This window comes from Rutilus rutilus (assembly GCF_951802725.1).
Source record: "Rutilus rutilus genome assembly, chromosome: 18".
NCBI classification, from domain to species: domain Eukaryota; kingdom Metazoa; phylum Chordata; class Actinopteri; order Cypriniformes; family Leuciscidae; genus Rutilus; species Rutilus rutilus.
Window position 1 is genome coordinate 11,124,092 of NC_140231.1, and position 288,358 is coordinate 11,412,449.

The window sequence follows — 288,358 nt, forward strand, 5'->3', positions numbered from 1 at the left end:
AATGTGGAATGCATTTGGTACAGAGGAGAGAGCTGAAGCTGGTATGTCACAGGATCTATCTGCCTTTGGATGGTGGCTTTTGATCACTGGTTTAAAGAGAATGAGAGGGTTTAGGACTTAACTCAACATAATCTCCAACGGACAGTGCAATGCCAAAAGAGCCATGCAAATGAGCATGCAAAAGAGCCATGCAGATGCCTTATTGACCAATGTAGTGGGGACTGAGGCTTTCTGGATTGGAGGTGATGCTTGATGTCCTGTGTAGTGGCATAACTTCTGCCCGGGATAGGTATGTGGGAGTGTCTGATCTCCGGGCATTTGCATGGCTCTTTTGGCATTGCACTGTCCGTTGGAGATGGTGAGTTATGTCCCAAACTCTCTAGTTCTCTTTAAACCAGTGGTCAAAGACTAGTACAAAGGCTTGAATGGTTCTCCTGACCATGGAAATAGTGATGGTTGGAAGCAGAGTATGCACTGAAATTGAGTGAGTCCGATGGTTGGCGGAGGAAATTCAATGTCTACTTGGCCCAGGGTAGAAATTGACTTTAGGAGTTCTGGTCGTGATGACAAAAGGTTCTCAGAAACTTCTGTTTGCCTATTGGTTTGTGGATGATAGCCAGTGGATAAGCTAATGTCACACAAAGAAGGTTTTAGACATGCCCTTGTCCAGTGACCATTGAATCAGGTTCACAAAAATCTTGGATAAAAGGATGGCCTCGAGTTTCTCATGACTTTCAGATGGGGAATGGATACGGAAGAGTGCGTGGTCTCTGGATAATAGGAAATAGAAAAATTAATTCAGGTAAAATAGAGGCCCAATGTACCAGTCTGGGGTTGAGTCATTTTTCATCTCTGAGGTATTCAAGGTTTTTATGGTCCATTAACAATAGAAATTAATGACAAAGCCTCTCTAACCAATGCCACCATTCCCCCAAAGTGAGCTTGATGGCTAACAATTCACGGTTTCCAATGTCATAATGGATGAGTATAGGAGGGGTGGTAAATGCTTCCTTGAGTTTCTGGAAGGCGTGGGGGGCTTCCATGGTCCAGAACAGAGACTTTGGCTGTCCTTTGAGGAGTGTTGTTAAGGGAGATGTCATGGTACAACAATGATGAATGAATCACTGTTGGAGTTCTTTTACACTGGTAGTAGTGAGCCATGAACAGATTGCATCAACTTTCCCCTAGTCCATCTGGATACCATCACGGCTGATGTTGTCCCTTAGCTTACGTAAAAATAGTGCAACATGATTGCAATGTTTGGCCAGGTTCTGTGAGTATCCCAGAATATCATCAATGTAAACCAGGACGACTTTGTGGAGGTACTCTCAAAAAACCTCATTCATGAAACCTTGGACACAGCTGCCCTGGCCCTGCCCTGGGTGTTTACCAGGCCATACAGCATGATTCACAGTGGCCTGTAGGGGTCACAAAGGCAGTTTTCCATTCATCCCCACTCCAAACCCGAATGAGGTTGTATACACTGTAGAGATCCAGCTTGGTAAAAATGGTTGCTCCACACAGTAGTTCCAGGGCAGCCGGAAAGAGGTTAATGGAATTTGACAGTTATCTTGTTCAGGGACTGGTAGTCTATACAGGGCCACAAGCCTCAGACCTTCTTTACAACAAAGGCAAAGCTTGAAGCTGCAGGGGAGGTAGATGGATGGATGGATGTAACATTGACAACGAGCCTCCTCAATGTACTCCTCCATGGCCTTTATCTCAGAAAGGGATAATGGATAAAACTTCCCATGAGGTACTTGCTCACCAGGCAGAAGATCAATTGAACAGTACCATGGTCAATGAGGATGACCTGAGCTGCTATTTGGGAAGATGTCCTGAAAGTTTGAATAGAATGGAGAAATCTTCACAGATATGATAGAAAAGATGCTTGATGAGACTTTCGATGGATGTAGTCCACAGGTCTATTGGAATGGCTGGTTCAGAGTTTTTGGGAAGTCTAGTAACAGGAAGCTTAAGAAAAGAGGCCGGAAAGCATTACTCACCCCACTTTAGGACATCTCTCCGGTGGATCAGGAAATGACATGCGAATGGCTAATGCGCCCCAGGATGACATCTGTGGTGGAGCTCTCCAGAAACAAAACACAAAATTCTGTGTAACAGACCAACATGAAGGCTGGTGGGTGCCACACAAAAATGGATGGTTCCTTAAATGAATGGTTAACCAGTTATTGTGGATCTTCAACGAGGAGTCACAGGTTCTTTTACGGGGGTTTAGAGAGCTGATACTGAAACGGATATATCAGCAGTATTTAGAGTCATTTGGGTTAATAAAGGTGAGAAAGTAACAATAGGACTAGACACAAAACTCACCAGCGGATGTGAAGGGCGAATGGGACACACTGCTATGATATGCAATGCAAGCAGTGTCTCTGGGTCAGTCGACGGTGATGTTCTGCCGGGGACAGTCAAAATGAGTCAACTTGCATAGCTTCAAGTCCTGATTCGTGAGAGCTTTTGGATGGAGAATATTGGTTGATTGGAGGGGACTGCAGAGTGGTAATTTCCTGGACGCAGGTGATGATATATGATGAGCAACACTGAAGAAGAGTTGGATAAATCTTTCTAGACCCATGGTGTCATCATAAGCAGAAAGATGCAGCCACAAGGAGGGCTCCAAACCTTGACGATAGGTTCCATCCACTAGCTACTGCTAAAGTGCAAAACTTGAGGGCATAGTTTTCCCTTATATAATATTTGGGAAAATATTACAATTGCTCCATCACAGTTGAGTCACCAACAGGATGTACAAATACTTATTTGAAGTGAGAGAGGAAACCATCAAGTGACAGTTACTGTTCCATCTTGATTGGGCCCACTGAAGCGCTTTCATGGTGAGGAGAGAAATTATGAATGATATCTTGGCTCGATTAGTGGGGAAGCAGTGCATCTGCATCTCTATGGCTAGATAACATTTACGAATGAAAACACTGCAGTCCTCCGCTGATCCAAAGTAGGGCATTGGATTGACCATAGGACTGGCAAAATAATGTGACGGCGTGGGTTAAGGAGAGCTAGCGGAAGTTGTGGTTGTTGCAGAGGTGAGCTCTATCTGTATATTATCTATGAGCTCTTGAAACAAGTCTTGGAAGTATTTAGTTCAACAGTAAAACAGCACTTGCATGAAATAACTGGACTAGAATCTTATTTCTACTCACCAGGTGCAGACAGAGACTGAAGAACAGGAGGAGACAATCCAAACGTGGATACAAACAGGTATAAGGAGCAGATTCTAGAGACAACTAGAGAAACAGGATCACTTGCTGGAGTAGAAAGGAAGCATGTAGGCGAGTCTGTATTCCCAGACAAAATTGTTCAATGTGGTGAAAATGATGCCACAGTGTCACGAACTGCTCTGAGGCATGAAGGTTGAGGATCCAAATGCAGTGTTTTTAATGAAAAGCTAATCCACAATCATAGTAAAAGACAGGCAAAAGGTCAGAGTACAGATAAATCAGTCCAATCAAACAAACAAATCCAGAGGGTGAGACAGGAACAGGAAAACCAGGATACAGGCAAATATAAAAAAAAACAGGAACATGGAAAACAGTGGAAACGCTCAGACATGCAGTGTTACACATAGAAGACTTCACAGATAATGAATGAGAAAACCAGGCTTATATGGGGTGAGCTCGTGAGCGGCGCTAGGGAGGGGCTAGCAGGTGCTTCAGCACCCCCAAGCAAGACCAAAGCACCCCGACAGCACCCCCAAAAATAATTTCTGGAAGCAATTATATTCAGGCTGTATTATATGGAAGCTCGAACCGCATTTCTTCGAGATATTAAGTCGTTATTTCAACATAATATCTTGTTATTTCGACATAAGAAGTAGTTATTTCGACATAATATCTCGTTATTTCGACATAAAAGGAGGACATTCGAATCTGCATTAAGCCACATTAAGCGTTCTTATAATGGTTTTCTATGGGAGGAAAATTCTTAACGTGTAATTAAACGTTGCGTTCATATTCTGGGATCATCTGATTTTTTGTACATAGCATAGCCTACTTTGTAATGATTTTAGTATCATAATGATTAATAAATGCACGCACAATTATCCGTGAACTTGATTTGAACAAATGCCTTTCAACTTGTGTGTGCAAAATTCAGAATTAAATGAATGTGCAGCAATTTGTACAAATAGAGAGTCTGTAGGCCTACTATACTGTTGTAGCCATTAGAAAAAAAAAAAAAAAAAAAACACATTTAGTTTCATATTTGTTAAAATATTATAATGTTATTTTTTTTTCCATCTATGTTGAATATGAAAAGTGAACAGCACGAGTAAGATAGGATGCACAATATATCGAGAGACATGGAGTGGGTCAGACATGATTTTGACCACTTCATTAAGTTTTGTTTTGTAGAAAACCTTTCTTTAAAGTGAATTTCGTTTGGGAAATTATATCTTAATTTTAATAAATTTTTCATCAACCAATTGCCTGGATTGAATAAATTGTCTATAGCAGACAATATAATCATGGAGGCGCCCGCGCGGTCACTTGCATTGCACGTTAACTGGAGCACATCTCATCCTAACTTAACCGAAACTCTGTGTATGCCTCACAGACATGAGAAATACATCAAATATACAAAGCTTGAAATGTCTTTAAACGAAATAATTCAAAACGAAAAGAAATAGGCTACTCTCTGATTATGTAATCCATTATGTGCATTTCTCTCTATAGGTGCGTTCACTACGAATATGGCAATCGTCAACTTCATCTTTGCAGCCGACACTGACACAGAAACACTAGTTTATTAATACAAATCAATGCACATTCAATGCAATCAATTGCCCCGGATTTACAAATGCACATCTTGCTTGTTGCACGCACACATATTATGTCGAAATAAGGAGATATTATGTTGAAATAACATTATTATTAATTAACATTATTGTATGCTGAATGTTGCGCTTGTTCAATTTAATAAAATTAAAACTTTAATTGTGATCATTAAAATAATTGAATATTAAATATTTAGTGGCCAAGTTTTGCTAATTTATTAATAGTATACACTCACCTAAAGGATTATTAGGAACACCTGTTCAATTTCTCATTAATGCAATTATCTAATCAACCAATCACATGGAAGTTGCTTCAATGCATTTTGGGGTGTGGTCCTGGTCAAGACAATCTCCTGAACTCCAAACTGAATGTCAGAATGGGAAAGAAAGGTGATTTAAGCAATTTTGAGCGTGGCATGGTTGTTGGTGCCAGACGGGCCGGTCTGAGTATTTCACAATCTGCTCAGTTACTGGGATTTTCACGCACAACCATTTCTAGGGTTTACAAAGAATGGTGTGAAAAGGGAAAAACATCCAGTATGCGGCAGTCCTGTGGGCGAAAATGCCTTGTTGATGCTAGAGGTCAGAGGAGAATGGGCCGACTGATTCAAGCTGATAGAAGAGCAACTTTGACTGAAATAACCACTTGTTACAACCGAGGTATGCAGCAAAGCATTTGTGAAGCCACAACACGCACAACCTTGAGGCGGATGGGCTACAACAGCAGAAGACCCCACCGGGTACCACTCATCTCCACTACAAATAGGAAAAAGAGGCTACAATTTGCACAAGCTCACCAAAATTGGTCAGTTGAAGACTGGAAAAATGTTGCCTGGTCTGATGAGTCTCGATTTCTGTTGAGACATTCAGATGGTAGAGTCAGAATTTGGCGTAAACAGAATGAGAACATGGATCCATCATGCCTTGTTACCACTGTGCAGGCTGGTGGTGGTGGTGTAATGGTGTGGGGGATGTTTTCTTGGCACACTTTAGGCCCCTTAGTGCCAACTGGGCATCGTTTAAATGCCACGGCCTACCTGAGCATTGTTTCTGACCATGTCCATCCCTTTATGACCACCATGTACCCATCCTCTGATGGTTACTTCCATCAGGATAATGCACCATGTCACAAAGCTCGAATCATTTCAAATTGGTTTCTTGAACATGACAATGAGTTCACTGTACTAAAATCTTTGGGATGTGGTGGAACGGGAGCTTCGTGCCCTGGATGTGCATCCCACAAATCTCCATCAACTGCAAGATGCTATCCTCTCAATTATGGGCCAACATTTCTAAAGAATGCTTTCAGTACCTTGTTGAATCAATGCCACGTAGAATTAAGGCAGTTCTGAAGGCGAAAGGGGGTCAAACACAGTATTAGTATGGTGTTCCTAATAATCCTTTAGGTGAGTGTATACCTCTCTCTCTATATATATTGCCTATAATTGCGCAGCTCCCCCTGTCAATGATCTAGCACCCCCTCAGCACATGCGTTTAAAATTCTCTGGCGCCGTCCCTGGGTGAGCTAAACAAGATAATGAGACACAGGTGAATGTGATAATGAATGAAGAATCCGGGCAGTGAGGGAATGATAATAGTCTGATGTGGAGTGCCCTCTGGTGGCTCTTAAGGGCACTCCAACTGGTGACCGTTACACACAGCTTGTCATGTTTGAAAACTGATATAAATAATTTTCACAGACTAAATACTGAAATTGTTTATGTTTATTTGACTATTTGTTTAAATATTGTCATAGTTTTAAACTTAATAATTCAGGATTTTAAGATGAATTTCCATAGTATTAAAGTTACTAAAACTAAATATGAAATAAAAATAAATGAAAGCTAAAATGAAATATTAAACTAAACACACAACTAATAAAAATGACAAAAGCACTTAACAACATTACTAAAACTAAAACAAAACCTAACCAGAGTTTTTAAGTACTACTAATCCAGTACTGTTTTGCATTTATACAGAGCTCTAGTATTTGTATTATTACAGCATTTTCTGATAGAGTAGTGTCAGCTAGGAAGCATCTGCATTGGCAAAAGGAGCCGTGTTTCATAATAAGTTCCCTTAAATAGCCTACTGGCCCAGTCAGGAAGCCTGGCTGTACACTCAAGCATGGTGATAACTTCAGACAGCTGAGTCCAGCTTAAAATTTTTGTTATGCCTGGTAAATTAGCATGCGGAGGTGGAGACCACCAAATACGGTTTAGGAAGGAAACGCTAAAAATAGACAGTCAGGCAGTAAACTCAGTCAAGGTCTCCAAGACCAGGGATTTAATTCGCAAAACATCTAACGGTAGGGAACTTCACGTCTTGAAAGTGGGTTTTTTTCATTTGTAAGCTTTCTGGGCTTGAGTGGGCAGCGTTTAAAAACAAATTGTTTAAAACAAAGGTCATTTGTGGCTTCATTCAGCCAGACTGTGATTTTTTATGGCAAATGGTTGGGAGGTTTTGATAACTGTGGATTGTTTGTGAGCTTTGGAATGGAAAACTGAAATGCAGTGCAATGCTCGTTGGTCACCAAAAAAAGTTGGTTATTGAAAGTATGTGCTGCTCTCACTTTTTTAGCTTGGTGGAACATATATATATTTATTATTATTATTATTATTATTTTAAATGTTTTCTCTTATTTTCTGTCTTATTATGCAAGCAAATCAGCCCTGAGAGGAGGAACAATTAATTAATAAGGCTAAAATGGCTTAAGGCCAAATCAAAGCATTACATGTTAATACAATTACATCTTTCACTTTTGATAATAACAGTAATGTTCTTGTTATCTGTTCTTCTACTCACTGACTTGTGTGTAGAATTTATTTTATGTCACACATAATCAGTTCAGGTGTTATTTCAGAGTCCAAATAGACATCAGCTCAAGTTATGCATCCATGAAACCATGCATATAAATAAGTTCAACGTCTTTGTAACCATCCATATAAATATGAGCTCAACGTCTTTGTACGGAGCCAGACCGTCTTGGAAGTGCCTCCTCAGTGACTGTTTGGGATGTGCAAACTACATATTTTCAAACTGACTCAGGGTTGCTTCAAAAAGTCATTGAATAAATTGTCTTAACTGCAATTTTTAGGCTGGTTTCAGGTAACCTTGAGAGGTGTTTTTACATAAGACGCGTTCAAAAATAGCTAAATGGCGCTAAAGTTAAAAGAAGTAACTTTGCACTGGCTACTTAGAACTACTGCATACATCAGCTACATCTTAAATGAGTCTTTTGTTTTGCAGAAATATATGCAATAAAAATTCCATATAAAAAATTCAACTCAGTTTCATTTATGTTAAATAAAAATATACAAAAAACTTTCTGATTTTTTTTTTTTCTAAAGCTGAAAATGTAATCAGATTATAGGGACTAAGAAGATTTTGTGCATCTTTTAGCAAAACGTTTGTCTTTCTTAGACTTCATATAGAGAGATAATAATATAGATTGCGCTTTCTCTTTCTCTTTTTTCAGTTTTTTCAAACACCGAACTTATTGACACCACTTATTAAAATGATCTTTTGCATTGTTTTTTATTAGATTTGGACTGCTGTCTTGAACTGAACGACACGTCCGGTGTGCGATTCGAGACCTGTGAGTTGTACTTGCGTGACTCAATTGTCCGGTGTGCGACCTCCTAAGTTTTGAGAGGGTTTGACTGAAGGGGGTCGCACAAACGATGAGAAGAGCAGCACTGCACCACGTCTTCGAACACATTAGCTGCGTCTCATTTCGAAGGCTGCGTCCTTCGGAGGTCGAATTTGTAGGCTGTATACGTCATTGAGGCTGCTTCATTTCAGTAAGCTGACCACTACATTCCAAAGTCATTAAGAAATTACAACAATTATGCTTCACTAGAAATCACAGTCAATTTTATAATGGTTACTGTTCTGAAATAAGACATTCTTATGCCGTATGCAGCCTACAAAAGCGACCTCCGTAGGACGCAGCCTTCGAGTGTGTGAGTGTACCGTCGGCACCCAGCTACTGTTCAGAATCCTGCCACGCCAAAGAACGCCACTCACATAGTTTTCCATTAAATCACATAATATTTGTTCCGAATTATTGTTAATGTACATAATGATTTAACTCTAAGTTGGAAGATCGTGTATTCTGCATTTTTCTACAAAATGTTTGTCTTTCTGTGACTTTAATAAAGTCGTAGCCTATCCTTTGTATGAGCTATAATATAGGTCATGCTTTTTTCTTTCCGTTTGCTGTGTTTTTTCAAACACCTAACTTCAAACTTATTGTCACACTTTGTTCATTCTTGAAGTGAACTTTTGCCTGTTTGGTGATTAGATTTAAAGGGATACTTTTTTTGGAAATAGGCTCATTTTACAACTCCCTCAGAGTTAAACAGTTGAGTTTTACCGTTTTCGAATCCATTCAGCCGAGTTTCTGATATTTAGAAGAATATCAGTAACCAGACAGTTTCTGGTCTCATTGACTTCCATAGTAGGAAAAAATATATACTATGGAAGTCAATGAGACCAGAAACTGTCTGGTTACTGATATTCTTCTGAATATCAGAAACTCGGCTGAATGGATTCGAAAACGGTAAAACTCAACTGTTTAACTCTGGGGGAGTTGTAAAATGAGCCTATTTCCAAAAAAAAAGTAGAGTATCCCTTTAAGATGTTTAAGATTTAAGATGGAGATTAGATGTTTTGGACTGTTGTCTTGAACTGAAAGCGACGCGTCCGGTGTGCGATAGGCCTACCTGTGATTTGCTAGACGCGGCTCTTTTTGACACTTCTCGCGCAGGACTTGAAACACCTGCACATGTATTCAAAGCAAAGAGATAAAGCGTAATTTTAAAGGGACAATCAACTTATTATAAAATGCGGTTATAAGCCCGGAGCCCAGGTAAGCCTGTGCAGTAATGCGGCCCTGGTTGCGCGTGAAAATCCCAATAGATCAGCAGTTTCTGAAATACTCAGACCAACCCCTCTGGAACCAACAACCATGCCACCTTCAAGATCATTTAAATCACCTTTCTTCCCCATTCTGATGCTCAGTTTAAACTTCACCAGATTGTCTTGACAATGTCTATGTGTCTAATGCATTGAGTTTCTGCCATGTAATTAGCTGATTAGATATTTGCATTAAAGAGCAGTTGAACAGGTGCACATAATAAAGTGGTCAGTACTGGTCAACAGTTTAAAATAATTAGTTTTTTTTTCTAATGTTTTTAAAAGAAGTATCTTATGCTAACCAAGGCTGCATTTATATAATCAAAATGAATTCTGAAATGTTTCTTGAGCAGCAAATCAGCATGTTACAATGATTTCTGAATGTGACACTGAAAACTGGAGAAGGCAATGGCAGCTTTGCCATCACAGGAATAAGTTACATTTTAAAACAGCTCTTTTAAATTGTAAAAATATTTTTTTACCGTTGGTTTATATTAGAAAAGGGATCCCTCACAAGAGATTCAAAATCCCGGAACTAGTCAACTTCACTACTAGTCAGATGTTGGATGACTAGTCGACTAGCTGACCATCGTGACCCATCCCAAGAATGGCCGCTAATCCTGAACCCCATTCACTGAATAAGTGTAGGTCAGACAAATGGCTTTGAAAACCCCCACCACTCGCCTTGTCTCTCTCTCTGACTGATGAGTGTTGGCTCGACATTAGATCTTCTACTCCATCTAAATGAGATCCTAATAAACATAGGAGGCTTTTTCCTGAAGAATTAGGGGCTAAGTGACAAGGAAAACCAAGGTCAAACATCTTCCATCAAAAGGTCAACCCGAGAGAGTCCCTACTATTGCTGATCAGATGAGATGTGTGAGAAGCATTGGACAGGTGTGTGTCTGAATGTGTGTGTGTCAGGGAGATGTCAGCCATAAAAGCAGCAAGATAAAACACATCATTAGAGTGTGCCGGGCTTTAATGCTGTAAATATGGTGGCCACATAGGGAATTCTGACATGTTATTTGCTGCTTCAGACAAGTTGGTTAGGTGGTAATGGCCTGTGTAAGGAGGTGTGTGTTTATGAGTGTCTGTACGTTTACAGAGTATGGATGTGCTGTTTGATGTGCTTCCCAGAGGTCAGTCTCCTCACTACCATTTCAATATGATTTTTACTCCAGAGTGTTTCATATTGTAAATTAAAGTAATTACAAAAATGTCAACTCAGAATTCCTTGGATGAATACTGTATGCGCAACAAAAATAAGCATTCCCCATATGAGCATTTTTGTTATTTCAGCATTTTACATAAATGACATGGTCTCATAAAGTATATTAATACGTATTATTTTTTGGACAAAGTATTTCTGTCACTTAAATTATTAAATTGCATATTAATATTTTATTGCATCAGTCAAAAACACATTGTTTTCATATTAAACTTGTTTGACAGACTGAATGTAAGTTTGTTGGTATTAAAAAAAAAAAAAAATTTTTTTTTTTTTTTATGTTTCCTCCTATCCCAGCTTAAAATGCAGAGACAGGTATAAGTAAGATATATGTAGGTTGATTTCCCTTAAAAGTGTAAAACGTGTTTGTTGAGCATTTTGACCAACCCATCTCAGCAACATTGACTCAGCCAAAGGTATGAGTTTGGGGGTGGGGCTATATCTGAAGGTCTGACCTATGAATGAAAGTGTGATTGCATTCTTTGATATTACTGTTCTTTTTTTTTTTTTTTTTTACTTTTCCCTTTTTATCATTTATACACTCTGATGTTGTTCTAAACCTGTAACTGAATAATATTTATTGTGAAAAACATTTTTTTTTTTTAAATTGACGTAAATTTACTCGACACACTAGTGTGTAGAGTTACACATAATAAATTAAAAATAAAATTCTTTGTATTTCACTGAGAATATAAAAGCCAATTATTTAATTTAACAAATAACAAAGATGTTATTTTGAAGAATGTTGGAAATCAAACAGTTTCAGTTCCCATTGACTCCCGTTATTTTTTTGGAAGTTAATGTTTGGTGACCAACATTCTTTAAATGTAACATTCTGTAGAAGAAAGGCATGCATAAAGGTTCGGAAAGACATGAGGGAGAATAAATGATGACAGAATTTTCATTTGCACACATTAGCTTTTTATCTTTAGTTTGCTATCAATGTTCCTATGTTATTTGTAATATTTTAGATTATATATAGTTATTCGTTAACTCTGACAGGTATGACTAATAACATATTTAAAAAAAAGAAACAGTTAAGTCATCTGAACAGGACTGCTTCGTTCATGTGTTACAGTAATACATAGTTTATTATCATGTAATAACTATGAATAGTATTATGAATATCATATTATGAAGCCCCAGATAAGGTGCCTGAACAGGACTACTTTTTTTTTTAAATGTTATTTCAATATGTAGTTTATTAGAATGTAATAACCTCTTTATAACAATGTAATAAAGTCTATATAATTTTTCAGGCAGAATCACTCATCACTATGGTCTGTTCATTACGCTAGTATCAGTGCTGAGTGAGTGGTGGACTGTCTGTGTAAAATCATTACACAAGCCCTCCAGCCATACATACAAACCCGCCAGTCCAGACACTTCTGTGGGAAGACAAAGAGACTCAGGCAGCCCTTTGATTTTTCTCTCCTGGATAACATTCTTTGAATGGTGCCCAAAGTAATGTTGGCTTTTTTCTGTATTCTTTCATTTTACCTTTAGTTATAGTCTAGAAGAAGCTAAAAGAGCACTGCCTAAAACCAAGAATCATGCTGTTACCAATGCTTACAATATGAACAACTGAAGTTATATACAGACTTACTTCAAAATGCATGCTGTGTTCTTACACAGTAACACAAATATTTAAGATTCTGAACATGTCCAGCTGAAAGAATGAGTTTATTCACTGTGGTAAAGTAAATAAACTGTTGATGTATTGATGTACAACATGCACATGGTTAAAATAATAACTGTTATATACAGTGTAATTTATTGTGGTTGTGTTTATAGGACTGTTCCTTAATACAGTGCATAAATCCTACTGAGATTACTAACATTTATTTGTTAAGGCTTTGCGCCCTTCACTGCATTTCATAAGGGGAATTTTCATAATTTGCCGGTGAGACGTTTTGTCAGTGAATGTTTGACATTATTTGAGGGCAGAGCCACAACATGCCCACAGTCATGAAGTTTGAAGTCTCACAATAGCCATAATGTGTAAAAAAAAAAAAAAAAAAAAAAAAAATTGTCTTGCAATGTTGCAAGTGGCTGTAATTGCTACAACCTTTTGATCAATATGAAACATCAACTGCAAATGATTTCAAACTAGAAGTAATTGCTCCCTTTATGTTTCTTGTTTTTTAAGGTGCAAAACATTTATTTCAATAACATAACATATTACTGGGTTTTGAAGACGACTTAATTACTGCACAGAGATACACAATAATATAAGAATGAGGTTTTCTTTCATCTCAGATAGACCACCATCTTCTCTTTCATTTTAAAAACATTATATCTAGCCATGATTCATAAATAACTTTCTCCTTACATCAAATGCAAATGTTGCTAAGACCAGAAGATTATGAGCTTAAGTAAACATACACACAATCGCATTGCTAACAGCTGATAATGTAATTAATAAATCATAATATTATAATGAATTATAATAAGTATTTAATGAAATCATGAAGACCCCAACAATAACATTCCACTGGAGGCCTTTGTCTTGATTCGGGGCAATTTTCCCCAAAGGGTCTACTTTTCACTTAAAAATACAAAATTATATTTTTATATTACAAATGTAAATGAGTAACTCCAAAAATCTACTGTTAACAAATACATAAAAAAGATGGAATCAATTTTACAAACATTGATTTTCAGATTCAAGTCAAGATTAATAAGGGCATAACATTTCAGTAAATGTGCTTAGATGAGATTGACACTAGTCATATCTATGGACGAGAGAGAGAAAATCCTACCCCATCTGATTATCATGGAGTATTTATTTCTTGAAATCAGATTTGGAAAGTTTGTTTTGCTCTAGTGGTTTTGTGTATGCTAGCACGTTGAATTAGTTTAAGAACAAGATATTTATTTCTGTCAGTTTGTTCCCGAAGGTCCCAGTGCTGGCCACTGATGACCAGTCCTGTTTTTAATTACTTCTGACCACTGGTCTGACTCACCTGTACCTCCTGATCTCTCAGCTATCAACACCAGATCCTCTAACACTTGCAGCTCTGAGCTCACTTCACACCATCTGCAAACACTCATTCCAGTGCACCGCAAGCACACAAGTGTACGGAAAATAAAGATTTTCTTTCTTCTGTGAAACACAAAAGGAGAAGTTTAGCAGAATAGCTTGATTTACATAGTCAACATTGTTTTGCTTTACAGTTAATCACACATGTAAATGATCAAATTAACACAATGTTACTCTTATGTAAGTACTCTTACTGTAATTCTCTTATACTCAGACTTTCTCTGGTTCAAGGTGGTCTATGCTGATCTTTTTGACTCTTTGTCAAGTACATATCAGTGGGCGGTATACAGGCAGACATGATTAACTGGTAGAAATGTATCAACTGGTAGATATTTTGGACTATCTTCTCTATCACAGTTATGTGCTCACGTGACGCTGCCGTGCTGTATGTGCCATCACAAAAGCTTGCATGTGATGGTGTTTAAAAAACAAGTGACTTTAAATTGCTGAAGTGCTATAAGCAGCAAAAGAGAACTCATTTCAATATAAACTGTTGAAAAAATATTGTTGGTTTAACTTAAAAAGGTAAGTTATTTGGTTGCCTTTTTGAGTTAAAATTCAAGGAGATTGGTTTAAAGGTCCCATGACATGAAAATGTAACTTTATGAGGTTTTTAACATTAATATGAGTTCCCCTAGCCTGCCTATGGTCCCCCAGTGGCTAGACATTTTGATAGGTGAGAAAATGAAAGCTCAGACTTCCGAATCTAGAATATTCCCCTTATGTCGTCATAAGGGGAAAGGTCACCTCCCCTTTCTCTTCTTTGCCCGCAAAGAGAATTTGGCCCACCCATGAGAAAATGAGCTGCGCGAGCGCGATATTGGTTTTTCCTTGAGAGACATCATGGCTTGCAAACGAGCGAAACATGGCAGTTGCTCAGTGTTTGGATGTACAAATGAACACAAAAGTATTTTTTTAGTTCCTTCATCCGAGCCTCTGAAGAACCAGTGGGTTATGTGAATTTCTGATGTGTAATTGTTCAAGTTTAGACAGATAATCTTTCTCTCAAAATCGTTCAATACTATTTATGCATCAGTAAATTAAGCCAGTGACTAAAATATCAACTTCACATCGTTTCTCTTGGTAGGATTAAATCTTATTTAAACTGTGATTAAAATACAGAAAGCGATCAAAGAACAATCCCAATCGCCCAAGCTGTCAATCACACAGCACGAGTTTATCTGGACACTTGCCAAAACTCGTTATGAAATCAATGATGCTGTTACGCTGCACAACGAAGCTCTGTACTTACCTGTACTTAGCTCTGTACTTACCTGTACTTACCTGTACTTAGCTGTACTTACCTCATGTTTGCATTGGTACTTACCTCATGTTTGCATTGGTGAAATCATTAGTGAGAGTGCAGAAACTGTGTTGCAATGATAAGATCTTCATTCACGCGATCAACAGGCTGTCATCTGCTCAATGCTCATCACTGCAACCTTTTATGTGATGGGAATAGATCTAAATACTTAAAAAAACTTCTCACGATTCGTTAATCTCGATAGCTGTAATAGTAAAAACGTATAATAGCTGTAATAGTAAAAGTATTCGAGAGAGTTCCACATGTAATGATAGCTATTTCATATGCAAACATGTCAGCCAATCACAGCAGTGGGCGTTTACACTGAAGTCTCACAGCAGACACGCCCCTTCAAACAGAGTGTTCAAATCAGAGGCTAAAATCAGGCTAGGAAAAATGCCTTTTATTTCTAAATTATTTTTAAAAATTATCTTAAAAACATACTAACATTATAAGGGCACCCCAGGAAACATTATAAAATAATAAAATAATCCATGTCATGGGACCTTTAATCAGCAGAAACTGTTGTGGTTATCTGAACCACATTAATTATCTAAGTTTCACATATGAATCCAATCGATTCGAATCGATTCATACATTTCTAAAATCGATATTCTATATTTCTGTGCCGATCACCAGTGAGAGTGCCCGGGATTACCATCAGAGGGCACTCCAACCTCGACAATCACCACACATCCATAGACTCCATTCCCCATAATCCTTAGCCCAGACCATCATCCATTATCACATTCACCTGTGTCTCATTATCCTGTTTAGCTATAAAAAGCCCTATCACTCACTGCGAAGTCTTGTTTAGTGTTACACTGCAATTCCAAGCATTTTTCCTGGTTTTCTTTATCTTGGTTTTCGATCTTCTGTCTGGTTTTCGTGGTTTCCTCTGTTTTTGACCCTGAGTCAGCAGGGTTACATACGTAACGGAGACGTTCCCTTTCAGTCGCTCACAATCGACGTAGTCGGCGTGTCGACTGATTGGGATCCCTATTAAAACGCCACCAGTGCTGCCACCTTACAGTGCCTAGACAAAAGCCTCCTGATCCCCCCGAATTGTTGAGGCGGAGATAGGACAGGGCTTAGGCCAGGGAAGTCACTGCTGTTCCACAAGACCACTGGGAAAGCGTTAACCTTTTGTTGGAAGGAATATGCTGCGGAAGCCACATCCTGCCCGTAGGGAGGTAACATGTGGGAAATAACACATATGGACTGGGCGATTTACCGGGCAGTACAACATATGGAATGTCACAGGTGGCTCCAGCCTATAACAGGGGGAAGACGCAACCGATCAGTGACGGCAGAGCAGGCTCTGTCAAGGGAAGACATGGGCTCGCCACAGGGAGCCGTATCGTGGAAGAATACACATATGCGATCGCCGTAGGGATCACAACATATGGACCCAGCCTAGCACAGGTTCCACCAGTGCATACGAGTGTTAGGCCTGGCATCGGACGCTCTGCCAAGTCCGATGCCGAAGAGTGTGGAGGAACTCAATAGGGTTTGGCTAAAGAGGAGCAAGAATGCTCTACTGGAGCAAGAATGGCACACGTATCCAGTCCACAGGAGGGGAATGGCGCAGCAAGCCAACACTTCGAACCAGGCTTACAGTGAAACTGGCTTCATGTGAAGGGACCCCACGGAAAGCAACCGGCTCGACACATAGGCCATTTTTCTAGCAATTGTGTTGGTGTTGCCCAGCCCGCAACTGTAAAAACATCTGTTAACGAGGCACCCCGTGTCAACGTCCAGGAAGGAGCTACACTCTCTCTTTGGAGAGGCTCACCACCCAGGGGGCATGGTGCACCTTGGAAATATACACCAAGATGATGGCAACCAGTGGGCCAACCTCAGCTTGGAAACAACTTTCCCTTCTGCTGGTCTCCATAAGAGACAAGAGCTGGTCTGTAGTCCTGAGGCTTTGCATTCTGTCCTGTTATAACCGCAAGGAACGGAAGGGACAGAGAAAAGCCAGGGCTGGGTCTGCCTCCTCCGGGGAAGCGGTTGCAAGCTCACCACCTGGTCCCGTTTTAAGGGAGAGGTAGGAACCTTGGGTACATATCCAGGCCGGGGTCTCAGGATATCGTGAGAGTTGGCCAGACGGACGATTCGACGACCAAAAATGTGTGCAGGTCCCCTACCTTCTTGATAGAGACAAGCAAGCAGGAGAACTGTTTCTTTTAAAACAGGATTTATAACTAAGCTGCCTGCAGTGACACAAGGGGAGGTCTCTGAGTGCAGAAGCACCAGAGATAAGTCCCAAGAAGATACAGTTGCATCGCGACAGACCACTCCACTGGAGGGATAGCCTCGTACCCCTTCGCCGCTCCTCTGTCAACGGTAGTGAGGGGGGAGGAACTACTAAGGTGGTTTACTAAGGGACTCGAAGGCGAGTCTCGATCTTAACACCGAGATGACCATATTCCCTCAGTGAGAACATGAATCATCCACGAGAGCTGCTTCAGCGTGCTGTCAGCCCAAACACGTGATGCATCTATCGTGACTGTAAGAGGGGGACAGAGCCCTACCGCACCCAGAAACGAAGGGATGGAATGGCATCTTGAAAAAGGCGCAAACATACCTGTGTTGCTCTTTCAGAAAATGGGACCCGTCACCAGTGCCAGAGCACACAGGGGAATAACAAATAACAAATAACGAATAACCGCGGCAACACTGTACAGTGAAGCACTCACTACTTTTACTCTTAAATGAAATGCTGTTAAAACAGCAGGTGAGAGCTTCAGTAGCTCGCGATCACCGCTGCAACTCGCTGTAGAAACACCAACACTGGGAGAGTCTTCCAGAAGAACACCGAAACACTCGCGCGTTGTAACACAACAACACTCTTCAGAGACATTGACACCGATCGGCTACAAAGCAAAAGACAACTGGTGCATGCATCCACTTCCATATTTATACCCGAATTGTGGGGCGGAGCGTGTGATGCAATTCACGCATGCCAATGGCTCGTTTTACCAATACTCGAAGATGACAGGCTCCCTAAGCGTGATCCCAATCATTCGACACGTCAACTACGTCTCCGTTCCCTCCTTCAGGGAACGAGAGTTACATACGTAACCGAAACGTTCCGATCAGTGGCCGATCGTTTGGAATTAGAAAAATAGTCATTCGACACGTTGACTACGTCGAACGTGAGTGACTGAAAAGGAACCAGCTGAAAATCAAACATTTTGCTGATGCAAAAGACTCGCGCCAATATGAAAGGCTGAGCAGAGATGGCGTCTCAATCTACACCGGGCTTGAGTAAAATAATAGTGCAGTTACAAGGTGTGTACAATTTAAACTACCTTGTTAAAGAACTCAAGGCTTGCCAGGTATCACAAAAAAGAAAAAAGCAAGCCCCTTAAAAACGCAATATAATAAATAGACATGGCAAAAACTGTACCTGGGGAATACATGTAAACAATATAACTAGTATTACCAATATCCTAAAACAATATTAGAAGGCAAGAAATATAATTTATTTTTAATAAAATAGTTCAATATAATATATTCCAAATGATTTCCACTCATATTATTTAGTGCTTGATGTTTTTCAGATAGGTCTATTTCACTTGTCAAGTTCTATTGTAATGTGTTGTCCTATTGCTTTTAATAAGTTTCTTTGTTATTATTTTATCACTAACTGTTTGCTTGTCTTCTCTTCAGTGAGCTTGAGAGTCCCCCCCCCCCCCCCCCCCCCCCCTTAGGCTAGTATTAGGATTAGGCTAGTATTATTGTGATATTGAAATTGGTGATGAGAATTATGGAATTTAAACTGGATTAACATTTTTGATATCATAAAAACCTTATTAAAAGCAAATGCAACTATGTTGTGTTATATATATTTATTGTGAAATAAATGTACTCAAATCTAGATATAAGATTCATATCTCCCACCCCAACATCACAGTACACTTTATGTTCTTTATGCTGTCTCTGGTTTTTGTTAGGATGGAGCTGTCAGAACTGCATCAGGAAAATACACAATAACAAACTCATCTCTGCCCCCAAAAAGCAGTTAAAGCGGGAATGAGTTTTTTTTTCGTTTTTTTTCTTTTCGTTTTGCCTCTGCTTTCGCCTGCGATTATGTCATGTTATGGCCACTCAGTTATTGGTATTCAGCTGAACTGAATTCATAAAAAAACCTATATAGGAGTAGCTTTAGAATACTAAAGTTAAAGCAAAGTTATTTCATGGCTGAGATACATTCAGGTGGGCTGCTTATTGCTGCTGTCAATCATTATAGTCTCATACTGTGCAGTTGTTAAAGTTTCTAACTTTACATTAAAAACATTATACATATTTATAACATATACAATGTAATGGCTATACCAACTTAATATTGCTTACAAAAACAAATACTGATAAACTATGCACATTACTGTGCAAAAACCTATATACACTTGCAAAATTCTTAAAATTCAGTTAATTCTTAAGTATTAAAAGTTAACTAATTGCTCCCACATGTGAACTGTTCCATCAAGCATTTTGCGAAAGAACAAAGAAAGGCTGGTGGCAAATGATTTTTGCATAAAAATAGTTTTAAAACATGAATTAAACAGTTTGAATATGTCAATTTAAAAAGTTGACAACATTTTTATTTTTTAATACTTTTATAACTGATTCCTATATATTTTATAACTGATAACCTGTGGTAAAATCACTGTAACATGCCTCTCATGTCTTATTTCTATAATGGGGAATTGGAACATTCTTGCATCATCTTTATGCCACTACAAATGCATTTTAAGTCCTTAAAAGACGTCTTGCAGCCCATTATGACTAAGAGAGAGTCTTTGAAGAACCAGATGTGCTCCTACAATAGTCACATTCAAATCCAGACTCAAAACTTATCTGTTTAGCTGTGCATTTACTGAATGAGCACTGTGCCACTGTGTGTCTGACTGATTACACTGTATTTTATTTCTGCATCCTCCTTTTGATTCTAAACTCAAATGGCACTGAAAATTGGATAAGAGACAAACAAAAATGACTTGCTGTAATTGGAGAAATTGAGAGATGAAACCATGCTGATGACCTGGGTCTGTGGTGGAGTAGTGACTGGATCGACTCCATTCCTAGAGCTTCCGAACAAGCTTTTTGGGGTGGGGACTGATGGGGCAGTGAACCCAAGGATTCAGTCCTAGAGCTCCTCCTGTCTGATTTTAGGGAAAAATCGGGTCTATTGGAGACGTCAAATAGATTTTTTTAGGCGTGTCGAAAGATCACCCAACACCAGACATTGTACAATCCACATGGGATAATCTCACAGTATAACAAGCAGCTGTACAAAATATGAAACACCAGTGTTTTGCCAGTTTATCTTTTAATTATTTTTAACTGTCTAAATTGTTAAAAGGTACCTGAGGGGGATTTACTCATGATGGTCAAAGGAACACTGGTGACTAGTACGGGGATACTAGTCCAGATTAGTACGGGGATACTAGTCTGGTGGGTTTAGTTAATCCACGGCATTGTAGTGGGGGAAACGCTGAGGGTCTGGATGATCAAATTTGTGAGCAAGTTGTGAGTGCTCACCTTTTTCAATTGAGGTGAAAATTGATCTCTCTAGAGACGTCTAGAGTTATATGGGCGTTCCGAGGGAAACACCACAGAAAAGACTGACCATCATGGGAAAATCTCAGAGTATCCACTGTACGTCCGGCTGACTGCACTGTATTCTTACTTTTGATTCTGAACTGAACTCAAATGGCACTGAGAATTGGGTAAGAGAGAAACATAAACCACTTAATTGGGGAAATTGAAAGATGCAAAATAAGATACACCGGTGTTTTTCCAGATGAGAAGTTTATTCTATGTATCATCTTTTTACTACTTTAATTCATTTTACTCTAATTCATTCCTTTTATAACTGTTTTAATTTCCCTTGCTTTTATTTTGTGCTTATTTTCTATGCAAAGCACATTGAATTGCCATAGTGTGAAATTTGAATTCCTTTCTATGTAAAGCATTTTGAATAACTTTTAATTTTCCTTGCTTTTATTTTATGATTATTTTTATTCCTTTCTATGAAAAAGCACTTTGAATTGCCATAGTGTATGAAATGTGATATTTTAAACTTGCCTTGCCTTTGAGAGTGAATTTATTGTCTAATTTAACGGTTTAAGCATTCATACGGATACCTAGCACTTCAGATCAAGCCTATTGTGAGCATGTTAATTTCACAACTTTTGAAAACTGACCTCATAATTCTATAATAAGCAGAAACCTACTGAGCAGATAAAATGAACAAAAGGAGAATACAAATTCAGTATCAAATAATTATTTAGTCTGAAAGTACAGTCTGTCTGGCTCTTACCAGTCACTCAATATCCATTCCAAATCAGATGTGGTTTCTTCTGTGCACTCAACAGCCTGAGGGAAAGAGGCATCATGTCGAGTTTCATCATTTCATTCCCATATTCCATAGTTTGTATCAATAAATAAAACTCCCACACCTGGACTTGGAAGTTTGGTGAGGAAATTGAGGCAGTGGCCACACCTGCCTCAAACTCCAACTTTGTAATAAATGAAGGTTCTTTGTCTCAGTTAGATTTCAGGAGATGCAACAAGGTTGAGGTGATTTATTGTTCTGTGCTTTAGTGGCAAGGCCTGAGGGTGGGCTGGAGCCAAGAATTACTGGTGAAATGTAATTGAGTTGGATGAGACGTTAAGGTAGCTCACTCTACATGCCTGACGTATTGCCTCCTTGCTTAGAATTCTCAATTAAAACAGAACATCTGCACCTTGCATCCTGCAGCAGAGAGCCATCCAAGTGTTCTTGCGGTGAAACAAAGTGGAAGAAATTGTGTGAATGCATGTCAATTTCTTAAGAGTTTTCTTAAGGTTATTCACTGAATTAAAATCCTTGTCAGTATGTTTGTCTTCAAATAAAGAATGAAAACATACATAAAACAAGAAACATTTCAAAAGAAAACTGAGTAATATGTTAAATTACAATTTTTTTTCCTTACATCATTAGCATTTTTTTAAACATAAACCAATAAAATTTTGTTTTGTTTTTAAACATAAATCAATAAATTTGTGTTAAATGTTTGATAACGTAGTCAAGCAAAAGGCTAATCATATTAATTACCGTTAGGTGTCTCCGACGTTGTAAAGAGCGAAACCATCGTGCAACATTTACTACAGTAACTTGAGTAAAAGTTGACTGAGTGGATCTCTGAGCTGGTTAATGTGAGTGAGTGAGTGAGTGAGTGGAGGCGGGGCTAATTAGCATATTTATGAATCTGCATATACTAAATGAAGCAAGGGTTTAGAGTTACATTCAAGCTATTTTAAAGGGATAGTTCGGCCAAAAATGATATTTAACCCATGATTTACTCACCCTCAAGCCGTTCGAGATGCATATGTCAATCTTTTTTCAGACGAACACATTTTCAGTTATTTTAGAAAATGTCTTAGATCTTTCAGTGGTTATAATGTGAAGCAATGGGGTCCACCTCCTCCAAGTCCCAAAATGTGCATGCATCCTTCACAAAAGTAATCCATCCGGCTCCAGGGGGATAAACGAAGGCCTTCTGAGGGTAATCCGTGCGGTTTTGTCGTAAAAATATACATATTTAAAACTTTATAAACGAAAATAACTGGCTTCCGGTAGCTGTCGACGCGCATTCACGGAGATGGATGCTGGCATAGGACGTAGCGTAGGAAGCGTCGTGACGTAGAACGAACATAGAGTTTTGTTTTGCTCTGCTCTCTGGCTGCGCTGTCACGTTCGTTCCACGTCATACGCCAGCATCCATCTCCGTGAACGCGCGTCGACCGCTACAGGAAGCCAGTTATTTTCGTTTATAAAGTTTTAAATATGTATATTTTTACGACAAAACCGCACGGATTACCCTCAGAAGGCCTTCGTTTATCCCCCTGGAGCCGGATGGATTACTTTTGTGAAGGATGCATGCACATTTTGGGACTTGGAGGAGGTGGACCCCATTGCTTCACATTATAACATTATAAAAGATCTAAGACATTTTCTAAAATAACTGAAAATGTGTTCGTCTGAAAAAAGATTGACATATGCATCTCGAACGGCTTGAGGGTGAGTAAATCATGGGTTAAATATCATTTTTGGCCGAACTATCCCTTTAAGGCTTTTTATTTTTATTTATTTTTTTACAATATATATATATATATATATTTTTTTTTATGTCATTTTGGGGATCAAAGATGAGTTTTAAGGCACCAAATTATTGACTATAGGGCGGCTTTAAGATATGTTGTTGTAGTTGCATCAGTTGGCTGTTCCATAGACTGAGTGAGAAGTTTTTTTCTAAAGAGAACTTCAACAGTCATGTCCTGTTTTAGTAAGTACCTCAGAGCCAGTCACCTGTCTGTGTCTGCTGTGAAGAGAACCACATGACCCCATCAGCAGGGCAACCCACCGGTGTGTGTGTGTGTGTGTGTGTGTCTGGCACCAGCTCCATGTGAATTATACTGTGTGTGTGTGTGTGTGTGTGTGTGTGTGTGTGTGTGTGTGTGTGTGTGTGTGTGTGTGTGTGTGTGTGTGTGTGTGTGTATTTGTGTAAAAGAGAGAGAAAGAGTGACATATACTTACCTCTTATAGAGACAGATTGATTCACGGGTCTTGCTTTGGTGTTTCTTTTGGTGCCAGGGTCAGATTTGGCTGCTGGCAAAAGCAATGCCCCTGCCCCACAGAAGTTGACTTGAGAAAACACCAACAGCCCACCACTGATTACCCTGATTACGTCAACATGTACATTTTTAGTGATTTAAAAGTCATGCCGTTATGCATCACAATACTTCAAAACTGTACATAATCACCAATATACATAATCATCAAACACCTAAGAGTATATATGATCAAATATAACATAAAAGACATGCCATTAAGAAGCATCGGATTACATAAATCCATACAGTGGCAAAACAAACATGTAAATATTACATAAATTATAGAAAAAATATTGATTTGATGGAGCAATAATGGAGTATTACTGTTTAAAGCACACACACATTCACACATTATATACAATGTTAAAGATATTCTGTACTGTAATGTCAATGTATCATGCAAGGAAAAGGGATTAATTCAAACTATAGTCTCACACCGCCAGAAACAGTCTATTATCTCAAATATACTTTATAATCAACCTGTCATAACAGTGTAATTTTAATTAACCTGACGACATGATGATGGTGAATTGCACAGCTGGTACATATATATCCACATCACTATTAGATGCTTTCTTAACTTCTGTTTTCTCACCGCTGTCATTTTTGTTGTGTGTTTATTTTGTTATTGAGAGGAAAGCGTGCAGCACATATTTGCATATTCATCAAAACGTCACTCTCAGCAGCGTGTACGGATATTTGTTAACAGTATATCATTGCAAATGTTTTCCATGAGTACACTGGGGTCTTGCATCACATTCAGCGAGCATGAGTAATACATTTACAGCCACCGGTGTCACTAATACAAATAGCCCCTTTAATATAGAAAACTGTTATTTAAAATCTAATACTTTTAACCCAATATTACAGCCTTGGTGAGCATAATAGACTTGAAAAAATCTTACCAACCCAAACCTTTGGAAAGGTAGTGTATACAAGTAATGAAAAGTAATGTCCAAGCAAGCATCTGTCACTAATTCAACAAACGTCACATTAAAACTAGCAGCTAGCAGCTATTTCTGAGGTTACGAATGATTCAGTGAACCGACTTTGTTTTGTTACTTAATGAATGAGTGTCTGTGATCGAATCAGTTAAATGAGTAATTCAAAAACTCAGTAATAAAGAATCACTTGTTTAATTCATGAATTAATAAGTAGGTTTGAATAAATTGGTTAAATGAATTATTAATTGACTCACTCATTAAGACTCATAACGATGTAACCTGCAGAAAGAATCACTGAAAAATCCCCACCACTACTGATCTAGTCTTGCATAGACAGACCTTCAGATTAATGGCAGAAACTCCCAAAGTGTTTCTCATTTTGTGTGCCATATGCATCAGACGTTCAGCCAACAGTTCTTGGGTGTGACGTCTGAGACTGAGATTACTACTGATCTAACACTATGACACAAACAGAGTCATACATTGAAAGTCTCAGTGCTGTTGGTCTTATAATAGCACTCTTGGAATGCTAATCGACCTATCAGATTTGAAGGCCATAACTAACTGTTGTCTTATAAATAGTACACTGACTGCTAGAAATGTCACTGGATTGACTTTTTGGTCTATCCTCCAAGGAAATGAAGCTGATATTGGTTTATTGTTTTACTTGTTGCATGTAAAACAACATACACCAGTCACTTAGAGACAAATCTAGCGGTTTAAAGAGCTGACATTTATATTGTGAATATCAGAAACACGGTTCTCTCTTTTGAACTGACCAGCATCAACAGAGGAGTCTTTACTTTGTACAAGGCAGTGATCTATAATTACTGTTTATCTAAGCAGTCAATAGTCCATTTCTTTGGATAGCTTTAGTACAGAGAGAAAGTGACTTGATTCTGTTTAAACAACAAAATGGAACAATTCTGTCCATGTTGAAAACTATGTAGATCAGTTATACTACTAGGAATGGTGTGGTCAAGTGGTCAAAGATCTCGGCTGGTAAAAAGAAGGGTTGTAATCCATATAGCATAAACTAGATGTGTTCCTGAGCAAGACACTTAACATAAAGATGTTTCAAGGGGACTGTTTCTATAAATGTGCCCTGTAAGCCACTTTGAATAAAAGAATCTGCTACATAGCTCCAAATGCAAAGGAATTATTGAATTATTCAGAATTCTGGTTCTTATATAAAGTCTGCAGATATACTCTCTAAATCAAACACTTTCTATTCCAAAGCCTGAGTTTTAAAGCCCGCCTGTGCATTGATGATGTCAAATGAGAGATGTTTGTAGAATTGTTGAGTCTTATGCAATTGATAAAACCTGCGTGGAATCATGACATCAAATATTCTGTTTAGTTGCACAAATTACTTTTAAATTGGCTTCTTGTTTCTTACATCGTCGTTATTGACTGAATCTCAGAGATTAATCAATCCGATCATGTAAACACTACTAAATATGATCATTTACATACAGTAATTGGCACATAATGTCATCTCACAGACTTTGAGAGCTTAAATAATTCAATCTTAATTTAGAAACAGGATGAAACAGGGCATAGAAGTGCCAAACCAGAAGCAGATGACTAGTTGTAACCTTCATCCTTCCTGCCTTGTATTTGTGTTTGAATACTAATCGATGAGTCAGTGTTGATCTTCTGTAAATGAACATCGATCGATGTGTTGATGCAAAGTTGATATAAGTGAATGTCTATAGAGCTGAGAAAGTGTGCTTATCTCCATTGCCAGATTGCTTTTCTGCAGAAAAGGTTCTAAACTTCATGTGCCGATCAGTGTATGTGAGCCTTTGAACAACACTTGACTCATTTCATGGCAGTAGAATTTTGTCTTCATACGAATAATTCAGAACACCCCAGTTGTCTGCAAAGTAATTCACTTTTAACGTGCTTTGTGAATGCAATGTGATCCGGGTTCACTTTGTTCCCTGTTGAGTAATTCCAAATATATACTATATAGAGCCGGTTCTTGTTTTCTGTTATATTTTTGTTGTTGTATCGTGCTATTTTTATTGATTTATTTATTTTTGAGATAGTGTCGTGTTTCTAGTAGTTCCAAAAAAGAAAATGTCTTAAGCTTTAGGAAAGAAGAATTGTGTACTTGCTTGCTTTCACCATGCAGTGCAGCCATGTCCAATCCTGCTCCTGGAGGATCAATGTCATGCAGAGTTTAGCTCCAACCTGCCCCAACATACCTGCCTTGTACTTTAGAGAAATACTAAAGACAATGATTAACTGGTTGAGGTGTATTTAATTAGGGTTGGAGCTGAACTTTGCAGGACAGTAGCCCAGGATTGGATACATCTTACGTAGAATAAGGGCCTGTCCCAATACCCATACCTGCGGTCTTGGGTAATCTAATTGAGATTATGTGCACTCTTCAGAAAGTAAATCGTAAGACTGTTCCAGGTCAGAAAAATTCTCAAAAGCTTAGTGTCATTTATGCACACTAAATCTGCACTATCTCTAATACAGTTTCGGCATAGTATTTAAGGAGTGTAGACATTTAGGAGACATTTAGAAGTGTATTTTAAAGCACAAAGTATTGAAAATCAAAATGTGTAAATAAATCTCTGTAAAAACTCTACTTGCATTTTTGTTCTATATCAGTCAATCAAAAGTTCTACATATGCATCTTCATGCACTTGGACCAAAAATACATATGTCATAAGTGGTCATGTGCACTTGAAATCATATGATCCATTACTAGTCGACAATAAGTATGGTCATTTACCCCCTGCTAGTAGATAACAACACTACACCAACTACACCATCTGATTCTTAAAAATATCTTTCTTAATTAATGGACCAACATTTAAATGACTAGGCATTTCATTATAAAAATCTTTTTACAAGATAATTTTTTCAAATGGCTCTTAAAAATGTGCAATGCACTTTTTTTATTAGTTTTTTTTTCCCTGTCTTCTGCACATCACATCACAGATCAATATAGTTCCTAGTGAAGGGTTTGAAACTGGGTGCATTCTTGTTGTCTATCAGCCAATCAGCATAATTTTCCAGAAGCTCCAGAGTAAAAACATTTTTTGCATGGCATTTACAGCTGAGATGATTGGCTCAAATTTTTCTATGGTACCAAGATGACAGCACTCTTCCATGCGGTCCTGCGTCAGCCGAGCAGCTGCCGTTGAGTTAAATGGTAGAGATAACGGATATCCCCTTGACATGTCGACTAGTGGCAGAACTAATTGACTAGTCAACTAGGTTATGAGCCCCTGATGCATTTCTATCCCTCCTTTCTTTGAACCTCAGTGCTACTTTATCCCTTCCTCGGCTTCTTAACCTATTCATGCTGCGTTCTCTCTCTCTATCTGTCTTTCTCTCTCTCCCTCCTTTGGATTTCGAATCATGATCCTCTCTGCTGCAAAGAAAACTCCACCTACTCAGAGCTGCTAATGTAGTCACTGACAGTGCAAGCTCTCTCCTGCACTCTCTCTCTCTTCTCTCTTCTCTCTCTCTCTCTCTCTCTCTCTCTCTCTCTCTCTCTCTCTCTCTCTCTCTCACACACACACACACACACACACACTCACGCTCCCTCCACTCCGGTCCCACATAAATAAATAGCGTCAGAAGGATGTGGGAGAAGAGAGATGTTGCTGCCAGTGGAAAAAGAACAATGTTGAGGCAACTCTCCCCTGTTTATCTTCAGCGCATGCTTCCAGTCTGGGGATTACAGGCACGTTCCCTCTGGATTTCTTGCCCACTGAAGGATGCTCTGTTCTGACGGCGCTCCTGCCGTACACACAGCGAGGACTACTGGACTTTTCTCACTGTTTCCACCTACCCGCCAGAGAGCCACTGATCTTGCCAGTCAGAGAAGCCCATGGAGTCCATCCCCATGGTAGATGGTCCACTCCACATTTGTGCTCGGCAATAGACAAAGAGGCAAAGAGATTAGAAACATTGGCAGCCGATCAACTCCATGGTTTTCTGACTTTATCAAGGCTGTGATTTTTGGCATCTGATAAAGAGGTAGGACTTCAAAATATATTTTGTCCCTCCCGATTTAGTGTTTTCCGGGCTTTTGACTGCACTTTTTGTACTTTCATTGCTCATTATGGTTGAGTAAATTTGCAATATGGTATTTTGGGATTTTTTTTTCTTTTTCTTTCTCGCACTTGAACATGAAATTAATGTATTAGATTTAAAATTAAAGTTTGAATACAATTTGTTATGATACCATCCACCTTTCATTATTCTGTAGCTGTTGTAAAAACTAAGATGACTCCTAAATGATGGTCCTAACCACCAAAATTGGCTTTATTGGGTTAGAAGAGACTTAAAGATGTGCAAGAACACTCATTTGAGGTAAATGTGCTGCTTTAAACTCGCCGAGCAGAACCACATGGTGACTTCTTGCAATATTATGGATGCAGGTGATGTGTGATCCCTGCTAAGGTTGCTCATTACTCTGAGCCAAGAGACTGAGGCTACACATCGGCTGAAACCAGTGTTGTTGCTCTGCCAAAACATCTCAGTCACACTCACAAATGCCAAACACGCCGTGGCGTATTTCCCATCCACAATGGCAGGCTGTATATCTGGTTTCTGAAACAGAAAGATGTGTTGTATGGCAGAATCTTTGTCTTCAGGGAGTTGTTGCTGCATCTCGATGATCTGGTTTAGCCAGAAGGCACTTTTCTGCCACTTTGGTGTCCACGATTTTTTGGTTTAGTGCCATTCAGCCTAAATCCACTCTCTCCTACCCACACATCTCTTCAAGCACCTTATAAAGTATTATATTTCCTTTTTTCTCCCACTTAAAAAGGTGCTTCTGGTTGTCATAAAGTAATTCTGGAGATGTGTAGGCATCTTCAATGTGTACTTAGGGCCAAATGTGCCATTGGATAGTTTGTCTGCAGAGACACGATGTAGAAGGAGTCAGTTGTGCCTTAGATCTAATGAGCACCTGAGGGCAGGTTGACAGACTGTCTGGCCAGGGGATGGAAATATCCCTCTATAGATTTGAACAGAATTAATTGTCAGAGAAAAGGAAATTAGCTGCTTTTCTCACCTGTTTGTGACTGCACAGATCTGAAGCCCAGCAATGGCAATTAAAAATGATCGACTATGAAGTATAAATATGACAAAACCATCATGTGTTTGCAACATTTGTACATAGAATGTATACTCTGAGATGAAGATTACAGAATATAATTATAAAATGCTCTTTAACTTTTCTTGGCATTCCACCTTTCGTCATTCTAAACTGCTTGTGTTTCCATAGAAGTGAGCAGGGATCATTTTAACACTTTTTTTTGGGCTTATTTGTTTTGCATCAGACATCTTTGACATATTAGCAGTCATATCTTGAGTCAAATAAATGCATAACTTAATCAAGTCGGATACAATTAAACTAGAAGCACAGAAATGTCAGTATTACATTCATAACAGCGGTATGTGATGAAAATAAGAATAAATGAAAAAGTTCTGTAATGTGAAAAGCACTTGACATAACATGAGATTTTGAACGACAGACTTTGATAGTGACTTAAGACTAAATAGAAACACATAGCAAATGAGGCAAACAAGGACTGATGGGAAATACATGCCCATATAGATATTTAGACCTTAAAGTAACAGTTATTAATTGGAAAATAACATCAGTGAAATACAACAGTTGGTTGAAAACCACATTCATCGGCACTTTAATATTATAAGTTATGGCAAATGCATTCTGGGATGCCCTCTGACCATTCTTTATCCGTATTTTCACCCTAAGTCAGGCCCAAAACATCACAAAGCATATTTAAACTTTTAGAGAGAGAACTAGTAATGATTTGATAAAAGAATAGTTCACCCAAAACTTAACTTTCTGTCATATTTATGATGTTGTTGCAAGCTGTGACTTTATTTCTGCTGTGGAACACAAATGAAGAAACTTTATACATATTTAATCATTAAAAGAAAAACCCTGCGGCATTTTATTTCTCAAAAATGTGTTCTGTTACGTTTATTAAATGTTACAATTATCCCTGCTGTCCCCTAAGGCTCAGCTATACATTTCAGTCCCTGCTGCTTTCTTTAACTTGTGTGAAATGAGTTCCTGCTGAAATCCCTTATATTAGCCTAAGAGCTCTGTGCCACACAGCTCATCTGTGTAAGGGCTTCTATAGCGATTATTAATTCTGTTTGGGTGGGAGGCATGTATATCAACAGCAGACTCCACAGAGACAGGAAACGGGAGGATTATTTTTGCACTCTAATTAGTCTACTACAAGCTCCAACTTAATTGGTGGCCCCTAGTTTGCATTTGATGTGTTGAGAAATGAAAAAAAAAAAGGGCTAAAAGGAGGGTGAGATTAAATGAATATGTAAAAAACTAAACAATCCGTCAACATTCTTTTGAAGTGGTTCGGGAAAAGACCAGGCAGGATGTGAAGCCAGTAAAAGCTGGGTCTGTGCACTCAAATCAAGCAGGAATACTGTTTGAATAAATATGTAATCTGAGCCTACAGGACCATGATGCATTAAAAATGAGGACATATTTTTGATGCTCAAAATGTGCACTGAATTTGGCTGCTGTCATTTGCGCTTCGATCCAGCTGAACGCACATGCGGGCACACACATATGTGTAGGTACGTGTTTGTGTGTGTGTTATTGTTTGATTTGTTTTCTTGCAAGCACAGGCTGTGTCTTGTACTCTATGTTGTGTCATGCTGATGCATTTAGATAGGTATTCAAGTTATCTAGAGCTGATGCACTACAAAAAACGTGGTTTTCTTTTCAAATATTTATCAGCCTCCATCTCTCATTCAGTAAAACACAGTGGTATAGTCCCTGGCCACCTATACAGGTGAAACCGTGTGTGTGTGTGCGTGCGTGTGTACAGTATGTGTATGTGTGTGTCTCTGTGTGATTTTTGATGATCTGTTAAATAACTATATTTGTTACAATTATTATCATCAGTGAGATAAACTATTGATGTGAAAAACATGCAATGATAATTATTAATATTATTATTTCCATCCAATAAAAATACCTAAACATACTTAAAAAAGGTACATTTACATCATTACAAGATACATGTATACATTTACTGGACAAAGATTTTTTTTGTTCTTTTTTTTTTACATCAGTCTAACCAGATTTAGTAAGGTTTACGCTTCAAACAAGGAAAAATACATATGCACAGTATTTGCTAATTGTGTAAGAAAAATAAAGCAAATTCAAGAAGTATTTAATTATAAAATATAATAAAAAATGTAGAAATAAAATAAATAAATATATATATGTTATTTTACTTTTTATTTTTTTCAGTGTAAGGGACAAATAACAAAGCAACAATTACTATTGCTCCTGATCCATTTATATTGGTTACATATATTGTATCGGTTCTAAAATATACAACCTTGAATTCATAAAGTGTCTTTGTATTTGGCCAGTTAAAATATGATATCTGGCCAATAAAACCCGACAGTGAAAAAATGACTTGCACTTATTACCTGTCAAATATTATAGGGATTGAAAGGCCAGTGGAGTGTCCTGTTCTTTAAATCCCTTCTCACCCAAACCTCAAATTGATACGTTACCCTTCACATGAGGACTTATGTTTGCCTTGGGATTTATTCAGGAGAACAACTTTTGACACATCAGTCCCCCAAAGCGGAGAGGCATGTGAATCCATTTTGACAGTCAAAACTGCCACATTTGTCTATTAAAATGCCTCCACTTCCTGTGAAAAGAAGTCCTCCCGTTCTCTGTTTGGTTATTTAAATCCGTTATCTCGCACAAAGCTGTCCAGCTGCTCCACATGGGAGAATGAAACCTCTGTCAACCTCCCCGTCTGTGTCACAGAGATGCTTGTACCTTCCTGAAAGGTGTCACATGAAGAATCACGACGAACAGCGGAGACCGTGTGGGTGCAAACGCCTTCATTATTTGATTGCCATCTTATGTGTAAGGCCTGCTGAATTCTCGGCCATAATAAATGCGGCACGTGGGCCTCCGGCACGGCATTAAATGCACAATAACTCCGCGTATCGTTTTGATGCAGCCCTGCACAGCTGCTCGACTGAAATCGGGATCTCCGGGACTCAGCTTAAGGGCGATCCTCCGTGACTGACACATAATGTAGAATGAGGGTCACCTTATTATACTGCCGACATCTGCTAGCCTCCAACTACAGGATTTGCTGGGGAAAATGGTGCAAATAAGACAGGGGAGTTTGTAGGGGTCTCACCACCTCAATTAAGGTTTGAACCACCCCAAGGGAAGTCAAAACAAAAGCTTGGAGAATCTTAAGGGTGTTAAACTAACAAAATAGGTACAAGTACATCACACAAAAAATGCTTGGTTAACTATAGTGGGACTAAAATACAGTTAGGGTTGCATGAAACAATAAGTCTTGACAGACTGAGCCCTGAGAATTAACTATAGAAGATCATTTTAAAAGGCTGACATTTTTACAATTTTATATTATTTATAATGTTTTTGTAAATTTCAGTTGCATGCACACACTGCACTTCTTTATAATGAGCTGGTGGGAGCCCTTTGTAAATACACAAATAATCAGGGGTTTATGTACATTTTCAAGTATGTTAATGTAAGCAAATGGATTATGGATAATATTGTCTGCGTGAGTGATGGTCATATTTACCTGCTGTATGGTCGGCTGCATTGGCTAATGAGCTTCTGGAGTTAGATTTATTTAACCCTTTATTCTGGAGGACTGAATGGTTGAAGAGATTTAACGTTCAAACAATGGATTACACCTGCGAACTGCTACTGCTGTGTTTTGCTTCATGAACGCAATTTTGTCATCAGCAAAAACAGTGTGTGTGCAAAATCTGAATCTGAATTCAAACTATCAATGTAGCACCAATCATTTTATTGAGTCAAATAAGTAGCATTTTTATTTTTATGACCAATTATACTACAGGGCTGTTGAATGCTTAATTCTGATTGGTTGATGAACGTTGCATTTATTTTCCATAAACGCAGGCAGGTCTTGATCGCATTACAGTTATTTTACAGTATTTCAAAGGTCCTTACAGCCTACAACAGCAAATGAACCAAAACCGATAAAGACGCTGACCAATCAAATAAATATGGCAAACTATCTCCATATTTTCCCTCAAAATGACGTTTTATCTAAGGAAAACACGCTCTCTTTCTCCGGTTCTCTTTCCCATACAAATGCAATTCAATACTTTTGAATTCAGCATGTCAATAATGTAGTCTGACAAAACAGTTAAAATCTCTGCAGGAGTTTTAAGATTACATCGCTCCACATTTCAAAATATATTATAATGTTATGCTACAGTCATATAGAATATATTTTTTATTGAACATTAGAGAAAACCATAGCTTTAAATATGCCAGTGTCCTCATGCCATGATCCATGATGGATATTTGTTGCGCTACAGTATTTTGTATGTGTTTAAAGGGTTAGTTCACCCAAAAATGAAAATTATGTCAGTAATTACTCACCCTCATGTTGTTCCAACCCCGTAAGACCTTCGTTCATCTTCGGAACACAAATTAAGATATTTTTGATTAAATCTGAGAGCAGTCTCACTCCTCCATAGGCTTCTAAGGGAATGAAACTTGCTGGCCCAGAAAAGTTATTAAAGAGATCGTTAATATAGTCCAAGTGACTACAGTGGCTCAATCTTAAGTTTATCAAGCGACGACAATACTTTTTGTGTGCAAAAAAACAACAAAAATAACGACTTTATTCCACTATTCATTTCCTTCTCTCTGGGCCTCGAGTGAGTTCACATAGTGTTTTAGCGCAGCGCGTCTGTGTTGCACGTCACCACGTAGGCTCACTATTGGCCGACGCTTGTCATGTGTGTGATGCGTGTGACGTACAACACAGACGCGCTGCGCTAAAACACTACGTGAAAAGACTCGAGGCCCAGAGAGAAGGAAATGAATAGTGGAATAAAGTCGTTATTTTTTTTAGTTTTTTGCGCACAAAAAGTATTCTCGTCGCTTGATAAACTTTAGACTGAGCCACTGTAGTCACTTGGACTATATTAACGATCTCTTTAATAACTTTTTTGCGGCAGCAAGTTTCATTCCCTTAGAAGCCTATGGAGGAGTGAGCCAGCTCTCAGATTTAATCAAAAATATCTTAATTTGTGTTCCGAAGATGAACGAAGGTCTTACGGGGTTGGAACAACATGAGGGTGAGTAATTACTGACAGAATTTTCATTTTTGGGTGAACTAACCCTTTAAATTGGATTGCAAAATCTGTATATTACAATGACTAAAATAATTTTGAAATAAAATTATATAATTTTGCTCAAATACTCCATTTTGACTAGGTGGAACTGGATGAAATGTGATTGCATGATAAGCATCAGAATCACTATAGTCTTGGCTGTCAAATAAATAGCCACATCTCTATATATGCTTGCATGACTTTGATCTCCACACAGTTTGTCTATATAATTTGGGAATGTCTGAAACATTTGGAGTGACTGCTGTCTTGTGCATTTACATAGACCCATATTCAATGTTCATCTGCACCTCAGGTGTCCTGTCTAACTGCTAAAGCCTGTCAGATTTGTTGCTGAGAGGATTTTTTTTTTTTTTCAACCAGAGAAAATGCGTGCTAGCCAAATCTATAAATAACAAATCTGAAATACAGAGTGGTAGCAACATTGATTGCAAAAGTCTTCCTTACTGTAGCTGGGCTGAGTAAGGAAGCTGCCAATTTTTCCACATTACAATGGCACTCAATCAGACGTCTGCCTGAGGTTGATGCAGCTTTACACTAAAGAACACAGAACAGATGCAAATGGCCTTTTCCCCTGGGACAAAATATCAGTAATAATCCACTTAATAATCCAAAATAATCCACTTTACTTCTGCAACCTGATGTTTTATCCATTGTGGGCATGGGCATTGCTCAAATACAATATATTTTCAATATATATATATATACATACATGAAGAACTGATGAATCATGCACAAAAGGCTAAAAATAAATTGTATTTGAAGAACTGATGAATGTTGTGGATGATCTTTTTTCAAGTTGATTTAACTGCTGTGTATTTTATATATATTTATATATATACAGTTCAGGCTATATACCATGTACTACATTTCCCACTGACAAATCAGTCTTCCCATGAAAAAGCCAACCGTTACCGGTACCGCTGGGAATGCTTTAACTTCACACATGAGCGAATGACATTTCTGCACAAACCCCGAACATCAATGGGCTGACACGTATTCCTATGCGCTCTCGTCCCTAGATGTTACAACACTCACTTTACGATGTCCTGCCCTATCACACAAACACATCTAGCCAAAATCCCGCCGTCTCCCCCCCCAGGGTCTTCTCAGCCTAATGGAATGTAGACTCCTCACACAGCAGCGCACTCACAGAGCAATTACTCCGACAGATTCATTTAGGGCCGGCCGCAAGCTCTGGCAGTGGACGTGAGGCCAGCTCTGACAGCGAACAGACAGCCCATTCACCCTTCATCAGCCTCGCCGGCTTTCTCACTGTACAATATCCCCCACAGGAAATGATCATTTCAGTCAGAAATAACAATGAGGACTGTATCAGATACTGGATGGACGTCACTGCATTGTCCTCGGCTGAAGAAATATGTTTGGCAGCTGGCACAAGGCGCTTTTTAGCCAATTTGAGGCTGTTTGGAGCCAGCTGGCAGGTTGAGTGTCGAGCTTTCGGTAACTCTTTCGTTTGTCTTGCTCCTTCTTTTTTGTCGAGCCACAGATTCTGAACAAACAGATCCTCTGGGCCATAGCACAATGCTTCCCCAATTACACAACACAAAAGGTGGGAAAGAGCGGAAATTCAGGTTGAAAACTACCCACCTTGAGTTTCTTAAAAGAGACAGCCAAACTCCCCAGTGAATGGTGCTTTTTTAAAGTCACTGGATTCTGATGGGCTGTCAGTGTTTTTACCATGTATCCTCTGGAAAAGAAATGATCTGAAAGTGATTCCAACAATATTGGGTAACACTTTATTTGGTTACACTTTATTTTAAGGTGTCATTGTTACAGTGCAATTATAGATTTAAGTACTGAGTAATATTAAGCAATGTATTTACTATACAGTTAGGGTAGGATTAGGATTTGATTGAGGGTTGGATGTAATTATGCATAATTTACTGTTATTACATACATGTAACATATGTAACAAGGGCACTAAAATAAAGTGTTACCCTTTATTTTAGTGTCCTTGTTACATGTAGATACTATAGTAAAAACAGCAGGTAACACTTTATTTTACAGTGTCCTTGTTACATATGTTACATGTACTTACCATAGTAATAACAATAAATGATGCATAATTACATGCAACTAACCCTCAACCAAATCCTAATCCTACCCTAACCCTATAGTAAGTACATGTAGTTGCTTAATATTACTCAGTACTTAAATATATAATTACACTGTAACAATGACACCTTAAAATAAAGTGTAACCAAACGGTAGCACTTTATTTTACAGCCATTTTTCCATTGTACATACTATGTACTTATTATAGTGATTGCAATAACTGGGTAATAACTAGCAATACTAACCCTGAACCTGCCCCTAAACCTAACTTTAACATGTACTTTATTAGGTAAGTACACTGTAAGTGCACTTACTGTAAAATAAAGTGCAACTGTAATAACTAACCCCATAGTAAGTACTATGGTAAGTACTTATAGTAAGTAGTTACTTAAAGGTATAGCGGAGGATTTTTTACTTCCGGGTGGATCACCTATACTATTGGTCCTCCTAATTGTCAATCATTCTGGTGAATCAATCAAACTTATTCAAAAAGTGGAGTGGGCGGGTCTTATCTAAAATTCGGAAAGATCCTCCGCTATACCTTTAATATTACTCAGAACTTAAATGTTTAATCACAGTGTAACAAAGACACCTTAAAATAAATTATAACCCCAATATTGTTCCTCTGTGCTGTTATTGTTACTTCCCTATGTTCTCATAGAATTAGAATGATTATGTAAACTTCATAGTTATTGTTATCATCCTTGGTGAGAACTGCACACTTAAGCCACAAAATTTGACCACGCTCCTGCTCTTCCGTTCTCCTTAAAAAAAAAAAAACTGCCCTAAGCCAATCCAATGTTAGAAAACCTGAACATGAAAAAATAGAGCTTTTCTAATTGGCTAGTTTTCGTTAGATAGAAAAGCCAGTTTTTTTGCTCGTCATAGAGCCTATCATTGCTAGGAAGACAGGTGTAATTTCCACAGTCACCTATTTCAGTGATATCTGTCACGTAGAGACATTTCATGTGTGGAATAAAAAAAAAATCACTTACAGCATCTTCAGGTAATGCATTAGTATAATGCAATATCTGGTGCGAGAGTGTAATTCAATATTGCATAGAGATATACCAGGGTGCCTTGACACCTACGTTGTATTAGGCCTTTCTCATCTGGATAATTATGTAACAATGCAATGAATAGGTCTGAGCATATTCATAATTACCCTGTGTAGCCTAGACTTGTAAATTTCCTGTGTAAGCACCCTGATGTCTAAGGATTTCTAATTCAGCCTGATGTTTCCTTTCCTTTTCATTGCTTATTGATTTCAAATTCATGACTCTGAAATGAAGGAACGGGTGCCTTTGAGTCCAATTAAACAAGCCTGGCATGGTCCTGGAAGAAATTATTATGGCAAATAAGAGCATTTTCATGGGATTGGTGTATAGCAGTCATATCACCTCTGGAGGATAATGCTAGCAGGAAAGGAAACCCATAAATGCTCCTCTGAGGGTAAGATCGAGTGGCTGCATAATAATCACACAGTTGCTTTGAGAGACTATAGCTGAAAAGCCATAAAATATACACACACAGAAGAGAGGCACAGCGTTTTTTATTATTATATGAACTGACAGATTGCCTATTCATGTTCATCTTTAAGTGTATTGCTGTTTTTTTTTTTTGCTTTTATTGTTTTGTTTGTTTGTTTCTTTTCCTTTTTTCGAGTGCACAAGTACATAGCGTATAGTGCGTCATTTGGGACTCAGACTACTCTTTTGACGTACTGTTTTTCGCATTGGGTGACTTCAGGGTAATTGGGACACTTTCTGCCATTGAGATGTCCCAATACACCCTTACTGTGTAGTATAGGACGTGTTTGATTTAGGATGCAGTGATTCCCATACACAAAAGAAATGTATTTGAAATATATTTTCAGAATATATTTTTGGAATATATGCAAATATTTGAAATTGGCCCAATAAATATATTTTAGTTAAATATATGTACAGTGAGGAAAATAAGTATTTGAACACCCTGCTATTTTGCAAGTTCTCCCACTTAGAAATCATGGAGGGGTCTGAAATTGTCATCGTAGGTGCATGTCCACTGTGAGAGACATAATCAAAAAAAAAAATGATGCTACCACCCCCATGCTTCACATTAGGGATGGTACTTATCATTCTTTTTCCTCCAAACACGTTTAGTGGAATTATGACCAAAAAGTTCTATTTTGGTCTCATCTGACCACATGACTTTCTCCCATGGATCATCCAAATGGTCATTGGCAAACTTAAGATGGGCCTTGACATGTGCTGGTTTAAGCAGGGGAACCTTCCGTGCCATGCATGATTTCAAACCATGACGTCTTAGTGTATTACCAACAGTAACCTTGGAAACGGTGGTCCCAGCTCTTTTCAGGTCATTGTCCAGCTCCTCCCGTGTAGTTCTGGGCTGATTTCTCACCTTTCTTAGGATCATTGAGACCCCATGAGGTGAGATCTTCCATGGAGCCCCAGTCCGAGGGAGATTGACAGTCATGTTTAGCTTCTTCCATTTTCTAATGATTGCTCCAACAGTTGACCTTTTTTCACCAAGCTGCTTGGCAATTTCCCTGTAGCCCTTTCCAGCCTTGTGGAGGTGTACAATTTTGTCTCTAGTGTCTTTGGACAGCTCTTTGGTCTTGGCCATGTTAGTAGTTGGATTCTTACTGATTGTATGGGGTGGACAGGTGTCTTTATGCAGCTAACGACCTCAAACAGGTGCATCTAATTTAGGATAGTAAATGGAGTGGAGGTGGACATTTTAAAGGCAGACTAACAGGTCTTTGAGGGTCAGAATTCTAGCTGATAGACAGGTGTTCAAATACTTATTTGCAGCTGTATCACACAAATAAATAGTTAAAAAATCATATATTGTGATTTCTGGATTTTTTTTTTTTTAGATTATGTCTCTCACAGTGGACATGCACCTACGATGACAATTTCAGACCCCTCCATGATTTCCAAGTGGGAGAACTTGCAAAATAGCAGGGTGTTCAAATACTTATTTTCCTCACTGTAAATATATTTTGAAATTTAAAAAGTTAACATTTTCACAAACAAACAACACATTTTCAATTTATTTTATAGATAGACCACTTCAGCCATGGATGTGAGCATGGTAGAGCAGTGCTCTACTTCATCCACCCACATTTTTCCTACTGGTCAGGGATCAAACCGGCAACCCTTCGGTTATAAGCCCGAAGCCCTAACCAGTAGGCCACAGCTGCCCCTTTGCTGACTTTATTGGCCTAAAATGACAATTTTATGTAGGAAACAACACACAGAATGCAGAGTTTTTTCCCCGTATTTTTACAGAATTGAATACAGTTATTTAATAGTGTGTGTATGCAGTGTTAGACACTGAGTTCTATCTATTGTTTAGGTGGACTTCACTGTTGGAGTGTCACTGCTGTACTTGCATCATAAATATTGTGCATATTTTCAATATTTAAATGACTTCAGGAAAGATGTCAATAAAACAACAATAAATCTAATAATTGCACTTACTGTAGTGTTAGGTATGTGCCACCTAATATGGCCTAATAGTCCTAGGAAAGCAACTATCTGTCATTTTACATTGCAGTCATTTAAATGTAAGTACAGTATTTATTAGAGCTATGTGTCATAATACAGTAGTGAAATATGGTAGCCTACTGTTGTGTATAGGGGAAAAGGTAGAGGAATTACTATGATCAAAATACATTTTCGACCCTTCTTTAGCAAGCTAAACATTTTATGACCATACATATATTTCACACTTAACATCATATATTTTTGTTATATTTCAGAATATATTTCAAAATGATAAATATAAGTGGACAACGTCAATGTATTTGGAATATATGCCACATATATTTTTGACACTTTAAAATATATTTACATATATTTCTTTTGTGTATGGGTTGTCTTATTTGAAGGCACACATGGTTTTGTTGGACTGACATCCATTACATTATGTTATGCAGCCGCTGATTTATTTAGTCTTAGCATTTGAATAAAAACTGAATCATCAGGGTTGTTATAGTTTAGTATTTTTATTTTATTTTCAAATAGTCTTTCCAGTTTAGTGTAGTTTTTGTTAGTTTTCACTATGTCATTGTTATTTTTATTTATTTCTTTTTTTACTTGGTTTATATTTTAGATTCATGGTAATATATATATATATAAAAAAAAAAAAACAACGGCAATAGTGTCCACTGTTAATATGTCATTACTATTTCGTGGCAATTTCATCAGGTCAACGGCGCTGATCCACTTGTGCGACACGACTGTCGCGTGGTGTCGCGACGCCTCCCCACATTGGTACGTTGATGGGGGTTTACCGCTATGGGCGTGGTTTTGACCCAGCGGGAAATGTAGCGTATCAGAACAGAGGACCTGCGAGAGACTTCCCTCCGTCTCCATATGCTCTACTTCTATTGGATAGACGCGTCGCGTCTGACGGAATTCATTTGCATAAAGATGGGCATCGGCCAGCTTTTTGACGTGCAGCATTTTTTCAAATGAAGCGCCGCCTTCCCGGAATGCTTTGCGGGCGCGACAAAGTCGCTTGACGTCACCCATAGGAATATAGTGGAGCGCGGCGCGACAGAAGTGTCGCACGGACAAGTGGATCAGCGCCGTAAGGGTTTCCAAATTTAGTTTAGTTAGTTTTATTTTAATTTAGTTGTATTATTATTATTATTTTTTTTGGTTGACAAAATATATATATACTGTATATATATATTTTTGTTAACTTTTTTTTTTTTTTATGATAATCATTTTTATTTTATATAAAAAATAAATAAAAAACTTTCAAACCCATTGTCCGTATCTTCTTGGGGGAATTCTTACTCTATTAGTATTTTTTTTAATTTAATTTTATTATTATTATTATTTTACATTTCATGTATAAAATATAACAAAAATCAAATTGGGTTTATGCTTAAAATAAGAAAAAAAAAAGGCTAATGGATTTAGAAATAAACAATTCTATATTCTTATAAAACAAAACCTAATTTATTATGCAATTTTCAGATTGTCAGAGTTATCTTGCTTTAAGTATGTTTTGATATTTTCTCTTGGAAAAAAGGACAAAAGAATTGATCAAGAAAATTGATTGCAAAAATAATGATTGCGGTCTTCTGCACGTGTGAGATGTTGGTATGAAAAAGACCAGTATTTGTTTTGTTTTTTTGAGGAACTGAGGAACCCCAGAGGGTGTAAGAATCTTTCTTTTCTGAATATGTTGTCACATTTGGAAAATTATGTTTTTCTTTTATCCCTGACGTGCTTTCACAGCCTTCATCTCTGTTTTTCTGGCTCTTGGCCTAAGCCTTTTGATTTCTTCTCATCTCCCTTCCTGTCCTTCGGAGGAGCTCACATTTTACTTTCTTCTTCCCTCTGTATTCTCTCTCTGTCCTGAAGGTCTGTCTTTGTGAAGGATATCCTCTGTCCACTGTCTAATTTAGTTTATGTCTTCTTCACCTCGGCCCTCACGCTGGCCTAAAGGACCTCAGCTCAGGAAAATAACTTGCATAGCATTGCAAATCTTTTACACTGCTATGTTACTGCTATCATCCAGGTGGATGCTGCACATTGGTGGTGGTTGAGGAGATTTCCCCGTTCTATGTAAAGCAGTTTGAGTACCCAGAAAATTTATAAATGTAACAAATTATTATTATGGAGATTTTAGAATATTAGATTTACTGAAAATGATTTTCATGCATCTCAGTCAAATTCTGTATGTATTGTACATACTATAATGATGTGTAGCAATGGTTCTTCACTGGTTTTGATTCATGACCCAGATTTTACAAGATATTACCAAGTGACGAACCAACACAGTACTGAGACAACACAAGTGTAATTGAACATGAAACGTATTAGTATTACCATCGACCCTTTAAGCCAAACAATGTGCAAAATGATTATACATATATATCATATCACCAGCATAATATCAACATTAGTTTATGAGAGTAGCACCGCATGACATTTTACAATCTTGCCTTGTCATAAAGTTAATAATAATAATCAAATATTACTTATTATTATTATTATTATTATTATACATTTTTATTTTATTATTATCTTCTCTTATTGTTTTAAAGTAATATTTTTTTCAATTACGTACAGTTTTTTTTGAATTATGCTTTTTAAGATGTCAAGGCATCTGAATATGCTTTCATCGGAGATCAGACCAGATAAGAGCAAGCAGAGAGGAGTGATTTAATAAGGTGTTACATTTGATCGGTGAGGCCGTTTACATGGCACCATTTTTATTTTATTTTTTGGCTGTTCATTTACACGACAACAGTGTTTTGAGGGTTTGAAAACGCAAACTTTTGAAAAGTGTTTCAAAGTGCAAGTTTTTAAAAACGATACCGTTATCATCTTCATGTAAATGTAAAAAATGCAAATTTGTGAAAATACGCGTATTGCGTGTTCAGCCTAAAGGCACGTAGTGTTTCTTGCACTAGTGTATCACTATATGTATAGCCCTCAGTTTCAGTAGCACTTTGTCCATTATTGTTAATGTTAGATGGTTGTCCTGATTGTGTTTTGCTATTTCTGAGAAGCCTGAGTGTTTTGTTACTATTAGGGTACGTTTACACGACAAAGATGTACTAAAACCTGAAATGTTTTTCCCTTGCGTTTTTTGCGCACAGAAGACAACGTTGTCAAAATGATCCCCGTTCACGCGGATCCACAAAAACACTGTATTCTGCTGCCAGGCCAGTAGTTGGCGATGTCACTTTGCAAAGAGACACTACGCGTAAAGACTGAACATGTAATCAGAGAACGTCTAATGAGGGGAAAGTGCCACTCAATAAACTTCCGGTTGCAGTTCCACTCTTGTTCCATATGAGGGCGCTCACATGACGAGTGCAGAATGAATGGAGGTCTATGGAGCTATACCGCTCAAAATCCACTTTTCTTAGGATATAATTTTTTGTCTAGAGATTTTAATGTTGTTTTCGAAAGGGGGTGCAAAGAAATTACACATTGCTTGGTGTTAGATTTTTTAGAGTCACTTATTTGCTTTAAAAAGTCTTTCAAAATGTCAATGACGTCAGAATGCTGACGTCATTAGCAGAATGCTAGCGTGTTATGGGCAACAACAACTCAACCTGTAAGAAATCGAAAATAAATAAGTACTTGTTCATTCAACTTTCGATCTATAACCCATGTTGAACTTGCAAAACCTACAATCAAATCTGAGATTTCTCAACGGCAATCGGGTGAGGGAGACAAATTTAGCCGTCTAGCCCCATTGACTCCCATTCATTTTGCACTCATGGTGATCGCCCCCAGTGGAACTCTGATTGGAACAACAACCAATAGGACTTCATAGGGCGTTGGAGTGAACAGGCTTTCCGTAGACGGGCTTTGATGTAATACACATGGAGCATGTTTTTGTAGTTTACACAGTGACAATAACGGTATAATTTTCAATAACTTGTACTTTGAATCCCGTTTTCAAAAGTTTGCGTTTCTAGGCCGCCAAAATGCTGTTGTCGTGTAAATGAACAGACAAAACACAGAAAAAGTTTTCAGCTTTTAGTTGAAAACGGTGTTGCGTAAACAGCCTCTTAGTTTGTTATTATGAAAACAACTACTCTGCATAGATCCTGCTTTTTCATCCTTTACTGCAACCACGCTGTGACAAATGGATATTGTGACATCATCAATCAAGGATGTCAGGTCTGATACCGCAGAAGATTTAGCAGGATATTTGTGTTATCCCACCCCGACCTGTAACATAGAATAAGGTCCATTCCCTTCGACAAGACACTTGATTGACTCTTCCATATCCCAGAATGCAGTGTGTGTTAATGACCGTGTAAGTCGGTGATAAGGGCAGATGGGATTTAAAAACGACCGCCCTGGTTCACACAGGTGTGCTTAACGTACACCCATTGTGCCCAGTTGCCATATAATTAGAATCCCCTCTCCTCTGCAATGTCATAATGGCTTTTATTTTGGAATCCATCTTTCCCCGGAGAGAAAGAAAAGAAAAGAAAAGAAAAGAAAAGAAAAGAAAAGAAAAGAAAAGAAAAGAAAAGAAAAGAAAAGAAAAGAAAAGAAAAGAAAAGAAAAGAAAAGAAAATAATTATGTAGAAGATAACTGAGGATAGCGTTAAAGAAAATACAAACCCTAGCAATTGAGAGGAAGGGGACAAAACATTTCTGAAACATTTCGCTGTCAGCTCTCTTTAGATCTATTGATGGTATTCTCCTGCTTTTCGTTAGTTAATTGGAAGTTTGTTGGTGTGCTCATGGAGCGGGTGAAGAAAGAAAACACATTTTGGCAAAGGCTGACAGAATAGACAAAGTGGAAGAAGAACCAATGCTGTCAAGGAGCAAGATGTTTGCTAGTTTCCTCTTTCCACATGCACACCTGCGAATGGGGTACGGTACATAATTTAGCATTTCAATTAGGAATTTATCTGGTCTTTACATATGTTAGTGTTACTTTGCTACCGCACACAGCTAACCATGTGCAGAGATGTTCCGGCTGTGCATTGGGCTTAACGTGATTTGCACAAGCACAACATATTCCTGGAACAACATTTCTTTCATTTCAGCTCCCTCTGATTTTAGGGTTACAGTGCTGTGAAAAGTGTTTTAACCTATTTGATTTTCTGTATTTTTGTATTATATGTTTATGCTGAATTTCGCAACATGCTCATTGAAAAAAAAAAAAAAAAAAAAAAAAAAAAACGTGCATATACAGTACATATATCATTCACTGCAGTTTCTAGGTGAAATGAACACTAGAGGCAGTAAAACACCAACTTTTATTCCTTTTCACATAAATTATGATTACTGAAGCAGATTATTGATTAAACAAGATTTGTAAACTAATACATTTTGGTATAACATTACAAGCTCCATATATATGTATGTTCCAACACTATCTCACGACCAATTCGTACGAATTCGTACGAATGATAAAAAGTTGGCTAATTCGTACGAATCCGTACGACCTCACTCGTACGAATTTGTACGATTTGTCTAAACCCACGTGATGGGTAGGTTTAGGGGCGGGGTCAGGGGTAGGTCATACGTATGAATTCATACGAATTGGGCAATTCGTAAAATATGTACGATTTTGCAAAAATCACAGGTCGTATGAATTCGTACGAATTAGCCACCTCGTAGAATTTGTACGTTTTCCCGTGAGATCAGGTTGGTCTGTTCTGATGTAGTAAACATGTTCAGTAGCTCGCCTGTTACAGCACTGCACTTACAATGCAGAGCGTTTTGGTACGAGTACTGTGAGAAACAAGACACGATATAAGAGCTCAAAGACTTGTAGAAGCAAAAATGGCATGGTTGCTTCAGCAAATGCATTTCTATCTCACGTTTGCTCTTGTTAACACTATCAGTTGGGTTTTGGGGTAGGGTTTAATGTAGGTTGTATGTTATTTTCAAACGCAATTGAGCATTAACCTTTAAGCGCCACTCACTGGGCATTTCATTTTTGATAGTCAGAAATGTACTCGTATGCTATTGAATGTGGCAGTGCATGGCATCATCCAGACGAGTCAGATTCCCTCATGTCTCACCCTCCATCATAGGGTGACCACCTGTTCCGCATTTTGCGGGAGTCACAAAATTGGGAGCTTTGTCCCACATCATGCAAGACGTCAGCAGTGTCCCGCATTTGAATAGTCTGTATTCTTCTCTGAAATAACAATACAAAAATAAGTCTATAATACTGAAAAATGAGATTTCCATTTTAAAATCCATTTGCACAGCCATTATGTTCTAGCTAGAGCGAGAAAATAATCAACCAATGCATTCAAAGTTTTTTTTCTCCGCTGATGATGAATGTGAATGGAGCAAAGAAACCAGTGTGGACCTCATAAAAAAAAGAAAAAAAAAAGAAGCTACACCATCCAGGACATTTTCTAGACGTACTGGACAACATCCTGATTAAACCTGCAAGATCCAACAAAAAATACAAGTTCAAGATGCACTGAATCCGGTTTTTCTGAATCCGGATTTAGTATTTTGCATGGTCTAAAGGGAAATAAACTAGTCGCTACTTAAAGAAATGTACTTTAGCATAAAATGTGATTTTTATCTACTATCCTGTTTTTCAGTCCATTATATTTAGTAGGCCGAATAGGTCCTGTATCACACTGTATCACTTGAACATGGGCAAATTGAGTGCCAGTCACAATTAATGAAGCTCATTTGCCGATTTAAAACAATATCATACAGTTTGACGGCAAATAGGCTTTCCAGCTAATGTAAATCAATATTTACTATAATAATAGTACACACACATCCCGCATTGTCCTGCAAAATCACATCTACTGTCCTGCAACAGAGAAATAACTAGGTGGTCACCCTACCCCACCATGTCATTTCAAACCTCTATTACTTTCTTTGTACTGTTGAACACAAAATAAGATATTTTAAAAAAAAATTCCCCCATACAATAAAGGTCGTTGGGATCCAAAACCGTTTTGGACCCCAATGACTTTTATTATGTTTTATGTTTTGAGGCATTTATCAGTATACGATATAAGGCATGATTCTAATTGTTATACAAATATGGTGCTTAATGAAATTGAAAAAGACAGATTGCTGCAACATTGTTTGTTGAAGCTAGCGATTCGTTTTCAGATTAATAACCAGGCATTTTTGGCGTCATCGTAACTGTGACTGAAATGAATGAACATTAGGTGCAAGGATGGGGTATTGTAAGAAATCCCATGCTCAGTAGTTGAGAATAGCTTCGCAATAATTGCAGATATCACGGGTACCTTTGAAGTGCATAGAAACAGTTACATCAATAAATGACCATCTGAGAAGGTCAAGTTTTACTTCCTGGATTCCAAAGGAGAAACACGGTCTTTGCATTAGTGAGCTGTCGTCTTCTCTGCTCAGAATGTACAAACAGAGACGCTAAGTGCTTACCAGTTCATCCGGACACATTTATCACTTTTATTCAGCAGGATTTAATAAATAATATCTGTGATGCTTAATAAAGATGAGAAAGATTAATGACTTCGACAATGTATAAGCACTTTGAGGCTAAAAGGAAGACATTTCTGAATTACAGTATAGAAGTTACTGTATAGAAGTTATGCTTGACAGTATTGTTTAAACATTATTTTTAACATTTCTAATGTATTGATTAATCAGTGTAAAAGAGAATAAATAAATATTTAAACAATTATCTAAGCGCCTTTTACATATAATATTTATTTTTAGCACAACAGCATAAGATAATATAACGAGCCCGATCTCACGGGAAAACGTACAAATTCTACGAGGTGGCTTATTCGTACGAATTCATACGACCTGACTCGTACGAATTAGTACGTTTTTTGCAAAATCGTACATATTTTACGAATTGGCCAATTCGTATGAATTCATACGAATGACCTACCCCTGACCCCGCCCCTAAACCTACCCATCACGTGGGTTTAGACAAATCGTACAAATTCGTACGAGTGAGGTCGTACGAATTAGTACGAATTAGCCAACTTTTTATCATTCGTACGAATTCGTACGAATTGGTCGTGAGATAGCGTTGAATATAACTTTTTTGTCATGATCATATCTTTAGTTTCATACTTTCGTTGTCATGTTCTGTTTGGTTTCTAGTTCATGGTTATCATGTGCTGTCTCTGGTTTACCTGAGTTAGTTCCTTGGTTTCTATGGATACTAATTAGTTCTCACCTGTTCCTTGTTTCCGTTAAAGATCATCTCAGCGTATTTAAGCTTTCTGTTTTCTTAGGGGCCGTTTACACGACATCATTTTAAACTAAAAACGGAAGACACATACTGTATGTGTAAAACAGTACAGAAACCTTCTCGAGTATTAATATGCAGCTATAATGCACGTGATTTTGGATACATTTTTCATGTCGATATACAATACTTGTTAAATTTACGTTAAATTTAAGTTACATACTGTTAAAATTAATCGTGGTATTGATATCTTTGTAAGATTGCTGACTCTATAGAACAGTGGCAAGGGAAACTAACTTTACCTCGCTCTGAGAGCCCCCTAGTGGTCAGGAGCAATTTTTCGTTGTGTTGAGGCTTGATTTCGTTGCGTTGTGGCTTGTTTCCGTTTTGTTTTGGCTCGATTTTGTTGTGTTGGAGCTTGATTTCGTTGTGTTAGGGCTTGATTTCGTTGTGTTAGGGCTTGATTTCATTGTGAACTTTGTTTGCTTTTTAAATTTTTTTGTGTTGTGCACTACTGGGCCACCGTAGGAACGGTGGTCGTTTTGATAACGTTGCCATCTGTTCAAAGAAAAAACGTGTCCGTTTTCATCACATCGTTTTTGTGTAAACATACCCTTAGTTCTGTTTCTATCTCAGTATTCATTAAAGTCTCCTCGTTTTGACGTTCTGCGTCACACATCTTATTTGTATGCTGGAATATATCTGTGATTGTTCTTACATCATTAAAACATAATAATAATTGTATTTTCTCGATTTTTGCTGAAGTCCTCAATTCAGATTTGCTCATTTGGTTTATAATAGTATAGATCTGACTTTTCATATGCTTTTCTCTTTTTTTTTTTCTTTTTTTTTTTTGGTCTTTGGAAGGCCATATGTTTGTTATGTAACAGAACACAGCTGTTCATGTCAATTTGCACAGCAATCTAATCACAAGCTGTGAATTATAAGGTACAGTGTGAGGCAAATTCTATAGTAATTACAAAGAGATCACACTAAACTATAGGCATCAAAGCAAATTTAATACGTTCACTAGCAGTTATGAATTTGCTTGATGGCTCTCTTTCTGACTTCTAAACATCAGTTACAACATACATCATTTTGTCATTTAAAATTGTTTTATTAGCACCATCTGCAAACAATATTCCACAGGTGTTTATCCCTTAGCAACTATTGGCTTAAACTGGCCAATTTTTTATATCACAGTTTATCCGAACTTGTGCATGTAAGTGAATTTAAAAAATGAGTGGCAAAGTCATCATTCTTGAATTGGAAGTTTCCCCGCATCTGTTTCATTAGCGAGTTTTCAGACAGATATTGTTGCCAGTCAACAATGCAAAGGCATTATATCACTGTCTCAAACCTGCATGGTTTCCTGACAAGCAATTAACTGAAGGAATATTGTGTTGTCTGAATGGAACTTGGGAGGTATTATGAAACAATGACTCAGAAACACCCTCATACATCTCACCTGTCAATCACTGCCCTGGCTGTTTGAATTTATTACTTATGAATATGTAGTGCATGGTTCTCGTCTCCAGTCATGTCATTTAAACATCGATTGATAGAAAATAAATAATCCCAGTTCTGTTTGAGTTAGGTGACCTTTAAATTATATACATACCAATTTATATTATATTATAATATTTCAGGCTTGGTGTGATTTCATTTAAATATCAACATCTCTACATGGCAGAATGCAACCCACATGCATTATATTATTTTGTTTTGTGACTTCTTCTTAATTTGTATCATTTATGATAAAAAAAAAAAAAAAATTTCATGTTTGCTTTCTCCTCCAGTTTTGTTCCCAGCATGATAATTTAATTTGTGAATCATTGGCTTCCGGACGATGTGTTATTGTGCTCCCACTCTGGAACGAGATAAAGCGGTACACCGGACAACCCGCATACGTAGTGACATTTATAAATGAGTGGTAACTCCATCTTTGAGGCTCAAATTAATTTTCGCTTCACTTTTAAATAAAAAAATGTATTCTATGTTAAGATGAGGTAGTGCTGTGAGCCGCTTGGCTGGTCGTAGCCACATTGCTTTTTAGTAGATTGGATATCTGAAGTTGGAAAGTGTTCATAAAAAAAAAGTCTGCATACCAATAAGTTCCTGTTTTATTTGTGTGGTTATGGATTTGAGGAAAAAATGCATCCCCCTGCTTCAGTTTAGCTTGGAGAGGCATTGCATTTCCTGAAGTCTAAGCAACCTAATCAAAACTTTTGCTATACAACACTGTGTTTCATGGGTTTACTATTTAGGAAACCTGCAGTGAAAAACTAATGCAATAAATTTACACTGCCACGGTTTAACCCTTTCGTGCACAGTGGCAACATATAATTTGTTTTTAATAAAAACTGATTTTCAGAAAAAGCAAAAATGTATATTTTTTTCTCTTCATTTTTGTGCATGTTTGTGTGTAAAGGGAGCATTTGCACTCTCTTTACTGCTTAAACTAAACTAATATAATATAATATAATCACGCGCGGTCTGAAGAAGATGAAGACGGACATCAGGATTATAAAATATCAACAAGGTTTATTAAACTAGAAAGCAGCAGGCGTAACAGTGTGCACTAACATAAATAACAACTGACCATTGAAGCGTGAACAAGGAGGAACTTAAGTACACAGTGGTGACAAACTAAATGATGAGCAGCTGAGATGAATGGTTAGTGTCCACGGAAACAGATGAGTGGCAGAAAACAAAGACAAAGAACACATGTGAAACTATAAAGAACGGGTCCAGAATGCTGACAATAATATAATATAATATAATATAATATAATATAATATAATATAATATAATATAATATAATATAATATAATATAATATAATATAATATAATATAATATAATATAAAAAAATAAAACAAACTAATTGGTCAAATGTGGAAAAAGCATTAAATTATATATATGGCAAATATTATATTTGTCACTTTTTGAGTTTGTTTGTTCGCATTTAGAGTTTTTTATCTGTTCTGTTCATGTCTGTGTTTCTAAGTTGGTTTTCAGTTTGTTAATTAGCAGGCTGTCTAAAATCATAGACAGTAAAATAAATGGACACAGCGACCCCATAGACTTCAAAGGAGAAAAGTAAAGTAAATTAGAAGCACTCACTTCCTGATGGCTGAGCGTACTGCACAGACTCAAACTGAGCTTGACGACGTAGATGTGACGTGTCTGACAGTTGTCTGTCTTCTAGTAGCTGTACCAAGAGAAATCTGAGTCATTCCCTTACGAATCTTGCAGAGACGGAGAGCGTGAGGACTTTATGACTCTCTATGGGCTTCTGCCTTGACTTTATCGGACTTTATGCCTCCACGACGAGCTTCTCCTCCTGTCTATACGGTAATTTCTCTACTGTGCGACAGAGAGTCGTGTGGTTATGACACAATCGTTAGCCTATTTTTACAAAAACTGTTTCTACGGGGGCCATAGTGTAAGATACAAGGTAATGGAGCCTTTTATACATTGTCGTGTTTCTTTAGAAATAAACAATGGACAAATGGAGTCTTTAAACGCCTCAGATGTAAAGTTATTCGCTGTCAAAGTGACGCCAAAATGGATGGGAGTCAATGGAATGCTAACAGCAGGTGATGGCTTGTTAGCCAATGGATGCCCCCATAGAAGGTACGCTTTCCGGGTGCTGGATTACCCCCTTGGATAAAATTTGTGCAGGATAGTCGTGCCATGTACCAGCTGCTTTGACGCGATTATCAAGTTAACTGACTCGTAATGTGTGCAGTATCTCACGACCTCCCAAGTATCTGAACTCGCGCCGTGTACGCCCTTACTTTCCCAGCCTGTTTGTCACCGTGGTCACTGATTGGTTTAGTTCTGTTCAGGTGTGTTTAGTTAATTAGCCCCTCTCATTTGCTGTCTATTTAAGTCCTGTGTTTATTTCAGTTATGGCGTGTTCAGTTGGTTGTTCTTTTTCTGGTTCCTGTTCCTGATATTCTGTTTTGTGAAGATTTGAGTTTATTTCTAAATGAACACTGCTGGATCCCGTTTTATCTCTGCTGCAACCAACATGTGACTAAATTATATGCTGATCTTTTTGTACGTTTACACAGTTTATTATTTAGCGTTGTAGTGCAAATGGTCCCCGTATTTTGACAAAGGATGTAGTCTACGCTTTTGAAGTTGATATTGATTTTACTGAGCCTATCACTTCTGATTGATTGAGGAGATGACCTGAAAAAACAGGATCGATTTCATTTGCCTCGGAGGCATTTGGGCTTTGACCAACCAATCAGAATTCATCTCAGGTTGATGCTACATTCATCAGGTGTAATGATTGGAACGTCTCCTCTAAAATGTGTTCTTCTGTTTTGTTTTTTTGGGAGACTTTTGGCAAGCGTTTAATTAAATAAAAGGCTATGAAATGTCCTCCAGCACAGAGGATGATGCTTATGATATAGAATTTCACATCAGCTGAAAAAGGCCCTAACACTTTCCATTGAGTGATAATGCATTAAAAAAGAAGTGAATGTCATTTTGGTATCATTGATATACTATATCAACATCAACTTTCATTTAACTCATTATTACATGGCTTTTTGGAATACTTAATCCTGACTGATCAGTTGCCACATTCTGAGGTTTTGACATTTGACATTTTTACTTAATGGACGCTAAACTATTTAAACCACCAAAGTGGAGAGAGGAACAATGTGTCATCATAACTGGGCTAAACTGGATTCCTACGATCACACAGCAGTTTCCTCCAAATTACATTTTAATGCCTCATTGTCTTCTGTCATTATTTTGCTCATGCTGGCACTGTACATTAGATGTACACCCCAACAGGCCAATCACAGTATCTTCATGCTGGTGTATTGAAGCTAATGTTGTGCTGGTTGGGCTGACCTGGCTGACCCTGTGATGGTCAGAACAGGAGTTTGCAGGGGGCAGGAGTGAAGTGCTGGTCCGGAAACACCAGCGGCACTTTATCAATCAACAGTGGCATCTTGTCCAGCTGGTGCCACCTGGCCCACTCCATCAGTGACAGTGGTTATTTCAAGACACTGCCAAAAGCAGGGTCTGGATTTAGCTGCTGGCGTGCACCAGGGTTCCGTCATGGGTCATTCGATTTTGGGAGTTGAGACTGTTTTAAAAATTATTATGAGGGTTGCTGGTGACGGGTGAGGTATTTTTGTATCTTTTAGCATTCGACATTCTTATTTCATTATATCACTGCTCATAGGAGCATTTAAAGAGCTACAGAAATTGGGCTTGCAAAGTTGGCACATGATCAAAGACATGATAAAAAGTGAACTGGAACTTTGGGTTCATGTCACTGCCCTTGTAGTTCTTGCACACCACAATTCTTTTTTTTGTCTGAATTTATTCACAAATATGATTTTTTAAAAATCACTTCATATATACTATAACTTGAATATGTATCTTCTAGGACATGCTTTTTTTTTTTTTTTTTTTTTAAGGGATTAAGGTCAAACAGGGTGATGAAACCGTCTCTAAAAACCGTCTCTAAAAAAATCATATAATTTGACCTTTTTATGATACAGCACGGTTAGTTCAGATTGTATATCATCATGTGGTGTGCCTCCCAAAAAAACTTTATTTAAATGCATGGATAATAACTGATAATAACTGAATAATAACTGAATAATAACTGATGATATTTATTTCATCAGTTATTATGATGATAATAATAATAATAACCCCCCATTTCCTATTTTTATTTATCATGGATACTCTTTTTGTCATTCACCCATATACAGCTTGACATACAATAACCTCCTAATAGTATTTGGGCATATAAATCTAAATTATAATGTATTAGTCAACAAAATATCAAAGTAAGGGTCATCTTGCAGTTAATTTAAAGGCTGTGAATCAAATCCTTTCATTTAGTGTAATTTCATAAATTGTATATGTATTTGACATCACCGCTCTTCATATATGTAATTGCTGGCTTGTTTTTCTGTGTGTCCACGGTGATTGTTTTGTGCAAGCATTACTCTAATCATCGATGGATTCCTGCCATTAGACATTTATTACAGTAATCAGCACAATGTAAATACTGTAATTTTGTGATTGCGATCCATAATTAAACCGATTTATTCCATGTCTCCGTCTCTCTTAAAGGAAGTTCAGTGAGCATGGGCAAGGTTAACAGCTTTTTGTGATTGCGGTTATGCCGCTATAACCCTGTCACCCGATAAGGTAGTCCTGAGGGCCGTGCTCCCCATATGGCTCCGTAAATAACATCTTTTCCGCAAGGGTGGAATTATCAGGGTCCCCGTAGGCTCCAGGCAGACTGAATAAACAGCTGGTTGATAAGAAACCTCATTTAAACAACTGTCTTTCTCCCTTACCAGTGTACAGTTGGGGTGCTTCCCATTTCGCTGAAGCTTTATTCCAGATCAAACGTGCCAGGGTGCTTGGAACACCAGAAACCCAAGGGAGCATAATCGTTTTATCCCACCAATTTATTTTAAGGTGATAACTTTGGTTGTTGAAGAAGAAAAGGCTGAAAACTGATGTACTTTGACAGATCAACCACGAAAAAAGGAAAGATTGCACAAGGCAATTTGTGTTTTTGGTTGTGAGGACCAACTACTGTTTGAAAAGGGGTTTATCTTTTGGTTGTTTAAGCCTGTTACCGATTGTTCACACTCAAACAGCAAAGACTCTCAACAGTCTATGAAGACAATCCATTTGTATGCATTTCATTGCTAATTGGATTCAATTAACCCTAGCACTTTGGGCAGACTTATGTAGACCATCGGAAATTGTTCAGTTAATAATCACTCAGTTTCGGACAAAATGGAGGTGGGATGGGGAGACTCACATAATTAATAAGACAGATGGAATGTTTTAGCACCAGTTAAATTCCATTCAGGTCACTGCACATGTGAGTCAATTGAGGTAATTGAGAATGAATGGGGGGGTTGTCATGTGAGAGGAGGCAATGCCTCCATCGCGCTATGATTGGATCTGATTGATAAGTGCGATTAATCCTGCCTCTTGTTTTCATGCACGTTCACAAATGAGTAAAATGATGCCATTGATGGAAAGACTAATTAAAAAGTAAGTAAACAACTCAGCCACTTAGATATCAGCTTTATGTCACATCAGAATCAAACTTGAAAGGCTTGAAAACTATGGGGGTTTTTTTTGTTGCTGTTTTTTTTTTTATCTAATAACTTAAGTTTTTTTTCATGAAGGGTTCCAATAATTTGAGTTGACTGTTACATATATACATATATACATATATACCAATAAACATGAATATATTCTATATGTTTTAAATTCTATACTTTCAACTTTATTTTCTTCTGGTGCAGCATATTGTGTTGCAGTGTGTGAATAAGTCTTAAGTCGTCTGAATATGTTGGTATATGATTTCAAAATTTCCTGCAGGCAATGCATCAGTCAACTGGGCCTTAAATTGCTTAAGTTGGTTTGTGAAGTCTTCCACAATCTGAAGGTCGATTATTGCTGTCAACCTTGCAAGTTACTCATCCTCATATCATGATATAAAACATTTGTGGTTTAAAAATCATATAACTTCTAACTGATATATAGAGCAACATATAACTGACATCAATAACATCTTTTGCAGCACTAGACACATTTTTAGCATCAAAAAGAATTTAGATTTAGTTTTTCAAAAGCAGCGATTTTAGAATGATTTCATCAATTACTCCCTTAACTATATAATGTATTTAATCTCAGCCCTTTCAATCTCAGATTTCAGTTTTGATGGATGTGTGTCTTTGAACATATATTTGAGCTATCTTTTAGAGCAGGCTCTGGATGTTGTAGTACTGTCAAGCCAGTCTCAGCTTCATTGTCATGGTTTTTTTATGCCTCTTTAAATCCATGTCTTTTCTGGTGAACATCAATGCCGAGTGAACATCTTCAGGTAAAATGAATATGCAATGAAAGTCACCTACTATGTCAGAGGAAAAGAAAAGTATAATAACAATAGTCTTACATGAACAAAAGGAATTCACCAAAATGTATTATTTTATGAACACACACATTGCAGTACAGTGAAATCATGTATCGTATAGAATAATTGAAGTTAGGATATCTCTTATTCTTTCAATCGTTGTCTGAGTCTCTCAACATAACCTGAAGTTCATTAAATTGCCGTAAACAAACTCTACACCCTCAGGCAAAGCCCCCATAGTTCCCCAATATAGCAAATAATCATAAACAGAGCATATTCAAATTAGACACCAGTGCTTTCTTGATCCTTTGATGACAAACATGCAAGGAAATATAACATGGTTTTTACAAGTTATGGTCTCACCACTTAGGTGTCAAATGCAGAAAATGCACGTTTCTGCAGATCCGGTGGAGGTACCTGTGCGGCACAGTTTGAAAATCAACCTGTCTGAAAAATTTCAACCGCCTGAATAACAGATCTATTATCTATCTAACAGATCTATCAGATCTATCTAACAGATATAATCCCTTACAACAGCACAAATCTGCAAAACAGGTGTGGTCTCAAGCAAACCTGATGTAAGGAATCAAGGGCTTCATTAGTTGCACCAGGTGTGCTTGAGATAGAACACATGAAATATCTGAACTGGCTACGTTTGTTGAGTTTCACGTTTGACTGCTTGTTAGAAATATGGCTAAGTCAAGAGAAGATATCATCACCCCTCACAAAGAAGGAACAGGATACAACAAAGATAGCAAAGGCACTAAATGTTCCTAGAGACACCGTTGGAAGCATAGTTCCCAAGTTCAAAGTTAAAGGAACAGTTGTTACACTACCTGGACGGGGCAGAAAAAGGAAGCTATCAATGGCTGCAACCAGATTTTTGAGAAGGCAGTTTCAGAAAAACCTGTGAGTGACTGTAAAAGACCTGCAGCAAGACTTGGCAACAGGCACTGAGGTTTCAGCTTGCACAGTAAGGTGCATACAGAAGGTGCACACAGGTGGTTTCCATGCCAGAACTCCAAGACGTACACCACTACTTACCCAAAAGCACAAGAAACATTGGCTCCAATTTGCTCAAAATTCTTTCAATAAGCCACAGAAGTTTTGGGATTCTGTTCTATGGAGCGATAAAAAAAAAAAAAAAACTGGAGGAAGAAGAATGAAGCATATGCTGAAAAGAACCCTCTGTCTACAGTTAAGCATGGTGGTGCTCGCTGATGCTCTGGAGCTGCATTGCATCCTCTGGCACTGGAAACCTGCAGCATGTGGAAGGCTAGGTGGATTCATTGAAGTATCAGGAAATCCTAGGAGAAAACATCATGCCATCAGTGAGGAAGCTGAAGCTTGGGCGTCATTGGACCTTCCAACAAGACAATGATCCCAAGCATACCTCAAATTCCACCAAGATTCTACAGTGGCCATCACAGTCACCTGACTTGAACCTCATAGCAAATCTCTGGTGGGATTTGAAGAAGGCGGTTGCAGGACGCAAACCCAAGAATTTTACTGAACTGGAGGCCATTGCTCATAAGGAATGGGATAAGATTCCTCAGAAACGCTGCCAGAGGCTGGTGTCTGGTTATACATCTTGTTTGCAGCAGGTCATAACAGCAAAAGGGTGTTCTACTAAGTACTAAAGATGTTTGCCATTAAGGGGTTGAATTATTTTGATTTTAGGTTTATTATTTGCATTTTCAGTTGAATTTGGGGAAACCACTTGAAACATTTGTTGTGTTGAGCTATTTCAATTTTTTTGATTTGTTCATTGCAAATAGCTGAAAGTCTGTAAATTTTGCCAATAAGCACAATTTGCAATGGGGGTTGAATAATTTTGATTACAACTGTAGGCAGATTTAACAAGAGTAATGAGAAACAGCTGAAAGCAATCAGGCATAATGAGTCCGGGCAATGGGTTATGGGAAATGCAGTCTGTAATGAGATTGGTGGCTGGCAGGCGTGACAACTTCTAAGTATACAACACACTCGCTTGGCAATTCGTAATTATTTTACATTTTGGCAAATCTGTGGCTAATTCATTCAAATTTGTATGATCTCATTTGTACTTTTTTTTTTTTTTTTTTTTTACAATCTACTTGCATATTGATTGTTAGATTTAGGGGTGGGGACTTTCATGGTAAAAAAAAAAAAAAAAAAAACTTTTCATTCAGACCACATGCTAGCCTGGAAATCCAGAGTTCTCACGAGAGCACAAATTGAATATGCTCAGCGAATTACTCTGGCGTGGAGTAATGATGCTCATTAAATATGCCCCTCGATCTGAGCTGCACCAATCACATCGGGTTATCTGATATAGGCGGGCCAGAGGCGAGCTAAACAGATGACGACAGCGCTGTGACGTCGAAGTCATTAGTAAACATTGCAAGATGGCTATCCAAACCACCAGTTGTTTGAAACGGCTTTGGCCGCTACAATGAACGAATTAGACTTGGCTTTTTATCTAAAACAGGAACAGAAGACGGCGCTCAAATCCTTCCTTTGCAAGAAGGACATTTTGCTGTTTTGCCGACCGGATACGTTAAGAGTCTAATCTACCAGTTAGCTCCGCTGGTAACTAAGCGTATGGGTTCTGGATACGTCACCCCGTGTATTGTTGTGATTGGTCGTAGTGTTATCCAATTGCGTGCAGTGAGATTTTCAAATGCATGCTTGGTGCCGCCCCTCGAGCTGGGCGATTTTCATTAGTCGATGCCAGACCCTTAATCACCACCTCATAAAATAGTTGTTTTCTCATGAAATTGAGTTAACATATAGCAGTGGATACTTATCAAATAAAACATATGTTTAAAATCACAGTGCTTGTTCACATAGCTTGTATTCTATAATGTAAAAATGGTTCATCATTATCTTTGTTTTCAGAAGTTTTCAGAGTTCCAACTTAGTTTTCTCTTTCAGTAATTCAATTCAAAGTGTTTTAAGCAGTGTACTTATCACTGCATTTTGTGCCTTTTGCACCTCTTACAATGTATTTTTTTAATATAGTTTTTGATTACTTTAGTTTTTTTTTAACAGTACCTATCCAAAATCTCTGGCAAGTGATGCTTCAGAAGGTTAACATCTAAGTTTATCTGTCATATCTGTTACCTTTGGGCAATATTTTCAGTTTAGGAGGAAGAGCGTTTGTGCCAGATTTAAATATATGAAAATGCAAGCGACTGCAGGTGCGGAGGGCCGGTTCTACATTATTGTGAGGGAAATCTCTCATCCCTCCATGCTGTTGCCTCCACACTGAACTTACATGCAAATGAGCATCTGTAGAACCTTAGATAGAGAACATCCTATCTAAATCCAATTTGGCAAATGCGTATTTATCAAACGAGCCGAGGAGCACACCTCTGTTTGCCAAGCCGGCAGTGGATCCCACTTCATAGCATCCTAACCCTGCCTGCTTGTATGACATTTGGCGGGTAATCTATGCCATTATTGTTTCACCAAAGCTGAGTTTTATTCAGCACTGTGTGGCTCAACATGGTGTTTGCATAGTGCTTAGTGTTTTTTTCAACAGGTATTAAGCGCCTTGTACTGTCAGCATTAAACAAAGCAGGAAGAGCACTCCACTTTGCTTGTAAATTTTATGCAAATATTAGGATGAGATGAATTAGGGTGTGAAATCTATCATGAATTAAACTGTAATACCTGAGATGGTACAACTTGTGGTGGGTTTCATGACTGTATTTGAACAGCAAGTTCCCTGAAGGGAAACTTCAGAGGCTATTGACTTTGGGCCAGATGGGGCCAGCTAATTTTCTGCTTGATATCACCCACATTATTGCAAATGGCATCCTCCAAAAAACATACCGTTACTATTGCAAAGTGTGTTGATATTCTGAAACCTCAACAGATTTCCGTGTAATTTTCTTCTGAATGTGTGAAGGGGAGTCTGGGACATGCTAATTAGACATACAGAATGCATTCAGGACACTGCTATCATACAGTACATCATTTAGGTCACTTTTTGAAATGTTCTCATGTTACATATGAATTACAGTGTAACAATAATGAAGAAGTGTTGATATCAAGTACACATGTAATTGCTGAAACAAGGGCACTTTAATGCAAAGTATGCTGTCTGTTTTGTTCATGAAAGAATCCTTGCAATCCTTTTATTATTTTGTTTTGCCCATTCACAGTTTATGTCATCTCTTATGTCTCCATATTTTTCTGCTCTGAATGTGTGAAATTACCCAGAGTTCTCTATGACCCTGGATACTTACACACAACAAAGCCTTTGACAGAACAAGAAGTGGGCCCACAGCACACTGAGGCTTGTTGATGTGAGTCCATATTATTCAAATGCCACAGCCCACTGGGATCTTGCTCTTGGCCTTGTTTTAATTCAACTCCCTTTGAGTTGCAAAGACCCTTTGTCTCCGTAACACTTCGTTTGATTGGGGTATGGCCTATGGGGCATGTAAACCCCTCACCCGGGATGTTTGTTCCTCCCCAGCCTAGATGTCTTCCAATCGGATGCCTTTCTGTAGCTCCAGCCACCATTCTGTGGCCCCAAACTTGTTGACTTTCAAACAACTCCAGAGTTTTAATGAAGGACCTTAGTGGAGACAGCACCAATCTCTGTCTGCGTTTTATTACATGGCAGGACGACAGGGCCTCAGGTCTAACAGGGAAGGGTCGTGTGGACGAACAGGTGGGCTATTACTGCCTCGCGATCCCCCTGTGCTGGGTGGACGGCTACTAGGTCATCCAAGGCCAACATGGAGGCGGGAAAGAGTGAGTGAGGCTGTTTTTCACTTTGGTTTTAATTATTGTGCAAGATCGGGTATAGTAGTCACCATCTGGGCAATTGTTAGGCATGGGTCGTGAGCTATGACTGGTTAAACATATCTGTGCTCGACTCAGTATATAAATATAGTTAGAGGAGTGTCACAGCACTTAATTCAGCATTTTGTCTTACTGTTTACAGTATGTTACAAAAACAAAATGCAATAATGCAAAGTTCTCCACCCTTTTGCTGTCTTTTTTATTTCGTTTGTCTGCAACTACAAGATTCTAAGTAAAGCTTGCAATCAAATTTAGTCAGTTCATATGTACTCGGTGTAATAATACTCTTTGACAAACCATATATATATATTTTTTTTTTATATTTTCTTACTATACTTAAACTGTAGAAATACATACACGCATACACACTACTGTTAAAAAATGGAATCAGTACGATTTTATATTAATATTCAATACTTTTATTAAGCAGGGATGCATTAAATTGATCAAAGGTGGCAGTAAAGACTTATAAAAAATGTATATTTCCAATATATGTTGTTCTATTAAACTTTCTATTCAACAAATAATCCTAATTACTTCAATCTAATGATTTCTGAAGGATCACGTGAAACTAAAGACAAGAGTAATGATGCTGAAAATTCAGCATTGACATCAAAGAAAAATATATATTACAAAGTATATTAAAGGGATAGGTCACTTTGAAATTAAATTTTGGTATGTTTTAGCTTACCTCAAGGGCATCCAAGATGTAGGTGTCTTTGTTTCCACAGTAGTTTCAATTTTGATATTTTTAGGTCAAACCGTTCTTGTCTGTCAGTCATATAATGCAGGTCTATGGTCACCACTTCAAAGAGCATGCACAGAGAAGTCCAAATTAAACAATTCCCCATCGTAAGTACACATTGATGGCCTAAGACATGAAACGAGCGGTTTGTGTGAGAAAACGAACAGTATTTATATCGTTTTTACCTCTTGTACACAACCACGTCCAAGTGATCTGAGGGCGCGCGCGCTTCCTGGTGTGTGACGTGTGCACGCGTTCTGGCTTAGTCTGCGCAAGCACCGGAAAGCGCCGGAAGTGATCTCTCGTGCATGTACGTCACTCACAAGAGGTAAAACCGATATAAATACTGTTCGGTTTCTCACACAAACCGCTCGTTTCATGTCTTAGGCCATCAATGTGTACTTACGATGGGGAATTGTTTAATTTGGACTTCTCTGTGCATGCTCTTTGAGGTGGTGACCATAGACCTGCATTATATGACTGACAGACAAGAACGGTTTGACCTAAAAATATCAAAATTGAAACTACTGTGGAAACAAAGACACCAACATCTTGGATGCCCTTGAGGTAAGCTAAAACATACCAACATTTTATTTCAAAGTGAACTATCCCTTTAAAATAGAAAACAGTTGTCAAATTTGACAGTGTTTAGTGTATTTTTTTAACAAATAAATTCAGCCTGGGTGTACATACTGTAAGAGACTTCTTTTGAAAACATTTGAAAAGATTTACTGACGAATCTTACATTTTACGGTGTTTACTGATTTATGAATGGATGGATGGATGGATGGAACATGTTTTCAAAGGTATGACAAATGCTTCCCATATCTTTTATTGTTGATGTCAATGATCCAATCTAACTTTGCTGTATTTTGGCACAAAGTCTTCTGTCACTTGGCAGAAGCAGCTAATTAAGCAGATTTCAACACGGACTATTTGTCTGACACTCGTTCTCAAATGCCATGAACTAAACTATGCAGGGTAAAATAAATATTAATAAATAGTTTGGTTTAAGAAAGTTTTTATTTGTTTTTGTATGATCATTTCATTTTTGGTACAGTGTTGGTCACTACGTGATATCTGATGTCAGGTCGGTCCAGCAACCGCATAGATTGGCTCATATTACAAGACATAGTGACCAGAGGACAGTGTGCAGTGTGCACAGGCCAGTGGTTAGGGGAATTAATCAGAAAGGTCAGGAAATTTGGAATACAGCCATTGTTTCGATTTGGCAGGACACAAGTGCAGCGGCCACTCAAGCTTGAAATGATGTTTCCTTCCAGAGCTAGATGTGTACGTGTCCCATCCTCGCTCACTGTAGGTTAACAGCATTTTTTTTTTTTTTTTTTTTTTTCTGTGTGAATGAATATCTCAGTTTTAGGAAGACTTCAGAATCTTCAAGCCTGTTTTCTCTTTATTTCTTGAAGATTCCTGTCCTAACAGCACCTCATGAATCAAGTGTACTCTGACTTTCTCTGAGGTGAAATTAATTGTCATGAGCTGAAATGGCGCACATTTGGTTTGTAAACATTGTTGGCTTTCATTATCTCTAGAGAACGAGCACAACATTATTAAGAAGGTAAATAACAGTCTCAAAATAAAAATCATTACAGTAGCTTACTTCGTGACTCACTCCTCATTCTTGACTTTTGTCTCCAAAGCATTCAAACTAACATCATGAACCTATTCAGATTTCTGTTTTGTAATCCAGACAACAGTCTTTCAAACTTAAATAATAAGAGCGTCTCTTTATTAATTTCAATGGACATTTTTTTTTCTGTTCCTAAAGGGATAGTTCACCCCAAAATGAAAACTCTGTAATTATATATTTACCCTCATGCCATTCTAAACCTACGGAAGCTTGTTTGCGCAACTTTTTTTTTAAAAAGAAGGTAATTATGAATTTATTACGGAGCCCCTAAAGGGACCTTTGCAAAAATAAAAAATATACAGATATTTGCATGCTCAAAAGAAACTATTCCTTGTGCAAATTAAAATAATTGTGCACGGGATTTTTTTGCGTGCATCCGTTACAATTAGGCCTACTGTCTATAACATATTTCCTTTGTGCGTTCATTTTTATTTATTTATTTTTTTAGGTAATGATAATACTGTAACCCTGGCCTTAATTGGCAAGTATTGTAACTGACATAAAATGAATTCATTATCAAGTTGTCGAGTTTTTGAAAACGGGTTTCAAAGTGTACGTTTTTGAAAACGATACCGTTATTGTCTCCGTGTAAACTACAAAAACACAAATTTGTGAAAACGGTGATGTCATGCGCATGCATATTACGTGTTCAGTCTATAGACGAGTAGTATTTCTTTACAAAGTGACATCGCCAACTACTGGCCAGGCAGCAGATTACAGCATTTTTAGTTGTTTTTGCGGATCCGTGTCAATGGGGATAGTTTTGATGATGATGTCATCATAAATGTTGATTACTTTTTACATGACTTTTCCAGGCAATCACAGTTTTCAAACTCTCCATTATTTCCCAGTTTTAATGACTGTATGAATCCTGCACTCTGCTTGCATGCACAGTGTGATGCTGTAGCCTGTTGAGATATTAGCACTAAAATAAAAACACACTACTTACAGCTGTCTGAAACAGACCAGGGATTTCTGAAATTCTGAAAAGAAGAGAGAATGAATGAGACATATCTAAGTCCTTCAGGCAGGGATGTGAGAAGGGGAAAGTTTGAGATTGGCGCGACGAGGCAGAGTGACTCCATCGGCATGCGGGGCAGATGGAGTGATGGCCAGAGTGTTTGTGTGGTCATGCTGAATGAGAGCGCGTCTCAGGCTCTCCTTCCCCTCTGAATGCTGCGCTGAATGTCGGGCACATACTCTGTGGGGTTTGCTTTTGCATCTCATTAGGAGCTCACAGACAGAATGAGAAAGGGAGACGACCAGCTGTGCCAGGAAAACAATCAACATGAACACTTGTTTGGGCTAAAACACAAGTGGATCTATTATTTGTTATCCAGAAGGAGAGACTGCAGGTATTGTAGACACTGCAAATTGCTGTAGATCAGTCACATTGAATCCCCCCCACCCCCCAAAAAACATACACATATCCTTGTAGACGTGTTATTTATACAATATCAAAATTACATTAAGTTTCCATTACTATAAAGATAAGGCTGCAATAGTAAATATGAGTACTCTAGAAATACAGTATATACTATACTATACTATAATATACAAAAATTCAATATAAAAAATTGCTACAAACCAGACCTTTACAGTCATACAGACAGGCAAATATAGTTATTATTACATGCAGGAAGAAATATTCATGGCAAATTATTATTATTATTATTATTATTTGTTCAAATGTTTTAAAATTGAGAAATTAATGTAATAGGTTAGGGTTAAGCCTATCAAGGCTTATTGCTAGAATAGAATAGAATAGAATAGAATAGAATAGAATAGAATAGAATAGAATAGAATAGAATAGAATAGAATAGAATAGAATAGAATAGAATTGAAAATTACTTTAAATGACAAGCCTGCATCTCCGTCAAACTACAACAGCAATGATCCAGTATTATAAATTATTCAATGGATGTTTGGAAACAACTGTATAATTAAATTATTAGGAGTAATGAATAGTTGTCCTTGTATCTGTTCAATATTGATGTAAACTGTAAAATGAACTGGGTTGCCCAGGGACAGTTGTTTTTCCTAAATATCCACCGAATGATGCACATACTGTAAATAATCAAATAAAATACATTTCTACAACTTTAAGAAGTAAGCTAATGTGTTTATGAGTTAAGCTGGGTGTCGATGAATGTGTTTGAAACATCTGCTCTACGCAAACTGAATTCTGCTTCTACATCAACTTAAACACAACCCCAGAAAGTCAAAAATGAATGATTTCGCCACCATAAAGAGTTTGGAAGAAACATTTACTACCAATGCACTAGAAATGATAGATGCTATTTCTGTCTCTGTGATGCTGCCATGAGCTCTAGACAGGCTGTGCTCGCCTTTGAATGTGTGCCAGGCTTAAAGCACACCTGTCACTCTGCCTCCCGCCTGACTCTGCACTCTGGGGCCTTTCTACTTCATTTAGAGGCTCTGCCTCCACTCTGTGATTTGCAGTCACCCTGAACGCATAAGTCTTCTTGCTTGTTTATTCTCTGACATCAAGCAGGAGCCATTATCTTCACATTCTTACTTTCCGTCATTTATAAGTATGCTAAGCCCCTCTCTCAGCTGAAATAAAAGCGGCCATAAAAGCAAACTGAAATTGGATCCACCATAAAGAATGTCAAATTGGTTCAATAGATCCAGCAGTGGAAGTGTGTTCTTTGCACTAGTTAGAACCCAAATGTCTAAGCTGAATGTTCCTCGGTGACAATCCAGCATCATTGAGTCATCAACACAGAACTGAGCCAATGGCAATTTATTTGATTGGGATCGATACCCCTCCAGCCGCTGCACTTATTTTCTTGTCGTCGTTGGAGCTTGCCAAATGGTGGGCTGATAAAAAGCTAGCAGCTTTTAAAATCTGCTGCCTCTGAAGTCTATTCAGATGAGCAGTTAACGTCCGCTGGACTTCATCAGAAGTTGTTTAGTTCTCAACTGGTGGGTCATGACCCAAAAATGGGTATCAGGTCTGTTCTGATAAGTACTAAATGCAAATGCAAATAATAAGATGCAGCTAACCACATAATCTTGAAAAGTTAGGGGCAGCAAACCTTTAAACCTTTAGTTTAGTAAGTGCTAAGTAACTTTCATTTATATTGCCAGTTACTTTGCTCTGTCAAGAAAGGTAGTTCCAAACGAAGTAAAAAAAAAGGAATCTTCGAGTGACACGGACCTTCGAGTGACACAGTGTTTTGTTCCTGAATGAATCAGTGTATTTGAAAGAATTGGTTAATTGAATAATTCAATGACTCACTCATAAAGAAAGTCACTTGTTTTGTTCCTGAAGAAATCAGTATATTAAAAAAAAAAAAAAAATTGGTTAATTGAATGATTAAGGGACTCACTTAAAGACAGTCCCACTTATTTCATATCTGTTTTTGAACAAATGATCTAAATGAAATGAATTGATTCAATGGTTCACTAAAATACATTCACTTGTCTTGTCCCCAAATGAATCATTGTTTTTAAAAAAGTATTGTATGTATGGGTGATTCAATGTCTCACTTATAATTACAGCCACCTTTTTCATTCTTGATATGAATATGTACTCTTGACTGGATTGATTGAGTGAATGATTCAACAACACATTCATAAAGACAGTCACTTTTTTGTTTCTCCTTATCAGTGTTTTGAATAAATCAGCTGAGTTACAGATTCCACGACTCACTAATAAAAACAGACACATTTAATTCCTGAAAGAATTTAAAAAAAAAAAAATTTTTTTTTAATGAATTGGTTGATTGAATGATTCATTGAGTCAGCCGTCAGCCATAATCCTTAACCCTTCCCCTAACCCTAACCGCGAGACGCGTCAAAGCTTACACTATTCCTACTTTGCGTCTCTTTTGGCGTAAGTCGACAAGCGTAGGCCGTCTGCCGGAAGCTAGTTATTTTAGTTTGTAAAGTTTCAAATATGTATATTTTTCTTACACAAACACATCGCTTCGCTTCAGAAGGCCTTTTATTAACCCGCCAGGAGCTGTGTGGATTACTTTAATGATAGATTTATGCTCTTTTTTGGGCTTCAAATCTCATCCTCTATTCACTGCCATTATAAAGCTTGGAAGAGCCAGGACATTTTTTAATATATCTCTGATTGTGTTTGTCTGAAATAAGAAAGTCATATACACCGAGGATGGCTTGAGGGTGAGTAAATCATGGGGTAATTTTCATTTTTGGGTGAACTATCCCTTTAATAATGTACATTTCAAAGGCTACTTTTGTGTGATAAACAAATGTAAAATTTTAATACAGAAGCAAAAGCGTGAGAACCATAAACCAATGTTACACAGTTTTTGCACTGTCTGTGTGGTTTAGCAGCTATCCTTTATTAGAAAAAGCTGAGTTTAGTCAGTGCCAGTATTGAGGCTTTTCCCAAAGTTAGACAATGCTTCAGAAATCACCCAGAGCAAAGCGGGAAGCTTTTGAAGTGGATGCCGTTCTAATTTCATTCCAAAAGTGCCTGGCAAAAAAAAAAAAAAAAAAAAAAAAAACCGAAATTGAGTTCCGTAAAGGCACAAAAGGTTTTGAATATGTGTGGAATGGCTGATAATGTTGTCATAATGAGGCACGGTTATGCTCTATAACAGGATTAGACGGCGAAAAGTAAGAACGCAGCATTTTTCAAGGTACAAATTCAGGGCAGCAAAAGAAAGTTCACCCCTTGATTTCGTCTACTGCACATCCTTTATCTCCAAGATCATGGTGTGAAGACCTATATTTTAAACCTACTGTAGCATTGCCTGATTGATGTGGAAAGCAGCTAATTAAGTGAAAGTGGCTTTATTTGAATAAAGTGGCACCTAATTCAATACTTCTGATTATGTGATGATGAAGCGAGTGCAATTATGTTCAGAGGACTGGCTGAATTTAACCAAATCCGTCAATTTTACAATGAGACTGTGGCTTTTTCTATTACTTAGGATCATAAGGACAGTACAGTGGCAGATTCTTAAGCTTGCACATCTAAAAGCACATTTCGACAACTCAGACACTCAGGGACTGGAGAAAACATTCAAAGTCAAGGATCGCAAATTGTCTACAAGCTGGTCGGAGGCTGATTAGCTGCAGCAGCCATAAACAGTATGCTCTCTGAGAAGGTGCCAAGCTTGTTGATGCACATATGCATTATGCTTGATTAATCTGGGAATTGCTTTTCCCTCGACAGTTTAAAACAGGTCTGTCTGATAGAGACAGAAAAAGTTTTCTGGCCCTTTCTTTCTCACTTCAGACAAAAATAAACAGGACCAGATGCTGTTTATCAAGTGCTATCTATTTGCGGGATATGTATTTTTTTCTAATTGACAGACAAATATGAATAGGGTTTGTAATGTTATGGCTCAAGTTGACCGTAATTGAATCAATAAGCTCTTTTCCACCCTCAGTGGCTGATTACTCTCTAATTATGAATTTAAGTTACATGCAAATGAACAGAATATTTCTAAAACTATTATCGGGTCCAAAGATCCAACGGAATTGTACACTTAGCAGAGTTTACTGACCCATATAAAATAATGGCAGCACAGACCAGTAAGGTTAACAAGAAATTAACTCAACAAACTGAGTTCACTGCTCACCTATTAAGGGGGTCATGTCGTGGTAAATTGAATTTTCCTTGAATGTACCCTGATCACACTCTAACTTTTAAACCTTTTCAGAATTTGGATATTCCGCATTCCATAAATACCACTTAAACATGTTAACAACATCATCATCAACAACAAAGACTAATGAGGAATAGGAAGTATACAAATGAGTATTATTATTATATTATATTATATTATATTATATTATATTATATTATTTAATTATATTTATTATTATAATGACATAATATACTATTTACAATTATTATTATTTATCTAACTAAGGAGAGTATTAAACATTGTTGCTAATTTATTATGCGAAAAGGATAGCCAATCATAATGAAGGACCGCTTCATTGCTTCAATGCTTGATGTTAGAATTGACTAATATTGAACGGATTTCTTAAATATTGCACATAAAAGTCCTTCCTTACTTTCTAAAATATTTTTAGACAATTCAGAAAAATAACTTTTAAATAAGATCCTGGCAAAGATGAAGCTCTAACATTATTATGTGGATACCTTGCATGAGAAAGTCCCATCCATCAATTTTGGTACGTGTCATAAGCCAAAACTTTTTTGTAGCAAAAGTTGGGATTGCTGGAGGAAAGAATGCAATATTAAGTTCAATATAATTTGTCTTCATCAGATTCACGCAAGACAGTGAGACTTTAGCAGCTGATGATAGGAAATTCACTCCTGAACTAGCTGATGTTTGAGTCAAAATAATCATGCACTTCAGTTATCAAGTAATGATCCCAAACTGTTTTTTTCCTCATTTTTTTCTGTGTAGATGGGCGAAGCATCTGAAGAATAGCATGTGGTTTATATTCTTGACACTTCTGCTCCACTGTTAGAATTGCCATGGCGCTTGTCTCATTAATTGTTTATATAGGTGCTGTAGCTGTTATGTTCTGTCCCCCTTTATGGTGCAAAGTGCATTAATATTTCATTACGCTTTAGAGTTTGTGTCAGATGGATCACATCACACTTTTTTTCTATTATAAACATTGTAAGTTTGACAGTTGGGACTAGTAATTATGTTTCTCATTTGTTAAACACCCTGTTTTGCTAAATTTAAGGCAACTAGCTTTCTTTCTTTTTTTCCTCTTAGTTTTAGTTAACTACAATAACCCTGCAAAGAAAGTCAAACTGGTTTGGAATGACATGAGGTTGAATAAATAATGACCGATTTTTCATTTCTGGGTGAACTATTCCTGGGATGGTGGTTTTGATGCTCAAGGTGTTGGACAATGGCTCCAAGGTGATTCATTGCAGTTATTTTGAGGCAAATTGGAAAACTAATGGGTTTCCAGAATTTTTAAACGATGTGATAAATGGATGGTTGATTGTTACAAAGTGTCTCCTGTAGAGATATTCTTCATACTTACTTTCTGATGAACACACATGCACAATAATATCTGTATGTCTCAATGTCGTATTAGTGCAGTGCAAGTGGTGAAACAAGACAGAAAGGTCACTATGCCCTCGAGTTACAACATAAGAATTGGATTTTCCCATGTTAGAGCTTTTGTTAGGACTTCTGTACCATGATAGAGGAAGGTCAAACATGGTTCTTGGCTGATTACACCATGACTGTGCCATTAATCACGACTGCACCCAGCAGTGAAGTCCTATAGTTTGGAGAAGCACTGAGATAGAACCGAACTCTGGAGGACAGCGATGGAAGGGCAGCTCAGTTTCACTGTGATTGACAGCTGGAACAACGTAGCAGATGTTGGCAGCAGTTTAGAATAAAAACATCCGATGGAGAGAGGATGTACTGGGTAGTACTTTCGCCCACTCTTCCTACTGTTCACTTTACTCTAAAATAGTGCAAGGAGACATGACTTTAGATCTACTGAGGTGAACATGGCCACCTTTAGAACAGTAGACAATAGAGAAGCTACATCCACTCACATTAATTTGGATGTGGCTGTCACTCGACAGAGATGTCACGGCTTGGCATCTGTTATCGTTTGTGTCTTCCATTCTCGGACCACCCAGTGGGAATACTGAGAGGTCCCTGACAGCACTAGTAGACAGAAAATAAGTGCAATGTCGGTTTTTAAGAGAGCAGTGGTGCATGAAATACAGTTTTAACCTTCCCTTTGAAACCTAAAGAAAGAATGCCACTTGAAGACTCTCAGGCAAAAAGTTACATTTTATGTTGAGAAATGAAGGTTATATTTCTGTCCCTTCTATAATTTGAAAGCTCTAACTGTTGTGAAATGCTATTGAAGGGAGAATTGAGAATAAAAAGCTTTGAAACTACAGGCATGTCAGAATGCATCTTTTGAAATATGTAGCACGGCCAGATTCTTTTCAGGGAATTAAGGGATGTCTTCAAAAAGTCGGTTGTGAGGGTGGACTTGGTACGTGGTGGAACATTTGTGAATCACAAGGAGCTGGAGGGGGGAAGGGGGTTGGTAATTCACAATTCAAATCTCATTTGTGCATTTTCGTACCGTCTGCTTACGCCCCAGTAAGTTTTATGGTTTTTATGCTTACATGAAAAAAATGTACATTGCCATTGATGAGAATTTATGTAATTTATGTCACAATGCTTCCCTGCCATTGAGGAGTGATTCAGGCAATCCGTGTTTTTACTATTATACAGTAGGGGGCGCTGTCACATTTACATTTAATTACTTAGCAGAAGTATTTATCCAAAGCGACTTGAACCAATCAAAACCGATAATAGGGCAACACTATGCAAGTGCTGTGACTAGCCGCAGTTAGTCTATAGCACACGTAGCAAGGTTTATTTTTTGTAGCAAGTGTTATTATTAATGGGTCAAGTGTTGACAAAAAAAAAAAAAAAAAAAAAAAAACTTTCTTCAGTCCATTCTTGAAAATGGCTCAGCAGCTCGGGTTGAGTTAGGCAGGTCATTCCACCAGTTTGGAACAGTCCAGGTAAAGGTCTGTGAAAGTGCCTCATTTGGGATGGCACTACAAGGTTCACTAGCAGAACACAAGCTTCTGGAGGGCACATAGGTCTGAAGTAATGAGTTTAGGTTTAGGGGTGCAGAGCTAGTGGTTGTTCTGTGGGAAAAACATCAGTGCCTTAAATTTGATGCGAGCGGCGATTGGCAACCAGTGCAATTTTATGAGGAGAGGTGTGACGTGTGCTCTCTTTGGCTTGTTAAAGACCACTCTAGCTGCAGCATTCTGGATCAGTTTGAGAGGTTTGACAGTTGATGCTGGAAGGCCTACCAAGAGAGCATTACAATAGTCCAGTCTAGATAGAACAAGAGCTTGGACAATGAGTTGTGTAGCATGCTCCGATAGGAAGGGCCTGATCTTCCTAATGTTGTATAAGGCAAATCTGCAGGACTGGGCAGTTATAGTAATGTGGTCTATTAAGTATAACAGATCATCAATCACAACTCAAAGGTTCCTGGCTGTCCTGGATGGAGTATTGGTTGATGAAGGTCACATGGTTACAGATCTTCTGAAATAGTACAGCATCTCTAGATCCAAAAACAAATGAATAAGAAGATCTCCGTAAACCAGGGCTGTGTTTAAGTAAAAAATGTTATGCCCTTCCCTCACTAACTTCCCTCCATCTCATTCAGTAGAATGTACATCACTTTGTATAATAATAAAATAACTCCAATATTATACACTAGAGTTGTGTGGGGTGGGGGGTAGATTAAGCACAATCTGCTGTGGCGTCACAATCATGTTGCATTGTGGCCTGGATCTGCCTGAAGTGAATTGTTGAGTAGATTCACTCCCTCGGTCAAAATCGAGGGGTCGAGGGTCTGTCCAAAAACACTTCCACAAAACACTTGACAGTTGAACGCACTTCAAAATGGATTCCCCCGAGGAGAAATGCTTAGTGTATGTCTAAAAGTAGAGTTAAACTCAGCCCAGAAGGAGCGGATAGTTGTTTACACACAAGTAAGCTAACGTGATAACCAAACATTCACAAGCATATAAATTAAAACTGCTACTACTGTACATAACAGAGAAAAATTGATCACATTGTATGAATTAAATGTAAAATAGTGCAAAACAGTAACATAGTTTTCTTATGAGATCGAGTTGCAAATGCCGACAACAAGCAGTCTTGAAAAGCAAAGTAGTGCAACCATATTTAATTTTAATATATATTTAAATTTAAAATTTAAAATACCTTAAATATATTAAATATATAGTACTTTAAAAATAAAAATAAAAACTACTTCCAAGTCTGCATGTTAACTTCATTCTTACTGTTTCCTGTTAAATTAAATCATACAGTATAAGCATACAGTTTATACTAAAAACCCTGCACTGCACAAAGGGAACACATCCGATCTTATGACCCCCATGAAGGTTAAGCAGTGCTGTAAAACAATCTTATAAAAGGCGCATGATAGCCCCTCCATGCCACCGGTGGGGTTCATTAACGCGGTCTTCCAATGCATTCATTCATTTTTATTTTCCTCCTCACTTCACGCTTGTTTATCTGTTTTCCAATCCATTAGGTCAGCGGCCATGACAGCTTCTATTTTTGCCTTTACTTCTCCAGCCTCACTTTACGGTGGCACCGTATATGCTCCTGAAAGAGGAATATATTACTGGAAGCTATCTTCGTGTTGCCCTGGCCCTTGCGTCTAATCACATCAAAGAACAGCAGCACAAAGAGCCATTGATATGTGATCGTTATGATTCGTAGAGAGTGCCCTCATCTAATGTGGTCGTATTTTGGGCGCTGTAGGGTCTGATCTCTGCCAAACACAAAGGCACCATTGAGGATCTCGATATTCATGTGAAAGATGGTTTAAAGCATAAAATAAAAATCCTCACAAATGGAATATTTCCTTTAAAGCTTTTGTGGAAACATTAAATAATTTACAGTTTGAGACAGACAACTGTAGCGTGAAATGCGTGCGCTACAATGATTCAGTAATATTTATTACAAGAATGTAGCAGTGTTTCCCACAGGATTTTGTGAAACTGTGGTGGGTGGGCCTCTGTCCATATCGAGGTCCGGGGGGGTCCCCGTAATATTTCTTTTTACGTTTTTAAGTTAAACTCATCATTATGGTGCACTTTGAGAGTTCAAAATTAAGAGCTCCAACCCATATTCAGTGTGCAAACTGAACAAAGAAAAAAGTCTGTGCATTGACTAAAAGGGACTCAAACCTCTTTTTTAGTTGTGATATAGTGTCTCAGTCTACATTACACTACATAGTAGTATTCAAAAATAAAAATATTCATATGACAATAATAGCCTTATTTTGGGTTTAATAACAAAAGAACAAAAGTTTTATTTTTGGAAAATGTAAAGGCCCTTTCACACCAAAAGGAGAAGAAAGTTTAACACTCTTACTTCAGCTGTCACAGAGTCAGCTACGCCGTCACAGCCCCAATCATCACTCAATCACCAGAGTATGGACTCGCTGCACCTGCACTCCCTCATCAACACACCCTTTATATACCCCATTCACCCTTCACTCCTTGTCTGGTCTCGTTGCAGTATAGGGTACGCTGCTTTATGTCAGACTCCTTACCAATCTACTCACCTGAGATGGTATTGTCCTGTATCCAGTCTCCTGTCGGTCATCCTGATCCAGATCGCCTGTGTTCGTGTTCACTCGTCACCTGCACAGAAAATCCACTTAAGTCATCGCCAGCTATGTCACCATCATCATTCTACAAGTCACCATCCTCTCACCATCATCTGGTTCCCATTGTTCCACCACCACTCTGCTTTTACACTGAAGAAAATTATAAACGCAACACTTTTGTTTTTGCCCCCATTTTTCATGAGCTGAACTCAAAGATCTAAGACTTTTTCTATGTACACAAAAGGCCTATTTCTCTTAAATATTGTTCACAAATCTGTCTAAATCTGTGTTAGTGAGCACTTCTCCTTTGCCGAGATAATCCATCCACCTCACAGGTGTGGCATATCAAGATGCTGATTAGACAGCATGATTATTGCACAGGTGTGCCTTAGGCTGGCCACAATAAAAGGCCACTCTAAAATGTGCAGTTTTACTGTATTGGGGGGTCCGAAAACCAGTCAGTATCTGGTGTGACCACCATTTGCCTCACCATGCAACACATCTCCTTCGCATAGAGTTGATCAGGTTGTTGATTGTGGCCTGTGGAATGTTGGTCCACTCCTCTTCAATGGCTGTGCGAAGTTGCTGGATATTGGCAGGACCTGGAACACGCTGACATATACGCCGATCCAGAGCATCCCAAACATGCTCAATGGGTGACATGTCCGGTGAGTATGCTGGCCATGCAAGAACTGGGATGTATTCAGCTTCCAGGAATTGTGTACAGATCCTTGCAACATGGGGCCATGCATTATCATGCTGCAACATGAGGTGATGGTCGTGGATGAATGGCACAGCAATGGGCCTCAGGATCTCGTCACGGCATCTCTGTGCATTCAAAATACCATCAATAAAATGCACCTGTGTTCATTGTCCATAACATACGCCTGCCCATACCATAACCCCACCGCCACATTGGGCCACTCGATCCACAACGCTGACATCAGCAAACCGCTCACCCACACGACGCCATACACACTGTCTGCCATCTGCCCTGTACAGTGAAAACCGGGATTCATCCGTGAAGAGAACACCTCTCCAAAGTGCCAGATGCCATCGAATGTGAGCATTTGCCCACTAAAGTCGGTTACTATGACAAACTGCAGTCAGGATGACAAGCATGCAGATGAGCTTCCCTGAGACGGTTTCTGACAGTTTGTGCAGAAATTCTTTGGTTATGCAAACCGATTGTTGCAGCAGCTGTCCGGGTGGCTGGTCTCAGACGATCTTGGAGGTGAAGATGCTGGATGTGGAGGTCCTGGGCTGGTGTGGTTACACGTGGTCTGCGGTTGTGAGGCCGGTTTGATGTACTGCCAAATTCTCTGAAACACCTTTGGAGACGGCTTATGGTAGAGAAATGAACATTCGATTCACGGGCAACAGCTCTGGTGGACATTCCTGCAGTCAGCATGCCAATTGCACGCTCCCTCAAAACTTGCGACATCTGTGGCAATGTATTGTGTGATAAAACTGCACATTTTAGAGTGGCCTTTTATTGTGGCCAGCCTAAGGCACACCTGTGCAATCAGCATCTTGATATGCCACACCTGTGAAGTGGATGGATTATCTCGGCAAAGGAGAAGTGCTCACTAACACAGATTTAGACAGATTTGTGAACAATATTTGAGAGAAATAGGCCTTTTGTGTACATAGAAAAAGTCTTAGATCTTTGAGTTCAGCTCATGAAAAATGGGGGCAAAAACAAAAGTGTTGCGTTTATAATTTTGTTCAGTATAATAAACACTGTGTGCACCTAGACCTGTCTGTCTCCTCCTGTGTTTGTGACATCAGCAATAATAAAAAAGGAAACACAAATGTGTTTATCTAAAGTCATTTTTGCTTATTGGTTATGGTTGCTCATCGAATGGCAGAGAAATTGTAAATGTAAAAGTCATTTGTTACTTTACTAGTTACTTGGATGATTACTTAACTCACACCACTGGTAATGTTACTTCCAACACTGTTAATAAAAAGAGAAACATTATGATAAAAAAAAGAAAAAGAAAAAAGAAATATGATAATTTAAACAAATACAATATTTTAGCACATACTGTTGAAAATGATTTATTTCATTTTTAAAATTTCTGCTGTCCCACATTTGTGCCACCATTTCCATCTCAACCAACAATTTAATAGTGTAACCTACCTGTTTATCAAGGAGTCAAAAGCGTTAGTATGAACCAAGCGTCTCGATCGCCCCCTGGTGGTTGGTCACAGTATGGGTCATAAAGCCCGCCTCCCCATGAAGTCTAATGGAAACTAAACAATCAAATTACACTTCAAATACATTTTCCAAAGATGTTTTCTGTCATTTTAGGTAGTTTTTATCATGCTGATTTAAGTTTAAATGTTTGTTATTTTAAATAAGTTTGATCTTAGTTTATTATTTGATGCAGGAATGTAACGTCATGATTGACAGCTGTGATTGACAGCCTCTCTAAACGAAGTAGTCACCAAGGCACCAACTGACTTTTTTGGGATTTTCGGGAGGATACTGGAGCATCAACTTTAATTTCTACATGTCCATAACTGTTTATTTCACACAGTAAACTTTGGCGGCTTTACTTCCTGCTCACTACTGTGCAGATTCAGGTCCCACGTTCACTACTGCGCAGATTCAGGTCCCGCATTCACTACTGCGCAGAAGCAGGTCCCAAATCTGCACAAGATGTCAGCACTATATTAGGACTTTGGCGGCTTCACTTTTCACCAATGGAAGAGAGTGAAGGGGCTTCATCCCTCTTTTTTACAGTCTATGGTATGAACAGTGGGTATTATTAATTATCAAATTATGCAAACAGTGGAAAATATTATTGAACTGCGCATAGAATATATAAAACGGAACATGGAAAATACAAAAACTCTACTTTTAAAATATTTGAAGCATCATTTCCACCACCGTCATTTCAACCACAAAATTATGTTAAACACAGTGTATTATTTGAGGTGTAAATGTTAATGGTGGGGAAAAAAAACAGAAGAATTAACTAATAAAATATATAATTGTGAGATTGTGAAAATTGTGTTCTAAAAGGGTTTATTAGTAGGGTAGAGTGGGGGAAAACGCCCCCCTTAAGGAAAATGTGACATTACAGTGAAACAAAACATAAATGTGACTAGAATTGCCATCCCGGTTTTGAGTGACTATGGCAGGAGTTATTCACCAAATATTAAAACTGCTCAGCCTTCATAAATTATTAGCATTTTGACTGAAAATATTTTTGTACAAAGGGGGCGTTTTGCCCCAGCGGTGGGGTAAAACGCCCCCCAAGGTGGGGTAAAATGCCCCCTTTCTTACAAACCAGTTTGCTTGATAGATCAACAGCAAAATTAACAGACAATAGTTTTTAATCTCTGAAAGTAAAAGGCAAGTAATGTATAAACATGTATATATATTAATATTTATTTCAGCAATGTCCAAAATAGCCAAATTTAACTACCTTCCATCAGTGAGCTAACTTTGCTAGCAAGCTAGCTAGTTAATGTTCACTTGAGGTAATTTTTTTATGTTTTGTTCAAATATTTTGATTTTACCACCTAGTTATACTGCATTAAGTGTAAAACAAAGGATTTGATAGACAGAAATATTTTATTATAGTAATTATGATAGAGAGAAACTATGCCCCCAGGGGGGCGTTTTACCCCTCAGCGTAGGGGGCGTTTTACCCCACAAGCTATGACTTTTTTAAAAAATGTTTAATTTTTTTAATATAATTATATTCCTTATAAATAGCATATGATCTCAAACTACAGACTTCACTATTCATTTATCATACATCACTGCAATATCCTGCAGAACAATATTCTCTTAAACACTTATTTACTAATATCTGAAAATTATAGCGTTTACCATGTAATCCTCTTCTCTTCAAATATGTTGCTGGTGTCAGCTTCTCCGTAGAGATTTGTATATCCCCGTTATCAACGTAGTGCATAGCAACAGTAAAAACCTATATTGACTACTTTTAGTGGTTATTTTGGGAAAAACAGGTGGGGGGCGTTTTACCCCAGGGGGGCATTTTCCCCCACTCTACCCTATATAAATAAAGAGTGCATAGTTTACAAAATTAAATAAAAACACCCAGAATGCTTTGCTCCTTAACAATTTTGTCTCTCTGTAAAATAAAGGAAAACAATTTGTGTCAGCTGTACGTTTTGATTGCAACAGCTTGTGATTGCACCTCAAAATAAACACAAAATGAACAGTGTAAAATCAAGTGTTAAAGTCTATTACAGTAGCTTTCAGAAAATCTTCATGTTAGATTAGTATTTGGTTTTGTTGAGATGAATTGGATCATGTTGACAAGCCCTCACCCAGCAGGGCACTCTCTCTCCATTCATAACCGCCGCGCGACACTGATTGCGTGACACGCGACTCTGCTGGAAAGCAAGAACTAATTATCCAGAAAAGAAAAACATTTTCTCTGTATTCACAAAGATACTGTCAGCGGTGTGTCACACAGATGTTAGATGTCAGTTTACTATCTTGCGTCTCTCAGGGATGTGTACATTTCACAACGGAGACAGTGTCACCTTTTCCAGGCCGGTCTCAGGCTTGGCTTTTGATTTGGTCCGTAGGAAAGGTCTTACGACGATCTGGTGTGAATGATGCTTGTCTTTTGTTATCATCCGCTATGACTTTTGACATTTTCACATTTATTGGACATCAAAACAAGGATGTTTGCTTGCCATCCGTGCCCCAACATCACAAAACAAAGGCTTTGGAGGATCTCTCAAAAGTTTGCGAACACATGCAGGCGAGGAAATGTCACTCCCCTCACACACAGATCAAAGCTGAGAGGACGATGACACATGAAGGCATAATAATAAAGACGAGATAGAGTGAGAAGAACGCCTGCACCCTATTCATGCACCCCGACATCCTGGCCTTCTATCCCACAATCCATCACTGTGTCACAGGCTGGGCCACCCAGTACAGTGACAAATCTGCCTGTCAGGAGTACAGGGTCTGCCTTGACAGGCTGGCATTTTAACTACAAAGATTAATTTAGAAACTTACCAGCTCTTTCTCCAGACAAAATCTCTATGATTAATACAGCAGGAAAAAGCTCATGACCCTATCAGAGTTCAAAGACTAGATGTTGTAAAACATCAATAAAAAAAAGAAACTAGTATAAGATGCACTGGAAGTATGTTGTTTGCAGACACAATAAAGTTTGTCTTCAAACTGAATTGACAGCTGAACTTATTATCTTTCATCATCCTTGAGATTGTAAGAATTGCTTTAAAACCATCAACATCTGACTTACCTGAAAACCGTAAAGCCCTGTTTATTCCATTGTACATAGTTTTTCTTTCTTTGTTCTCATTTTATTACTGACCTTTTACTTGTTTACTTCAAAAATTGTCAGGGAACTTTTTATATTAGGCTTAGCTTTTGCTGAGGTATCAAGAATTGTTCAATTTGCCTGGCATCTAAACAGTTACAATTTTACCATAACAAACCTATTTCCGGCAAACATAACAGTTCCACTTAATATTAAGTGTCTTTTCATTACTATCTACTAAGATTTAAATTAATCATTTGATACAACACACATATTGTGCACATACATTTTCTGTCACTAACAATTATTTTAGTAATTGATAAAATTGTCATTTATTTTGACGATTAATCGAGTAATTTTTTTTTTTTTTTTTTTTTTTTGGTAATAAAAATAGACCTAACTGAACAATAAACATTAAAACGACTTACAATGCATAGGTATAATAACAATGAGGCAATAGTAATTAGTTCAAATAAAGGATCAAAAGCAAGTAATCATATGATTTTATTGAACATTATATATTATAACAAATGCCTGCAGAGGGCGCCAACCATGAATACACATACATAGATGCCTCATTAGCCACTATTTCTATCTCAGCATCAGCATCTCCACTGCTACAGTGGGTCCCTCCTTCCCTACGGATCAACCCCAGTCCTCGGGCACTCTGGCTCTGCCGCAGACGCTCGTCGCCGCGACTCCGCCTAGGTCTCCAGTGCCAGCGGTGTCCATCTCAAGTCCATCTGCTCTCCGTCTGCACCCTGGGATCCACTGGCTCCGCCTCCATCGGTCGTCACCAGGATGTCATCAGCCACAGCAACACCTTGGCTCCTCCCTCCCTCGACTCCACCGTGGGCTGTCATCCCTGCTGTGCTCTAGGTCTACAGCAGCGTGCCCCTTCCATAACTGCCACCAGGGTCTCATCGTCCTACTGTCACCATCCCTTTGCAGCCAACTATCACCATCACTTCCTGTCACCATCCCTTCATCTGCCTCCTAAGCCTCTCCTCTCCACGCCACGCGGTCTCGCCTTCAGGAGGGGGCGTTCCAACCTGATCTCAATTTTTGCAAAATCGTACATATTTTACGAATTGCCCAATTCGTATGAATTCATACGAATGACCTACCCCTGACCCCGCCCCTAAACCTACCTGACTCGCTTAATTTAGTCCTGATTTGTAAGTCGCTTTGGATAAAAGCGTCTGCTAAATGACTTAATGTAAATGTAAATGTAAATGTACCCATCACGTGGGTTTAGACAAATCGTACAAATTCGTACGAGTGAGGTCGTACAAATTCGTACGAATTAGCCACCTTTTTATCATTCGTACGAATTCGTTGTCGTGAGATAGTGTTGGGCGTTCTGTTACTATATGTCAGTTGTGTTTGGTAGTTTCGTTTTCATGGCCTTTTAGTTTGTTTTCATTCATCACGTGGTCATTTGTCAGAATTTTCCGCCACTCGTCAGTTTCTATGGACATTAATCATCACAGCTGCTCGTCATCTAGTTCAATCACCATGTGTATATTTGGGTATGTTTACACGACAACGATGTGTTTAAAACAGAGAAGAATTTCCTTTGAGTTTTCCCGCGTACAGACGACACCACTGTCAAAACGATCCCCACACGGATCTGCAAAAATTACTAAAAACCCTGTATTCTGTGTCCAGGCCATTAGATGGCAATGAAAGACTATAGACTGAACACGTTATACGCATTTGCATGACGTCATCGTCTTCAGAGGTTCACGTTTTTATTGTTTACACAGAGACTGTTTTCAAAAACTTGAACTTTGAAACCCGTTTTTAAAAGTTTGCGTTTTCAGGCACCCAAAACAGCTTTGTCATGTAAACGAACAGCCAAAACACTTAAAAAGTTTTACGTTTTTACACGTAACAGCCCCTAAGCTCCTCACCATTACTCAGTGTTTGTCCGGGCTCGTTTAAGTTAGCACTTGGCTGTATCTACCCGTTGGATGTTTATTAAACTTAACATTTTAACTTATACTGATCTTCTTCATCTGTCTACAACCCTTGCTGACAGTTAAAGACACCTAATATAAAGTGGGACCAAAATATCATAATATCCAGTATATCGTTAAATAAAATGACTCATATTGAGGAATATGAATATTCTATGATTGCCCCCTACTATGATTCCCCTTAAAGAATACAGAATCAAATCATTAATCAAAGTCGAATCGAATTAAATTTCATTGTGAATCAAACTGATTCATTTTGAATTTGCAAAAATCGTTCCTAAATTGAACCGAAAACATATGAATCGTGAATCGATTCGATGCCCTGTCTACCCAAATATTCACACCCCAATGGCATGTCTAAAATTCTACACTATGATTGGCCATCTCACAAGTCAGAGGCGGGATAAAAGACAAGAAATAATCTTTTTGGTTCAAATCATAGCTGGAAGCAGACAAACACTTGTGGCTAAATTAAACTGTGAAGTATGAAATACAGTATCACCAACGAGTTGAAACCCACCGTCATTTGTCCGAATATGAGAAGTGCTTCAATGGACAAGCAGAAAATATTGTTACACATGTAAGATGTCCATGCAGCATGGTGAAAGTTGTCAAATGATTTGTTAAAGTTGTTAGATGATTGAAGAAGGATTTTATGGAAATTCTGTAAACGCCTCCCCAGTCAAAAAAGTCTGGACACACCATTCATCCTCATCCACGTGACACTTACGTAATTCATCAAAGGAAGTGCACAGGTCTAGTACTGTCAGTCACATTGTTGCATGCTGAAAATGAAAGACTGGTAACCTCTATTGCTGCTCTATGACTGCCACAGCCTCTGGATCGATGATAATCCAGCTAATTAAAACGGTCCGGTTCTCCCATAGATGACGGACTCTTGTAACCCTCGTCCAGCAGCAGAGAAAAGCCAGCCGGTCATCTGCACTCGCTAAACTAAAGCTGTCAGCTGCCGGGCGATGGGAGGCTTGACAGTGACCTCTCTTGATAGCACCATCGGTCCCTACACAAGCTCTTTGCTGAACCCATTTCCTCCACAGATACACAACACATTGACAAGTGAGCCGGAAACACTCTGTGAATGATATTGCAGCAATTACACTTGACAGGGCTCAACAGACCTGGCCTTCCTACAGAACAGGTCACACAGGAACGTTCCTAGGTCCCCACACAGGTTACGTTCATAAGCCTGATTCGTATTCGGTGGACAACTTCTACCCTGATAATCAATACAACTGGGCTTTTAGACAGACTTTATGGGTCAATTAATGACAATCCTATTTTGTCTGGATCCGTTAATTTATAAAAAAATACATTTCAAACATGTTGTACACTGTAAAAAAAAATTATTGTGATTTTAACGGTAAAAGACTGGTGAAAAACTGTTAATTGGTTAACAGAAAGTTTCCGTACTTTACACGGTAAATAACTGTGATAGATCTAACAGTACATTTAAATGTACAGTTTTTGAAAGAACAAGTCATTGAAGTCACAGTGAAAAAACGTAAATAGACATTCCCACAATTCCCACAATTCACTGCGTGACACTTCACATTTGATGTATTTTTGTTGAAATAGCTATGTTATCAGTTATGTTATCTAATCAGTTATGTACATTAGGGTTTTGTTACATTTAATGTTGTTAAATGAATGTTTATTGCATTTTTTAAATTTCATGTGTTATCATGATGGTGTTTAGTGTATGTGTGAATGACAGCTTCTATATATTAGTATTAACTTTCTTGTGGACGAGCTGCTTTTGATGAGCTTTGATTCATCATGTGACTCATCACCACTGCGATGGGTGGTTGTCAGTGTATTACAATGGTACAAAACAGATATTAATACTTCAATAGGTTTAAGATTTGTTTTCTTTTATGGTGGGCACTCTTTTTTGTAATTTGCCATATATTTTATGAACGGCAAATGCCCATCCCCCCCCCCCCCCCCACCAATGTCACATGCTGTTCTGATAGGGTCAGAATGCATGTTAATACAAACTGAAAGTAAGTCACTTGTTGTCTGTGGTAACTGACAGCATTGCCACAGCACCCGAGACTCTATTTTGAAAATAATCAGAACATTCCTTTAAGGTTAATAGAAAAAGTGGACTGGTTTGGACAAAGCCTGTCAAAGACAGCGTTCAAATGAATGACTGCTACATGTGGACGAACAGACCTCGGACCTATTCAGGAGCCTAGCGCTCATAAATCCTAAAAATCAATAATATGACAGCCCCAGGAAATCAGTATCAATGATTTCAGATGGAGACGGGGAGGAGGCTAGGACCTTCTGGAAGTAGAGAGCTTCACACCTGTAAAAGGTGCACAGGAGAAAAAAAACATCCCAGTGCATTGAGCAGCCCTACTTACCAATGACACAACATGGAATCTGAAGTGCCTTGAAATCCTGAAAGGGCTTTGTGTTTCATGCATATATATTGCCAATTCTTGGCACTCTTTAAAGGCTTTGGCCTAGTAGCCTGTCAAGCTTCAAGCTTCTGGGACCTTCTGTGGGTAAATGTCAACAAATAACATTTTGTCAATGTTTTAAACATTTATCTGCTGAAATTCTAGGGAGCACACTGTTGCCACCCTTGAGGCTGCGAGGATGTATTTTAAGCCGCGATAAAGCCTAATGCCTTGTATTCACTGCGCGCATATAGTTTCCAGGCATTCATTGCAGCGGACAGCTTTGGCATACGCAAGTTAGCACTCGTTCAAAGACTCTGACCTGAAATGTTCGGTTCGCTTTAGTTCCACTGTGCACAAAGACTCGGTCTCCATCGTGCAGGGTGCTGGGAAAATCACCAGCACATAACGGGACGCTGACGTAAAGAGGTGATTGTGTCAGTTTGCTGTGAAAGGTCATAGGAAAGGCCACATTAGTTGAGGGTGTCGTGTAAAGCCTTCCTGCAACGGCTGGGATTTTAGGAGTGAATAGAGCAAGATGATTTAAGGAAAGCTTCTTCATTTCCCTATGGGCCAGGAGTAATCTCCTGAGCCACATGATCGTGCGGAGAACGAAGCCTCCCAATTCGGTGCCTTCTATCAGTGGCTGAGCATTCAGGCAAGATTACTCCACATTCAAAGCCTGCTTCTAACTTCTGAACTCTATAATCATCATGCCACCCTGGTGTGGGTAGTGTGATTGCCATCAATATGCCTTTTCAAAATCAATGGCTCAAGAAACAACAGGGCTTGTTAAGCTTACTGTTACAAAAGACACTCTACGAACCTCAAAGGCTGGGCGTTATTGAAAATATTGATTGTCTGCCATGATATTGCAAACACAATACAAGCAATTTCTCATAAAACCACCTTCTTTTGTGAAAGAACAGATACTTGTGTATGTAATTATTGTGGATAGTCGTAGTTGCCAATTATATGATGTCTAGGAGTCAAGCAACCCTCTACATCTTTCTATGGTTGATATTAAAGACAATACAAAGTTTACTCCACATTTAACTTCTAATGTGCCATTATAGCGAATACCTTATTGTAATAATGATCAACATATATATTTTTTAAATGTACGTTAGACTGATTATCAAATAGACTCAAGGATAAAACAATATTTTTAATAAACATTTACAATTGCTTCATAATCTTTAATGTAAAGTTTGAACACGCACAAGGTGTGATTTAAAGTTCAAAATGGATGACCATGTTACAGCCTCTTTTTATTGTGCGTTTCTCTGAAATTTGATCGATTATTTGCTATAGGGAAACTATACATTTATTACACTAAAATTGGGCCTTTTAATTTGCTGATGCTGATGAATTATGCTTGATAAGTCCAGGGACGTTTATTAACACAGTTTTAAAGGATCGGCTCTGAATTCATGTTGTCTTTAATACTGAAGATGAAATATGATGTTTCCTAAGTTAAAGCCAGCTTCTGTTACTTACTTTTTCAATCAATCCCGAGGGAAGAACAAGGAAGAAAAAAAAAAAGGCGCGCTCAGAAAGGGTGATTAACTTTCATTTAATTTGCATTTCTGCCAAATAGAATTTGCAGGATGGACATCTGATACAAGGCATTGTGAAAGCTGTACTACTTTTATTTCCTATCAGGCCAATCAATTTCCTTTCCTGAGCGAATGACTAAAACTCGGTCCATTATTTTTGGTTGTCAGATTTATATCCATTTCCTTTTTCTTCTATATACCACTCTAAATCCCCAACACTGCTAAATCAAATCAAATAGTTCTCCTTTGAAAAGGGAATTATAAGCAATCAGGGTTCGAATCGGTTGTGTTTGGTCGCTGTCATACCATATTCATCAAAAGGTCAGCACCGGAAATGAGAGAGAACAGCAGTTCCAGCTGACACTCATTGTCTGTGGCATTTTGCTTTGCTTGACTACCCATGGTTCGCATACACCCAGTGCTTTTTGCTCATTGTCTGGCTTTCTTCTCCCAGTCTGCTGCTTTCTTTCAGTACAGTCATACCTAATGACTTCCTATCAGCTGTATCAGAGCTGAATTTGGGCCCATCTGAGCTGCTAGGCATGTCCTGTGGAGAGCTTCCTCCTCACACAGTGCTTTGAGAGCTTTCCACATACCTTAATTAAGGGGTGGGCGACCTATGAAAAGACTGAGGTATGAAGGCCGAGAGCTCCATTAAGAGTGGCAAAGAATTACATTTTTTTATTTCTTATGTATCCAACCGCCGAAGCTAAGGCAAGCGACGTGAGGATGTAAGAGAGAGAGAAAGAGAGAGAGAAAGACAGAGCAAGAAAAGGCTCTTTAAGAGTTAGAGAAGGCTATTAAATATATCCTGAGAGGGACACTCTCAGCCTCTAACTCAAGCCCTCCTTGTCTTTAACAAGCAATTTTGTCTTGAAATTCAGAAAAAAAACACCTGAAGGTTTCGGACAGAATGCAGAAAGCGAGAGAAAACTTGTAGGAAAGGAAAATCATATCACACTTTGAACATCTCAAATGTTTCAAGACACGAATGAAATGAAATGGAGAGAAGATCTCATGAGAAAATGACCTCAGTAGACTTGCATCCACGTAGCCTCGGAAGCGACGTGATTGGGAAAAAAAAGAGATTGGAGGAAAAAATATTCCAAAACTTTTGCATTCGCTCACAAAACTTTTGCATTCCCCCGAGAAACTTTGCATTCGCTAAGTTATGCATATATATATATATATATATATATATAAATAAACTTCTCCTTTTCTGTTCCACTGAAGAAAGCAAGTCACAAGTCACAATTTTCTTGGATGAACTATTCCTTTAAAGGGCTAGTTCACCCCAAAATGAAAATTCTGTCATCATTTACTCACCCTCAAGTTGTTCCAAACCTGTATGAGTTTCTTTGTTCTGCTGAACACAAAAGAAGATATTTGGAAGAATGTTTGTAACCAAACAGATCTCGGTCCCCATTGACTACCATAGTATATATTTTTTCCTACTATGGAAGTCAATGGGGACCGAGATCTGTTGATTACAAACATTCTTCCAAATATCTTCCTTTGTGTTCAGCAGAACAAAGAAACTCATACAGATTTGGAACAACTTGAGGGTGAGTAAATGATGACAGAATTTTCATTTTTGGGTGAACTATCCCTTTAAAGCAGAAAATTAAAGTTCTTCAGTTAATTAACTATGTGCAATTGGCTAGGCTTTTTCTTGTAACTGGTGGTAAATAATTATTTGTGTTCATGTGTTTCTTACACAAACAGGTCTCTTCTTATGAGTCATAAAGCATGAAAGTAGCTACTGTATTAGCTATTAGTCACACACACGCGCTTTCCTACAGAAAAAACTGCACTTGGTCCACCGTAATGAGCTTAATATAGTCTCTGTCTTCGATTACCATCACAAATATACTGTATGGGTTTGTTGTCAATTTTGTACATTTTCATTTATGGAATTACTTCATTCTTACAATCATATGTGTGCCATCTTATACCTTTCAATCTTCCATAATGTAAAAAAGTAAATAAAATTTCCTTAACCATTTTAAATTATGAATTGCTCATACTTAATTACCAAAAAGAATTTCCCCCCCAAAAAAAGAATACATTTTATAAATTGTACAAGGCATATTTGCATATTACCTAGGGAAGCATACATGGAATAGACTTAAATTAATGAATGAATGAATGATGAATGCTGATGAATTATGCTTGATATGTCCAGGGACTTCATTAAGACAGTTTAAAAGGATCAGCGTTGATTTTCAAGTTGGTTTCATGAAATATGTTTCTGTGATTAAAGCCAGTTACTTACGTTTTTTAATCAATCATAGGGGAATAAAAAGGGTGATTTTTATGTAATTGTGATCATCATATAATGCAAATACATTTGCTGTACCTGTACTGATATGCAATATAATGATTACAGAAAAAGCCAAACACTGCCTTTTTTTCTTACACTGTCAGCTTTTTCTGACTGTGTGACTTTACGACTGTCGCATATGAGGAGGAAAAATGATGAGTCAACAGCAGTTATAACTCAACGACATGCAGACCTGCCCCTGCGTTTTCATCAAAATTTTCCAAAACATTACAATTTCTGGTTACATTCCTTTCTCAAAACAATAGTTACCTGAATGCTACAATTTAGATATTTTGAAACTTTTATTACATCCAGTATTTGTCTTGTTCGCATATATACCCACTTACTCGTTGCAGTGATTCAGCCTGTCTGAGATGAGAATAACACTTGTCTCTATTGGACAGCTAAATGGAGATGCCACAATTATCAGGCAATAAAAGACCTGAGGACTCTAGACAGTGTTGTTCATCAAAAGGCTAGACTTGTTGTGATGTTTTAGTTTGGGAATCTTCTACACCATTTAGGGTACACAAGGAGTCGATATTCTTTTTGTTTCTCCTGAGGGTAAAAACACGCGCTTCTTTTTTTTTCTTCTTATCTCAGGCGAGTCATTATAAGGAAACATCAGCTTGTATTGTGATACAGCATTCAATCCACCTTATTTAATGGCTTTTGCCTCCACTGGCTTTGAGAAAATTGTGTGATCAAATCAATACTAAAGTTTCTGGCAACGGTATGGTTTACCAAATGATAAAGCAAAGGGAATTTCTAAGGAGGAAACTCTAAAGACTCAGTCTTGACTTAACAAAGAGTCCTGAGTTAGTTTCCTAATAGTCAATATGTCAGCGGGACTTTATTAAACCACTAAGACGATGGCGTCAACACCAAGCAAACAGCTGTAAGATGCCTCTGGTTGTTTGAGTGGCTGCTTGATGATCCTAATGGTGATGTTTAAGTGACTTCCTATCTGGGACATCATGGTTTTGTTCGACACTCCCTGGACATGCCGGTGGGAGAGGCAGTTTTGAGGGAATAAGACCGGTTTTGATGCAGCACTACTGAGGCGTTGGAGAGACAGCTAATGAGGCCACCAGAGAAATAGGCACAAAAAAAACTGCAAACTGAAACTGCACTGCCTCGTCTCACTCGCACATGCCAGTCTAGGCCACTTTAAGGTGGAGCCCGCCTAAATAAAACCAAAGCTGCTTTATTATTATTTGTCCTTACAGACCCTATGAAATCAACAACACAGGCTCATTGGAAAAACATACGTGTGGCAACATTTTTGCAAAACGCAAAATACATACCGATACGTACGTCACTGTAGTTTCCAACAGAAATGAACACTAGAGGCAGTAAAACAGCAAGCACTTTTAACCGATTTCACACACAATAATGATTACAGGGGCAGATTATGGATTAATAAAGAATTGTTTTCACGTGGCTCCTTGCACAACTATGGTATGACCTCAAAACATCACTTAACCAGCTCCATATATTCAGCTTTTCTGCCATGCTAAGCTTGCTCGGAAGCTTAGGTTTAGTGTAGGTGTACCTTATTTTAAAATGGAGCATTAAGCTTTTAGCGCCACTCACCGGACATTTCAATTCAGAACTAAGGTGATACAGGTATGTACAAACTGCAACGCAATAAAATGTTGTTATATTAACGTTCATCTGTCCCAGAAAAAAACTAAACGCGCTTTTCACTTTGAAACTGTCGCGATATGTGCACGACGAAACGTTTTTTGCATTTTGTAAAAATGTTGCCACAGGCGCGTTTTTATAATGAGCCTGGGCTGGAAATCAAGCCTATGTTGGTTTTTAGTCCATCTGTATGATAGTATACTCTTCTAAGTTGACCAAATTGACTTTTAATGAGGTGTGTATTGCCATCTTGAGTCATGTCCATTCAGTTCTGGGTTCATTTCTGAACCAATCACCTGAACCATACATATAATGTGACTATCACACTGGAGCTATAGGAAAATGAAGGGTATGCGCGTCAGCCAGAGTGACTGCGGTCACGTCCTCTGAGTGGCAGAAACATTGGCAGCATTGGTTTTCAGCATGAATGCAACGAAAAACACAAAGTACATCTAAAACAATATGCCTAAATATAAGTGATCATCCAGATTTAGACCTATACCATTATTATATTTATATAAAGGGTTCATGTATTTCCCCAGCGTCAAAATCAGGCACATATAAATGTCAGGAAACACGATTCCTGGTTGCATGTCAATATCCATGGATCACTGGATCTTTGGTAAGTTGTAGGAACACTATATTGAGTCCAACCTTTAGTTGAAATGTATAATCCCTCGTTTTACTCGCGTTTTCTCAGTTTTCCCTATTAAATCCAGTCATGCAGCAGCTCTTCTGCCACTCAGTCCGACTGAGGGGAACGTGTTCCGGCGGGAAATTGACGTCAACGCATACCCTCTATACTGGTTAACTACATCTGTTTTTTTTTTGTGGCATCAGCTTTCATTTACAAAAATGTTCATTTTCATTTTTGACACTGCACAAAAACTTTAATCCTTGCACATTTTTAATAGTCATAAGAAGCTATAGTATTTAATAAAAAAACGTAAAAATAAAAATGATTAAGATGTGTATACTCACATGTATTCAATGTGTAAAGAAAATACGTTATTACTTTTTACTTGATGGTTACACCATGCCATTTTTAGGGATATTTCACACAAAAATGTAAATTCTGTGTCATTTACTCACCCTCATGTCGTTCCAAACCTGCATTCATTTTGTTTTTCTTCTGTGAAACACAAAAGAAGATATTGTTTAAAAAAATTTTCAACAGTTTTTGTCCATGCAACAAAAGTCAATGGGGTCCAAAACAGTATCGGAAAATTACTGAGACATTTTTTTCAAAAATATCATCTTTTGTGTTCCTCAAAAGAAAGAAAGGAATAAAAAGGAGTGACTGACTTGTTTTGATATAACAGTGTAATCTAAGGGGTAACGCTCGGGTAAGTAATCAAAAGGTCGTGAGATCAAACATTGTGATCCTGAACAATGACTGTGCTGTTTTTATTGTAATGTTGTATTGCTTTTTCACTCATGAAAACAGTCTATCTGTCATGAATCTTTGTGGTATGTTTTCTGAAAGGTCCAGTCTTTCAGTAATGCTTGAAAGCTTAAAGTTTCGAAGCAGCTGGAATTCGCTCTGCAGTTCTGGGTTAAACCAGAATAAGCCTGTAGGTTGAACTTCCAGCTGTTTCCAAACCCTGCTATGTAAAGCCTATTAAAGCTAGCTCACTTCACAGCTAAGTCTGGGAAATAGCTTTGTAAGAAAAAAAAAGAAAAGAAAAAAAAAATACATTTTTGACACTGCAAAAAAAAAAAAATTGGCCCACTTTAATCCAACACAATATTAATGCTTATGAAACCTTATTTCATGTTACCTTATTTTCATCTTATTTTTTTGCTGTATTGCTATTAGGCCTACTGTTAACTTTCAAAAGCTTACACATATAGAGTCATACAGAGAGACTCCATGCAGTATTTGGACACTTAAAGTCCCCATGAAATCATAATTGAAGTTGTTTGGCTTTTAGTATGAATAAGTTAGCCTTACTGTTATCTATAAGCTAGTGTGCTCCGAAACAAGGACAATTTGCATTTAGAAGACATAAGCATTCAAACCTTACAGTCTCTCACTTCCACCAATATGGATCAATGATTTTGATGACATCCCTCTGCACTTCAGCTTCTCATCAGATTTCCTGTCCAATCAAATGCTCTCTAGAATCTAAAGCGTCCCGCCCCCTACATTATAAATATGAAGTGGCAGCTAAAATCGGTCACTTGTTCACACATTTACTATTTTCTACATGATGAATGGCACATGGTGCACTATATAGGGCAGGGGTATTCAATTAAATTTCCAAGAGGTCCAGTCTCTATATTTCCTACCCAGCAGAGGTCCAGACAATGCTTTTTTTTGGAACAGTTATACATTTCCATTGGGGCAGCTGTAGTACTTTGTAAAAGAAAAAATCCTAAACACTCACAATACATCAACACATTGAATAATGCTAAATTCTGAAGGTTTTTACCGAGGGGTTTGTTCTTAATATAATTTGCCTGATTTATATAGCATTTTATTTTCCCTAAAAACACGGAGAACATATTTTTATTTATTTGTTGTTGTTTTTCTGGAGTGATAAGTTCAAATTGACAAAAAAAGTATTTAAAAAGAATACTATGTTGAAGCCACATGTTGTTGGAACATGCATGTGCTTTAAGGCCATGACACACCAAGTCATTGTCAAAATAAAGGCGACTGTGCGACAAAAGCCGACTGTGTTGTCGCCTCGTGTCAGCTGCATCTGGGCCAAAAAGCTGGGCTTAAACATTCTGAGCCTGTGTGTAAGGAAATAACTATCTATTTCAGCAGATATCAATAGTCTATATTTGTCATTCAAGAAGGGAAACCGTAATTAGGACTGAAGATATACAAAGTGTAAACAAAGCAGAGCTTGCTTACCATTTTGAATATAAATCATGCTGATCACTTTCTTCATTCCAGGCGACTCATATTATTATCCTTAGGATGAGACGTTAAACTGAGGTCCTGACTCTCTTTGGTCACAAAAAAATCCGAAAGAGTAGGGGTGTAACCCCGGCATCCTGGCCAAATTTGCCCAGTGGCCTCTGTCCATCATGGCCTCCTAATAATCCCCATATATTTTCATTGGCTTCATCACTCTGTCTCTCCTCCACCAATAAGCTGGTGTGTGATGGGCGTTCTGGCGCAATATGGCTGCCGTTGCATCATCCAGGTGGATGCTGCACATTGATTGAGGAGATTCCCCCTTCTATTTTGTGAAGCGTTTTGAGCGCAGAGAAAAGTGCTATATAAATTTTTAATGAATTAAAGCTGCAAGCAGCATTTATCGGGGTTCAAGCTATTAAGGCCTTTAAGGTTTTTAAGCACAAAAGCATCAAAAGTTATTAAGTTTTATTTAGCAAGCATTTAACCACTGACATAATAGATGGAAAACACCATTTACAGCCAATACAGGCAATGTACCATAGGAAATAAATGGTTTTAAAGCTGTTTAACAGTTATAATGCCACCTATTGTCCGATCTCCATAACATTTGGCATGCTTGTTAATGATGATATGTTTTACGAATCCTTAGAATTACAATAGGGTTTCAGCATTTCATGCTTGAACCCCTAATAAGAATGGAAGCTTTTTGCCATTTATAGCGCCACCTTTGGTCCGATCTGCATGAAACTCTGCATGCTTGTTCACCATGTTATGACACATATGCTCATCAATTTTGGTGAAGTTCTGAGTTTTCATTTGGGATTTATAGGCTTTTGAGTGTATTTTGCCACGCCCCTTTTCTAAATTACCCTATTACAGCCATCCAAATGCAAAAGTTCAACTTTTTTTTATATAATTATTGATCTAGAGAGTCCAGAGAATTGTCCTAGACTGGTCTGGTTCCGATCGAGTGAAAAACCAGGGACTAGTTTGCAAAAGTAGGTTTTGGACAAAAATTTTTTCCTGCCTAAATCGAATTTGGAGTAGGTCAAACAACCTAAGAGTTATGAGCGATTTTGTACTTGTGGTTGCTGTAGCGCCACCTATGGGCCAATTGGGGTCATACTCTGATAGGTTGTCCCCAAATTGAGGCCTACCATATGGCCAGGTTTCACGTCTCTAGGCCTTACGGTTTGGCCTGCACGATGCGTTTTAATTATTATATAGTAGTAGTACAGTATTCGCGTATTTGAATGCTCAGGTAAGATGACGTAAAATTGGAACAGCCTTCTGTCTGTGCCGTTTTGAGGACGTTGCTCTCTTTCATCACTTTCGCTTTTATTCTCGTGCACTCATTGAGCAAAATTGAACATCCAATCAGAGTGATCTCTCTCACCGACGCCAATTCAACGTTCTGAAATGGGAAAACTGCCACCGAGGTGAGCCCGACTAAAGCTGACATGTGGAACACACCACAAAAACTAACCCGACACACGCTCACCAACAGCCCGAAGTTGGCCAAAGGCTGTCGCGGCGCTTACTCGGAAAACTGACCTTAAGCATCTACTAAAAAACACCAATCATTGCAAAAAGGGTTCAGAAAAGTTAATACAGAAAAACTCATTCTTTTCAGATCTTATGCATGTCCAAGTCCATCTTTGATGAAATGGTTTTCAAGTGTGTGTTTTTTTCAAGGTCCACTGATACGCTGCAGTAGATTAACTATCTGTTTGACCTTTATATATAAGCTTTGATTCATCCACTCAGCCTCTGTCTCACAAGATTAAGCATTTCAATGCACAGTAAGGTCAAGCTTTCTATTGCGTATGTGCCAGACGCAAAGCGACAACACTGGGGACGCGGCCTGGTGGGAGATCTATGTCTTCAGCAAATGAATGTGGATTCTCTTCTGCTGTCACTAAGTGTTCCTTCAAGGGCCTGTCAGGTCGGTGGAAAATCTCCCGCTCTGCTCTCCCAACCAAATTAAGTTGAAGCAAAGAGGGCCCCTCTAGAGTGACAAGAAGATGGAACTGGAACTGCCTTAAAGGGCAGTGGTGAAGAAGTACACTGACGTGTGTCGTGTGCCACTGAATGCACAAAGAGTTATTGGCAGGGAGAGTGACACTCAATGAGTGTGTGTGTTTTGTTCTTGAAGACAACACTCCCTCATTGCCCAGGGGTGGTCTGGCTGTGAAGTCCGTGGGCTATTAGGGGGGAAAACTCATCTTACAAGTCATATGTCATCTCAAGGCATACCTTCTCAATGTCACATCCCCACCAGAATAAAGTGCCGAAATGTACAATGTACACAAAAATAATATATATATTTTTTAATTATTTAATTTGTCAAGTTCTCATCGCTTATAGAAAGAAGTGTTGTATTATGCGATCTATCAACACAAATGTAGTTACATATTTTTGTCAGTACTCTTTTGCATGATTCTGATGATTCCCAAACTTGCATTTTGATAATCTGAGGTATATTCTATTTAGTGGTGTTGATATTGTTTGTTTTAAAAAGTTGTGTCGTATTGTGACAAATGCTACTTTGCAAGTCGATGGATGGACGGATGGGTATAATTATTAGTGTTATTAAAGAGTTATTAAAGTTTTTATCTTGACCGATTTATTAATCGGTAAGTGATAATACCAATATACTGTATACCTGATAATTACTTGATAATATTGATATATTGCGCATTAAATCTATTAAACTGTATAATATAATAATATAATAACATGAATAACACACACAAAATAACAGTTAACTTTCTAACATAAACACTTTCCATCCAGTAAAACACAAAGCATTTAGGCATCTGAAAATGCTCTGCCCAATCTCAGTAATGCTTAGCTTAGCTTTTATTGTTTTGAGCCAGTTCAACTCAAATTAAGTGAAAATAAACACCATTTTAAATTTCAAATAAGAGCTTACCAACCAGTTAACTGTGATGAAACAGTTAAGTTTACACACCTGTTTTCAATCCTGTCACACTTGTAATGAAAGTTTGCATCATATTCATGGCTTGCCATGAGGAACAACAGTAACAGTTGGGCAACTCCTCTAGGAGACACAAGAAAACAAATAATCTCCAAGTTAGCTGTAAAGTAGAATAAACACAAGCATGCATTAAAACATAATATTGAGGGTGTTTCACTTAGAATGAACACATTTTGGTCTGGCTAAGTGCAAATGTTACAAACCCACAGATCATTTCTAATGCAGAAAGGTCGACAGTGTGTGTACTACCTGTCAGCCTCCAGACAGTTTGTCAGGTTTCTGAACTGTCTACCTTTTTGGGATTGACATTTTATGCAAAACCGGCATTACAAACGAAACGTCCAGCACACAAGCTCAAGAGTGGTCCAGGTTTACCGTCATGATGGATGTGCAATGATTTGGCACTTGACAGCTCAATTGTGACATGTAGGACTACCATTACCTCCTTACAGCAAACTGCAATTATCACTATTGCATTTATGCAATACAAACATACGTTGACTCATGACCACTTTGACATCCCTACGTGCTGCTCACAAATGATTCCTTTGTACAATGAAAAAAAGCCAAGCGTTTTCTGTCAGGCAGCATAACCGTTGCTCTGTTCGCTTTGATCTATCTGTTTGTCTGTCAGTTTGAAAGTCACCTGCTGTCGAACTATTTGGAACCGTAGACAGATTTACCAAATGGGATAGGAAAAGAAAATTCATGCTGTTTAGACCATATAGTCTTTCGTCGGAAAATAAAGGAGAGCACTTTGTAAAGAGGGAAAGTAGTATTGACCAAGTGTATAAACGATAGAGAATTCCGAGTTGTAGACAGGTACAAACAACAGATGATTGCCAAAACGCCTTTGCTAGGAGAAGATAAGAGGACGGCAGAGATGTGAAAATGAATCTGAAAAGCATCGATTTTCCCTTGATTGCTTTTTTGGTTTTGCGATTCAGCCTCGTTTTGACACGGTGGAGTTCGAGGAGGCCGTGTTTGTCGCCGTTTGCAAATGCGCAAGCGTGGTTCAAGGACAGGCCAGAGGATATGAGAGTTTAACTGTAATTATGTGGAAATTGTATTAGTGTAATAATCGACCTTGGGGCTCCTTCTTCCGTTTGTGCGCAATGTCACCTTCCCCGTCCCAGGAAACTAATTCACTCAGCAGAAAGATGAGCAGTCTGTACTATTAATAGATTATACTGTAGTAGTATTCATGTCCAGACTGGTATTAAGAATGTATTGCTTTGTGCATGTACTGGCAAATTAGTCATAGTACCCTAACGATCTTGATCAAGCATTAAACGAGTTTACCTGATAAAAAAAAAAAAAAAAAAACGGTCTTTGTAAAAGCTCATGTACTTGAAGAGGCCAATGTCAATGGAATATATAAATCTTAACGCGTTAATGCATGTGATTAATTGTATTATTAATTCATGCATACCAAGCGACAACCTTCCAGTCTCAAATTGAAAGTATTTGTTTTAATTGTTGACAAGTTCTCAAAAATATGAGTAGGAAATAGGCCTGTAATTACCATAGACTGTTTAAAACCAGGCACCTCAACTCCACCCGCATCCCGCCTCTTTGCCCATTTTTGGTTATCCGGGAGTGACGCGCTGCCAAGATGGCGACGGCCGGCTCCTCCCACTTTGGTCTTCAAAAATGCTCTTCAAAAACCTACGGGTGACGCCACAGACACTACATCCATTGTTTTATACAGTCTATGGTAAATACTTGCAAAAAGTAAATGGTTCTAATTAACATACATCCTACAAATATATTTAAGCTACAATTGAGTGCATAGTTCAGGTTTTATTTTACCATAAAATGGCTTTGAAGAGAAGTTTTCAGAATTTACAATAAGGCCGGTAGTCCGGTAGGGTTTCCAGTCTTATTCCTGGAGGGCCAATATCCTTCAGAGTTTAGCTCCAATCCTAATTAGACACTGAACCAGCTAATCAAGGTCTTCAGAATTACTAACTTCCCTCAAATGTGTTGAGGCAGATTGGTGCTAAACTCTGCATTTGCCCTCCAGAAGCAAAATTGGACCTCCTTATTTTAACAGTCAAAATGTGACGCAATTTACCCAGATTCACCCTAATGAAAAGATACTGGGTACAGCCACTGATGACATCCAACATTTCCAACACATACAAAGCATCAAACTGTGTGTGTGCAAGGTTCACAGAATCTAAGTTGCCTTTCAATATATTCCAGAGAATGACTAATGTCTTATGATTTAGGCCAACAAACCTCTTTCCATTTATAAAGCAACTACACTGTAAAATCCAACAGTTGTTCTAACTAACACTTTTTAGTCAAGCTAACTTTACTTAGTCTTAACTTAATTGTAAATATCTAGTAATCTGTAGTGTTGACATACTATTCCTTGTTTACTCAGAAAACCCAAGTTAAGATTACTTGATTGGGTTGAGTGCCATTTTGTCAAGCGAAGGAAAAAAAAAAGGGGGGGAGGGTTGTAATTCTTACTAGATTTTTCACTCATTTCCTTCACTTCTGCAGTTATCTTTCTCTAGTTGCATTCCCTAATTTCCTAAAGTCTTGCATGTTGAATTGTCAATACAACTGAAACATTTGAGACAATATCACATAAGCTGACTTCATAAATTGATGTTGATTTTCATAAAATGTTTTTGTTTGAACTCAGTAATACATTGGTTGCTTTTAAAAGGTACTTTGGTAATGCTTACATGATTACAGCCCAAGCACTGCGTAATTAAGATGAATTTACAGCATTACTTTTGGTAATTATACTGTACCTATAAAGTACTTACATGTAAGTATAAGGGAACAATATGTTAAGTTTGTGGAATAAAGGGGTAACAACCAGGAGAATAAAATATATATATATTTATACTGTAATTATTATAGAACTAAGGGGTACTTATTCTACTATTATGATACAACAATCTTACATTTGGCAGCAATTTAGCGAGAACATGCCTACCTTTTTGTAATAATGGTGTACCAATACATACTGTATAGGCTTTTTATTTTTATTTTTTTATTACAAGGTACATATCTATGAATTTACACAGTTATTTTTATTTATTTATTTATTTATTTGATAGCAAAAGTGCAGATTTCTAAGTTTGGGCTTACATGTTTCAAGGATACTCTTGTTTCATGTAGTGGTGCTTGTTAAACTCTTGTTCCATGTGGGTAAGTACAATGAAAATACACACAATCTAATATCACTGACTCGGAAACCTTTATTTGAAAAACAACTTATTACAGGTGGTCTGAAGCGATAGTCTACAGTTTAAAAAGTTTAAAATATTGCAATTTTTCTTACAAACACTTACTGTTTCACTTCAGAATACATTGATCCATCCATTGGGGTTGTATGGATTGCTACAGGCATTGCAGTATGTGCTGTTTGATGCTCCAACTTTTAGAAACACATGAACTTGCAATGAATGTATTCCCAGATATCTATTTTTTTTTTTTTCTAAAAACCTTCATTTGTGTTAATCTGAAGAAGGAAAGTTGTATACATCTTGGATGGCATGAGAGTAAAAGATGAGTAAATGGTGAGGACGTATCTCTGGGTGTACTGCATTTTCTTTTAATACAGAATAACAAGGGACATGATTTCATCTTCAGATTCATCAGTGGAAAGAAAGAAAAAGAAGAAGAGGAACAAAAGGAAGAAGCCAAGCAAGAGATAAAAGGGGGGAGACGATGCGTGCTACTTTCTGTCAAGACTTAAGCATTTGGTTTCTGAGTCAGTGATATAAGATTGTGTGTACGTATTTTTATTGTACTTACCCTGTAACTACATTTGAACAGGAGGTTAACAAGCACCACTTTAATTTGTGACATTGCGGCCCGCAATGTCACACATACCCTGTAACTACATGGAACAAGAGGGTGACAAGCACCACTATGAAACAAGAGTATCTTTCCCCAATATTTAAGAAAAAGTTTAAGCACTTTTCTTAAAGGAGAACTCCGGTCAATTTTAACATTGAGCTCATTTTTTTGTACATTTGGAGTGCTGTCAGTACAGAGAACAACGACAAAAATCGGTGTTGCCTACACCGAGTTATCCTCTTTTTAAAATTTGCACCCTGTTGACTTCAATGGGGCAAGTTTTAAACCTGCTTTTAGGCTCTTAACATCCTTGATGTGTCATTACAAGTGCACAGGTCATGTGAGTGATTCCTTCGGAGTGAACGCGGGTGAATCTGACTGCAGTAGATGTGAAAGATATTAATAAAAATGATGTTTATTCAGCCAGCGCACATACCTGTATTTACATCCTGTTTTCGGTCGAAGTCCACAGTAGTCGATTGTCGAGTTCACGCGCATAGGTTTAGTACCTATGATCACGCGCGGACTTCAGCCGAAGATTCGGACTTCAACCGAAAACAGGAAGAAAACACAGGTATGTGCGCTGGCTGAATAAACATCATTTTTATTAATATCTTTCACATCTACTGCAGTCAGATTCACCCGCGTTCACTCCGAAGGAATCACTCACATGACCTGTGCACTTGTAATGACACATCAAGGATGTTAAGAGCCTAAAAGCAGGTTTAAAACTTGCCCCATTGAAGTCAACAGGGTGCAAATTTTAAAAAGAGGATAACACGGTGTAGGCAACACCGATTTTTGTCGTTGTTCTCTGTACTGACAGCACTCCAAATGTACAAAAAAATGAGCTCAATGTTAAAATTGACCGGAGTTCTCCTTTAAAGGGGTCATATGGTACATGTACTTTTATAAGTTGATTGTACTGAAATGTGTGTTGGCAGTGCCTGTACACAACCATCATATAATGATAAAAATCCATCCAGTGTTTTTTTTTTAAATCTCCTTATATGTTTCCCCCCGTCTCAAATCGAGCCGTCTGACCGTGTGACGTCACACAGTCGGATGCCCCTCCCTCGATTGTTAATTGACAGCAGCGTTTCAACACAGACCCGCCCTGAGCGAGCTGTCATCATAGTCCGCCATTGTTGATACGCTGGAGCAAAATGGCGTCTAAGCGATTGTGGTGTTCTGTTCTTGGGTGTAATAACGAACGCAGCAGTCATTTTGATGTTCCTAAATCCGAATCGCTGAAGACGCAGTGGCTGAGGTTTGTTTTTGAAGGGAATATTCCCCACGATCAATGTCAATGCTTTCATGTACTTGCGCAAATCATTTCTCACCAGACTGCTTTATAAATGAGGGTCAGTATAAAGCTGGTTTTGCTAAGAAGCTGCTCCTGAAAAAAGGATCGGTACCAACTATTCATGTTCCTGCTGCACCTCCAGAAGAAGTGAGTGTAACGTTTTATTAACCTTAATATTAATCTTTGCAAATCGCTTGCACGCTTCAGGCTTCACGATGAATGCGGCTAAGGTTTACACTCGGTACATTACGGCATCTTTTCTATGTACGCATAATCCCACGTTTATAATGAACAACGCGTTATGGTTATTGTGTTATTACAAACTGTGTGCGCAGGTGTTAAAGTTAACGTGGTAACACTACACTAAGCTTACTTTAATTGTCGAACTTCTTCGGGGCCGTCATCTTGTTCCGGGTCCGACTCCGGTTCAAATTGATACGGTTGGTTGCACAGATGTGTCCTCAGAGACTCCCGCTGCCATTCTTTCTCCAAAATATACCCTCAACTGTTGTCAAGGCAACACTCCACGTGTATTGTGTCAAAACTCCCCACAGAATAGAGGGGCGGGGTGAGCAAAGCTCATTATCATTTAAAGACACATGCACTTAAATGGCGTGCTGAAAACAGAGCTGTTTTTTACCAGGTAAAAATAGTGTTTTCTTACAATACTAATGAGAATTTTTAATTAAAGTATATTACAAACTTTTCATTTAGACCCTAAAGAATCATATTAACTTGTACAAAAATGGCATTATATGACCCCTTTAAAAAGTTTACTGTATAAATGCATAGATAATATACCCTGTAATTTTTAAAAAGCCTATACAGTATGTATTGGTACACCATTATTAAAGGTACGCAGTGTATGTTCTTGCTTTCTTGCTTGCTTTCTTTACATCTTGCAGATGTAAGATTGTTCTATCATAATAGTAGAATAAGTACCCCTTAGTTCTATTATTCTTACGGTATAAATATTTTTTAATTCTCCTGGTTGTTACCACTTTATTCCCCAAACTTTACATATTATTCCCTTATACTTACATGTAAGTACTTTATATGTACACAATAATTACCGAAAGTTGTGCTGTAAATTCTGTACTCTCCGTGCTGTAATCTAAAGCGTTACCGGTACTTTTACCAAATCACTAACTAAATAATTAACTAGTCTATTTTTCATGTCGAATAATGATCTTTTACAATTGTATTGCTAACACTTAAGTTATAAACACCTTGTGAAACTTTTAACTGGGTTGATATAATCCATCTATATTTCTAATAATTTCTTGCAATTGACCATGTTTGAGTCAAACACAGACAACATTCAGCATGCAAAACACAACAATGGTAACAACAATGGTAGCTATAATAAGTCAAGAGTAAATCTAATGTAAATTATCAAGAACTCTCTACAGTTCTTTTTTAGTTACTAGATCTCTCATGTAAGTGAACTTTACTAACTAAGCATTTGTCAGTACAACATACTACTATTTCACTTTACTTAGTTTTTAAGGCAACTGCTTTGGATGCTTTTCTAAAGTAAGTTTACCTAATTAGATATTACAGTGTACTGCTACATTGTTTTTGTGACTGTTATGCGAATTCGCACAGGAAGAGAGAATGAATTAATTCCAACAAATATTACTTATAAGCGCCTTTTGAACATCTTGCCACTGAATCTTATTGTTGTGATGAGTTAGATATAAACACCCCCCACGCATAGAGGGCTTTCAGATGTGTTGAAATATCCGGAGGAAACTTTCAAAGCACACTGTATTCTTCAGCATTACCACGTTTCAGAGAGAAAGAGAGCAAAGTGTTATTATGGCTCAGAAATAAAAGCTGTTAAAAATGCCCTTTAGGACAAATCCACTTGAAAGCTGAATTCCTAATGTGCTTATGTCCAAGGTTACTGAGGGCTTCTTTAATTGATGCATCATCATTTATGAAATGTCTGTTCCAGGTTGTTAGTTTGCTGTTTGGGGGCGGTTCTAACTGTCATCCCTTACGTGATGTTTATGGCTGTGCTGTAATTGGTTATGTCACGTGGTGTTGTAGACAGCGGGAAAGTATTGCCAGTGGCTTTAAGAAGTGGCCTGGAAATGAAGGACCTTTTAAGCCCTCAGGAAGAAAATATCACTTCTGTCACCCCCGATTTTGTCCAAATACATTTCATGTGCCTAGACAAGAAAAACAAAAACAGCAGACCCACATTGAACATCCTGTAAAGTCAACCTTAAATCAAAAAACGACCCCATTTACTTTTTTAATGCATGTTCCCAATTATTTTGTGCATGATATAATTTTATTTTTTGGTTATACTTTTTGATAACACTTTATTTCACAGTGTCCTTGTTACATATGTTACATGTACCTACCACAGTAGCATAATTACATGCAATTAACCCTCAACCAAATCCTAATCATATACCCTAACCCTATAGTAAGTACATGTACAGTAGTTGCTTAATATTACTCAGTACTTTAATATATAATTACACTGTAACAATGACTTTTTTAGTTATTTTGTTACAGTGTAATTACACAAATAAGTACTGAGTCATATCAATTAACTGCATATACCTACTATATGTTAAGGTTAGGTTTAGAGTTACTTGCTTGTAATAATGCATAATTTACATGTAATGTGTAACTATGACAATAAAATATATGGTAGCACTTGTCCCCATGTACTTATTATAGTTATTACAATAACTGGGTAATGATTAGGTACTAACCCTGAACCTGCCCCTAAACCTAACCTCAACCCATAGTTACCATATATCACCCAGTACTTTCTTAGGTCAGTGCACTGTAAGTATATGTACTGTAAAATAAAGTGCAACCAAATTAGTTATTATTCTAAATTAAAAAAAAAAATATATATATATATATATATATATATCCACAATAAAATGTCATGGAAGTTAAATGTTTTTATATATATATATATATATATATATATATATATATATATATATATATATATATATATTGTAAATATTCAACTTTCTTTATATATTTTTTTTAACAGGTGAATGTATCTTGTTTTAAGAATGTTTAGATATTTTTACTAGCAAAAAAAAAACCCACAGAAAACACAAAACACACAGATCCAGAAAAGGAATTGTTCCAATGTGAAATCTTCTTCATTTCTCAGCAATGGAAAATGATTGACATGTTTTATACTGAGGAACAGCTGTGCAGCTCAGTGAATTCAGGTGTTTTTTTTTTTTTTACTTTTGTGTGAAAAGAAAATGATTCCAGCAGCAAAAAGTTAGACAACTCGCTTGGATCCACTCATAACATGTAATCACCATTCAGCCTCAAACTCCACCAACTCCCGTTTCCTTCCTGAAGAAGATGCCAATGTACCCGCGCAGGCGGCAAAGTACAATCTGCTCAGCCTTTTGAGGCTCGGTGCAGTCATGGTAATCAATGTTTTGTCAGCAAAATAAACACAAATCAATCTTGCAGAAGGTGATTAAAGCCATCAGAGAGAATGAGGCTCTCTCCTGTATCACTCAAGCTTGTGTGATTCAAAGTCTTTAAAGGCCATCAACAGAGAAGATCTGTAGTCTGTCTTCAGGCCCAATCAAGCTCTGATTCTCCTGGTGTGTAATAGAGTCTAATTACAACCCTTGGAGGCAATGTGGGAATTTTACAGTGTTGCTCGTGGTGGGAGGTTATAAAGAATGTAGAGAGAGAAAGGAAGAATAAAGATGATGAAATCAAGTGTTACTAGTAATTAGACCCACACTGAAACGGCACACATTTTCTGCACTGATTGTCTGAGAAGCCCGTCTAAAATACATATTTACCTTGTATTTAAACAATTAAACAAAATTCAAAATGCAAAAAGGAGTCGAGTTTTGTGGACTGCTTGGCTGTGTCCGAAATCGCTCCTTATGCCCTCATTCACTATTCCCTACATTACCTCTAATATAGTTCACTTGAGAGAGTGAATAAAAACGAGTGAGTGAATTCGGGCACTGAGTGCGCTAGAAGGGCTGCCGCTTTTGCATAGTTTGTGCTTGCTGTTTAATAACTATTTGAAACTTTGCAAACTGGCAAAGACTGTTGTGGAAACATAAACATTATCATATTCGATTTCATAATCAAAATCAAAATAAATGTATACCTGTATGATATTACGCTCTGGCAGCATGAGACCAGTTGTTTGGAAAATGGATAATTCAGCCGCGGGTGGAATCTTCATGTCAGACGTGGGAATTCATTCGACATGCGACTTTCACAGTGGATTGTGTATATTCTCTAAGCGTTGAGTGTACATCAGCTGTACACTCATTATTGCGGTGCACTGTGGGATTGAATGAGTGCACTCAATAATGTCCACTGTGGTTTCGGACACCACTACAAATGGCTGTCTCCTTTTGAATAGCGCCCTATTTAGGGGTGTAGAGGGCGATTTTGGACACAGCCAATGTGTTCTTGTGGTGCCATCAGCTAATTAGTGTTGTCATGGTATAATTGTCTTCATCTCCAGAGTGATCAGTCATGTGGCATTTATGGCTCAGGTGACTGGCTCAAAAAAAGCCAATAAGCCAAAATGGCAGATTTCAAATCGTATACTTCCAGTGGAGCCTGACCCAAGACGAGCAACTGTCAATGGGATGTTTGTGGATAGCTTTCTCCAGGTATTATAGATATGCTCTTGTATCAGCTTTTTAAATAATGTAAATATTTGGTAACACTTTATTTTGATGGTCCCTTGAACGTTCTGTTGACTATAAGTAACTTTGCAACTATATGTCAACTAACTCTCATTAGAGTATTAGTAGACTGGGTGGGTGCAACGTTACTTATAGTCAACAGAATGTGTTGAAGGGTCCATCAAAATAAAGTGTTACCAAATATTTTTGTATTTGGACCTTTGACGATATTACATTTGGTTTAGTTTTATTAAACTGTTTAATTACAGAGTTCAGAATCCTGCTGTTCACATGTATTACCTCTGAGCTGGACTTGTGTTGGTTTTACTTAACGAACTAAACCCTAAAATAAATAAAACTATATTGTGGGTGGTTTAATGAATAAAATGCAGGTTGTTGTGCTGAAATACCATGTGCAACAAAGCGCAACTGATTAGTGAATTCAGTCCTCCATATGTATAAATATTGGGCATTATATATGTGTTCCCTTGATTATACACGGCCTTGCACAGTCATAAGTAATTTTTGCTCAGTTGCGTGCTTACCTTTCTTAGTTACAAAACACATGTGACTGAGTGCAGTGAGCTGAAGTGTAAATGGACTAAGGACCATGTGCCCCAGGCAAAGCCCTATGGCATTTAGGCAGCATAATATCTTTCCTGTCTTTATCTACCAACGGGACTCCTGTTTACACACTGTCTGCTTCTCCAGGGTCTTTGTTAACATTTCCACTCCCTCCCTAGCCAGCCCTCAATTACCTATTGAATGCTTATAGATGTGGCAGTCGGTTCTTTTGACATGGCCAGGTTTGTCAGACCACTGCCAAGCAGATTTGATGCCAGAGATGCTATTTGCTTAGCGATCGATTGGCCCTTTTCAACTATATCGTGCTCCCCAGGCTCCGTGTGACGTCCGCACAGAAGTCAGATGTTGGGATAATGGTGTGTCAAAATATGTAGGCCCCGGATATACAGTATGTGTGTGAGTGATTGTGAGTACATATGGTTGGGGCAGATGGTATGTTACAACTCTGTTCCAAAACCTGGTAAATTTTTTAAAGCATCTTAGGCATGCTTTTGGCACAAAAGCTGTTCCAAATGTTAGGCAGCATGATTATACTGCCTTCTAAGACCTAATTTTAGCAAAATTAGGCAGAAGTAAATGTATCCTTTCTACAGAAGGCAGTCACGGACTGCAAATAGCAACATACTAATGCTAAACTCAACGCTAAACAAATCAGTCACCTGGTTCCATGGCAGTTAGGATGCCTTTAAATATAGCAATGCAGCTATATTTCCTTGCCATGTCCTAAAAGGTCTTCTATCATATGTAGTAGTGATGTAGTACTTGAGTCTCGAGACCGATTTCTGCTTTCTCTGACTCGTCTCGGACTTGATCCTTCAAAGACTCGGTCTTGACTCGGTCTCGACCCTTCAAAGACTCGGTCTTGACTCGGACTCGGCATAGGCGGTCTCGTCCCCATCACTAGTCCACTAGAATACATACCACTAGCAATTTTTTATTTGCTCTGCATGTCCTAACTATGATTAAAAAAGTCAGGGTGGGCTTAACATGTTGATGACAGAGCAGCACTGTTGAAGCAGTTTAGAAAAATAGGCAGAAGGGATTTTTTTTTATGATAGTAAAAGCAAAGTCCATATTAAGACGTTAAGACTGCTCCTCTAAACAATTCCCAATCTAGCTTAGTCTGCAGGCCTAACTGTTGATTATTAACTGGGGTGATATTAAATCATGAATATGAAAACTGACATGTTTTTATGGTCTTGGTCTCGACTCCTAAAGACTCGGTCTCGACTCGGACTTGCTTCCTCAAAGACTCGGTCTTGACTCGGACTCGGACTCGACTGAATTTGAAAACCAACGGACTCGGTCTCGACTCGGACTCGACCCTTCAGAGACTCGGTCTTGACTCGGACTTGGCATAGGCGGTCTCGTCCCCATCACTAATATGTAGCATTGGTATGTCATTTCAGGGACATTAAATTCTATGAATCGTTAATGAACAGATTCAAAGCAAATGATTCGCCAATTTGAGTCCTTTTGTTATTTGTTGACTTGGTTTTGTAAATTAGGGTTTATCTTTTGGCTTTAGCTTACTTTGAATAAAACAAAATGACAATAAAAAGCTCTGAAAAGATGCATGAAGGAAAGTTGGGTATAGTGAGTGTTTAAATATCTGTTCAGCCATCCGTGCATGCATGAGGAAAGTCCAAAACCTGGGGGGTGATCCCTCATCCTTATAACGATCAAGTCAATAAAAAAATGTTTTTGACCCACTGAACAGTTAAACAATAGTTACAGCGCCAAGGAACATTTAACAGCGGCTTCACTCGCGTCGGATGGGTGGGTTTTTCAAGCCCTCCCCTTTATCCTCTCTCCCAAGACGACTTGCCCGCAGACGCTGCCTTGTCTTGCAATGCCAGACTCGTCATGTTGATCATTCACAGCTTCTGAGGAACAATCAGCACTTCGACCCAGAAAAGCGGCTTTGCATAATGACAGCAATATGTTTTGCCCAAACTGTGGGAGGAATGCTTGATGCAGTGGCAGGCGTTTTGATTAACAGAGGCTAATAGCATTTCAACCCTGCAGGGTTGTTTTGATAGAACGGCCGAGTTTGTGTCCTCAGCTGTGCTGATATGAAATCTGTCTTCTTAATGCCCGTTCTATGCGAGGCAGTTTTGCGCCGTATCAAAACACAGACATCGGATCTGATAACTGTTTTACTCAAAGTAGCTGCGTGAATGGATGCTCAACTTTGCAGAAGTTTTCCTAGGGAATTCAAATGTTAAACAGTGTCGCAATTCTTCTTGGTAGCGCTCGACTGTGGATCAGTAGACATTTGTCATATAGTGTTTGTGGCTGCATCAACCCAGGCTCATTGACTGACATTTCTGCAAAATTGCATTACGTTGCTTCTTGCACATTTCGCGACATGAAATGTTCAGTGAGTGGTGCTTAAAGTTTTATCCAGAAACAGATGAGTGTGAATGTAATGATGTGTTATTACTTCGGTTGTGGTGTGTGAAATGTCAATGAAATATCTGGTGAATGGCACTTAAATGGTTAATGCTTTATTGCGTTAGGAAATAATATACCACTTACACTTAACCCTAGCCTGAACAGACTTATAGTGTTAAAAAAAGAAAATGTGGGAGGAAAAATGCATTTTCTGAAGCAACCATGACATTTTTACTCGCTTCTACAAGTTTTTAAGGTGTTGTGACTCGAGTTTTGCGTGACTCTTGCCCGAGCGCTCTGCATCATAAGTGCACTGTTGTACCAGGTGAGCTACCGATCAGGGGTGCGTTTCCCGTACAACTATATAGCTCGCTGCTTAACTACCATAGTACGATGCATCGTTGGAGAAATCAACTAGCTAGTCACGACTGTTTCCCGAAACCGTATGTCGCAAAGTACTGTATCGTTCAACCACGTTGGTTTATGACGTCTCGCACGTGGTGGACTAATAACTTATTTTAATTAATCTGTTTGAGATCGAATTAACGCTAGATTTTGTCATATAAGCTACAGACATGGCATCTGAAGACCATTTCAAATTTTTCTCAGTTATTTTGCTTTATTACCAGACTCAATATTTGCCTCGTTCTTACATAGTAGAGCACGTTCGCACATGCACAGTCTTCAAAAACTTTGCTTTAAATCTCTTGACAAACTAAAAGACGTAAATTACATTTGTATGTATTCTAAATAAATAACACGGGTTGTACTGAATGTCAGCTTGCTTGTTTTGCTAAAGATAAGGATTTATTCAGTCTACATCTCATGTAAACTAGAAACTATGCTTCTAACCACAGCTCGAGAGCTGTCGTTCCAACCACACAAGTTTGCGATGCTGTTTGCGAACGTTCGTTGGAACGATGGTTTCGGGAAACACCAAATCGTTGAACTATGCTGATAACGACGGAACTTGCGACCATAGTTGGCTAACGATGCTTTCGGGAAACGCACCCCAGGTTTACTGTATCAGAAAAGACACATAGAGCTGGTTATGTGATTTAAAAGTCAAAATGTTCAAGTTTACAAATCATGCAAAGTGTTTTGAGGTCATACCATAGTATTCTGCAAGGAAAAGCATGAAAAAAAGTATTTATTAATCAATAGTTTGCACCTGTAATCATGATTTGTTTGAAAAGGAATAAAAGTTGGTGCTGTTTTACTGCCACTAGTTTTGATTTCAGCTGCAACTGAAGTGAATAGGTATGTTTTTGGACTTTTGCAAAAATGTAGGTATGGGCATGTTTTTCCAATGAGCCTTTTGCGCTGCTACACGCACACAAAAGCACAAACAGGACTAATGTATGCCCCCTGCGGTACCACTGCGGTAATGGAAAGAGGCCGATTTCATTATGCTTCATAAGTGAGCTCCCTCGCTGGTAAAGACTGATTATTTTGTTCCCCTGGTCCCCCCTAAGTATCATGTTCAGTACACTTTCTGGACCCCAGTCGTCCCTACTCTTACCGCATATCGACGTTCTTGTGTGTTTCATTTCAAGTTTAACATCGCAGCTCACTGCACTGTCACACCCATGGTCTGGCAGTGAAGTAAACCATTGTGACACAAGCTGATAATGTAATATCTGGTAATACTTGTTCTTGATATAAACACTTCCTGACACTTTACATAACAATTGTACTAAACTGCAGCTGTGATCCTGTGGGAATTGTTCTCTTTTAGAGAATAACTGAGATGTGAAACCAAATGCACCAAATTTTACAGAAGAATAATTTCTCACATTTAGTTGTTGAGATGGAAATCATGGCCTAGTGCTACTATTAAACCACAAAGGTCTACAAATTAATATGTTTAAAATAAATGTTACAGTCTACATGCAGTATGAATAGCGAATAGTTGGTGGCCTATTTAGTTCATGACAGTCAATGTTCTACAGCAATATGCACAGCATACATTTACTTGTACTCGATATAAACACTTCCTGACACTTTACAAAACAATTGTACTAAACTGCAGCTGTGATCCTGTGGGAATTGTTCTGTTTTAGAGAATAACTGAGATGTGAAACCAAATGCACCAAATTTTGCTAATTATTCCATGTAAACTCCATCTCAGTTGGTCCTCTGAGCTTGGTTTGGAGTATGCAGTGTGATTTGCATATAGTGTACACTATGAACGCAGAATGCTACAGTTTTACTTCGAACACCTGGTTTGAAATGGGAAGTGTATGTATTAAACTGAATATCATTAGTAAATTCCTCAGAAACCTATCAGAACTGAACTGAACTGAACTCTTTGTAGCAGAGCATTGGGAAAACTTAATTTTGGAGATAAAGGGTATCGCTTGCTAGTTTGTTACATGCCCTATTGAAAATGAGAGCTGTTGTTTCAGTGTGATTTTATGATTTTGTCAAGTCAAGTCAGGTCAAGTCACCTTTATATAGATCGTTATACAGTGAATATTGTTTCAATGCAGCTGTACAGTGACAACAGGAAAAGGATGCATTTCAGCTGTTGTTCAGCTCAAGTCAGTTCAGTGTTGATTTAGTTCCATCGTAAAGATCAATTATTCAATTAGTTCATTTCATATATAAAGCAGTTCTGCAAAAAAAATCATCGACCAGCTCAGTTCAGTTCTCATACAACAGCGTCAGTACAGTCAGATCAATAATATTATTGAATATTAAGTGCCCCCAACTAAGGAAGCCAGAGGTGACAGTGGCTAGAAACCCAAAATCCATCAGGTGAAAGAATAAAATAATTTAAAAAAAAAAAACCTGGGAGAAACCAGGCTCGGTCGGGGAGCCAGTTCTCCTCTGGTCAACAAACAAAAACAGTGTGATTATGATTCAGGCTGCATCACAAGTCAGGATTTGGATCGTGATCGGTAGCATTCAAATATTCATCCAGTTCCTTTTGCTTGAAGATCTGATTCATTACGCAGGAATGGAGTCGAAGCTGGTCATAGGGTCTGTGCGTGAGACCTGTCTGGTTCTTGTGGTCTTTGTTGAGGATCTGTGCCGATGGCTGATGAGGGTTTCACCGGGGATTGTCTAGTAGACACGGTCTCTGCTGACATTCAGGGCTGGGGTTTGGTAGTGTCTAGGTGCAGGTCCACCATCTGATCTGGATAAGGACCGGATCGGGCAGACTACGTTAACCTCAGGATAAGGATGAGACAGACAGACTAATATTAGTGTAGATGCCATTCTTCTTATGATGTAACAAGTACATCGGGTGTTATAGGAAATGTTCCAGGTTCCGGTTGGCATACAGTAATTTATGCAGCCTAACAATCATTTGATTGATTTGAATAATAGAAATTGGTAATGCGTTATGTGTGTGCCAGGTTAAAGAGATGTGTTTTTAGTCTAGATTTAAACTGTGAGTGTGTCTACTTCCCAAACAAGTCTAGGAAGACTAGACCAGAGTTTGGGTGAAAAAAGAAAAGAAAAAGGATCTACCGCCTGCAGTTGATTTTGATATTCTAGGTATTATCCACTGGCCAGAATTTGGAGATTGCAATAGATGTGAAGGACTATAATGCATTAAGAGCTTGCTCAAGTACTGAGGAGCTAAACCATTTAGTGCTTTGTAAGTAATTAGCAATATTTTAAAATTTATGAAATGTTTAATAGGGAGCCAATGCAGTGTTGACAGAACCAGGCAAATATGGTCATTCTTCCTGATTCTAGTAAGAACTCGAGCTGCTGCGTTTTGGACCAGCTGGAGTTTTTTTTTTTTTTTTACATTTACATTTACAAGTGTGCAGGGCAACCACCCAGTAGAGCATTACAATAGGTCTTGAACGCATGTACTAACCTTTCTGCATTTGTCATTGAGAGCATATGTTATAATTTAGATATATTTTTAAGATGGAAAAATGTGGTTTTACAGATGCTAGAAACGTGGCTTTCAAATGAAAGATTGCTATCAAAGAGCACATCCAGGTTCCTAACTGATGACAAAGACTTGACAAGAGTCAAGTGTTAGACAGTATTCTAGGTTATACGTGTGGATGTTTCAAAAGTGAAAACTAATGCCATGCTTCCTAATGATATCTCCCAATGGTAGCATGTACAGGGTGAAAAGCAACGGTCATAGTACTAAGCCTTGTGGTACTCCATACTGAACTTGTAGTCGATATGACACCTCTTCATGTAATGCTACAAATTGATCACGTTCAGATAAGTATAATTTAAACCATGCCCATGCAATTCCACTAATGACAACATTTTCAAGTCTGTTCAAAAGAATGTTGTGGTCGATAGTATCAAATGCAGCACTAAGATAGAGAGATAATAGAGAGATACAACCATTATCGTTTTTTGTAAACAATAAACACAATATAATTTTTTGACCAAATAGTATAAACCTGGACATTGGTTCCACTTACTGATACAGAGAAAACACATCTGTTTCTCCACTTGCTTTGCTCCAGTTCTATTTACTTTTGTTGTATTGGCTCTGCCCTTCAGAGGACCTCTTGGCTGCCTGGTTTTTAAGGCTATAGTTGTTTTTTTGGGAGTAGATAATATTATTCAGACTGCCAGTACTATTGTTGGCAGTCATTCAGCAGGTTTCCATAATATGTAGTGGCAAATATATCATATTAGCTGGACGTTTATTTACTTAATAATAGGTGAGTGGCAAAACTCATACAAAGAAAGTATAATCTGGACATTGTTTGTTTTTCTGTTGAGTGCGTCTATTTTGTGGTTAAGCGATATCTGGTGCTGGTGAGTATTTACAAGTAAATCTAGGAGTCACCTCCACCAAAACAACTGCATGCAGACGGTTTGGTGGTGAATTTATTCGACACAACCACAACATTATTCAGCAAGGTTACATGGAAATGGTGCCTCTAAACCCTGATTCAGAATTCTGACTCTAATTGGTTGTTTTCGAACCCTTGACAAAGAGTGTGAAGCAAACAACAACTGCCTGAATAAATTCAAGCCCGAACATCCCAAACATAATTCTTTGTCACCGCAGTAAGGTAAAACACAGTATGAATACATTTATGGTAATTCTTTGTACCCTAACACACACTATAGTCAAGCACAGCACCGGCGTTAGCAATGAACATGCTGATTAATCGTCCTGGGGATTCTGCATATTGATCGCGCATGTGGTCTTGGTTTCACGCTCCCCATGGTATGTCCTGCTAATGCTGAACTGGCCAGTTAAAGGAAGCGACCTAAACAATGATTACTATTATTCATCAGTCTGATGACTTCATGCCTGCAGAAAATGCTGTGTAGGAAGGGCTCTGTGGCAATTTTATCCCTCATAGTCAGCCTGGCAGGAACATCAAGTAGAAAATTAAATGCATTCCCAATTCCCATGGCTGCATGCTGAAACTCACACACACACAAATGGAGGGTGAGGGGCTGTCCTAAAATAAAAAACCCTGACATCAACCCCCTAACTTCCCCCATGTGTCTCCTAGTGCTATATCTGGCTACAAACCAGGGGGCAGTTACTCAGGCAAACGGTAGCAGAGACTCAGTCGCTGTTCTCCGTGGTTCTGCTGCAGATACCAGACTATGAGTCCAGGAAATTCCTGCAGACTCTGAGGCAGGGATTTTGGCTTGCGCGTCCGCTATTGGAAAAGCTGACAGTGTCGGAAGGGGGGATTGTAACTGCCTGAAGTCGGAAAAAGAAAGGGAGCGAGAGACAGAGACAGAGAAAATAGGCCTCATGCCATCTTTAAGTGGTGTCTCAGTCTACTTTTATCTGCCTGTCACACCCTGTGTGCTCTTGCTTGGACTTCAGATTGAGAGCCATGGTCAGGATGGTAAGTTTTAAACTCATTGTTTCTGACTTTGTGCTTTGTGCGAGGAAACGCATGTGACTTCCTGGCAGCAGAAAGACAGGGTTGTGCTTAATGTGAACTGCTACTTCATTTTTTTGGGAAGTTTTCTGTCTGCGCTGGAGCAGTTGGGGTTGCTGCGTTATTTTTGTCTCTTTCTCTGTCTCTCTTCCTTTCAGTCCAATTGTATTGGAGTATTCTGGCAGTGCGTTGGGCTCTCCAAATAGAAGTCTTGTATTAATTGGAAGCCAAAAAGTTTGTGTCCCGATTGCAGACAAAGAGTTTTCCCGCTTCTCTCTTTCTCTTTCTCTTTCTCTTTTTCTCCTGTCCAGATGCTACCGCTGCTCTATTTCCCCATTTCACTGCCTCCACACATTTGGTTTCAATTACTTTGGCCCTCTGGGAAACATGCTACTATAAATAAGTAACAACAGGGTTCGCTGTGGAAAGATTGCAGAGATACCGACAGGGTTCGCGGTGCTGTTTTACGCTCACGCTCCTCTGACGAAAGGACACTGTCAGAAAGGTGATTGTTGTGATTCTCCGTGAGGATGCCAGGTTGGAGTGGGAATGGCAGATAAGGAGGAAAAGAGGAGGCTGGACTTTGGCTGGAGAGTTAAGGAAACAGCTGTGAAGGTTATGGGACGTTTGGTTACAGTTTGCCCTTTAGTGTCCGAGTCAAAAACAGCTTTCCCCCGCCCCAGATGTGATCATAGGCCTCTGAGAATTTGAACCAGCCTGAGATTAGCCTATGGAAGCTTTTTAAGATTCCACTAAGGTTTGTGGTAGAGAAACGAGCAGAATGTGGAAGCCTGGAAAGGGAAATGAAAAGATCCTGCAGTAGATTTAGTTTTGAACTGTCGCAGCCATGCAACTAAACACTGTGTAACTAAAGATTCTTAATGGTAGCTGAGCAACATTGCCAATTAGGCGCATTAAAATAGATTTCAACTGATGTGTGCACACAGATATGCGTGTATTGGCTTTATAAAGCAACTTCAAATGTGGCTCATCCATCATATTTATAATGTAATAGCCTATTGCTTTAAGTCTTTTGTTTTTAACTCAAGTGTTACATAATGAGAAGCTGTTTTTAAAGTCATGCCAGACTTATGTTTTATGAATAATCCTATAATTTGGTTCACGTCGTTTAAGTTCCAAAATCAATAAATGAAAATAAAATAAACAAAAGTAAGTACACTTTCTTTTGTAAAATAATAAATTCATCACGTTGTCATGTGCGTATATATAGGATAGGACAGACTATCTGTACCTTTGCTGTAAGATAAAAACTTAATTCCTGTATGTATACGATCTAAACACTATCCATACTATTTGGGAAGGATTTCTACTATGCATATAGCCAAACATGACTATTGTTTGCTTACCATTTTAAGTTTTAAGTTTCCTGCCATATTCACTTGGTCATCAGCTAAATTTTTCAGTCATTAACCAAGAGAATGAGAAGAAATAGTTTGGACTCATTTGAAATTCAGTGACATGTAGCACTGAAATCAAGCTGAGTAAATCCATGTTGCACGATTCCAATTTCAGTTACCCGACTGAGTTCTAATTTACTAAAAGCACATTTTATTTCCTAACAAGTCAATTTTAATCAGAGCTGATATTACCTGTGGAGTGCAACAACATTAGCTAAAACACCAGTTTACCTTGGCAAACAGTGAGGCTAATGAGCCATATTTACATTGGATGCTTTGCAAAAGTACTCAAATTGTCAAGCAATTCATTTGCCCAATAAAATTAAAACACTAAAAGATGTTTCGCATGAGTTTACGCAAAACATTTGCTTTAATGATGAGACATTTGCCTTGCAATTGGCCTATACCTGTGAATCATTAAAATAACAAGCACATTTTCTGAACCCCCACAGTCATGGATTCATTATACTGCTTGTGGATCTGTTGTGAAGGACGATTGTGAAAATGAAGAGTAAAGTTAGGTACACTCAAAAAATGATATGTTGGCTTTAATTAACTTTTTTTTATGTCAACAGGTTCCACATAACTGGGTTACATTAAACAAACATAATTTGTTAATGTAACTTAAACATCATGGAATGAAGTCATTTTAAGCGACCCATTTAAGTAGTCCCAAAGTGAATTTTTAAAGGCTCCCTGACATGATTCAGGTATTCATATTTATATATTCATTCATCCATTTAGATTCCATTTAATTTAGTGACACACAATTGAACTGATAGACTGTAGTTAACTATTTGCTAACAGTAGCACATATTAGTATCTTAAATGCTAAGATCTACATGCTCCTTCAGCCAAAGCAATTGAAAGTAACTGAATCAGTCCACAGACTAACAAAATGCTCCACACGTCTCCACAATGGTATCCCACTGCAATTTAAATGGTTCTAATAATTCCAATGTAATTGAACATTAAACACAATTACACACTATCAAGTCTTCCCCTTTTCTCATTTTCTCAAAAACAAAAAAAAGAAAAACATAAAATACCACTTAATTTTAACATTTATTCTCTCTTAATTCAACCATATGCAAACCATGCTGGGAACTAACAAGCACCGCCCAGTTTCAGTTAATGCAACACAAATAATTCATGTAATCCAACACAATAATTTTACATATATTTAAGCAGATTGAACACAATCAAATTAAGTTAGGACAAAATGCATAGCAATTGTGTTGCTTAAGCTCATTTTAATAATGCAATTTGAACAAGCAGCAAAAATCCTTTTTTTTTTTCAGTGATGAACTAAACTAACCCAGAGTTCAGCTGCATTTTCTTCCTGTCATTTACAATTGTTGCTTGTCAGGTTGTAAGATATGACTGGAGTGAGACTGTGTCAAGGCCAAGTCAGACTGTGCGACTGTCTGTCAAGTCAGAATATATTCGATATTGTAATCTGCTTGGTTGCTCATTCTTCAAAGCAGAATGAACATCATTCTCATAGTATGATTATTATGATGGTCAAGCAACCTGTATTTGCTGAGTGTTTCTGAGATAAAAATAGTGGCTGAATTTACCCAAGTTTCCGCAAGATCCACAACTGTATATCGAATTGTTTTATTTATCATTTTAAAGTTAGGAGTCAGTATTTATTGATTTATTTTAATTAAACTGAAACTTATATTCAGCAAGGACACATTAAATTGATCAAAATTTACAGCGAAGATATCATTTTACAAAAGATTTCTGTTTCATGTAGATGTTCTTTTGAAAGTTCTAAAGAAAAAAGTTCTAAAAAAAACTAAATGTATCATAATTATCACAAAAAATGTGAGCAGCACAACAATTTCCAACATTGATAGTTATAAGAAATGTTTCTTGAGCAGGACATCAGCATATTAGAATGATTTCTGAAGGATCGTGTGACACTGAAGACTGGGGTAATGATGCTGTAAAAGGCCTAATAATTCACAATATTACTGTTTTTATTATACTTTAATTAAATAAATCCAGCCTTTGGTGGGCATAATAGACTTCTTTCAATAGATTTAAAAAAAAACGATTCTGTAAAATATTTGGTACATGCATCTGTATATTATATTTGGATTGCAATAGGCTATATGTCTCCACAGGCTTCTTTAACTTTTATGTTGATTCTAAAATTTGAATGAACCTGTAGTCACAAAAAAAACTATTTTTGCTTGGAGTTAGCAAAAAAAAAGATAGAAGCAACTTTATAGGCCATTGAATAATTTTCTGCCTCTCTTTATAACCTCAAATAAACAAGACTGAGTGGTCTCTTAAACCCAATATTGATATGGTTATGATGATATTTTGCAGGGATCACAACAAAGTCTTCCGTGAAGGCACAATCACAAGACTGTACAGATGACTGCTTTATAGCTCAGAGGAAACAAGTGGCCTCAGGAGTCTCTGTGACAAAATCGCTGTAAATCTGAATGTACAAACAAATACACCCTGTGCTTTTTAAAAAACCAAAGTAGATGGTTTTTGTATTTGCTTTTGGCTCTAAGCGATGTAGAGAAACTGAGGAATGGATGAGGGTGTGAGAGCAGTCCTCCTGCAACTCTTCCAGTGAGCTGCCAATAAATGCAGGCACCAGGGAGGGAGGCTAAACTACAAGCAGGTGTTTCATATTCTGCGGCTTTCTGACAATCCTCCTTTTTTTTTAGAGCCAACAGTAGAGCATCATCCTCTCTAAAATCTCAAGCGCTGCAACCTGCCAGACTCACAAAAAGAACAAAGGGAACATATGACATTTGTTATAAAAGCAGGATTTAGTCTTAAATCCTGAGCCTCGATGCTCCACACTGAGCCTTGAAAACAACCGTTACTGTAGAATTCAAGCTGTGCCCTGCAGACCTGTGTTTTGTGGTCTCGGAATATTTAAAGCTGGCATTAAATCAAAATTGACCCTATTTATTTTCTTAATGCATTTTACTGGTTTTATTGTTAAATGTTTTTTGCATGTATTTAATTTCTTATAATAAGACATTTTGTAAGACATATTGTAAGACATATAATAAGACACTAAAAGGGCCCTATTTTATCGATCTAAGCGCACAGCGCAAGTGCACTTAGGGCGTGTCCGAATCCACTTTTGCTAGTTTGACGACGGGAAAATTGGTCGGTGCGTCAGGCGCATTGTCTAAAAGGGTTGTTCCTATTCTCTTAATGAGTAATGGGTGTGTTTTGGGCTTTACATGCAAAAAAGAACATTCCCTTAAAAAGCCAGTTTCACTCGCGCCATTTCGGATTCTGTATTTAAATGACGGAATTTGATAGCGGAGAGACACTTCTCCAGAGAGCAAACAGAACTGTTCGTGCGCGAGGTTAAAGTGCGCAAGCAGACCATCTACGGGACAAGCCGGATTCCACCATATCTTTATGTACACAATAATAATCTTTTACATTGTAATCCTTTTATTTTAAATATTTGGCATGTTTGTGTGCTGCTGTGTGTCCCTGTGTGTGTAATAAGCAGAGTGTACGCGCGTTGTGCACCCGCCTATAGGCTCACATTACTAACGCGCTAATAGCAGTCTATTTCTGTTGCCTCAAAATAACAACGCGCCAACAATGAGCCAGAACACACCTCGTTTTCAGACCAGCACGCCCATGGGCGCACAAATGGGCGCAAATGCATTTACTATTTACACAACGTGGCGCAGGACGTGAAAATGATAACTGCGTCGGGCTGAAACTAGCAAAAAACATTTGCGTCGCGCCTGGCGCTGCATTGCGTCGAAAGTATGATAGGGCCCATAGTGTGGTTCAATTTGTTGACATTAGTTAATTACATTAGTTAACATGAACTAACAATGAAAGATACATCTACAGCATTTCGTAATCTTAGTTCATGCTAATTTCAACATTATTCAATTCAAAAGTGGTTTGGTAATCTGTTAATATTATTTAATGGACCTGAATTAATATGAACTATAATGAACTGTTGTATTTTATGTTAACAGAAACTAATAAATACTGTAAAAAATGTAATGTATTGTTTTTTTTTTGTTTTTTTTTGTTTTTTTTTTGCAGTGTTCAGTATCTGACTTTACACTAGAATTATTTTTTTCTACTTGCTCATTTTACTTCATATCAATATCAATACTATACATAATTTTTTTTTTCACAAATTCTTAAACACTCTCAAAACATGTTTGCACATTTAATTTAAGTTCTATCTACAGTATTGTCACATTACAGATACCATTTATTTTTATTCTTTGAACTTTTTAATGATTTCCTTTTTGGAACGACCCAACAATATGGCAGCGATTATTGTTCTCTCTTTGAAGTGCCCTGTAAAGGCATTATTTATGCCATTTGGAATGCACTGTTTACGTGTTTCTGAGCAATATGAAGAACGGGGAGTGTGTGTTCTGTTATGAATTTGAAGAGTTCCTGTTATGTTGAAGTTTTAGTGTGTAAGCTTACAATTAACTGCAAGAGATTCAGTCTGATTGCTTTGAAATGTATCTCATTTTTATATTGATTTCTCAATTCAATTCCTTTTTTGGATAGAGTTTAGTTAATACATAATGTTAAAGGGATAGTTCACCAAAAAAATTAAATTCTGTCATCACTTACTCACCCTCAAGTTGTTCCAAACCTGTATGAATTTTGTTCGTCTACTGAACACAAAATAAGATATTTTGAAGAATGTCAGTAACCAAACAGTTGATGGACCCCATTGAAAAAAAAAAAAAAAAAAAAACCTATGGAAGTCATTGGGGTCCATCAACTGTTTGGTTACGGACATTCTTCAAAATATCTTCTTTTGTGTTCAGCAGAAGAAAACTTAAATAATAACCGAATTTTAATTTTTTGGGTGACCTATCCCTGTTAAAATGTTTAATGTTAAGAAAACTGTTTCCGGTAGAATCACTGGTCACAACTGAATTAAATTCAGCCAAGGATATTTTCTCTTTTAAATGCAGAGAATAAAAAAGAACAAAAAGAAAAGAAAAAAAGATGTATAGGTGGAGAAATTTTAAACGATTTCAAATCGTTTCAATGTTGTAAAGAAAGGTTTGGATTAATGACAGTAATATTCTTAGAGTGGCGTAGTGTATTTTGCTGTATTTTGAGTTTTTTTTAGATCAATAGTTCTTGATCTTTAACTGAAGGTCCTTTTCCACCTTATTTTGTTACCAGTCCCTGTTACGATACGGCTAACATCTGTAGTATTTGCCGCTGACAAGGGTAGGACACTAACACTTCAGTTCACAGATGAGTAAGTTGCCATCTCAGCTTCTCCCTGAGGAACCAGCAGTGAATAGTGCTTTCACTTCACCTGACCTGTCCTTCAGCAACACCATTTACAGCTGTGTGAGTCCAGGCATATCTTCAGAAACAGAAAAGGCACTGAGCTTTGTGTTTAAGTCTTCCTTTAATCACAGGCTATGTTTTATTGAGGATGCTAAAAGCCTGGCTGTTGTTTTCAGCATGCCAAGGACATTTTGCAGAAATGTAATTGAGCTTCCAGATGATTATGTAATTCTTAATCTAGTTTTATTACTACACTGAACATTCAACATCAAGGTTAAACTGGACTGGAACAAATACAGTTTCTGCATTGCTGTAATTGCATTGTGTGATGTGTTAATTTGTTAAAAAATATATATTACAAATGCAATTCACGCATGCAGTACAAAGACTTGAATGCGGGAGCAGGCCTTTTAATTTCTGACAGGATTATACAACTGTAAGCTGAAGAAGTTAAAAGAATGAAATGCATAAAAATGAAAGCTTAAGTAGTTCGGCATAATCTAATATAAGTGGAGCGCACAAGCCGCCACTGTGAGTCGCAAGTACCAAAATGAGTGGCTTACTGCACTTAAACGGTCAAATACATACACAATTATGTAAAAATGGTCGTCTTGGCGAGTATTCATTTAAACACAATCGGTTTTGGAACGTAAATAATATAGTTCTTAATACTATTTTAAATCCATCAAGGTCAGACAGGAACCTTGAGTTGTGATTGATGATCAATTGAACTTCACAGACCACATTGCTAGAACTGCCCGGTCCTGCATATTTGCCTTATACAACATTAGGAGGATCAGGCCCTTCCTATCGGAGCATAAATCCTTGTCCAAGCTCTTGTTCTATCCAGACTGGACTATTGTAATGCTCTCTTGGCAGGTCTTCCAGCTTGCACTGTCAGATATCTGCATCTGATCCAGAATGCTGCAGCTAGAGTGGTCTTTAACAAGCCAAAGAGAGCACACGTCACACCTTTCCTCATAAACTTGCACTGGTTGCCAGTTGCCGCTCGCATTAAATTCAAGTCACTGACTTTTGCCTACAGAACAACCACTGGCTCTGCTAAACTCAAACTTCAGACTTACGTGTCATCCAGAAACTTGCGCTGAGCAAGTGAACGCCGGTGCCATCTCAAAGAGGTACAAAATCTCTTTCTCCGACCTTTACCTTGACTGTTCCCTGCTGGTGGAATGGATCTGCCTAACTCAACCAGAGTGGCTGAGTCCGTAGCCATTTTCAAGAGACGGCTGAAGATGCATCCTTTTCGGCAACACTTGATCCATTAATACTAACACTTTATCTTCTATTCTATATCTATTATCTTTAAAAAATATATATACAATAATAATAATAATAATAATAATAATAATAATACACATACTGCAATAGATTCAACTGGGAAGTTGCATATTGGTGTCCTATTATTAGTTTAACTGCTTCTATTGTTCTCATTTGTAAGTTGCTTTGGATAAAAGCATCTGCTAAATGAATAAATGTAAATGTAAATAAAAGTAGTTGAGAACGATAACATATGTTATGTAACAGTATATTGGATCCAAGCAAAAACTCTTAAAGTGACAGTAGTCTAATATTCCTGTTGCTGTTTGTTATGTTAATCTAAGAACAAAAGACAGAAAATGTCTCTCTACTCTTGACTTGAATTGTAAACATCAATCTGTATTTATTTTTTACAATGAAGTCTATACATTTGATTACTTTAATTTCTGTAGTATTTCTTACCTGAATAATAACCTGTACCCACCTGAAAAACTTAAAGCCATGTTTATTTCATAGCTCTCTTTATACTATTGCATTTATTTGTGCTGTTGTTTGAAATTTGAAATACTTTGCATTGAAGAAAAGTAGATTTCTTCAATATATATATATATATATATATATATATATTGAAGAAATCTACTTTTCTATATATATATATAATGTTTAAGTGTACACACATTCAAGGTGGAATCACAATACTATATGTTATTAATTTGGCGTTACACCACATGACACAAAATATCAGTAAATGTGGATCATTTAGACAAATTTGAAGGGTGTTGGTCTGGTTTTGGTCTTGACTCGGTCTCGCCCTGCTTTGTGTTGGTCTCAACCCCTCAAAGCTTTAATCTTGTCTTGGTCTAGGTCAGGGTTTCTCAAACTCGGTCCTGGATGGCCACTGTCCTGTACAGTTTAGCTCCAGCCCTGATCAAACACACCTGAGCAAGCTAATCAATGTTTTCACTAGAAACTCACAGCTAGGTGTGTTTGATCAGGGTTGGAGCTAAACTGTGCAGGACAGTGGCCGAGTTTGAGAAACCCTGGTCTAGGTGGTCATGATTATAACAATAACTCGAATAAGGTTATTAATCTATGTTCTTTTCTGAGGTGAATGTCATGATATTGTTTACAAGCTGTTTTGTTGATGTCTTTCAGTGGTTAAAACACTGAGTGAATACTCAAGACATATTACATTTGTCACAGTTCTGCAAGAGATAGGACCCAGACGCAAATGAGCAGACAAGGGTTTTTATTAACAAGACGGAAGACTTGAGACAGCAGGGAGAGTGAAGCGTGAAGCACAGTTAAAAAAGGTGGGCAGGGCAGATGACAGACAGGATGGATGACCACTGAGACGTCAGTAAGATGGCGATGACGCGAGTACAATAGAGGCAGCTCTGAAGGAAAGACCAGGCAGGAACACAAGGAACACGTAGCTTGATGTAGATCTCAGATGTAGCACCAGGTAGCGGCTCACAGAACCAGAGGCTTGACACAGGGGTTAGATAGCTGCACCAGTCAGGCAGTTAAGAGTCAGTGGCCAGGGAACTCAGGATACAGGGCAGGGACACACAGAAAAACATAAAAGACGAGACTCAAGACAAGATAGCAACAATAAAGAGAACCAAAACTAAACTGATACTGGGAATAGGATTAAAAAAAAAAAAAGCGCAAGCGCTAGGATAATTTCACAGCACGAACCAGAAAACACCACAAAGTACATACACAAAACAAACCAGCAAAGACATGAGGGAAAGAGGCACGATATGAAGGGACCAGAGCACATGAGGATCAGGTGAGCACAATTAGTGAAATGAGGGCAAGACGTGGACTAAACAAGGGGGCGTGGTAACAGGAAACAAGGAACACAAGGCAAACACAGACCAAGACCCAGCCATGTGCTCAAACACAAGACAAACATAGAAACATGAAACAAAGACAACACAGACAAGGCTGCAAGTTTCATGTCAACAAGCAAGCCCAGGCCAGGTTAGAAGAAATTATGTAAAAATAACGTAACATTACTTAACTCTTTCCCCGCCATTGACGGAAATTTCGGGCTTTCTGTGTTTCCACTGTTATACGGTAGGGGGCGCTATGACACATCTTCTGAAAGAGTACTGAATCTCCTGATCAAAAGACGTGAAGAAGAAGCAGAAACAAGCATAGCATATGTAAACAGATACATACTGTATGTAAAATAACGCTATCATCAACATTGGATGGAGCTACAAACAATTTTATATAATATATATTATAATTTTATATTCATTAGAGATAATCAATGGAATGTTCTTGAGCTTGTGTTAACCACAGACCTTATTTCAAGCATTTAACCAAAAACCCATAAAAATAAATACAAATAAAACAATGACTTGAGGACGATGGAACCAGAAGAGATAAATGCTCTTTTCTGTGGTTTGGCCATAAAACCTCTATAGTATAGTGGGATAGTAAAGTGTGCACTCCAGAATCTCACTGGAAATAGTAGATTACCATTTTTCCAAAACGGTGTATTTGAACGTACTACTCTTTTTGCATAATGTTTTTCGCATACTATTTAGTAAGGAAATATTCGATTTCGGATGCAGGACGGTTTGAGAGTCACACCTGTAAGTTTCTAACATATGTGAATACCTCATGTAAAACAGATTAATCCAATATAATTCCATATTACTTAAAAAATTTTATACATAAAAAACTGGACCCTTGCTGTATTACTGATTATTCTTCACCCTTCTGTGTTCTGAATCAGTCACCTACTGTCACTTACTCATGTGAAACTGGTAGAAATTTGTTGCCTAGAGATAAAATGTAGGTTTTAGAGGGCAGTGCAAAAAAACACATTTAATTTTTATTTTTAAAAAAGCAAACTTTTACACTGACTGGGTCAAACTCATATCAGAATATCCCACAGTCAGTGTTTCCATGCTGGCTGAGCAGAGATTGACTTCCAGCCCACTGATTTCCCTTTATTGACCTCCATTTATTTTGTAACCAGTGTACATGGTTGTCTGAGTGAATGATTTCATTATAAATATGGCAAAAGTGACTATCCCAAAGGCACTGTCTCTCAAAGCATTATTTTCCATAGTTCTGCATTGCAGTGTCTTTACTGTACACATTTACTCCTCCATCTATATTTAAAACAATAGGGTCAATGACATATAAATCTTTTCAAAATCTTCTTTAAAACACATATATATGCCAGGTACTTCCACTTATTTTGTAATGTAATGTGTATTCATGTTGGTTTCATATGGTTTAAAAATATATTTTTTCACCATTTCTTCCAATAAAAGTTTCAATTTTTAAAAGTTTAATTTAAAGTAAAAAGTAATGTATTTTGCTTACACCTTGAATACATGTGAGGGTATTTTAAGATTTTTATGTATATTGTTCCTCTCAATGCCTCTAACAAAATCTTCAATTAACGTTTTATTTGTGTCTTCTTCCAGATGACCCAGGAACAGTGCCCTCATAGGAACAATGTCCAGAGTACTGAAAAACCGCAACTGTATAAAGTGGGGATCTACGGCTGGCGGAAACGTTGCCTTTACTTCTTTGTCCTCCTCCTCATGATCCTCATAGTGGTCAACCTCGCTCTCACCATCTGGATCCTCAAAGTTATGAACTTCACTATAGTAAGTTCAGTCTTTTACTCTGGACTTCATTACTGCTGCTGGGCATCGATTCTTTGAACAGACTTAGAATTGGCGGATCACTATGATGGAGAGCCGTTATTTCTGCTCACTTCTGTGTATTTTCTGAGCTTCAGCCAAGCTGCTTTCATTCTCCTCTTAGTGGTCGATCTGTTAAGGTTTTCGCACGTAGAGTCAGCTCTCTGAGGCCAACTGCCTTCTCTCACATCATGTGTTTACTGATCTTTTAAAATGTCTCCTACTGTGCTTTGAGTTCTGATTAATTGGATGTACAGCAGGGCCCGATCAAAGGAGGGGCCCGAGGGCAGAACTGTCACAGGACCCCAAACCCACCCAGCGGCACAACGCCCTCTGTAAACAAACTCTCCTAACTTTCAAGTAACATTTGTATGGTTATTTATAGGATTTATATCCTTCCATGATTGGTACAGATGGATGCATAGGAATGTTTGCAAAAAACATTTGGACTGGAAAACATTTTCCATAAGATTGTTGTGGAAGTACATAACTTTATTTCAATAATTACATTTATTTTTGTATGTGCGTACATTAAATGAGCTGGAATGTGGAGTGTGTTTATGAGGACACGACAGGATGATTGACAGGCCAGTTTATGGTGACAATATGCACAAAGCTGTCCATAGCAGTATGTCCCAAAAATTGCCTTCTATGTAACACTTTATTTTGATTGGTCCCTTTTGAACATTCTGTTGACTATAAGTAACTTTGCAAATACGTCAACATTCTTATTCTAACCCTACCAGTCTACTAATACTCTACTAACACTCTAATGACAGTTTGTAGATATGTAGGTGCAACATTACTTATAGTCAACCGAATGTGTTAAAGGAACCATCAAAATAAAATGAAACCGCCTTCTCTTCTGCTACACACTCAAAAGTATGTACTTTGTAATATTTGGCCATTTTTGGGACATAGACTGCTTCGTGCATTCTGTCACTGTGAACTGGACTGTCTTATGTATGCCAAACTTTTGACCAGTAGTGTATGAAGACATTGAACTGAGGTAAAAAATAAAATAAATGTATTTCTTTATTTTTTGCAACAGAGCTCTTTACTTGTCTCACAAGAATTGTTTGCCTCTTGCCTGCCTCAACAGTCCTCCTCTGCTCTGTTGTTTTTGATATATTTCAGTGACGGGTAATATTTTATACTTGTTGAGCATCGATGATAATTAAATTCCACCACACAAAGAATGTTAATGACTTCATTTTAGTTAACCGTCCCATCCGGGACGCAGTCTGATTGATTCCGTCATATTAAACAAAATTTGTACTCAGATTAAACCCCTTCATTTAGATGTTACCACAGGAAGCATATATTTAGGTTACCTGACAAAACATTTTCACAGTGCATGCCTGGGGCCTGATCCCTAACTGTGACTAAAATGATTTTGCAATGCAGATTTATGCAGATGAAATGTGATGTTTATGTGGGGTGATACGTTCAACTCATGCTTCTCGTTTTCGTCAAGATTCTTAGCCTTCCTGTAAAAGGAGTGTTAGGCTGGAGTAAGATGGTGTGAAGGGCATTGGGCTCTCAAGGGACCTGTGGAGATCAGGTCTGTGAAGAGTGCAGATGCAGATGAGCAGCTGGATGTTTTGCTGATTTATGTCACCTCAGATTGCAGGATGCCCGATGTGTCAGGGCTGGAACGGAATTAAATATTTAGTGTCCTCAGATGCCAAAGGACAGTGCATATCAATGCTGACATCACGGGAGAATGCGTTAGAAATTGAGATTGCACGTCCTTGTCTCTTTCCACACAATATTCATTCTCTAGACAAAATGTAATTAGCATTATATCATTTTAATTTGATTAATATAGTACCATGCAGAAGTCTTAATGTCTTAATTTCATAGCTATTTGGCAGTGAATGCCCATTTCAGGACTAATGAGGCATGTTTTACATCTCAGAGGTGATTTTATAATATTTGTACACGTCTCTGTGCTCAGTCAATGCTGAGATTTCAGTTTGGTCCCCACAGTGTTCAAGTGGTGAAGTGTACACATACATTTTTGTATGTATTTATGTTTGGATAGACACTTTTCTAAACAGCTCTTAACACGTAACCCATTTTACACATGAACGTTAGAGATGTACAAATCTTTAGGAATATTTTGAAGACTGCTCTGTGCTAAAATGACCAGATTGCAATACCCACAATCTCATATAGTGGAAATCAGAAAAGGACAGACATTTTGTCCAAGAAAGACTAACTAATTGTTAAATGCACTGATTAACAAATGTGTCAATATTACTAATAAAATATTAAGCAGCACAACTTTTTTCAACATTGATCATAATCAAAACATGTTTGAAATGTTTCTTGTGCACAAAATCAGCATATTAGAATGATTTCTGAAGGATCATGTGACACTGAAGATTGGAATTTTGGCTGCTGACAATTCACCTTTGCCATCACATGAATAAATTACATTTTAAAATATGTTATGGAACATTGTTGTTTTAAATTAGTGCTATTCCTGTTTTTTACTGCATTTTTGATCAAATAAAAGCAGTGAGCATAAGAGACTTCTTTACAACCACACCGATACTAATACGATTATATTGGCTTTTTCAGACCCGGGGCTGTTTGAGCAGCATTGTTCTATGCATCCCATGGGTTCAGTTATCAGAGTACGAGAAGACTCTAATGGGGGGTGGGAGGGTTGGACACTAACATGCATGAAACAAAAAGAAATGCAATTGCATCTTCATATTTCTTTTGAGGCAAAAAAAAAACACACACACAATTAGGCTACAGGATTTCAGAGTGTTCCTCATAGATCCTCTGATTCTGGCAGCTCTATTTATATCAATACAACTGTTAGCTTGTGCTGCCTGCTCTCATTCAAGCGCCGCCTCGTTGACACCCTCCGAAGCTATTATGGAAATGCGTGTCATGACTAACTCTGCCATTTTGTAACGGCCCCACCAACAGCCTGTCACAAGGGTTTTCTGTGAGGCACGGGTCAACCGTGAACATGAATCAGTGAGCTCCAGAGGACTCGCACGCTCGCACGCTCACATTGCAGCCATCTTGGCCTGCGGCTGATACTCACACCAGAATTAATTGAACTCTTGGGGGGAAACAATAAGTGTCAGTTCAAAAGCTGGTGTGGAGAGTCTCTAAATGACCAAGTGATGATGTGATGATGTCCCTGTCCTTTCCCTGGAGGCCTGCCCTCCGTGTCAGTACTTTGAGCTCTGAGTACGGGAAGAAAGTTTTGCCATATTGAGTGTTCAGTCAGACTGTTTCAGTAAAGCCATGCATCATTTCACTGCCACATGTATGTTTCTGCTTGAACTCGGTGTGATTTGTTTTTGAATCATTCAGATGGCTTATGATCCGATTGAAAGGAACTCAAAAGAACAAAACTTTCTGAATGACCATAGTCTTGATTCGAAAGATCCTGATATGGTCTGTGCTTATTTTAAGCAGCTAAGTGATATCATATTTGTATTCATTTGATTCAGTTTAGTGAATGGGAATGTGAGAAATGAGAAAAACAGCATCAATGTACAAATGGCACTTTAGAACACTCTTTTTCTTAGAATCAAAAATATACTTAATGACTTGATGAGTCAGTTCGTTTTAGTGAATCAAAAACATTCAGTGTGACCAGAGTAGTCAGTGTAGTCTGAATCATGAACAAATCACTGTTATGAGCCTGTCCTTTTTACTAAATCAAAAACATGATAAAACATAAAACAAATCAGTCTGATTCATGAAAAAAAATGACTGTTATGAGCCAGTTCCTGTTAGTTAATTAAAAACATGCAGTGCGACTAGTGATTCATTATGGAACAACTGTTATGAGACGTAAAAAAAAAGGGTAAAATAGCAGCATTTTCTTAGCAATATGCTATTTACACTAAGTGGAAATAGAGATAGATTCTATTTACCATGTACAAATAGCATTTTCTTTGCAATACGTGTGGCAATGCTATACTGTTTGCAGATGAAACATACTATTTGCACTTTGTAAATTAAACTGTATGCAAAAGAGTGTAAATGAATTATTAAATGGATGCCGCCTTATGGGACAATAAAGCCTTCTAGACACCTACCCCTAACCGATAAACACTTTATTAATGAACACACGTTAGACATTTTATTTCCACTTTTCAAATATTTTATTATTTTAATTGAAAATAATTGCCTTTCCGATCGGATATGTGATGGGAAAAGGGAATAGAGCGATTTCGGCAAAAAGCAGATTTGCGCCCAATCTTTCTGCCATGCACCTTACCCCTACACTATTGCCGCTGTCAACAATCCAGCATCTTCTGTCATTTTGTCAACCAGACGTCAGCCTCTGCCAACAAAGCGGGCTATTTGCACTTTGAGTAAATGGACACTCCTAAAAATGCATACCAAAATAAATTTGAATCAAAATTAACAGCTTGTGAATTGCATGCAAATTGAATTTAGCCCTGATTTCAAATGAAAAATGAGAACTTTCTATGTGCTTCCCTTGCATTTGTCCTCCTGTTCCTGTATGGCACTGCGCTCCATATTTTTCTCCCAGTAAAAAGCTAACGTAAGCTGGAAAAGAATGACTCCAACACAATAAAAAGTGAACAAATCCAACATGCTGTGCCAAAGCTACAGGCTTTTCCAGGGCCCACGAGGATAAAAACATCATTTGCTAGACCTGACACATTAAGCAATGGCGTACTTGGGTTAATAGAATGCAGCACCATTTTCAACCTGCCGACAAACATGAGCTGCCACTGTGGCACCTCAACGCCATCCATAAACTGAAAATAACACTGAGGCTGGAGCTGCTGCACATTCACAACCTCTAAAGCCCTCCCCTACAGGGCTAGATAAGAAGCGCACACACAACATCTCATAAAGCTCTTTTTACAGTGCAGTCATCAATGCGGTACTTCGAAAATGCTCATGTGCTGCCTTTACATATACTGTAAACTCTCTGGACACAGTAGTTGAACATTTAATAGCTCTTACAAATCACTAATTAGCTTTATGCAAGCTGATATGATCTTTTTAAAGCTTATTTAGCAGGGTTCATATGGTATGGGTCATCTGAAGCCCCAAAAAAATATGCCCTGCCCTGAATTAATAATGAATAAAAATGAATGTAGTGGAAACGGCAGTACAAAAAGCCCTGATATAAGAAAATAATTAAAGATCAGAGCCTCTAGTGAAGATATGATCGCTAAATGGGCGTTTCGGGCTTCTTTATTGATATGTATGGTTACATGAAGAACCTTTAACATCCATGGAACCTTTCCATCCCACAAAAAGGTTCATTATAGGTTCATTATAGCTCTTCACAAGAACTGTTCATTGAAAGGTTCTTTGGGAAACCAAAAATGGTTCTTATAGCATCACTGCAAAAACACCTTTTTCGGAACCCCTGTTTTTAAGAGTACAAGGCAGTGTGAAGCTAGATGGAACAACCTTTCTGGTCTTAAGCTGGCAGTGCATTAGAAAAGACAATTTGGACAGACCAGGGAGGGTGAAATAGAGACAACTGACTGAATTATGTCAGCCAGTAAAAGCACTCGAGGTTATTTGAAAGTTCACAAAAGGATATCAATTTTTTTAAGCCTACATCATAAACCACTACTCTGGCACTATATGAACACTGGAGTAATTCTGTTCTGTCTCTCCTTATCTATAAAGTTCTCATGAAATCAAAATGAGCGTTTTATGGCTTTTAGTCCATGTCCATATGCTTCTAAAACCTGACAAAAAGAATGTTTACAGAAATATGCATTTACACGTACAGTCTTTCTCTTCCTGGAAAAACAGATCACATATTGCAAAAAGATTCAGCTTAATAATAGTATTAACTAGTATTGTTTAATGTAAATGCATTTTGGTTTTGAATGTCTTTTATATTAAGTAGCTGAATCACAGCTCAACTGGGACAAATGCAATTACAGTAAACTTCCTTATAATTAAAATGTAATAGAAAAATCATAATATCAGCAACACTGTATGCATATGGCTTCATCTGAATATGTAAGAGCATACACTATTGTTTTAAAGTCTGAGGTCAGAAGTTTTTGAAAGTTTGCTCACCAAGGCTGCATTTATTTGATATGACACATGAGCCTTCAGAAATAATTCTAACATGCTGATAAAAAAAACAACTAAAAAAACTCTTAGTATCAATGTTGACAACACAAGCAATGCAAGTGATTTTGCATTTTCTTCAGCCTGAGGGTTATTAATTTGACTTTTGGTGTGAAAGGGCCTTTACATTTGCCAAAATAAAACTTTTTGTTTTAAACCCCAGGTGAGAAAAAGAAATGCAAAAGTGACATAACATTACTTTCTATAAAAAGTAACTAAGTAATGCAGTTAGTTTATTTTTTAGGGAATAACGCAATATGCATTACTTTTAAAAGTAACTTTCCCCAGCACTGCATTTTACTACATCAGATCATGTCTTTGATGAATTTTGAAGCATAATGATACAAAGATATATTTCTTATGGCAGGTTTAATACAATTGGTTTATTTGCATTTGTAAACACAATTTAATATGTCAGTGCTTCCAGGTTTCCTCTGCGTTAAAATCATAGTGTGTCCACTTCCCCAGAGAAAGTTGCATAAGATATTAGTTTTATAAGCAGAAGAAAGTACAGCACTTTCAATAGAGTCTGATTGGTTTTTGTCAATTGTGTTTGCCTGAAAGAGAAAAAGACAGATTGAGAGATAGAGAAATAGCATACAAAACAATAGTTCTTTCCAGAAGCTTGTTGACTTTATTCGGAATGAATTGGTCCGATTTGCATCTAAAGAGCTCAGGCGCCGCATTGCTGGATTTAGTGCTTTTTCATTCATAGCAGTTTCATTCATTTTTTCGCCAATGGTTTTTGAAAAAAATATCCCACTCAGCAGCAGCATGAAAAGGTCAGGCGTGGGAGCAAAAGGGAAATGTTACAGATTTTACTCCCCTGACAAAAGTAATTAATTGTTTGGAAGCTAAATGGAAATGAGAACAGCCCAGTGTAGCATTCGAGTTTCAGAACAACTGTTATGGGTGGAATGTCAAGGGTGTTTGTCATAATGGCAGACCAGATGCAGTGCAAATGAACAATCCTCAGGGAGATCAGACGGCTTACAACGTCTGTTTATATGTCAATTGTTTAATTTCGGACACAAATTAACGTTCATGTCCAGGTACACACCTCTGTAAAATGCAATTGCAGAGAGTTTGAAAAGTTTGTTTACTCATCATATAACTCGGATTACCAAATATATTCTCTTCTTTTCTTATACAAATGCAAAGTAATTAATTTAATCTGAGAAGAATAGGGAGATTAGAGTTTCTCTGATATTGAAACTCTGTGGAGAATGGACGGTATAGGATCCATTAGTTTTGGCAGGACATTTCATAAATGTCTTACACACTGTAATAGGCTGCTAGTGGCTTGTTAAGTATCTTTTGAGATTTAAAGAACAAATAAAATATCAGATAGATTATTCAACAGCACTCCACTTTTAATGGCAGCAGTTTGAATCCTTTATCACATGGATACTAGAATTCCATGTCATTCAGTGTTAAATTTATTGTGCCAAACCACGGAACAATGAAATTTTGTCATCATTTACATACCTTCAAGTCATTAAAAACTTGACTTTCTTTTGTTAACACAAAAGGATACATTTTTAATAATAAACTGGTTTATTTTCACCATGCAAAGGTAATAAATTACAACTGATGCTTTCAAATTTCAAAAAGTATGTAAAAGCACAATAAAGATGTCATAACAGTAGTCCACATAACTTGTGTTTACATTTCAAGTGTTTTGAAGCCATACAACTTGAGAACCAAATCATTTGTGATAAAATTTTCCAGACCTGAATAATTTTGAACTGAATCTGCAATCTACAACAGGACTGAGAACACGGAGAATAACTAGGGAAGGAAAACAGGAGGGAAACAGGGAATTTAGGTGGGGCAAATGAACCAATAATCAGGGAACAAGAAGGGCAGGGTTAAGACAATAGACAGGAGAGCACATGGCACATAGAAACAAACATGACAAGTCATGTGCTCACACCAAACAACACAAAAGGCTCGTTTGAGATGCAACTAGCCTGACATTTAGGGACTATTTACACGACACGGATTTCAACTAAAAACTTTTTTATGCGTTTTGGCCATTCGTTTACACGACAACAGCATGAAAACGCAAACTTTTGAAAATGGGTTTCAAATTGCACGTTTTTGAAAACGGTCTCCGTGTAAACAACAAAAACATGAATATCTGAAGGCGATGATGTCATGCACATGCATATTACGTATTCAGTCTATAGTGTTTCAGCGCCATCTAATGGCCTGGCAGCAGAATACAGCGTTGTTAGTCGTTTTCGCGGATTCGTGTGAATTAGGATCGTTTTGACAAGATCGTTTCCGTCTGTACACGGAAAACTCAAAGGAAAAACTTTTCTGATTTAAGCATTTCGTTGTAGTGTAAACGTACCCTTAGGCGAGAGTACGGGGCTGCAGTGAGAAGAGGAGTGAAAAAAGTGCAACCAAGATGGACAGTTCTCACTTTTCGTAGTGGATCAGAAACCTACAAGATCAAAGGCAGATATTGTGGGATTCACATTCATGCACTGTGTTGCTATGTAATTTGGATGTAATTTAATTTAAGTATTTTTTTGCTTTTATATGAAAATAAATATGATGAACAAGACACCCAAAGTACTTGTTATTTATTTCATTCCATTCAAAATAAGTTTCCCCTCAATTTTTTGTTTAAAGGCAGGGTAGGCAGGTTTTTTCTAAAAAACTTTTCCCCAAATTTGTTTAAACTGTCTTTATATACCAATACATAATTAAAATGTAAGTACTCTGAAAAGGAGAGTATAAAGGGGGTCGCACACCGGACGCGCAGCTCAGCGCCACGCCGCGCCATGTCTAGGACAACTCTCACCTGAAAATCCGATAACATCAGCAATTTTCTGATTTCTGTAATAAATATAAAACTAAATGTATATTGCAGCACAGGGTGAAGTCCGTATATACTTTAACTACGATTTGAGACACATAAATGTAAATTTAATATAAAACTATGTAAATGGCGCTCTGTGGCGCGGCAGGATTTTGAACACGGTGTGTACTCTCATAGAGAATAATGTGTTCGAATCTAAAAGACGTGGTGCTGCGCGGCACGGCGCTGAGCTGCGCGTCCGTTGTGCGACCCCCTTAAAAATTGAGTGTCTGTAGTTCTCTCAGGGCTGCAATAAACACAGCTACTTATTCCATTCACTCCAACCCCCTCCCTTCTGGGCTCCTTCCAAAGCCACGCCCCCAAAACACATGAACGCGCGATGCCGACCGCTAAGCTGGAGGACGCGTTTGTCAGCGCCGAGCAGAGAGGAGCGCAGTGCATGTAGTGACATCATGTCAGAATCACATGTAATAAAATACCTAACTTTATCATTATGACCCTTGAGGTCCCTCAGTTGTCGCCACCGCTGGAAAGCCACGCCGATATTGACTCTCGTCTGACTTCTTGCTTTAGGCAGCTCCTGTAGCAGCAGGGGTGGTAGCCATGGTAGCGAGGGAGAGTGACAGTCGCCCAGCTAATCATTTCATTCGTTCCGAATGGAAATAAGTAGCTGTGTTTATTGCAGCCCTGAGAGGACTACAGACACTCGATTTTTATACTCTCCTTTTCAGAGTACTTACATTTTAATTATGCATTGTATATAAAGACAGTTTAAACAAATTTGGGAAAAAGGTTTTTAGAAAAAACCTGCCTACCCTGCCTTTAATATAGGCATAGTTTAGGTTTTTTTTTAATGACAACATATCCCATAGAGAGATAGCACTTTCTGAGAGTTTGGGAATATTCCCGCATCATTTATACACATTAAAACATATCACAGTTTCAAAATCAAACATTTTAAAAGAGAACAATAAAAAAAAAACATTTTAACAAATAAGCATTAAGCTGTGCCGTCAGCAAGAGCAAGGCGACCCACACTCGAACACATTTCTAACCGGCATGAATTTCGCGGTGATCAGCGTTGATCGGTTTTGTACAGATTTTGCTCATCTCAAACGAGCCTAAAGTGAACACAATCACACAAGCCATGTGCTCAAACAAGAAACAAACACGCAGCCAATGAGGGCTCTTTCCGACTGTGTGTTCACACAGAAAATGACAACATGAAAGCACACAGCCTTTGAAAAACACGAGCCATGTGATACATAGCACAAGAGAAAACAGGACAACATGAAAGCATGCATCTAATGAAAAACATGAGCCATGTGCTACACAGCACAAGACAACAATAAAGCACATGGACAATATAAACACACTTCACGCTAACAGTGACAAGACCGTATGAGTGTCAGGGCTCAAGAAACGAAAAACAAGAAACCAAGGAAACAAGAAACCAGACTGACGTGACAGAACCCTGACAGAACTATTAAACCTCACATTATGCTAGCATTAGCATTATTTAACACCTTCCTTAAAATGTTAACCTTATTTTTATGCTTGTGTACTCTGAGTTATTTTTTTTCTCTTAGATGTTACTATAATGACATGCTCTTGCACTCTCCCTCTAGTCAAAAATAAGAGAGTGATGCAACTGACTTCTTTTGTTCTATCACAGGCCAACATTAGCAGGCGGGGCCGTTAGCCTGTCTCTATGGACAAACAGAAGCACAGAGGGTAAAGCGCAATGCCTTTTTGTCTCTTGCAGAATACAATTCCATTGATCAAGTCTTTGTTTGTACCTCTGAAAAAGATAATGCATTATGAAAAGCACAAAAAAAAAAATTGATAGGTAGGTTAGAGGAGCTGGGGTAGGTCAGAATGCCTTTGAAATGTGGATCAAAGCCGATGGGAGACTCCCGGGGGAAGAAGCAGTTGACCCCTATGTGTTGAGACCAACCTGGAAAACCTTGAGAAATTATTCTCTGTGAGCCTGTCACAAGTGGTGGGCTATTAAATTTTTTTATTGAAATACATTAAAATGATTCTAAATGATGCAAAATGTTTTTTATAATATCTAGATATGCAGCAAAGCCATTATCTTTTTGTATCTGTGACAACATTATCTGCTTCTGTATTCAGATCTAATTTTGGCAGGGCTTAAAAAGTATCTCAAAACTCATTCCAATGCCTATTTTAGATGTAACTTTATCTTAATTTCTATATACCAGATATGCCACGTTAAGGTACATTATTTTTGTGCCACATTTCTGGAGAAGTCTTTGAATTATTCACTCGATTGGTAAAAAAAAAACAAAAAAAACGGTGTAGTTTTTACGTTAGAAACAGGAAACAGGGATTTGTTCACAAATATAAAACATGACTACGTGCATCCTACACTGAAAAAAAATGTGTGTTACACTTTTGTAAGTGTTCGTCACATTTTAGATTAGGGTCCAATTCTCACTACTAACTAACTATTAACTATGACTTTTGCGTCATTAAACTCCAAATTACTGCTTATTAATAGTAAGTAAAGTAGTTGTTACAGTTAGGTATTGGGTAGGAATTTGGTAGGATTAGGGATGTAGAAAAAGGTCGTGCAGAATAAGGCATTAATATGTGCTTTAAGTACTAATAAACAGCCAATATCCTAATAATATGCATGCTAATAAGCAACTAGTTAATAGTGAGAATCAGACCCTAAACTAAAGTGTTACCAAATGTTTTATTAAATAATTAACTGAAAACAGACACATCCCCTTTTTTTTCTTGGGAACACCAATAGATTCCACCGTAGATGGCACCTAAGTGCTCTTGTGAAGCTCACTATAGAGACTAGTTTTCTCCTGCCAGACATCAAAATAGTGTCGGCCCTGATCCGGCTCACATCTGGTACGCATTGAATCCACATATACCAGATGTGGCCTGGATCTGGGCCGACACTATGTTGATGTCTGGGCTAGGTGCCAGCTCAGAAGTAAACTGATGTGACAAGGGAACTTTGATTGTTTCACAGGTAAGGTTCACAGTGTTTCACTGCCTTGTGTCCTTTGCTGCCAACCCAAATATCCCCTAGGTCTCAGGCTGGTTACACTTTATTTTAAGGTGTCTGTGTTACAGTGTAGTTATACAATTAAGTACTGAGTTATAATTATTAACTACTTACTATAGGGTTAGGGTTAGAATTAGGGTTTAGTTTAGGGTTAGTAGCATGTAATTGTGCATAATTTATAGTTATTACTATAGTTACTCCATGTAATGTGTAACAAAGGCGATGTAAATAGTGTTTGCAAATGTTGGTAGGATTTACTTGGAAATATTTTTTTTTTACTCACAAATAATTACAAAGGAACAGCAAGTAACACATTGAATTAAATGTGAAATTTTTAAGTAGAAAGACTGAAATAGTATTTGCTTGTAAAACGTACTCCAATAATCTCTGCTTTATTTACAGTGATGTTTGTATGTGATGTAGTACGCTTTAACTGTCCTCTGTTTCCATCTGAAACCATCTAAACCACTCTCAACTCCGGTAATAAAAGCACCAGGCAGTTTTAAACCTACAGAGGTTTGCAGTGGCCACTCTAGCATTGATATAAAGTAAACAGTAAGAGTGACATTCAAAGAGTAGCTGTTATTATGATTATTATTTCTGGCCCAAAGGGCATAGTGACTTGTTTTACTTACTGTTCAAGGGGTGAAAGCACTTTTGCCGTTAAAGTGGTCTCCCACAGCACTTTTGTCACTACTGTAGTTTTGTATTTGCCTCAGACAAAACGGTGCAACTATTTTCCATAAAAAAAATATGTATATATATATACACTCACCTAAAGGATTATTAGGAACACCATACTAATACTGTGTTTGACTCCCTTTCGCCTTCAGAACTGCCTTAATTCTACGTGGCATTGATTCAACAAGGTGCTGAAAGCATTCTTTAGAAATGTTGGCCCATATTGATAGGATAGCATCTTGCAGTTGATGGAGATTTGTGGGATGCACATCCAGGGCACGAAGCTCCCGTTCCACCACATCCCAAAGATGCTCTATTGGGTTGAGATCTGGTGACTGTGGGGGCCATTTTAGTACAGTGAACTCATTGTCATGTTCAAGAAACCAATTTGAAATGATTCGAGCTTTGTGACATGGTGCATTATCCTGCTGGAAGTAGCCATCAGCGGATGGGTACATGGTGGTCATAAAGGGATGGACATGGTCAGAAACAATGCTCAGGTAGGCCGTGGCATTTAAACAATGCCCAATTGGCACTAAGGGGCCTAAAGTGTGCCAAGAAAACATCCCCCACACCATTACACCACCACCACCAGCCTGCACAGTGGTAACAAGGCATGATGGATCCATGTTCTCATTCTGTTTACGCCAAATTCTGACTCTACCATCTGAATGTTCAACAGAAATCGAGACGCATCAGACCAGGCAACATTTTTCCAGTCTTCAACTGTCCAATTTTGGTGAGCTTGTGCAAATTGTAGCCTCTTTTTCCTATTTGTAGTGGAGATGAGTGGTACCCGGTGGGGTCTTCTGCTGTTGTAGCCCATCCGCCTCAAGGTTGTGCGTGTTGTGGCTTCACAAATGCTTTGCTGCATACCTCGGTTGTAACGAGTGGTTATTTCAGTCAAAGTTGCTCTTCTATCAGCTTGAATCAGTCGGCCCATTCTCCTCTGACCTCTAGCATCAACAAGGCATTTTCGCCCACAGGACTGCCGCATACTGGATGTTTTTCCCTTTTCACACCATTCTTTGTAAACCCTAGAAATGGTTGTGCGTGAAAATCCCAGTAACTGAGCAGATTGTGAAATACTCAGACCGGCCCGTCTGGCACCAACAACCTTTGCCACGCTCAAAATTGCTTAAATCACCTTTGGAGTTCAGGAGATTGTCTTGACCAGGACCACACCCCTAAATGCATTGAAGCAACTGCCAATTGATTGGTTGATTAGATAATTGCATTAATGAGAAATTGAACAGGTGTTCCTAATAATCCTTTAGGTGAGTGTATATAATGCATTATATGTAAAGGCTTCAAATAAATAGTTATCAAGATTTCTATTTCAAATAAATACTGTTCTTTGGAACTTTACATTCATCAGAGAATCCTGAATAAAAAATAAAATAAAAAAAATAATCACTGTTTCCACAAAAATATTGAACAACTAAGATACAAGTTTCTTGAGCACCAGATCAGCATATTTGAATGATATTTTAGAAAAATAAAACATGTAAAATATTTTAAATTGTAATAATATTTCACAATATTGCTGTTTTTACTGTATTTTGATCAAATAAATGCAGCCTTGGTGAGCATTAGAGACTTCTTTCAAAAACATTCAAACTTTTGAACAGGTATATATAATAATATATCAAATAAGACCTGCACCCTTGCACGAATTGTGGACCAAGTCATATTCTATTCAGGTTTTAGATCTTTTGGGTGACCTAAACCAAATGAAACATTTATCATGGCATTGTTAGTCTGATCCATATCAGTATACAGTAGACACACTTGGTGTATTCACCTTCGCAGGGCACGCTGAATGACCCAGAAATAAAAAGATGAAAGCATTTAGTTGACAGCCACTGAGTTACACCCCCTAGTGTGTGGAGGAATCTTTTAAAGACCTTGAAGTGGACACTCCTCTTTAATGTTGTTCCTTGAAAACAAGGCTATTCAATCTCCTCGTGCCCTGATTCAATAAAGCTGCCTGCAGTGTGGTGAGAGAGCTGTAAATTTGCCACCCACAGAATTTTAAAAGATCTTGATCGTCCGTCCTAGATCGAAAGGGGAGAAAGACCTTATCGTTCGTGTCTTTGGCGAGCGGACACCTTAGTCAATGTTCTTTCCGCCCGAGAATGGAGGACTGCAGACCACATCCGAACACAAGCAGGACATTGTGTCTCATCAGCGGCCTTGTCACTCAAAGTCCACATGATTGCTTTATGCAGTTTGAGAGACTCGAGCGAGACCAAGCTCACCTGCTGGCTTGAGCTTGGTCACTCAGCAATAATTTGCATCAGGTTTGAAAATAGACTTTAAATCTGTGCACAGCTGATGGTCAGTCTACTTCAAAATCCAGATGATCATGGAGTGTCGGTAAGAAGATTGAACTTCTGTGAGGCTTTCAGATAAAAGCCTAGCAGAGCTCTGTTGACTTTGCAAAATATGTTCCCAGTTCTTTGATATAAAAAATGTGTGTTCTGCAATCACTTGATTTAGCGCTTCTATAGGCAGCCTGAGACGGATCAGTACAGTCCAAAGTGATATGAACTCTATAGGAAATCTATGAGGGCTGACAGTGATTGGTGGTGATGGTGCTCTGGGGAAGCATTAATGAAGCCTCACTCATCTACTATATATGGGTCAGATCAGATGAATCCCTCATGTTTATTCACCTGGCTAATTAAAACAAAACTCCAAAAACATACCTATAGCTTACATACAATTTACTGCAGTTTCCAGCTGAACTGAACAGTAGAATCAGTAAAACGCCAACTTTTTTAATTACTGTGGGAGATTATCGATGTGCATGTTTCCTTACACTTTTACCATAGTGCATGATTTGTAAATGAATAATTTTTGATGTTTTCATCACATATCCAGCTCTATATAATGATTGGTCTGATGTAGTAAACTTTCTCGGTAGCTCACCTGGTACAGCACTGTAATTGTGATGTGCTTCAGAAATTTTTTTATGTCACGTTTGCACGTTTGCTGTCACCCTATTGGTTAGGTTTAGAGTAAGATATATGATACGTATTTCCAAACGCGACAGAGCATTAACGTTTTAGCTCCAGTCATTGGACATTTCATGAACTTCTGCAATACGTACAATAACAAAGACACTTTCCCAGATTCAAATTCATCTGTTTCTGATAAAACTGAACGTGCTTTAAGCGCCACTCACTGGACAGGGCTGCGTTCTCCGAAACTACCTTAACGCTACGTCGTTCTTAAGTTGTACCTTAAGAAGTACCTTATCGTTAATACGTGGTTTCCGAAACCTTCTTAGTTAAGTATACCTTCTGTAAGTCATACGTTCGTAAGGTTGGTCTGGAGCGCTCTTAGCTATACCTTATCGCTGCTGACGGTTCATACCGCTAGTGGCCACCACTACGCAAAAAGCTTTTTTACATCGCAGTTTAATTACACATAGACAATTTTATATGAACATTTAATATAAAATCTGATTTAGTATTAAAATTACATTTTTACTTTACTTTAAAATTTTACACATAAAATACTTAAGTTGTTATAGCCTACACCCAGTGTATGGAAGTGTTTTCAATAATAAAGTTTCCATACACTAATGGTTGTTAGCTTTTTTAATTACTATCCCAAGGCACATCAGCTGGCGAACCATTTGACAGAAAAGGAGTCTATATAAAGAAAGATGAGTTTACACAAACTTTATAGCTATGGCAGCAAGACAGCGAGTACTTGTTTTAAATCAAAGACGGCGCCGTCCGCGGAGCCAGTTAGTGTATGTCAACTACATGGCTGGTGGATAATCAGCATACGTTGTGGAGAACATTAACACACTTATGGCCGTAAGGGTTTGGGATTGCACACTTGCTAAATTATAAACACATACTCATATTTATTTCTGCATGTACATATTTCAATGAGCCCCGATAAATGCAGTTTGTACTATTTCTAAAACGCTTCTTTATAAAGAACATTGTTTTCTCAATACTTTACCTATACCGCTGTGAAGGAAAGAGCGCACAATCGATCATCGAGGCATCGATATCAACCTATTCAGCGCCTCCACCATGGACAGCACCTGCTAAGTTAAGAACTTAAGAAGGTTTACCTTAAGCAACATCCTAAGGTATAGTTCGGAGAACACACGTAGGAAAGGTATACCTGTAGTTAAGGTGTACCTTTTGAGTCTTCGTAGCGCGCTAAGAGACAACGTTATCGGAGAACGCAGCCCAGTTCACTTTGAAAGTGTTGCATAATGTGCGTTTTGCAGCTATTTCACCACAAGCGTTGTATTTCTTAAATTAAAGGGACAGTTTACCCCAAAAATGAAATTAATGTCATAATTTATTGTATGCCTTTCTGTCTTCCGTGAAACAAGAAAGAAGACATTTTGAAGAATGTTGATTCTGCCCTTTTCTGTATAGTAAAAATGGCTAGGGACCATGGTTAAAAAGCTGGACAAAAAAGCACAATAAAAGTGTCATAAAAGTGGTCCATATGACTCGTACACTATTTCAAGTCAACTGAAAGCTTTTTGTGAAGAACAGGCTAAGATTTCCATTGTTATTCTCTGAAAAATGATTTCGGCAGCCATGGTCTTAAAATACAGCAGCCATAAAATACATCTTTTCTCAGAATTGTGAGATATAAACGAGTAATAAAGGCCAATTATAAGAAAAAAAGACTGACTTTTTTCTTCAGATTTGCACGTTTATTTCTCACAATTCTGACTTTATAACACGCAATTGCGACTTTATATCATGCAATTCTTACTTTATATCTCCCAATTGTGTGTTTAAAGTCAGAATTGCGAGATATAAACATGCAATTCGTGTTTTTACGAGAAAAAAAGTACGAATAGCGAGTTTATTTCTCGCAATTGTAAGTTTATATCCCACAATTCTGACTTTAAAACTCACAATTGGGACTTTACATGACGCAATTATGACTTTATAACTCGCAATTGTGATTTTATATCAAGCAATTCTGATATAAAAAGTTGAATTGCAAGATGTAAACTCGCAATTGTGAGAAAAAAAGTCTCATTTACCTTTTTATTTTTTTATTCTGTGGCGGAAACAAGCTTCCATAGGTTTGAGATGACGTTAACCTTACAAAATAAATAAATGCATGGACATGAAAAATGTATTAAAGTCAAAACTATTTCATAGTCTTATCTGTATATTATCTTACAAATTCTGCTAAGACAACATAATCAAGATGACAACAGTTTTGTTCGTGTGGAACAAGAGAGAATGAGTGCACAGTGTGATATGAGAGACATGAAAGTAGCGCCAGTTTCAGTTACCTGGATAAACACACTGATTTACTGTTTTACCAAGGACTATCGCAAATATTAGAAAATATCTGACTTCTAAATGTCGCTTCTAAATTCATTTAGATGAACTATTCCTTTAAACGGAACAAACATCTCAGTCTCCACCACTTCCCTGTGTTCTTCACATTCTTTCCATTTCTCCCTGCACTCCTGAGAAATGCCACGTTCCTATGATAGATGATCTAAGGGCGGCTTCTCCGACTTTGAGGAACTCGATCAGATCTCGAGATGGAGCCTCCAGCAAGCCGAGAGGCAATTCCATCGATACGCATCTGAGGGTACACATGGGCTACAGCAGGGATATGGCTATCACTTGTGATCCAAGCGAAATAGGCTTCCCATGTTTTAGGTTGAATTCGAGAGGGTGCAACTTCTTATCTTCTCTTTGAGAAAACAATTTACCTGACACCAAGATACAAAGAAGCAGCACTTGTTCTTAAATAAACTTTCTATTTAATTTGGGACGGACAAAACAACATTGGATTACCCTGCGTTGGGAGTTTGGAGCAGTCGTCATCTTTTTCCTCCTGACTGCTCTCCTCACTATCCTCTTTTCTTTCAAAAATGGTAGGTGATGATGTTTTTTTTTGTTGTTTGTTTTGTTTTTTAACATTAATGACACAGACAACAGCAGGAATATTAGGTTGCTGTCACTTTAAGACCTAATGCATGGAACGAATATACTGACACACATCCAGTTTCTTTCTCAACTGTTCACTTACGACATAACAGAGAGAATGTGTTCTTTCAAGCGCAAGTAAACTTGAAAGAGGAATAAATAAGGTGTTTGAGCACTGTCTGAAACATCTCTCTCTCTCTCTCTCTCTCTCTCTCTCTCTCTCTCTCTCTCTCTCTCTCTCTCTCTCTCTCTCTCTCTCTCTCTCTCGAAACAGATGAATCTGGCAACATTTGATCACGTTGGTTGTTTTACATATCGCGGCAGTTCAGAAATTCAAATGTCCAACGAGTGGTGCTAAAAGGTCAATGCTCTAGCACATGTTTTTTTTAAAACACTATTTGTTTAAAAAGGAACAAAAATGTATGGTATTTTACTGCCTCTAATGTTAATTTCAGCTGGAAACTGCAGGGAATTGTATGTACATGTACGCTTTGGAGTTTGGCTAAACTATAGAAACTATAAACTAGAGGCACATTTTTTCCCAATGAGCCAAAATTTGAAAAGAGGACATTTTGAAGTTTGAATCTTTTTTATTATACTTTAATATCTTCTCTTCTGTGGCCTTCATAAAATCACAGGATGAAGAAAGTGATACTAACCTACAACTATGCATTATTTATGATCACACATTCTCCATTAGATTAAACCGAGAGTGGATTGGCATGGAATTAAATGTTGTAATCCCTCAGCATATTTAAATGCTGCTTCTTAATCTGAACAGGATTCAGACCAAATTCATTTCCATGGAAACACTGACACCTAGCTTTGCATGTGTCACGTCATCTTAGACATTTTTCTGCTTGGATACACAATTTCTTATTGGCAGCATCTTTCCTTCACCATACATGCAAAGCAACTCATATAGTTTATACAAATTGGCACGGTGTAGTATCATCCACACTAGGTTGCTGTGAAGTGACTGCTGCTGCCTGAAATATAGGTTAAACAGTAAATGTTTAACAGGTAAAACAGACAGCATTAGAAACATTATTTGCATTGCAAAGGTGGTATGTTTTGAAAATGTCATTTTTCAGTAGTGGCATTTTGCCGACTTACTGAATGCAATTACACAGAAATCCAAATCGATTTGGACACCAATTAACCCTGCTAATTTACTCTGTGAATATTTTCCCTGCGAATGAAACACTAGCATACAGGTTAACCAAAAAGTCTCCCGTATGAGCAATTCCGGCTCTTTATTTGTTCTTTATTTCTCTCCTCAGGTAAAAAAGGGAAAGGAATGCAATCCGTTGACGTCTCTCTAACAATTGTTCACCCTCTTGCTCTGACTTTCATTATTCATAGCGATTTTGCAACAAAGATGCATTTAAATCTCTCAGTGGTGAGTCTTTTTAGGGCGTCATGTTCTTTGGCGAGGTTGCAGTGCTCTGCAGAGCTCACTGGGTGTTGACGTGCGCTATGTCGATGGCATCAAAGCGTGCACATCAAATAAGTGCGGAGCCTTGTGTGACTGTAATGCAAATGAGTGTCCGTTCCAGATAGAATCACAGGCTTTCAGTATCACATCTGTCAACAAGGGTGTTCTGGTTATGTAGGCTAATGTGTTGCCCTCATTCATTCAGATGAATGGACTTGGACTTTAATGCCAGGTTCAGACTACACAATATTTTTTTCTGTTACGATAGTCACTGTGTCAGATTAGATTGCTGTTTTGTCACAGGCAAGAAACATGTCAGACTATGTTGCTTCTTGACCAATCATCGCTTGTCGTCTTTAACGTCATCGAGAAGGCGGAACTTGAGACTGACTTCCGGAAACAAGAGCTAATTCACCCTTCGCAGGGAGTTTGATTGACAGGCGATCTGACCAATCATAATCCGCCATCCACCGAATCTGCCATTTTTGTCCGACAAAGCTGTCAGGAGAGTTAGTAGATTAAACTCGGTGGATTTGAACTTGAAAAACTGTGTTCCCTTTCAGTCAGTCACTACGAGTTACGTCAGTGACTGACGAAATGGGGGTTTCGCTAGAGAGCCCTATCACCTTCGAGTTATTAGAAAACGAGCCAATGGTATGAAAATACCATGGGTCTGCGGAAGTTGCATCGCGAACTGTTCCGGCATACGCCACCGTGTGGGTATAAAAGGAACCGCGAGTGCAATCTCGCATTATGTTTATGCTTCGGAGCTGATGTGCTTCTCTTCACCTTCATCAAGAGCAACGAGCATCTCTCTTCAGTCGGTGTTGGTGTGACAGCGTGTTTCAGCGGGTTCACGGTCCTGCTGCTCGTCTGTGCAGTGACTTCGCACATGGCTCATGTTCTCCCCTGGGCACTTCAGCACTGCTAAAGAGAGCTTTCTTTGTTCTAAAAGAGCTGCATGGGCATCGCTTTAATCACGCTCAGGCAGCACTCGTGGATGAGTCATGTTCTCAATGCGGGAACATGGCCATTGCGATACTTAGATCGAGACTCAATGACCTCCTTGGGGAGGATGACCTGGTCATCAGGTTCCTTAGAGGGGCGTTAAATCCTCCACATATGCCCTCTTTGGACCTTGCAGTGGTACTATCTGCACTGTAGAGAGCTCCCTTCGAGCCATTGCACTCAGTCGAGCTTAAGTACCTCTCTATGAAGACGACGCTCCTGGTTGCTTTGGCCTCCATCAAGAGGGTAGGGGACCTGCAGGCATTTTCAGTTGATGAAGCATGCCTGGAATTTGTGCCCAAGGTTCCCACCACTCCCTTCAGGGATCAGGTGGTGAACCTGCAAGCGCTGCCCTTGAAGGAGGCAGACCCAGCCTTGGCACTGCTCTGTCCAGTACGCGCCCTTCGTGCTTACGTAGACAGAACGCTGTGTTTCAGGACCTCGGAACAGCTCTTTGTCTGTTTCGGTGGGAAGCTGAAGGGAAAGGCTCTCTCCAAGCAGAGGTTGTCTCACAGGATAGTGGACACTATTGTCATGGCTTACCAGGTGCAGGGCCTGCAATGCCCCCTAGGGCTGAAGGCACATTCCACTCGGAGCGTTGCTTCCTCCTGGGCGCTAGCGCATGGTGCCTCGCTAACAGACATCTATAGAGCTGCAGGCTGGGCGACACCTAATACATTCACAAGATTCTACAGTCTCCGTGTAGAGCCAGTGTCCTCTCGTGTACTCACTCCCTGTGGCCAGTAAGTAGGACCTGCTCAGTGTCATCGCTTGCTGCGCCATTCCACTCCACGGACTGGATACATGCGCTATTTTATTCAGATGAGTTCTCCATAGACCCTGAGTTCCTCCTGCACTGTTGATGCCGTCACCAGAGTGCATGCCCGGTTTGACAGCCCTCCTGATTGGCTAGGTGCCTCCATGTGCATGGTTACCTACTTGGGCAACCCCCACGTGTGTATTTCCATGGTAAGTCTCCTCCGAGCACGTGTCTTTCCCTCGGCAAGACCTCTCTTGCCATCTCGAGGTTGAAACATTCCACTGCAGGCTGGATACCTCTGAGTTCTCCATATGCATTCTGTACTCAGGTCATATGTGTATTCTTGTCCTCCCTGCGGGTAGGTGCTGTGTTACATATTCCACCTGGGATATGCTACCCAGTGTACCTTTGTATTCTTGCGTTAGCCTGGCCCTTCGCTCGTGCTAGCCTCACGACAAGGAGCTGGGCTTGCGCAGGACACTGGAAGACAGCCGCAGTGGCGAGATTAGATTGGGACCCCCATTTCGTCAGTCACTGATGTAACTCGTAGTGACTGACTGAAAGGGAACGTCTCGGTTATGTATGTTACGTCCACATGCCACTACCGCTGAAACGGCCGGGGCGCATAGTAACCATAATGCGAGATTGCACTCGCGGCTCCTTTCATACCCACACGGTGGGCCGGAGTTCGCAATGCAAATTCTGCAGACCCATGGTATTTTCATACCATTGGCTCATTTTCTAATAACTCGAAGGTCATAGGGCTCTTTAGCGAAACCTCCATTTCGTCAGTCACTGACGTAACGTCTCCCTTCCCTCCTTCAGGGTTACATACGTAACCGAGACGTTTACTGACGTCTTTCCACGGTTGAAACAACATTCCTTATGATGTTTATTCATGTTTATTGGATGCTATAAATTAACTAGAAGGAAGAGATGACTGGTTCACGAGCAGCTTTAACTGAGTCTCTACAGCGATCTATCACGACACATTAAAGTATCACAAAACGGTATTTATCTGCTCTGTCCTGTCTGTCAGCGTGTTGTTAGTATCCTCTTTGCTCCGCGATGTATTTTTCATGCCTGAGAACATGATGTGGCGTGAAAGCAGCATGACTTTTCGGACATAGGAACAGTAACTAACGGTCAATTACAGTACTCACCGGGTTGCTGAAGCACCTCCGCTATTTTTCATCAGCATTTATCTTGTTTCACTCTTTCGTGGTATTTCATAAAGTCTGGAGTATTATTGCCATAGTTCCAAAAACCTTTCCTCCATTACATAATTCCACCTAGCAGCACCAATATCATCAGTCTTTCACTCCGCCATGTTTGAAAGCTGTGTACGGAGGAGCTTCTGTGCTTCTATTGGTCCAAAAAAAAAAAAAAAAAGCTAGTCTTTCTGTTGTGACACCGTGAAGCATAGCAGAAGCGATGTCGGTTGTCTTCCAATATGACACACTATGGCTACGAGATGAAACTATTGATTCTTGCTTCCCGACCCCCATTGTCGTTTAAAATCACTACATCAAACGCATCGTGCCAAAATGGCCTGATATCATGTAGTCTGAACCCGGCATATGGGACAATGCAATATAGTTATTTATTCATTCTCATGTTGCTCCCAACCTGAATGTTGGAAGAGATTTTTGGAAGAGTCTTTAAAGTCAGCATGAAATGGAAATTGCAATAGTATTTTCTTCCCTATTGTAGTGTATATCTGTGTGAAACAGATTCTGGAACAAGAAAATGTAATCATTATTGTTTGCTGTTGCTGTGATGTCATGTGAGTGACAGGTTGTCCCGCCCTCACGTCAAATCAGTAAACACATCATCAGAGAAGAGATGTTGCTGCAAGAGGGAGGTATATAGATGGATGGATGGATGGATGGATGGATGGATGGATGGATGGATGGAGTGCCGTCACAGAGCGGCAGTAAGATTGCATTTTAAAGTGCAATCACATTTTTTTAAATATATAAAAAACTAGGGCTGCAAATAGTGCAGCCCTAGTTTGTGTACATGTTCACAAATGAGATATGTTGAGATAGCTTTGGTAATGGAAGCTATCATTTAGATATAAATCAGACAGCTTTGGTGGAGGAAGCTACCCTATTCATGGCTTTACAACCTTGGCAACAGAATGACTTTTAAATTGTGGGGAATGAAGATGGTTGGGTTGTAATGTCACTATATGGTGAAGACTGGGCTCATAAATATTAATTAGCTTGCACTGACATTGCTTGGTAATCTTCCTAGACCATCCAGTCATGTTAGCTAATTAAGATTCAAGAGCTAAACCTTCACCTTCTACTGTTTCGAAATTGCTATCCTGTGCAGTGTGCAGATGTGCTTGACTTGTACAGCCTTGCATACTTTCTGTGCTTTTTTGGCATTGAGATGCACATATAAAGCAAGTTTTATGCTTGCTCAGATATTTTATTTTATTTTCTCGTCATTTCCTTTTAATAATAATGAATACATAATCAAGAGATTATGTAGGAGAGCGCATCTCCGAGGTGTCAAACCTCAAATGTCATCAAGTCAACATAATAATCATAGTCAATCATAATAGTCACATACTCAAATGAGGGGAAGGATAGTCATTCACTACCCTTCCCCTCATTCATTTTTTAAAGTTAGACATCAACCTTCTTACTATTCCTGTCTATTCATTATTAACAATATAACAAAAACATTTAAGAATGTCTGTTTCAGAATGTCCCCCCTGTGCATCTACCAACCCCGAAAACGTGAAAAGTGACAACCCAGTAACTTTGTTTTGGTAGGACTTTCTCTGCAAGCATGTCAAAAAATAAGCAGATCAGATTTCGCTCCCCTTCTGATGTAGGAAGGGGATCTTATTATAATATAACTGCCCCTTAATCTGCACGTTTCCAAACACAGCGCCGCCATTTGGTTTCCGCAAGCGACAACACTATAGCCAGTTCTAACGCAATAGCAAAAGTTTGAGCAAAGCATGCAAACTGTTCTGTCGTTGGCTGCACAGACAAGCACAGAACACTATTTGACAAAAACAATGTCACAGCTGTCTTATAAAGACCTCAGGGAACTGTCAACTTGTGTTTAAGTTAAACATGACAGTACATGCAAGTCGATGAGATGAATCAATGTAACTCCACAACAACTACATAAATGTATCCACTAACCATTCAGAAACGTCCAGGTGCAGTCTAAAAGTTGCAACATCTTCCTGAGTATTTCCGTAAGGCTGCACTCATTTGCATTTAAAGGGACACACACAAAAATGGCTCGTTTTTGTCACACCCAAAAAGGGGCAAATTTGACAAGCTATAATAAATTATCTGGGGGGTATTTTGAGCTGAAATTTCACAGACACATTCTGGGGACACCATGGATTTACATTACATCTTGTGAAAAGGGGCATAATACGTCACCTCTAAAATATCAGGAGAGTTCTATACTATTGCGGAAGTTAGAGATTAGATATAAACGACCCGGATATGTAATAATGATTGACAAAACATTTATGCATTAAAGGGTTAATCCCAAATCATTTTATTATGTTGATAGCTTGATGAGTCAAATTCACAGGTGAAGCAAATATCATTGATCATCTTCTAACAAGGCCACATATAAATGTCTGGGTAGATTAATTGGTAGGCAAACAATCAGTTCTCATAATCACCATGTTGAATGGAGGAGAAATCTGAGGGCCGAATTGTTATGGCAAGGCAACTGGGTCAGATTATCTCTGAAATGGCAAGGTTTATGTGTTGCTCCTGGTCAGCAGTGGTGAGAATTTACCAACAGTGGCCCGATGAGGGATAAACTATAAACCGGCGACTGGGTGTTGTCAAGCTCATCGATGTGCAAGGGCAGCAAAGGCTATCCCCTATGGTCCGAGCCAATAGAAGGTCCACTGTGTCACACAGCAAACAAAAATGATGATTATGGGGTGAATGTGTCACAATCGAATGGGGCTGTGTAGCCGCAGACCAATCAGAGTGTCAATGATGACCCCTGTCCACCTTGAAAGTACAATACTTTATACATGAAAATATACAGTTGCTTTATATTTTAGAAAGGGGGTCCCATCAAAGCCCAAGGAGAAATGATCACACTTGGAGGTCTGGAACCTAGAATACATTTTTCTACTAATTCCACAATAGCTTATTCGCAAGATATGTGTCTTTCTCCCTTCTTTCTTTCTTTTAAAGCACTCTAAACTGTCCATCCCCTCAATGTCACAGCATCAGATAAAGGAGATTGTTTTTTCACTCGACCCCTCTTTGCAATTCTTGTCTCCTCTCTCACACATTCTCTTCCACAATAAATATCAAACAGCCAGTGCAGTGACACTGGTGGTGGAAATCAATTTACTCCTTGATGCTGCATAAACTGTGGCACGCCAGAGGAGGTTTGTTGATTCCCGCATGGTACCGTGCCGAAACACACCTGAGAGTTTTCGGCCTTTCTGTCAGCTGCTGCAAACATGCCTGAATAATTCATCATATTCTTTGCCTTTCCTCTGCCCATATCTGCCACTCCTTCGATTCTGCTTTGATTCATGTAGAGAAAGACCTGGAAATATTCACTATCATATGGCGCCTAATCTCGTTCTCCTTCCTTCCCCTTCTCCTGTATCTTTAATTAGTTTGCATTCTATCACCACAAAAGCCAAGTTTTACTTCCAACCTGCCCTAAATCTCTTCTACTGAAAAAATAATAAATAAATGTGGGATTTTTGGATCTGGGTTTGGAACATGATAGTTGGTTACAAGCAGCTAATTAGCTTGATTGTAATGTTAAATTTGTCAACTATTTTAATTTTTTTGGTTTTAGCCCTTTATCAAATTTTTTGTTTTTTGGCATATTTAGTCAACCTATCCTGTTTTTTGGTTAGTCAAGTTTTAGTCAACTAAAATTCTGGAAATTTAAGTCTATTTTTTTATCATTGTTTGATTCTCTTCTTCCCTTTTATATAGGCTAATAAGGTACCAAATAGTAAACACTGTGATTCCACACACTGACTTTGATTCCTATCCACATGCTAATGTGTCTTCTCAGTCCAAACAGACCTGCAAATTGCAACAGCATGACTCAAAGAGTTTGTTACGGAAGTCAGACATAGTAAAACTTATTCCCCATATTTGCTCATGTTAATGGCAGTTGTGCAAAGAAAATGGCCAGCAGACCAAAGCAGGGTACAATTGTGACAGGCACTTTGATCCTTTGATGTGAACGTTATTAAATATGGTGATAAGAGCTTGTGAGGGATAGGAAGTGGCAAAAGATTCCTCACCAAAGGCTTCAGACTTCAAAGCAAACAGTCTATGTTTACTGTAAGAGTAATGTTAAAATAGAAAGCTGAGCTATTGGGACCTTGTATCAAAACACATTTGCATGCATTTAATGCTTAGTGCAAGCCCGGAGTGGCCATCGGGAGAATTGGGAGAATTCCTGGCGGGCCGCCCTAAGGTTGGGCTGGCAGGAACCTTCCACTTGGTTCGATATAAACACAGTTTCACATGGGATGTGGAAAGCACAAGTCCCTAGTTCATTTTCAATGAGAGACAAACAAAACAGTCAAATCGTGGGCGGTTCTAGCGGCAAATACGATGTGCGAGCAGTGCTCGTACACCCGAAAGCCCGTCACTTGCACGTGCAGCTCTTCGTAGTTGTTATAAATATTATTATATGGTGTAAATATTACGCACACAGTAAAGTGAGCCACATGACCTCTCCCCTGCTTTCTCTCCATGCGTCAAATGCATGTTACAGTATTGGGTGACTAATAATTGAAGTAACTATCACACATCTTTCCTTTTTATATAAAGCAGCGCATCAGTTTATGCTATGCATGTAAAAAACATTAGTTTTCTTGTCATTTGGCAGAGAGTATAGATACTCTCTCTCTCACACATGTGCACACCCAGAGAGAAAGAGTGAATCCGCATAGGCCTATCCATGTACAGAACAGATAATAGTTGTAAAACACAAGTTTATGTGCTAGGTTTAAATATGTTCTTTCTTGTTTGTTTTTGTTTTTTCCTGACAAACTAATGGAAAATTTTGAATTATCCGTCAATGTTTTTAAAATCAAAGTAAATGATTAACATTTTTGTAACAATATCATGTTTTTTATACAGTTGAAGCATGACATTTTAGTCTAATCCACACTGCTGTCTGATATTAATTTTAATTTATTGGATGTTCAAAGACATGCAATGTGAGTATAGGCCAGCGGGGGAGTGAGGAGGGGGACAATCACACCAGGGCACGGTACAAGGCAACCATGCCTAGTGTGAGTCCACCCTAAGGGAATGTCTAAATATGGCTACACTAATTTTATTTTATATTGTCAATAGAAAACCAAACACCTTTTTTGTTGCTCAACGCGGCAAATTCTTTCATTGATTCCTATTGAAATTATGGAGTTTCGTATGGCTCAAAAAAAGTGCTGAAGGCTTGTTGAAACTGCTTGCTTTGTTAAAGTTTTCCTTGTCAATGGAAAGTGAAATATTTGTTATTATATTACTTGATTTGAATCACTTGATGTTCTTCTGGGATTTCTGTTGAGGATGAATGGATAAATGGATTTGGTGTTGATTTTTTTACTACTAAAAACTATAATTTTTTTATTTGAAAATATATTTATTAATTTATTTACACCTTTTTTTTTCACTGAAATTTTCTGCAAACTGCCTAAAACTTCTTGTGACATGAGGGTTCTGGACCCCAGTTTGAAAACCACTGTTTTATAAATCTATAATTGTCTATTTTAATTCTTTAACATTGAAACACATATGAGGGATGTCTCATTGACATTATATAAATCACTGTAGAAAAAAAGAAAGAAGGTTAAACGGTGTTTTTGTTTTCTTATTTTCCAGTGAAAACACCCTTAAAAGAAGACACTGTAGATTTATTGAGAAGCACAATCATGTAAAATATTAATACTTGTTTTCAGAAAATACAAATTTCTTTTTTCTTTTTTACCTCATTGGCATTATTAAGCATAAACGTAAAAAAAGTGTTAGAGGTTTTATGTTAATTGATAAAAAAGTCTTGCTTTAAATTTAGCTTTTTAAAATGTAATTTTGCTTTCAATTTAAATATTATTTAACGAATGTTTACAATTTGTTACTGGACAAAAATACTGATTGATAAATATATATTTGTTTAAAGGCAGGGTCGGCAGTTTAAAAAAAAAAAGAAAAAAAAGAATTTTTTATTTTTATTTATATACCAATACATAATTAAAATGTAAGTACTCTGAAAAAGAGAGTATACAAATTGAGTGTCTGTAGTTCTCTCAGGGCTGCAATAAACACAGCTACTTATTCCATTCACTCCCACCCCCTCCCTTCTGGGCTCCTTCCAAAGCCACGCCCCCAAAACACATGAACGCGCGATGCCTACCGCTCAGCTGGAGGACGCGTTTGCCAGCGCCGAGCAGAGAGGAGTAGTGCCATGTGCACTATGTTCCAGTAGTGCATGTAGTGACATCATGTCAGAATCACATGTAATAAAATACCTAACTTTATCATTATGAATATAAACAACTAACATGGCTGTTAGTACTCACTATCAAGCTAGCATATCGATACTGGTAAAGTTTAAAATATATTGAGTTTGATTCGGTAACGAGCTAGTAACATAAGGCAAAGCTAAAAACAGGTTGCATTGATACACGGTTTCCCATTACCATCAGTTACACTGTGATGAAGGTAAATTTCGTGTAAGATTCATAACATATACGGTGTTTTGCATGTAAGAGCTTCCACGATGAAAGCACTGTTGGCTCTGATGAGGACTAACATTACACTCCGGTGACAAGTAGCCTACCTTTCTACCTTACTAGTTCCTTTTTTTGCCTTGTTTGCCTTCGCTGACTGTATATGCTGGTACTGGGAATTTTGACTGCTCTTTCTCTACCATTATTGTGATTCTTCCTAGCTTCCGTGCCTCTCTCCGTGCCTCTTCCCCTCCTCGAGTCAAACGGGTGTGCGCATGTGGGCAGCTCCTGTAGCAGCAGGGGTGGTAGCCATGGTAGCGAGGGAGAGTGACAGTCGCCCAGCCAATCATTTCATTCGTTCCGAATGGAAATAAGTAGCTGTGTTTATTGTGCCCTGAGAGGACTACAGACACTCGATTTTTATACTCTCCTTTTCAGAGTACTTACATTTTAATTATGTATTGGTATAAAGAAAGTTTAAACAAATGTGGAAACATTTTTTTTTAGAAAAAAACTGCAGACTCTGCCTTTAAGACAAAGATTCACTCATTCACTGCAGTGAGGCAAATTCTAATTACATACATTTCTTCCAAATTACTTCCATGTCATAATCTAAAAATGTTTTAACAAAAACTCGTAAGCATCTTTTTTCATTCATGTCATTAACCTGTTGTATTTCTCTCTCCCTTTCCTCTCTTTCTCTCCACCTCTTTCTACAGGATGGCATGGGTAACCTGCGTATCACAGAAAGAGGCCTGAAACTGGAGGGCGATTCGGAATTCCTTCAGCCGCTGTATGCCAAAGAAATCCAGTCCAGACCAGTAAGTGCACATCAGGGCCTGTCAGCATGGTGTCTGCGCGATAGCAGGGAGGACATACATTCTCTCTCTCACACAATGTCCGGGCGTAATAATATCAGTGAGGCTGCAGTGGATGGATGGCTTGATAATGTGTAGGGTGCTGGCGTTATCTCATCTGTCTAGCACGAGTGAGACTAGAGAGAGTGAAAGACAGAGTGATAGAAAAAAAACAGACAGAGGAGATGAGGTGAGGTGAATAGCAATGGCCTGATGGGACTGGTGATGAGAGGAAACTCCCATCCACTGCAGTAGGAAATAAAAGACTCATGGTATGCATGCATGGTAAAAATAAACGACGCAAAGCAGAAAACGTGGAGGGAAGCGCTTTTGATAACTAACATTTGCCATTTTTGGGGTCAGGGACACATTAACTTACTGGAGTGGGATTTTTCTCCATCTCTGGTAAGATAGCAATCATGATGATAAGTGTGTTCATTAATTATTAGGGGTGCAACGGATGAAATTGATTCCTCTTTTGCATTTACTTGCACTTTAACGGACACATACACACAAAATTATGTCAAAATACCCGTCTCGACAAGTATTCTCTTCTATCATAAGTGAACAGTTGAGAAAGAAACCGGATGTGTGTCAGTATATTCAGTCCGTGCATTCGGTGTTAAAGTGACAGCAGCCTAATATTCCTGCTGTTGTCTGTGCCGTTAATGTTAATAGAATACAATACAGCTTTAACAAAGATGAACCTATATTTAATTTCTACAGTGAACAAATAGTGTTATTTTACATTTAGGCAGCTTGTAGGATAAGTGTGCCGCGTAAAGTTAGCCTGGCAAGCCAGACCTACATCAAGATGTTAGGTCTGGCAACTCACCATTGGCACGGCTCAATCCGAAGGGCGGGATAAACGGTTGTCTTTCAAATTCCCTCTGCATGCAATAGCCACAACCAACCAGAGTGTTTTCCCTCCAGCGGAGCTAGTTGATAGATTAAACTTTTGCTGTATCTGGTCGGGAAAACTACGAACACATCTTCCTCTTTTAAGAATGACTTAAGTGCCGTTCTTTGTTCTTTTCTCAAAGAAAAGCCGAGAAACTCCAAGTCCTCCAGAGTCGTGGCCAAAGCCGATTCGAAAGACCGCTGTTCGCCATTCTTTGTTTTCAAGTTGCAGGGAATTCACGCAAAACCGTCACAACTCTGCCGTCATTATGTTAAGCCCGCCCACCGACTCTATACACGATTTGATTGGCCTGATTAGAGTTTGTTTTTTCCAGCTCGACACTCAACGGAGAGTTGCTAGACTACCTTGGCTGCATATATAGATACAGTAGATAGATAGATAGATAGATAGATAGATAGATAGATAGATAGATAGATAGATAGATAGATAGATAGATAGATAGATAGATAGATAGATAGATAGATAGATAGATAGATAGATATACATTTTCAGATGCTTTCATTCAAAGCAAGTTGCAGAAGATGCATTGCAGAAACATTCCCATAAAGTGCCATAGCACAGAACTGTCACCACAGTAACTCACCAGATGTTGCCACATTTCTAGTTCACAGCAACCTGGGGATGCATCTACCAACCAATTGATCCGCTAGTGCTTAACTGACTGCCACATACTGAAGTATACAAAATGATTAACGGAATTTTATTTTTTAAATAAAGGATATCAAAGAATTTACTATAGTTACATCAGATTCATTGAAATAGAAATTAAATATTTACTACTAATCTTCATTATTTCACACTCTCTTTTGTGATGATGCCTTCAAATGTAATATTCCAAACCTTTTTTTTTTTTTTTTGATGTATGTTAGATGGTACATTTTAGATGGTATATAGATGTTTAGATGTTTTATTCAGAAGGTCACAGCGTATGAATAATTGAACACCAGTTGCATTCCTGATGTTTCTCTGTGTAAACAACTCTCATATGATGAATCTGGTTCACATTTCTATTACATTGAGACTTTAATGTCAGAATTGACCTTGTTTACTTTGTCATTGCCCATTTTGGTTTGTATTCTGCACGATTCACAAAAAAAATGTCTTCTTTAAAAACTTGCTCAGCCTTTAATTTTCCTTTTCGGCTGGTGTCACAAATCCTTCCAACTTTTTCTAACCCCGCCTCTTTAATAATCACCTGGTCGTTTTTTTCTCATTGCAATTCTGAAATATGTCAGATTTTTGTAACATATTGATGTTCATACTGTTTAATGTTCAATCACGTATACAGTACAGTGTTATAATTGATATATAACCAGGCTTGACTTTAACACTCACCAACTGCGTGTAGACTTCAGCAGTGGCGTGTAATGCAGTCACTCCTTTTAGCCAGTTTGGTGGGTTGAATTTTATGTATAATATATACATTTTTCAATTGTAGTCTGAAATAATAAACTATAAGTGCAATGTAGTGTTATCAAAAATATAGATTTTCCGATACATATCGATACTGAAATATCTGAAACGCTTCCAATAATCATTTTCCACAGAATAGATACACGATACAAGCTGCACTTTCTCATCTCTCATCTCTCCGACAGCAAGTAACACACAAACCCGCCTTCCCTCACTCACTAATTTTATTTGCTCTGGATGAATATACACCCAAAGTGAATGAGCATAAAGCCTCTTCTCAGTACAAAATTTAGTTCGCTGCTTGTTGCGCTTAAAGAGTCAAATACACACAAAGTAATGTCAAAATGCCGGTCTTGGCGAGTGTTAACGTATGTTTTTATGTGAACCTAAACAGTTGTGTATCAGTATAATGGGTCTGTAAGTCAGGTCTTAAAGTGACAGCAGCCTAATATACCTAATGCCAAATTATGAGATTATATAAAAAATATCTAAATGGCAGTTTTCCCCCATGTTATTGATGTCAAAATTGTGGACAATGAAAATGTTGAGTGGCTAGTAGCTTTGGAAAACCACTAGCCACAGTGACTGGTGAGCAAAAAAGTTAATGTCAAGCCAAGAACCAACTCAAAAAAAAAAAAAAAAACTTTAGAATTTAAGATGTAAATATGTATTTTCCTGATGTAAATTTCCTCAATGACAAGGAATTTAATGAAATATATGTGCATATCATAGAAAATATAGCTTGTGTTCCTCTTAATTAGTCTCACACATTTTTTTTTTTCTGTTTCTGACCTATTTTTTGCAGATGTTCCCACAATAATGAAGCGCATCTGAAAATAAAGCATTTTACACTTGAGTTAAAACAGAGCAGCAAAACTAAAATGCATAATTTAAATTAAAGACGTATCTCTGGGTTTTAATGTGCAACACAGTATCTTTATTTAAAGAGTAAACTGGAGCTTGAAATATTGTTCACGATTATGACAGATATCTGTATTTTTTTTTTTTTTACTATTTTCAGCTGTTTGCAGATAAATGCTTTGTATTTATATTATTTTTTTTATCTATTCTTGGAGGAGACCATCTGCCCAACATTTAAATCAACCCAGACATGCATGCTGTGTGAATGTTTGATCAGCCCCTAAGCACAGAGAGAAATCTTTACCAAGTGTTTGCACAGAACCCTGCCTAAGGAGAGACTTCACAAATGATTATATTGTGCACTCACAGGCAAACGTGTAACACTGCAATAATAAGCATTGTTGTCTTATTTTCCTGATACAATATTTAAACAGCCTTAAAAGACACATTCACCTGATTAGCATGACTACATAAAATATTAAGACTTGTTTTCCGAGAATGTATCTTGATTGTGTGTATTTTGCACTGGCTGATTTTTTCATTAGTTTTAAACAGAATAATAATTGTGTGAGAGAGAGAGAGAGAGAAAGAAAGTTCAGGTAGAAATAGCTCTTTAAAGGTGCAGTAAGCAATTTCTGATAAACACTGTTGAAAGTGGATTGGACCAATCACCACAACAAACTTGTAGCCAATCAGGAGCAGGAGGCATGTCCACTCATGATTGGGGAGGAGAGAGAGTGAGCAAGAGGGAGATTTGAAGAAAGACTGTTGAAAGAGAGACGGCTGAGAGACATTACATTCCTTGTCGTTAGTGCGTCATCTTCGCTTTATTTTTCAAGAAGCATTATTTTGCTTTGCTTCTGCTATGATAAAGCGACATCTAGGGCCCTATTTTAACGATCTGAAACGCAAGTATCAAACGCGTTACGCAAGTAACTTTGGCGGTTCTCGGGCGCTGTTTCTATTCTACCGGCGGGATAAATGTCAAATGGGTTGGTCTGAAGTAGCTACATTACTCATAGGTGTGGTTTGGGGCGTGACGTGAAATAAACCAATCAGAGCGTCATCTCACATTCCCTTTAAGAGCAGGCGCGCTTGTTCCATGGAGGATTGCTATAATAATGGCGGATTTGCCAGGACCGGTTCACAGCCGAGGAGACCGACGTTCTCGTCAGGGCCGTAAAAGACAGAGAAGTGACATTGTATGGGGATGGGAGAAACCCATCCAAATAAGCTTAGGTTAAACTGGCGTATAATAATTTTGGTAAATGTGTAAGCTAGATTTATGCCTATTTTTTTTCACATCTTAATGGACACCACAATGATTTCCCTCATGTGGAATAGTTTTCCTTGTAATTATTTATGGTTTGCAAAATGGCAACTGCTGCGTCTGTGTGTAGATGAGAGAAGCAAAGGTTTATGCGCGTTGTGCACACACTACATTATGGCCAAGCATGCGCCCTTAAAATAGCATCTGAACGCGCCACTGAAAACGCGCCACTGACTTTAGATTAGGTTTTTCCTGGTCTGTGGCAGAATTGTTTTCTGAAACTGCAAAATAGCACCAGGGAACGTTTGTGCCGGAACACGCCTCCTCTTTTCGCTGAACCGCCCCCGGGAGCGCAAGTTCATTCCCTAAGTTACCGATGTGCGTCTGTGGAGGGAAAAGTCTGCTGTGCGTCGGGTGCAAAATAGGAATAATACATGCATCGGTGTACAAAGTCAATTGCACTGGGTGCAAGATAGGGCCCCTACTCTTGCATTACGTGTTTGGGCATTTTTTGGGGGGCGGAGCAATGAGCAATGGTGTGTTTGTTTGGGTTATCAACAGTGTTCAACAATGATTCTCAGAAATCGCTTACTGCACCTTTAACATAACAATTGCAGGTTACCACTTTTTACAGTGTGGAAGACAATTTGTATTTTTCTCTTTTTTTTTTTTTTTTTTTGCATTACAAGTAAAAAAGTTGAATTTATTTATTTTTTATTTATTTGTTGACTCTTCTTTTTAATGTCAGGGAAGCCCATTGTTCCTGCAGTCTTCTAAGAACGTGTCTGTCAACATCCTCAACGAGAAGAAGCAATTAGTATCTCAACTCGTTGCAGGTAAGCACACAAATACAAACACACTTAAGCTAAGAATTGCTTAAAAACCCTCATGCAACCCCTTTGTGCTAATGACAATGGTCTTGCTCCCCAAGATTTCGCAGACTATAAATCGGAATGAAGATTTCTCGCCCCATCTCTGTGGGCGTTTATATTAGGGTAGATAGCATGAAATGAAATATTCACTGAACTCAGGAGGCGACTATACGGGCCAATCCGCTCACAGGAGGAAAATGAATCCAGGCAGCTATAATGTTAGATTTTATGGGACAGATGGTTAAATTACTATTTTGAAAGAGTTAAAGGGTTATTTGATAGCCAGATTGTTATAGTCTCATCCTTCTCATGATGTAGCCTTTATAACTGTGACTAGAGACTTCATTACAGCGCAGTAATTGCATGTGCACGGATGCATGTACTATTAAGTCCTGGTTAATAGCGTACTAGTAAGGCTATATTTTAATGAAAGTAATTTAGCCTTAAATGGACTAGTTAAGTGACTTTCACTTGAGTTATGGTGCTAGAACAACTGTATACAAAACAAAATTAAGTGGAAGTGTAAGACCAAGTATATGTTTCATTAATTGAATTCTATTGTGCATTGTATACTAGATGGTCAGAAAAGTCATGAATGTGCCAAATGGCAAATATTTTAATTGCTTGCTGCTTGTTTGCAATATTTTAGAGATGTAACGGTACACAGACGTCACGGTTCAGGACGTAGATCGGTTTTGGGGTCACGGTTCGATACGAGTTTGGTACAACAGGAAAAAGCAACAAACTCCTAAGGTTTTTTTTTTTTTTTTTTTTTTTTGAACATATATTGATGTACAGTATTACAGTTTGTTTCACCTAGTGGCACTCAGTCCCCCTGAGGTATTTGGTACAGTACTGCCTCCTTTAGTGTTTTAAGCACTAAACAGAATGCACTCTTGCATAGGTCCTCTTTTTTTGTAGGGCTAGTAAAAAACAAAGGTTGTTTGGTTCACAATCAGCTACAATACTGAAAAGCATCTCTTGTTTTATAAAAATACAAAATGAATGGAATAATGAAAAATAAAACTTGTGCAGAGATTCATTGTTGCATTCCTGTAGTCTTTTTCTGCCTAGCTTCGGTGATTGGCACATCTGGATGATGTAATTTGATATCATTTGAGATTCCTCATTGCTTAAAAAAAAATATTGTTGATTTGTTACTCTAACTGAGAGATTGACCAATGTTGCACGGTAAAATGCAACGGCTGTTTTCAAGCTTATTGGTTTTATCAAGGTGTTGTGCGTAGCCTGCGCTGTCATTTTCTTTGCGCAGGAGAGTTCATTAACATGCGGTGACAAAGACGGATGCACAAAGTTAAATATTCTGGGAAGTTTGTGGAGCGTCTCTAAAATGAAACAAAACTCAGCTTATAAACTACTAGCAAGCTCTTGCGTGCCATCTGAACTCTTGTTTTGGGTTGGTGGATAGATTGTCTCTTCGTCTTCTGCTCTTTTTCCTGTTGTGGCGGAAAGCAAACAGCGTTGCATTACCGTGCACGCCCCCTTCTGGATTGGAGTGTGGATCGCCACCAAACCGTGACGTACATTCCGTGACGGTTCGAGGCGAATACATGTACCGTTACACCCCTAATATATATATAATAATAATTTGAGCTAGATTCTTTGGTGACACATGGAAAATGTTCTTCATAAACTGTAAAATATATTTTTGCCAGGTTCTCATGGAGTTCATGCACGGGGCAAAATGCTGGAGGTAAAATCAAGTGCAGGAAAACTGCTCTTCTCTGCGGACGACCATGAGGTGGTAGTTGGTGCAGAGAGATTACGAGTTATGGGTGAGTGAACATTTCAATTATAACACATTTGAGGGTATTAAACTTTTTTATGCTCACAGAAAACCTTAGCCCTGTTCCCATTACACAGTTGTTTGGCACAGTCAACAAAGAGAAAGCTGAAGTGCTAACTGAGCCTCACAATACTGATTTTAAGCACAGACTGGCATGAGACATTGTCCTTCTTGTACGAATTGTGTTGGTAATTGATACAGTGGTATAATTCAATAAGTACATCCAGAGCTTTGATGTCAAAGTCCATTTCACACATTTAAGAACCCTCCAAAAACAATGGCAAAGCAACTACTACAATATAATGAAACATTTGACATTTATTTGTTGCTTTCAAAAATAAATTCAATACTATTTGCAATAATATTGTCTTAACATACAGATTTTCAAACTGGGGTCTGAGGACAAGGAAGTTTGGGGGGGATTCTACACATGCATTTTTTCAGCGCTGTTAAACTTAACATGTTAAAGTAATCAAAAATTCAGGAAACTCCAAGGTACTCTCTTTAGAAAGATTAAAAAGCCTTTATTGTTATGGCTTGGTCATCTTTAAACCTTTAAAACACTCCGACGCATTTCGGCATACAAGCCTTCGTCAGGGAGTCAGCGTGTTAAAGTAATCATTGATTTTGACACAACTACTGAATTATATTGTTGTTCCAATCAAAATGTTATTCCGTTGATTTTTATTTTATTGCTGTATAGTTGATAGAAAGTAAATATTTTCCAGATATTATTTGAACAGTTTTGGCTTTAGTACAGAGACAATATAGTATCTTTATTATTATGATTATTATTAAAGGCATATTGGCCCATTTATTCTAGTCCTATTAGCATGTTGAAAGAATATTGGCACAAATCGTTTTGAAAAGGCCTCTCAGTTTCTGGTCACATTTGGCATGGAAACAAGAAGCACTTGGCAGTGCTTTCCAACATTAAAACCCCAGATGGGTAGAATATATATGTATGTTTTTTTTCCCCCCATTTATCTTATTTTTTTCAATGATTTATTTTGGGAGGTGAAAAAAATCCTGGACTGTTCAAGGTTGTTTTGTGCTGTATTTGATCATGGAGCTTTGCTTGTCTCAAAGGTAGAGCTAAACTTCCTTTAAAGTGATTACTCAAGCCTGTGTACATCCATTTTCCCCCAATGATTTTCCCTAAGCCACAGTTCATTACCTTACAGCCACTCAAACTCCGCAACGGACTGCAGCGAGAACAGGAGTATTTAGAACTGAATGTTTCTCTTTCGGATTTTATCTCAAGTGTTTCTGGGGTGATGCCAGGCATCTGAATTAGTTTGGCGGACCACACAGGGACGATGTGCACGTTTTGAGGTCAGGAAAATCCTGCTACTCTAATACTGAGATAAATGCCTGTCTCCTTTTACGAGTCTATAGCTTAGAAACAATCTTAAGAGCTCCTGCCAATAGATCTACGCTGTAATGTCATGACAGCTGAGAGTGAGTCTGGGGTAAACACAACTTCAATTGCCATCAGAACACATCTGATCAACTCAGAATACAACTTTACACCTGTCAGTCCAAGCAAGACTTAACAAATAGCAATGTTCACTCTAATATTTGTTCTTTGACAAAACCTCTTTCTATTGGGCAAATCTTTCAAAAAATCTGACTCAACCAATGACTTGCAGGGCTTGACACCTACTTTTTTCCCCAAGAAAATTAAAAATTTAGGCACAAAGAACTTTATTGCAATGCAAATTGATAAAATAATTAGTTTTTCCTTAATTAAAAGAGATACAATGAGACATGGCAAAATTATTTTATTTATTTGAATTCAAAAAGTACACTAGGTTTTTAATTATTTCAGCTTCAAACTGTTTTTTTTAATGTAATAATTATGGGATTATGTATATTTTAAACATTGAATTAAATACCAGATACAGTGTATTGTGTAACCAAAATACTAATAATAACTAGGGGGAAAAAATCTGCACAATGCAGGACTTTTAATTATAAACAAGCTTATTTTGAAATGTCTTAACTGCTCCACTTCAGGGGGGACTGCCCTCACTGGCCTGAGCCCTCGGGTGTGAGGACCTCTTCTGGGAGATAATGACGGTCCTCAGATCCGTCTTACCCCTCGAAGACTGCGGCTGAGAGCGCCCTCCCTGTCCCCAGCCTTTCTGTGGGGGAACACGGGAGGCTACGCTCTGCTTCTGGGTGGCACGGTGTGAGGAGTTGGCTTTGGTATTTTGGGGCTGCTCCCACTCAGCAGCAGCGGACACATGAGAGCGACGGGGGAGGAGCTTCTGGAAAGCGGCCGCCTGCTTGGCTGCCTCCTGGAACCTCTCGACGACTGAAATTACAGCGTCGCCGAAGAGGCCAGAAGGTGACGGGGCGCATCCATAAGAAAAATATTGTCCTTCTCTTTAATATTGCTTAGGTTGAGCCACAGATGCCTCTCAGTGGCCACCAGGGCTGCCATAGATGGATTTAGCCGTCTCCTTGGTGGCCCTGAGTGATAAATCTGTGGCTTGGCGTAATTTGCAAACGTCAGGACCAATTCCCCTGCCCTCGTCCATGTCTCTTAACAACACAGCTTGGTAGGCCTGCAGCAGCGACATGGTATGAAGGCATGCTGCAGCCTGACCAGCAGCTGAGTAAGCTTTACCCACTAGCGAAGATGTGGTTCTGACTGGCTTAGTGAGTAATGCCGGGGCCTTTAGGGAAGATGCAGTTAGATGCACCGGGGGAGAGATAGCTTGCGAGCGTTTCTTCCACTTTTGACATCACCCCATAACCGTGCTCTTTATAATTCGACATAGAGGAATAGTTTGATGATTGTGCACTATACATTCTGTACGAAACCGGTTTTTCCCAGGATCTCGACGCCTCAGTGTGGAGATCGGGAAAAAAACTATAGACCCCGCCGTTGAGGTTGTGATGGCAGGAAGCGTTCGTCCAGCCTGCTTTTGGAATGAACGTTCTGCTCATCTGCTGGCCAGTCAATACTCAGTCTTTCAACTGCTCTTGTCACAACCTCAACCCGCTCCTCAAACGTATGAGACTGAGGTGGCGAGTCCTCAGTATCTCTTGCATAGACACTGGTAACATCTAGTTCCTCAATCGGGGCGGAAGGAACCGCAGCACGTGCTTCCAAACCCTGAGAGAAGGCACTGGACCTATCAGGTGAAGGCAGAGATAAGGCTGGGCCCGTCTTTAACCCGCTGATAGATTCATTTGCGAACCCCATGACTGTGATCGCCGCTGTGCCTCGGCAGCAGCGGGACCAGAGCCCCGGGGAACCCTAAACCTAACCCTCCATTCCTTGAAGTGATTGATTACAAGGTAGTTTGTGATGTCAGAAACACCAGCGATTTCAAACCGCGATTTTGAGTCTTTGGTTCACTGCAGTTTTAAGGAGAAAATACTCAGCAATGGTGTTGACTGATGAATTTGCACATAGTTTGTCTTAAAGCATATTAAAAACACCACATAGACATATAAACAACATTAAAATCTTGATTTTCACAGGGGGACTTTAAGTGTGTATAAAAACTTTAACTCACGTTCATTCAGTGTAATGAAAATAAAAGTTTCTATTTTAATTGACATTTACATTTACATTGTTAGAGGTTAAAAACAGTTTACGAAAGGTGGGTTAAAAATGTAACTATAGGAAACCAACATGAATACAAAGAGTATTTTTATATTTATGCATTTGGCAGACACCTTTATCCAAAGGGACTTTCCATACACATCCACATTTTATCAGTTGCCATTGCCACGCTCTACCTATTTAAGTTAAAGGAAGGAAGAGTTCTTTGAGATGCTAGTACAAAGTAAAAAGTGGTAACCTGCAATTGTTACATTAAAGAGCTATTTCTACCTGATCTTACCATTAAATTTAGTTTTGTTGGTGTGACCTAATGTATATTTAGGTTGATTCAGTAGTGTGTAATAAAAAAAAATCGATTAAGTTTAGAAGTTACCATTTGCAGCACATCTTTTAGGTTACCATTTTTTTCAATACTGAGCGTTTTCTAAAGAACTGGAGATGAATGTTCCTTGTGGGACTTAAAAAGATTCTGCTATGCCATGAAGGCCTTTTTTTTTGCTTCTAATTAGAGGCTTTACTTTAAACAGTGTATGCACAAATAAATGAAAACGCATATACAGTCACTAAATGGGATGAATCATAGTTTCATAAAACAATCCAACCTTAAAGTCTTCCAGAACATGAAGAGCTCGCTGTGAAAACTTTTCTTTTCATTCACTCGCTGACTTTTCTTTCATGTGCTCGTCTCAGTGCAGAGGAGAATCATTCCCAGCTGGAGACATTTGATTACAGTATTTTGCAACTCTTTTATGATAAGCAGTGCTTCATCTGATGAGAGACTGCCATAGTATAAGTGTCGGCCCCGATATAAAAGAATACAGAGCAGGGAAGAAAATTCAAAACATCTCACGAGGGGCGGGGGAGAAATTCTGTTCGTATTTTGTTCAGCTCCACAGGAAGAGCAATAAGAGCAAATTAGGACAGACCCTGCAACATCTGCTCAGGCGCGTTACCTTATTTCAATATGAGCTACTGGAAAGACCTTGACTATTTTACTAAGATAGTGGGTTTGTTTTTTGTGCTTTTACATGATGAGACAAAATTCAGGAAACTGTCACCTAACCACGAACACTGAAATGCCAAGCATTCGAATTTACTAATGAAAGGCTGCAATATTTTCTGAAATTTATAGTTATTTATATCTGAAACAATGATATGGCTTCCGTGCTGATGTTGTCCCAGGAGCGTTATATTAGTCGGAGCTGAATGTCATTCTTCATTAATTTTAACAATCAGATGTTAAAGAGGGGAAAGCAATTTGCTTGGGTACCAAAGTCACTCCCGAGAGATGCTATGTCAAGCTTCGAGTCTCATAATGTATGAGTAATTAGGCAATTTTACATTAAAATGTTAGATGGTTTTTAAAAATTGCCTTATGTAGCTGTTCGTTTGTTCCCTTCTTTCGTGTAATCTTTTATTTTATGGTTTCTAGGGGCATAAAGAAATATTAAGGTTGAGACACAGCAGAGAAATAATGTGGTGTGATTAAAATAGCTCATAGTGGAGGCCAGACATAATCTGTTGTTAACATAAATATGTTTTTTAACATTAATGCATTAGCTATAACATTAACTAATGAGCACAAATATTTTTAATGCATGTATTAATTTTTGTAAATGTTAGTTAATAAATATACAATTTTATTAGGTATTTAAAGGCCAAGCTTCCGCGGAGAGAGAGGTTGCAGCGCGGCAAGTTCAAACTAAACAGACATTTAAGAGATACGGTATACAGTCATACAACTTATTACACAGCATTTCGCCATTGACGCCATCTGGGGTCACGGGTTTCGCTTTTTGCTCATTCCTTATCCGTTAACTGCCGTTTAGCTTTCACCTGCCAGCAACTGTAAATAATTCAAATAGGATGTATGGCTCATCCCTTGGTTACAGGAATACAATCAAAAAAGCCCAAACTGCACAATCGCTTGAAACCACTGTCATTCGCCCCAGTTTCCTTTCCTAAAGTCTTACTGGAAAATGACTGGGGAGCATCAGTGATGTTGAGAACCTGAGATGAGACATAGCAGCGCTCCGCTGTGATAATCGAAACGGGCCGTGACAGCGAATTTGCTGAATATGTCAGATTGTGCTTGTAGCTCTTCCTCACCAGTATGTTCAGTTAACAGCAGTCCGTGGAATAATGATATTAGCAGTTGGATTATTTGCTTTAATTATAATTAACATGCATTGACTAGCCTCAATTATATTCCAGTGACTCACAGCTGAAAGTTATTTGTTTTTATATGTATATATATATATATATATATATATATATATATGTGTGTATAAAAAAACAAGATCATATTTTTGTCTATTAAAGAATATTCAATTCACTGCAATTATCGCAGCATGCAGCACTTAATGTTGTCTGTAATTAAAGCTGTTAATTGAATCTATAGACAAATTTGATTCGCTCCTTCTCGACGGGCTTCAATCTCAATGCATTTGTTGGGGCGATGGAGATTAACAGTCTGTGAAATGTGGTACAGGAGGATCCTTTACAGAGGAAATATGGCCCCTACATTTCACTGTTTTATTATGGCTGAATGGAAAATTTGCTGTGCTGAGTGACCATTGGAATTCTGTCAGATGACCATGGTAAGCGGATGATAAAGAGTCTATAAAAGCAGGTAAATTATGGTTAAGGCTCCGCTGTACCCACACACACAGAAATAATTCAGCTTCTCTCTGGTCACCAAGCAAGATTAGATTTTCACATTGAGCACGGTATATTGCTGCTGTGTGTCTCACGTCATGCCTTGTTATCTGAAACCTCATGGCATTATGAGCACACAAACATACCAAGCATCATTCTTGCAATTTTGTGATATTTATAAGGGGTTTGATATATGGTTCTTTTTATAACATTTTCAATAGGAGCTGTATTAGTTGAGGCTACTCACTATTTTGATAATTTGGCCGTACAACAATCATTTCTTCTGTGAGATGCAATGTGAAGTGGAGTAAATTTAGTAGTACACATTGAAATATGTGAGCTTGTCTACATACAGTACACATTACAGTGTTCAGGCTAAATTACACAATATGCGATAAATGTTGAACACAAACTTCTCCATTCTTTACTGTAGCCTATTAAAGAGATAATAGCTAACTTAAAGTTATTGCTATAAGTTAGAACAATCGCTTTCAGTAATGAAACAATAGTTTTCAAAACCATGTTGCAGCAATTGAACACACTCCATTGTGCAGCGTAGTGGGCACTTAGGAAGTCTGAATCAGTTTGTTTGCACAGTTCATGTAAATCACTAGTCAAATAAATGATTCATCATTCAAATAAATGATTCATCGAGTCTTTTAAGTTTAAAGGGATGGTTCGGAGTAAAATCAACCTAGGGTCCTTTGCACCATGACCTCGAACCACCCCCCCAGAAGCCTTTTCCCTTGGTCGAACATTATTAAAGTTAGCGCTTTAGATATCAGCCGAATGGCTTAGTGCAGGCGCTAACGGATCCAAGGATGTATCTCGTAAATTACCCCACTAAGGCTGCATTTACACTGCAGGTCTTGATGCCCAATTCCGATTTGCTGACTATATCCGATCTTTTAAAAGTGACCCGTATCCGATATTTGCATTTACACTATACACTGCCAAAACAACCAAATTTAGACGTTCTGACCCGGAAAATGAAGTAAAACAGCTCGATATGCAATGGATGCAGAAGCAGACAAAATTATTTTGTATTTTTACAAATATACCCCGCGGGGGCTCTGTGGATAATCCGCGGATCAGGCGGGTTAAAGGTGAACTAAGTAACTTTTTTTACCTTAACTGAACAGCTTCGGAGTCATTGGAATGGTTATAATACTTATTTCGGGTTGAATGGTGGTCGTTTCGCACCCCCCTGGTGCCCGTGAGCGGAAAATACGCACTTGCAACTTTGAGACGGCGGGCCGCCGGCCGCCGCGTCAGGAAGTATCGCGTGATATCAGGTCTCGCGATGTAAACAACTGCTTTACGGCCAAAAGAAATCTGCTAAAATGCCGTCATTATTGCGCTCCCTCACGCTGTCCGAACCTGAATGAAGAAGACGTTTTAAAGAATGTCCCATTTGCTTTGATGTTGTTGATCTGCTAGCCTCTGGTGTCTGAGAATCACCAACGAGTTTTTACAACAGTGTTGTCAAATATCTATTCCGAAGCTGTGGGGGGAGCTCTAGAGAGAAACCTGCGAGCAAAAAGCGAGAATACAGCGTAGAAATCCCGAAGCTACTGAGTGCTGCTTTAAGTAGGCTAATAAAAATAACATTCTGATTAATTTCGGGTGGGTCGCGGGTGGATATGATAAATCATTATTAACAAAAATATGAACTACATTCTCTCAAATATGAGTATGTTCCATTCCAGTTTAAGTTTCAAGGGAGTAAAGCCTGTTTATGCCATTAAGAAAATGAAATTCTGTCAAATAAATTTTGTTTTAAAGAAATGTTCGTTTAAAAGCAGTGCTCATTCATCAGTGTATTATGTTAACGAGATGCGCGCATCAACCGTCGCCTCGAGTCCGCTGTTGAAGGTGATGATCATCCATTTATCCTCACGCGTAACAACACATACGAATACATAATTTGACCATCGGGTACGGATACTTAAATCAGACAAAAATATTGGTGCGGGTGAGTGGTGGGTGGATGATTTGTTTTTGGCTGCGGATTCGGGTGACGTTGGAGCTCATCCAAGCATCTCTAATTATCCAGTGTTTTGCTTTCCGCACTATTTTCCAAAATCAGCAAAACATTGTTCTCGTAAGGCGGAGAAAAAAATACTCCACTGTGTTGAGCCTTCGTCCTCCATCGCACCATTAATAAGTCATGTGATCGCAGTTGGTGTCCACCTGAGTTGACGTCCCTTTTTTAAATGACGTATGACTCGCATTTACTGGGGAATATCCGATTTGTCTGCTTACATGGCAGACGCAAATGCACGTATCCGATTCATATCCGATTTATTACCACATATGAGTGAGGCCTGAATCCGATCTGAGAAAATCGGAATCCATGCGTTTTTTTCCTGCTTACACTTTCACCGGTCATATCCGATCTGTTCCACATGAGAGGAAAAAATCGGAATTGGGTCACTTGAACCATGCAGTGTAAATGGGGCCTAATAATGCCCAGAATGGTACCAAACTTCTACAGTAGTGCAAATAGGTTCTGTACTCATAAAACGAGGCATTGGAAAGTGTGTAAGTACATCAGGAGTTTATTTAAATAACACTTGCCTGAAGGCTTATGCTACCGCTAACCCGGACGTCGACGTCACTTCCGTGATTTGGGAAAAGCACGTAAAAGTCCTGGCAGAAAGTGATGCTTAAGGATGTAGTGTAACGACGAATTATATCTTTTTTTCCGAAGTGTTGACAACTAAGTGTTAACTCATAATTGTTGCAAACCGGTACTACCAACAAAATATTAGTGCATTCCTGGAACTGACCGTCGTTACACTACATCCTTATGCATCGCTTTCAGCCAGGACTTTTACGTGCTTTTCCCAAATCACGGAAGTGACCTCGACATCCGGGTTAGCAGTAGTTAGCAGAGCAGTTCGCCCTACTACGAGTTAGTTTACCATCGAAATTATTTCGAGGCTGTTATATTAAGGCGAGACACGGCAGGCAAAAACATCGTTTTTTTTACTGGTCAATTTTGAGATTTGGGGATATTTGTCTTCAATAACATGTTTTCTTTCAGACTTGTGTTGAAAAAAAGTCCGAAATACACATTTAGGTCTTTATTTTATTACACTTTGTCTGTTTGCGTCTGTAGATTTCTCATAAATTCAACAAAAATTCCCGTTCTTAATCAACGTGCTGCTCCGTGATCTCTGCCGTCAGCCTGTCATCAGAAGCACCGTTAGGAAGCTCCCTCTCTTGTGTACAATCCTGTCGGATCCAAATATGGTCATTTCCTTTCTATCAGCAACCAATCGTGAAAGTAAAAGGGCTGAATGCGCAATCTCATTGGCTGATGAAAAATCTTTAAAGCCCGTTTTCTCAAAATGACTTTTCTCTCATACTCCAAGGACGAAATCTCCACTTCAGTAGCACCTATATACACCAAACTTTCCAGACTTGTACCTAGTTATATTATGAAGACATTTACAGAGGGATTTGTAAATATATTATTCCTAGCCTGATTTATATAACATTTTATTCCAAAAAAACATGGCGAAAATCTTTTTTTTAAGGCTATTGACAGTATTTTCTGATTTACAGGATAACAAAAGTAGATATCCATAAATCCCTCTGTAATTTTTTTCCCATCTAATATGTGAACACAATGAAAAAATAATTTTCAACCTGGCTTTATCCAATACTCAGATATCGTTTTTTTAAATATATGCAAATTAGTGCATATTTGATTAGATATTGCCTGATTTGCATATTTAAACATTCAATTACAGAAAACTTGTAATAATTTTTTTTCTCATCTTAATGTAGGTAATCAACTGGGAAAGTTTCATGGTGATATCTGCTAGTTAAAAAATTTACCCTATTCACCTGTAGTGTCTCGCCTTAAGGTACAAATCTTGCATAGTGTGCCTTTAAATATTAAGTTTATTTTGAAAGTTTTTTTTATTTTTATTTTTATTTTATGGTAGTATGACTGAAAGTATTTTAAATTTCAAATTACTTCCCTAATACTGACTGTATAACTGTTTATAAAAAAAAAAAAAATGCATTTTAGTCACAGCACCACTCTCTGTACATTTTCATTAATTTGATGAAGGATACACTCCATTTCTCTTATATAAACCTGTATGTGCTCAAAGCCTCTGTAAACATTTCTTCTCTGCCCAAGGTCTTCTTTTCTCTTTTGCCCAAATGCACACAGTCGTATAGCCCAGAGCGTCACGCTCACTGTAGCGATGACAAATTGCTCTATTGCAGAGGATGGTGTTATCTCCCTAACGGAAGGTCTGTTCATCTATGTGATGATGCATTCTTGTGTTTGAGGTTGCCTCAATTAACACACTCTCCATGCAAAAACTGGACAGGCTTTGTGGAGGTAAACACCTGGGGTCTTTATTTAGGGTTGCCATTTTATTTCAAATCCCTGGTTTTCAAAACTACCTTTTGAAGCGACCCTTGATAATTAACTGCTTAGTTGTTTGTTTTTCGCAAGCTTCTGAGATACAAATGCCACGGCTGTCTCTCAAATGCCTAGTCTAGTGCTTAGAACTTGCGCCAATATGCACTGAGCTGTGATGCAAGAGATGCAGGTGTAAGATGCAGGTTTTTTAAATGAATAAATTATATTTAAATATTTACACTGTAAAAAAGGTAGATATTATTTACACTATATGTAATAGAAGGTTGATTCATACCACTACATTATTTACTCTTAAATACTTTTGTGTGTAAATTGTAAGTTACAACAATTAAGTGTAAATAGAAGTAAAATGCTATTTCTACTATGGGTAAATATGGGCGAAAATATTGAGGGTTGCGTTTTCTGTCATCTCTGCATGAGAATCAGCAAGTAGCACATGTTGAGCTGATGCATAATGATTAATGTATATGGTTCTTATGGTGTCATTATTTATTCAAAGGTTTTGCGTGTGTACAATATATTGGATCTATTCATGTTTTTACATTGTACTTAAATTTAGAAAATACCTGCATGGAATTACATCTACAATTACACTGTTGACCCCTTAATCCACCCTTAAACCTGCCCACGCCATCAAACCTGTCCTAACCTTACCTGTAACCCACCACAATCGCAGCAAAAGTGTTTTGCAACATGAAAACAGTGAGTACATTGTACACAAAGTACAGTAGTCAAGGTTTGAAGTGGATCAAAACCTTTCATCAAAGTTATACATGAATTTCGAACAATACCCGTTCTCATCTTAGGACAACTTTGATGAACTTACTAAGAAAATACAAAATTATAATAATCTTGCACAGAAACACATTTCCTTTTTCATATGAGTAGCAATAAGTTACCCACTGGGAATCTTGCTACAAGTTGGTCTGACTCTAACGTGCTATTGGCTGCAGACAGATAGCTGCGATTTCGCCTCATTTGGCCACCTGCAGCGGTGTTCCACTGACACAGTTGCCTGCATTGCCGTTAACGGATGGTGCCCGGTTGTCTCCATTAATCAGCGGTAACAAGCTGTTGTGCTCTGACCGCACTCTGAGCATTATACAGTCATACCGCCCTGCAGTTCTGCCAGTGATTTACTCACGTTCATGTGGAGTCCGTCTAGTCAATGCACAACACATCTCTGCTGGATACAAGCCCATCCAACCCTAATATCCAGCTGTAAGCGGCAACACTACAGTAGCATTTTATGATTAAAAAGCCTTATCAATGTGTCTCACTTTAAATGAATGAATTTAAGCTAACTACTATGTAATAACATTTGCATTAATCATTTCTTACACAGACGTGTAAAGTGTACATGGAAACCATACTTGAGTAAAAGTACAAATATCTCACATTGAAAATGACCAAATTCCCCAATTTTAAGTCACCAATTCCAATACGACTTGAGTTTTAAATTAGGCTATCTGATTTTAACAGTACTAAAGCACTTTACTCGTACTAAATGTAGGCTCAATGATACACTAGCTCTCAACACCTAGGGCCCTATTTTAACGATCTGAAACGCAAGTGTCAAAGTGCAAAGCGCAAGTAACTTTGTGGGCGGGTCTTGGCGCTGTTGCTATTTTCCCGGCGGGATAAATGACTCTTGCGCCTGGCGCAAATCTAAAAGGGGTTGGTCTGAAGTAGCTTCATTATTCATAGGTGTGGTTTGGGCGTAACGTGAAATAAACCAATCAGAGCGACATCTCACATTCCCTTTAAGAGCAGGTGCGCTTGTTCTAAAGCGGATTCCTATTATAACGGCGGATTTGCCAGGAGCGGTTCACAGCCGAGGAGACCGACGTTCTCGTCAGGGACGTTGGGGATGGAGAAACACATCCAAATTAACTTCGGTTAAACAGGTGTATGATAATTTGGGTAAATGTGTAAGCTAGATGTATGCTTTTATAATAAAATGTCTATCTATCTATCTATCTATCTATCTATCTATCTATCTATCGTAATAATGTATGATTTGCAAAAATAACTGCTGCGTCTGTGTGTAGATGAGAGAATCAAAGTGTATGCGCGTTGTGCACACGCTACATTGATTAAGGCCAAGCATGCGCCCTTAAAATAGCATATGAATAACATGCGCAATGCGCCACTGACTTTAAACTTGTTTTCTAAACCTGTAAAATAGCATGAGGGAACGTTTGCGCCGGAACACGCCTCCTCTTTGCGCTGAACCGCCCCGGGGTGCGCAAGTGTATTTCTTAGTTAACCGACGTGCATCTGTGGAGGGAAAAGTCCGCTGTGCGCGGGTGCAAAATAGGAATGATACATGCGTCCGTGTACAAAGTCAATTGCGCTGGGTGCAAGATAGGGCCCCTAAAGCCGCAGTCACACTAGATTTGAGCATGTAAAATTTCTTCAGACACTGAAACGGTCGTGATATGACTTCACGGTCTGCAACATCTTTTTTTTATAAACATGAATTCAACATATAACAAATAGTAATACACTAAAAATGTAAAGAACATACAATCTCCAATAGGACAATACAATCATACAATAGAGTTCACTAAAATAGAACTTTGGAACGCAGCGAAATGTGAAACTTTCGCATGACCTTGCATTTCCAGTCTGACGCATTTGCATGCGTTTGAATAATATTCATTTGAATTAAAAGTGCAGTGTGACAGTCCCTTTAGAGACATGGCACTGAAAAACAAGAAACATTGTATTTGTGAGGAGAGCAATCACGTTTATTTTCTAAAATCTAACTAAATCTGAACACCTCAATATTGCAATAAACCAAGGTCTACACAACAGATTCTTAAATGTCTACAAACACTCAAGACTTAGTTAAGCTCAAGTGCTCAAACCAATATCCTTCAAAAATGTTCTTCAATGTAAAGGATAAATAAAATAAGTAAAATTGAATAGTCAAAGGCTGCGTTTACACTTGGCATTAAAGGAGAACTCCGGTCAATTTTAACATTGAGCTCATTTTTTTGTAAATTTGGAGTGCTGTCAGTACAGAGAACAACGACAAAAATCGGTGTTGCCTACACCGTGTTATCCTCTTTTTAAAATTTGCACCCTGTTGACTTCAATGGGGCAGGTTTTAAACCTGCGTTTAGCCTGCTTTAACATCCTTGATTTGTCATTACAAGTGCACAGCCATGTGAGTGAGTTTATTTAGAGTGAACACGGTGAATCTGACTGCAGTAGATGTGAAAGAAATGAATAAAAATGATAATAATTCAGCCAGCGAAAATACCTGTATTTACATCCTGTTTTCGGTCGAAGTCCATAGTAATCGATTGTCGAGTTCACGCGCATAGGTTTAGTACCTATGATCACGTGCATGAACTCGACAATTGACTACTTTGGACTTCGACCGAAAACAGGATGTAAATACAGGTATTTTCGCTGGCTGAATTATTATCATTTTTATTCATTTCTTTCACATGTAATCTCAGGATGTAAACATGGCTGTGCACTTGTAATGACAAATCAAGGATGTTAAAGCAGGCTAAACGCAGGTTTAAAACCTGCCCCATTGAAGTCAACAGGGTGCAAATTTTAAAAAGAGGATAACACGGTGTAGGCAACACCGATTTTTGTCGTTGTTCTCTGTATTGACAGCACTCCAAATGTACAAAAAAATGAGCTCAATGTTAAAATTGACCGGAGTTCTCCTTTAACATGCGATCACTGTGATCCGGTCAAGCAGATTGGATCATAAGCCAATCAGGACACGGTGTGTTTACACCTGTCCACATCAACACTGTAAAAAAAAATCTAACCTCCCCAACTCGAAATTTTCTAGTTACTGGTCACATCTAAATTTTTCAATTGGCCCAAGTGAAATTCTGTAAATTTATCATTTATAATTTTATAATTTACAGAATTTCACTAGGGCCAATTAAAAAATTTTGATGTGACCAGTTACTAGAAAATGTTGAGTTGGGGAGGTTAGAATTTTTATTTAAGTGGCTTCTGTATCTGGATAACAGATCGGATCTCACATTCCCGCGGAAAAAAAAAAAAAGAAAAAGAAAAAAAAGGATGGCTCCGGTGCAAAGTGGCCCCCGGGGACCAAACGAAATTTTTCCATAGAAGTCTAGTGGGGCTACATGCCCACCAAATTTCATGTTCCCCGGTGTTTCGGTGTCCCTGGTATCGTTGACGAAAAATTTACGGGGGTCCCAGCGCAGGGGGGGGAAGTGGCCCCCGGGGACCAAACGAAATTTTTCCGTAAAAGTCTAGTAGACCAACATACCATAAAAATTTCTTCATCCTCGGTGCCACGGTTCAGGTAGTTATTTAGGAAAAACTGCATTTTTTGGGGTTTGGGGGGGCCCAGCGCGGGGGGGGAGTGGCCCCCGGGGACCAAACGAAATTTTTCCTTAGAAGTCTAGTGGGGCTACATGCCCACCAAATTTCATGTTCCCCGGTGCTTCGGTGTCCCTGGTATCGTTGACGAAAAATTCAGTAAGGTGACGAAAAAAAAAAAAAAAAAAAACTTTGACAATCCCTATATGACCGCTTTCGCTAGCTACGCTAGCGGCGGTCATAATAATGTGGATAGATGCCGTAATGGAAACGGTACCGAGAAACGTATGAGTCCGAGAACATTGCCAGCTGTGGTGGGGAAAATGCGCGTTCTTTACAGAAAATGAATGGTTCTGCAACTTTAGAAAGCAAACATTTCAGTATATTTGCGATGTACTTCGCCCTCGACTGTATCGCAAAACCACACAGCTACGTGCAGCAATTCCTGGAGAGAGGGGTGGGAATGATGACAGTGGGCGGGGTTTTGTGTGACGTCCACCTGTAAATGCAGACACGATGTAATTGCATTACTCATTGCAAATGTATTGGAGTAAAGAGTATGTATACTTTGTTGTTGTTGTTTTTGTTTTGTACAGTGTTGTGACATTTATCTAATCCTGTTCCCCATCATTTCCTGTCTTTCCTCCACTACGCCAATAAAGAGGCCAACAGTAAAAAAGAACCTCATAGTGTATCTGTTTAGAGCAATACTGTTATTTGTACACTGCAAAAAAAAAAGATTTTTTTTTTTTTACAAAAATCACAAAGGCCAGACTTAATGCCCCGATATACTCACGGTGAAGTTCTTTTTCGTTCTTCATTTAGGGGTAAAACGATGTTTGAAATACATGAGAAGCAATATAATGTTAGCGAATATCCGATGCCGCCCGCACACTGCTGAGCCACAGTTAGATAAATATGTAAATATATGCTGCGCACTTTCCTCTCAATAACAAAATAAACACACAACAAAATTGAGAAAACATATGATATGGATGTGTTTGCACAAGCTCTGCAATTCGGAGCTCTAGTAAAATCATGTCACTTTTGTTTATATAGCACTATTATACACTGTAAAAAATTTCTAACCCTCCCAAATCAAAAATTTCAAGTGACCGATAACATCTACATTTTTCAATTGGCCCAAGTGAAAATCTGTACATTTAATTTTATAATTTACAGAATTTCACTTGGGCCAATTGAAAAATTTAGATGTTATCGGTCACTTGAAATTTTTTATTTGGGAGGGTTAGAATTTTTTTACAGTAGTTTGCCTAAAATCAAGCAGCTTTACCATATTAAGAAACTAAGAAACAAATATCATGAAACTAAGACAAATAACCGAATATGCGTAACATTCTAAAGCACATGTAAAGTACTTGATTATAATTTTACCTGTAGAGTTATTTGATATTACATTTAGTTAATATACAGTATATTTTAAATGTACCAAAGTGCAACTTTATCATTATAAATGTGTAATTACAAATATATTTAAATACATGACGTACACGTTTCAACAGAACTGACATTAAATTGTATTTTAATTTAACCATGAATGTTTGTCAAAACTCTTGGCAGTACATTTTAATCATATATTAAAGACAACATAAGTATGAATTATACATAAAAAAAAAGTCCTACTTAAGTGGGTCAAAAAAGCTATTATACATTTTTTATTTATTTGTAAATATGTAATTAAGTGTCTGAAACCATTACATTAAGTTTGCATATTCTTTTAAAGTAGATTATATATTATAAAACAAGTACTGTTTTTACCTAAATATACAAAAATGTACTTCTTTTTTACACGGGTTGCCTCTGAAGTAATCTTGCTTGGATACTGATACTGGAAAAAATCTGACTAAAACAATGATTTGACAGTGTATTTTGAAAGTGTGCCAACTTGTCAGGCAGCAGTCGCTCAGCGGAGAGATTCTCTTTGATCGGACACACTCCAAAGCATTTTACGTGGTGCCACAACTGACAGGTTCATAAGTAAACAAAGCATCTTTTCAGAGGGAGCACCTTCCGACTCGCGGGTCAGAATCTATTGTGGTTCCTGTGCCAATGGACAAATCCATTAAGTGAATCTTTATGAGTGCCCAGAACACTTGAGCACTGGCCCATAACTCCAGGATTGATCAAATGTGACACTGAGGGAAGAGGAAAGTCGCAGCCAATGAAATAGAAACACAATGATAAAATCATTTGAGATGGGGACGGTATGTGGAAGTTAAAGTGAAACTTGAATGGCTTTATCGATTACCCCCTCAATCTGTTTATGAAGTTTATTTTGCAGGGTGTCAGCAGGGAGCAGGATTGTTTGGAAGAATTAGCCCGTGATTATCTAGGGTTTGTCCAAGTCATTGAAAGCGTTGGCTTTAATGAGGTGGGGGATTGAAAAAATGATATATCAATACCTCCCCAGGTGGTTTATCGAGTTGATGTTGTTGGAGTTTGCAGCTAATTTGGCTATAGACAGTCTGAAAATAATGTAACGCTAATGGAGCAGAAAAACCGGATGCTAATGAACAGTCAGTGTAAAAATACTCCTGGGATTATTTATATTCTTTCCCTTATCCATTAAATGTACTTGTATATTATGTACACAGATTTCATTAGGCTTGTGTAAAGAATATTTATGCCATGGTACTTCAATGTACCATTCATTGCAGTGGAAAGTGCTGAAATATTCTAGTCAAGTATTTGTTTTTAAAACCCTTACAGAAATGTTCATCAGTATTTACGAACTCCCATTGCTTTTCTTTGTAATTATTTATGTAGTCTGTAAAGCAAACTTCATTATTTCTATACATGCCAGTCACGTTCAGTGCTACGTCTATACCGATGTATCGGGTCTCCCTTGGGAGCCCAGTCACCTTCGGGTAGTAAGAAAACGGGCCAATGATGATTGGGGAGTTTGCATGCCAAGCCACTCCCCCGGACATACGGTGAGCTGGCTGGCAACTCATTCATTCAGCTTTTTGCTTCGGAGCCGAGCGGTTGTCTTTACTTGCTCTTCCATTTCCCTTTGCTAGAGAGGAGATGTTCTTCCACTGGAGAAAAGGTGCATTCATCTGTGTTTTGCCCCACGAGTGCACAGATGAGTGCCTCTGGGCACTTCAACACAATAGAGAAGATTCCCTAAAAGAGCAAAACACGGGTGACATTGCGCCTTTTTCAAGATGGAATTCCACCTGTGTTTTTCTGGATGCTGTCGCTTCCTGATCTTGTCTGACAGACACGACAGCCTTTAACACGCTAGGCAGAGTTTGTTGATGGTTCATGTTCTCACGGTAGGAACATGACCATCACAATGTTGAGATCAAGACTCGAATACCTTGAAAAAGGTTGAGTCCTCTCCATTATTCCCCGTTCTGGGCTTGAATCCTCCGAGGATGAAGACTCAGCAGTGCTGCACCCTTCTGGGAGAGTGGTGCAGGTTGAGTTGGACCCAGAGTTGATGGCCATGCTTTCCTGGGCCACTGCGAGCATTGGGCTTGAGTGGAACACTCCACCCTGCCCTGAATGCTTGCGGCTGGACGATTGGTTTCTCGGCGCGGGGCGTGCTTCACAGCATTGTCCTGCCGCAGTACCTTTCTTCCCGGAGGTACATGAGGAGGTCACAAAGTCGTGGAAGTCACCTTTTACTGCCCGAAGCTGCTTCACTGCTTTCTTACTACCCTCTATGGTGGGGCAGCCAAAGGGTACACAGAGATTCCTCAGGTGGAGCGTGCAATTCCGGTGCATTTATCCCCCGGGTGATCCAGCTGATCTGAAGTCGATTTCTGGGATGCACAGATAGACCTGTTTTCATCCCACACTGCCCACTCTTTTACTTTCTGAACGAGACACAGCTGGCCCCGGTGCCATGCAAATATGACCATTATAGAAATGTATGGAAAACAATGAACTCTCAAATATAACCTAAAATTTCAATGTCTGATATATACATAGTTCAGGCATGAAACTCCAACCGAATGCTGATTGGTTCTTTCAACGGCGCAGCACCAGCCAGTCAGAAGTTTTTCCAAATCCACGTAACCATATATATCGTACCTGAAATCGGCACTCTGCACAATGTGAAAGTTATCCCTCCTCCTCCCCAGTGCCACCTGTAGAGATCTGCTACAGGGGTTATACCATTTATTGTAGCAGTGTTTCCTTTGTTTGTTATTTTTGACTAAGCTGAGCAAATTCTTGTATTTACTCATCATCAGCAGTAGCAGTAGCAGCGCAGCAGATCTCATCCGCCAAAATCAAGTCATGTATATGTCATGCCCCATGCCAACAAATGCTGGTTGAATTTAATCCACTCCGAAAGGTGTGATTCAAATCCATTTTCTCTTTAGCTGTCCTCTGGTGCATATTACTGAAAAGATCCACAATATTTTGTTGCTTTTAGTACAAAGGATTGAGGAGAACTGTAAAAAGTTGATAATTCCTCTTTGGCGGCTCAAGCTAAGCGATTTTCAGATTGTTGATAGCGATTGGAATTTGGTAATTGTCTGCCATGTGCGTAATCCCCCCCGGTCAGAACAGAAGCAACACGTGTCATGTTCCATCAGTGGCTTTGTGTGGATGCTCTGAAAATCTCTTGTATAATTCTGCCTTTGGACTGGCTTTCAGATGGATGTAGAAGCAGATTTGTCTGTTAATTATAATTTGATTGTTTACACAATGGCAGAAAAATTAACAGGAAATAAAATAAAGACCCTAAGTTAGCCATGGCTCAAAAATGGAGGGAGCATCAATGGGAGTCTAACGACTGAGACCAAATCAGACACAATTATTTGGTCCCATCTTTCCCCAAACAGGGCAAGAAGGTCTTCTCGTTACCATGGCCACGATCAGATAAGTTGGTTTTATGGGTGTAAAGGAATGTGACCACGTGCTCGAAAGAGAGAAAGACAATGGGGAGACAGAAACAATCTTTAATACAGACTTTGCTGCATTAATCAGAGACGAACTGAATAAATGAATGATTAAAGAGTTTGTTGGAACTGATTAATTGATTGTAATATTAATTTAGCTTACCTCAAAGTTAATCTAATTAAATGACCCAAATATTAATAATTAATCATAATTGGTATATCTTAAATCTGCATGGTCATTCAATTGTAAAATAACAACAGTATGTTTTGCATCTTTAAGACATGTATTTCATGTACTGTATATACTCATACAGTGTAACCTTTGCTGTAAAGCGACCTTGAGCTCTGTAAAAGTGTTATAAATACAAGCTAGAAACTTTAATTAGCATCTTTGAACAGCAGCACTTTTTCCGCGAGCCAGCGAATTGTGTGTTGTGGGAAGCATCACCTCTACAAGACACATATTATTTGTTCATTTGCTCTGCCTAACTGCAAAAAGTGAAACAGTGAAGCAGATATTCTGTTGAAATGTTTCAGCCTTCGGTGCAATAGAGCACTGGACCAAAGTGATTTGCACTCGTATTGCTTAAGTGATTATTTCACTGTATGGCACTTTTGTAAAAGAAATTGTGCATCTGTGATTCTAGATGGAGATTTTTGTTTTGTGCAGTTCAGGAAGTTAATCAAATCTAATGCTGTTCACAATTTGGGCAACAAAATGTCATTGATAATTATCGCAAATGTGATAAAAATGAATGAAATAGTTTTGCAGAAACTAAAGCTGAAATGCGAGAATCAGTGAGGTTTGTTCTTGTGTGTCAAGTGCAGGTGAGCTTTCATTTACTATATTTGATGTGCTCTGTATGTGCATTGATACGTGTTTATATGTAAATAGTAGCCTAATTATATCTGTTCATCATGTAAATCAATCATGTCTCTTCAGAAGATTTGGATTAAATCTTGCCAGAAAACGAATCTTCCAAGTTAAAGAGAAGCGTCTCCATAGCATGATGCTGTGGCTGCCACCATCGTGCTTCATGGCAGGGATGTTAAGTTTCTGATAAGAAGTGTCTGTCTTGCCAACATGCCATTTAGTCTGATGGCCAAAAGCTTGATTCTTGTCTCTCCAGAAAAAGCCTTCTTCCAGCTGACTTCATAATCTGCACATACCCAGACAGCAGTTTGTACAGCCTCTCCATTCTCCTTCAGCTGAGATCACTTTCTGCCTTGGAAATCTTCTTGTAACTATACATGCTTTGAGCTTTTCAATTTCTAACTTCTAACTTCTTCTTGATATCAGCTTACCCATAATACTGACTCAACATGAATTGGACTCTCAAGATTTATAGCACAGTCCATTTGAACATCTTGTTTAACATTTATGACTTCTAAAACAAATTGGCAGCACCGATGATTATCACATCACACCCCTATTCCATCACATTAAAGGGGGTGAATACTTATAAATTAGCGATTTGTTGTTTCTTTTTTGGTAAACTTTTTGGACAAAAAAAGTTTTGCAAAAATCTAGCAGGCATTAAATATTTGTCCAATTTTCTTTATTTCTGTGCATGACTTCCAGCCATGAGTGCATCTCTGCAAACAAAACTTCTCATATGGCCCTAAATGAATCCACTGGTGACCACTGAGCTTTTCATAACCTACTTGCCATTCATAAGGCCCATATATCTTCATGCCATCTCGAAGTGTTGTCTTCTAAAGCTGCCACCATAATCTATGTTACTGCCAGAGAGGAGTGGGTATTTCGATTCGCAGAAGAGTATCATTTTCATACAGTATAGATGATAAACTTGTTTTTCATTTTCTGCAAAGTCCCAAAGCCTTCAGGTATGGCCGTTTTGTTGCTGTGCCTTGGAGTGATTCCCGACCTTGATGGAATCTGCCATGGCCCGCCTCCAGCTATTCTCTATGAACAAGCCCACCCAATGTGCCGCAGGAGAGATATGTATCTGATCACATATGTAGCCCGTCCTGCTTCCTCTATTATTGCAAAGGCGATGTTATCACAGGCACATGAATTCCTTCATGTGCTTCGGATGAGACTTTAAACCGAGGTCCTGACTCTCTGTGGTCATTAAAAATCCCAGAATGTCCTTCGAAAAAAAGTAGGGGTGTAACCCTGGCATCCTGGCCAAATTTGCCCCTTGGCCTCTGTCCATCATGGCCTCCTAATCATCCCCATATACTGATTGGCTTCATCACTGTCTCCTCTCCACCAATAAGCTGGTGTGTGGTGAGCATTCTGGCGCAATATGGCTGCCGTTGCATCATCCAGGTGGATGCTGCACATTGGTGGTGGTTGAGGAGATTCCCCCTTCTATGTAAAGCGCTTTGAGTACCCAGAAAAGCGCTATATAAATGTAACAAATTATTTTATTATAATTTTTATTACATGGCATGTTGATGTATACAGTATATTTACCTTTAAGAGAAATAGTTCTTCAAACACCTCATTTACTCATTTGAATTCTACTATACTTTTCAGTATTAGCCGAAGAAATAATTTCTAAGAGCTCATCTATATATGTGACCCAGGACCACAAAACCAGTCACATGGGTCAATTTTTTAAAATTGAGATTTAGACATCATCTGAAAGCTGACTAAATAAGCTTTCCATTGATGTATGGTTTGTTAGGATAGGAGAATATTTGGAAGAGATACAACTTAATCGCCTTTAAAGTTGGACATTTATGTTCATGATTGTGCTGCATTCACCCACAAAAATAAATGTTTTATATATTTACGGTAGGAAATTTACTAAACATGGAACATGATCTTTACTTAATATCCTAATGATTTCTGGCATAAAAGAAAAATCGATAATTTGGACCCACACAATGTATTGTTGGCTATTGCCACAAATATACCCGTGCGACTTGTGACTGGTTTTGTGATCCAGGGTCACATATTTAGAAGTAGTAATAGTAACACTTAACACTTTTTTTCTTTTTTCAAAATAATGCATTTATTCAGCAAGAACACATATAGTAAAGACATTTATGTTACAAAATATTTATATTTCAAATGTAGCAAATTATCTCAACATAAATATTAATATTCAATCATAACTTGTAATAATTATTTATGAATATTTGGATCAGTTAATAGAATTACTTTAATGTAATAAAATTGATATTACAATCAATCACCCTATTCGTCCCGTGAACACTAATTGTTAATTGTTTATTAATTCTAAGAAATGTTCATTTCCGGTGGAGGGAAATGTATTTCTTACTGTACATTACTACTAAGAGCCTGTAGTCAGAGAATTAGAACCAAATACGTATTGTGCACAAGTTGTATTAACTAAATCACAAACACAACTAATCTAAACATATACACATTCGCACAATCACACATATATGGGTAAAATAGAAAGTGACAGGATAAAACCGTAAACAGGGAATGAAGTTGTGGAAAAGAGTCATCTAACTATGAAAAGAACCATCAGCTTATTATTTTCAGAGCACTTCATTAAATGTATACTTGCATGGCCTTTGCAGTGAAAGCATTTTGTGAAGTTCCTGAAGAAGGCTTCTGATGGTTCCATGAGTTTCAAATGATTTCTTCTGTGCTGAATGAAGAATTGGCGATGAATTTGCAAGGTTTGTTTGATGTTGTTCTGCTTGAAAGTTCTCTTTGCCTCTATGAGCACATGGCTGGAGTGCAGATTGAGAGGCCACGCCGAGCAACCAGGAGAAGGGAGGAAGTCGGAAGAGTTGATGGTTGTCTATTCAGTGATAGTAAAGTTGCAGTTTTCTTCTGAGTTGGAATGAAGAAATTACAGTCTGACTCTGTTGGGAGAGTGAAGGCATAGCAGGCTGTGGTCAAGGCCTGCCGGTGCCCATGGGCCCCTGTGGGGGTCCCCACAGACATCAACTCGAAGAAGCAACATTAGAGGCCAGAAAAAGAAGAGGGAGGGTCACTGTGAATTTGTCTCTAATAAAACCTGAGAAAAGTCCCACCAAGTTTTCCAAGTGGGAAAATTCCTCCGTTGGTAATTTATGGATCTTTTTTTTCAAGCGTGCTCATTTGCATGTGCAGCTGGATTGATTGCTGATGAAGAAACTAATATGTTGCGCAGCTATCAACATATCATATACACACGATCATTTCGATCTTCAAAGTACCAATTTATAGAGACCAAACATTGTATAGGAGAGGTTGACCTTTGACCGTTGGTTCGATCATAAAATACGCAGTATCAAAAAAAAAAAAAGTAATTAAAAGACACTACACAAGACAGTAAATCATTCACACAATGTTCTGGGATGCATGTTCATTTATAGATCAATTTGTCTATAAATGAATGCAGGAAAGTCTGTTTTAAGGTCTGTTTCTGTCTTTCCAATGGCCTCTGTCTTGACCTCATGACCACATGTTTAACAGCAATAAAACCATCTTATCTGATGGTGGTCATGGTTCTATATAACTCATAGTGAGTTTTAAAAATTATTTGTTAAATATAACAAATAATTGTGTCTGAATTGTCTCAGTCGTTACACAAAGCAGTGTTGTTCTTTGTGCCTTTATTCCAAATGAAAGAGGAGGTTGGAACAAGAGACCAAAAGTCTTTGTTGATTGTCATCCTTACAAATGTTTTTTCACAGTGATGCTGGTGTAATAACTATTGATTTCATAGTGATTGTACTGGTGTTTGAACAGATGCTCTGATGTTTGTCTTCTGATGTTTGAATTCGTTCAGTTAGTCAAATCATATTTGTGACTCTAAATCTGTCCCCTGCGGTGAGCTGTACTAAGATGAAACCGTCTCCTTATTGGAATAAAACACCAGCTGAGAACCCTGTTTTGCCCCCTCCTGATATTTTGGAACAAATCCATCCACAGTTGATCTCACAACCTATATGTGGGCAACAGATCTTACACCTCCCGGAGCAGCCATTAAGCCAAATGGTAGCACTCCCCCCTGAGATAGGCCTTGTAGCAACCTTTTTAGGAACACTTCAGCCTCCTAGGATGCACTGTAATTTGAGAGCATCTCCACGGGATACATCGGAGCTGTACCCACACTCCTAAAGCACTCAAGCCATGCTATTCTGTTAGTCATGGTCCTTTTGGTGTCAAAAAGTTTTTGAGGTATGTGTCAGATCGTCCTTTAGAGTCTACAAGAGGAAAATCACACTTACTGTTACATGACACTGCTGCACTTGTATTGAGCTGTAGGTGTAGCTTACAGAAGGACTCCAAATTAGCATTAGCATTCCAAGGAGTCCTTACCGAAGCCTATTGATCGAATCTGAGGCTGTAACCCGTGACGTAACTTCTTCAGCAAAGCCTAGTGAAAAGGTTTTCGGTGGCTCAACTTTAGGTCACATCCGCAGGGACACAGCCAAGACTGTATGGATCAATACAGGAGCTTCACAGATTATGTCCATTGATTTTAGCATGTGGACCGTTGCTTCGTTCAGAGCATGACTGAGATTGTATGTCGGATTGTGTTTGCAGGAGCGGAGGGTGCGGTGTTCAGTAACTCAGTGGAGACCCCGCATGTGAGGGCTGAGCCCTTCAAAGAGTTACGGTAAGACAGTTAAACAAATATGATGTCATTATTGATTTCTGGATTCTGATTAGGTGTTCCATCCAAGGTGTTTTCATTTTCTGTAACTACAATGTAATTACAGTTATTCACTTTATAGGCTATTATTATTTTTAGTATTGTTAATAATTAATTAACAGTTTATGACATTTCAGTTGGTTTTATAATGCACTATATAGTAACCTATGCATATCTTAAATTAGCATTGTCCGTATGTAATTAGTATAATCATGAACTGATAGTTAATAGAGACCCAATTTCAAGTGAGACCCGGTTTGTCATGACAACGGAAGAATATTTGTGTAAGTCATTATGGCTTTTTTATTTAGACAGTTTGGAAAGTAGAAAGGAAAACATATGTTGGTGTAAACTAAATTTGGTGTCATTTGGCTAGGAAAAAATAAACTTCAAGATATTCTCTAAAAAGATCTTCCACAATTTTGTTTCTCAAGTAAATGTATCTTGTTTAAAGAATGTTAAAATTATGGCTGATAATAGTTGATAATTACTTTCATGTTTTGGCTGATTCATAATTGGCTGATATATACAATTTAGTCTAAATAACTAAACAATATGTACCATTTTGTTTAAATAAGTAAACAATAAAAGCTCAAATTAATTGCCACGAGTGAATTTAGTCATTTTATTTAATTATTAGTATCTTTTAACAATTTACTTTAACTGAGCAGTACATGACAGCAAATATATTCAAAAAAATTACATGTATTTATTTTTCTGAATAAATAAAAAACTATTAAATATCCAATCCAAACAATATTGGCTGATAGTGTTAAAAAAAAATCTAATATTAGTATATAACCAACATGGTACTGATAGCATGTGCTTGGTTTAAGTATTTGTTTTATTTTTTACTGAGAAAAAACTACTGATTACTAAAATCAAAATGCTATTTTGCTGTGTTTGTGTGTGTTTGTGCTTGAATCTAAAGCCATGACACTGATGAAAATTATGAGCCATTTAAGAACACTTTAGGTATCTCGCTAAAGCGGCTTAAAAAAAAAAAAATGCTGCTTATAGATCTGCATCTGCTAGTATTATCAAAATCATTAACAGCAAGCCCTTCACATACAGTACAGCTGCAGAAGACGCCACATCCAGAGCTGTGCTACCGAGCTGCATAGGGAGATGATTGCACGTCGATTGCAATTTCCCACACAGAGCGTAATGATCAAAGATTGCGGGGAAAAATGATTCTTTTCCAGCAAGCACTACACATGTCTCTGTTGAAAGCTACAAAGGAAGGAAATAAAGCATGACATTTGTGCAAATTCCACTTACCCCTAAATTTAGGTTTTTAGCGTATGCGTCTGGCTGACAGCAGATTATAGAGCACCTCTGTAAGCTGTTTCTGACAGCAGAGAGGAAGGGGGGGGGGGGGGGGGGCAAAATTTGTATTACCGTCTTTTAAATGCATCACTATCCGTTGTAAAGACAGTCGCATGGAAATTGGAAAACCTATCCTACACTGCTTATTTGAGAAATACCCAAATGGATGCTTTGGTACAGACAGTTGCCATGATATTTCAATACTATCTTGTCTAAGGTACTCGTAAAACAAACAGGGTGTCAGTGCTCTGTGATTTTAATGGTTTACAATTGCTTTGAATAGAGTTTATGTCCTTTTCTAAGCTTTCGAAGGCAGTCTAAATCCAGACAAATGTTCCCTATTATTGCAGGCTTTTTAAATTCAATCAGATACATTGTTCCACGGTTATTATTGGTCAGCGTTATGGCGGGAGAAGATAAGAGTTATAAATTAGACTGATGTCATTGTCGTGTAATAATGGTTTGGATGAAATTCCAACCTCCTCCAACACGCCGCTTCCAAAGATCAGGCCGCGCATTATGAGAGTTCTTGAGGGGATAATCGCTCTTGCTCTTTGCTCTGAAAGCTTTGAGCAATTACACCCAATTTAAGTGTTATTTTCTGCCTTTGTCGCCAAATGTCACAAACAAAATGTGTCCCTGGTCTCTGCGTAGTATCTGAGGCCTCTTTGGAGAAAGTGCTGGCGCTGTAAAGTACAGTTTACCCGTGGCGAAGCAACTCATTAAGACCAGGGGTCGATCCAAGTAATGTTGTATACATGCAGACAAAGGAAGATCAATGTGCGTGTCGCTGGCACCTCCTCTCTTGGACGGACGTGCTTTTCTGTCCTGATCGAAGCCTGGATGCTCATCAAAATCTAATTAAAGTAGATTCTCATTAACTAAAACAAACACGTGAAGTGCAATGCCAATACCCCAAGCAGTAGGCGAACATGAACGGCAGAGCATTGGCAACTGGGTCAGATATGGCAGTGAATGCACATTTAGCAGGATATAATGAGCAATAAATGGCCGGTGGGGAGACGGGCTCCTCATGAACGGCCCGCGCACACACAAACACATTACTGGCCCATTCCTGTCTGTTCTGCTGATGGAGCAAGCAGAAGTAAAGCCACAAGCACAGACAGGTGTCGTGGCTTATCAAGCTTTCTGTGATGAACAAGGACAACAACACTGACAGCCATCAATCAAAATGAGGGGTGAAATCTCCCTGAATAACTGTTAACAGTACTGTGTTTAAAGGGATAGTTCACCCCAAAATTAGAATTTTGTCATCACCTACTCACCCTCAAGTTGATCTAACCCAGTCTGAGGACACAAAAGAAGATATTTTGAAGAATGTTGGTAATCAAACATTTGACGGTAGCCATTGACTTTCATAGGGGAAAAAAATACTATGGAAGTCAATGGCTACCTTCAACTGCTGGTTACCAACATTCTTCAAAATATCTTCTTTTGTGTTCAACAGAAGAAAGAAACTCATACAGGTTTGGAACAACAGGAAAGTGAGTAAATGATGACAGAATTTTACATTTGAAATATCCCTTTAACTAGTTCAGGAGAAAATGTAACAGACAAAAAAATTGTTTGGAGATTTGATGGAGTTTGTAATGTTTTATCATTAAAGGGAAAGTTCAAGCAAAAATCATGTTGTTCCAAAGTCTTTCCTAATGAAGGAAGGAAGTACACAAATGGTAGAAGGTAGAAGTACACAAATGGTAGATGTAGGAAGGTATTTCTTACACAAATGAAGATATGTTTAATATCATCTCATTATTCTTGTCCATCCATTGAAAGTCCACGTAAATAAATTTTAAAGTATTAAACGTAATAAAGACGTTAAAAAAGTTAACTATTGTATACAGATCCATTGATTTAATCCATGTTTTCTGAAGAGACATGATACTTTATATGATGAACAGATATAATTTAGGCTTTTATTTAATATAATATAATATAATATAATATAATATAATATAATATAATATAATATAATATAATATAATATAATATAATATAATAAAATAATAAGTTTATTTTATATAGCGCCTTTCTCAAACCCAAGGTCGCTTTACATAGTAGGAAGGCAAGGAAACACAACAACAACAACCAAAACAATACAACAAGACAAGTTATCTATATGAAGTTATGAGTTAGGTGTGGAGAAGTGATCGTTAAACAAAAAGGTCTTGAGATGTGCTTTAAAGAGGGAAAGAGAAGTACAGTCTCGAAGAGGTTGTGGGAGGCGGTTCCAGAGTTTGGGGGCCAAGGCACTGAAGGACCTGCCACCCAGGGTGGAGAGTCTGGAGCGGGGGATAGCCAAGAGATTTTGGTCAGAGGATCTGAGTGAGCGGGAAGGAGTGTAAGGGATCAGGAGGTCACGGATGTAGGGGGGAGCAAGGTTGTGGAGTGCTTTGAAGGTGAGTAGTAATACTTTGTATTTGATCCGGGACGGAACCGGTAGCCAGTGGAGTTGGTGGAGAATAGGGGTGATATGTGCTGATCGTCTGGTATGGGTGAGGAGCCTGGCTGCTGAGTTTTGAATATATTGTAGCCTTTGAAGTGATTTAGCAGGGAGACCAAGGAAAAGTGAGTTGCAGTAGTCTAGACGGGACATAATAAAGGAGTTAACCAAAATCTGAGCATCACTAACAGAGAGGAAGGGTTGGAGGCGAGCAATGTTGCGGAGGTGAAAGAAGGCAGTCTTAGTGAGTGATTTGATATGAGGATCAAAGCTAAGGGAGGAGTCAAGCAGAATGCCAAGGTTTTTAACAACAGGGGTAGAGTGAACAGGTGAACCATCAATGTTGAGAGTGAAGCTGGGAGATTTGGAGAGGATGCTTTTAGGGCCAATCAGGAGAATTTCGGTTTTATCTGTGTTGAGTTTGAGAAAATTGTTTTGCATCCATAATTTTAAGTCAGAAAGGCAGTCAGTGAGGGAGCATGGTGGTGGGTCAGAGGGAGAGGGAGTGGTAAGATAGAGTTGGATGTCATCTGCATAACAGTGGAAGTTAAGACCGTGGCTGCGTATGATCTGCCCAATAGGGAGGATGTATATGAGAAAAAGTAGGGGCCCAAGTACAGAACCCTGGGGAACACCACGAGTGACGGGACTTGGAAGACTGATGTGAACCCAATGTTACAAATTGCTTTCTGTTGGAGAGGTAAGACTGAAACCAAGTGAGTGCTGTGCCAGAAACACCAATAGCAGACAGACGGGCAATTAGAACATTGTGGTTGATGGTATCGAAAGCAGCACTAAGGTCAAGGAGGATGAGGATGTTAAGTGAATAATATAATATAATGATGCTTCCACCCGCAACCCTGCAGTACACTGTAAACAAAAGTAAGATTGAACAAAAAAAAAATTCAGTCAGTTTAATGTAATTTAAGTTGAAATGACTTAAACATCCAAGTTAATTGTTCCTTAAAATGTATATATATAATATATATAGTGTACGGAGAATAAGTGGTTTAGAGAATGGATGGATAATACTTCAAAAAATTACTTTATGTAAAATCTGTTCCATGCTTTAATCATTTTCCTAAAGTGTTTCATTTCTTGATTAATCTTTATTTGTGGGCTTGCCTTAGTAAACCATACAATTGATATATGCAAACAATGTGATTTAATCAGCATACCATGTAATTAATTTAATTGAGAGCCCTAATTATATCCTCACTTACCTTTGAGGGAAAGCAGAGGTAAAAGATGTCATCCTATGATGTTAACCTGAATGAAAGAGAAATATTCCAATCACAGACAGAGGTGTATATTTTGAGAAGGTCATTTAAAGGTTCTGTAAGCATTTAGTTTTTTTGTTTTATGCCTAAAATGTCCCCTATTACTTGACATATAACTGAAAAAAAAGGTGTTCTGAGCCTATAGGCTCTGTAAATTATGAAAAAGCATCTGCTGGTACTGTAGATCCTATAACTATCACCAATGGACAATCTGAGGCTCATTCATGAAAAACGCAAGTCTACAAGGGGAGTCTCTCACTGGCTCTCTGTCACAAAAAAACAACCCAAAAGCTATAAAAGATATTAAGGGCGTAACGGTACATGTATTTGTCCCGAACCGTCACAGTTTCTGTGCATACAGTCAGAGGATGAACACAGTCAGTCACAGGTGATCCACACTCCAATCCAGAAGGGGGCGTGCACGGTAATGCAACGCTGTTTGCTAATCTCCATAACAGGAAAAAGAGCAGAACAAGACGAGATGATCTACGCACCAACCCAAAACAAGAGTTCAGATGACACACAAGAGCTTGCTAGTATAGCCTATGCGCTCAGTTCCCTTTCAGTCAGTCACGTTCGATGCAAATCAGTGCAAATATCGCACGCCAATATGCATTGGCTCGTTTAGTTTACACTCAAAGGTGATTGGGCTCTCAGGTGAGATTCCTTCGGGGGTCGAGGGTTATATACGTCCGTCCAGAAAAACGGCATTCTGTTGTTTTCTTTATTTTACAAAAACACAATGTTTTTATTTTCATTTTGAGTGTACAGAAATAAAAATAGACCCTTTACAGTTTCGAATGATATCTATGATGATCTATATGACCATAAATGACAGAGTATTTGAAGTTTTTTCCGCTGATATAATGAGGGGGTTGGGCAGACGACATCATCCAGATGTGACAATCACCATAACTAGGCAGAAAAAGGAGTGCAAAAACTAATCTCTACACAAGTTTTATTTTTCATTATTATATTTTGTACTTTTATAACACAAGAGATACTTTTCAGTTTTGTTGCTGATTGTGACCAAATAACTTTTGGTTTTTTATCAGCCCTACAAAAAAAAGACTATGCAAGAGTGCATTCTGTTTACTGCTTAGTGTTTAATACACTAAAGGATGCTGTTCTGTACCAACTACCTCAGGGGGACTAAACTCTAGGTGAAACAAACTGTAATTACTACTGTCTGTTCAAAATAAATGAAAAGAAACCTAGCATTGGGGATTCGTTGCTTTTTGCTGTTGTACCGAACTCATTTCGAACCGTGACCCCAAAACCGAGGTACGTACCGAACTGTGAATTGCTAACCCTGTAGTCTGAAACAATGCTTAACCAAGCATAAACTTGTTTGGACCCAAGATGAGGTCTGACCATTATGTAAGTCAATCAATCACAGTTAGTTTTGTACAGACCAGTGTGCATCTAATAAATTATTCATTCAAGAACACTGAGCAAGTTTACTTCAAAAATGGTGCCGCAAACTTCACATACTGTTTCACATTTTGTGTGCCTCATGCATCAGACATTCACCCAATGGTCCGTGGGCATAACGTCTGAGTCTGAGACTACTTTAAGCTGGTCTTAGCTGCTTTAAGATGGACTATCTCAGCTGGTACAGATAAAAAGCCACAAAGCCTCTCTAAAATCAGCCAACAAATCAGCCTGACCAAGCTGGGAGACCAGTTAAGACTACCAAGCCAACAGTGCCTGATTCTTTTTTGGAGGACTCTTAAAAGCATGAAATGGACATGGATTTTCTTGGAAATGGATATTTTTAATTGTCTGCTGCCTTTTACATCAGGCTGTGGGTCCTGCGCTAGCCAAACAAGTGCCATTGAGGTAAATGAGAATGCTAACAGATAGCTATCCCTGGGTATTATAAACCTTCTTGTATTTACTGACAGTGCCTTTAAATTCTTCACACGACAAAGACTTGGCATGACACTTTATCCCCAAGTATTGTGATTTTAATCTTTGAGTCGAGACTCTCAGACATCATCAATGTTTGAAGAGTTTTTTGGGCCCTATTTTAACTAAGCGCATGGTCTAAAGCGTACGACTAAAAGGGTTGTCCCTATTCTCTTAATGAGTAATGGGTGTGTTTTGGGATTTCCGTGCGTTAAACCAATCAGAGTCTCATCTCCCATTCCCTTTAAATGCCAGTTGCGCTCGCGCCATTATGGATTCGCTATTTACATGACAGAATTTGATAGTGGAAAGACCGAACGCGTCTCCAGAGCGCAAACGGATCTGCTCGTGCGTGAGGTTAAAGTGCTCAAGCAGACCATCTACAGGACAAGCCGGATTCCACCATATCTTTATGTACACAATAATAATCTTTTACATTGTAATCCTTTTATTTTAAATATTTGGCATGTTTGTGTTAATATAAAAAAATATTGCGCCATTGACTTTAGACCAGGTTTCAGTTGGTCAATGGCACAGTCTATTTCAGACAGTTGCCTCAAAATAGCAACGCACCAACAATGCGCCAGAACACACCTCGTTTTCAGACCAGCATGCCCATGGGCGCACAAATGGTTCCAAATGCATTTGCTATTTAAACAACGTGGCACAGGACGTGAAAATGATAACTGCGTCAGGCTGAAACTAGCAAAAAAACACTTGCGTCGCGCTTGGCGCTGCATTGCGCCGGGTGTATGATAGGGCCCTTTGAGTTTTGACTGATGCTTGATTATTTTTTTAGATATGATGGTTTTCATATCCCAGCGTCTTTCTTGACTGAATATGAAATGAAATTTTGACCCTTTGTTTTATTGTTTTGCATGACATGCTCTCCATCCGGGCTGAAGTAAAATTCACTCCCTTTTTCATTAGATTGAACGGCTTGGCAGGTAGCAATTTGGAATTGTGTGGCTTTCAGCACAAAACGTTTTTGTCTTTGTAATTCTACGTTGTCAATACGGATTTAACATTTTATTATTCAATTCCTTTCCCATACTGCAAGAGTGAGAAATAATCACACTTTTAAGACACTGGACTGTGGCAGGTACAGGCTGACTGTGGAAAATTTGCAGTCCATAAAAGTTGGGAAGACAGTGAGTATAAATGGAGAAAGAGGCATACAGTGAAACAATAGGCCATAAAACACATTTTATAGTGTGCATGTAATATAACAAGAGTGCTTCTGTGGTATCTCTTATCTTTTCTGTTCAACAGCCATGTCCGTTCTACTTCCGCAGCTCAAGGAGGCGGTAATTGTTTAACGATATGCGCTTGGTCATGGAATCGAGCTCGCTGCTCATGACCCGTTGGTCATCACTCCAATCCGAGTTGAAAAGAGCCCAGAACTGTCTTGCTGAGCCCCATTGAGGCCTGTATGTCTGGGGGTAATTGGGTGGATGCTGTGCACCGTGCGCAGGGTCACAGCACCCTTGGGTCCTTTCATTATCATTGAATAAATGTGGGAGTAATCAGCTTAGCCAATGGCGGGATGGAAAATTGTAACAGCAAGTTTGAAATAGTCCTCAGTGAAAGTGTAAGGCTGTAAAAAGCTAAATGTATGGAAATTAGTGGCACTGCTGAAAACTGATGGAGGCACCTGTTTAACCTGTCTGCATTGTTGTTTTGTGTTTTGTATGAGGTTTGCTGGTTCGTACAAGACTGAGAGAAACACATTATGACTAAAATGCATACAACTTGTAACGTAAAAAAAATCATGGCTTGAAGCAATGTTGTCATTAGCTGTGAGCAGCCTAAATGTAAATAGATGCCAGTATGCTATAAAAACACAACTAACTATTAAATTGTGCATTATTAGAAAGTAAATATAGGCTTAATACGATTTAAAAGGGAGAAGAAAACATGTTTCATATATTTGGTTGTTTACGTGTGCATCCAGTCAAAAACTGTAGTATTTTGGCGTAAATTCATCAGAGAAATGGCAGATTCCAACATGGACATGAACGGAAACCATTAACAAAAGAAATTATGAGACATATGCACCAGCCAAGCAAATACATTTTAGTTGAATGGGAATGCTAACCTTTTATGCTAACCAATGCTTTAGGTTTTTACATTTGGAATAGACTTCTATGAAAAGATGCATTTCATGTGGTCAGAAATATTATTTAACACCACTGAATCAAGCTGAATGCATAGGTGGCACCAACAAATTTAAGGTAGCTCCTTAAGGTAGCTCCCAGGTTTACAGAGTCACATAGTTAGCGCCATGCTAATGTTCAAGCTACTGTACAGGTTTATTTGAACTCCTCTTCTGTTTCTCTTTCTTTGCAGCTGCATTTGTAGGCTATATGGGCTGTATTCCCTTGGCTGAGTAGAACACAGTATGCAACTGTGTTGCCTTTGTCCTAATATATCTCTCAAACCCAGAGGGGGTTAATTAGATTTTCCCTTTGTTTTTCTACCTGCGACAAATTAGTCAACTCCCTTTTATCCCTGGTAGGGGCGCTTGCCGTGCACCAACCCAATGTCACCTAATCTGCTTAAATTTCCTATTTGACTGCTCCTGTGTTTCTGCTCCACCTCCCTGTGAATACCGATATCACGCAGATGCTGACTGTTTGAAATTCAAAAGGTTGAATGCCGGGTTCAGGATAATGAAGGATGCTTTCATGTTTCATCAAGCTAATGAGCCTAATTTTACTTTGATTTGTAACATTTAAACTCCTAAATAGCTTTCATATGAGGCGTAACCATCTTAAGAACTTTTAATGCATCCATCTAGGCTATTTTTGAAATAAAATGTTTTTTTAAAATGATTTTTCAATTAAATCTCTACTGAGCTAGGTCTCCTCATCTTCCCCATTGTTATTAGTGATTTGCATCAGATTGGCCCTTCACATCTTTTCACTTCTTACTTTCGCTTCGCCTACTTGCTAATCAGATCTCTTATACAGCTCATTAACTAGCAGGTCATTGTGTTGTATCATGTGGGTTTTTCATAAAAAGCCATTTTCAAAAACTTTTTTTTTTTTTTTTTTTTTGAAATTATTTGTATCTTTTGCAATTTAAATATAATATAAATATTAAATGAATATAATATAGAGACATAATATAACATACATACTATTTTATTATTATAAAATAAAATAAAATATATTTTATAAATATAGCTAAACAATAATTATTATATATTATAATTGTTTTATTACATATTTTATTGTAAAACAATCATTTTGTTAAAATATAATTTTCTATTAAAATATAATAAAATATAAATATAATTAGATATTATAATATATATTTATAATTTTATTTTATTTTTTTATCATTGTGCCCACATGAGTACTCTTTCATCTTGCATTATTTACTGAATATACCAACTAAATATCCTTTTTTTATATATATAAAAAAAAAACTTTTTCGAACAAGAGAGAAGTTGGGAATTGTATTCATTAATTACAATATCTGTTGGACAAAGACAATTGTTTACTCACAATTGTGGGTATGTCAACAAAAAGGCCCTGTTCCCTTTCGTCAGCAGGGAACTCCAACGCCTCGTCGGGGGAGTTCCCCTGACGAATTGGGATCACGCTAGGGAGACCAATTGCCTTCGAGTGAATTAAAACGAGCCAATGAACATTGGCATGCAAGGTTTGCATTCCGCGGCCCGCCTACCAGTGCGGGTATAAGGCGGAATCAAGCGCATACACAAACGCTTTCTGCTTCGGAGCCGACCGGTTGTGTCCTCTCTGAGTGAATGAGTTTTAAGATTGTATTTATCTTACGCTCTACGAGTCTGCTGTTTCGGGAAGGGACCTCTCTGTGTTGGTGAGACGGCGTTTCAGCGACCGCGCGATTTCCTGTCTGCCGGCTGCGTCTACACGCTGTTAATTCAAAAGCTGTTTTTACAGCTGGTAAACGGTTGAGTGCGCACAGCGGGCTTGCAGTTTCCCCGCTGTGTCGCCGCGTTGGGTCCCTGTGTGCTTCAGCACAATAAAGAGAGTAATTTCTTCCTGAAAGAGCAACACGAGTGAAGATCGCGTCCTTTTCAGGATGACGTTTCACTCGTGTGTTTCTGGAGGCGATCGTTCCTGTCCTTATTTGACGGCCACGTTCATTGTTTCACATGCCTAATCAGTGTGTGAGACTGCGTTCGTGGGTGGTTCATGTTCTCTCATGAGTGCATGACCACGTCGGCACGTTGTTCGTCTCCCCTTTTTAAAGGCTCGAGCCGCTCAGCGTGCCGTGTGCCGTCGAGCGCCGGTTGACAGCGTGGGTTGTCACGGCAACCCAGCGCGCGTCATTCGGCGCTCAAGATGCGTGGTCAAGATCAAGACTCGCGTGCCTCTATGAGGTGAGTCCCTTTGCTTGTTTCCCGATCTAGTTTCTCTTCTGGTGCACCAGGAGAGGGCTACTTTGGCAAATAACATTGGTGATCTGAGGGTTACAGTGCGGAATGTCTCGCCAGGTGAAAGACCCTCACGAGCTTCCCACTCCTCTAGCGCATCACAAACATGCTGAGACTGTGTTTGTGGGTGGTTTGTGCTCTCTACATGAGAGCATGACCACGTCGGCACGTTGTTCGTCTTGCCTGAGGGCTTGAACGCTCAGCGTGCCGTGTGCCAGCGATGGCCACGTTCACTGTCTTGCATGCCTGGTTGACGGCCATGATCGCTGTTTCACATGCCTAATCAGTGTGTTGAGACGGCGTTCATGGGTGGTTCATGTTCTCTCATGAGTGCATGACCACGTCGGCACGTTGTTCGCCTCCCCTTTCTCGTAAGGGCTTGAGCCGCTCAGCGTGCCGTGTGCCGTCAAGGCTTTGAGTGGGATTTTGGTCCTTATCATGAGGGACCAAGCATTTCATTCGGGGCCCCAGGGGAGGACAGATGTCGATTGCTACATCGGAGAGAGGGCTGTTATACTCTGAAAATGATGCTGAGTTCCTACTGTAATGGTGTGTTCTCATGCTGAAGGTTCAGACTTGACAGCCACACTTCCTGGGTCTAAAGTGCCTAGATGTGTATGAAAAATTTTGGCAGTATGGAAGTATTTTGGTGCCAATATGGCAAGCCAAACATGCCTAAATCTGCAGAAGTTTTTCCTCTCTCACTACCCCTGCACATTCAGTGCACGTGGGTAGTTCTGACTCGGAGTAGAGCTGCGCTTTATGACTGACCGTGATTAGTCACAGCGCTGGCCTTCGGTCAGACGATGTCCACACTGTGGTCCAGAAGCGCCTTAAAACCAGCCCGCTCGGAGTTCGTTTCCCCCCCAGCAAAAGGAGGGGAAATGACCCTGAGAGGAGCGACCCAGAGAGTGTGACGAAAACTGCTCTTTGGGAGTGTGTGTCATCACCACTCCTTCCCCCGGAGGAGGGCCGGGTGGAGAATCCTTTGTTAAATTTTTCTAGTTTCTGTTCCGCCGCCGACCAGCTGGTCGGTGGTACCCAAAACCTAAAAAAGAGCAGTTTCTTCCTCCTCTGGGTCATTCACGGTTGGGACTGCCGAACATGCAGTCTCTCCCGCTCAAGAGTAGGACGTCAGTGTGCGCCACCCTCGGGTCTCGCCACTCTCAGTCCTCTCTCCCCAGCTCTCAGATAGCAGTGGCGCCACCTCGGTCACGCCACTCCTGTCTGTCGCTGGGCGGGAGGGCGAGACCAGCAGCCGCCCTCGGGCCTTGCTCCTTGTCTCCTCCCCTTCCCTCGCCAGGCGACAGACCGCAGCAGAACACTCTCGGGTCTTCTCTGCCATCTGTCCCCCGGTGGAGGCAGGTAGGTGTTGTTCAAATACACACCCAGACCCCGCTCTCGGCCGCCACAATGCCACCAGAGCCGTGTCCCTGCCCTCCACCTCGCTGCCCCTCCGCGGGTACGCCGGTCGTGCGGGTGGGCTCGTTGCGGCGGTTTCTCAGAGCCTGGTTAGAGCTCCCGAGTCCGTTGCGCTGGCTCATCCGCACCAACCGGCTCGGCTATGCAATTCAATTTGCACGCCGGCCTCCCACTTTCAGGGGCGTCCACTTCACCCATGTGCGTCCAGTGGATGCCCCGGTCTTGCGGAAAGAGATCGACGTCCTACTGGCGAAGGACGCGATCGAGCCGGTCCCTCCAGCCGATATGAGGTCAGGGTTTTACAGCCCTTACTTCATTGTACCCAAGAAAGGCGGTGGGTTACGGCCAATCCTGGATCTGCGAGTATTGAATCGGGCCCTGCACAAGCTCCCGTTCAAGATGCTCACGCAGAAACGCATTTTCGAGTGCATCCGTCCCCAGGATTGGTTTGCAGCGATCGACCTGAAGGACGCGTACTTTCATGTCTCGATTCTTCCTCGACACAGACCGTTCCTTCGGTTTGCTTTCAAGGGTCGAGCATATCAGTACAAGGTCCTACCCTTCGGGCTGACCCTGTCGCCCCGTGTCTTCACGAAAGTCGCGGAGGCGGCCATTGTTCCCATGAGAGAACAAGGCGTTCGCATTCTCAACTACCTCGACGACTGGCTCATTCTGGCACACTCGCGAGATGTGTTGTGCGATCACAGGGACATGGTGCTCCGGCACCTAAGTCAGTTGGGGCTTCAGGTCAACTGGGACAAGAGCAAACTCTCCCCTGTGCAGAGGATCTCTTATCTCGGTATGGAGCTGGACTCGGTCGCCCAGACTGTGCGCCTCACGGAGGAACGCGTCCAGTCAGTGCTCAACTGCCTCAAGTCTTTTCGAGGCAAGTCAGCGGTTCCACTGAAACAATTTCAGAGGCTCCTGGGGCATATGGCAGCCGCAGCCGCAGTAACGCCGCTCGGTCTGTTGCATATGAGACCGCTCCAGCACTGGCTTCGCGATCGAGTCTCGAGGTGGGCGTGGCAGAGCGGCAAGTTCCGGGTCAAAGTCACCCCGAGCTGTCGCCAAACCTTCTCCCCTTGGTTGGATCCTGGGTTTCTACGGGCCGGAGTGCCCCTAGTCCAGGTTTCCAGGCATGCTGTGGTTTTCACAGATGCTTCTGCCAAGGGCTGGGGGGCCACGTACAGAGGGCATGCAGTCTCGGGTCTGTGGACGGGGCCCCAGCTGCATTGGCACATCAACTGCCTAGAGTTGCAAGCAGTACACCTAGCTTTGTGTCGCCTCAAGGGGTTTCTCAGACACAAACACGTACTGGTCCGTACGGACAGCACTGCGACCGTTGCGTACATCAACAGACAAGGTGGTCTACGCTCCCGTCGTATGTCGCGACTCGCCTCCCACCTCCTCCTATGGAGTCAGAAGCATCTGAGGTCGCTTCGTGCCGTTCATGTCCCTGGGGAGCTCAATCGTGTGGCCGACGAACTTTCACGTCGGTCCCCCCTTCCGGGAGAATGGCGACTTCATCCCCAGGTGGTCCAGCTGATCTGGCGAATCTTCGGAGCCGCACAGGTAGACCTGTTTGCCTCTCCGGACACGACCCATTGCCAGTGGTATTACTCCCTGACCGAAGGGACTCTCGGCACGGATGCCCTGGCACACAGCTGGCCCCGGGACCTACGCAAATATGCGTTTCCCCCAGTGAGCCTTCTTGCACAAACTCTGTGCAAGGTCAGGGAGGACGAGGAGCAAGTCCTTTTGGTGGCCCCGTATTGGCCAACCCGGACTTGGTTCCCAGAACTCATGCTCCTCGCGACAGCCCCTCCTTGGCCGATTCCTCTGAGGAACGACCTTCTTTCTCAGAGACGGGGCACCCTATGGCACCCGCGTCCAGACCTCTGGAAACTCCATGTCTGGTCCCTGGACGGGACGCGGAGGTTCTAGATGGCCTACCACAGGCAGTGGTAGATACCATCTCTTCAGCTAGAGCCCCCTCTACGAGGCGCCTCTATGCTCTGAAGTGGAACCTGTTCGTCGGCTGGTGTTCTTCCCACGGGGAGAACCCACGAACTTGCCCGATCGGTGTAGTGCTCTCCTTCCTACAACAGGGGTTGGAGCGAAGGCTGTCTCCCTCCACCCTCAAAGTGTATGTTGCCGCAATAGCCGCGCATCACGATGTAGTTGAAGGTAAGTCCGTGGGGAAGCACGACCTGGTCATCAGATTCCTCAAGGGTGCTAGGAGGCTAAATCCACCTCGCTACTTGCACCCTGTACCCTCTTGGGACTTAACTTTAGAATATCCTGTCCATTAAGACAGCACTCCTGTTAGCATTGGCTTCTTTCAAGAGGGTGGGGGATCTGCAGGCTTTTTCGGTCGACGAATCGTGCCTAGAGTTCGGGCCCGGCCTTTCTCACGTTGTGTTGAGACCCCGGCTCGGATATGTGCCCAAGGTTCCTACCACTCCCTTCGCGGACCAGGTAGTGAACCTGCAAGCGCGGCCCCAGGAGGAGGCAGACCCAGCCCTAGCTTTTCTCTGTCCCGTCCGGGTCCTCCGGGTTATATAGACAGAACGCAAAGCTTTAGGACCTCAGATCAGCTCTTTGTTTGTTATAGAGACCAGCAGAAGGGGAAGGCTGTCTCCAAGCAGAGGTTAGCCCACTGGCTAGTGGATGCTATCACCAGGGCTTATGAGTCCCAGGGTGAGCCCTGCCCACCCAGGTTGCGGCTCACTCCACTAGGAGTGTTGCCGCTTCTTGGGCTCTGGAACAAGGCGCCTCGCTAACAGACATTTGTAGAGCTGCGGGCTGGGCGACACCGAACACGTTCGCTAGGTTTTATAGCCTACGTGTGGAACCTGTTTCCTCCCGAGTACTTGCTACGGCCAGTAATTAGAGGGAATAGGTGTGTCGGCTTGCGACGCCATTCCGTGAGCGGATACGTGCGTCTTTTTGCTCCGTTGGTTACCCAACAAACGGCTAACCTCGTGAGTTCCTCCATCACCCCCTCCGGTGCCAGGCGTTGCGGACCGCCCGGCACCAGGTCTGCTACCTTCAGTAAGGAGTTGCTAGTAGACTGGGTGTTTTTCCAGTGGTCCCTGCGGCGACCCATGATTGCCACGTGCAGTTCAGCCGTGTCTTCCCCTTGACAGACTCATTCTGTCGTCCTTGTTGAGTATGCTCCTCACTCCTCCGGACTGGGACTACCTTCAAGGACTGCCATATGTTTCACTACCCTACGTGGTTAGTACATATGTGTATTGAGGGCCTTCCTCTAGGCTGCCTCAGCTTCCGCAGCGTTCCCCCCCCCCCCCTATTATATCCTTGGGGTCGGACACGCTTTCCCAGTGTTATCCAATATCCACTGATTGGGTCTTGCGGAACAGCAGTGTGATTCCCTAGCTAGCTCCCGCAAAATTTCTGGAAACTGCTGCAGGGCTGTAGCTTAGCTGGGCGCTGGAAGGGGCCAGCACCATGGCGTTTTGGTAGGGATCCCAATTCGTCAGGGGAACTCCCCCGACGAGGCGTCGGAGTTCCCTGCTGACGAAAGGGAACGTCTCGGTTACGTATGGTAACCCTCGTTCCCTGAGTCCAGGGAACGGAGACGCCTCGTCCCGTCGCCATGCTGCTGTACCTTCGCGGAGGACTGGACACCGTTCGGCTCCTCAGCGAAAAGCGGTTGTGTATGCGCTTGATTCCGCCTTATACCCGCACTGGTAGGCGGGCCGCGGAATGCAAACCTTGCATGCCAATGTTCATTGGCTCGTTTTAATTCACTCGAAGGCAATTGGTCTCCCTAGCGTGATCCCAATTCGTCAGGGGAACTCCCCCGACGAGGCGTCTCCGTTCCCTGGACTCAGGGAACGAGGGTTACCATACGTAACCGAGACGTTTACTGTAAACCTGGTACTAAATTTTGGTCGATCGGATCACAAGTGGACGTCACTAAATGCAGGTGTAAACGTGGTCTAAAACGTTTTGAGTTTGTCCACTTTCTGCCACTTCTAGAGGTAGTTGAAAGTTCAAAACACATTCGACCGGATTACTTTCGTAGTGTACATGCTCATGTGGTCAAATGCATTCGAACAGCCACAAAAGACTCTCCACTACTGACCTAATGCGCAAACGGAAGCATGCTAGACAGACGGGATTTAAACTTTGTCAGCTGTAGACCCAAATTTGAATGAAGACGAAAAATGTACCAAGCACAATGTTCTCTCACCATTCATGATTTCTAATATGGTCTCACAGCGTTCGGTGTGATCTTGCAACTCTCTGAGCAGAAAGAAAGCTCGAGCTCTCCATATGTTTCTCCATCGTCTCTAGGCGCGTTCATGTGTCAATTGCGCAAGCTTATTTTGTCCATTGGATCGAAAGATCTGAAAAAACACATAAATTTACCCGCCAATAGACCCTCCCCTCAAAGACATCAGGACAGAAGTGGTTGAAAGTGGACAAAAGAGACGGATTAAAACACCAGGTGTAAACGGGAATGTGTCCGTCGTCTACTTGTGATCCGATCGACCAAAACTCATCTTAATACCTGGCATAAACAGGGCCAAAAGGCCAAAGTGTGTTCCATGAATGTATCTTTTAGAAATAATGTTGAGAATGTTATATTTTTAGTTTTGTTTTGATCTCTGTGTAGTAAATGTCTATACAGAAATTGATTAATAATAATTCCACTATATATAAAACTCCACTATATATAATTCCGGTTACACTTTATTTTAAGGTGTCTGTCACGATCTGCTCCGAGACACAAAGGTTTAGATCCAAACGCAGCTTTATTGTATGGGGCAATCCAGAGGCGTAATCCAATGTACAGGCAAGAGTCATACACAGACAGGCAGTCAAAACAAAGAAACAAAGAAACAAAACAGGCAGGGACCAGAGGCAAGAGAGTAATCCAGGGAACAGGGCAAGATATCCAAAACCAAGAGACAAGAAAACCAGGAGAATGCTCAGAAATGCAGTGTAACACTTAAACAAGACTTCGCGGTGAGTGAATGAATGAACATGGTATAAATAGACTGAGACTAACAGGATAATGAGACACAGGTGAGTGCAATCAGTGAATGAGGTACAGGTGAATGTGATCAGTGATAAGTGATGATGAGTCCGGGCAGTGAGTTATGGGAAATGTAGTTTGTGAGTGATAATAGTCTTATGTGGAGTGCCCTCTGGTGGCTCTCAAGGGCACTCCAGCTGGTGACCGTTACAGTGTCATTGTTACAGTGTAATTATATACACTGTTAGAAAAATCTGTAGAAATTACAGTATTACTGGCAGTTACTTGCCAGTAACTTACTGTAGATTTAAATTGATGTTATTTACTGGCAACAATTTGTTCAAAATTAAATGAACATTAAACATTAACAAGTTTTTATCTTTACAGAATAAAACTAAAATAACAGCCTCATGCAAAGCATTCTGGGAACCAAAATCTGAAGGAAAAAAAACAGAAAAAGGTTGATGAAGATTTCTGGTTCCCAGAATGCTTTGCATTAGATTGTTATTTTATAATTTTATTCTGTAAAGACAAAGACTTGTTAATGTTTAATGTTCATTTAACTTTGAACAAACTGTTGCCAGTAAATAACATAAATTTAAATCTACAGTAAGTTACTGGCAAACAGCTGCATAACTACAGCAAATTTTTTACAGTGTATTTAAGTACTGAGAATTATTAATTAACAACATGTACTTACTATAGGGTTAGGGTAGGATTAGGATTTGGTTGAGGGTTAGTTGCATGTAATTATGCATAAGTTACTGTTGTTGCTATGGTAAGCACATGTAATAGATGTAACAAGGACACTGTAAAATAAAGTGTTACCATAATTCCCAAAGTGTCTTGATTAACATCTGAATGTTGAAGTGAATGTTCCATAATTCTCATATTATACACTATGGATATTCTCACAAATCTTTCAATTACATTTGGTGATAGAAATGAGATTGCATAAATTGCATAGCCTGCAGGGAATCATGAACTTTGAAGCACTAAAGTCTCATCAGCTTCATTGCTGTAACATTTTGGGCCATTTTGATCTGATTTGAAGGTCTTATTTAAAAAGACATTCTATTTTGTGATGTCTTCTGCTCAGGCTGGAGTCTCCCACACGTTCGCTTTACATGGAGGCACCTAAAGGAGTGAAAATAGAAGCCGACGCAGGGGATTTCCAAGCGACCTGTAGGAGCGATTTACGCCTGGAGTCAAAAGACGGAGAGGTAACTGTCCTTCATTCTGTACTGGGAGTCCTGGTGCTGTAGTTAATGTACTCTGTGTTGTGACACTTCCATCTGCTATTAATTGTCATCAAAACAAGCTCTCCATCTACTGTACATCCATATGTCCCCTTTTCATCTTCAGAGGGAAGCAGACGTTTAGTTAAACATTCATGCTGTAATACAATATGTATGTCAGTTATCTGGCTCAAACATCTGTGGTTTAATTGTACAGACTGGTAATGTGTTGATAAATGAGATGTTGGTGGTCTTTTAAGAGATACAGTTGGAACATGTTTACAGGAATTGTAATGAAGTTTAAATTATCAGCAAGTTTTTAACTAATATGCAATATATGTTCTATGAAAACTAAGTTACAACTCCAATTCCAAAGACCTACACACACAGCAAGAATGGTTTTTTTCACAATTAGGGAATGATTTCAAAAGTGGAGAGAGTTATTAAGGCATGGAAAAGTCATAATTAGGGGAGAGCACAAATAACTGTAATCTACGGAGGTCCATTTTCAGCTTCAGACTAAATTAATAAAGTGGTTATGACTTTATTTGTCATAATTGCAAGTTTATATCTCACAGCTGCAAAATTATTTCTCATAATTGGGACTTTATATTTCGCAGTGTGACATTATTTAAAATTTTATTTCATAATTACCTGTTTTATTTTTGCAATAAGCTGAAATGTGCTTCCACATGCCCAATTAAAAAAAATAATTCTTACAAATTGACAGACAATTTCAGACATAGATATTTAAAAAAATGTTTGAATGAGAAAAAATAAAACCTCATTTTGTTGTTTTTTGTTTCGTTTTCATCATAATTCCGTAACAGTGAACATTTTTGCACGCGCCATCATAATGCACTTTAAATATCTTTATATTTATTTGCATAAAAATGTATCTGTATATCACTATACAGCCAATCTTTCATAGTTTTAAAATATGTTTTGTGTTTGAGGACGTTGTGCCTTGACTAAAACAACCATGCACAGATAAAATACAATTATTATTCACAATACACAGGGCCGCGGGAAGAGGTTTTTGGTTGGGGGTGCTGATTTTTTTTGGGGGGGTGGGGGGGTGGGCAGGGGTAGGGTCGTCACCACTTTTGAATAAGAAACAATCAAGACTATAAAACTCGTCAAAAAACGCGCACACACTCAAACCACCTGACTGCACATCACATTTTTGACTTTATTGATTCTGCTTTTATTCGTAATGCAATGGACCGGTCAACGGGACATAAATGAATCCTTAAAGGATGGGACTTTATGGGACATTTGCACAAAAAGAATAAATAACTTACCGTAGCCTATTTTATAAGTCGCTCCGGAGTCGCATATCAGTCAAAAAATGCGCCACGAGGAAGAAAAAAACATATATAGCCTAATTCGCATTGGACTAAGTCGCATTTTTTTTAGAAATTTCTTTCACAAAAAATGTTACAGACAGTTCCCCACTACGGACATGAGCGCTCTAAAGCGGCACTAAAAGAATGTTTTAAAACTTTCACAGAGACCTCAAACTGAAAGCACAAAGCCTGTCTTTAAATTCAATTTCGTTTTGTATTAATTGTATCTTAATTTTAATCGATGTTTCATCAACCAATTGTCTGGATTTAATAAATAAGAAGTAAATATAGGCTATTAGAAAATAGATAATCAGGACACGGAGGCGCTGGCGAACCTGGAGCTCGTCTCATAAATGAACCGAAACTCAGCGTAGGCCTATAAGGTAGCCTATTACCTCACAGACCGAAGACATATAGATAGCTTGAAATGTCTACTTTTAAGCAAACAATTCAAAACGAAAGTAAACAGACTGCGCTGCTTATGTAATTCGTATGAAATGTGCATTTCTCTCTGGCGCTGCGAAGATCGCGAGTCGTCAACTTCATCTGTCTAGCCGACAATGACATAAAAAATAAATGTTTTATTAGTAAACAATTAAAATGTCTCCTGCTATATTTTACATATTTGCCTGTTCCTTACAAAACACTGACAGTGGGGTTTTTGACTGGGTTTTTTTTTTTTTTTTTTTTTTTGAGCAGCTGCGGACAAATTCTTTCGACACACACACAATATTACACTATATTATTAAATAGCCCACTTAAAGTGTTTATTACAAATAAATGACTCAATGCTAAAAATTAATAGATTTTAATGAACAAACATATGCGTTGCATTTACAATTCTGTGAAAACAGGGGGTGCTGCAGCACCCCCAGCACCCCCACTTCCCGCGGCCCTGACAATACATAACTTTTTTCGTCATTTTATGTACATTTATCATTCGATTTCAATTTGTACACTTCTATTTTAATTGTATCAAGGTATACATTTAATTGGCCCAGCTAATATCTGCTAACATGCCAAAGCCATGGAGGAAAAATTTCAGAGCTTTACCAAAAAATCTTTTTTGAATAAATGAGCCAAGTGTCACAATTATCCATGCTCTCGCAAAAAAAAAAAAAAAAAAAAAGTATTAGGAACTATTGCAGAAATTTCTAAAAGCGTGATGGGGGACATGTCCCCCATTTATAATAATTGCTACGCCCGTGGGTTTTCCCATTTGACTTGCAGATTGATAGATAAACGAGTCCCAGTGAGGTCAAGGGACCGAGCTTGAATCAGCTCTTATAGTTTCAGGTTATGCTTTCTTGACTTTCTTCCGTCTGTCGCATATTCCACTCCAGTGCCCCTCAGCACTTTCATTTGTCGCTCTTTTTTTTTTTACCAGACACCTCTGCCGGCCCGACTGCCCCCTTGACAGTTCCACCACAATTAGACTGGAGGTTTGCACATTAGCCACCTCAGAGTGGGGGGAAAGCCCTCCCTCACTCGAATTTGCCCGGTAGCAGATGTCTGGGGAAGTCAGCCGAGACCCCTGCTTAAAAAGTGTTTCAGGTCATTTGACGGGAATGCTTCCTTGAGGCTGTCAGTAATGACTCCTCTTACCTTTTTATACCTTGACTAGCTCCTCTCCCAGCCTTGGTAATACATGCTTTCTCAAGGGTCCCATGAAAAATAGAAAGTGAGAAATGAGAAAGGAGCAGCTCGGGTAAAGGGCTAAAAGTGTGTCTAAGCGAGACTTACTGGAGTGCTTATGTCACTGAAACTGTTACGATTGGTTGGATGTAGGAGGTTAGGACTTGACTTGGATGAACAGGCTGCGAGATGGAATATTTTGTTCAATAAAATGACAATGCTGGTCTTTTTGGGCCTACGATTTGAGAGTTCTAAAGAGAAAAATAAACATGGAACTAATCTTTACCATTATAGAAGGTACTTTCTATGAATATGGTACATTATTATCTAACAAAAAATAATGTAGTGTGAAATGTGTCTAGTTTTAAGCACATCAAATTTTTTGGGATTTTGGCCTGTTCACCTCAGAGGTCTTGACCTTCTCTGCTGTATCCAACAATTAAAGTCATACAGTAACAATGTCATAAAATCATGTCGACATACACTACCAGTTTGAATAATTTCTGGGGGTTTTTTTCTGTTTTTGAAAGAAGTCTCTAATTCTCACCAAGGCTGCATTTTATTTGATTAGAAATACAATAAAAACTGTAATTTTGTGAAATATTATTACGATTTAAAATGATCAAATGTGACAGTAAAGACATTTAAAATCCCTAAAAGAATTTGCTGTTCTTTTGAACTTTCTATTCATCCTAAAATATTACGCAGCAAAAACAGTTTTCAACATTGATAATAATAAGAATCGTTATTAACAATTGAGTACCAATTATAGTTCATAATAATTGAGCAGCAAATCAGCATATCACAATGAATTCTGAAAGATCATGTGACACTGAAGACTGGAGCAATGATGCTGAAAATTCAGCTTTGCGTCACGGTAATAAATATATATTCAAATAGAAATTTGTTTTAAATTGTAAAAATATTTCACAATATTACTGTTTTACTGTATTTTGATCAAATAAATGTAGCCTTGGTGAGGATTTCTTTCAAAAACATTGAAAAAAAATTATTATTCTAAACTTTTAACATTATGATAATGATATTCATTGTAGTAAAGTATTGTCATTTTATTAACAAAAGCTATCATTTTAATTAACAGTTTTTTCCCCCTTTAATTTATGGAAAATACAAGTGTATCCCTGACTATAACCACCATAAGGTCCCAAAGTAGCTTATTATTTCATTTTGATGTTGATTTAAATGTTTATTGCTATAAAATAGCAAATTCGTAGTTTTAGATATGTCCCAAGTTTTATTAAGAGGCTTTAAAAAGTAATATTCAAACAAAGAATGTACAATAAAGGCCTCTGAGGTTCACAATAAAGGACCTACATTGTACCTTGTTCATGGAAAGTGACATAAACCGATTGAAGGTATGTTTATTAAAAAAATCAACTTCAGATCCTCTCCTTTCTCTCTCTTTAGATCACCTTGGATGCCAGGAAAATCAAGCTCCTACGTCTGCCGGAGGGAAAAGCCCCCTCCCCCTCTGGAACTAGACAGACTGTCTTTGAGGTGTGTGTCTGTCCCAACGGAAAACTCTTCTTATCACAAGCAGGAACTGGCTCCACTTGCCAGATCAGCAGCAACTTATGCCTCTAGATACACACAAACTCACTTCCACACACACACACACACACTACATAACACTCATACATACAGAGGACTCGTTCCTCTTGAAGAATCCAACGTTGACAAGAACCGAAAAGGATTTCCTCAAGATTCGTGAAAATACTTTGTAAAACAATGTCTGAACCAGAAACTTTCAAGGTGATCACCAGAAAACCATTCGACATCATTAAAGTCGCGCATACCTCGCCTTTTCTCATTAGCGTCCCCTTTTTCTATCAGAATCAATTATGTTTTGCTGAGGAGAGTACAGTTGCAGTTGCGTTTCTTTTGTTTTGAGGTCAAAACGATTTTTAACATCTCATTTTGTATTATTACTCAAGTCCTACATTGACAGTCCTCCATGTGGGAAGCCTCTCATGATGGTGATCACCTGAACCAAAACTGTGCTTGCACTGGGATGGAACCCATGCACCCACTCTGTTCAAAAAGGAGAACAGCGCCTGTGCCTTAATACAATGCACTCGTGGCAAGAAGCACACCCCACTGACTTTTATTTAGACAAGGAGACATGCATTTAAGTTACTTGCTTTTTGCTCCCACAGATCAACTTTTTTAACTGCATATAAAATGTTGAGAAACCCAGTGACCCCAAACTCACACGCTGTGCGCTGATTTCCAAGTTAATTTGGAAAGGTGAAGAGAACATTTCTGATTTTTGTTTGAAATTCTTTTGTTTTTGGCTTGGCACGGAGTTTGGGAGAAACACTTTCTTGATGTGTGGATGTTTTTACTGTTTTTGTGTGTGTTAAGCCTGACTTTTGTTCTTTCTTTATAACCGAACACTAAAATGTGCTAAACAAACCAAGACACCCAAACCAAAAAGCAAAGCTGTCATGTAAAACAAAGCTGTTGAAAATGAATTGAAAGTTCCTAATTCCCAAGACTGAAAGAGGAATTGGCTCATTTTGTTTTTGCTTTTATACTGTACATACACTACCGTTCAGAAGTTTGGGTTTTTTGGTCCCACTTTATATTAAGGGTCTTTAACTGCTATATGTACTAATATTTAAATTAATCATTTGATACAATGCACTTATTCTGTACATGTTTTGACATATATACATACTGTATATACAGGTGCTGGTCATAAAATTAGAATATCATCAAAAAGTTGATTTATTTCAAGAATTCAACTTAACAGGTGAAACTAATATATTATATAGACTCATTACATGCAAAGTGAGATATTTCAAGCCTTTATTTGTTATAATTTTGTTGATTATGGCTTACAGCTTATGAAACCCACGAAATCAAAATCCCAGAAAAATAGAATATTCCATGAAATCACACAGTAATTACACAGTGATACCATGGTCATTGAACCAGGTTTTGGTTCTTTTGGCAGTGTGGGCTGGTGTAAATCCTGCTGGAAAATGAAGGAAGCATGAAGTGCTCTGAAAATGTCCTGGTAGACGGCTGCGTTGACTCTGGATTTAATAAAGCACAGTGGACCAAAGTCCTCTTTTCTGATGAGAGCAAATTTTGCATCTCATTTGGAAACCAAGGTCCCAGAGTCTGGAGGAAGAATGGAGAGGCACACAATCCAAGATGCTTGAAGTCCAGTGTGAAGTTTCCACAGTCTGTGTTGGTCATCGGCTGGTGTTGGTCCACTGTGCTGTCCACTCAACGCAGCCGTCTACCAGGACATTTTCAGAGCACTTCATGCTTCCTTCAGCAGACAAGCTTTATGGAGATGCTGACTTCATTTTCCAGCAGGATTTGCACCTGCCCACACTGCCAAAAGAACCAAAACCTGGTTCAATGACCATGGTATCACTGTGTAATTACTGTGTGATTTCATGGAATATTCTAATTTTCTGGGATTTTGATTGTGTGGGTTTCATAAGCTGTAAGCCATAATCATCAAAATTATAACAAATAAAGGCTTGAACTATCTCACTTTGCATGTAATGAGTCTATATAATATATTAGTTTCACCTGTTAAGTTGAATTCTTGAAATAAATCAACTTTTTGATGATATTCTAATTTTATGACCAGCACCTGTATATATATTTTTTAAATACCTGCATGTAATTACATTTATAATTACACATTTGACCTTTTCCTTACATCGTAACGCACCCTTAAACCTACCCATACCACCAAACTCGTCCCTAACCTTACCTGTAACCCACCTCAATAGCAGCAAAAGTGTTTTGCAATACAACATCAACACAATAAGTACATTGTAAGCACATTGAAAGTGCACATACTGTAAAATAAAGAGATAATTGTTAGATACAGTGTACATCCCAATGAAAATACTGAGTAATATAAGGTAACAACATGGGTTAAGGTTAGATTTAGGGGTAGGTCCAGGGTTAGTACCTACCCAGTTAGTGTCATTACTACAATAAGTGCATAGTATGTATATGCGAAACAAGACGGTAAAATAAAGTGTATCACTTTATTTTAAGGTGACATAGTTACACATTACTACATGTACTTACTATAGTAATAACAGTCAATTATGCATAATTACAGGTAACTAGCCCTAAACCAAACCCTAACCATTACTCAATAGTAAGTGCATGTAGTTAATTAATATTACATATTTGAGGAAGTACAATGTAACTACATCACCTTAAAATAAAGGGTTACACTTTATTTTAAGGTGTCTTAGTTACACTGTAATTATACATTCAAGTATTGACACACCATAGGGATAGGGTTTGATTTGGTTTTGGATTAGTTGCATGTAATTATGCTTAATTTATAGTTATTACTATAGTAACTACATGTAATATACACAACAATGACACTGTAAAATAAAGTGTAACCAAATAAAGTGTAAGCAAATAAAGTGCTACCATAATAATTTTTTGATGGAAGTACATGGTTAAAGACTAATATAAAGTGTGACCCTTATGTAATATAACTGTTTACAACTATTCATAATATAATACAATGCATTAGAAGATGCATTGCAAAGCATAGTGAATACTTTAATAATGCATTATATATAAAAGGTTTCAAATACAAAAAAAATCGTACTGACCCTTACTGAAGTTTTGAACGGTAGCATGTATACAATATAGTGTACACCATATGCCAGAATGCAAATGCAAAAGACACATTCGCTGCGTCCGAAATCGAACACTTCCCTTCTATATAGTATGCGAAAAACAGTACGCCAAACGAGTAGTATGTACGAATTCATAGTATTCAAAATCAGAATGCAAAAAGTCCCCAGAAGACCTACAACTTCCGGAGAGATTCTGAAGTGTGCATCCGCTGGACACTTTACTATCCCATAAGGCCAATGGAGAGGATTTCTGAATGGAAGTGAAGCGACGCAACTGACGCTGGTAGTTCACGTGACGGTGACAACATGGCGGATGTACAGCAGTACATACTACCCATATTCATACTATATAACACATACTTTTTTTAACGGTTGCAAAGAAAGTTCAAATTCATATGTAGTACCTACTCAGACAGTACATGATTTCGGACGCACTGATTGTTCTTAATGTAGATCTGAACTGACCCTATATGAAACACTGAATCTTGTCTCTTGTATAATTACATTTCACACTCCCATGGGTTATATTCCACTGAAATATGAAGAAAAAAAAAATCCTGTGATATAATTTAAGTGGTTCTCACTGAAATTCATTGCCACTTGCCCACTATATCTGAAGCAATGAGGAGTGACAGCTGTGATCATTGCGTTTAAATTAACATCCAATTAACATACTAAATTCTATGGGTAGTGAAAGGAGACAGGAACACAGGGAACTCTGTAGGGTACAACACAGCCTCACAGAAGGGCTTAATCATATTCATTCTCTTTTGATTTTTCAGGAGAATTTGAAATTTGATAGTGTGTGTGTGTGTGTGCTTGATTGCTATTGTAATAAACTCTTGCTTGATACTAAAAGACGGACGCCAGTGACATAATTAAATGAGGTTTGAGCAAAAACATTTACGTGTACTATATGTTACGTTTGTTTGATCTTTCCCCTGTATTGAACGACTCAACTAAAGGCAGGACTTTAGGACGGATACTTCTGTTGTTTGATGTGCTCATTATATTGTTTGATGAATTTTTGTGCTGAATAAAGGTTTTAATCTACAGCCATTTGAGTGTTCAGGAAAAGATATAGCATTTAGTTTCCTCTCTTCTCCCAGACGTTACTTCAGAACAACGTGTATGTACGATTTTGTACGAGGAGCACAAAATGTTTCATATATTTTTTGATAATAAAACAACACATCAGCTCTTGCGTAACCTAGCTTTCAATGTGTGACAGCTATACTGGATGAGTCTCCCACATGTATACATTTGTGTAAATAAAATTGAGAATTTGATTACATAAATAGCTAATATTACAAGACTAAATGCCTTCAGGTGAAGCTGGGGCTTACTTATCTTGGTTTTCTTCAACATGGTGTGCAGAATTTGATCCTGTATTTGGTCTGTCAGACTTTTGTTGGCCACTTTGCAGAAAATCAGTGACATTAAACTTTTGTTTGACATTGTGTGGTGACTGGAAACTCATTGAACTTGTCTGTATTTTTTTTATTTTTTTTGAGGGAACGATGAAAATCCTCGCATATTCTATGCAAAGCATACATGGTTGTTGAGAGAAATGTATTGATGCAAAGAAATGTCAGCTGTCTATATTAAATTTATTAAACTTAATGTATACAGTTTGTATTTATGAATTGATTTGCAACCTAAACTGAACCAATAAACTTGAGAAAAGAAAAATGGATAAGGGCCAATTTCTCTAAGTTAAACACTTGCTTAGGAATCTTGGTTACACTATATATGGTGTTACAGTGTAATTACACAAATAAGTACTAAGTAATATTAATTAACTACATGCATTTATAGGGTAAAAGTTAGGGTTTAGGTTAGGGTTAACTTATGCATAAAGTTACTATGTAACTACCTTAAAATAAACTGTTACTGGAATATTTACTTGCATAAACTGGAAATATCTACAATTTACAGTATTAATACACACACACACACACACATATATATATATATATATATATATATATATATATATATACAGTACTGTGCAAAAGTCTTAGGCATGTTAACACACACGTGAGATGTTAACACGTAATATGTGAGATAATGTACAGTCATAATCGCAAAAGAAATGATTGTCTTAATCACCATTGAGTTTATTTTGCGATAATGATCTGTGAATGGACATTATACACCCTTACATATTCTTTTATGTGATACTGCATACGTGAATGAAGTAAAATAATTCTCAGAATATTGTTCATTATCTAATGTCGATAGTCCACATTAGACATTCTACTAACTATAGGTAATTTTGCAACTACATGTCAACTAACTCTCTTTAGAGTATTAGTAGACTGCTAGACTGTTAAAGTGTTACCAGTTTTTGCATTTTTACGAAGCATTTTTCATGACGCCATGGTAATATTGGAAAACTAGCTGTGTTAGGGTGACAACTGGTAACATGTTCAATGTTGAAGGCCAGCAACCATGGCAACCCAACAGAGGAAATGATTTCATGAGTGGCACTAATGGCTAGAATAGATTATGGAATAGATAGGATTCCTGCTCATTATACACAGCAGCATGTCAATGACGACTCAAAGACTTGAAAAGGTAATGCAGTTCCAAAACTATTCTTAGCTCACTGCAATCCTACTGAATTACACCCATGCAGATGCAGACCATGTTATACCTCAGTGACTACAGGTGCCACCCACTTTTAAGAAAGTAATAATTAAGGGGACGTTTTGATCCAAAGCAAATTACAGTACATCTATTCCAGTTTCCCTGCTGCTTTGCCTTTGCTTGTTTCTTTGCAGGGCTTAAATCGTCAACTTTCCACTTCCAAGCGTCAGACACTACGCTATACCGCCCACATTCCATACTGTGCTGAATGTAAACTTTCAGTTTGACTTTGAAAGACAAAACTTTGTGGGGTGGGGGGGGTTGGGGACAAATGCAGGCCAAGCTATTTCAAAAGTCAACAGTGAAGAGAAAACCGCTTCAGAATTCTTCCCTGACAATTAAAGCATCTGTAAACATGGTTGCATCAGTGAACCCCACACGAACCTCGCCATATTCAACTGATAATTATTGTAGCCGCAATGCATTATTCATGAATATATATCACGCATGATAGGAGGTTCTAATTGTGACTTAGACCTCACATGAATCCCATGTAGGTATTTCCAGAAGTGCATTATTATTATAACTGTGGCATGTATTGCTAAAATCCATTATTATTGTAATTGTAACATGTATTCCTTGAATTTGCACTGACTGGCTATTTAGAGTGAATTTCTTTACTTCCTCTCCAAAACTTGGATGTTGTTTTTTTTTTTTTTTTTAGAACTTTGGCCTAATTTGTCGCTAATTAAGGAGTCCTCCACAGAACTGACAGCCCAGTTTAAAAGTTAATTAAATGTAATGGCTCGGTCAAGTTTCTTCTGAATTGTTCGATATGCTCCTGCACATGATTACACTAAACAGCAAGTAATTATGTTTAAAGTGAATATTTGACTGTGGATGATCAAAACCACTTTGGCCAGCTCCAATACAGGACATCTGGGGGGAATCGGAGAACGGAATCGGAGAACTGATTCGGAAATATCACACAGCATGTTGTAGGGAATATGCTGCAGTACATACTGTAGTACTGTATGTTCATATTTGATGTACTGTACATACATTTGAAAAAATGTCCAGTATACAACAGACCATACTGCAAAAAATACTGTATTCCACAATGTGCTCGACCATCAATTTCCAGTGTGATAGATTAACTGTCATCAACATAAATTATTTATTTAATGATAATTATGTATAGTCATGCAATATCTATTATTGACTCATTATTTTATAATTGTGTTTACATTTATTAATTTAGCAGATGCTTTTATGCAAAGTGACTTGCAAATGAGGAACATCAAAAACAATTTGTCATAATATTTATTTAGTCATATACTGTATATAATACATAACAAATTTAGTTTTAGAATTAAATAAATTTAGAATTATGTAAAATGTCAACTAAGACATTGTTCCACAAAATCATTTTACTGATATTTTCAGGTACATGCAGGGCCTAAAACGAACTTTTTGCCACACCTGCCAATGGCCAGTGACTTTGACAAAATTTACCGTCCATAAAAAATGGTTTTACCAGCCATGAAACTGCAAAAACAGGCAGTTATGACACCAACATGTAACATGCCAGTGAAAATGCACAATTTTCAGGTACAGAAATTTAATAAAGTATTAAAGTTATTCAGTCAAGAGCAGTGAGTTTTTTTTTTTTTTTTTTTTCTCAAATTAGTCTGTCTTGTTTTATTAACATTAAGTAGGCCTACACAGATGGAAGTAATCATTTAATCATAAGTCTGCTGTCACTTTAAGAACTAATGCTGCGTTCCAGACGAGGTTGGACATGAGAATGTCCCACTTCAGACCTCAGTGAGTTGTGAGTTCCAGGCAGTCAGACATTACGTTCACATGTTGACAACATGATGTCTCCACGACACAACGAGTGCATATCGGGCCCTATTTTAACGATTTGAAACGCAAGTATCAAAAGTGAAACGCAAGTAACTTTGTGGGCGGATCTTGGGCGCTGTTGCTATTATACCGGCGGGATAAATGACTCTTGCCCCCGACGCAAATCTAAAATGGGTTGGTCTGAAGTAGCGTCATTATTCATAGGTGTGGTTTGGGCGTAACGTAAAATAAACCATACATCATCTCACATTCCCTTTAAAAGCAGGTGCCCTTGTTCCATGGCGGATTGCTATTATAACGGCGGATTTGCCAGGCTCACGCCAGGAGCGGTTCACAGCCGAGGAGACCGACGTTCTCATCAGGGCCGTAAAAGGCAGAGAAGTGACATTGGGGATGGGAGAAACCCACCCAAATTAGCTTTGGTTAAACAGGCGTATGATAATTTGGGTAAATGTGTAAGCTAGATTTATGCTTATCTTCATGGACACAACAATGATTTCCCTCGTGTGTTAATATTTTTCCTTGTAATAATGTAGCCTATGATTTGCAAAAATGAAAACTGCTGCTTCTGTGTAGATGAGAGAATCAAAGTGTATGCGCGTTGTGCACACGCTACATTGATTATGGCCAAGCATGCACCCTTAAAATAGCATCAGAATATTGCGCCACTGACTTTAGACTAGGTTTTTCCTGGTCAGTGGCGGAATTGTTTTCTAAACCTGCAAAATAGCACCAGGGAACGTTTGCGCCGGAACACGCCTCCGATTTTTGCTGAACCGCCCCCCCGGGAGCACAAGTTCATTCCCTAATTTACCGACGTGCGTCTGTGGAGGGAAAAGTCCGCTGTGCGCGGGTGCAAAATAGTAACGATACGTGTTCGGTGTACAAAGTCAATTGCGCTGGGTGCAAGATAGGGCCCATCATGTTTTTGTGTCAATTATGGCAAAAAAATTACATAAAATTGCTTTAAAAACAGCTGACGAAAAGCAAAAACCAGGGAAGTATTACATAAACTTAATGTCTAATGTTAAAGTTTGTTTTTACGTTTATCTTGGTGACGTCAAATGACGCGTCTCGCTGAGGGTGGGGGTTGATCAATGTACCCCGAGTTCACAGATCGAATGTCCGACTTTGTGTAGCGTTCCAGACTTATTTCCAAGAACAAGGTGGCAAAAATCCAAATTACGAGCTGTCTTTCTCAACTGCTTATGTTCACTTAAGACATAACCGACAATGTTTATGAGGATATTTGCCAATACAGGCATTTTCAAGCGCAAGAAGACTTGAAAGAAAGTTCAATTCAGTATTCACGTGTTGTCTTGAAACGCAGCTCTCACAGAAAACTTCCCACATAGTTCTTACAACCTTGCATTGCTAGAATTCATAAAAATATTACTGACCAACTGGCAATTGACACAGTGTTAAAGGGATAGTTCACTTTGAAATTAATTTTTGATATGTTTTAGCTTACCTCAAGGGCATCCAAGATGTAGGTGTCTTTGTTTCCGCAGTAGTTTCAATTTTGATATTTTTAGGTCAAACCGTTCTTGTCTGTCAGTCATATAATGCAGGTCTATGGTCACTGTCTCAAAACACAAGCACAGAGTCCAAATTAAAACAATTCCCCATCGTCCAACTGAAACAATTCCCCATCATAAGTACACATTGATGGCCTAAGACACAAAACGAGCGGTTTGTGTGAGAAAACGAACAGTATTTATATCGTTGTTATCTCTTGAAAAAAGCACACGTCCAAATGATCTGACGGCGCGGGCGGGTATAGATATAAACATAGATGTCGCCTTGGCTACTGCAGTTCATTGGAACGAAACCGTAGCCAAGCGACATCTAGTGTATATATCTTTACCCGCCCGCTGGCGGATATAGATGTATACACTAGATGTCGCCTTCGCTACTGCAGTTCATTGGAACGAAACCGTAGCCAAGGCGACATCTATGTATATATCTATACCCGCCCGCGCCGTCAGATCATTTGGACGTGTGCTGTTTTCAAGAGATAACAACGATATAAATACTGTTCGTTTTCTCACACAAACCGCTCGTTTCGTGTCTTAGGCCATCAATGTGTACTTATGATGGGGAATTGTTTCATTTGGACGATGGGGAATTGTTTTAATTTGGACTCTGTGCTTGTGTTTTGAGACAGTGACCATAGACCTGCATTATATGACTGACAGACAAGAACGGTTTGACCTAAAAATATCAAAATTGAAACTACTGCTGAAACAAAGACACCTACATCTTGGATGCCCTTGAGGTAAGCTAAAACATATCAAAAATTAATTTCAAAGTGAACTATCCCTTTAATTTTAGGCCCTGGATTCAGATACAGTAACTAAAAATGAAAATAGTTACTCACTCTCATGTTGTTCCAATTAACTTCTTTCTTCTGCAGAATGCAAAAGAAAAATTTTGAAGAATGTTTGGGACTTTCATTGTATGGATGGACCAAAAGAAAAAAATGGATCTCGTGATCTCAAACGACAAAACTATTTTATGAGGTGGTGAGTTTGTAAGAATTTCTACGAAGTGATTCATATGGAAATGTGATTTTCAGCAAAAAGTAAGTCCTCCTCAATGAATATTGTACATATTTTATGTTGCAGATGAGACGAAGTTTTACACCAAAACATAAAATAGTTACGAACCTTCATGAGAATGTGTTGAAAAAATGATGAAAGTATATGACATAAAGTAAATGATGAAAGAATTTAGATATATTTGATAACCTCTTCTTTTAAGCAAATGTTTGATGATGTTGTAGAGCCTTTTGCGTTTAAATGCAATGATTTAAGAAGTAAAATCAAGCTCAAGAGCAGCACTGCAACACTGAAAGCTTAGTAAACAAATGACTCATTGCTGTCACAATGTAGCAATTAATGTCAACCCTCCGTCCTTTACCATTATTAGCTCTGCGGATGTTTTGCTCAACTCCTCCGGCTGCCATGACAGACTTTTGGAATATACTTTTAGACCGCTTTACTTGTGACATATATTAATGAAGGCTAATGCTGCTTGAATTTAAATAGTATTGGTACACTGCCTGTTCGTCCATTTAGTGTCAACACAATATTTTATTTTCAAGCAGCTCATTTCCCAATGGATTTAAATGTTTGTATAATATCCACAGCCTTTCTCAAAGATGGCTTGTGAAGATAAATGGGTCTCTTGATGAAGACAGATACTGCTGCTAGTAAGATTCAAGGGATGTAGAGTTTCTTAAAAGAAACTAACAGACCTTAAATGTTTTATGAAAAAAAATATGTAATGTTTATATCAAGAATCATGTGGTTCTTATGGGAGATTGCCAGACACCAGAAGCTTTGACTTCTGTCCATATTTTTTCATAAGAACCATAAGTTTTCATAATTTCATTAGTTTAAACCACAAAACACTGAATAGTCATTCAAAGTTTACAACATCCACATGAGCCACTTAGTTCTTCAAACGTCAAACAAGGCCATCCATGAGTGCTTATTTATTGAGTGTTTATTTGGCTTCTTATCTAAAGTACTGTGTTTTGCCGGTTGCACACCAGAATAAGAGATATTTCCTCTTCTCAATGCTACTGTTAAGGGCTAATCGCAACTCAGTGATGAATAATGTCATGACAGCCATTGGTTTCAAGTTTATTGTGCTTGTCATGTTGAAATCCCGGCTGCCTTTACTGAGCATCTTTAGAGATGCATTTTAAACGAAGTTAGACTTTTAATGGGGTCATGACATGATAAATCAAATTTGCCTTGATCTTTTGATATATAAGAAGTTTTTTTGTTTGTTTTTTACCATTAAAACATCCTGAAAGTTTCATAGCTTAAAATGTCCTCCTTATTATAAACATAGCATTTATTTAATCAAGCTTCAAAAAATGGCTTGTTTGGATATTGCGGGATTTGTGACGTCAAATGGGCGAATACATTTGCATATGACTGCCTCCAGAGCAAGACATCGACGAATAGTTATAGATCATCGCAACATAGGCCCCGCCCACTGGCATTCAGCCGCTTTATGGCTGTCATTGGCCTTCACTGGATGCGAGCGTCGTTGCGACAAAAGCAAATAGAAATGGGGGGTGGTGTGGCGCAATGGATAAGACACATGCCTTTGGTGTGAGAGACCCGGGTTCGAATCCACTGTGAGACACCAATGTGTCCCTGAGCAAGACACTTAACCCCTAGTTGCTCCAGAGGCGTGCGACCTCTGACATATATAGCAATTGTAAGTCGCTTTGGATAAAAGCGTCAGCTAAATGAATAAATGTAAATGTAAATGTAAATAGAACCCATTATAATCACAGACGCTGTCTACACTGGATGGATACATACAACAGATGCCCGCCCGTTCAATTTCTGATGTATCCATGCAACTTTGTTGACAAATATTTTGTTGCGTATGTTATCGTCTTTGACAGACTGAATGTTAAAGCCGCTCAGGCCTCCATTTTCTCCCTCTTCTCAAAAAGCGATTACATGGTCAAAACATCCGGTAGTGTGGTTTTTCCAGGAAATGCCTGGAAAACCTTAGTTGACATGATTCACTGGACCTCTGCTTCTCGTAAATGCTTCCGTGCATTGTGCACGTTATTTTTTTGACAGACATCAATGTTGTGATCGTAGGGTAATAATTAATAATTTCTTAGCCGGCAAGTATTCAGTGAAGTGATTGATGCCCATCAGTGTGTCAATGTTCTAATATTACAACCAACAGCCAGTTTTTGACAGACATGATGATGTGCGTAAGGGCTGAACTATGTTTGATTTTTGTGTAATTATAAAATGTGCTGGAGACATTCGAAATGCTTTTGCGTAGTTCATTATACTTATTTTACAGAATTAAGTTATTTTGTGGCTTGCTTAAATGACATGACATGTTTGGCTTTTCAAAATGTTACATTAAAATTTACTTTAATTTAAATTGTAATGTAGGCAATGCAATTTCTGTAAGCTGCTTTGAAGCAATATTGTGAAAATAAATGTGAATTGAATTGAACTGAACTGAACTGAACATTCAGCTGTCACAAATTCATTGACTTTTGAAAATCAAGTTCCTTCTTTACCAGGAAAGGATTGGTTATGATGCCCAAAGTTGGTTTTATTGTCTCTTATAACAAAAAAAAATGTTTTATTTAAACCCATAAAAGTGCAGAATCTGTTGTAAATATTAGTGAACTGAATAATAGTAAATAATAGTCTTCTTCCATTATTAACCCTTAGCAGATTTAGCTATATTTGTAAATAATGACAGAATTTACCTTTTTTTTAGGTGAGAATTTTAGTAAGATGCCAGGCACGAACACAATTAATAACCCAATAAACTGGTTTCTGTTGCCATTGCCTGTAAAATGTCCTGTTGCTGCAACATGAAATTCGGTTTAATAATGAATGAAATATACAGTTAGAAGCATTAACTCTGCTACCATGACAATGCACTGCAGTTTCTTCATCAAATAATCAACAATGTGTTGGATTCAGACTGATAGGCTGTTAGCTGGTTTGAAAAGGAAGCGAAAGAGAAACACACGGCTGCCATGTAATTTATTTGTTTCACTCGTCAGTTACCATAGAGACACGATGATTTCAAATAGAAAATAAATGGACAAATGGACAAACATAATTACAGAGTATCTTGGAGAGATTTTAGACATAACTTCGTCAGTCGTCACTGCCAAAGGCATGTTTATACTGCTATTGTGACATTTTTTTAGCATGCACTCTTGCAGAATGGAGCAGGGAGCCAATCTACAACACAGTTTGCGCTTTAAATCAGATGCTTCAAGGCTGAATGGAGCATCAATTAAGCGGAGCAGCGGCTTTATCATCCATATGTTTTATGTTTATTTCATCATCCAGACTTTGAGATTAAAATTTAAGCCGACCTCAGCGTAGGTGCAACATTTCCAGGAAGAATTACACTTCATCAGAAAGTCATTTTCTCCCCCTACTCGATTTCATCTCTGTTTAATACCAAAGCAATCAAGAAGTTATAAAGGAAGGAACTTGTGAAGGACAGAGCTGTTGTTGCTTGATGATACTGTTTATTCAACCTCTTCAAATCTTCTCGAGTGTATTAACAGGGGGGTGGGGGTGCAAAGACTTTTGCACAGTAGATGCAATGTCACCTTTCCTAGGCCAGACATCTTTTTTGGCCACTACTAATATGAAATATATCATAAAGTATGGAAGCTTGTTTCCGCCACAGAATAAAAATGTTTAAAAGAACATTTTTATCTGACAATTGCGAGTTTACATCTCGCAATTCAGACTTTATAACATGCAATTACGACTTTATATCATGCAATTCTTAGAAAAAAAGTCTAGTAAACTAAGTAAACTAAACTGAAGTTTGAAATATTGGTGTCTGCATTGAAATATGGGTGTTTGGTCAGTCTTTATTTGATACATATTTTATAAATGCATTAGGAATGTTTTTGGTTAAATACAGAAATCTTGGTTGTTATAAAGGGTTAATACACCATGTATTACATATTTATTACTAACTTTTTATCATGTTATGAAGGATGCCATCAAATGCATAATCATATTTTTCTCATGATCCCACAAAGATTTGTTTTCAGCATTGCCTTTCTAATCGAAAACTTGTTTTTATGCAGATCACTCTTATTTACAGCCTTATTAACCCCAGTAATTACAATGAAGATGTAAATACTTCATTTGTACAGATGCACTTCACACCATAGTGGAATCACATCAAAGTAAATTAGTGGATGGCAGGTCAAGTTATTAAATCAATTTAGCGTGCATGCCGTGCAGGATGTGAACTGTGAAATCACTCAACTAAACGCAGTCATCGCAGATTAATTTCATTATCATATATTTCAAATCAGACCAAATGTCTGGATAAACAGGTGTCATGTTTCAGATCATCAGTCACTAAACCAATGCGTTTTCATCCTCATGCCAGCCAATCCCTGGGGGTAACTGGAAAAAAATCCAGACAAACATTCATGTTTCATTCATGTGTTATTCATTTATTGCACAGTTAAACAAGCCATCATAATTTTTAATGATAACAAATTGGCCTTGTGTATGAATCATACCGTTTGAAATATGGCAATGTATCAGCTTTTTTTATGTTTTAGCTACGTGATTGCTATGGTACCAGACAATTTAGACTTTTTTTCTCTAAAAATTTCTCTAAAAATAAAATAATTTTTATTGTTAATTAATTAATACATTTTTATTTTTACATTTTTTTTTTTTTTTTTGTCCGTGGTGGAAACATAGATATATGACATGTACATTTTGTTGCATGCTATATTTAATTTAGTCAGATAATTAAAGTACAAAATATCATCTAGTTTTAATTGATAATGTTTAGAAATATATATCATATTTTAGAATACATTTCTATTGTGAGCTGTCTGCGGGTGCAATGAATATATGACATGAGACCGGCTACAAAGTAAAGGATAAACTATCTTATTTAGCAGCAAATATTCAGACCTGCATTTGAATGGTGACCATGAATTTCAAAGGCATCTACTTCAGATGCAGTTGAGATATTTAATTTAAAATGTTTTGTAACCTTCATGTGGAATATTGTTGCAAAACTTTAGAAAGCGGTGGGGAAAAGTCAAGTGAGAAAACTTTTTTTATTTCATAATTGTGACTTTATATCTTACAATGTGACTTTATTTCTTATCTTAAACTTTATCTCACAATCACCGTTTTTACTCTGAGGGCTTCCATAAATAATAGTTTGCAAAACAGCACAAGCTATTTAATAATTCATTAAGCCTGAAGTTTGTTTGCCATCAACACCACTGGACAATCTACTCTAGATAGAGTCTTCATATCTATGAGCACCAGTAAGCAGCATGATGAATAACCTGCAATATCAAAGGCCTTTAACACAAGTTACCATGTTTGTGTGATGTTCTCTCGATAGGAGACATGAAAGAACGAGCCGGGTGCTGGATCTTTGGCCTCCAACCAGTGAGCCTCCATGTGGCCTGCCATTAGGGGGCAGAATTTGATTGATCAAAAACACAGCTAAATAAGACGTGTGACTGCTAGTTTATCATGTAAAGGCTTAAAATATCCAGTTAATCTAATAAATAATGAACTAATATCTCTGCCCATTCCTGGAGAGTGAATTCTGGGAAGGTTTAGCTGTTGTTATATAGAACTGTCTGGTAGCAGGCCATTTGTTTCCATGCACTGGAAATCTCCAGAATTTCTTGATATTATCTAATATTATGTATTATATATTACTGTTATTATTTATGATATTACATCTATTGCAATTTACAGCTTTTAACTTTAAACAAGCACCCTGATTTTGCATGTCAGGTTTCACAAGAAGTTAAAAGAATCAAACCGGAAATGTTATTTCCTGCTTTCTTTATTCTTCTTATTTTTTTACATATCTATCTATCTATCTATCTATCTATCTATCTATCTATCTATCTATCTATCTATCTATCTATCTATCTGTCTGTCTGTCTGTCTGTCTGTCTGTCTGTCTGTCTGTCTGTCTGTCTGTCCGTCCGTCATCCATCCATTATCTATCTATCTATCTATCTATCTATCTATCTATCTATCTATCTATCTATCTATCTATCTATCTATCTATCTATCTATCTATCTATCTATCTATCTATCATCTGTCCGTCCATCCACCCGTCCATCCATCATCCATCCCTCCCTCCCTCCCTCCCTCCCTCCCTCCCTCCCTCCATCCATCCATCTATCTATCTATCATCTATCTATCTGTCTGTCTGTCTATCCATCCATCCCTCCCTCCCTCCCTCCCTCCATCCCTACATCTATCTATCTATCTATCTATCTATCTATCTATCTATCTATCTATCTATCTATCTATCTATCTATCTATCTGTCTGTCTGTCTGTCTGTCTGTCTGTCTGTCTGTCTGTCTGTCCGTCCGTCTATCTATCATCTATCTGTCTGTCTATCCCTCCCTCCCTCCCTCCCTCCATCCATCCATCCATCCATCCATCCATCTATCTATCTATCTATCTATCTATCTATCTATCTATCTATCTATCTATCTATCTATCTATCTATCTATCTATCTATCTATCTATCTATCTGTCTGTCTGTCTGTCTGTCTGTCTGTCCGTCCATCTATCTATCATCTATCTGTCTGTCTGTCTATCCCTCCCTCCCTCCCTCCCTCCCTCTATCTATCTATCTATCTATCTATCTATCTATCTATCTATCTATCTATCTATCTATCTATCTATCTATCTATCTATCTATCTATCTATCTATCTATCTGTCCGTCCGTCCGTCCGTCCGTCCGTCCGTCCGTCCGTCCGTCCGTCCATCTATCTATCATCTATCTGTCTGTCTATCCCTCCCTCCCTCTATCTATCTATCTATCTATCTATCTATCTATCTATCTATCTATCTATCTATCTATCTATCTATCTATCTATCTATCTGTCTGTCTGTCTGTCTGTCTGTCCGTCCGTCCGTCCGTCCGTCCGTCCGTCCGTCCATCTATCTATCATCTCTCTGTCTGTCTATCCCTCCCTCCCTCCCTCTATCTATCTATCTATCTATCTATCTATCTATCTATCTATCTATCTATCTATCTATCTATCTATCTATCTATCTATCTATCTATCTATCTATCTATCTATCATCTCTCTGTCTGTCTATCCCTCCCTCCCTCCCTCCCTCTATCTATCTATCTATCTATCTATCTATCTATCTATCTATCTATCTATCTATCTATCTATCTATCTATCTATCTATCTATCTATCTATCTATCTATCTATCTATCTATCTATCTATCTATCTATCTGTCTGTCTGTCTGTCTGTCTGTCTGTCTGTCCGTCCAACCGTCCTCCAAACCGTAGGACAATGTTCATTCGTTCATTCATTAGTTCGTTCGTTCATTCATTGCTGTAGCTCTATGTGGCGTTATCACTCTTTTTATTTGAACATCTTGACCAGCCTGACACAGCAACAATGACTCAGCCAATAATGTGAGTTTGAGGGCGGGACTATCTGTTTGTCTATGTGCTGTCTGTGAGTTTTGTCTAGTGCTTATGACCTACATGCAGAAATACAGTTCCTCTGCTATAGAGCTGTGAGGATGTGAGATAGACTAGATAAACATTTCCCATAATGATGAATTGCTTGATGCACAACAATACAAAGACCACAAATCAAAGCAAGCAGAGTTTCCTCTGCTGGCATTATTGTAAACTTATGCAGTCATAACTCAAACCTGGCTTTGAAGACTCACTTTGAAGGATCATTGGGAATACGTCGGTATTCTACCAAACCTCTTTATTCCTGTCAGCTTTAGATGAATGCACAGTACTATATAAAACATGTCTTCAATGTTTATGGACTAATCAGTTTTTTTGTCATTTTTGTCAACAACTAATTATCAGTTTCAGTTTCAATTATTCTTCCAGTCCCTCAATGGCATGTAAGTGCTGTTGACGCAAGTCATCCAAGCTTTGCATGCGTCTTCACTTTTCCATGGCCGCACTTTCCCCAGAGCAAAACAAATAAAACCGCAACACCTGGCTGTTGTGATCAGAAACCTTGCCGAACAATAAATATGTCCGTGGGGTTTTCATTACCGTACATGAGGGCTCAGCTGGCACAGTGTAAGCTACATTACATAAGTGTTGTCCTTGCTTTGAGTGGAGATGTGTCACTATTGAGCCTGTTGAGGTACATTCAACGCAAGCAAATCCAGTGTAATTATGCAAACGCTACAAGGACATGCAGATTACGGGGTAAGAAAAATAGCTCTCCGCATTGCAAAGCCTCAGATCAGTTAAGTCTGTCTCACTTCCTGGGACAATTTATTTTCTTAACCCGGTTTCTTTCTGACCCTTGACATTGCTTTTCACTTTCCCTTGTATAACTGGAGACATTTTGGAGGAAGAAAATGCACTTTGAAATGAAACGTACTTGTTTTTGTGTTGAGCAAACTAGCAGGTTTTCCATCCAATTCATTTGCACAAGTGAATTTAGAAACTTAAAAGGCTTTCGCTCAGAAACAAACAGATTGAGACAATCAAAATCACTCACTTCACAGTTGGTCTAATTCAGTCAGCCAATTATTCTGACACTGCGACAGCAAATGCTGGCGGAACCGCCGTTTTAGTTCAATGGTTGAGCTGCTAAGGCTACGTACACCACACAACCCCTGAAATGAGCTTGTAGTTGGAGGAACTGGCACAAATATGGCTGGTTTCATATTATATGTGGATTCTGTTTATCCCACAAAATGTACTGAAAAGCCGTAGGGTGTTGACTCAATGTAAGCATTTGATATTACGCTAGTTTCGTTCACTGTCAGCTCAGGTAGCCTTGAGGCACTCCATGATATTGGGAAGCAATTACTGACAGACACCTGGAATAATAAATTATGAAGTAGATACCTTTTTACTATGAGGTTTTACCATTGCTAGAGTTCATTCCATGAGTGTTCAATTTAATTTGGTCTAGTTGTGATATGTAAAGCTCGCCAAGCATTTAATTATTTGTGTTGTGCATGGGTAATGCATTACAAGTAATGTAAGTACATAATCAGATTCCTTGAATTCCAAGTGTAGAATAAAGAATAGAATTCACTGCTTTGCAAAATATTGGAGTTACTTTTTCAAATAAGTAATGCAAGTTACTTTGTTTTCCCATTTATTGACTGACACCTCTCCTGTCCCCATGAAATTGGGAGTAAGTGCAGAGGTGTTAGGCCCTGTGTTATCATGATGCTTATTGCAGTTCTAGACTATCCGAATTTTATGCAAACAAGCAATAATTAAATATGTTAAATAATACAAATGTCCTTTATGTATTTAATCTCACTTTATTAACCAATGTATTTGCTGCTTACCTTTGATCCAATTAAACCAAACAAATAAGCAAAAATGACTTTAGATAAACTGATATTTTTTTATTTTATATATACAGTATATAGCTGAAGTAAGCGCCCTCTACTGTACATGCATGATTTAGCATTTCCTTCAGCCTGAGGCTTATACATTTCACTTTTGGTGTGAAAGGGCCTTTACATTTGCCAAAAATAGAACTGTTGTTGTTTAAAAACAAGCAAGCAATCCCAGCCCAAGTGAGAAAAAGTAATGCAAAAGTAACATAACACTGTACTTTCTATAACCAAGTAGCACAATTGGTTACTTATTAGGCAGTAATGCAATATTGTAACGTATTACATTTAAAAGTAACTTTCCCCAACACTGTTAATTATTATTCTACATTAGGTAACACTTCATTTTAATGATCCCCTTTAGACATTCTGTTGACTATAAGTAATGGCATGCATGTCCACTACCAGTATTAGTAGACTGTCTGTTTACAGTTTTTCTCAGTCGCTTTGGTGCATTTCTCACATCACTCTTTACATTTGCACAACAGTTAGTTCAACCTCCACAACATTTAGTCATTTGTGCACATCATAGTAGCAGTTTCTCATTCCTTCCAACAAACTGCAAATGCTTTTGGACATGCATCAGTTGCTTTCATACAACTCTCTGCTGTTTTATAACATTATCATTTGCTTATGTCATGTCAGTCAAAATTAACTATATTTGTGAATGCTGAATAGTCATTCCATATAAAACTAATAGTCCTCATTTCATTGCTTGAGTCATTACATACACAAATGTTGTCAACTAGTTGTCAAAATCTGTCAAGCAAATTTTACAAATTTTTTTAAATCTTTTTTTCCCCTGAAAATGTGTCCTAAATTGAACAATTTGCAATTGAGCAAGAGATGATATTCGCTGTGATGTAATGAGATTATGTGGCCAGACAGAGAGGAATGTCTGGATGTGCATGAATGATTACAGTGCTATGTACTGTATGTTGTATGTTCAGTTCCAATATGTACTGCAATATTGTTTACAGTTGTGCACAGCTCTACCCAAGGGAGTTTATGTTTGTTGTAAATAAGGGTGTATTTTTTCTTTTGCACAATGCTGTGAACAAATTAGAATTGCAAAGAGCATATGCAGTAAAAATGTGAAACATACATATTCAGTGTCTTGTACTCAGTTACCTCACTAAATACAGTAATGTGTAACTTTACTGTATTTTTCAAATGGCTGTGCAAATAGTATATAGTGCTGTCTTGAGCATTTTCAGGTTGTGTCACCAAGATCTGACTTTTTTGCATTGGAAAACATTTAGAGTAAACTGTCATAATGAAAACATGACAAAGCCATTTGACTATCTTGTTCATAAACAATGGTGTCAGGACTTTTCATCTTGATGACACTGACACTTTCATTGACATGAATACTTGCTTTTGAGGAATGAGCTATCCATTTTGAGCAAGTGACACGCTTTTGCAGGTTATCAGCTAGGTTTTGCAGTTTGTACTAATTGTTTTGAGAACTGCATTAACTGTTGTGCAAATGTAAATAGTGATGTGAGAAATGCACCAAAGCGACTGAGAAAAACTGTAATATCTGTTACTTTATTTTGACGCTTCCCCAACAGACATTCTACTGACTATATGTAACTTTGCAAGTACATGTCAACTTATTCTACTACCCCTAACAGTACTGACACGCTAGTGAGACTTAGATGACATGTAGGTGCAACGTTACTTATTGTCAACAGAATGTCTGTAGGTGTAACCCTACATTACCTTATAAAAGCTTAATGTATGTTGGAAGCTGACATGTCCTTGAGTGTGATATGTAAAGAGCATTTTGTTAATCATTTGACAATTACTATGGAGCTTTTTGATCTCATATTATTCAGAATGCTATATGGAAAATTTGTACTAAAATGTCACACCACAGGGCAATTTGCACACTGGTTTGTTTTCTCAATTTCTGATTAATTTAGCCATTTATCAGTAAAGCATTTTAACATCCCAAAGTTTACTTTGAGTATATCAGTGCTTATTTGTTTGCAGAAAAATGACACTAGCTTGTTTGTTTGAACATGTTCCCTCTTGTTTATTTCTAGCTTTGACGGGTTGCAATTAGTGCAGGATGCTTGTCAAACAGGCAGCTGTCACTGCAGAAAAACCTCATGGAAAACTCAAGCAGCTTGTTTAAACTCTTGTCCTGAAGCGGCAAGGCAAGGAAGCTGTATTTTTTTAAACTCCATGGATCATAGAGTCGTGTCATTTCCTCTCCTGGAGCCCAAGGACTGAATGCATTTTGCAAAGCTGGTGGGTTTTTAAACAGAAGGATATTTGGGGCATAGAGACACGCATGGTTTAGAGATTCTGTTCCACACCTACTGTCCCATGTCAAAAGCAGTGGTGAAATAAGTTCATGATGTCATTCCAAACCTGTTTGACTTTCTTTTTTCCATTGAAAACAAAAGAAGAAATTTTGAAGAATATACTGGTCAGTCATTTCACCACAAATGATTAATAGTAACTGCTGTGACTAGATCATTGAGTCCAACTCAAGAACCACATCAGTCAGATTAGTGAATGAATCATTAAGAATCAATTCATTGATCAACGATTCATTCACGAATCAGGCATCACTACTTCACTCATTATGTGAAGGACAGCTTGGGCGTCTGATGACTTAAACTTCTGTCTGTTCTTCACACAAAAGTAAGCTATCATATGACTTCAGAAGGGCTATACTTGGAATATGGCTCACACACTTTGTGTCATTTTTACAGCTTGAAAGATCCAGTCCCAATTACTTATAATTGAATTTTTTTAAAGAAATAGTGCATTCTTAGGTTCTTCTTTGGTGAAAGAAAGTCATACAAAGAATACATTTTTGGAACGACATGAGGAAATGAATACAGAATAGTCATTTTGGGTGACACAACTAACTTCCCACATTTTGTACTGCTTGTTTTGCTCAAGCTCATAATTGTTCTATTAAAATAGATTGCACTTCCCCTCTAAACAGTATCTAAACCGAAAAACAAAAACTTGGCAGTGGAAAATACATCTAATTCTAAGTTTAAGAGTTAGCAAAATCTGTCGCGAGTAAAAAAAAAAAAAAAAAACGACATTGCATGGTGCTGGAAAAAATAAAAATAGATAAGTTATTGAGGTGCATATTGCCTGGGGCCAAATGTGTTTTAGAAATCTGGCAAAGCTGCGGTGTCATTAGTCCATGATCCATCTCCTTAAAAAGAACACTATATGAGGTCTCATATTTTTCTGTTTTAAAATAAACTCATTAGGCAATACATACTGGCAATCCATGAATGCTTACTTACATATTTAGTGTATGCAAGGAATATGTATATGAGGTAACCTGCATATGTCCTCTATGCAGTCAAACGTGTTGTAATGCCCTTCGCTGTTGAAGCTTATTTCTGAGGGCCACATTGTGTCAGGTAGAGATGGAGAAGGTCACTGGAAACAACCCTGCTAATTATTTTCATGGAGGGTTGCATATAAATAGATTGATTTACAGCAGACCCACTCATCGGCTGTAGCTGCAGTCTGATTAAGTTCCTTGGGATCACCTTATTGACGCCAGAGGCTTTCCTGGCCTAGTCATTTAAAGAGGTTTTGTATGGAAGCCTATTTCCAGCATCTTAATTATGACATAAAAGTTGAAATAATGACATACTGAGCCATATTCATAAGATGAAAGATATGAAAAATTATAACAAAAAAGTCTAAATTCTTATGATTATGAAAATAGGACATCATAACAAAGTTTAATTTAAATGTTTTAATCTCATAATTATGAATTAATACGCCTTACCAAAGTCTTGTTTTTTCTTATGTGGTGGAAATCTCCACTTCTGACATGTCAATGAACCCATACATATGATATGACATCAAAGTCTTGATTGAGTCATGAGCTGCGTCCGAAATGGAATACTTCCCTTATACTATATAGTTTGCAAAAAACAATATGCCGAGAGAGTAGTATGTACGAATGCATAGTGTTTGAAATACAGAAGGCGAAAAGTCCCCGGATGACGTACTACTACTGCCGAGATTCTGAAGTGTACATTCGCTGGACACTTTACTATCCCATGAGGCCACTGGAGAGGATTTATGAATGGAAGTGAAGCGACCCAACTGACGCTGGTAGGTCACGTGACTCTAAAAACATGGCAGATGTAGTACGTCCTGATTTCATTCATACTACCCAAATTCATACTATATAGAACATACTTTTTTAAAGGAAAGTCAGTTCAAATTCAAATGTAGTACCTACCTACGATTTCCTGTACTAAACTAACTCAAATTAAAATTAAAGGTACAATATGTAAGATTTTTGGATAAAATATCCAAAAACCACTAGAACAATATATTTTGTTGATTTGTGTACTTACATAATCCCAAATGTTTCTTAGAATGTTTAAATAAAAAAATACAGCGAAATAAGTAGTTTTAGCCAGGACATCACCAATCAGTGACATCATATCCGCGTTACCCTCGATTTCCGGATTTATTTTGTAGAAACCACAAAAGACGCTTTAAGATATTATGAGTTTTATTAGATACAGTCTTTTTGTTTAAATCTCGTATTCTTGATTTACTGCCCAAATTTCGTCATATTCTCCACCGGCTGTAGAGGTGAAGACCACAATTCCCATGATTCCGTGAAATCAAATCACGCTACGCCTTTGTTTTGAATAAGCGACCTCTAGTGGCGAACAAACTAAAACAAACTAAAATTAAAATGAAAAAATAAAATCGAATAACATTTTTTAACATGAACAATAATTGGATATCACGATCAAATAACACTACTACTTATGCTTATGATATCCACTCACTGACATTAAAAAGTCCTCCAAAATTTGTCCAGCGCTAGGCTTACCACAGCAAATCGCTACAGTGAAAAATCAAAGCAAGACTGCACTGTCATCCAAAAGAACCCTCTGTCTTGCTCCAGCCTGACCCATGAGAGCCTCACGGGACACCCAGCGCCGTCACTCGTTAACCGTTCTTGAAGGCGTGAGCGCGAGGGAGAAAAATGTGAAATGGTGTGAGCTGACAACCCATGGGCGGCGCTGACAAAGCACATTTTCTCACTTAGAAAAGCTGCTGGGCCGGGCCGAGCTCTTTTTGTGGGGGAATGTGTGAATTATTTAGGGGCTTTGCAGCATCTCTGCCCAGTCAATCCCACTTAATACATGCCGTTGCTAACCTCTAACAGCTCTTGGCTGGCTACCTGCGCATATCTGAGGCATTGACTGCACACTCTGCATTGTTTAACCATGCGCCAAGCTGAAATGTCAGAATAAATGGTGAACTACAGTACACACCGGTTCTGCAGTGCAACAAGCAGTCTGCATACAGTTTTTCATCTTTATTAGAAGTTGTCTACCTGTAATGGTCACAGCAGTAATTGGACACAGCCACACAGTGATTTAAGGAACCATACACACACAAAAGAACATTTTGTCATACTGTACTTACCCTTATGTGTTTTTTTTTTTTTTGTGCAGGACTTTTCTATACAACTAAACATAAAATGTTTTTATGCATGAACACCTTTAGAGACATAAACATGTTTACAATTCCTTTCATAGGTTTATAGAATATTGAATTCATATTATTTTGATTTTATTGTATTTAATTAAAGGTACAATGTGTAAACAATGTGCATTAAAATATCCAAAAACCACTAGAACAATGTTATATATTTTGACTTGTGTCCTTACATTATCCCAAATGTTTTCAATAATGTTTAAATCCAGAGAAATGCACAATTTTAAACAGTGACAATGCCTGTGTCATTGTGAAAACCATGAAAACATGGCTTCCTGAAAAAATGCGGAAGTAGTAGATATAGCTTTAAAGCTGGCAATCTCTGGTAGTGTCTAGCTAGCCACAGTTGTTTGTTTTGCACATTCGTGATGGACCACAATTATTCATTATCGTTTTCTGCGGTTCGTGTTGCCAAAGATAACCCCATAAAGAGAAACTGCCATGGGGGTGAACGCATCAACTCCCATGATTCCATGCTCCATCACTGCATCATCAAGCTAATCTTTTTTAGTGTTCTGAATAAGCGACCACTAGCAGTGAAACTTATAAAGTGTGCCTTTAATGATATTTATGAAATATGTTCAGTGTCATGACATAGCAGATTTATTAACAGAATTACATAATTGGACAACTATTATTTCATTCTGTTCTGTGTATCATATTAAACCCGTTTTGAAGGATTCTATCGCTTTACCAATATTAAACTTTATAATTAAAATGAATAAAAACGAATCCATTTATTAAGTACTTAAAGGTATACTATGTAACTTTTTTTTGTTCAAAAATAGCTAAATTAAAAGTCAGTTCTCACAATGGACAAGAAATGTTGACATGAAGCACACAAAATCTCGAACCTCCAGGGAATCACCTGAAAAAACGGCGAACTGGCAAAAAGAATGTGACAGAGCTCGTAATAAAACAAGAATCAACATTTGCTTGGCTTTTCAGAGATGGCGAGACCTGAGAGATTTGAAGTTTCGAATATGCCATTTCAAATATGTGACCCCGCCTGAGAAACCCCGGCTAAAGTCGCAGAATCGAATTATGAGTTAACGAGCGTCAAAGTAGTCATAGCCATAAAAATGACAAAAATAGGCCATGTGTGTTTAAATGATAGATTATACCAATGGTTTTGAGTTGCAATACTTACATTTTCATTTCTAACATGATAAACACTGAAATTAATGATTTTATTGACACTACGTTATACTTTTGCGCAAAAAACTAAACATTGATTTCAATCGTCTCTGGGTTTATTTCACGCAACAACACTGCTGATTCTTATATCATTCGGCTCAGGAACTTATGTGTCTTTTCTATTAGAAAGAGTAAAACAGACTTTAATATCAATCCGCGAGCGGTAATCAGGTCAACACAATAAAAAAAAAGAGATTTAAGCCGGGTTTAGATGTCTGTGGTGATTTTTTCTTGCCATAGCCAATATTTTAAGAACTGCTTATTTGTTTTGTAGCTCAGTATTCTGCCAATAATATGAAACTTATTTTAAGGACATTTTTGGCCTGCTACGTGTTATTTGCTGTTATTTGTTTTGACATCTGACATGGCGACACCGAAGTATGAGCAGGAACGGAAAATGAGAAATGTTATGTTATTTAATTGATATATTATTGCAATTTTTTTCACTGATATTACATTTTACTAATAAAGTTATACAAATCATTCCACTGAATTGACATGGTAATTGTTGCTACGATCAAGCTCTTGTGGTACCCCCATTCGTTTCAATGTTTTTATGCTTTTAGCTTTTTGGGCATGCACATCATAATAAATAGACCTGTTTTACAAAACTTTAAGAATTTTTCCACTGATGTGTCATATATCACTAAAAAGGGGAGAATCTCAGCTTTAATGTGTTATATGGCACATATGCAGGATAACTATGGATCAAATGTGTTGCAGTTTTAACAAATTGGAATTTCTCAAAAATATGATTTTCTGAGCCCGAATTTTAGCAAATCTTTGACATGGCCTTACTCAGTCAATATTAAAGATATCAAGGTTATATTTTCTCAGAATGTTCTTTACATTGTGTTGGATGATTTTATGTAGAAAACACTGAATCACAAAAAAATGACTTTAGCTGGGTTTTCACAGGCAGGGTCACATATGTTATCTATCTATCTATCTATCTATCTATCTATCTATCTATCTATCTATCTATCTATCTATCTATCTATCTATCTATCTATCTATCTATCTATCTATCTATATTTCTGTATGACTGTCTATCTATCCATCCATCCATCCATCCATCTATCTATCGTCTTATATGTTTATATTAATAATTTATATTATCATAAATATTAAATACATTCGTTTATGTTTTAGATTCTATCATTACATCCCTTTGGGATGGTTTCCTCATATATACAAATATAAACAAATATGTGTAAACATTAGCCTACATACAGGCTGGGAATGTAAAGTGACATTTGAGAGCTGCAGCAGAAGGGGAAGATTTTCAGAAAATAAATTATTATATATATTTTTTAATTGTGTTCTTCATCCAAGCTATTGTATGACTTTACAATAAATGCATTGAGGGTACTTCATGGAGCTTTTTTTTTTTCAGGTTTAACAAATGCAGTCACTATAATTTCAGAATTTTCATTTGAAACAATGAGTGTAATTAAAAAAAAAGATCCCTCACAGTTCACTCCGCGGCCCTCATCAGGAGTGCTAACAGCTTCCATATGAAACGTTTACAAGCGGGGAAGAGGGATTAATGGCAGCCGGCTGGGGCAAAAGACCGCCAGGGGAGTTACCTGTCAGAGCCCTGCCGAGAGCCTCTCTGGGGCCGCACCATCAATGTTTCTCTATAGAAACAGCAGCACAGGCATCATCATTGAGGAATGAGGGTCAGAGCGAGGGAAAAGTGGATGAAAGGCAAGGATAAAAGTAGAAATCCATAGCGGACGACAGAAGAGCTTATTGCTCGGTTTGATGCCTTGCAGAGCTCAAGTGGGTGTCTGGCTGGCTGGTTGGGTAACAAGAACTTGTGAAAAGATCTGTCCTGCCACCTTTTGTGTCCTTGATGTGAGGAAGCAAACTCCTCCCTCTGTGTCCCCCTTAAAGACAAGAAAAACGTCTGATATGGCCCAAAATCTTTTTATCTTCTCGTAGTAACTGTTGCGGAGTCTTATAAATATATACAGTAGTGGCAAAAAGTGACGTCCAGAGGGGATTGGTTTGGGATTTTGTTTTTAACGACCCTACAACTTTGATTAAAGGCCCCTCTGTGGTAAAAATCAAGTTTTTAATGTTGTTTATATGTCTGTGTGGTGTTTTTAATATGCTTTGAAACAAACCAAGTACGAAATCATCAGTCAGAGCCATTGCTGAGTGTTTTCTCCTTAAATCTGCAGTGAACCAAAGACAGTCTCAAAAACGTGGTTTGAAACCACCTCTCTTTCCCACCATCCTTGTAACCATTCCCGTCAACATGTGGCAATTCCTATCACAGGCTTTTCCCATCATGTTGATTTTTAGAAAGCAGCTGTCTGACTTTGAGTTGGTCAACGGGAACATGGTTTGTGTAACACATTTTTAGCTGTTTCATAATGTAGTCTAGCAAAAGGCTAATCATATCAATTCGACTTTTATTCAAATTCTGAATGAATTATATAGCCTAGAAAGCATGCAAAGACAGCTCCGTTTATAATCACTAAAAAGTTATCACTCATGTTAGTTCATCGTGATCCAACAAAGTTCCGTTATAATCAATGAAGCTGTCTACACTGCACAATGATTTTTTGATTAACAGCGTGTGTGTACACTTTGTTAATGAGAGGATTCGCGAGCGTGCAGAACTCAGCGCTGAACAAAAACTCTGCGCTTTGACTGGCCAGTGGATTCTGAGTAAATTAAACAACGCTGATTGGCTACTACGTTCAAGAGATCAACAAACATGTCTTTTTATTGGCTATATTGCTCATCGCTAAAACACACACAGACACAAATGCGCACTGGAGCGTTTACCAAATCTGGTTCATCAATATGATATTATTACAGTGTGAACTGAGGATGCTCTTGCTTTCGTTTTAGGGAGCATAGCACCCCCGTAGTGTAATCCGCTCTTCCTCTTCTGAATCAGTTTCTGGTTCAAACATATATTAAACATAGAACTGAACCAATATTTCCACTCACTATTGTGTAGCGTTTGCTACAGTTGACAGAGTGGATCAGGTAAACCGAGCTGGGGTGCGTTTCCCGAAAGCATCGTTAGCCAACTATGGTTGCAAGTTCCGTCGTTATCAGCATAGTTCAACGATTTGGTGTTTCCCGAAACCATCGTTCCAACGAACGTTCGCAAACAGCATCGCAAACTTGTGTGGTTGGAACGACAGCTCTCGAGCTGTGGTGTTCAGAAGCATAGTTTCTAGTTTACATGAGATGTAGACTGAATAAATCCTTATCTTTAGCAAAATAAGCAAGCTGACATTCAGTACAACCTTATTTATTTAGAATACATACAAATGTAATTTACGTCTTTTAGTTTGTCAAGAGTTTTAAAGCACCGTTTTTGAAGACTGCGCATGTGCGAACCGAGCCAAATATTGAGTCTGGTAATAAAGCAAAATAACTGAGAAAAATTAGAAATTGTCTTCAAATGCCATGTCTGTAGCTTATATGACAAAATCTAGCGTTAATTCGATCTCAAACAGATTAATTAAAAGTGAGTGAAGTGAGTGAAGTGACACGTGACGGCCAAGTATGGTAACCCATACTTGGAATTTGACCTCTGCATTTAACCCATCCAAGTTAATGCACACACATTAGGAGCAGAGTAGTGAGTAGTTAACACACACACACTGCAAACGTGGATACACACACCCAGAGCAGCGGGCAGCCTTTGTGTGGCGCCCGGGGAGCGATTAGGGGTTAGGTGCCTTGCTCAAGGGCACCTCAGTCATTTCCCACCGGTTCTGGAATCGAACCAGCAACCTTTGGGTTACCAGTCCAACTCCCTAACCACTAGTCCTTGACTGCCCCATAAGTCACACAAAGTCACACAAAACTTAAAATAAGTTATTAGTCCACCACGTGCGAGACTTCATAAACCAACATGGTTGAACGATACTTTGCGACATACGGTTTCGAGAAACAGTCGTGACTAGCTAGTTGATTTCTCCATCGATGCATCTTACTATGGTAGTTAAGCAGTGAGCTATATAGTTATACGGAAACGCACCCCTGGTGTGATTGGAGGCAGAGACTAATTTACATATTCATTAATTCATATACTAAATGGAGCAAAGGTGTAGAGTTGCATTCAAGCTATTTTAAGGGGTTAGCTTTAGTTTTTTTTTTAAAAATGTATTATATATATTATTTTATTTTCACAGGAAAACAACGTCATTTTGATTATCAAAGATGAATTTTGATCATTGCCTGCATGGGGAATTTAAAACGTCAAAATATGAGGAAAATATTTTTTTTAATGTGAGGGAAGAATAAAACAGTAAAATTAGTTAAGCATTTATCTGAGAAAATTATTTGGCAAAAAAACTACAGCCAGAGGTTAATTTTACTATGAAAAGAAAAACAAGCATACATTGTCTACAACATAATCAGTTATTAATATTTTGTTGTTTTTGCTCGTGTTTATAATTTCTTTGTATGACAGCCCAATGTTTCATTGCGGTATGACAAATAAAACAATTGACTCCAAGCACAACTACGCAGTATATATGCTTACAAAATCTTAAACATATTTTTAGTAATTTGAATAAAGGGTGAATATGTAAATTTTCCTAGCATGGTCATCACTTTTGGCCTCTACTGTATATGCCTGGCTGCAAGCCATTACAAATAAATGGCAAATGTATACTGTGACTCCACATATCAGCAGGAAATTACTGTGAGGTAGCAGAAATATGCTGTAGAATTACAATTATTGTCTGCACTACAGTAATATCTTGCATATTAGATTAACTAAATTGTGTGATGTCCACAGTACATAATAATATGCTTGCACTTAGGTTCACAGCATTCGCTGCACCATGAATAAATTATAAGATTTCATATATTGTACTATTTTCTATTTTTCTGCTGTAGGCTATAGATATAAATGTATGGTGATCTCCACCATTGTACAATTTTGTATGCTGAGTCTGTGCATTTCTGGTTGAGAACCCATATTAAAAGTTCACCAGAGATAACACAATACTATTGTAAATCCTCCTCTTCATCGAAAACATCATTTTATTCTAAGAAATTACTCTTAAATGTTGTAAAAACCTGGCATTCATTATTTGATAATCCATCAATTTCTATTCATTATTTGATAAGCTTCTTATGGGCTATGTTGACATGCCTGCACAAGAAATTTGCCTTTAGAGAGAGAAAAAAACAACATTAATGCATGAAAAAAAGGCAAGAGATAAGCTAATGCAAGAGGAGGGGATGCATGCAACAAAAAAGTAGAGAAAATGAAGAGCGTTAAAGGCCCATACACACCACACCGACATCAAAGAAATAAAGGAAACAAAAGCAGACTGTTGTGTCCCCTCATGTCATTGAGTCTCTTGCATCTTGCGAAGAGCTTAGACTGCAGATATACAAACCAAAACAAAGCACAAAGCAGTGCTTGTTTGCCATTTTAACACCAATTTAATCGCCACAGAAGGATTCAGAAATATGTGTGATAAGTTGCAAATGGCTCTGGCATTGTTATTCGTCATTGGCTTGCTTTCGTTCCATTTTTCTTCTCATGCGCTGGTTCGCTATGCTAAAACAACAGATTAGAGGTGCGTTTCCAAAAAAGCATTGAGAAAAAAAGAAAGAAAAAAAAACATTAATGCATGAATAATGGCAAATAGATAAGTTAATAAATGCAAGAGGAGTAGATGCAGGCAACAAAAATGTAGAGAATATGAGGAGTGTTAAAGGCCCAGACACGCCAAACTGACATCAAAGAACTAGAGGCAGCAAAAGCAGACACCTCATGTCACCTGTGTATCTTGCATTTGAACACAACACAAAGACTACAGCTAATGCCCAACCACCATTTATGTTCTGTGCCTACGTGAGCAGAAATAACTCTCCATACCAGCAGGTGGCAGTATTTGTCACTCAAAAAAGAAAATCAGAAGAACTACGACTGTAGAAATACAAACCGTAAACAAAGTAGTGTTGTCAGAAATATCGATTTCGGTACCAAGTCGGTACTGAAATGTAAAAAATGTGGCGCTTTAAGCGCTTCGTAAACACCTCTGATTGGCCATTGTGTTCATGCGCTCATCGGATATGTATATGATTGCTACAATAGCCGCTTTCCGACCGGAGGAACCTTTTCACAGAACTATTGGCTAAAGTACTCAGATGTCGGCGTGTTCGCACCGCAGGAACTAGGAACGGTTTTAGTTCTAGGAACTCCATTTGGAGGAACTAATTTAGGTCCTACTTCAGAGTAGGGTCTAAACCAACACTATAGGAACTACCCGTGACGTTAGTGTACGCTGATTGACCGAACGCACGAGGAACACCAGCACCCGCCATTTTTAAAACAGCTATAATGTAAACACACAGATTATAGCCTATATATTTACTCCAGAAACTAACTATACAAACATGAAAACAGTGATAGATGGGTCTCTAAACCTTTATGCTGAAGAGAAAATCCAACGCAACTTTGAGAGGACCAAGCCAAACATATGTGTATCTGCCCAGCTAGCAACACTGGACATCAACCACAAGGCTAATAACCTTTTTTTCATATACTGTCTACTTTCTATAACAGTTCTATCTAATAACATATTAAACAGTACTGTTAGACAGATCGCTAACTAATAAACACAGAGAATGCGAGCATTGTTTGCTCTGGCGTTCACAGCGCCGCCAAAATAAAGGTCCGTCGCGCCGTCAAAATAAAAGTCGCCGTGGTTGCGTCACGCCCTTACCCCTCCTACCAGTTCCTATGGCCACTTGGCCAGTGCGAACGCAAACAGCAAAACCGAGTTTGGGAGAGAGTAGTTCTTAGAACTGTTTAGAAGTGGACAGTTATATAACTAAGTTCCTGTAACTACTTGGTCGGAAAGCGGCAAATGCTACAAAGTAACCAAAAATATGCTTAGGTACAGTAACTAATTACATTTCCTCAAATACTTTACACAACTGCACTGTACACTGCAATTAAAAATTAAATAAAACACAGAACAATGTTTTGTGTTTTTCAGAAAGAATGAAGAATATCTATATCCTTCAACTGTTTTAATTTTGACTGACAACTTTTTAAAATGCATCACTTATCAATGATAAAAATGCATCTTCCAAAACATTTGGGAAAGACTATTACAGAGCTGAAATGGTGAAAAGGTTATTTTCAGTAATCAGAACACTCATCACCATTTTAAATCATAATGAAAAAAAAAAAAAGGATTTAAAATCAGTTGAAAGGCCTTAATGAACACAGAGCAAGCTATTGTTGAACATTAAAAAAAAAAAAATCAATGTTCAGAAAAGCGCAAAGAATACAAAAACCTTTAGAAGCTCAAGTGAGGTTCATTATCCCTCACCAGAGATGGTTTAAAAAAGAAAGAGATAGCCAATTTCTCTCTAGAACGGCTCCAGTTTTAACGTTAATATTATCAAACAGTTAACCTCCCCGTATAATGTACTGAAATAGGCAAAGATAGAGAGCTAACACTAATTACACTGCATTTCCATATTTTATGCAATGCTAATGTTCTAAAAGAGGGGCATCATCCCCAACCTTCAATGTATACTTTTATTTCACAAGGATGCATTAAATTGATCAATGAAATGAGAGTAAAGACTTTTACATTGTTACAAAAACTAAAATATAGTATAATATTAATGATATTTTTGATCAAATAAATGCAGCCTTGGTGAACATAATTTTTCTGAATACATGGCTACTTTTATATAGCATTTGGATAAAGATGTTTTACCTCTATAATGTAGTTGCAGCAAGGGCTAATGTAACCATGTCCCAAACATGTTTCTAGAATCATGCAAAGATCTTCAGGACTGCCACTGAGATGGAAGGGAATGTTAATGATAGCATCCAGGTTGCTTTGCAAATTCATAAATTATCCTGTAATACGTTTTTCATTGCTTCAACCAGTTATCCAAACTACGCATCTGAATTGAGCAAACTCCGCATGAATCATCAGTGGCATGCATTATCAGGACACGATTTCGCAATGCAGGCAGATGAGCTTTACCAGACGTCCTCAAATATGCAGGGTTTCAGAAATCTGGGACTGGGACGTTCAGTCCTCCGTTCAGATCCGTGTTCGGTTTGTGAGATGTTTCCCGTTCAGCTTGTGGTCTTGTGAGAGGGCTGGCTGGTTCACAGGTTCCCTGGAGACTCCAGGCCTTTGAAGAGGGTTGAGCTGCGAGACCAAGCTCAAACCATCCAGCAGGCCTCTGAGGGATCGCTGACGTTCGAGGAGAACGCTGTGAATGATGTGAAGATTTTGGCTAGGAGAAAGAGACACAGACAGACGGGAGTTCTAGAACTTTAGCACACGTTACCACCTGGTATTGTGCATCTTACAGTAGTGATTGATCAGACGTCCCGGTTTCACAACGTGTGTCCTGACATGACGACAAGTACAGTATATCCTGGTTCCTGTGGTTATAGGCTCACTGAGGTTTGTGCATGTCAGTAGCCATTGTCTCTGCTATTGTTTGCAGATGGTTTGTCATTTTCTCAATAAGCAGCTTCTGAAGAAATGCGTTTTCAAAGATGAGCAGAAATAAGCCGGTCAAGTCATTTCCATACATTATGGAAAGAAGTAAAAAGAGTAAAGTGACATTACAAAAGATATTCAGTCCGCTTACATGGTAAAACATATTAATTGCATCTTAAAGGGATAGTTCAGACAAAAATGAAAATTCTGTCATCATTTACTCACCATTATGTTTTTTTTTTTTTTTTATGTGGAACACAAAAGAAGAAATTTTGAAGAATGTTGGTAACCAGACAGTTGACATATTATTGAGAGAGAATACATTACATTTTTACTTTTAAAAATTCTTTCATTTAAAAAAAGAGCAGTTAGTATTCATTTATGAAATTACCATTTTGTCCTAAACTCAGCAGTCAGCTTCTCCATGATAATTAATTCCTCCGGCTTAAGTCTAGTCCCAGACTAAAATGCATGTTTGAGCTGTTTTAACTGAAAGCCATTTGCACTGGCATATATTAAAATATGTCAGTGCCATTGCTTTGTCTCAAGATGCACACCAGTAATGTTTTTTTTCTAAGGCATGTTTATAAAAGTTACTTAAATGTCCTAATCGAACTAAGGCCTAACCCAGTCTGTGAAACCAGGCCTTTGTTTATTAAATTGTAGTATAAAATCAAAATCACACTTAGGCCACATTTACACATAGCCGGGTATTTAGAGAAACGAATATTTCCCCCCCTCCGTTTTCAAAAATAACATCGTGCACACAACATCGTTTTCAAAAAAGTTGTCGTTTACATCATCCCGCATAAATACGCCGTCGAGCAACATCATAACTATGCCAAACCTATGGGCGGCAGTGTAGGGAGAAGGATAAAGCCATGCAAGCCAATCAGAATCCTCAAAATCGACAACAACGAATAGCACGAGCGACTTCCTGTTCCTTTCAAAACAACAGAGCGAGGTTCGTTTGTGTGGACAGATAGCGAAGCAAATGCAAACAGGCCAAAAGCGTTTGCACAAAAGTAAAAATGAGTATCACCTTAACAGCATCCATGATCAAACAGTAGCCAAACAAACTCTAAACATAGGGCGCTCACATGACGTAAGCGTTTTCTGGCGCATAATGTGACGTTTGAGAACCTAAAACCCCGTTTCTCCCAGTTGACACGGCAACACATAACCAGCGTTTTCAGAAATCTCCACTTTGGCCGGAGTTTTTAGAAATAATCGTTTTCTTGGATAAAAACGGCGTTTTCGTGTAAATGACAGGCCAAAACGCAGGGAAATATCTGCGGTTTCCCATCGTGTAAACGGGGCCTTAAAGGGTTAGTTCACCCAAAAATGTTAATTATCCCATAATTTACTCATCCTTAAGCCATCTTAGGTGTATATGACGTTCTTCTTTCAGCCAGATACAATCATAAAAGTAATCCATACGGCTCCAGGGAGAAGCGCAGCGATTAAGCGATGTGTTTTTGTAAGAAAAAATCCATATTTATAACTTTATACTCTATAATCACTGGCTTTCACGAGAGAGTCGAGTTCCGGCGTATGACGTAAGATGTAGGAGTAGCATAATCTTAGGTGAGAGTAGACGCCTCTCGCGGTTCAAACAAACAGGGCTGGGCAACAAACTCAAGATCCTCCCACATTTCTCTTTAAAAATTCTCTTTTTTAGACTTTTAATTCATGACCAAATAATCCATGTTTTGTTTTGCTCTAACCCCTGTGCTTCCACGTTCATCAATACATCACTCTTCCGCCAGAACTCGACTTGCACACGGAAGATAGTGATTACAGTTGTAAAGTTATAAATATGGACATGTTTCTTACAAAAAAACGTATTGCTTCGCTTCAGAAGGCCTTTATTAACCTCCTGGAGCCGTATGGATTACTTTTATGATGGATGGATGCGCTTTTTAGTGGCTCTACTCACTCCCATTATAAAGCTTAGAAAAGCCAGGTTTTTTTTTTTATATTACTCCAATTGTGTTTGGCTGAAAGAAGAAAGTCATATACACCTAGGATGGCTTGAGAGTGAGTATGGATAATTTACATTTTTAGGGTGAACTAACCCTTTAAAGGTGCAATATGTAATATTGACTAGTGGTTGAAATGGGTACTGCAGTCACAATTCAAAATATTGGAGAGAGTATTTTCTCCCACCCTCTCCTCCTCAGACTTAAGGCACACGTGGGTTGCCAGATTGAGGTCATGAAAAAGGAATGAGCGCAATTGAAAATAGAAAGCGTCGCGATGAGCCTTACACTGTAAACGCATCTCCAATATTTATCTGCATTTTAATATGTCTCTTGTCATACAGCTTTTAGGAGAATGCCATAGCATTTAAGTCGGTTGGAATCTGTGATCTCTGACCAAATTTGTTTGTTGGCTTTCATGGCTGCAATACGTTGTGTTTTCCACTGGCAACCCAGGGTGTCGAAATTTTACTGGGTAAAATGGCAGTTGGCGGGATCACAGAGACCAAAACACCAAAAAGACATTCAAAACAGAACGCACATTTCAAAGTAGAATAACTGGCTGTACCAGAGAAACAGGTATTTGAATTTAGCATGTTTCTTAAATCTCTGCTAATATATTATGATATATTTTGTGCTTTAGCAAAGTAAAAAAAATTAGATACAGCACCTTCAAAATTACGCTGTTGTACTGTATATTAACACGGCTGGGTTTCTTGAGGCCTTGTGCAGAAAGCTTGCATGGAATATTTGGTTCAGTTCATTTCAAGAAGTAAACTTGTGATTTGACTATGCAGCAAATGTGTTTATTTGATAGCCAACAGTTACATTTAAAAGATGACACTCAGTTATCAAGAAACAAAGGAAATGTATTTTAATATTTAGAAATTCTCCTATGAGCAATTTTCAAAATTCACATCCTGGTTTTACTCTACAAAGAGAAGAAAACACAAAACAGCAAAAGAAGAAGTAAAAGCTTTTCGTTTCTTGTTTTCAGGGACAAATCATTTAATAATGATTGCTGACAGGGCTATTTCTAAGAAACTTGATGATACAGTAAATTTCACTTGTATTGAGGAACTGTCTAGATTAATCGTGGGTGAAGAAATGTTATTTCATTTTGTCCAGTCTGCAGCAGGGTTGTTTTCTCCGAGGAAGCAGTGTCACCTCAAAAAAAAAAACTGGCATGAGAAAAATAATCAAAAGTTTAAAAATGAAACCAACCCAATATTATGAAATATGAGATGAAAATGGCCAACAGGGACACCTATAATGTTTCAAAGTGAAGCTTAATAATTAGCCAATTGACAGATAGTATTAAAAGAATAGTTCACACAAAAATGAAAGTTCTGTTATTATTTACTCACCCTCAAGTTGTTCCAAACCTTTATGAATTTCTTTCTTCTGTTGAAACCAAAAGAAGATATTTTTGAATAATGTCCGTAACCAAACAGTTGCACCATTGACTTCCATCAACTGTTTACATTTACATTTACATTTACATTTATTCATTTAGCTGACGCTTTTATCCAAAGCGACTTACAATTGCTATATATGTCAGAGGTCGCACGCCTCTGGAGCAACTAGGGGTTAAGTGTCTTGCTCAGGGACACATTGGTGTCTCACAGTGGATTCGAACCCGGGTCTCTCACACCAAAGGCATGTGTCTTATCCATTGCGCCACCACCACCCCATATAGCTACAGTTTAGCTACAGACATTCTTCAAAATATCTTTTGTGTTCAGCAGAAGAAAGAAATTCATACATATAATTATATAATGTTATATGGTTTTAACAAATAATTCAGTTAATTAAAAATACAAATATATTACACTAGTTAGGGTTATTGATAAAAGCATGTTATACAGTGTTAAGACTAATTCAGCAAATTTTATGAACTTCCAGTGGACTAAAAAATCCAAGAGCAAGACAAGGTTTCTCATTTGAGAAGTCCACCACAGGCCTCTAAAATTACATCTGCTCTTAACTGCTATTTAATGGAGATCGTTATATTATCACATGCATAAAGGTCAATTGGGGTCATTATTGAAAAAGTAAGAGCCTTTCAGCGGAAGTTATCACCAAAACTTCAAAAGTTAGTAGAAAACTAATAACCTTTCCGCTTCATTTTGGCTGCTACAGTAAACTATTAAGCCACAAATGGGCTTTCTAATAAAATCTCTAAATATATGCTGTACTGAAGTTAGAGAATTTGTTCTTTGTCATTACATTGGACTTTTTCAATCAAAGCACCCGAGAAACTTCTATTACACTTTCATGCTACATTTAACGCTTTGACTTTTGGTTAACAGGTCCTGATAGCATTACTAGATGAGCTCAAGTTTCATTTGACCTTAGAAAACTTACTGTTAGCATTAGGTGGAGACTTATATTGTCTTAGTTAAGGTACTGTATCTCTGGCCAAGGGTTTTCAAACCAAGTTCTAAAGTCATTCACAAGGGAATCATATTTCCTTAGGTACATTTATTATACATGTATGCATACAATTTTACCAGTTCATGCACTCCCTAGGAATCAAAGCCATGACCTTGGTGTTACTCGTGGCACATGCTACTATTTGAGTTACAGGAATGCCCAAGGTAACTTGAGTCATTATTTGATCAATGCATCATTGTCTATGTCCCCATCTGGCTTTTTTTTTCTTTACACATATACCTTCATGAATAATAAAACAAAAATATCCTAGGCACTGGTATATATCCGTCTGTTTGTGGCCTCTTGTGAAATAAGAATGTTATCCCGTTGTACAAGACACTCAAATCTGGTTGATCTGTGTGTCTAGAGAGCAATGCCTCAACAAAACACAAGACGGATTCTGACTGGTACTTTCAAGCCTTAGTCCAGTCCAGGCAGTTTACTACTTTGAGGAGTTCTTCAGACTCACAACAGCAGGAAAGAATAGCGTCTACCTTTGACCAGAGGCTTCTCTGTGAATAAATTCTCTACTCTGTCAGTTTTGCAGCGTATACTACCCCCTGACTCAACAGTGCACCGGGATGGGAATTAATTGAGCGGTTTTGGAGGACGCAACCTAGAAGCTCCGACTTTCTAGCGCTTCTATTAGATGAGATCAATAATCGGACGACTACAGCTTTAACGTTTGTGACAGTGTGAGTCGACCGCTGTTTCTTTTGCTCCGCATTTGTTTTCTTCCTTGCACTTTTACATTTAACAGAGGGACGAGTTTAAATGACATCGATAGAGAGGTTGAAAGTTTCTGTTTTTAACAAGGAGGACTTCTGCAAGGAGAAATCGCTCCCCAGACGTGTCAGACCCGCTTGCAGGGGTGTGAAGTAAACGAATTACAAATACTCAAGCTTAAAACTCAGTTTTTACTTGTTTACATTTTAAGGGATATAAATGGTGTGAGCTATGCCGTAAACTGGTGCTGGCTAACTGTCAAAGCCAATCAGCCAAACCCTGAACCTTTAGTATAACACAACAAGAAATAAGTATAACTGAACAAGTAATCAGTGTTGGAAGGTAATGCGTTACTAGTTAGGTGTTACAGTAATGCAATAGTGTAACTAAGTACTAACAAGGTTACAAAATAACAAAATAGCTCGTTACAACATCGTTTTTGTTGTCTCAACCCTTACTGATTTAAAATCCAACAATCCAATCATTCACCATTGCAGCAAGCTAGCTTGGCATATAGAAAGGCTTACATTAAGCGGCTGGAAACATTGACACTACTTTGATTTTGTCAGAAGAAATGATGACAAGAACACTGTTGTCAAATGTAGGCTGTGGCATTACATGGCTTGCCAATCCACATCCCTTTGATCCCAATATACATTATACCCATCTATTGTATATTTTCTAGAAAACAAAACAAAGCATTTTCTTATGACCTTATGTGAATTCTTTTGAAAACATACATCATGAAATACAAAGTTCTGTCATGAAACTCTAGAGGTCCTTACCTCAAACTGCTTGCAATCACATCATTCTTTATAGGGCACAGCTGATTGGTTCCTGCTGTATCAGTAGCCAATGAGCTCAGTGCTCAACCTTCAAATACTTGGTTAGCATTTGCAGCACTCTTTCAGAAACCCTCCACCTTCCCCAGCTCCACCTGTATAGATTTGCTATAGGTAATTAATTGACGCTATATTGTACAGAAGCAGCATGTCTTACTTGCTCACAACAGTGTGTTGTGTATGTATTGCTAGTATTTGCCCGTCCTTCGGATGAGACGTTAAACCGAGGTCCTGACTCTCTGTGGTCATTAAAAATCCCATGGCATTTCTCGTAAAGAGTAGGGGTGTAACCCCGGTGTCATGGCCACACACCATTGGCCCTTACCAATCATGGCCTCCTAATAATCCCCTTACATTGAATTGGCTCTATCACTCTCTCTCCTCTCTCCACCTATATCCGGTGTGTGGTGAGCGCACTGGCGCCGTTGTACTGTGGCTGCCGTCGCATCATCCAAGTGGATGCTGCACACTGGTGGTGGTTGAGGAGAGATCCCCTGACATGATTGTAAAGCGCTTTGGGTGTACAGTAGTACATATGAAAGCGCTATATAAATGCCCGATTCTATTCCGATTCTATTCTAGTAGCAGGTCCCATACATGCTCTGTAGCAGCAGCAGCAATAACCAGCAGCGTAGCAGATCTATTCCCTCAACTCCAATTAGCATCAAGCTACGCATGACAATTTATATACTATGCTTCTACTCAAAACTCACTGTAAATCCCAAACGAGTGTTTGTAATAACTTCCGATTGCGATCTAATGTGGATTTTGGTCATATGATCAGGCTAGAAACATGTTGTTTGTAGCATTTTAGAATAAGCTAATCGCTACACCTGCTTCGCATATTTTGTGTGAACATCCTTTATTCTTATAAAAATAGCCCAAATCACATGCTGTCGTAATTGTGTGTTTATTAGCTTCATGTTTCATGTGTAGAAACATTTCTCTGGGTTAGTACATGGAACAGAACACAAGAAGTGTATTGAAACTTCGTCATGGAAGAGACAGGGCGGGTTATGAACACGTAACACTGTTCATCTGGGGTTTGTAATCACTATACAATGTGTATTTATTACTACAACTAGTGATCACAAAGTGATCACTGAAGTCCTATTTAAAAGTCTCAAAGTGTTTTCACTTGGTGTGAAACTATGGTGTGAAAGAGACAAATGTGAGTAGGATGGAGAAAACTGCACCTTTAATCATGTTTTATTCCAGAGCGAACAGAGAGCTGAGGGAGAGACCAGAATGATTTCATGCTGGGAAAAGATATGCCAGCGAGGATGAACAATTAAATCCTAAGGGAATGCAGCTGAGTCAAGTGAGACATACTGTACTGTAGGGTTTGTTTATACGCACACATGAGCATATTAGGGTGCCGACACGATGACTAGTATGGCATATGTGCAGCTCACAAATGAAGAACTTCTGCTTTGCGACTAGTGCTCCCCAAATGGGAACGATCTGTGAGTCGTTGCGCAATTTGCTGTTGACCCACTGGACCCACCAATCAAATCGTTACTTTTTCCACCAGACCTGTACATAAGTTACTTCTATTATTCACATTTATCATCCCATCTTTTCCAATGATTGCACAAGTACTGCAGGAATTCAGAGCTGGTTTGAATATAGAACCAATCAATGGGTGTTGAGAAAGATCATGTGGTCTTGCTGAATTGATTTCATGCAAGTCATGGCAAGTGAAGTTTGGTTTTAATGAATGCATAGATTTCCTTTACCACATCATTACCACCACCGCAAACCCCAAGGTCCACCATGCCATCTGTTTTGCATGTTAAGACACATACTGCTTGAATAAATCAGAGCAAAGATAACAGCATAAGACTCTAAATAATTAATGCAGTGTATGTCAGAGAAGTTCACTCTTAATTATATTAGCCTCTGTTACTTCACTGTTCCATATCAGGGTGAAAATAATGAGCGTTTTTTCCCCATAACACCTGTACTGTGAGTGTGACCTTTCCCCTGAGCAAATCGCTGCACAACACAAAAGAGTGATTTACCGCATAAAGAAAATATACAATGAAGGATTTTCATTGTCGCTTGCCAATCAGATTCATAGTGGGCAAAAATTGTGTTGCTAATGTGAACCAGATGACTGTAAAGCAATCCTTTACAGGCGTCTATGGAATTCCACAGGACCGTAATAATCCTAGAAATTCACAAGTGGATTTTTGTATGTCAGTCAACAATGTAGTGCACTTCACGGATAGATTTCATGCATATTTATTGGGAACTGTCATAATGTTGAATAGTTACTCATTTTTTCTCACAATAAAAAAAAACAAAAAAAACATTAACAGAGGTATCAGTATCAGTAGTGGTATCGATTTGAAACGTGTAATAAATAAAGGATATTTATGGCTTGAGTTTAATCAGCTAACATTATATTATGTATATAAATAATATACATTAAAATATTGTCAACTCACATGTATGTATACATATAGTATACGAATTTTTGAGATAAAAATTAATCCAAGAAACATCTTTTTCTACCTTTGATGTGATATCGAAACCAACAAAATTCACCTAACAAACAAACATTTTAAGGAATAAAAAAACCTAAATATTCAGTGGATTTGGACTTTTGCGAGTCAATCAACAACGCCAGTTCATGATTCTTCCATAGAAAGAAACCTGACAGTTCCCTCTGTAAAAAGAATCATGAACTACTGTTCCTGAAAACAGTCATGCAGAACTCCATGTTTAGTCGTGAGGAACAAAGCTGACGATAAGGCATTGCTAATTATATTTCACTGTTGAGATGAATGCGCATTTGAAGTTTCAACAAGCTCCACCATTTGCAATCTGTCCAAAGTTTCTGCAAACAGTAATAGTGCTCTGCCGTTCCACTTGTGGGGGAGAGTTCAAAGGAGGGAGGCAGGATGTCTTTTTAGCCATCTGACAAGTCCCACTGATTATTTTCACTACAAGGCCGTGCATTTTTAAGCTATGGTAAAAAAGTTTAAAAAGGCAGATGGGTAGGAAACGACAGCAAAAAATAAACAAAGATGGCAGAAGCTGTTGCTCATGCTGGGTATTTGGTATGTTAACACAGAATTGAATTATGTCTGACATATGGCTGCAGAGCATCTGTGCCAGTAGCATGCCATGATCCGGACTGCCAGAAGCTCTCAACATATTCTCTAGGGCAGGAAGAATCTGCCCGGGTCAGTTTATGTGTTCATGTGCTGTTTGCTCTGGCAACAGGAAGTACTGTAGTAGAGCTGCAGACCTAAAACCTGTCATTTTGAACAATGGGTTCCCTGTGGAGTTTTGAATGGTTTGTTTTGAATGGTGATTATTCATTTTAATAATGCCATTATTATTTATTATTATTGTTATCTTATTTAAGTAAAATTACCTTCCACAACATAGATTTCACATAATGGAATCTTACATGTGAATGAGTTTCATGACAAAACTTTGTATAGGCCTATGCATGGCTGTAAATTTTTCCCAAAAAATAAAAACATAATACTGACATTAAACAATTACAAATAATAACAATAAAAGAGAAAAAAAGAAGTGATATATAAATATACACTGCCCAGCCCAAAAAAGGTCGCTGTTTGGTTTCAAATAGGCAAATGCTGAAGAGTAGCCTGGGTTTCCCCATACTGCCTTGCTCGCAGCGCGATTTTATTCACGATGCTAGGCAGTCTGGACACCATGGACCAGATTTTCCCCTGAAAAAGGGAACCAATCACAGAACGGGGAGGGAGCAGCAAGACGATGACGACACCGAAGCAGTTTGTTTATATCTATGAATCCAACATGGCATCAGACTCGACGTTACCTTCTACCCTCATGTTTATCTTGCACAAACGGTAATATTCGCTAAACGCCATCGTGCACAAATAAATCTTTGACCCATCGTCTTTTTCCTCGTTGAATTTCTGTCACTCTACATACGTCATCTGGTATAATTGAAGCGATTGGTTATGAGCTACGTACAGGCGCATTTGATAGACATTCATAGAGCCCAATAAACGGCTCTGGGCATTCGTAAACCACGCCTCAAATACGAGAAAATGAACACATGGTTCCCAGACCAAGTCTGACGTTAGCCAGGCTAGCTGAAGAGTATATGATTGGATAATTATTGCAGTGATTATTATGTTTCTAGCATTTTATGTCTGGCAGCAGTTCTTCTAACCCTAATTGATGGAGTGTGTAGCTTTTCATTTCTTAAACAATCATGTAGGAAGACGTATCATGGCCATATTCCAGGATGACAATGTCAAGATTCAATTGATTGGGAGGATCATTCTCACACATGAATCGGCACCTCTGAGTCCAGACCTTAAATTAATTGAAAGTGTTTGGGATGTGTTTGAGTAGACTTTACAGAGTGCTCGACTCTTGCGTTGTCAATACAAGATCTTGACCAAACATTTATGCATCTCTTGATGAAAATAACATCACAAAATTTGCCAATTTAAATCCAAACAGCGACTTTTTTTTGGCCAGGCAGTGTATACACATTCATTTGCTCAGTTATGTAAATGTAACTTTAAATGTTAACGTTTTTAAAAAGAAATTAAGCACACAGTGGATGTTTGTTAATGTTTGCAACTTTTATAGAGCAAAAAGCATCAAGAAGTATCTTCAAGTAATGCGATCGGAATTGAATCACTGCAGTAAATCACTTTCTTAATCAGTATTACTCAAAACATTTTTAATGGGAAGCAAAATTAAATACATATTAAGATTGTTTTCAGATAATCTAAATACATCTTTAAAATCTTTATTTGTCTTACTGCATTAGGCATTTTTTAATTTTTTAAACAAATATCTCTATATTTAAGTCAGACTTATGCTTAAAACAAGAAAGAAAACTACCTTATGGAATTTTGCTCACAAAAACAAAATCTTAATTTATGGATAATTAAATATTTGTGGTGTACAACAAGACAAAAATATGAATTGAGAAAATTACACTGTGTAAGCTAGAACCCATTATGATTTAGAGTTCCCCAATTTGGAAGACGACATTAGAATGAATCCACTGATCAGCACTACAAGAAAATTCACTCTTTCAACATTTTTGTGTAATAATAAATCATCCTGTATCCTTTGTAAGCACATTGAGAACTGTGTATACGAGGACACTGTGAACAATAAGAGGACACTGTGAAAAGCCAATAAGCAATCACGACAGATTGGACAGATCTGTTTATTCAGAACCAGATTGTTTGTTTGGAATCAAAGAGTCAACCTCAAAAGGGCTGACAGCATGAAATATAGAAAACAGAGAAGTTCTCCTGTGAAACGGGAAGTCACGGTAAAGCCAAAACGGCTGGAGACAAAGCAAAGATAAAGAAAAAAGGGGACAGTCCTTGCATAGTTCCCCACCCTTCATCAAAAGAGACATCCAAATGCAATAATTATCTAAGCGTCCTTCTTAGAAATGATTGTGTGTGACTGGTGACCATCCAGATGCACGACTGACTTTATCTTAGAGATGAGGAGGGGTGGTGACACTTAACCCGAAGTGGATGCTATTTCCTTTTCAGGCTCCTCTGACCCCTAACTTAGGAGGAAAAAAAAGTTTTCTCCCCCTTCCTTTTCACTCTCCCACTTTCTTTCTCTCTCTCTCTCTCTCTCTCTTACACAATCTCATAGAGGGTGTCTGCAAACTACATGCAGACTTTTTGCATCAAGTGTCAAGCTAGCAAGAAGAAACCTCCTTCTCTCTGGGCTCCCAGCTGGACTCAGAGGATTCACGGCGCTCAGATGGAGTGAAAAGCGACTGGACAGCTTGGGAAAGCGTATGGATATGGCACACACGGTGAAAACTCCACTCAGGAGGTCTTTTAGCGAGCACGTGAAGGATTCCACTAACAAGGCTTGGGATACATTTTGGAAGAGCGCACGTGAGAAGCGTCTCTCAGGTAAAGAGATTGTGGGTTTCTCTGTTGTGGTCGACAGACCGCCTTGGTGGTCCATTGACGTTCTTGCGGTATGATTTTCTCAGTGAACTTTGCATAACCGAGGTGTAATGACAAGCTAAACGTTTGTTTAAGCATACCAGGAGTGCGCATTGGGAATTCTCCGGTTTCAGGGTTTATATGTGAACTGCAGCTAAATATGTATTTTAAAAGGTTGTTATATGAAACTGTGCCTTCAGGTAGAGTTTGATACACTTCACCTGAGTCATCATCTGTATCATCCACTTCAGTGATGATGGCTTTCCAAATGTCTAAAATGGTTTGAAACATTTCTGATTGAAAAAAACAACCCTGACATGTTAACACGAGCCAGTTAATTGCTCGGATATCCACATCTCTGGCACCCAAGAGCATGAAAGGCACCGCAGGAAATGGCCTTTGGTCGATAAGAGGGCTAAATCTTCCTTGATAGTTTTTCTATCTCTAAGTCTTTCTCGTGGGGCCTCCTCTCGCTCAAGGGTGGGGATTTCTGTCCGTCATACGTTACAAGCCTGTCCTAATATTTACGCCCTGACCCAGCTTGTCATAACTCAGTGTAAACACGCACGGTCGTACGCGCGTAGATCATGATGTGCATCCAAGGATCCGTGTTGGCCAGATGCGGCTCATAAACGTGCGAGAACTCCGAAAAACGACATTAGCGGGAGAAAAGCTTTCTGAAAGCCAATTAAAACAGATTGTTGCCAAACACTAACGCACCCCAATTAAATGCGGCACGGCGCCAGGGACTTGCGTTTGTCGTGGCACTTCGACCGAAATCCCGGCCAAGTAAAATACAATGCGGCACTTGCAAAAATGATGGTCTGGCATCTGGAGTAAACATCTGGCCGGGAAAGATTGGGGCTTTTATCGATGTGGGCTGATGTGTGAGGTATTGCGGTATCTGGGTTACGTCAAAGTCGGAATACAAGTTCCTGCGCGGCAAAAACAATGATAATTGATTTTCCTTCTTTTCTATTGTATTGCTTCACTTATTTTTTACCTGAGGTTTACACTGAACAGATTGTCCTCGCCATTCAGTGCGGTCAGCTCTTGTTTCACCCTTGCCAAGAGGCATTACCTCATCGCAGGAACCGGAGCCACGTGTTTTTTGTGTGCCTGTCAGAGCAGTTGTTTGCATGTGTGAACGATAGAGGAACTGTGTATAAAGAGTTCTGAGCTCCATTATGATGCAGAGCAGACCTGTTAGCTCCAGAGATTACTGTGAGAAAGCCTCACCAGATGTTGCAATCTTGGAAAAAAAAGGAAAAGAAAGAAGATTGGGGGGGGGGGGGGGGGACATACACAGCTGGAAAAAAAAAGAAGGAAATGGGGTCAGATTCCACATTTTCCTAAGTTACAATAACAGAATCTCTGAAAAAAAAAGAAGTTCTTCTTTTTACCACAGCCATGAATATTTTGCAAGTCGTTTTGAGGAATTGTTTGGTTTTGAAGCATTGCATATGGGAAATCATTGTTCTTCTGAATTCCTGATTTTAAAATGTCATGACTGTTAAAAACAAACAAAAAAGATTCTTTTTACAGACCCTTCTAAAGCATAATTTGCACTATTCTGGGATCAAATTTGTTTTTGATACTGTGCCCTAACCAGAAGTGACAAGTGATTTTGGAGTGGAAGCAGCATCACACAAGTGCAACATTTTGGTTACCATTACCACTGTAGAAATATTATTCAATGACATATTTGTCACATATCATTCATTTATTCTGCCACCAAAACTATGCATCAATTGGGAGGGATGTTCTCAAAATGGCAGCCACCATGCAGAATAAAACTGTTTTCATCTTATGGAAGCCTGTATCCATCAATACATCAATGTATTAGATAAAGTGTCAAGTAAAAATTTTAACTCAGATTTCAAGATATAAAATACAACAAGAAAGTTGTAGATATAAAGATAGGAAGTCACAATTACAGGAAATAAATTCTCAATTATGATATTGTCACAATGAATCTTTCTTTTCTCTGAAGAAGTAATGAGCTTCCCCAGCAAATCACAACACCTTCTTTTTTTTACGCCCACATTTGGTTTTACTATATCATTTTCAGACCGGAATTCTTTTGAGTCTGTTAATGTTTTTCACAAGTGGCTTTGCTGGAATAACTGCAGGGCATCAGAAAGACTATAAATTCCATTAACTTGTTTTTCAGAAACTTTGCAGGTCTCCATTTCATAGGCTTTACCTAATACGCAAATGTTTCAAAGTATTAAAACATATGTTATAGCATCTTATATGTACAGCAGATTATAAAAGGTTTAGGTCACCGAAAAAAATTAAAGTATGTCACCCTCATGTTGTTCTAAACCTGTATGAGTTTCTTTCTTCTGTTGAACACAAAAGAAGATATTTTGAAGAATGTTGTTAACCAGACAGTTGATAGCACCTATTGACTTCCATAGTATTTTTTCCCCCACTATGGAAGTCAGTGGCTACCGTCAAATGTCTGGTTACCAACATTCTTCCAAATATCTTATTTTGTGTTCAACAGAAGTAAGAAACTCGTACAGATTTGGGAAAACTTGTTAATGGACTATTACTTTAAGAAAGACTAACATAAACAAACATAAACAACAGAAGTCAGCTGACTTCTCTGGGAAAAATACAGAAGAACAGTCAGGAAGAAGTTGAGCTAAGTTCTGGGGTATCAGGATGATCATCCTAACTTCTTACAACTGGCTGCCCTGTATTAAACCAAACATTGAACAATCGACCGCATCTGTCAGCAATTTACCATAAAAAATGCAAATAGCTGATTAGAGTAACAGATTTACGCGTGGACCTCTCTATAAATTGGGCTCAAAGGTTAGGTGGGCATGAGGTAGGCGTTCACACACCCTCATAACCATATATAATCTGGCTTCTCATTGCCGGCCAAGGCTCATTAAACCAGCTGCAACTCAGATTTACTGCTCAGTCTCCCTCTATTGTCCCATGTGACCAGGGGTTGATTGGACAACGGATGTGTTGGAATTTGTGCTGCTCCGGTCAATGGCAGTCTGTACAACTGTTAAGTGAATGAATGGTCTGTGCTAAATGACCATAGCTCATTTTGACAAAGACTTTTTCTAAATGCAGAATTGCAATGCACAATGTGTTGTAACCCCTCAATCGATTAATTGATTAAATAAATGGTTTATTAAATTAATAATTTTATTTAATCCATCAATTCATCAATCAATCAATCAATCAATCAATCAATCAATCAATCAATCAACCAACCAACCAAACAACCAACCAACCCATCAATCCATCAATCAATCAATCAATCAATCAATCAACCAACCAACCAACCCATCAATCCATCAATCAATCCATATCCATCCAGAACCAGGATGTCTGGGAACCAGGAAAAATACGGATAAAGCGGTAACACTTTACAATAAGGTTCATTAGTTAACATTAGTTAATGTATTAACTAACATGAACTAACAATGAGCAATACATGTGTTACTGTATTAGTTAATCTTTGTTAATGTTAGTTAAAAAAAATAGCCGATAAACCAATAAAAATGAGCTTGAAGTTATATTTGAACACCACTTGGGCCAATAATCGAACGGTGCACGCCTTAAAACTTCTGCATTCAGAGGTTTGAGAAGCACGTTTCCTGTTTTTCATATCTCGTCAGTCGTATATTATTGCCTCAAGACTCCAACAAGACATTTATGCTACAAACAAGACCAATGCTGAGGATCAGTTTCCAACTTGAAAACTGTAATATTATTAATACAATAATATGTTTGCTGATAAAACATTTGAGAATACTGTGCTACCCCACAACTCATAAATTACAGTTAACATGCTTAATGAGCGCTTAGAGGACTGACCTCTGCAACTGCCGAAATGTCCTCCATATGACTCTCAGGGCGCCGTTTATGACTTTTCTCTCTCTAATGACCTCATTTTCCTCTCCTTAAAGCGTTTTCAAAAAATATAGTCTCTTCAGCTTTCCCTCGTGTTTATCCAGTTCAAAAGGATCATCTGGAATTATGGCCTTAATCAAAAGTCTCTTCCCTGAAGGAAGGATCCAGATCCTTCATTACCTTTGATGATGCATAAAATTGTCATCTCTCAGTGCTTGCACAGCCAAGGCAACTGTCTCTACAGCCCCACAAGTTATTAAATCAATATTTTTCAGCTCCACTCTACACCGTTGAGCACATGCAAAATGACCGTCACAAATAAGAGTCTCGCAAAGTCAATCCGACTTAACAATGAAATGAAAACTATTCCTGAGTGCATGCACACTGTAAAGTGCTTCCTTTAACATCCCTTGCCACTTGAAGCCTACAGAGATATATTTTTTATGGAAATTACAGTGCATGTTGAGATCACTTGTGAAGCTCTTTAGATGAACAGAAATGGTTATGCGAACTTGATCCTTTTGACGCACACCCACGACTTTATGAGATCATCTGACCATGAAAACACAACTTTCTCAAAGTAAACAATGAGCAAATCGGAATAAACAGCTTACATTAGCCAGTGTAGGAGGCAGTCAAACAGACTAGCCATGTGAGTGCACCGAAATTGAATGGCACTTTCCACAAACATGACTTTTTAACAGGCATATTTGGCACAAATCCAATGTTTGTTTGTTTGTTTTTTACATAAACCGTCCATCTGTATACTCCTTTTGGCCTGTCTCATCTCAGAGGTCTTGTCCTTTTTTGACTGCAACCAATAATAAAAATCATTCAACAATGTCATTATTTTCAATCACATTGTCAACATGTACAATTTTTAAACTTTTGAATTTATATTCGAAATAAAAAAACGTCATTTAATGACCAAACTTTCTGAGTGCAGCCCTATTGATGCATCTTTTTTGTTTACACACACACACACACACACACACACAAAAAGATCATTTCTTAAAATTCTTGATTGCAGGACATTTCCCAGTAAATAATCTCATTCTATTTTCTCAAATGTTACTAATATTGCTGTGTTGACATTTTATTGCTATGTATGAATGTCAAGCTCACCCATTACAAAATATTTATTTTATAGAAAATATTAGTTATCAGTAATTCCAAACAAACATTTGACCTGTTACCTTTAAAATATATTGTCTATATCATTTGAATGTTTATTTAATGTTTATCACTATAACATTACAAAGCAATAAATCAATTCCTTATTAAAATAAAATAAAACTCCTATTCAGTTTGACTTCTTATTCAGATATATTCAGAAATATTCAGGTTTCTAAAGGTTAAGCGCAAGTTTTTCAGGCTGTATTTTGCACCATATACATTCTGATTATTATAACATACAGTGGGTACGGAAAGTATTCAGACCCCCTTAAATGTTTCACTCTTTGTTATATTGCAGCCATTTGCTAAAATCATTTAAGGTGTTTTTTTTTTGTTTTGTTTTTTTGTACACACAGCACCCCATATTAACAGAAAAACACAGAATTGTTGACATTTTTGCACATTTATTAAAAAAGAAAAACTGAAATATTACATGGTCCTAAGTATTCAGACCCTTTGCTGTGACACTCATATATTTAACTCAGGTGCTGTCCATTTCTTCTGATCATCCTTGAGATGGTTCTACACATTCATTTGAGTCCAGCTGTGTTTGATTATACTGACTGGACTTGATTAGGAAAGCCACACACCTGTCTGTATAAGACCTTACAGCTCACAGTGCATGTCAGAGCAAATGAGAATCATGAGGTCAAAGGAACTGCCTGAAGAGCTCAGAGACAGAATTGTGGCAAGGCATAGATCTGGCCAAGGTTACAAAAAAAAATTCTGCTGCACTTAAGGTTCCTAAGAGCACAGTGGCCTCCATAATCCTTAAATGGAAGACGTTTGGGACGACCAGAACCCTTCCTAGAGCTGGCCGTCCGGCCAAACTGAGCTATCGGGGGAGAAGAGCCTTGGTGAGAGAGGTAAAGAAGAACCCAAAGATCACTGTGGCTGAGCTCCAGAGATGCAGTCGGGAGATGGGAGAAAGTTGTAGTAAGTCAACCATCACTGCAGCCATCCACCAGTCGGGGCTTTATGGCAGAGTGGCCCGACGGAAGCCTCTCCTCAGTGCAAGACACATGAAAGCACACCTGAAGGACTCCAAGATGGTGATAAATAAGATTCTCTGGTCTGATGAGACCAAGTTAGAACTTTTTGGCCTTAATTCTAAGCGGTATGTGTGGAGAAAACCAGGCACTGCTCATCACCTGTCCAATACAGTCTCAACAGTGAAGCATGGTGGTGGCAGCATCATGCTGTGGGGGTGTTTTTCAGCTGCAGGGACAGGACGACTGGTTGCAATCGAGGGAAAGATGAATGCGGCCAAGTACAGGGATATCCTGGACGAAAACCTTCTCCAGAGTGCTCTGGACCTCAGACTGGGCTGAAGGTCCACCTTCCAACAAGACAATGACCCTAAGCACACAGCTAAAATAACGAAGGAGTGGCTTCACAACAACTCCGTGACTGTTCTTGAATGGCCCAGCCAGAGCCCTGACTTAAACCCAATTGAGCATCTCTGGAGAGACCTGAAAATGGCTGTCCACCAACGTTTACCATCCAACCTGACAGAACTGGAGAGGATCTGCAAGGAGGAATGGCAGAGGATACCCAAATCCAGGTGTGAAAAACTTGTTGCATCTTTCCCAAAAAGACTCATGGCTGTATTAGATCAAAAGGGTGCTTCTACTAAATACTGAGCAAAGGGTCTGAATACTTAGGACCATGTGATATTTCAGTTTTTCTGAATGTCAACAATTCTGTTTTTTTCTGTCAATATGGGGTGCTGTGTGTACAATAATGAGGAAAAAAAAATGAACTTAAATGATTTTAGCAAATGGCTGCAATATAACAGAGTGAAAAATGTAAGGGGGTCTGAATACTTTCCGTACCCACTGTAGTAAAAAGAGCTGGTTGAGCTTAAAAATAATGGCTCCTTTTCTTTACATTAAAATAGCGACATTGACATCTAAACCTTAACTTTCACTGTAAACAATCCCAAACTTTTATTACAGAGACATCCAGAAGAGAGCAGAACAGGCTAACCCTTCCAAGTTGGGAATCAAGGCTATAGCTTAATTTGAGACCAGAGCTTTATCATTGCTCAATGTGGAGATTACTGGAAGCTGAAAAGTTTTGTCTCTTGTTTCAGGGGCACTGTTCTATTCTGGTTCAAAAGCCTGATAAGTAGTCTAAGACTTACAGAAGTTTGCATCATCAGTATGAGTTCCAAAGGTGCTGGTTGCCTAATGGTTTTTCACACTGCAATCTTCACAGTGTCTTTAATAGTGTCACTTGGCAAGCATGTCTGTTATTAAAGGCCTGAGCTTCAGTGTCTTTCGCTTAAGCATGGAGAGTGTCATAGCCTTAAATGGCTAGACACCGTCTGGGTGATATCCAAGAGCCTAGTTTCTGTGTAGACTGTTAACCTTCAACAATTTCCTCAAACTTTTTCTGTCTACTTCCTGCATTCACTTACAAAAACAAAATATTAAGCTGCTTTCAAGTTTATTTGGAGACTAACTAAGCAGAAGCTCTGCAATGCTTTTAAAATGTTACAGAATGCAAAATACTCTGCTCCAACCTTCACCAAACTAAGAATGATATATTTTTGTTCAGCCTATTGAATGTCAGAATTGCATGTTTATATTTCGCAATTCTGACTTTATAACACGCAATTGGGAGATATAAAGTCAGAATTGCGAGTTTATTTCTCGCAATTGTGAGTTTATATCTCGCAATTCTGATTTTATAACATGCAGTTGAGACTTTGGGCCCTATTTTAACGATCTGAAACGCAGGTATCAAACGCGAAACGCACACGAAACGCAAGTAACTTTGTGGGCGGATCTCGGATCTCGCAAATCTAAAATGGGTTGGTCTGAAGTAGCTACATTACTCATAGGTGTGGTTTGGGCGTAACGTGAAATAAACCAATCAGAGCGTCATCTCACATTCCCTTTAAGAGCAGGCGCGCTTGGTCCATGGCGGAATGCTATTATAACGGCAGATTTGCCAGAAGCGGTTCACAGCCGAGGAGACCGACATTCCTGTCAGGGCCGTAAAAGACAGAGAAGTGACAGGCACCCAAAACGGCGTTGTCGCGTAAACGAACGGCCAAAACTCATAAAAGGTTTTACGTTTTTAGTTGAAAACGGTGTCGTGTAAACATCCCCTTGATTTACTGTGTTCGTCCAATAGATTTTTTATCAAATTGATGAAATGAAAAAGTTCTCAACTTTTGGGAGTGAGGAAACCTAAACAAAATGTTTTTTACAGTGTACAGTTCAATACACTTCTGCTCAGTGGGTTACTTCTACTGATGCTCTCTTCAGAAATAAAACTACCCCATTGTTTTGTTTAGTTTTTTTGGAGCTTATATAACTTTTATAGTGCCTTGTATTTATTCACTAGTGCTACAGTCTTCTACTGATTGCTGATAACATAATGTTAGACATCTAATCCCCATTGGTTCCTGAAGAACAACCAATTCTGAGATCAATTCATCTGCATGCCGGGCCGCATGTGGCGGGTGACAATAAAGGAGGAGCCGTTGAAACTGAATCATTGGCGCTTCCCAACGCCTCCTATTAGTTTTGATCTCAATCTAGTTTCACGCACAGCTGGAGAGAGATCGCAGATTATTTCCAGTAGACTCACGAAAAGTAGGAAGATAGAATCCCTTGATTATATTCTAATACTGGGCTTTGTGTAAACCCTGAAGCACTATTGTGTGTGCAGAATGAACATGCAAACAGGAAGTGACAGTTGCGTTTTGAGCTCAGGAGACATCTGAATAAGGCATACTTCCACTTTTGGGGCCCAGAGAATATGTGAAACATGGCGTGTTTGTTATCATGGGGAGTTTCACATAATCCATGAAATGGATTAACAGTATAATCTGGTTAGTAAGTAAAATAAGTCAAGTATCTATAAAATAACCTTCTGTTTATTGGTGATTTACTAATACTGTAAATCCGTAAAATTCATACAATCATGGCACATTTATTTACAGCAGTGGGAGCTGAGAAGAAGGGCCTGAAACTGATGAAAAATATTTTTTTTTCAAAACAATGGTCAGTGAAAGGAATTGTTTATTGTTGAAAGTCAGCCTGCGGTTATATATATAATATACAAGTATACAGTAACAAACTATTAGTTTAAAGTTATTTAATTAGTTAACATATTGGGATACTAGCACAGATAGGCTACTACATTAATATATTAATAGGCTATATATAAACAGTGAGTTCTTCATTCATTGTCACTGTAATTAACCAAATTATTATTGTTTAATTAGAGCTTCTATTAATATTGTTGAAATATATATATTTAGGGGTAGGGTTAGTGTAAGGGGATAGAATATACAGTGTGTACAGTACGCCTAAACTGCCTGTGTGTGTGTGTGTGTGTGTGTGTGTGTGTGTGTGTGTGTGTGTGTGTGTGTGTGTGTGTGTGTGTGTGTGTGTGTGTGTGTGTGTGTGTGTGTGTGTGTGTGTGTGTGTGTGTGAGTCTAATGCATTTATAAGCATTTAAAGAAACACTGAATATGAATGCAATTAATGTGCAATGAAGGTTGGTTTAAAGCACTTAATTACCGTAATTACATTTTCCCATTTCCAGTGACCCAATCTAAAGTGAGAACTATTTACTCATAATAACCAATTAAAAATGCCTTTACTACGAGCTCATTAAACACAGTTTAATGAATGAAGAACTCACTATTTGTATATAACCTATTAATATATTAACAATGTAGAGACTACAATATATAAACTATGAATAAACTATAAAGTAAGTTTTTTAATAATGTGTAGGTACTTTATCACTTGTTATAAAGTGTCACTAAATGTAGGAATAGAGGCACATTTTTCCTATGTTCTCAGGCCGAACATGAGGTTTGTGTCTCTGATGAATAAACGGAAAACCAGATGTACCATAATCATGGAAAGCACTGGAAATCAATTAAGCGATACAAATAGAGAGCAGTAGCTTTGGTGTTGTACCTTCTGTTGCCAAAATGATGCTGTATCACAGTATGTCTATCTGTGTTTCCTCAGCCTTGAGTCTGTGTTTGTGTGAGAGTGTGTCTGTATTAAATCACAGCCCCAGTAGGGAATGAACCTGCTGATTTACAGTACAGGTCCGTAATGACTAGAACTCACAAGATGCGCCATCAAACTATCATCAAATCTGTCTTTTAAAACCTTTGTTTGTGGGCTCAGGTGTGTGTGTGTGTTTGTTTGTGAGCCCTATTTGCCCTTCATGGGTCTCAGGTTAGATGTCTCTGTCAGCAGTGTCTAGACACCCAGTCGGACAAACAATAAAACCCCTATTGTGTGTTCAGCCTCTATGAATGAGGATGCAATGGTCAAGAACTATTACAGCACTCACACTAGTGTGTGTATCCACTTATTGATGCCATACAAACTCAGTCACACAGTCTTCAGACAACAGATGAAATGTTTCACTCATACTCTTCACCCTTTTCTCCTGTTCCCCACATTCGGGGCTTTCAGAAGTCATTCCCTTCACACTTTCTGTTGAACCCTCCTGTGTTTCTCTATTTATTACCTTAGGCTCTCTGCAGTCTTATCAGAAAAATCGGTCTCTCCCGCCCGCGCTGCGCCGCTTCTCTTATCCGTGGCATCACACCTACCGGCTCACTTCATCCCTCCCTCACACGCTCAATCCTTCTCCCTTTCCTCACTCTTATTCATCCGCTGGAAACCTGGCTCCATCTCTCCTCAACCTTCTTATGGAATAAAATAAAAAGAAGTGGTTCGGGCCCCGGCTTGATTGATTCAGGCCGACGAGACACTCTCATGTTGGGGTGAGACGAGGGCTGAATAATGCTGGATAAGCAGGCCTAAAGGAACAGGGCACAGATAGAGAAAACAGCTGACTATAAACACTATAAGGAAGAGAGAAGCCGGCGAGCTGTAAATCTAGCCGATGAGAGAAAATAAGCTGCTGGTAAACTGGCAGGAAAAGGTCACTTTACACATTTGATCCTATTTGTAATATTGACATGGGATAAGACCTGGCAAACACTGAGCTGTCAGTCAAAAAGGAGAGATATTGACACTGAGTGTATAGGCTTAAGTTGAAATTAAAACGGAGAATTATGTAGGTGCCATTTTGATGTACACTCTCAGAAAAAAAAGGTACAAATGCTGTCACTGGGACAGTACCCTTCAAAAGGGTTCTAATATGTACCATTTAGGTACTAATATGTACACGTTTGGTACCAATATGTACCTTTGAGGGACTTATATGCACTCTTTAGGTACAAAGGTGTACCTTTTGAAAAGGTACCGCCACAGTGACAGCTTTTGTACCTTTTTTTCTGAGGGTGTAGATGCAAAATATTAACATTTAATATAGTTTGGGATATATATATATATATATATATATATATATATATATATATACAGAGTTTGAAATTAACACCCGCCAACCCGCCAACCCGCCAAATGCGGGAAAAGATCAACTGTGGCGAGTAACGATGTCAAATCACTTGGTGTGTTACTTATTATGTTTACTTACTTTGCTGGGGAAGTTTGTGCAAGCCAAATCTGCGCAGATTTAGCGCAAATACTCAACTCGTGAGTTGATTAAACTCAACTCGAGATTAAATACAGCGTATTGCGTAGAATCTGCGCATATCTGGCTTACTTGAACACACACGTCACTACGCAACAAATAACAGCGCGCTTGTTCATTTGCATTGAAGCAATAGCGAAGATTAAAAAGCATTTGGTTAACAGAAAAGACATTGTTATTTCCCAACATCCTAAATTTGTTTGATGTTCTTTGTACTATATTGATGTGTCCACCTAAAATTATTAACATTATATATAAAAAAATAAGCTGTGACGAAGTTAATCTTATTTCTTTTTTGGATAGTAGAAGGTCTGAATGGTCGGTAACTTAAAAATTTTGTAGCCGAATTTGCCGGTGAGTGAAAAAGTTCATTTCAAACCCTGAAATATATATATTACATAACATAAATTAAATATTCTATGAACCTAAAAGAATTTGTAATCATTTGTTCAGCAAGCTTTTCATACATAAATTGCTCTCAAAATGTAGATTCTCTCAATGTGTTTCATTGTCTATAAAAACATTAGAAAATGTGGGCTATATGCTAGAACCACACTTTAAATATGAATACCTGCAATTGCTAATAACATTACATAGGCTCCGCTTTAATGTATGGCTTCGGAATAAGTGGAATATAAAATTGGTCTTAAACTGAAACTTTTGATGTTGTTGGCAACTATTTTGTGTCTTCCGAAAACTTTTTTTTTCTTTTCTGTTGCTTTGTTCAGTCAGTGCACCCTGTTTAAATTTAGTTCAAGAAATGGTGTGATCCTCCGTCAGACAGTTGCTCATTTACAGAGCGAGGTCTGTTTCACTGCTCACGGCAATGAACAACTGCCACTTTCTTTGCCACTTGCTGCCAGGTGCAAAAATTCTTGAAAGAGCAGAAAAAAAAAAATGTCTACCACTCTGCAGGACACAAAGGCAAGAGTTAACCTTAAGGCCATGTAACAACAGGAATCAGAATCTTCCAGACTCAGCACAGCTTGAGTGTCATCCATGTACAAACTGTAGTGACCTGCCATGTGCTGGTGTGGCTTTTGCCTGCTAGCCACTGTCCAGAGCTTCTGAAGCATGACTTTCATAGCCTGAAACCTAAAGCTGATAGAACAGGGTTTATATACTGTACGCAGCAGTTAGAGGTGATAAAATATTTTATAATTCAGATTTATAGTAATATTTATCATTTGGTTTCATAATAATATAAATCCAAATTTGGAAAGGCACGGAAAATGAATAACACTTTCTACAGAGGCCCTGAAGAGACATGGATGCTGCGGTACATTACAGTAGATCATATTTCACTTATCACGTGAAGATAGAGAGATGACAAATATGACAAATATAAAATGTGTGGTCAGTACCTAAAAAGCGAAAAACGAGTGTGCATTCAAAAGTGATTTCAATACCCAGCATATTGATAGTAGTGTTGTCACTATACTGGAATTTTCGAACTTCGGTACGATACCTTGAGAAATTACAATATTTGATACAATTTTCAATACCATGGGGAAAACTGCCATACAGATATTTTACAAGATGTTTTTTCCATCAACATGTCCCTTTAGGGGATCCGTAGAATGGGTAATTTCCTTTCCTAACATAGTATCTGTCTTCATGCACATCCCTAGTATACAGTATGTTATATATTATTAGTATAAAACAGTGCGGTATCAAGAAATCATGAATAGATCTGAAATTGGAGAGTCAACTAGTCAACGAAGTAGTGGTTTCGGGTTAACTTGACCACGATTGAATGCGTTTCTTAGGGGACATTTGCATGATGCGGTCTAGCGTTGATGAACTATTACTTGAGTAACAGGCAGTCAGCATTACAATTTGTCAATTTTGAGATTTTGGTGGACAGAAAACAAACTATCTTTTAGAGCACTTTATCTATTTGTGTGTGTAGATTTCAATTACAGTGTCTTTAAAGGCCTTTTTCTCAAAATTAGAATGAGCCAAAAATATCCACTTCAGTAACACTTACATACACCAAACTTTACAGTTTTATTCATATCTATATTCTGAAGGTTTTTACTAAGGGGTTTGCTCATATATAATTTTCCGGATTTTATACAACATTTTATTCCTAAAAAAATGTCGAAAATGTATTTATTTTTGGCTGTTTACAGTATTTTCTAATTTGTGGAGCGAATCCCCTCTGTAAAAACCTTTCACTCTAATATTTAAAACAAATTAAACAAGAATTTTGAATTGTCTTCATCCAATGGTCAGATTTGTGTTCTAAAAATGTATGCAAATTAGGGCATATTTAATTAGATAATGCCTCATTTGCACATTTAAACATAAAATTTCAGAAAATGCAATACAAATGCTTTTTTTTATTTATTATTAATGTAATCAATCAACTGGTGAAGTATGGTGATATTTATTCGTTTGTTGTTGTTTTTTTACCCTATTCGCCTTTTGCGGAGTTTAAAGTGTAATAACATTCCGCAATATTACTGTTTTTACCGTACAAATAAATGCAGCCTTGGTGAACATAAGAGACTTCTTTCAAAATCTTACTGACCCCGAACTTTTGACTGGTAATGTGTATATTTATAAATATTAGATAAACCAGGCAACCCTAACGATAGACTAGTTGACCATCGTGGCTGATCCCTCGAATATTACAACACAATATTGTACAGATTAGATGACATTTCATTATTCAATCCATAGCTATGAATGCATAATGTACATGCTTTGTCCTACCTTGTCTGACTTCCTGAGCCAGGGGAGAGCAGTTCTACCCGCCACCTGCTCAGGCCTGATGTAGGGAACGCTCCTCTCGTTCAGCTTCACCATGACGGATGAGTAGTCTGCAGGGCCATGTTAACCATAATGGAAACCATGATCACGACCGAGCTTTGGCGCTCCCATCCCAGAGTCCATAAAAAGCCCCCTAACCTTGAAATTTCAGTCAGCTCTGCTTAGTTTCCGAATCTATCACAGCGTGCTAAGGTACTCCGTAGTGCTACGCTATGACTGCAGGCTTGAATAAGAGATGAAAATAACAATAATGCTTAATAATAACTGATTCACCCGTTCAACATGATCGGTGGCCTTTCTGTTCGGATACTCTCTACAATGGTTTTGTTCCTAGAGATTGAGATCGATTCATACTTCGAGGCAGTTAAAAGTGGACCGTTTCATTCTGTATTAGTCTTCACGAAGAAAACTGATGATGTTGCTGAAGCTTTTCTGTGTGTTTTAATATAACGGTATGGTTTTGAATCTTTCGTGAACAGAAATATCTGGGGGATTTTTGGATTGCATCTCTTGGAAAATACCCTTCACAGGGGAGTAATGTCAAGTCGGCAGGTGGTGGGAATCAAAGAGAACCTATTTATCAAGCTAAATGACTATGGCTTGGAGACCAGACCCAATCATTTGCTTTGTAACACTTCCAAATTTTTGTCTGTCCTGGATGTTGCCTGTCACGCTTGAGATCCTTATTGACTGGGAGTGCAAAGTTTAAGAGGACCATAACAAATCAGTTTCAAGAGAACATTGCCTTTCGATCTTAACCCAACAGGCCAATTTTAGAAAACAACTGAGAGAACAATTCCTAAATTAAACAACCAAACCAACTGCTGATCTTATAGTAACCGCGATACTTGCAAAAGCAATTTTTATGTTCGGTCATTTATATGCAAACCAGGCTCATTGGAAAAAAGTGGCTGTGGCGACATTTCTGCTAAATGAAATTACATTGCTTCTTGCACTTTTCACAACACTTTCAAAGTGAAATTTCCAGTGAGTGGGTGCTAACAGCATTCAGTTTTATTTGGAACAGATGAATCTGAAAACGTTGTATTTCTTTAGTTGTACTACAGGTCGGAAATAAAATGAACAGTAAGTGTTTTTAAAAGGTTAATGCTCTATCGTGTTCGAAAATTACATACTACCTACACAAGTTGTTAACTGTGTTAACAGAAGCAAAATTGAGATAAAAATGCATTTGCTGAAGCAACCATGCCATTTTAGCTTGCTTCCTTGAGTTTTTTTTTTTTTTTGCAGGACTAATGCTCTGCATTATAAGTTACTGAGCAAGTTTACTATATCAGAACAGCCATATACTGTATATGGAGCTGGTTAAGCTGTGTATTGGTTACAAATCATGCACCACGGTAAAAGTGTTTTGAGGTCACAGCATAATATTGTGCAAGGAACTGTGTGAAAATAAGTCTTTATTAATTGATAATCTGCCCTTGATATCATCATCCGTGTGAAATAAAAGTTGTAGGTTGTCTAGTGTTCATTTCAGCTGGAAACTGCATTGAATTGTATGTATAGGTACGTTTTTGTAGGTAGAGGCACGATTTTAATGAGTCTATGTTGTTTGTTTGCCCAGACATCAACTTGACCCAGGCATGCAAGGATAACGCTGTAAAAAAAAAAAAAAAAAACTCTTGAGGAATAATTACGAGGAGAAACACGTTCAGAAACAAACCATGGAAAGTTCCACTGAGCCGTATCTCGCAGACTGAGAGGACTTCCAAAGACTGCATAACAAACGCATTACCATTCCTGCCATTTGTTTAGTCTCTTCAACCATTCACTTCATTTAACTGCTGCAAAGGACATCTCCTCTGCCCTTTCAGGCGTGACAAATCAACAACAACACTTCAAACTTTAGTTTTCACACTGCCTCTGACCTGTACATGCAAATGGAAATACTCTGAATCATTGTGGGCTGGTGGGATTTAAAGCTTTATTGATTGACATTTGTCATATCAATAATCTGGGGTGTCGAAGGAAGAATAACAGTTGAGTATGTGTAGCATTACCTACTATAAGGAAGCAATATAAGGTGCTTTGAAGCTTATGAGGACAATATTTCTGAATGTGCTATGAAACCCGCAAAGTCAAAATGATTACCTTTTGTCTTTAACAGAGTAAGAAAAGGAAATGAAGGTGGTTTAAAACACGAGTCTTCAACCTATTTAAGGCCAAGGACCCCTTGTGGAGAGAGAAAACCAGGCAGGGACCACTACATGTTTTCACATACCTTGATACATTGCAAAACCATTCAAATAATCGGTAACATTACACTACGATTCAGTTGGTAACACCTGACAATAAGGTTCCATTTGTTAACATTAGCTAATATGAATTTACAATGAAAAAGGCATTTATTAATCTTAGTTAATGTTAATATCAACACATTATTCCAATCAAATGGAATAATTCTAATTAATACTGCAACAAATATAACTCACACACACACATATATATATACAGTTGTGGTCAGAATTAATGGCACCCCTGGTAAATATGATCAAAAATGGCTGTAAAATTAGTTAATTAGGGGGGTTTGGTTGTGATTCACATTACATCACATTATGAAATAAATGTGGCACATTATTGGCATATTTTTTTATGAGTAAAATATCTCTGAAGTATATTCCCATTAATATTTACACCAGGGTGACTAGGAACATGAAATTGTCTAGCTATGACTTCTTCACGGGAGTTTAAATATGAGGAAACACAAAGGCCAAATTCCCTTAATCATCCATCACAATGAGTAAAACCAAAGAAGTTCTGATGTGCATCAAAAGACTGTTGAGCATCACAAAATAGAAAGTGGCTGTAAGAAAATATCGAAAGAATTGAAAATCCCCATTTTGACCATCAGCGCAATAATTAAGAAGTTCCAATCAACTAAAGATGTTACGAATCTGCCTGGAAGAGGACGTGTGTCTATATTGTCTTAATGCACGGCGAGGAGGAGAGATTGAGTGGCCAAAGGATCACAGATATTACTTGAGTCTTGGGGGTCAGAAAGCCTAAAAAAATTATCAAACAACCCCTACATCACCACATGTTGTTTGGGAGGGTTTCAATAAAAATCCTCCTCGCTCGTCCAAAAACAAACTCCAGCATATTCAGTTGTCAGACACGACTGGAACTTCAAAAGGGACCGGATTCTATGGTCAGATGAAACTAAAAAAGAGATTTTTGGCAGCAAACCCACCAGATGGGTTGGGTGCAAACAGGGATAAAAAGTACCCCATGTCCACTGTTAAATATTACTGCTAGATCTTTAATGTTGTGAGCCTATTTTTAGTAGGTCCTGGACATCTTGTTACATGGTATCATGGATTCTATAAAATAGATAAAAAAAATCAAAACCTGAGGGCCTATGCTAGAAATCTTATAATGGGCCGTGGTTGGATCTTCCATCAAAATACCGATCCAAAACAAACATAAAAATCAACACAAAAATGTGTCACTGAGCACAAAATGAAGCTTCTGCCATGACCGTCCCAGTCCTGCTGGGCATCTGCGTCCCAGAGCATCTGCTAAATGACTAAATGTCCTCTGACCTGAACCCCTACAGAAAATGAGTGGGGTGAACTGAAGAGAAGCAGCACCAACATAGAGCTGGGAATCTGAAGGATCTGGAGAGATTCTGTATGGAGGAATGGTCTCTGATCTCTTGTCAGGTGTTCTCCAAACTCATCAGGCGTTATAGGAGAAAACTCAGAGCTGTTATCTCGGCAAAAAGACGTCGCTAAAAGTATTTAATAAAAGGGTGCCAATGATTATGGCCAACGTGTTTTTGGAGAAAAGCATTTATTTCCCAATGTGATTCACCCCCCACTTTCAATTCTTTTACAAATCCATGCAATTCATCCTTTTTTCTTACTAAGCGGAGGCCGACTAGAGACAATCATCAGTTTTTTTCAACAGTTGCCATATGGCTGGATATCCTACACAAGAGCTGAAAATAGGAACTGCACTAATTAATGTGGATGAGGAAACATAAAAAGACAAATGATGCTGAAAATATGATATAAATAATACAATAATGATCTGTGTCTAGAACTGGTAGAAATTAAATACTTTTCTTTTCTTTTTTTTATCACACTCAAAGCCATGACTGATGTGGTGTGACATAGGAGCTTATTTAAATGTTATGCCATTTACCGTGGTCTGACAATTCATTTTGAAATTGCAGTTTTAAGATCGACTTGCCCTGAAATAATATTATAAATATTTGCTAATAATATCGTAAAAACACGCACCAAGGCAGTTGGCAGCCAATATTATTAGTTTCTATGGAGAACAGCAACTTCATGGAACAGACTCCATGATTAAGTCAGATTATGTCAGGGTTTGTTGGTAAAACACCAGACTGCACAAATATTTCATAATCTGACAAACACTGATCGAACATGTTCAGTCTGTAAAAACAAACACAGACATGATTAACACAACAATCTTTAGAAGATGGGGTTCGTTGGAGCGGCATGAACTAGCTTTACCTCTAAACATCGATGATCTGAAGAGAAGTTGCCCTCAAGAAGAATATGAGACTGCTGATTTATCATTACTTTAAGTTATTGCTGCTAAAGATAGTTGTACAATATGCAATACACACTACCAGTTTTTATCATCAATAACACTTTTATACAGCAAGGATGCACTAAATTGATCAAAAGTGACAATAAAAACTTTTATTTTGTTACATAAATACATTTTATATTGAGTCACCTGATTAACCTGGTAATGTCCTCTTATATAATTAGAGTTGAGGAAGGGTGTAATTTGTTTTCTACATGACCAAATAAGGTGACACTGAACTTGCCAGACATTACATCAGATTTAAGTGACCTACCCTTTTAGCCACTAGGAGACACATGAGTAATAAACTCATTATGATTATTCCAAAAACCCAAAGCTACAGGAAAGCCAAAACGAGACCTAATTATTCACTCAAGGTTTTAAAGCAAGGGTGGGCAAAGTTTTAGGCACATGGGCCATACTGGACTTTAAATAGCAGCCTACAGTCTACTGGTATTGCGTGATGCAGCTATGACTGATGGGAATGTTCGTATTTTGCTTGAAGTATTGTTTTTGAAAAAAAAATAACAAATCCTGGAAAAATAGTGATTCCATGGCGAGATTATCATTTAAATCAACACTCTCTAGATTCATAATTCATATTGATCATGAATTATACTGTCAAAGAATAGGACATCAATGGTGTCATGAATCAATATCTCGACAGCTCTTGTGAAATGTTGTCTCCTTATCAGCTGATGAATGGACATCCGGTCCATGACATTTTTCTCAGGCACCAATGGGACAGCCACGTTAGGACTCAGTGTTGGCCAGCGGGCATTTTTGCTTACTTGTACGATGTTTATGTACCTGGCTAGTTCCTTAATGTCATGATCTTTAAGGTGGTAATGATTTTCAATAAGAAAAGATGGTGTGACATTTTCATCAAAGCCTGACTCATCCAACAATTTGGGATAAAGGTTATGAGTATTGGCATATTACTTCCTCAACATATTTATTCTATCATCGCCATCCTTTCCTTCCAATTTAAACTGGTTTAAAGGATTCTACCTTATTAATGTGCCACTGTCTCATTAGTGTAAGAGTAAATACTGACTATACCATAAGAGAATGTTCACACCAACACATGATAACGTTATGTTTATTAACGCGCGCTGCAGTTATGTTTTCTGCTGCTTTAAATGTTTCTGATTGGCTGCTAGTGTTTTTATCGTTCATGAAAGTGATTCCAACAATATAATGTTTCTGTCGTTATGGTGTGGGCTTCACTATTTTCATAGAATTAGAATCTTTATAAACACTTTATAGTAGTTTTTCCGCGTTTTGGGCGTTCATTTACACGGCAACAGCGTTTTGGGGCCATGAAAACGCAAACTTTGGAATACGGGTTTCAAAGCGCAGGTTTTTGAAAACAATACCATTATCGTCTCCATGTAAACAATAAAAACACGAATTTGTGAAACCGGTGATGCCATGCGTATTACATGTTCAGTTTGTAGGCGCGTAGCGTTTCTTTACAAAGTGACATCGCCAACTACTGGCCTGGCATGAGTAATACAGCGTTTTTAGTCGTTTTCACATATCTGTATGAACAGGGAACGTTTTTGACAACGTTGTCGTCTGTACGCGAAAAAAAACAAAGGAAAAACCTTCCCATTTTTACTACATAGTTGTTGTGTAAACATACCCTTGGACATTTCACTAGTATTTTTGTCTAAATGCATTTAAAAGTATCCAAAAAACACAGATTCTCCAAAAGAGATGTCAGACGGGAACATTTGTAGGGTCAATTGTCAAGTTTCTTATGTGCAAGATCTTGAATCAGTCAGATTGCAAAAAATAACCTATTATAGATGTGATAATTTTTGAACGACTTTCAATTTCTCCTTTAAAGGGAAATATTTTACAGATATCAAGCCATTTTTTATGCAAAGTTACAAACAGTAAGTCATTCACTTATCACTACCTTATTACTAAATTAACTTGTTTAGGTTTCAATATATCATTATTCAGGAATCTGACACTCTTAAGGAGCTGGTTTATAATTACATCTGGGCAACACACTAAATTGTTCTTGTTCTCATTGCTTAAACAGTCAGTTAAACAAAAGTCAACCTAATGAAGACATACAGCTCTTGTTACTCAACTGCTTCTAAATGACAAAAAAAGTCAATTTGGATATGATATTCTGGCATCTAGAGCACTAAATAGGCTACCTTAAAAGCACTGATTATGACAGATTTCATTTAACATGTTACTCAAAGTAAATAGTTGCACATTTCACTGCGACTTCCAAATTACACAAGAAAGCACTCAAAGATAATATATTGTTCCCGCACTTTTTATTTCAAGGAACTTAGCTGTCCTTGGGAGTTGGCCATGTACGTTCCTAAAATAAGCATTAAAGATTTAATATATCTGCTGGATGCGTGTATTAAATTTGGCAGTTTAAATATGGTTCTCCATTAACACTTCAAAACAGGATTATGAATGACCAATAACTATGAGGAGTAATTTTTCCTCTGAAATATCAGTCATCTTCCTATCAAAGGTTTATGGGGCCCATGAGGGTTTGGAAATATAATTTTGGAGCGCTGCTCTAGTCCTGTCAAACACAATTAGCGAGAGACGAGTCAGAGTGATTCAATAGAGTCCAGTTGAGTTTCGTTGCCGTCCGGGATAATCAACGGCACGGGCACAACTCCTTGTATCTTCATCTCATGGACATCTATCCTTTCATAAAGCTCCTCATTCATTACTGTCCACATCCTCAGACGGTTACATATCTTTCTGTGTCTGTATCTCTCTCACCTTGGGACTAAACAGGAAAGGGCTGGGCTCTGGGCCTGAGGGCAGGACTTGGTTAATCAGGCAAGGATTTCCTCTGGAGACAAACTTCTATAAACGGCAATATCACCGCTCAAGATCACAGAGTTCAGTTTCCATCATTACATCCTGAGAGTCACTGACTGATCTCTCCTCGTAAATCAACGGCTGAACGCTCAATGAGCGACGGAGCCATATTTGGCAAGCGCATTTTTACATGCAAACAGACCCAGACTTTTGTCCCCAGACTTTATAGAAGTTGAAAATGAGGAAGTTTTATTAAAACGTCCCTTTGTTTTAGATCCATTGTTATGGTTAAATTGTGGCTGATTGTTACATATGTTCCTTTTTTTTTCAGTTAAATCTTGGGAACTAATTAACACAATGTTCTCACGTTTTAACTAATACAAAGGAATGATTTAATTCAAAGAGAACAACAATTTCTTAATTCATAGACTATATATATTTTTTGCCATGTCATGTGCAGGGCTCTCTGTTATCATGTACAGATAACAAATACAGTATGCACTTAGTATTAAATAGTAATTGACTCAATGTTCACATATAGAGTAATCCACCTTTTCTATTTTTTTATTTTACAGCATAATGCACACCTGTGTAAAATCTAAAATACTTGCTAGTACTGAACAGTAAAAAAATAAGCACGCATCTAACACTGCCTTTACTGTAATATTTCACTGTATTTTTGGTTACTGTATGCCAGTTCAATTCATTTAGGTATCCATAAGCTTTTATTTAGTTGGGATTATGTACTGTAAGACATCATATTCAGGCTTGTCATTTAACTTTCCCAAATATGCTGCCACTTTTGGATTCTTCCCAATTTAAGTAACTCGATCAAACTCTGACTCATTGGACAGATGTCTGTCCTCTATGTTTCAGAAAAGTTAAGGAGTTGATGTTGTACTGTAGGGGATTTTCAAGGTGTAGCAGATGGACCAGACTTGTAACCTTTCTGTAAATGACACTAAAGTACATCACTAATGGTTTATAAATTTACAGATACATTATAATTAAGTGATATGCTTATAATAAAAATAAAAAAAACATACGATTAGAGAACTTCAAAACTTACACTGCCGGCTGACTGTTTCTGGTCTGATTCTCTGGTCATGATGTTATTTGAGATTGTTTTGGCCATGCGCCTCATAGAGCACAAGGTGGTGCAAGTAGGACAGACAGAGGTGCAAAACACATTCGCACTCATATTTCTGTCTCTTCAACCATGAACACACTCTCTGAATGTCCATATGGCCATACGGACATTTATAAAATAAACACTTTTAAAACAAGTTTTACTTTTTCACTAGTTCATTTAATTTGTCTACTAACAATGTCCAGCACTGGACATTCCTGTCATTTCCTGCGTTCACACCATTTCATAATTGTTGTAATCTCGAGATACCAATGTGTGACATTGGAAATGAAAATAATTTTTGGAAATTCCAAGGACGTAAATGCTTTTTACAAGTCGAAATCTCATAATTACGGTAATTATGACATGGAGTGAATGCACATCAAGCACACTAACACTAACGTTGTCATAAAATAAATATTGAAACTTGTCTAGATGGCCATAGTTATAAACTTGTAATGATTTAAAAATAAAAATAAAATAACTTTTTTGGTACTATACGGTTATCCGGACCACATGTGATGACCTACCCCAACCCCGCCCCCAACCAAGAGCGGTGGTCAGGTGTGGTCCGGATAACCGTATAGTACCACTTTTTTTTACTAAAACTTTTTTGGGGGGTTGAAAATTTAACAAAAATAATTAAATCTGTTTTAATAAAACCACTAGGACATAAAACTGCCCAAAGTTGAAGAAAGACCCAATTGATGTGACCCGCAAAAAATCTTTGCATTTTTAATCCACACCTATAAATTATTTCCTATTATTATCACCTATTTCAATGTGCTATCGTCACTATAGCAACATGCACTCTCCCACATATTTTGCTATTATAACTGCGCTGTAGTGAAACCACCCTTACATCACGAATTAAGAATTTGTTCTCTTGTTTTAGTACATCTTGGCCACAATTTGCTCATTTGTTGCCTTGTTTTAGTTTTAGACTTATGAACTTGTTCCCTCAGTTTAGTAAATCATGGCCACATTGTACTAATTCATTCCCTTGTTTTGATTTTACTAAAACAAAGGAAACAAATGATTACAATAGCCTGAGAAAATCTCTAGCATCATTTGATTGCAGATGCACTTGGTTTTGATAGTTTGTCATCTAATCCAATGACATTCAACCATTTTTAAGTATGCAAGAACTTTTTGGGGCCATTGTATGCACATTTCAATGCTTTCAATTCACAGTGTTGTATAGTGGTTACAGATCTAGGCTGGTAACTGAACGCATACTTCAAGTTGCTTTGGATAAAAGCGTCAGCTACAGTAAATTATTCAACTTTTATATATTGTGAGTGATTTTATATTATAGCTTTAACAGTAAAGAGATGATGCATGTACAGTATATGTAGGTGAATGAGTGTTTACAGCTTTGGCATTGCTGACTGAAGCCAGCGAGATATTACACAAAGTTGAATCTAAACAGTTTGCACACTGTGAACTCATGCTGTGCATACTGGCTCCAGGCCCCCTGAGATTCAGGCAGCTGGCATTACAACTCGAGAAGAGAAACAAACACGTACTCTCTCTTTCTCTCTCTGTGCTCTGTTTTACTGTGTGCAAACTGTTTGAACGCAGCCATCCTCTCAATTGCTACAATTCTGCCATTTCCCTCTTATTTAGAATCAGACGTTAAGCTGAATTTGTAATCTTGTTGTCTCTGGGCCATTTTGATTCTCAAAAACATTGTGGGTGTCGCTGCATTTTCAGCTGGCATGAATGTAAAGTCATTCTGTATGACTTTGGGACCAAACAGCGGACTAGCTCACTCCTACAAGGACATTCCTGCATCTTCATTTAAACGTATTAGAAAAACAAATGGGGATTATGGGCTTGATGATCTTCACAACACTAAAACAATTATAATTCACATGGTAAAATTTCTAAGGGAAAAATAGAACTTTGTAGCCCCAGTGCATGATCACTTCCTGTGATGGGCAAGAGAGTAAAAGCACTATTTTTGCCCCTGATACCAACAGGGCTGGCATGGGGATATCCTGATAGGAACACTCAATCCCTCATAAACAGAACACGGTGTCCTTCATGCCAACAAGGCTGAGTATTTTCCACTCCACAGACTGCAACAACAAGAACAACTGGATAACTTGTTAAAGCCATGTTTCTTGAATAGAAACAGATGCAGCCCGTTCGATCACCGTCAAATGATGCCTGATTGTGTTTTACTTCCCAAGTCTAAAATTTCAGGCAGGTATCAAATGGAGAATCAACATCTCAGAGCTACCCAGAATGACACAAAGTTCAGACTCTAAATTAGTTGGTCAAAAGATGAAAAGGTAGGAGTAAATATATGGCAACCCAACTTGGCTTTTAATATCCCCGTTTTAGTAGTGATTCAATTTAGACATTCATGGCTTTATCTACCCCAAAAGTGTAAACATTGAGCCTCCCAGGCAACTAGGGGAGTAATGGTACATAGAAGTCACGGTTCGGTACATACCTCGGATTTGGGGTCACAGTTTAATAAGTACCTCGGTTTTGTGGTAACGGTTCGATACGAGTTCGGTACATTTATATGGTTTCCTTTCCGTGAAGCTTGTGGAGCGAGTCACAAAAGTGAATCAAAACTCTGCGTATAGACTACAAGCAAGCTCTTGCGTGCCATCAGAATTCGCCATTCTTGTTTTAGGCTGGCGTATAGATCGTCTCTTCTTTTTGTGGTGGTTAGCATAAAGAGTTGCATTAGCGCACGTGCCCCCCCTTCTGGATTGGAGTGTGGATCGCCTGTGACTGACTGTATTCGTCATCTGACTGTATGCACCGTACCTTGACGTCCGTATCGTGATGGTTCGGGACGAATACATGTACCGTTACACCCCTACAAGGCACCAACTAAACATTGAGAAATGTCCGCTCAGATCTGTCAATCTCTTTCCAGCACAACCTATAGCGTGAGTTTGGGGCGTGACTAGCAGGCGGAGCCAGAGAGTGTTTAGCTGGTGTGGGACCATGACTGATGCGCTACATGGGAAAAAACATTCAGCTTCAGTCACAGAAATGCAAACCAAAATTCGCTGCATTTATATCTTTAAAGATTAAACAAGTCATGAACAAGTTGAAGCGAATGGGGCATTGTAATGCAACGCACTACAATGGATGCTTCAGTCCCATACAGCATCATCATGCAGCCTTTCAGAAAGACAATTTTTCCAGTTTAAATAGTTTAATTTGGCGTGCCCAATGTAGACTGCCTCAAACATCTGTGGCTCATCATGTCAAAATGCAATTGTTTAAAAATATGCATTATTTTTGTCATTTTGTATGTCACTAGTGTCGCAGAAACTGCATACATCACCTTTAATATTATTCATACTTTATGTGTGTGTCACGGTTTGGGTTTTGTTTCTTGTCATTGTCATGTTTCTGTGTCGTGTCATGTGATTCCGCCATGTGTCTTGTCATTGGTTAATCGTCTGATCATTGTTCACAGGTGTTCCTTGTCTTGTAATTAGTCTATGTATTTAAGCCCTCATGTTTGCCCTGTCTCCTTGTCGAGTATTGTTTGTTCTATGTCCCAGATCCGGTTTCTTGTTTTCTAGTCTTGGTTTTGTGTTCCTGTTTTAGTTTAGAGTTTTCCATGCCTGGTCATGCTTTTGTTTTGTGTTTGTTTTATGTTTGATAATTAAATTTGCGTTTGGGTCCTCATCTCAACTTGCCTCCAGTGAATTTGTTACAGTGTGGAACTCAGAAGGAGGAAGTATACAGGACGTTGTCATCTGGAAGGGCATGAGTTATGATCAAGTAATATGATTGACAGATCTAGAGCGAATAACAGCTCTATGACTCGAGTACCCGGTAGACACACAGTGCTCTGTACGTGGTTGCAAGCTCTTCAGATCTCATAATTGATTGGTAAAAGAATAGAAATTATATTCTGTATAAAGAAATATGAAGTAAACATGCGAGGATAAATCTGTTCTCAGACACCAATGATAACAAGAACTCAACATCCGTTCTCTTCTCTCTTCCGGAATACTTTGTGTTTACACTGGTTTTCAAAACATAGTCACCAATTTTGTGCAACAGCAGCGGCTCCAGGCACGTGATCTAAGGTACCTTACACGTTTACACAACGACGATATGTTTAAAACTGAGACGTTTTTCCTTTGAGTTTTCTGCGTATAGACGACACCCTTGTCACCCCATTCACACGGATCCGCGAAAATGACTAAAAACGCTGTAATCTGCTGCCAGGCAATTAGATGGCAATGAAACACTATACTGTAGACTGAACATGTAATACGCATGAGCATGACGTCATCGTCTTCAGAGATTAGCGTTTTTGCTGTTTACACAGAGTGCGTCTTCAAAAAAACGTGCAGTTTGAAAGCCGTTTTCAAAAGTTTGTTTTCAGGCACCCAAAACGCTATTGTTGTGTAAACGAACAGCCAAACCGCATAAAAAGTTTTACGTGTTTAGTTGAAAACAGTGTTGTGTAAACAGCCCCTGAAGCTCAAAAGTAATTGGATGGCCTGTTTCATCGTGGGCCGACGGGAAAGAATTCGGCACACTGGTTGAGAAAAAACATCTTACTTTGGTCGCGCCGTGATTGATCGTCCCTGGTGGGAATAGCTCCATAGGAATCTATTGTTTCGATTAAGAGCGTCGTCACGTCGTACATTTGCGTCGCTTAACCGCATGAAAGGTACTTAATATGACATATTCTTTTTGCAAAGTTCTGACTGCAAAGTTCAGGACATGCCTGATTTAGTGCCGCATAAAACCCGAGGGCCAGTTGGACTCTGAGTTTGACAGTAGATTGCCAGTTCTTCCAAGGCCACAGGAAACACTAAGTGCCACAGATCAGCTATGAGCGCTTGTTAATGTAATCTCTAATTATATTCACTCCTAATTGAATCTCATTCGAAAGCATCTGGACCCGAGCCCACTGCATCTCTTCTTGCCCCCGCACCAGATTGATTAGCTGGCTCTCTCAGTTCTGCAAGGCTATTACTTGGAGAAAAAGTCTCGAATAGTAGTCATCTCCACAGTCTGGATTATCTTGATAATGTATTTCACACTCTTAATTTCCTATCTCCACCGCCCCTCCGAGAAGGTCAAAGTCACAAAACCAGAGAAGATTATGACTGCACAACAGTCAGATCAGGGGCCGCACTGCCCCGGGCCCCATGGAAGTGGAGCCGACAGTCGCTGCTGCGATGACATAGTGTGTGCGTACAGGAAGGACAGCCAGTTCTTGGAGCAGAACACTTACGAAAATATAGGAAATACCACTGGAGAGACTCAGAGGCAGCCACGGATTCAAGTTGGCCAGTTCTCAAAGCTCTTCCTCGCATTTACAAAAGAACCCATCTATAAATATAACCAAAACAAGGGGCTCACCCTTTAATAACATTGCACAAATATATCGTCCATTCCCTGTATTTGAGAAAAGGAAACGTGCTTGTGTAACCTCTGTAAAGGGTGACCAAGGGGTCAGCAGAACGCCCAGACACAACTTTACAATCACGCAAACAGCAGGTTCGCTTTGACAGAATGTGGAAAAAAGCTGAGGTGTTCAAGGAAGACCATCAGCCG

General features: G+C 38.4%; 2 protein-coding genes across 3 annotated transcripts in view; both read left to right on the forward strand.

Moving 5' to 3' along the window:
• The first annotated feature begins 7,051 nt into the window (after positions 1-7,051).
• sgcd (sarcoglycan, delta (dystrophin-associated glycoprotein)) lies at positions 7,052-214,388 on the forward strand. Of its 2 annotated transcripts, none has more exons than XM_084388062.1 (8): positions 7,052-7,118; positions 126,383-126,568; positions 156,887-156,988; positions 162,239-162,326; positions 164,039-164,158; positions 189,516-189,588; positions 208,564-208,687; positions 213,115-214,388. In XM_084388062.1, exons 2-8 carry the CDS (start codon positions 126,383-126,385, stop codon positions 213,289-213,291), a joined length of 870 nt encoding a protein of 289 aa, XP_084244188.1. In that variant the 5' UTR covers positions 7,052-7,118; the 3' UTR covers positions 213,292-214,388. The 2 variants fall into 2 exon arrangements, with proteins under 2 accessions (XP_084244188.1, XP_084244187.1); XM_084388061.1 differs by lacking the exon at positions 7,052-7,118 and adding an exon at positions 114,578-114,894.
• Positions 214,389-259,351: 44,963 nt separating this feature from the next.
• LOC311276700 (rho GTPase-activating protein 7) overlaps positions 259,352-288,358 on the forward strand; it is a 52,645-nt gene continuing 23,638 nt past the window's right edge. The window contains exon 1 of the mRNA XM_084386545.1: positions 259,352-259,845. Coding sequence (XP_084242671.1) covers positions 259,725-259,845 — 121 coding nt within the window. The 5' untranslated portion in view covers positions 259,352-259,724. The remainder of the gene's footprint in view (positions 259,846-288,358) is intronic.

Excerpts from the sequence above, each read along its gene's own strand:
- sgcd (XM_084388061.1), top strand. Across the intron at positions 156,989-162,238 it reads AAGAAATCCAGTCCAGACCA|GGAAGCCCATTGTTCCTGCA; the intron begins GTAAGTGCACAT and ends TTTTAATGTCAG. Across the intron at positions 164,159-189,515 it reads AGAGAGATTACGAGTTATGG|GAGCGGAGGGTGCGGTGTTC; the intron begins GTGAGTGAACAT and ends TTGTGTTTGCAG.